Source organism: Drosophila subobscura, chromosome J (assembly GCF_008121235.1).
Source record: "Drosophila subobscura isolate 14011-0131.10 chromosome J, UCBerk_Dsub_1.0, whole genome shotgun sequence".
Classification (NCBI taxonomy): Eukaryota; Metazoa; Arthropoda; class Insecta; order Diptera; family Drosophilidae; genus Drosophila; species Drosophila subobscura.
Window position 1 is genome coordinate 19012806 of NC_048532.1, and position 265782 is coordinate 19278587.

The 265782-nt window shown below is 45.4% G+C and overlaps 19 protein-coding genes and 1 long non-coding RNA gene across 43 annotated transcripts in view; 10 read left to right on the forward strand and 10 right to left on the reverse strand.

Moving 5' to 3' along the window:
* LOC117894866 (diphosphoinositol polyphosphate phosphohydrolase 1) overlaps window positions 1-8941 on the forward strand; it is a 21058-nt gene extending 12117 nt beyond the window's left edge. The window contains exons 2-5 of the mRNA XM_034802126.1: window positions 6397-6499; window positions 7232-7330; window positions 7397-7552; window positions 7622-8941. Of these exons, the coding sequence (XP_034658017.1) occupies window positions 7232-7330; window positions 7397-7552; window positions 7622-7903 (537 nt within the window). The 5' untranslated portion in view covers window positions 6397-6499 and the 3' untranslated portion in view covers window positions 7904-8941. The remainder of the gene's footprint in view (window positions 1-6396; window positions 6500-7231; window positions 7331-7396; window positions 7553-7621) is intronic.
* Window positions 8942-9385: 444 nt separating this feature from the next.
* Window positions 9386-10028, reverse strand: LOC117894865 (pupal cuticle protein Edg-78E). Its single transcript, XM_034802125.1, has 2 exons — window positions 9891-10028; window positions 9386-9815 (listed from the first exon to the last, which is right to left on the reverse strand). Exons 1-2 carry the CDS (start codon window positions 9900-9902, stop codon window positions 9456-9458), a joined length of 372 nt encoding a protein of 123 aa, XP_034658016.1. The 5' UTR covers window positions 9903-10028; the 3' UTR covers window positions 9386-9455.
* A 2490-nt stretch (window positions 10029-12518) lies between these two features.
* LOC117894864 (protein ERGIC-53) lies at window positions 12519-15113 on the forward strand. Its single transcript, XM_034802124.1, has 5 exons — window positions 12519-12751; window positions 12940-13658; window positions 13792-14285; window positions 14353-14481; window positions 14549-15113. The coding sequence occupies exons 1-5, from the start codon at window positions 12568-12570 to the stop codon at window positions 14583-14585; spliced, it is 1563 nt and encodes a 520-aa protein (XP_034658015.1). The 5' UTR covers window positions 12519-12567; the 3' UTR covers window positions 14586-15113.
* Window positions 15114-24042: 8929 nt separating this feature from the next.
* On the forward strand, window positions 24043-59087 carry LOC117894863 (talin-2). 5 transcript variants are annotated; one of them, XM_034802120.1, is made up of 17 exons: window positions 24043-24092; window positions 37793-38041; window positions 44914-45175; window positions 45241-45639; window positions 45700-45891; window positions 45958-46036; window positions 46100-46603; window positions 46667-46755; window positions 47298-47386; window positions 47734-47850; window positions 47912-52499; window positions 52571-52761; window positions 55365-55481; window positions 55543-56058; window positions 56483-57154; window positions 57407-58035; window positions 58102-59087. In XM_034802120.1, exons 3-17 carry the CDS (start codon window positions 45040-45042, stop codon window positions 58367-58369), a joined length of 8586 nt encoding a protein of 2861 aa, XP_034658011.1. In that variant the 5' UTR covers window positions 24043-24092; window positions 37793-38041; window positions 44914-45039; the 3' UTR covers window positions 58370-59087. The 5 variants fall into 5 exon arrangements, 4 of the variants coding, with proteins under 4 accessions (XP_034658011.1, XP_034658014.1, XP_034658010.1 ...); XM_034802119.1 differs by lacking the exon at window positions 24043-24092 and adding an exon at window positions 25597-25810; XM_034802121.1 differs by lacking the exons at window positions 24043-24092; window positions 37793-38041 and adding an exon at window positions 43837-43855.
* A 737-nt stretch (window positions 59088-59824) lies between these two features.
* Window positions 59825-126250, reverse strand: LOC117893140 (regulating synaptic membrane exocytosis protein 2). Of its 4 annotated transcripts, none has more exons than XM_034799596.1 (18): window positions 126004-126250; window positions 119450-120622; window positions 105628-105825; window positions 96775-97424; window positions 92993-93128; window positions 90261-90589; window positions 88163-88411; window positions 87840-88090; window positions 87477-87758; window positions 87150-87391; window positions 81532-81656; window positions 81057-81276; window positions 80823-80887; window positions 73615-73796; window positions 72785-73521; window positions 62966-63810; window positions 62739-62900; window positions 59825-62394 (listed from the first exon to the last, which is right to left on the reverse strand). In XM_034799596.1, exons 4-18 carry the CDS (start codon window positions 96808-96810, stop codon window positions 62203-62205), a joined length of 4053 nt encoding a protein of 1350 aa, XP_034655487.1. In that variant the 5' UTR covers window positions 96811-97424; window positions 105628-105825; window positions 119450-120622; window positions 126004-126250; the 3' UTR covers window positions 59825-62202. The 4 variants fall into 4 exon arrangements, with proteins under 4 accessions (XP_034655487.1, XP_034655486.1, XP_034655488.1 ...); XM_034799595.1 differs by lacking the exon at window positions 126004-126250 and adding an exon at window positions 125185-125411; XM_034799597.1 differs by lacking the exons at window positions 105628-105825; window positions 126004-126250 and adding an exon at window positions 125185-125411.
* LOC117893143 (synaptic vesicle glycoprotein 2B) lies at window positions 64088-65837 on the forward strand. The gene is made up of 5 exons (XM_034799602.1): window positions 64088-64191; window positions 64245-64569; window positions 64621-65130; window positions 65189-65709; window positions 65773-65837. Exons 1-5 carry the CDS (start codon window positions 64161-64163, stop codon window positions 65805-65807), a joined length of 1422 nt encoding a protein of 473 aa, XP_034655493.1. The 5' UTR covers window positions 64088-64160; the 3' UTR covers window positions 65808-65837.
* On the forward strand, window positions 66396-66983 carry LOC117893144 (solute carrier family 22 member 7-like). Its single transcript, XM_034799604.1, has 2 exons — window positions 66396-66481; window positions 66540-66983. The coding sequence occupies exons 1-2, from the start codon at window positions 66466-66468 to the stop codon at window positions 66839-66841; spliced, it is 318 nt and encodes a 105-aa protein (XP_034655495.1). The 5' UTR covers window positions 66396-66465; the 3' UTR covers window positions 66842-66983.
* LOC117893142 (synaptic vesicle 2-related protein-like) lies at window positions 67444-69870 on the forward strand. Of its 3 annotated transcripts, XM_034799600.1 has the most exons (10): window positions 67444-67637; window positions 67697-67903; window positions 67971-68295; window positions 68363-68484; window positions 68545-68833; window positions 68909-69010; window positions 69067-69187; window positions 69251-69525; window positions 69586-69713; window positions 69787-69869. In XM_034799600.1, exons 2-10 carry the CDS (start codon window positions 67870-67872, stop codon window positions 69849-69851), a joined length of 1461 nt encoding a protein of 486 aa, XP_034655491.1. In that variant the 5' UTR covers window positions 67444-67637; window positions 67697-67869; the 3' UTR covers window positions 69852-69869. The 3 variants fall into 3 exon arrangements, with proteins under 3 accessions (XP_034655491.1, XP_034655490.1, XP_034655492.1); XM_034799599.1 differs by having other exon boundaries at window positions 69067-69525; XM_034799601.1 differs by lacking the exons at window positions 67444-67637; window positions 67697-67903 and having other exon boundaries at window positions 68195-68284; window positions 69067-69525; window positions 69787-69870.
* A 1067-nt stretch (window positions 126251-127317) lies between the features above and the next one.
* On the forward strand, window positions 127318-128902 carry LOC117893079. Its single transcript, XR_004648778.1, has 3 exons — window positions 127318-127426; window positions 127486-127691; window positions 128773-128902. It is a non-coding gene; the product is annotated as an uncharacterized LOC117893079 (long non-coding RNA).
* A 1662-nt stretch (window positions 128903-130564) lies between these two features.
* On the reverse strand, window positions 130565-173586 carry LOC117893068. Its single transcript, XM_034799478.1, has 5 exons — window positions 173282-173586; window positions 139923-140738; window positions 139712-139852; window positions 136000-136065; window positions 130565-135333 (listed from the first exon to the last, which is right to left on the reverse strand). The coding sequence occupies exons 1-5, from the start codon at window positions 173346-173348 to the stop codon at window positions 130937-130939; spliced, it is 5487 nt and encodes a 1828-aa protein (XP_034655369.1). The 5' UTR covers window positions 173349-173586; the 3' UTR covers window positions 130565-130936.
* Window positions 173587-180501: 6915 nt separating this feature from the next.
* LOC117893076 (upstream activation factor subunit spp27) lies at window positions 180502-182143 on the forward strand. 3 transcript variants are annotated; one of them, XM_034799494.1, is made up of 2 exons: window positions 180502-180619; window positions 180703-182143. In XM_034799494.1, the coding sequence occupies exon 2, from the start codon at window positions 180782-180784 to the stop codon at window positions 181514-181516; it is 735 nt and encodes a 244-aa protein (XP_034655385.1). In that variant the 5' UTR covers window positions 180502-180619; window positions 180703-180781; the 3' UTR covers window positions 181517-182143. The 3 variants fall into 3 exon arrangements, 1 of the variants encoding a protein (XP_034655385.1); XR_004648777.1 differs by having other exon boundaries at window positions 180504-181575; window positions 181665-182143; XR_004648776.1 differs by having other exon boundaries at window positions 180504-181575; window positions 181689-182143.
* A 931-nt stretch (window positions 182144-183074) lies between these two features.
* On the reverse strand, window positions 183075-186018 carry LOC117893071 (adenosylhomocysteinase-like 1). The gene is made up of 3 exons (XM_034799486.1): window positions 185463-186018; window positions 184305-184754; window positions 183075-184235 (listed from the first exon to the last, which is right to left on the reverse strand). The coding sequence occupies exons 1-3, from the start codon at window positions 185985-185987 to the stop codon at window positions 183642-183644; spliced, it is 1569 nt and encodes a 522-aa protein (XP_034655377.1). The 5' UTR covers window positions 185988-186018; the 3' UTR covers window positions 183075-183641.
* Window positions 186019-186303: 285 nt separating this feature from the next.
* LOC117893067 (autophagy-related protein 2 homolog A) lies at window positions 186304-195235 on the forward strand. Of its 3 annotated transcripts, none has more exons than XM_034799477.1 (2): window positions 186304-186339; window positions 191901-195235. In XM_034799477.1, the coding sequence occupies exons 1-2, from the start codon at window positions 186304-186306 to the stop codon at window positions 194934-194936; spliced, it is 3072 nt and encodes a 1023-aa protein (XP_034655368.1). In that variant the 3' UTR covers window positions 194937-195235. The 3 variants fall into 3 exon arrangements, with proteins under 3 accessions (XP_034655368.1, XP_034655365.1, XP_034655367.1); XM_034799474.1 differs by lacking the exon at window positions 186304-186339 and adding an exon at window positions 188705-188734 and having other exon boundaries at window positions 188796-195235; XM_034799476.1 differs by lacking the exon at window positions 186304-186339 and adding an exon at window positions 188713-188730 and having other exon boundaries at window positions 188796-195235.
* LOC117893074 lies at window positions 187023-188351 on the reverse strand. Its single transcript, XM_034799492.1, has 3 exons — window positions 187861-188351; window positions 187602-187801; window positions 187023-187543 (listed from the first exon to the last, which is right to left on the reverse strand). The coding sequence occupies exons 1-3, from the start codon at window positions 188263-188265 to the stop codon at window positions 187105-187107; spliced, it is 1044 nt and encodes a 347-aa protein (XP_034655383.1). The 5' UTR covers window positions 188266-188351; the 3' UTR covers window positions 187023-187104.
* A 484-nt stretch (window positions 195236-195719) lies between the features above and the next one.
* LOC117893077 (small VCP/p97-interacting protein) lies at window positions 195720-196486 on the reverse strand. Its single transcript, XM_034799495.1, has 4 exons — window positions 196442-196486; window positions 196289-196393; window positions 196058-196228; window positions 195720-195995 (listed from the first exon to the last, which is right to left on the reverse strand). The coding sequence occupies exons 2-4, from the start codon at window positions 196349-196351 to the stop codon at window positions 195981-195983; spliced, it is 249 nt and encodes an 82-aa protein (XP_034655386.1). The 5' UTR covers window positions 196352-196393; window positions 196442-196486; the 3' UTR covers window positions 195720-195980.
* Window positions 196487-196696: 210 nt separating this feature from the next.
* LOC117893072 (UTP--glucose-1-phosphate uridylyltransferase) lies at window positions 196697-204143 on the forward strand. 4 transcript variants are annotated; one of them, XM_034799489.1, is made up of 9 exons: window positions 196697-196831; window positions 201414-201600; window positions 201663-201754; window positions 202018-202023; window positions 202323-202669; window positions 202729-202954; window positions 203021-203159; window positions 203233-203642; window positions 203705-204143. In XM_034799489.1, exons 1-9 carry the CDS (start codon window positions 196805-196807, stop codon window positions 203810-203812), a joined length of 1542 nt encoding a protein of 513 aa, XP_034655380.1. In that variant the 5' UTR covers window positions 196697-196804; the 3' UTR covers window positions 203813-204143. The 4 variants fall into 4 exon arrangements, with proteins under 4 accessions (XP_034655380.1, XP_034655381.1, XP_034655378.1 ...); XM_034799487.1 differs by lacking the exon at window positions 196697-196831 and adding an exon at window positions 197984-198245; XM_034799490.1 differs by lacking the exon at window positions 202018-202023 and having other exon boundaries at window positions 196700-196831; window positions 203705-204138.
* LOC117893075 lies at window positions 200038-201395 on the reverse strand. Its single transcript, XM_034799493.1, has 2 exons — window positions 200753-201395; window positions 200038-200574 (listed from the first exon to the last, which is right to left on the reverse strand). The coding sequence occupies exons 1-2, from the start codon at window positions 201191-201193 to the stop codon at window positions 200068-200070; spliced, it is 948 nt and encodes a 315-aa protein (XP_034655384.1). The 5' UTR covers window positions 201194-201395; the 3' UTR covers window positions 200038-200067.
* LOC117893073 (peptidoglycan-recognition protein LF) lies at window positions 204140-205616 on the reverse strand. The gene is made up of 4 exons (XM_034799491.1): window positions 205391-205616; window positions 205174-205325; window positions 204724-205108; window positions 204140-204664 (listed from the first exon to the last, which is right to left on the reverse strand). The coding sequence occupies exons 1-4, from the start codon at window positions 205545-205547 to the stop codon at window positions 204225-204227; spliced, it is 1134 nt and encodes a 377-aa protein (XP_034655382.1). The 5' UTR covers window positions 205548-205616; the 3' UTR covers window positions 204140-204224.
* A 530-nt stretch (window positions 205617-206146) lies between these two features.
* LOC117893069 (peptidoglycan-recognition protein LC) lies at window positions 206147-211521 on the reverse strand. Of its 7 annotated transcripts, none has more exons than XM_034799480.1 (4): window positions 210525-211514; window positions 209188-209358; window positions 207692-207843; window positions 207217-207636 (listed from the first exon to the last, which is right to left on the reverse strand). In XM_034799480.1, the coding sequence occupies exons 1-4, from the start codon at window positions 211384-211386 to the stop codon at window positions 207235-207237; spliced, it is 1587 nt and encodes a 528-aa protein (XP_034655371.1). In that variant the 5' UTR covers window positions 211387-211514; the 3' UTR covers window positions 207217-207234. The 7 variants fall into 7 exon arrangements, with proteins under 7 accessions (XP_034655373.1, XP_034655370.1, XP_034655376.1 ...); XM_034799484.1 differs by lacking the exons at window positions 207217-207636; window positions 207692-207843; window positions 210525-211514 and adding exons at window positions 207860-208543; window positions 208617-208768; window positions 209450-209753; XM_034799481.1 differs by lacking the exons at window positions 207217-207636; window positions 207692-207843 and adding exons at window positions 208139-208543; window positions 208617-208768 and having other exon boundaries at window positions 210525-211521.
* Window positions 211522-215845: 4324 nt separating this feature from the next.
* On the reverse strand, window positions 215846-218476 carry LOC117894733 (peptidoglycan-recognition protein LA). Of its 2 annotated transcripts, none has more exons than XM_034801929.1 (5): window positions 218113-218476; window positions 216703-216906; window positions 216402-216637; window positions 216138-216344; window positions 215846-216072 (listed from the first exon to the last, which is right to left on the reverse strand). In XM_034801929.1, the coding sequence occupies exons 1-5, from the start codon at window positions 218459-218461 to the stop codon at window positions 215929-215931; spliced, it is 1140 nt and encodes a 379-aa protein (XP_034657820.1). In that variant the 5' UTR covers window positions 218462-218476; the 3' UTR covers window positions 215846-215928. The 2 variants fall into 2 exon arrangements, with proteins under 2 accessions (XP_034657820.1, XP_034657821.1); XM_034801930.1 differs by lacking the exon at window positions 218113-218476 and adding an exon at window positions 216976-217334.
* Window positions 218477-265782: the final 47306 nt, after the last annotated feature.

Consider the following 265782-nt stretch of genomic DNA (forward strand, 5'->3'; position numbering starts at 1 on the left):
CGCTCACTGCAGCGACCATAATAATAAATATTTCATGAAGCTGTCAGCAACAAATAATCTAAAAACTGTGCACCGCCGCCGCCGCCGCCACCGCCGCAACCACTGACCAAAAGCCAACAAAAGAAGCCGCCAAATGGTGCTGCAAGCCGGACGCTGGCTGGCTGGAGCCCAAAGCGAAACCCAACCCATCTTCAAGGCGGAAAGTGCCCATCGAAATAGTGCCACGAACGTGGGGCAGCACTATTTGTGGCAGCAACAATGAGCATTCGTTTGGCCTTTAGTGGGTGTTGGTCGCGTACCCATAATCTCCGCTGTAAATGGAGGAGGAGCGGGATGAGCAGTGGAGGAGCAAAAGTGAAGATCGAAAAGGGAAGATCTGAAATGGAGAAAGAGACAGAAAGATCAAAGCTTCAGAAATGGAAGGAGCAAGAAGGAGGATCATCAACATCAAGCGGAAAATAGCTACCGAACGAATGGAATGCGGAATGCACACACAGGAGACAGATAAAGATAAACAGATACACTCCTCAGAGGAATGTCTGTGTGTAGCTTGGAGTAGCATTTATTAAACATAAATTCATGGCTATATTGACATTGTTTGCTGCTCGGAAATCAATTCAAATGTAAGTGCTGCGCCTTCCAGTGTTGCCGCGGAAGCATAATAAATATTTCGAGCATGGAAAGAGATTTTTATGAGCAAGAAATGAGGGAGAAACCTTTAAAGAAAATTGAATTAGAGGTAAAGGTTTCCTCAAGCTAAAAAGCTAACTAAAGGTATAAGAAAGTACTCCAAATATTTCGAAACAAATAAGTGAAAGAACTACAAAAAATTGAGTCAAACTTCCAAGTCTTCTAAGCTTTGTCTTCAAAAAGGTTCCAGTAAAGCTACTAAAATCGGGGTATCAAAATCTGTGGAAATAAACCACAAGAACTGTGATTTCGCTTCACAAAAAGAGAAAGATTGTAGCGGCAAAAGCCACCTAAAAAGTGCACTTAAAGCATGAACTAAAAAGCATTTTAAAGCTAATAAAAATCAGATAAATGCACTCACAATGATTATATCTGCTACCTAAGACGCTCAAGTCTACAAAGATCTAACGAAAAGTGCAACAATAGCAGCAGCAAATAGTGCACAAAACATTGAAACCTTCTGCTCAGACACACGAGACACACGAGACAGTTGATGGATTCACTGACTGCACGGGCCCGGGCTATGATCTGCTGGGCCCCGCATGCCCAGAGAGAGCTCAGAGCTCGGAGCCCGTTTTCAGTGATCTGGAGCAGCCGTCGCTCCAGTCCATGCTGCATGCTCCATGCACCTGTCAATACATTTGACATAAACCGGTCGGTCGCCTCCTGAGCTTACGCACTGGCTGGGGAGAGGGAGAGAAGGAAGCTCCCATCCCTGGGGCAGGCAGGCAGCGTCGGCGCATTGGGAGTTGGCCCGGGGAATTCTTTGGCTTGGCAGAGACCTGTTGGATTGCCCCATCAGAGCCAGCACATCCACATCCTCATCGTTGTCGTCGTGGTCGTCATCATTTGATGCGTCAAACATGCGCTCAAACGCCTCGATAGCGACTGCGACTGAGAGGCTAGTGGCATGGATTGGTGGCATGGACTGCGTCTTGCTGCTACTGCTGCTGTAACTGGAGCTGCGACGCGTTGGCGACTGGCAGAAAATTTTTATTATTATTATGACCATTTTAGCTACCAAGCAATGCGTAAAGCAAATGGCCAAGTGGGCCGGAGACTTGTCGCCAGGAGCAGCGTCTGTGGAGCGTCTGCGCGCCGACGCAGCAGTTGGCCAATAAATTGTGACGCTAATGTAAAGTGTGGCAAGCCATTAGTAGAACGAACGGGAAGAAGCAGGCAGGCAGCAGCAGGATCGGTGATCTATGGGTGAATGAACCTCGCCGAGGCAACGACGCGGCTTGCATGGATCTATGTGGGTTGAGAGTCTGCCACGCCCTAAGCTGGCTGCCCACTAAGCTGTGGCAATGCCTGACAGCGGCTAGTGGCTGGCATTTTTATGGCATCCGCCGCCGCCTTGCAACAGATTTCACTTCCAGCGGAAAACGGAAGCGAACGACGCCCGACGACGACGACTCCCCAGCGGCGACAACTTCCTCAATGATGGAGGCGAGGCGCACTGCCTGGCTGCACTCTCGTTTGTGGCTGGCCATTTAATTGATTAATTAGAGGCCGCGCCACTGGCCGCCCAGTGATCAAGCAAAAGTGCTCTGCACTTCCGTCAAACCAAAATCAAAGCTTCAATCTTGCAGCAGCCTCAATCTGTGGCACCTTGCAGCTTGCCTGCCAGAAGTGTCACAGAAGTTTCTCCCAAGTTTAAAGTTTATATAAAGCGCAGAAAAGTCTTGTCTAGGTCTCCGCCTGCTGCTGCTGCTGCTGCTGCTGCTGCGGCTGCTGTCCAACATTTTTCTACTCTCTTTGGTTTTTTTTCTGTGTGCATGCCACGAACTCTGCAACCTCAGGGGAGGGTGTCGCAAACCACAAAAGCACTTGATGCCAAGCGATGGCGGCTGGTGGCGCTGGTGGCATGGATGCCGCATTGGACTTGGCTGCAACCCACAACGAGCAGCAGCAGAAGGAGTTGCATGCCATGCGAAGGAGGAGCACAGATGTGGAGTGCGAGAGAGAGTGCCAGGAACGTAGGACGACACAAACGTGGTTAGCAAATTTATTATGTAAACGGAAATACGGCATATCCTTTTGCCCAGGCGAATGTCGGCGCCGCAGCAATAGAAATAGTTTTCAGGCAGGCAAAAACCAGGAGACACCCAGCAGCAGCAGCAGCAGCAGAAGGAGGAGGAGACGGAGTCGTGGCTGCCTCGTAAATCGCATAAATTGTATAATTCTGGGCACTCCATTGTTGCAGCAGCAGAACCCATTTGTTGTTGTTGCTTTTGTTGTTGCTTTGTTTTGTGTCTGTTTCGTTGAGTTTTGTTGCCAAATTGCGTTTGTAGGTGACTCCTGGGCGCTGTGCAAAATGAAACAATATGTTGCCAGCGCAGCGCCTTTTCGCCTCCTCCATTTAGAAGTTTGCACACGCGCGCCCCCTGCGGTTGATGACAGGGGCGTGGTGGCAAGTGGCTGCTGGGATTAGTGAATTAACGATAGATTTCCACACCTGCGACCATGGGGCCGGCAGGAGTCAGCAAACTTTTCGCATTGGCTTTGGCGCTCGAAAGTTCGAATTGAATCCCACATCCCACCCATTTTGCCGGCTCAATTAACAGTAACTTAGGGGCATCCCGGAGTTCATTTAAATTCATGAAGTTGCCCCCGAGCATGTGGCAAAGCAAAGCAGAAACGACAATGACAGACAGGACGAACGTTGACCGCACACAACAGCCGCAAGGATAACCCCAGGAAACCCCCGCAGCAGAATGGGCGAAAGAGAGAGCAAAGCATAACGGACAAAAGGGAAACAATTTTATGGAAGCAAAGCATGAAAAAAAGGAGCGGAAAAAAGCAGAAGAGAGAAGAAAAAAAGGATTGGCCCAAGAATAAGTGGAATTTGATTTGGTCTATGGATTCGTGGGGTAAAGGAACTAGCAGCTGGATTAGCGATGGAACTAGTTCCGGGATCGGTACAAAAGTACAATAAGCGAAAGGACACGAGCGAGACGAGTGATGCGAAAGAACTTTTCTGAGGTTCTATGCATAAATTTACTCACAGATACGCGTACATTGTCGTTACTTTCCGTTACTTTCCCTTCTCTACAACGTCCCAGCCTTGTCGCATCTCCTCTCCCGTCGCTGCCCTCTGGTTGAGGTCAGCCGAACGCATCAAATAGGCAAAGTTTTTGCCAGCCAAGGCGACGCCTCTTGGCCAAATTTATGACATTGAATTTATGTGCAGCAAAGCGTGCCGCCCCAGGGGCAGAGTAGGAGCAGGCCCAACAGCCGATCGATTCGGCAAAAATTAACATCCAAAGATGTGCCACAAATTGTGACAGACAGACACAGAAGAGGGACGCATAGAGACAGGGAGAAAAAAGCGTTGCGTTAAACTGCTTAACACTTCTGCATGGTCACCCAAAAGAAAATGGAAATGGATATGGAAACTGTGGCCATAACTCATTGCCCGTGGCGCGGGACGGGGAGGCAGTGGAGCGGAATTGTCTAAGAAAAGCCAAAAAAGGAAATGGCAAATGCATTAAGAAATAAGCAATTTTCTTTTGCTTGCAACAGCAAAAACGTGGCACGAGAGATCAAGGCAGGGCCAAAGGGGAAGCCACTGTGTGTCGCCTCTTGGATTGGGGGAGGAGCCGCCGCCAGCACAAATGGTTAAGGCGATGCCAAGGACACGCCGCCGTGTGGCGGAATCTACCCAGAGCACCGCACCCCCCTCAGGCCTCGTCCTGCTAAGTAGTTGCATTAAAAGCTTACAACAAAACCTGCGACAGCAACAGCAACAGACAACACCGAACAAGAAACAAATTTTTGGTAACGCGCAGGGGCTCCTTGGCCATAAAGTCGGCATCCTCCCCCTCCTTGTCCGTTACTGCTGTGGGCTGCTGCGTTTCTTGGCAAGGACTCAAAAATGTGCAACTCCGTTTGTGCAGAGGGACGGGCAGGTCGTGTGGTTCGGGGGCAGTAAATCATGTGGATTCGTATGCTGAATGAACAGCTTTAAAGAGACTTTAAATGTATTTCCTATTAATTAATAAGTATTACCCATACTATTCAAATTTTCAAAATTAGCGCTCATTTGTTGTACAAACGCCATGTAGTCTACATTTTATCTACCTCTACAAGTGGCGCCATGCTGTGTCCTTTACGTGAACTTTGCTTAAATGACGCCAGGACATAGTTCTTCACACATTTCATAGATGGCTGAGCAACGATAAGTATATATCGATAGTTTTTTGTGTCGATAGTAAACAAAAAGTACAGGGTGACCATTAATGGTGTACTTCCAATGTATAAATCGGATTCTATCTCCAATTATGTTGTAAAGATAACATAAATGCCCCCAAACCACTCCGAGCTAATTATGATATTTACTTATGTTCCCGTTCCCTTTGCCTTGCTGCTTTCCCTTGTCAGTTAACATGGCTCATCCAAATGTGGCTCTGTTAATAGTTTACATACATATACATACTGAAGGCAAATACCAAAATAAAAAATAAAAATACTGAAAAATCCAGCCTAAAATGCAACACTGCAAGAGCTGCTCACACGCTTGTGTGAATTTATTTCAAAATAACAATCACACTTAAATCGAAGAGAATAGAATAAAATGCTTTTATAGCCAAATAACCTTAATGGCACACAAAGGCGCTAAGGTGTTCCTCTACCATTTTCATATGTCTTTAATTGGATTTATCTTTAATCTTAAATCGACATTGAATCCTTCAAATATTCTGTTAATTATTTGGCTATTCTGCTAAGTATGTTATTGGTATGTAGAAAATGGAAAATGATTAAAGAATGCGGTATATTTTGAAAATGAAACAGTCTATTTCGGTATATTTTTGAGGCCCTGACGGTATATTTTATCGATGATTTCGCGGTCACACTGTAGGCCGGTCACACTGCAAATAAGTGAAAATAAGTGTTTAATTGTTTAATTTAAACCGCTTCGTATCCAATTTCCCCATCCATCCGCAGCAGCGGCCGCAGAAAGTGGTGGAGCAATGGAAAGTTGCCGATAAGGCAACATTGTGCGTCGGCAACGACACCAAAAACAAAAAAAAGCAAAGCCCAAACGCAAAGAAGAAGCAAAAGTTGCAGCCAAGAAGCGGATAACCAGGACAAAGAGACGACGAAAGCGACTAACTGCAACACAGACACACACAATACATACACCCACACCACACCGACGCCAGCCAGCCCTCGTGTAATACCAATCCCCAAAAACACAAACACACCACACAAAAACCAACCAACAAAAACAACATGCAATCTTTGCACAGTAGTTAAATAATTCTGCCCTGTCTGCGCTTTATTTCCTTCTTCTTCATTTTGTTCTTTCTTCTCTTCTCTCGTTATTTTCAACAAGTTTCCGTTCTCCCACTTTTCCCCTTCTCTTCGCTTTCCACCGTTCTTTTTTTGCGTTATTACTTCACACACAAACAGACACCACGAAACACACATACACACGACACTCACCACCACAGCGACAGGTTTTGTGTGACGTCCGAGCGCAGAATTGTCGTCGTTTATATTTTGTTTGTGCATTTTTGCCCGTTTTCCCTACCGCGAGTTGTGTGCGCGAAACGACAGCGAAGCACCTGCCTGCAGAGAAGCGGCACGAGATCAGCAGCAGCAGCGACCGGCTCCCGAATACAACACCTGCGCGCCTCCAACAAACACACGCACACATACACACACTTGTTGCAGCAGCAGCAGAATACAGTCGTAGAGAGTGCGAGATAACGGAGAAGGAGAATTAAAAGTGCCTAAGAAGTCATCATCTGCTGCTATCAGCGTTCGTTCGTTTGCCCCCAGCGTACTTACACAACTTGGAAAAGTAAGCATCCCCCGAGAATCCGATCCCTCCCAGATGTTGGCGCACAACCAGAAAGCGGTGGCGTGAGAGTGCGCGACTAGTAAATACCCTACTTAAAGACAGCGCTTTTGGTGTTCCGTTATTCTGTTTCCGTCTCCTACTTGAGACACTTTCTCAATCCAAGACTGCTCTTCCAGCAAGTACCCTAGTTTAGTGAACGCTAAAAGAGGTATCGGTAATGGCGACACGTTTTTCTGACTATTTCACGATATTGCTAAATAATAACGTGTCCGCAGTATAAGTGCGCATTTTTGTTACCCCCTCCTCTACACCACACATCCCAACTATTATCCATTGGGAATGTGTGTACCTTTCCATGACAGGCAGAATTGAACAAAAGTGACCGAGAACCGCACCGGTTCTAGGACCGGGACGGGACTGATAAGCTCCATAACGCCTGGGTCTGGGGACTGGCGCTGCAATTTGCCGATTGGCCTAGCCGGGGACAATCTTCCCATCTGATAAGAACCGAATCACGATTTTCATGTGCGCGCACATTCAAATTAATGGCAACAGCCATAAAATGATATATTGAGAGCTTGTGGTGCGAGCGTTTATCAGCCATAATTATTTTTAAGCGCACATATGGACATGGGAGAATAGGAAGAAATATGAGGGGGGATTCAGGGTGGACCGTAAATCAATTCCCAATCACATGTGCCGCGGGACTTATGAACTCTTTGCTACTTTCAGATGGTCAAGGAGAAGCCCAACTCAACGCGTATCTACGACAAGGATGGCTTCAGGCGACGGGCTGCCTGCATTTGCGTACGGGCCGAAAACGAGGCAGAGGTGAGTGTAAAACTTTGAATATTTTTTTGGAATAATTATTCTAAATTTCATGAACTCTCTGCTTAGGTTCTTTTGGTCACCTCTTCGAGGCGTCCAGAGCTGTGGATTGTTCCAGGTGGTGGCGTGGAGCCCGAGGAAGAGCCCTCTGTGACCGCTGTACGCGAAGTGCTCGAGGAGGCCGGCGTTGTTGGCAGTTTGGGTCGTTGTCTGGGCGTTTTCGAGGTTTGAATTTCGATAGAAATGCAAGTAATATTCGAATAGAAATCATATATTTGTTCTTCCACCACACAGAATAACGATCATATGCATCGGACTGAAGTGTTTGTCATGAATGTGACGAAGGAGCTGGAGGAGTGGGAGGACTCGCGCAGCATTGGGCGCAAGCGGCAGTGGTTCACCATCGACGATGCCTTGTCCCGGCTGGCGTTGCACAAGCCAACGCAGCAGCACTACCTGATGCAGTTGCAGCACTCGAAGACGCGGGACAACACGAATCGTGTGGTGAATGCCACGCATCCGCCCAAATTGACCAATGTGGCCTCATCTCCAGCTGCATCGCCAACAACGGCATGAACACCACGTACTACACACATATACCCAAAAAAAACACACACACACACGCAACATCCAATCGCGTAAAATCTATTCTAAACTATTCTTCAAAACCCCGCGCACATTTTGACATTTTTGGAAGTTTACAAATAGACAGGCAGTTTATAGTTTATGTTGATTAAGCAATATGTTATCCACCACCCATGCACCTTTACACTTACACCCTCCCATACACAGCCTCCTATCCGCCCCTCCTTGAGCCTATGTTTAAGTCAAACGTTCATTTATGTCTTTAGTAATTTGTAATGGAACTAAATTTACTTGATTGTACTCTCCAAAAGGGAGAGAGAAAGAGTTAGGAGAGTGAGTTCGAGGATGAGTAAAAACATCTAAATAATTATATGTAATTCAAGCTCTATAACTAACAAAAAAAACACACAAAAAACAAGAAAATATAATAATTTTTGAGCGAATAGCACTTTTTGCAAAAACTAAAAAAAAACTAGAGAAAAACTAAAACAAGAAGAAAGCAAAACAAAAATATCTATTAGATTTTTCTACTCTTTTTTATAATTTACTCAAAAATTGATGGCATATTCAAAAATTGATTCAACTACCAATTGGAAATGCTACAACTTGATTAACTGATGATTAAACAATTATGCTAAGCGGTCGAAACCATACACAATAAAACAAAAAACAATGTTTAAGCAACGACTAACGAAATGTATTTCGTTCTGAATCTGCCACAAGTGGCAACAAAACACACACCATAAGAGATGTTTTTCTGTTAACAGAATGAATCATTAGAGAACCTTATTATATAATTAACAACCAGTTGCCTATGCAAGAATATATATATAAATATATATGAAGATAAACGTTAACTTATTGTAAACAAAAACGAAAACACAAAGCGTGAAATTAGTGAGAAGAGAGAGCCAGCAGCAGCTCCAGCAAAGCAACAACAAAACATATTAAGAACTAATTCAAACTACTAAGATATTGTGCACGTTGTACTTTTCAAAAGCATATAAAAAAGAAAACCCATACACAATATGGCTAACAAACAATAATAATAATAATTATGAATTATGATAATATTAACACCAACACAGATACACACAACCAGCGAGTGGAGTGGATATGCGTCATGATTTCAATGTGATTTAAGAGATACAAGAACACACACCACACACACACACTCATAACAAAAAACGCGTTAAATGAACAATTTTATGTAACATTTTTTCGATAATGATTTAAATAATTTTTTTGCACTTAAAAAGGGCGCCAAGGGCCAAACGAAACGGAATGGAAATTGTGTCGTATGATTTCCATGATCCAATCCATGAATATTATTCATAAATTAGTTGCAAACTAATCTGAGCAGGAAGTCTTTTATTCGGAACGCTAAATTATATCACAGAATTGTTGCAATTATTCAATGATTTACAACAAAATAAAGAGAAAAAACAAAACAAAACACACAAGCAGCAGTAAGGTTAATCTAATGTTTATTGTTTATGCAGATAAATTGTGCTAAATTAGAGCTAAGTTTTACATGGATCATCTAAGGCCTCAGCTGAATCCTGGTGAACGGATGAGCCTCAATGTATGCCAGCGCCCTCAGAATGTAATCGGGTGTCGGTGGCGGGGTTGGCAAATGTGCGCCCCTCGGCTGATAGCCATTCTCGTCGGCCGTGTACTCCAGCTGAATGTTCTCTCCATTGGGTGCCGTGTACGCCACCGATCCTGCTGCATAGGCACTGCCCACACCGCTCTCCTTGGCCTCAATGCCATTCGAGGTGCCGTACTCCCAGTTGTAGCTGCCATCGTTTTTGATCTCATTCTCGTACTTGGTGATGGTCGCCTGTGACTCATCTGCGGCCCAAGTGACGGCCACCAGGAAGAGCATTCCAATGATTAGCGTCTATAAATCCGTACGAAAATTCGCTGGTTAGTTCTATTATCACATTCGGATCATTTATCACTAAACGATACTTACGATCTTGAACATGACTGAAGTTTGTTGTGAAATTTGAAATCTAAAATCTGTGCGTTGTGGGGGAATCCAAGCGGAACGTTGCTTTAGTTGATACTGATGTCGAAAGCACAGCCGAGAGACCGTTTTATACCAGAGCTGGGCGACGATCACTGACCTACACCTACACCTAACGCCAGAAACAACAACAAAAAGATGTTCCACAGTTCACATTTGATCTTGGCGGGTTTTAGTGATCCGTATTATTAATAAATTCGCGCATTTCGAATATGAATTTGACCGAGTTTTACGAGCGTTACGTTTCATTCCCCTTGCTGTTCGCCTAATGGCCGTGTTGTTTGTTTTGTTTTTTCGAACACAGAGATCAGCGGGCCAGCGCCAGACAGCAGCAGCAGCAGACAGCAGGTGATCGTGATTGTGATTCTTCTTAACAAATCACAGATGGAGATTTAACGATGGAGATTCCACACACAATGAATGCTTCAATTCTTATCTAATCTTGACTTAAATTCATAATAAATTTATGAGTTGTTATCCATGATTAATGAACCATCTCCAAAGCGAAGTTTGGTTACCCTTACCCTCCACTGTGTCCACCGATTCAAGCGGTTTGCCTAACTTCTTTTCATATATGATAATCCCACTGTTTTGTTGGGGTATCAGTGGCGTTAAAATATCATTTGCTAGGCGCCAAGAGAAGTTCGCTTGGGCTGTCATTCGATTAGCGGCTTTTGTTATTAATGATATGCAGCAAATGCAAATGCGAATCCAAATGTTTGGTTTGTTTTGGAGTGGAGTGCTAGAGTTAGAGCCATAGCCCCAGTGCTGTGACTTGGACGTGAAACACATTCGAGTGTCATCGTAAATTCAAACCAACTGCTGCCGATATTCAGATCATCGCATTAATTAGTACTAAGTATATTCCATGGCATTTGATAACGAAAATTACCACAAGAGATCTGTGATGGATAAATACCTTTATGTTGGTTTCACATTTTAATCAGAAATTAAGAGCTACTTTACCGGTTTGATTTAAATGTATCTTTAATATATTTCCTGTGTTACAACCCAGTTACATTTGATTTAAATGTTTCTTTAATATATTTCCTGTGTTACAACCCTTCAGTTTCGGTTTCCTCTAGCCATAGATACAGTTTCCGGTGCTTGCCTCTAATTTGAAGCTCCCAATTGCGAAGTTATTCTATCAATCATTTTTAATATTTGTTCCAGCGTATTGGAAAGACGAGGATTTACTTCATTTTCTTTTAGGAACCTTATTATATTGACTGCTGCTCCTTCCAACTCCGCGCTAACTTGCTGACGGATTTCATCCCAGTCTTGACATCTGACACATCCAACTGCAGCAAGCATCAGTAAGGTGAACAGGATAATATATCGAGTATTCATTCTGTTTGACAACTCCTGCTAATAAGCAACTCCGACTACAGAAAGTCTCAACACGCAACTCAATGTTCTCCACCCAAAATTTCAGTCTTTTATAGCAGTGGAGAAGCGACTGCACAAAGCAGAGCAAACACTTTGCAGCTGGTAATTAAAAAAGATTCAGATAAGGGTTCGGTGCACTCATAATCAGAGAGAGTAAAAGAAATTATGGTTTTCAAGGCCAAGTAGTCGTAAACTCGCAAGTCTTCATTTATCTGAGTTTTGACATCCTCAGATCATCGCATGCTAATTGCTACAAGATGTGACGAATGGATATTTTTGTATGTTGGTTCAAAATTTTAATCAGAAACTAAGAACTATTTTACAGGTTTGTTTTGATTCTATATTTAATATTTTTCCAGTTTTACAACCCTGTGACTTGAAGTTCTTTGGGTTCGATAATTTCGTCTGGCCATTCCTCAAGTTAGCTGTGCTTGTTGTTGATTTTGAGCTTCCAATAGAAGAATTGCTCTATCAAGCAATTTTACTAATTGTTTCAGCGAATTTGAAACAACAGGCTTTACTATATTGCTTTGTATTAAAAATGTTACTTCGTCTTTTGCTGTTTCCAACCGCTCCTCAACTTGCTGACGGATTTCTTCCCATTCTTGACACCTGACACATCCAACTGCAGCAAGTATCAGTGAGGTGAACAGGATAATATATCGAACATTCATTCTGTTTACAATTTCAGCTAATAAGCAACTCCGGTTTCAGAATGTCTCAACACGCAACTCAATGTTCTCCACCCACAACTGGAGTCTTTTATAGCAACTCCACAAAGCAGAGCAAACACTTTGCAGCTGGTAATTAAGAAAGATTCAGATAAGGGTTCGGTGTACTCATAATTATGAGTGGATTATAATCACAGGAATTAAAAGAAATTATGGTTTTCAAGGCCAAATAGTCATAAACTCGCTTATCCTCATGTATCTAGAAGTGATGGGCGTTTCTCTTCTAGGACCAAAGCCTGATATTATGTTTTTAAATTTTAGAAGTCTGGCGCTTTGCAGCATTCAATTATTTTCAGTGTTATAAGTCTTTGCAAGCTAGTAATATTAAGCAGAACATCAAAATCGAAGAAAATGATTAAAGACTGCTTTATATTTACGGTATATTTTTAATAATAGAACGTATATTTCGGTATATTTTAGACGGTCAGTCGGTATATTTAATCGATAGCCTCCGGTCACACTGCTGCCGCTGTCAAACTGTTGTCAAAATAAAATTTTGTAAAATGCTGCCAACATTTTGCAAATTCCTGGCCCTTTTCTGCATATTTGCTAAACACACGCATGCGACGACCAACCTGAGTCCAGGGGCCGTTGGCGTGCACCGTCGATTCGAGTACAAGTACTCGTTCAAGCCGCCGTACCTGGCCCAAAAAGACGGCACCGTACCCTTCTGGGAGTACGGGGGAAGTAAGTAGAAGAGCTCCACGTCAGTTGTTTTGGCCCATTCGCCGCTGCCAGCGAGTGCGAGCGAGACGGCGATGGCCCGAACTGGCTGCTGGCTGCTGCCAAGCGGCAAAGTGGACACGCAGGCACTTTGTTTTAATTTAAATATAGCAACTGGGACCACGACTACAACTTGTTGCTTTGATTTTCAGATGCCATCGCCAGCTCCGAGAGTGTGCGTGTTGCCCCATCGCTGCGTTCGCAGAAGGGCGCCATCTGGACCAAGACGCAAACCAACTTCGACTGGTGGGATGTGGAGATTGTCTTCCGTGTGACGGGACGTGGCCGCATCGGAGCCGATGGTCTGGCCTTCTGGTACACCACCGAGAAGGGCGACTACAATGGGCCAGTGTTCGGTTCGTCGGACCGCTGGAATGGTCTGGGCATCATCTTTGATTCCTTCGATAACGACAACAAGCACAACAATCCCTACATCAGTGCGGTGGTCAATGACGGAACGAAGATGTACGACCATACCAACGACGGCACAACGCAGTTGCTGAGCGGTTGCCTCCGAGACTTCCGTAACAAGCCCTTCCCCACCCGTGCGCGCATCGAATACTACAACAACGTGCTCACCGTTCTCATCCACAATGGAATGACCAACAACAACGATGACTACGAGCTGTGCATGCGTTCGGATGGCGTGAATCTGCCCAAGAATGGTTACTTTGGTATCTCGGCTGCCACTGGCGGTTTGGCTGATGATCACGATGTGTTCCACTTCCTTACCACATCCCTGCACGCTGCTGGCCAGGTCCAGGAGCCCCAGAAGGTGGACAATCAGGAGAAGCTGACGGCGGAATACAACGAGTATCAGGATAAGCTGGAGAAGCAGAAGCTGGAGTACAAGAAGGAGCATCCGAACGAGGTGAGTGCTGCCACGACGACAGCTGATAATGCCAGGCGCCAAGCGACCAGCGGCTTATCTGTTCCATTGATACGATTCGCCATAATCTGTTTTGTGATTTAATCGCTTTCGTTTTCCGCTCTCTCTCTTGCAGCACAAAGACGGTGAGGAGGATTGGGAGGAGTTCTACGAGTCGGAGAACCAACGCGAGCTGCGTCAAATCTGGCAGGGACAGAGCCAAATTGCCGATCATCTGCGTGAGCTGTCCCGCAAAGTGGACGAGATCATTGGACGCCAGGAGAACACGTTAACGCTGGTCTCGCGCGGCCTGGCTGCCAACGCTGGACAGGCACTGCCACCAGCAGCCGCTGGCGGTGTGCCCCAGCAGCAGTTGGCTGGCAGCGGTGTGGTCAGCCGTTCCGATGTGGATCTACTGCTCACCAATCAGAATGTGCTGCTCAGCTCCATCCGTGAGATACGGCAACTGGTCGGCGATATCAATGTGCGCACTGATAACATTCAGACAAATCAGAAGCACGCGCCCACAGCACAGATCCAGTCCACCGGCTACGATGTGCAAACGCTCATAGCCGAGATGCGTGACGGCATGAATCAGGTCAAGCAGGGCATCTCTCATGTGGGACAAAAGTGAGTTCCGACATCAGTGAATGGTCTGTGATGATGCTCAACTTTCGTTTATGTTTTCCATTTCCAGACTGCAATCAGCGCCACAGGCTGGAGCGCAGACTGGCAACTGTCCCACTGGCAGCTGTGTGGGCGTCACATTGTTCCTAAGTGTAACCGTGGTGCAATTGCTGCTAGTATTTATCTACAATATATTCAAGTGAGTAAACAGAACTGGCGAATCTGTCGTCCACTTTTGCTAACAAACTTTTCGTTTACCTTTGCAGGAACCGCAGCGAGGCGCAGGCGAAAAAGTTCTACTAGGCCAGCAAAATGCTAAAACGAACACCACACGGAACCACACACACACAACAGCAACACACACACCTGACTAGGCGCAACTAAATTTAGTGAAAATGATTTACTTAAGACTACAGCGTAGAGTGCTCCAACAATTATTGTGTAATTGTTTCGTTTTTGTAATGTGTTTAACGAATATTGATTGATTGATTGATTGACTAGTAGTCAGGTGCCGGCCGAACGAAATTGAAGCCATTAATTACTTAAAACTGAAACTTCAACTGAAGAAATGAACAAGAAATCTGAAGAACAATGCAGTCGCCCTCATGACAATGCCCAAGCAATACAAAAAACCGATCGAAGAAGCCACAAGACAAACCTTTATATAAACCCAAACCCTTTACCACCTTCCCCTCCAAACCCTGCCCACTAGAACATAGTCTGATGAAGATGTTTTCTATTTGTTTTCCGGCAGGATGGCAAGTCGAAAGCCAAACTATTCTCAACGCTGCATATCAAAGGCGTGTGCAGGCATTTCTTATAAAAAACAAAACAAAAACACAAAAAAAAACATAAAAATTGAAAAAAATCTATATAAAATATATGTGTATGAAATGATTCCGTAAATGTAGCTAATGTTTCTATAGAATTTATGATTTAATGTGGCAAACAGAAATCTTTCCAGCCAGCCAGCTTTTTGTTGTTATTTAGCCTGCAAGTGAGAATTATGTAAGAGAATGATTATAATGATTTATGTACGAGAATGAATGAATGGATGGATGGAACCTCTCTCGTCTGCTCACTTGAGTTTTGTTTTTCCTGAAAGTTTTTATACTGACTAATATTAATTAATATAAAAGTAATGATAAATTATGTTTACAAATGGAAGTCATAGTTGGGTTTTTCGTTTACGCGTACGAGCAGGAGCAGAATCAGGAGTACGTATGCTGTCCATTCCACTCTCGATAGAAATGTTTAAACTGATAAATAAAAATCCATTTATAGAAAGAAAATCATCAGCTAAAGTTTATCCTCGAAAACTTTTATCTATTTTTTCTGCTTTATTTTTATATTCCTGCGAATGTCTGCGTTAGCATAAACTAGAATTGTGTTCGCTCCCCCTCCAACATCGATGAGAATGCGGCAAAAATGGCGCCACTTGGTCGCCAAATGCGTGGGGCCTGGCATGGGCTGGAGTGGGTTGAGAGTTCTGGTGAACTTTGGCCATAAAATGTAACTGCCATTGGTGGCATTGTGGGCACAAACCTATGTGGTTTGGGTGCCCTCCTTCTCTGGTTAAACAACATAAAAACCCAGTCAGGAATATACAGCCAAAGATAAATGGACAGAAGCCAACGGCAGTCATGGACCATGTTATAAATTCAGTTCAGGATTGGGGGTTTGGGAGACTGGGTTGAGAGTGTGGTTGGATGGCCAGAAGCTGGCCACAGGCACATGGCCCATCCGTTTATATAAACCAAAAGGATGCTTATGTACTCGCCAGTGTGTTTCGAGTGCGCAGGAGCAGTACCAGTACCAGTCCACAAGTCGCACATGGCTGGTGCAGGGTAGAAGGTGCTGCTGGTACTGCCGGGTGGGGAGTGGAAGGGCTTTTAACGTTTCGTAACAGCCAATCGGAGTGCGGTTCACAGGGATAGAAAATGGCTTCGTTCCGCTTTGGGGAATGGGTAGGGATACACTGAGGGAAAACTACTCCTTACAGATATAGATGTGTGCTGGATTGATAGCTAAGAGCAGTATTGTAGGAGACAGATCCCATTAGAAAATATAGCAAAAGAGTCTAGTAAAAGAGTCTAGTAAAAGTTCTTCTAAAAAAAGCTCAACTAAGACAACAAGAAGCCTTTAATCTTTATAGTACTAAAGGGCTAAATCTATATTAACAAATATTCCTATACTTTAAACTTTAAAGTTTAAAGGATAAGATAATCTCTGAAGCATATATAAATATTCCTTACGCAAACTAAGTTAAAGGATTAAAAAGTTGTTTATCTGGATAGATTTCATTGTGAGTTGATGTCCGATCTATTTTTGCAGTTTTATATTATATTTATTATTAGAAATCAGTTTCTCTTAAAATTTAATAAATGGTAATACTTGTTGTTGATGCTTAAAGTATGGCAAGATACCTGAGAGATACCTTTTATAGATGTTTCATACAATAAAATTTCGCTTGTTTATACAATATTGAAACCGTAAACCATGGTATGGCTGCCGATAGGCTCCATAGTTTCCCCTCGATTTAAACTCATAAAATAAATTCTCTGAAACTTTTTAGATTTTATATTTATTGTCAACTATCTCTAGAAATATAAATTGCATTTGTGGATACATTTATAAATTAATTTCCAATCCATTTAAGATCCAGAACAATTTCGGGTGTGCTCGCCCACCCCGAAGGAGATGTAAAATATTTTTAAAAATAATCCATATTGCATATTTACACATCTGTGGAGTTTCAGAGTTTGCCACAATCCAATCCAATCCATTAGTAAATGAAATTCATAAATCGCTACCGGAATCTGCTCTGCTCTCCTTCCCGCGAATCCATAAACCAACAAAACCGACGACAGTTTGCAACATTTGCCAAACATTTGCGAAAAAAACAGAAAGGGGAATGGAAATCAAAGTCAAAGTGGTTACGATGTAACGGGGGGTTGGCTGTGGATCGTACGTGTAGCTGTAGCTGTAGCTGTGTTGACATATCCCTCGCCCATGTCCTGCCACATCCCCCTTCGAAAGAGGAGGAGGAGGAAGATACACTACTGGCAGCGTGACAAATGTTGCGCAAACAAATGGATTACATTGGGCAGGGCAATGGGCACTCCGCATCCCATTCCCCATCCCATCTGTCTGCAGACAATGAATCATAAATTTCCATAACTGTCATCCGATCTGGGCAGATTTCTTCTGTATTTCTGTAACTCTGCTGCTCGATACGGAAACAAATTAGCCATCACAGGATTACTCAGCTAAGAATGGCAAAACGACAGAAACTTTGTTGCAAATCCCTAAATTGAATTTGTGCCTCGTAATTTGCTAATGATCCGCACAGAGCTTACGCAGTGAAGTTAGGGATGAAGTTTTCAAATCAGCAAAGATTAGGAAGTTGTTTTTTGTGTAAAGACTTAATTTCATTCAAATTATGTTGGCTTTTTGCGCTAAAGAGATGTAAGTAGTCATGGAACATGACTGCCGCAGGGTGTCTAAAACCGATCGAAACCAGTTCAGATCTTTTCTTGATTGCCTGAGCTTCAGTCTTGTGCTGCTCGAAGTCTCTTGCAATCCATGGCCTTCCCAGAATTTTCTACTTATTCTACTTCTATTCTAACTTCTACTTATTCTCTGTAAATTTCATGAGTTTTTCAATGATATTCCGATTTGTCTAAGAGCAATTTTAGTATATTAACACCCAGTATGGGTGAATGGTTAATAAGTGAGAATTAATTCCTAAAACTTTAAATAAAGTGAATTTTTCTTTATTCTCAGATTAAAAATATCTGCAAAATGTTTAGAAAAGTAATCTTTCCATTGGTTTCTTTTCCACTAACACAAGAGATTACTGCCTTAAAGACATAATTAAAACTAAATTTCCGAATGCTACCCCACCCTTTAAGAGTAAAGAAAGGCAACCAAAAATCATTACAGCTGCCGCATAGATTCCGGTGAAATTTCCATAGGAAAGTCTTTCTCTCCCCAGGACAGTGGCAATGTGGGAACAAAGGATGCGGATTCGGATTCGCATTCGAGTCTTCCATTCGAATATTTGTGTTTGTGCAACTGCTTTAGTTTCTGCGCTGCCATTAAGTCGCGGGCCAGAGGATGACAATGGATAGTCCATTAGACACAAGTCACAATTCCATTGAACCATGAGGACGAAGTTGCTGTGCATCCTGCATCCAAATCGTGCACCGCGCCGCACCCCTTTGTGGATGATGTTTTTGGCGAGAAACCAGAACAAACGCCGAGGCTGGGATAATATTTTGCGCTTTTTGGTATGACGAATCCACATGTCGTACACGAATCGAATGGACATACAACCCCTACCCCTGCTCCCCCCGCCATACATCCGTTTAGCGGGCAATCAAGCGTGTAGGGCAATTCAATAAGGAGCGGAGAATGGATGGGAATGGGAATGGGAATGGTATTGATAGGGGGGGAGCACTTGGAGAACTTTATCAACACCCATGTCGGCATTAGTTTTGTTGACAAACTTTGCCCGTTGCCTTTTTGACAGTTTCTGGGGTGGTCGTGGCACCCCCAGACAGCCCAGACTTCCCCTCCCTCTTGTGCGATCCCTTTAAGGGGTGGATTTTTATTTATGAGCACTTAAATCGAAGCGCAAACTAAAATTGCACATTGCATCTACATAAATATGCAATTGCGGGCATGTGAAAATGTTTCCCGCTGATAAATGATGACTAAAAATTATATATAAATACTGGGAAGCATTTTTCTCCTGGGCACTCCATTCCGTGTCATTCCATGCCGTCCCACAGCCCATCCCTCATTGTGGCGTCACCCCATCACGGCTGCTGAGATGACAGCTCCCGATAATGGTGACATCAATTTGAAACTCAATTGAGCTCAAGCTTGTTCCTCGTGCTCTCCTCTGGGGTATCTCTTGGTTGCTCCTTCCCCTGCCCTCCTGCTAAAGGCTGCCTCGCTATCAGCGCCGTTTATCGTCGAGCACTCTCTGACTGGGTGCGACAAGTCAGCGAATTGGAAAGAACACAGAGCAACTCCATCCTTCAGCTCAACCTCTGCGCTTTGCTATCCTCTGTGGTGTGGACCCATCTCCCCACAGGCCGCCTCATCTCTGGGGCGTTGCGAGCTGTTTACATGTTTAATGTTTGCTTAATTGCTGGCCCTGGCCCTGGCCCTGCCACTGGACCTCTGACAGATGACAGAGCTCGGATAAGAGGAAATCGTCTCCTAAATCTTGGCATGTGAGTGCTTCCAAAACAAAAAAATATTCATGCTACATTGTTTTAGAGGGGGAGTGATGGGGGGGAAAGTCTAGTACATGTTTTGTTGAGAAGTTATAGCGAAGTCAATTTGAGGTTGAGCAAAACCATTTGTTAGGCGAGTGGCATATCTCGGGGAGAGATTTCAGCAAGATCTCGAAACTTTAGCAGAACAAAAGATTTCAGCTTCTTTTGTGGCAAAATTAGTTTGGAAATTGTTTGCAATTTTATGATTTTATTTCCATTGATTTGTTATTATGGAAATGGTTAACCCATCGTACATTTTTTGAGATCGTAAGGTATTCTAAAAAAGGTTCTTAAGTCATCAAAAGGTTCTTTCTTTATGCTTAAGAAATATTAGATTTAATTATGATTATTATTGAAAGTCTTTGAAAAGATTTCCATGACTGATTGGTTGTGCTTTTTGGGGAAATTTATATAAATTTATCTATAAGCTGTGCCCTGTATGCAAAATATATCAAAGATCTAGTAGAATTAATATCCATCTAATAATTGTTCTACCTTTATGAATACCAGCTCTAAATATGCGGTTTCCTCAGCTGTTTTTCAAAGCCCTATTAGTATTCATGTTCATCTTATGAGTTTTATAACCATTTCCCAACTTTAACCATGAAGCCAAACCAACCCATGAAGCGCACAGCAATCAACTAGAAACTAAAACTTTAGCTGGCGAATAACCAGAGTGAAGTAAATTCCACGCCATAAATAAGTTAATGCCGCAATTCGAGTCTATAGCAATAAAATCTATCAATAAATGTGCAAAATAAATGCGAAGTTTTAGCTTGTTTATGGCCCACAACTGGCAGTTGGACACACAAACCCAACCCATTCCAACTCCGCCCTCTGTCAGCAACTTCTACACTCTAAACTGAATCAACCTCAACCTCAAACATGGCCATTAGGACACACGGCCATTGCCATGTCGTCGCCCTGTTCATGTCGTTGCATGCCCTGCCCTGCCGCGGGCCGTGCTAAATACTTCATTGGACGACTGTTGAGTCATTAAACAATTTACACAGCCATAAATTTACGCAATTTACTTAGTGAACAAACACAGGATACCCTGGGCAATAAAAAATACCCCTGGAAGAAGAGAATCGAGACGCGAGAGTGAAGCATTAACACATCTGTCCAGATACAAAGTGCCTGTGCCCGACCGCCTGAGCGATTAACTTTTTGCATCCTTCATGCTTGGCTAACTCCTTCCCACTGCCCAGTGCCTGGCTCATCCGCAACCCCAATCATGATTATCATCTTCATCTGGAGCAAGGACATAATTTCGCCCACACTGCAGGATGTAGATTTTCAGGATTGCCGCACCGCCGCCGCTCGCTCAAAAATTTTAATGAAATTGTCATCAATTAAAATTTGCTCTCTTCCATGACCATGCCCCCAGACAGAGCAATGACAATGACACACCCACACACTGGCAGTCCCACGGCAGTGTGTCCCCATACTCCGCCCTTTCCCCCCTTCTGCATTTCTGCTCCTTTTTTACGAGCGAAACGTCCATCCGGAGACTTCTTTGGGCTTAGCTCGTGGATCGGTTATGACTTTGTCGTGGCTCATGGCTCGTGCCTGGGATCGGACGCAGCTATAAAAATAATTTGTGGCCAAATATTCTCAAATCCCCCCCTCAACCACCAAGGGGTAAGAGCGTGTCAAGGGACTGAGACTGGGATGCTGACGGCTGCCGGCAATTTGTAGTCGTTTGCTTGTTTTTCCAGCCGCCTCTTAATGCGTTTTCATACATTTTTATTGTTCTCAATAAATAAGTTTTTTATTCGCGCTTTCCCTTTTTTGTTTGTGTGGCATGCAAATGTCTTTCGTGAAGTGCCTTCGAATTTGTCGGGGAATTTGCTTTGGGTGGAAAATATTCAAAGGAGAGTTTTTGTGTTCGCACTTGCGGTGGTGCGAGTATTTATGTTTGATGGAAGGACTATCTTTTCGCTGATTTGGAAATGAAGTTTGTCATATTTTACCCTTCTTTACATGACAGAAGAGCCAACTGAAATGGCATTTAGCACACAACTAAAAGCCTGTCTCTATTTTGTGTCAGAAACTGACGAAGAAACGGCTATAAAAGAATCACAAATCCAGTTTTATATCTTCCTTGCTGTCAAATATATTTTAATAAATTTTTGATTATGAAATGCTTCAACAAAAGCTTTTCTTGAGTGGTAAAGTTATCCATTGGGTGCTGGTTGCTTTATAACTCTGCAGCACCACGAACAAGATAGCTGGATAGATAGAATATCTCTCAATTTGGGCCTCAAATTTGAATAATCTTGGACAAGTTTTCGTATATTTTTGCTCATTAAAGCTGCCATTAAAAACGACACTTGAAAGCGATCTCCACACTGCTCATAAATATTCCCCTTTTGCCTTATCAAAATTCTTTGTACTTCGAGTAGTTTTACCCGTTTTTCAACAGCACATAAAATATTAAATTTATTAATTGTAATTCCACAGTTTTATGGCTTCGCTGCAGAATTATGCAGCCGCAATTAGAAACCATAAACTCAGAGTCTCGCTCTGGGAAATGGGAAAACTATCAACCCAAATGGGAGTGCCATAAATCTCTGGGCAAAAACCCGTCTAAATTTTGGTTGATAAAATGCCGAAATTATCACAGCCTCTGGTCGGAAGATATATGACCCGCACTCGGAGAGAGATTTAACCCATTAGCCAACCGGAAGATCGTTCAATTAGTGTCCCGAAATGGACAATGCGGCTGCTGCTGCTGGTCAGTCCCAAGTGGGTCACTCGAAAAGGATTCTCGCGGGTTCTCCATTGTGACGACATAAATCTTGTCTTGGCACCGGAACCAAAGCAATGACGCAGCAGGAGCACACACACATGTCGATGGGTTTTCTGGCCAACAGCCAGTCATAACAGCGGCGTGGCGTGTGTGTCCCATTCCAGTCCGAGATTTATCTAGCCAAGGGGTGGGACTCTACACATCTTTGTGCCTCTATTTGTTGCGGAGGCTGGGGCGGGGAATATCGAATGCCGGATGGGCAAAACGACAGGCGTTCGATTGAAATTAATTGAATTTGTGCAGAGCCCAAGACCAGCCCAGGACTCAATCGTCTTGACTCTGCATGAAGGGCAGGATGGGGCAGGAGTCTCTGCATAGAGGAGCGTGTAGCGTGGGACGCGCTTGTTTCCTGTTTATGCCCGAGCTGAGATGTTTTTCCAGCATAAATTACGCGCATCGCATACACATACATATCTCTCGCTGGATATCTATGATATGCCTGACAATAACCAAAAGAGGGAAGTGGCACAAAAACAGCAACATTAAATTTATTTTTATTTCGCCCAACAACAATCAACCCCACAGGGAAAGCCTCTCCACCCCTACCCTAGCATCCCAGCGCTATGTGCGGTCCTTTTTGACTTCTCTCAAGTCATGAATTTTTCTTGTATGTTTTTATGATTTCATGTCTTGGGCCAGCGAAAGTTGTTTTTGCACTCGTAGTTTTTGTTTTTGCCATCGTGGGGGTGGCTATAACTTATGCTCGTCCGGTTGGTTTCTTTTCAATCGCCCAAAATCATGCCGGAAATGATGATCGTACGGAAAGGCAGACAAATTTATCAAAATGTGCGCCCTTAAGCCGTACGACATCATTAATCACGCTTAGTCGTTTGACTTGCCCGCTTAAAAATACAAATCTGCTGCCGCTTTAAGTTGTTTTAAATTGCTGGCTGACTGGCTGTAGATTTTTGAATATGGCGCGCATCGCACTCTCCACCCACGACTTAGGGTTGCCGAAGAGCATGAGTGTGCACTTAACAGCGCCCTGTTGCGCATAACAGTGGGTTGTCTATCGATAACATGTCTGTGCGAGTGACCCAAAAAGTGAGCAGCACTGTTCCCCAACATTCGGAACGGAATAAGCAACATTTGGTACCCTTGGAGGGATGGATATCCTCGAATTGAGGAAAATTTGGAAATCTCTGTTACCAATCAATGCAAAAACAAATCATATGTACTTCATATAAAGGTTAAGAGCATGACAGACAAAGTAAATTGTAATATTTAAAAGCAGCTGTTAATATGTCATTTTTAATGTTAAGTATAACAAGGAGGGTACACAAGGGTCCATGCTATTGGTTGCCCAGCAACAAATTGTCTAATGACGTAACATTCCATTCCCACTCACGTAACTTTTAATGCTATTTTTTTGGTTGACCTTTTTAGTTTTAACCTAGTTTTGCAATCAATCCAATAAAGATAAGTCATGAAAATCACCCAGTCTTGTGGAGAATCTGATGATGATTCGAGTAAAATTATATGTTTAAGGCTGAAAGTGTTGACTACCTGGAAATATTAAACAGAAGATAAAAGTCGAGTGAATGATTTTAGATTTACGGTATATTTACAGTATATTTTGAAAGGGTATCAGTATATTTCCGAGGGGCTGTCGGTATGTTGTATCGATAATTCCGCGGACACACTGAGTGTTAGTTTTATTTACACAATTTTACACTATTTTAACTCGCTTTTTCCTGATATTCTGTAAGTTAACAACAATTAATTGTGCCTACTGTGATATGCAATAGTGGTGAGCCCAGTGGAAGTGCGGGGGGCAGTCAAATAAAGCGTGTGTAAATTCAGCTGCGACGCAGGCGGCTGCGGCGGCCCCCACAAGAATCGTATCTTTGTGGCGCTAGTTGTTGTTGCTGCTGTGGCTGGTTGGGTGAGTGGGGGTGCTCCTCTTGGGTGTAGCCACCACCCCCCAGAGGCTGCTCCCAAAATGCCGCCTGTTTATGATGGTCACGCGAACTTTTAGAGGCAAAAAAACATTTGGTCACCATTCCAATCACTGCGACTGGGACGCCTACACTCCCGCAGCTGGAACGTGTTCGTGTATGTGTGTGTGTGTGTGTGTATGTGCGTACGCGTTTATGCTAATTAAATGCAACTTCCAGTCCTGGAATAGCAGCAAAACGAAATATGTATAATTCAATTAAGGCAAAAAAAGTTCGCTCCCCGAAACGATTATTCTCTGCGGACGGCCTGGAGTGCCGCGCACTTATCAATCCAACTTCTTTATCGCCTTTGATTGAAAAGCCAGTCGGGCAGAGAGAGATAGCAAGAGAGGGAGAGCATTCCAGACGATAAGATTAGTGCTACGATGCGGCATGAAACTGCTTGACTCGAAGAATCCACTGATTGACACAGCTGCAGGCCCTACCCTTACCCCTACCCCTGCCATCCCAGACAGTGTTTGCAAAATGTTTTCAAGTTAATTATGAAATTTAACCCTCAATCTATTGTATACTGCAAGACTGTCTGTTCGTCCAACCCCCGGCTCGTGCGGGCCTCCTGCTGTTCAAAAAGATTTCACTTTTTAACACAATTGTTTCAACCGCCGGCTGGCTGGAGGTCTGACTGGGAGATCAATTGTGTCCCATAATTGGGCCTAATTGAGAGAGAGAGGGAGAAACAAATAATACCCCGTTCGTTCCGCTTCATTTGTTTACGCACTTTTCACTCGAGTCATTCATTCTGCTGCTGATTGTGATCATTGGCGCCAAATTGCTTAACTAATACTTTTTCTGGGAAACTTCCAATGAGTAAGCTTCCCACTTCCACTTCCCCGCTTCCGTTGGCACTTGGCCGGAGGTTGTGTAAAACAAAAGAGAAGAGGAAAGAAACAGCCATTGAAAGAAGATTAGTCATCGCAAGTGGTAGGGCGGACAGGCAGGCAACCCACTGGCACGGGTCCATCACCTTGTTCCTCTCTCTCTTTCTCTCTTCCCCCCACAATCACCTTCCTTTTCGTAGTTTGTTTTGTTTACATTTGTCTGCCGCACGTCTCTCTCTCTCCAGCTTTGTTCGAGCGACGATCACAAAAGAGCAACAGGCGAAGTGATTGCGAGAGAAAGAGAGAGAGCCAAATCATGTGCGCTCATGGCACGCTGCTTTGGCGCTCTCCAACTGTTGCTCCAACTGTTGCTGCTCTCTTGAGCCGCCTGCGTTCGGCGCACGGTGGGGCCTCAGTTGAGTTGAATTTTACCCGTCGTCGGTGCCGGATCGTTGTTGAACAAGTGCCGTGGCCGATATCGCTTACATATACATATATATATCCAATCCAATCAAACATATATATCGCATTGCCCTATCTACCATTTACGTGTTTGTTTTTATATACGGAAAAAGAGCCATAGAATCAACAAAAAGTTTAAGGCTTAATTGTGAAAAATAGCGGATAATAAAAGCAAATAAGAAAGGTATAAAGAGAATCGCCAAAATGTTCGATAAGTGTACATGAGTGCATGTGCATGTGTGTGTGTTTGTTAGTGCGGCGTGACATATGGTGTTATTTTTACGCCAGCAACAGGAATATAAATATATATTTATACATATATCTTGGTATATACATATGCCATTAATAAGCAAATAAATTGTGAAATTAGCCAACGACCTTTCCAAGCAATTTGGATGCTCTTGCCTTGCCCCTTACGCCTGCGCAGCGCCTGGAAGAACCCTTATTCTCATTGGAAGCATCATCTGTATATATGTATATCTCTGAATACTCACATGTGTGTATTGTGTGTGTGCTTTTAAAAGTTTTAAAAACAACCAGAAAATTACCTCATCGCTCTGCCCAACACGTCGACGTCTGACGCTGTCTGCCCCTGACTTTATGCTTATACTCGCTCGCACATAGCGTACAAACATATGTATATTTCATTCTATATTTCTTGTTTGCCTAGCAGAAGCAGCAACATCAGCAGCAGCTGGCTGCCACCTACTTCCCTCCCTCGCAGTGCCCCTCCTCCCCTATGAGCCCAGTATGCTTAAATAAAAACTATCTTCAAGATATGTATTTACATACTCTCAGATTTGTTTTGCATTTGTAAGTAGATTTATTGTTTTTATACCCTGGAAATGTAATTTACATAAGTGAACGTTCAGTTTATGTTGTGTTTGGCCACAGAGATGTAAGAGATGAAGCAACCAAGGGACATGTAGTTGTGAAATCGAATTAACAGGTATTCAGTGGTCGGTAAGGTAGTATTCTTACTTATTTCTCCCTCATTTCTGCTGGTTGTTCTCTCTTCTTCGTATGTTTGATTACCTTTTCAATTTCTCGCGTTTGCCTTCGCTTTTGTGGTTGCTGTTGTTGTCATAACTCATTGCCAGCGATCGTGCCAGGTTTCTCTTCTTAACTCCCTCATTGATTCCCCTGCCTTTGCTTTTGCCTTTGCCTTTGCCTTTGCTTTTGTGTGGCTTTTCTCACATTCTGTGTACCGTTTGTTTGGCAAATTTCGCCCGTCGCTCCATTTCGTGGGGGCGTATTCTTTGTTGTTTATCCATTATCTAAAAATGTCAATGCTCGTTTACAAAATTGTTATTGCTCTCCATCCGTATGCCTCTCCCGCACTCTCTATCTGTATCTCTATTTTTCTTTCATTCGCTCGATTCGTTTTGGGTCTCCGGCAAAGCTTTTGACCTTATTAGCGGTTTCGTTTTTGGAATGTCCGCCACATAAACACGCTTCGGAAACATAAAGAAATCGAAATCCAAGCTCATTTTCACTCCATGCTGTCTCTGTCTCTGCTGTCTGCTGTCTGTGTGGGCAGTGCATCAGTGCCACAACGAATATTGAATGTGGATGCGGATTGTGGACGTGTGGATGGTTTTGCATCCGCCATGCCCCAAAGTGGTGCCTGCTGCCCCTGATCTGGCACTGGTCTGATCTCTGCGTGTACATTCGGTGTTCGATATTGTATGTATAAGCAACAATCCCCCCATTGAGCAAGCGCCAATCTATCCGTAACTCGGTCACTTGGAAACGTTTGTGGGCAGTCCCGTCCCCAGTTCCCCCCCTGATCCATTGACCATTTGTGGGCAATCCCGCCGCCAGACAAGTGACTGCATTTTCCACTTGTACGAGTATTCTGTAGCCTCTGTTTTTGTTTCTTTTTGTGTTTTTTGCATATTTGTGGTTGCTTTTTTATTAATTGAGCCGTATTTATTAATTGGTTTTTGTACTCTCTGGTAGGAGGTAGTAGGGGGAGACGTCTCTCATTGAATGCTGGACAGACAACTTTCGAAAGAGCAAGACATTGAGATGTGCCAGGGATTTGTATTCATGGTTTTAAGATTATTCCATAATTTCCAACATTTAATTCGTGTTTTTTTTTGCAAGTGTGAAACTTTTGATTGATTTTGATGTGTTTATAATGAGAAGTATCAGTTAATTTGTTTTTATGCTGGCTTACAGTGGGTGTGTTTGTAAATCCAGGTCATCCCGTACTTTATGGCATTGCGAAGATCAAGATCTAACTTTCGCGTTAATCAAAACAATTACTTGTCCCTGCCATAAAGGGAAGTTATGATTTTCTCTGACTGCATACCATTAAATATAAATTTATCTGTGATTCTCCCATAATTTTCCAACCAATTGTTACAAATTCTATCCCCAAATGACAAGCTCAATTAAAGCAAATTAAACAACAATATGTATCAGAATTCAATGCAGAACAATAACACCAACAATAGCTACAACAAACATTTCTGTGTGTCGGCAACTAAAAAAGAACAATAATAAAAATAATAATGTAATGTCGAGCAGACGCGAACAGTGTAATAACAATTAAAAAAGTAAAAATAACAACTGGTGCCGCTCTATTTTCTCAACGCCTCAGCATTTTTTCAATGGTTTTGTATTGCATTTGAACTGGCGATCCATACATACAAAAAATGTACAGACTCGTGCATAAATGTGTACAGTAGTCACTCTTATTTCATAGAAATATAGCTCCGATTTGATATAAAGAAAACAATATTTTTTGGCAAGTCTCGGCCTCGATAAGAGCATTTATTCTTATGGAAAAAAATATTACTTCGTCTGTAGTTTGCATGCAGTTTGTTTTAGAAGAGAAAATCATATGATTATGTAGACAAGCAGTGTTCTAGTTCAAGGAAGCAGTTGACTTCAAATAAGTGAGTTTATTCCAGTTAAATGAATTAACCGCATTAACCCGAAATGGTTATCTGTGAGCAACATCCATTGTTAGCCTCTAACTATAGAAAGAAAATCAATTTCCTAACTTTTCTCTTACAACTTTAGTAAGTTCTAGTTAATGAGTGACCACTGTACATGTGTACAGTGTACACCCAAACGTATACATTCGTGTGTACGAGTTATGTAGGTTTTTAATGCTGCTTTCAAACTGCTGCCGCACACATGTTTCATCATCATCTCTCATCTCTTCTCTCTTTGGCACCGCAAGACGCGAGCAACAACAAAAATGCCAAATAAACAAAGCGAGACAACACATGAGAGCAAAGCGGTGGAAGAATAGTGGGTGGAGGAGTAGGAAGCAGAAGCAGATCAGCAGCAGAGCACTATTCCATATTGAGTTCGATGGGATTGGGTTTGGGGGTCCGCTCTATCGTATTATGGAATAGTTTATTGTTTTGGAATGTTTCTTAATTACGCGGAACTCAAGTGGTGCTGGTGGCTGAGGTAGTGCTTGCTGGAGGTGGAGGCTGGAAGTGGTAGCTGGCAGACTGGAAGTAAGATCTGAAGCAGAAGCAGAACCTGACACACAACACACACATCTGTGTGGTTGGGCGATCGGAATTTCGGAGTATTTCCTTTTCGATTCGCATTCCCATTACATTACCCGTTTTTGCTCGCACACTCATCGCGTTGACTCATCCGCACAACACCCATTAAGAGCGAGAGGAAGGAGTGTAGGGGTGTAGGGAGGAGCCAGCGAGGACCCTTCTTGTTTACTATTAATGCTGATAAAGAATATGCATGCCTGCCTGCCTGCTGCCATTCAGTTCTAAAAATAAACCCTGGAAAAACGAAGCGAGTATTGTCATTGTCATCGTCACCAGACGAGTATCTCTCCATACTCGTATTTGAATGCGAATGTGCACACAAGATTTATGCAAAAATTAATTTGCAGTATCGACTACCGAAAGCATTGAGTGACGAGAGAGAGAGAGAGAGAGAGGTGGGAAAAGTGAAACAGAGGATGATTGTTTGCTTAATACCCTGCAGAAAGGGGTATTTAGAACGTATGAAATGAAGATCACCAATATGTTATTTCAAAGTAAACTTTACTCTAAGTTGGGAATATATTTTTGTCAAATTTTGCACAGAAACTCCCTTTTTCTGTAGAGATAACACATAGAGGAACCACATGGATCGTTTGTAGAAAGATATTTTGCAAGGGTGTGCTAAGTTTCGACTGGTTTTCCTGTCAGTTTATTTAGTTTATCTCCAGTGGAAGTGGGTTGGGTTTTGGGGTTGGGTCCCCACCCGATCGGGTTGTCGCGTCTCTGTCTCACTCTGTGGCTATCGTAAATCCCTGCTTGATTACGTCAGTAATTCATTGGTTTTCATTTTGTATTCTTTTTGTATTGTTTTTTTTGGTGGGCTTGAGGGCAGCGCCAACACGCAGATAGGCACTTCATCAATCTGTCAGTCAGTCAGCAAGTCCGAGAGTCAGCCAGTCCGAGTGTCAGCCAGTCGATTCGATGCGGTCAGTCGACATTTGTTAAGCGATTTCCAACGCTTTGGACTTGCGGTTTGCATCCCTGCACTGTGGGTGGAAGTGCCCTGAAAAGGGGTTAATGGGTACAAATCACAGGAAATCTATCATCGAATGTAAGCCAGATGTAGTACCATACAAATTCTATGGGGAAATTCCGGGAAATCTGCCACAAATTCTTTATGGCAATGCAATACTCTGCTGGCCCCCCGTCACATTTTCAGCATTCCATTCTCATTGAAAATTTGATTATCTGTGTGTGGACTTTTCCCCTTTTTTTTCCATGATTCTCCCTTGGAGGAGGCGGGAGATTGGCGTGTCCATTGGCAGTTATCGCTGAGCGCTTGGCCTTGCCTTGCCTTGCAATTTATTTTCATCTATATCTGCCCCATAGGGAAGAGTGGAGGCATGGTGGGGCCTTCGCTCTTAATCAATGGAACTGCTTTGTATTTGTATCTGTGCTATGTATTCTTTTCTTACTTGGCTTATGGATGCATTGGCATTCAAGTGTGGCAGTAGCCTGTTCGCCCCTCTCTCAAAGTCAGTTCAGCTGCAAGTATATCGCCTCTCGGGGATGCCCCTGACTGTACGCTAGATCTCTATATATCTACATATATTTTATGTATTAAATGTACATATGTACACACGACTATATGTATATTCATGTATGTATTTGTTTTTTGTGGCACTGTCGCTGCTTTTGGCACTCACTTGTGCGAAAATCCATTGGAGCCCGACTGGCGGGAGCCTAATTTTTTGCCGTCTACGATTGACGCCGTCCAAGGAGCAGAGCAGCAGCAGAGTAGGGAGGCGGAGAACTGTGCGTGGAGGGGTTCCTTAAGTGGGCTGCAGGCACAGTGGCTGGGGGAATGGGGAACGAGAGTCTTGGCATCCAATCATAAAATTGCTTGGCAATGTCTTTCGTATGTAGATGGAACGAAACGACGAACAAAGAAAGGAAGGAAGTAAGCAAAGTCTATGGGGATGTGTTTGCAGGAAATGATGTGAAATTTCTAGAGGGCGCACCCGGCCATACACTGTTTGCAATAAATATGCTGACAGGCCTCATGTTTGAAGAATTATAACAAAGTGCAAAAGGGGGTAATAGGCCTACGTACATTTGATTTCTTTATTACTGCTTAAATCAAGCTTTATTTGAAATCTTTTTGAAGGCATCTGTAGATATCTGTCGACTCCATCAGCTGAGAAATCTGCGGCTACCGCAGAGACTGTAAAACATTTTCTTAGTGGCAGAAATTCTATCAAGAATATCCATAAATGTATCGCAGATACCCAAGGACTTTTTCTAATATTTTCCCAAATGAAAGACGAGACGAGGAGTGGAATCTACCTACTTATCGTCACCCATTAGTGTCGCTAGGCATGTTCCATTGTTCCATTTGATAAGCAGCGTTAGCTAATTAGCTCACGATTCAAGGACGCAAACACGCTCCTGGATAAAGGAGCTTTAATTGGAACATTGATACGTATCAGTCGGTTGACATAATTTGGCCACATTATGAGATATGCCACCACCTTGAGGCCCTTGAGGCTAATTGAAAATTACAGACCATCCATCCATTCATCCATCCATCCAGAGAACCCTTCTTGTCTCTCTCCAGGGGTTTCTCCCACGCGGGCACTTGATACGACTGCCGCCTGCCTGCCTTCCTCCCCCTTTTCCTTTTGACGTCACTTGTGTCGATGTTCATTCGATTTGATTTGTTTGTTTGCCTTTTTCCAAACCCATGGAACCCCTGAACACTCCCCGCCCCATCCTTCTTCCACTGCGTTTGTTCGTTTGTTTATTTATTGTGTATTTTGTTACTTTTAATGCATCTTTTATCTGGGATTTTGCCATCATCAACATCATTGGCTGTGCAGCATTTCCATTGTTGCTCTTGTGGATTCCATGATGATGATGATGATGATAGCGATACACAAATTTGTGCCCCATTGTTGGCGACCACACGGGACCACACGATGATAGACGGCAGTTGGGAGATGGTAGCTGGGAGAGGTTTCCCTGGCGACGGACGGGATGTCTTGTTTACTCAAATTACAGCCACAGACATCGGACGGGGTTATCTCTGAGGTGGGATATTCGTACAGAAAAAAGGAACTTCCCACAAGTCAAATTTGTTACCACTTGACCCCACCGAATGGCAGGGAGCCGCTCTAGAAAGTCCTTTGTTTTCCCATCAAAGAATTGTTTATGAAAATCGTTTATCGATGGATCGATTGATCGTTCCGAAGCGTCTCAGTTGAATGCCCTCCAAAGCGCGAGAGAAGGGCACGCAGGGAACGTGACTGTTGTCTACATGAGGTGCTAATGTACAAAAAACAAACATTAAAAAATCGCCAAATAAACATTATTTGTTTATTCGTTGTCCAACTTGTTCGTTTCGTAAAAAAAGAAAAGCTGAGCTGGTTGTATGAATACCTTTTGAAATACGAGTGCGCAACCTCTGGTATAAGCAGAAAAATTAAACAAAATCGCAGTTGAAAGAAGGGAAAATAAAGTAGAAATATATTCATAACTTTAGCAATTTTTAAAGTAATTGTTAGAGGTTTGCTGTTGGTTGTCACAGACATAAAATCTCATAATTGTTTTCCTGAAACTTGTTTTGTCAACAATTTCAAAACACATACCAAAGCTCTTTTAAGATGGCAATCATTAAACATATTCGCAAAAATTTAATATTTTTTTGAGAAAATGTTGCTGGATCGTGACAAATTTGCCCAAAAGGCAAGAGCAGCTTCTTTTGCTGCTATTCTTCTGCTCTTTCTGTTGACCATACAGATCGTCATATTCCGCTGACATCAAATGTAAAATGATTCGCTCAGGCGAGACGGACGACTAATCATCGCTGGGGTCTGGTCTCTGGTCTCTTTGGTCTGGCCTTCTGTTGGACCTCTAAATGCAGTACATAGAAAGACTCGAACAAATTGAAATTTCTATAAATTCAGCGATGACTCAGAGACACAACTGGGCAACACAACAAATAATCAAATGAATGAGAAGCGGCCACGAGAATCGTCATCATCAGCATCTTACGTACAGTGGAAGCTAGAAGGAGAATATAATAGAAAAAGTTAATGAATTTAAAAAGGCTTTACATAGTGGGTGTATGCCTATGGGGAGATTCTGTGCTACATACATATGTATAAGAAATGATTATTGAAGAATAGAATCATCCTGAAGATCGCCTCTAGCTACAGCTTCTCTGTGGGCATCTTGAATATCATAAAGCAGCGGTGTGCAGGCTTTTTGTTGATTTTATTCGAGGGCACTTTCTTCTGCACTTTTTGCCTGTGCGTCGAATAATAAATTTCGCAGCAGTCTGCGAGCAATTGAAAGCAAGGACGTGTCATCTAGTAATAAGTGCTGTGGTGTTCGTCTGGCGGAGATTCTGCTGTAAATTTTGCCGGCTTTCTCGAGGGACCACAACTGCTGCCTCTGCCAAGATCTATTTCCAGTTTAGCGTGGAAATCGTGTCAGGAGAAGGAGGGCGGCAAACACTCTCAATTTCTATTCATTGATTTGTTAGTTCAGGAGGGAAAAGGCAGATCCAAAAGATTTCAGATGCTCTTCAAATGCGAGTAATGCTAATGCTTTGTTTACCTTGAAAAAGTCATAGTTCTCGCTCTCTCTCACGCTGATGTTGCGTATTTATAGCGCCCTGTATATATAGAATGGACATATCCCATAGATATACAAATGTAGATGCGATATAGGATTGGGGCACAGATCCACACATGAGCATGAGACGCGTATGAGAGGTGCAAAGGGGGGAGTAGGTGTTTTTTGGAGGTCTAAAATGTTGTTTTGGTTAAATTAAAATGTGAGAAGAAATCTAAAAATCTGAAATCTGCTTTTGCATTTGCTTTTATCGTAGAGGGAACTAATTTTACGCTTTGTGCTGCTTTTTTTCACGCTATGTTGTGTATTTTTTTCAACAGTTTATTTAAATTTTATTCTCGCTTTCGCTCGTTTGTTTTTTTGCTTTTTTTTGGGCTGTGATGTGATTTATGGCAGTGGAAGCTGATTTAAGCACTTGCATGTGTAGTAGTCAACGTATCGTCATAGGAATATATGATGTATAATTCTAGATACATTGCTGTGTGGAATATACGACCTGTGAGGTGCTTTCTATAAATTTGATTTGGGATTTAGGGACAGTATTTGATTTGAGATCTGTTTGTTTTACTCATTTGGCAGTGATGAGGTAATTTTTCATGAAATTTCAAAAATAATTATTCAAAATTGTTTAAAGAACGATTTTTTAGTTTTAGCAATCATCTGTCGCTTGACCAATTTCTATACTACTGTGGGGTTGCATTTCTTCCTCGGATTCAAGAGTAAGAAATATTCCCTTTTAATTCAGGAAAATATGTACATTTATGCAGTTCTTGTTAAACGGAATATCAGATGAATAAACTATTTATTTGTATAGTGATGTGATATACTCACTCCACTTACAGTGGGGAGCAATGATGAGTACATGTTCACATTAACTGACTTTCGTCGCCCATAACTTCTAAACGCATAATGCAAACGTAACCAATCAATCAAGATATCAATCACTTAATCCTTAACAAATAGGCAATACCAGAAAATAATAAAGAAAATAAAAAACTAAAAAAACTCGCATGTACTCATTTATGCACTTTTCGTTGTTTTCCCTTATTTATTATTTAAAAATTTTCTAATCAACAATATGCTTGCAGATTTGATGTTTAATATTTTTTTGTTTATATTCTAGTAATAGTAACATCAAATTAAGACATTTCTCATAATAATCGAAGCAGATTTCACGAATTTATTAAATAGTGCCAATGTTGTACCTGAGGCTGAAGAAACAATATCTAGAAAACGTAAATATTATTGTGTAGCTCACTAAAAATGGCTATAAGACAGCTAATACTGCTGAAAAACATGGCATTAGTCAATCGGTGGTGATCAGAGTGGAAAAGACGCGAAATTTTGACCTGAAACAGCAGAGCCAAGGTCGCCCTAAGGCGCTAGCAGGCCCAAAAGCCACACTTATAATGTTGCAAATTGCGAACAAGAACTTTCTAAGTCCAAAGGATGCTCTTTTCACATAATACTATCAATTTTGGTCTAGATAGCCAAGTATGGCCATCGTACCACCACCTGAAACATCCTTACACCATTTTACATCTACCGGCATGTTTCATGGTTTGCTTGATATGATGTCCTTAAAGCCTTTTTTCGGACTTACGCTAACAATACTGCCACCCACATGATTATTTGGACTCATCAGACCTGATAACACGTTTTCAATCATCCGTGGTCAAATTGTTATGCTAATTTGAAAATTTCGGGTTTGCTTCACCATTATTTAACTACCACGTGAAAAGTGCCGGTAGATGTAAAATGGTGTAAGTATGTTTTAGGCGGTGGAACGATGGCCAAACTTAGCCATCTATAACAAAATTGATAGTATTATGCGAAAATAACCTCTTTGGGCCTTAGAAAGTCCTTGTTACTAATTTGCGACATTATTAGTGTGGCTTTTGGGTCTGCTAGCGACTTAGGGCGACCTTGGCTCTGCTGTTTCAGGTCAAAATTTCGCGTCTTTTCCACTCTGATCACCACCGATTGACTAATGCCATGTTTTTCAGCAGTATTAGCTGTCTTATAGCCATTTTTAGTGAGCTACACAATAATATTTACGTTTTCTAGATATTGTTTCTTCAGCCTCAGGTACAACATTGGCACTATTTAATAAATTCGTGAAATCTGCTTCGATTATTATGAGAAATGTCTTAATTTGATGTTAGTATTACTAGAATATAACCAAAAAAATATTTAACATCAAACCTGCAGGCATATTGTTGATTAGAAAATTTTGAAATATTAAATAAGTGAAAACAACGAAAAGTGCATAAATGAGTACATGCGACTTTTTTTAGTTTTTTATTTTTCGCTATTTAAAAGCTTCACATTTGTATTTTTCTGGTATTGCCTTTTTGTTAAGGATAAAGTGATTGATATCTACAAAAAAATTGGCTACGTTTGCATTATGCGTTTAGAAGTTATGGGCGACGAAAGTCAGTTAATGTGAACATGTACTCATCATTGCTCCCCACTGTAGGTATTATCTTTAACCCAGTGCCAGTGCGATTGTAGATTTTCTCAAATTCTTTAGATAAGATTTATATAAAAGATCTCAAGTAGAAAATCACATTAATCATGCATATTTCTTATGAGGATTATATCAGAGATTATTTTAACTTCTTTCCGCTATTTTCCGATTATAGATTCTAGATTTCTGAACAGCTCAACTATTCATATATGGCGATATAGAGCACGTGATAGTTGAACCTCCATCTTCAAATAACAGATCCCTCCGCATAGGACTTTCCACTCACATAATTCATCGAGAGATGATCTCTTTGTTTCTGTGTCTGTTTAGTTCAGTGAACTCCCCTCTTTGTGAAATGTGACCAAGTGTCCCTGCTTGTTGTTGTCGTCTGTCTTGGCCATAAACCACACCTCCGGGAACTGCGGGAACCCTTCTTCCCCAGCACTGGCTGGCTGCTCCCATTTATGGGCGACTGAAACGAGTGGAACGTGCCTCTGGTCGAGCGAGCGAGCGGGCACCTCTGAGCGAATGCGAGTGTCGTTTCGTGTCTCTGTGTGGCAGAGAGCCGACATCTGGCCGCATGTCAGAATCGTGCCAAGGTCTCCGATTGTGTTCTCTATAACTACGTGACGTTATCGTTTTGTAATTTTGATTGCTACGCTAAAGAACATGCAACATGGAACATGGGAGTACCAGTATTTGTACGCCGAGATATAAACCCAATCAGCCGTCGACCTACTAAGGCAGAAAACTTGTTCAATGACGCCCCCACACGCTCCCCACGTCCCCTTTGGAAGCGACGCCTACAACTATCGCAGTTTCGCTTTCATTGGGAGAACGAGAGAGGAAGAGAACCGAGGATCGACAGCCACCCACGCACGCTTTTCTCTACAGAGCCAAGCACCTGCAAAAAGAGAGAACGGAAGAGAGAGAGAGAGAACCGCATTCCATTCATTGCTGGAGCCACTCTTTCGCTCTCATTCTTTCTGATAATCTCGCTCTCGCTGCAATCTCTCCTCTCCTTCCCCCATTGAAGCAGTGCTGCACTGCTTTGGGGGCTATCCATGCAGCACTTTGGGTGTTGATTGATATTTTTGTTGTTGCTTTGAAACAAAAGTCTGCTAATGGAAAAGTCTGGTGGCAGGCAAGCAGCATTCCTTACGAACGGATATCGGGGGTTTGATGCTCCGCTCCGCGCCGGCTGTCCGTCTGTCTGTGTGCTGTTGCTGTGGCTGCAGCCTTGGTGGCATTAACCGCAATGCCAGCATGCAACATGCAGCATCCAAGAGCCATATATGTGCAATGCATGCCCCATGTTCAGCATTGCCGCCTTCCGCCTCTCTTGGCCGCTTGCCTCTTTGCCACCTCCTTTGAGGTCGAGTCGCGGCTAATATGGAAAATGAAAACAGGAAAAATGCTTAGTGCGTTTTCAGTTTTCTGTTTAGCAGTGTGGAGTGTAATCGTATCCTCCATCTATCTATTTATCTATCCATCTATCTATGTACATATCTCTGTATCTGCCTCTTTCCTTCTGTTGCATTGATGCTTTAACCGTTTTCTCTCTCTGATCTTTTATTTACAGATTTTTCTACACACAAACGACAACCGCAACAACTGCAACGAAGTAACAAACAAACAAACAACGACAACAGCAACACTTAACAAACGCACTTACTTACCACGTACCACTAATAAATATAGAAAACCGACCAACTTTCGTTAGATATTGTTTACTCCTTCAACCGAACAAGAGAATCAACTCAAAACTGAATCGAAGATCACATTAGCCAAGACTACGAGCAGCGACTAAGAACGAGATCTAAAACGAAAGGTGAGTGTTCAAAGGTGCTAAAAGTATTTGATATTTTTAAGTATTTGCATTCAACTATAATCGACTTTGTGCTGCGACATTCCAAATGGCTATTAGAAGTGAAAACCCATCAAAAATACGAATGTCACGGTGGGGAATATAGTCGTGAAAGGTTCTCATTGCCTTGAAAGCGTCGTTGAAGCAAATTTTAAATGATCATGTTCTTAGATGACAACAGAGCCGGAATGCTGGGTGTCTCTGTTGGCTATAACAAGGGAAAGTTATATCTGGATGATCGTCTAACAATATCCATTATCTATCAATAAATTGAATCGGTTTAAAGTGGTTCCACCTAAGGGAGTAGCAGAAAAAAAATTCTAGGATCTTATGGGGCCTCCGTTATTAGCCTTATGCCTTTGTTCTTTATTTATTCATTCTAAGAAACTTTACGACTCACATGACGTGGTTTGAAATCTGCCCTCGTAGGGATTTTCTTTAATGTACATTTTTCCACTGCAATGCAGTCATGAATTCCCTTGAGAACTTGCAATGGAAATGCTTGCGGCTTTTTCAAAGCGTTTTTGATTCATCATTGAATGGAATTGATTGATTGAATTGCAGCAAATTCAAAGTTCCCAGTAATATAGGATGCAAATGTAATTGAGATGAAAAATTGTACTTCGAGTGTTGTATGTTATGTTTAAAGTTAATTTACACCAGAAATGCTATGGAGAATGACGGAGTTTGTTCGAAAATGGGAAATTATCGTAGGAATAGGGATTCCTAGTAAAATAATCTTATTTCTGTCTGTATTTTCGAGCTACATTTTCTCAATGATGAGCCAGTTGATTTGATAAAGTGAATTGAATTCAAAGAAACAATAAACCGTATCTGAGCAAGGGCTCTTTGTAGTTGTTTAACTATGTACTACATAGAGGTACCTTAATACTGTTATCAAACAAACTGTTATCGTTATTATAACGGAAAAATAGCTTCTGCATTTGTAAATTATTTGCTCAACGGAATCGAATTTCTCTTAGTTTTGCCATAAAAAATATCTCTTATTTTTCTGTGTCTGTTTCAATGAATTGAATATAGATCGCAAATATCCAATTCATTTTCTGCTGCCCTCAAATGTTTATGGCTTTCCCTGACTGAGCCGCCACGAGAATGAATCCCTTGTATCTTGGGCAATTCCCACAATTTTTTTCCCCACTTAACAAATAGAAATAAAAACTGTGCAAATTACATAAAAAGGCTCCACATTGGCGGACACAACCCTGGCATTCTGTTATCCTCGCCAGAGAGAAAGGGGGTCGAACACGGGGCAGGCGGAAAAGCAATCAGGGGGCTGAAACATGGCCCTCGTCTCGCATCGAATGTGGTGGTGGTGAAGGCGAAGGAGTAAACGTGTCCCGAGACCCGAGACAAGTGAAAACTGTGCAGATTCCTTGGCTGCTGCTGCTGTGGCTGCCGCAACGGGACTCCTACGCAGGACCCCACACGCGCAACAAACACCGTTATATGGCCCCCAGACAAAATGGTGGCTTTGGCGCCAGAATGTCGCGCCAGTGGAGCTTACTTGTTGTTGTTTCCTCTCGTTTCTTCTTCACTTTATATGCCACAGTAGATGCGATTGCACAGATAAGTGAAGGGAAGGGTGGAGGACGAGCACAGTCTCTGCCATTTGTATGTGTTTACTTAGAGATTTGTTGCATACTTTCTAGAGTTTGTGGCACATCTGACAATTAATCACAGAGAGAAAATCAACTAATTAAAAGCAAAAAGCAAAAGAAAATACAGAAATAAAACGAGGGATCTCCCGCTGCTGCTGCCGTCAGATTTTTCCCAGTTCCATCAGATATATCCCCCCGCCGATGTGTCCCAAAACATTATTCATTTTGCATAGCGGGGAGGGGGGCTCAAAAAACACGTTAGTAAATGGAAAACAACAGCAAGACAATGTTTTAGGTTTTTTGGCAATGTACATAAGGCGAAGAAAGCGAAGTTCAGCCATTGGTGGTCCACCGGGCCACCCATTGGGCGAACGAAAGAGTGTAGGAGTAGGAGGAGAAGGGTGGCGGACAGAGCACTGCTCGGTTGGTGGTGGGTTGTTCCATAAAAACCCAAAAACTAAAGTGAAAATAAAAAGCCAAAATGCTGAGCCACCACCCCAAAACGAACTCCCCCCGCCTCACCCTGCTAGAAGTCATCCTGCTGCCTCCTGCCTCCCTTTTAAGCAATTTTTACGATCTCATCGATGTGCGCACTCCTCTCACACATGTGCAGAGACAAAGACATCCTTTTCCAGCGCCCAGGACACATGCCATTTCGCACACAGCATCAACCAAAGCGGCAGCAGAGACAGCAGCCAGCATCCAGCAGCAGCAGCAGTCGAGGCTTTTGGTCCTTTTGGACTCCTGGAGCATGCGCTTCTCCCATGTGACCGCTGGCGACGCTGCGTCGCCACTCTGGCGGTGGGTTCACACAACGCTTACGACTTGTGGAATGAATGATGTTTGCATCAGAAGCTCACGATGTGTCGCCGGCATAGCACATCATTCTAGGCCTAGCCGCTGATCGGGCAGCACATGCCACACTCTGCCAAACGACACTGCCACGGCACAGTCACAGTCAAAGCAGACAGCAGACTGCCGACTGCACACTTCACAGACTTCAAATCAAAGTTAAAGTTGCGCGTTTTTAAACCGTTTAGTGCCTGGATCTGATCTGATTTGTTAAATTCGTTAAGTTTTTGCTCACCAGCGGACAAGTGCCTTTTTGTACCGTTGCGGTTGCTTGTTTTTACTCGTCATAGTAGGATCGTGCCTTAAATAATATTATATTAAATAATAATTATACGTTGTCGTTGTTTGTCGTCGAGTGCCTTTGAACCGAGAGAGATACTTTACTTATTTATAGAATAGACCCTAAGTGAGCCATAGGCCCGAAAAAAAAAAACTCTGCCACTAATTTGCCTTAGAAAACAGATAAAATAACACACAAAAAACACAAAAAAAAGAAACCAATTTGTTATAAAATCTTACACGTTTTAAAGATGTATACAAAAAACACACAAACACACACACAAATCTATTATTATATACACGATATACACCACGAAAGTAAAGCCTTTTAGAAAAGTAAATTTTAAAAGTTATTTGTTAAAGAGAAATGCTGAAGAGATCCCCGCCCCAAAATTGTTAGCAGTTTTTGCCATTTATATACTTTGTGTTGAGTACTTTTAAAAATTATATTCAGTTTTCGGTTCCGTACAATTTCTTGTACAAAAAACGGGTGAGGACGCGCTCCTCCGTGCCGCCGCTCCGTTTCCAAATAACACCACAAACGTGCCTCAGCTCGTCGAGCAGCTCGTGCCCCGTAGGAGTCGCAGGACTCTGTCGTCGGCCGTCAGAACTGCCGTCGCAGTCAACGATTTTTAAAATCTCCCCGAACCCCTAAAAAAAACCTACAAAATTAACACCACACCGTTACGCCTTTCGGATCGCAGAAGATCTTTTAACACCAAACAAAAAAAACACACACAAAAAACATAAAACATAAAACATACAACACAAACAAAAATACACCTAACGCCCGTGCGTGCCTTTTACATAAGCCCGTAACCTTAAATATAACACTAAGATCTGTGCCTTAACGTTTTCCAAATACGAAACGAACGGAGGAGAACGATTTTGTCAACACAAAAACACTATTAACTAACCATAAACCACGATGAGTTTTACACGATGTGCCAAAAGTAAGTAAAGTTTTCTGAAGATGTAGAATATAGAAGAAAGATTAAGATTTGAGTTGATTGGAGATAGGAGCTACTTATGATTTGAATGTATTTAGTTTCTTGCCTATCATTTTTTTCATTTCTCCTTCGTTTTATCTAAAGAAAAATAATTTTCCTACTTCTTTGTCTGTGCAATTATTCGCATAGAATACAAATTTCCCATAAATAGTACCATCAAAATCAGAGGTGTGTCAGGTACGCTGTATTCACTTTGCTGTTGAATTCTCAGTGACTTCTACTAGGAGGTGTTGGCTAGTGTCACTGCTTCCGACGATCGAATATTTCCCTGTTGAACATTTGAACCAAAAGCTTTACTAGAAATCTGCAATTTCTATCGAATTCGCTAGACCAGGAGGCATGAACGATTTTACTTTGGATCCATGCACCCACATCCAATTAATTAGTGGGATATCGTAAGAAAAACGTAGCTGGCAGTAAATTACATCCATTAGCAGCACAGTGTGACTTCTGGGTGGAAAGTGGCTGCCAATTAGTGGCTCCGCATCGACTCCACCTCCGACTCCACCTCTGACTCTCCTGGCATGGTAGGGGGGCACCATTTGCATTTGGATGTGCTGTCGGTTGGGGGCCCAGCTGCGGCTAAGTAGCAGGGAGGAGTAGTAGTCGGAGGCGGACTGTGTGGCACACTGTGGCGCCCACTGTGAAAATTCGTGTGTGCCGCGGGGAAAATTCGCTGAGTTGTGCCAGAGCTTGCACTAAAATTAACGAATACTTTCTTGTTTGTTATTATGTTTTATTAGCCATCTATTATTTCGGTTTGCTGCTTGGGGTGGAATCAAGAAAAACTGCGGAGGCAAAGTGCTACTCTCTATATTTTTTAATAGATCTTTTGTGCCATTGAATGATGTATTTCTTTTTGTGTTTTCTGCTTGTTTGTCTTTGAGCTCTCAGTGAAATCCATCCAGGCAAAGTCCACACAATTGTCGTGCATCCATTTTCCTGACTGTCACAGTGACAGTTTTCCTCCTGCTTTTTCTCTGAAGGATGATGTTTTGTTAGTAGTTTACCATGGGTGCATGCCAGGACATGCCTTTAATTGAATTCATGGGCTCAAAGTATCGGATTACGCTATCCGCTGAGTAGAGAATTAAAACGAAATTGTGGATGTAATGTGAATTTGGGTTTTATTTCCTAACGATTTCCTGTTACTTGTTTTCTTTTGTCGGCATACGCAAACCCCTTGCAGAGCAAAGTGTAAAAAAAAAAAATATGTGTCTGAAAGTAAAGTCAATTAATGGAAAATTTGTTCCATTCGGTGCTTAGCAGAATACATTTTCCAGCATTAATAAATGTTCCTTGCCTTCAAATGCGGTCTGCGTCAAGTCCTGCACACAAACCTTCCCCTATAACCTGTCGTCGTGTCGCGCAGTGCAGCTCCGGAGCCGCCGGCGGATCAGATTACGCAGTGACAGCCTCGCCTCCCCCTTGTGCCCAACTCCTTCCCTACCCCGGATTCCGCTTCGACTGCGCAGATCGTTGTCCACTTTGCCGGGTGGCGCCGCTCAGGCGCATTAAAGTCTACACACAATCAGACCGTTGGAGAGAAAGGGTGGAGAGAACGTAAGAGATAACTCTCCACTTGGGGTGAAAGAGAGGGTGACTTTTGCAGCCTTTGAGCCAGATTTGCCTCTCTTACTCTTACTTACGCTCTGGAAAGCACTGCGCAGGCGTTGTGCTCTCTCCCGCTCTCTCTTTCTCTGCTTCTCTGCGACTGGAACCACCCTCCACCACACGAGACAGACAGTAAATACGGTTAACGCTTAACGGGATGCTGACGTCGCCGTTACACACAGCACAGCACAGCATCCCAACCCCATCCCCCTGGCGGGGCGACTGGTCCATCGCGTGGCAAAGGCTGGATGATGATTCAGTTACGTGCCACATTTTGTGGCAAGCAGTCCATCTCTCCGCAGCAGCAGCAGCTACAACCACAGCTACAGCTACTACGCCCCCGGAAAGCTAAGCAAGCAGCAGCCGCCATATGGAACAGGCGTCGTCCTGTCCCGTTGTAAAAAGTAAATGTCCCAGTGTTTGTGACTGTGTGTGTGTCCTCTTTATGTGTTCTTGTGTTTGTCGCCTGCCGGATATTTCAAGTGCTTCCGGAAAACGAGTTTCCTTCTCTGTGGGCAAAAACAAAGCGAAGAAAACAAGCAACAAAACATTTGTGTAAATTATTGATTATTTCGCATAAGAATAAGGAAAAGAGAAGCAGAGTGAAAAAAATCATCCCAAAGAGTGACACAGTTTGAGAGCAGCAGAAGCAGCAGCAGCGGCGGCAGCGGCAGCAGCAGCAGCAGGATCGAAAAGCGGTCGACAGAAAATCAATTACGGCAATTGGTGTACAAGAAGGGATGGAGGGAGCAAGGAAGGAGAATGGAGAAAGAGGCAAACTTGGCTCAAAAAAAGAAAAAAACACCAAAAGCGACAAACGTCGGCAGCGGCGTTGGCGTTTGGGCATAATGACAAGAAGGCAGCAAAAAAGAGAAGAGCGGAGAGCGGCTAGAGGACAGTGGCGTAGTCAGTGCCGCATTGGGGTGGGGTTACAATAGTCTAACCCTAGGGTCCCTCGCCCACCAGCTGCAGAACTACACTTCACAATAGGCCTGCGACCGGGGCTTTGATTTGGCAAACAGAAGTGTCCTGTGTGTGTTCCTCCCTTTTGCTGCCACTGCCACTGCCTCTATCTCTCTTTGTGAGAGCGACTGTGAGTGTGTTTGTGTGTGTGTGTGTTTGGCCAGAAGATTTTCATCAGCAATTTTATCGGTCGTCTGCGTTTTTGGGTGGTGGCTGCCAGTGCCCTCATCCGGCAAAACACACAGCATAGAGCACACAGCCCCTGCCTGCCAGTGTCGCCTCATCAGGAACGCGGCCACTGCCCCCCGCCTGCCAGCGTATCTCTTTGTTGCCTTTGGGGGTGGTTTCGGTTTCTGGTTTTGGTTTTGGGCTTTTCTTCTGATTCCTCTGGTTTCCGATTTCCACTTTCGTCTTTCACTGATTTTCTGCTTTATTTTTTGTGTGTCACTTAACATAATTCTAATGCTCTTTTCCTCCCTTCTCGCCTCTTTCTCTGCAGTGCCTTTTGCATTTTCCACATCCCAAAACAAACTAAGCCTAAGAAAGAGACGACGACGACGAGTAGTAGAAGGAGGAGAACAAACAGAAGGAGAAGAACGAAGGCGAGGGAGAAGTCGCCAGAAAAATGTCCACACTATCGCTGCGCATACAGCTGGAGGGAGGTCGTGTGACCAAGACGATCCAATTCCAACCAAATACCACAGTCTTCGATGCCTGCAAGATCATCCGTGATAAGTTCGCCGAGGCAGTGCAAGGACAACGTAAGTACCAGGCCATCCCCGAAAAATCTTCACCTACTAAATATGGAAATCCTTTGTTTTTACAGCCAGCGAATATGGCCTATTCATTTCGGACGAGCAGAACCAGCAGGGTGTGTGGCTGGAAGCGGGTCGCACCCTCGGCTACTACATCCTGCACAACCAGGACACTCTGGAGTACCGCCGCAAGCTGCGCACCCTGCGCGTTCGCATGCTCGATGGAGCCGTGAAGACCATCCTTGTGGACGACTCCCAGCCGGTGTCGCAGCTGATGGTCGTGATCTGCACGAAGATCGGCATCACCAATCACGAGGAGTACGGCCTGGTGCGCGAGGACAATGAGGCGCAGAACGAGAATCTGCCGGACAACAAGTTCGGAACGTTGACCCTCAAGCGCAAGATTATGGAGAAGGATCGCGATGCCAAAATGGAGAGTCTCCGCAAGAAGCTGAAAACGGATGATGAGAGTGAGTCTCCCCCTTGCAGCTACCGCAGTTGATATTTATATAATAGATTTTCCCTTACAGTGAACTGGGTGGATGTGAGCCGCACCTTGCGAGAGCAGGGCATTGATGAAGCCGAAACGGTTCTGCTGCGTCGTCGGTTCTTCTTCTCCGATCAGAATATTGATTCGCGGGATCCAGTGCAGCTGAATCTGCTGTATGTGCAGGCCAGAGATGCCATTCTAGATGGCACGCATCCAGTCACACAAGATAAGGGTAAGTCCTATAGTCCTTTATGGCATCCCAAAGAACCCTTTTTAATGTCAAAATTCCTTTGCTTAGCTTGCGAATTCGCTGGCATCCAAGTGCACATACAATTCGGACCACATAACGAGGCCAAGCACAAGCCCGGATTCTTAGAGTAAGTTCCGTGAATCACTTGTCCACCAAGAACCATCCATTAATTCCTTATTTAACCTCACAGCTTGAAGGACTTTCTGCCTCAGTCGTATGTGCGTGTCAAGGGCATCGAAAAGAAAGTGTTTATGGAGCATAAAAAGCATTCGGACATCTCCGAAATCGATGCCAAAGTCCTGTACACCAAGACCGCCCGAGAGCTGCCCACCTACGGCACGACCTTCTTTCTGGTCAAGGAGAAGATGAACGGCAAGAACAAGCTGGTGCCCCGCCTGCTGGGCGTCACCAAGGACTCGGTGCTGCGGCTGGATGAGCGCACCAAAGAGATTCTCATCTCGTGGCCTCTCACCACAGTCCGTCGCTGGGGCGCCTCGCCGAACACCTTCACCCTGGACTTTGGCGATTATGCCAATCAATATTACTCCGTGCAGACCACGGAGGCCGAGCAAATTGTCCAACTGATTGCCGGCTACATTGACATTATTCTGAAGAAGAAACAGACCAAGGACCACTTTGGCATCGAGGGTGACGAGGGCTCCACCATGGTGGAGGAGTCTGTGGCACCATCAAAGTAGGTTTTTTGATTGTATGTCTGAGAGTTCGTTGTATCTAAATGTGGTTCTAATTTTTCTAGGGCCACCTTCTTGCAACACGAAACGAATCGCGTGGAGCAGCTCAATGTTGAGAGCTTGGCCCATCCGGGCATTATGCGTCCCTATGACGGTAAGTGCTCTTGACCTCTACTTGACTTTGCACTCGCGCTTGAACTTTAGCTTTTTATGATTTCAATATTGTTGATGTCTGTATGCTCCGATCTGATATTAAGACTATTCAGAGTTCGATTGTATGCTTAATTTTTTTGAGTATTTGCCAAGATTGTTCCTACATTTGCTAAATTCAGAAAATATTAAAGTGAAAAGTAGTAAAAAATATTATTTTCAAGGGTTTTCTACTACAATATTCCAATAAATTCTCGGATCTTAAAGGTTAGGAAACTAATCAATACAGAACTTCTAAGACAGACTTTTTTTTGGTAATCAGTCAATATAATTCCGTTTAATTTGATTGCTAAATTGCAAAAACTTAATACAAATTCTCTAAAAACAGAAAAGTTTACATGTTTCGCATATGTTTATAAGCAATCAATGATAATTAAGATAGACTTGCTTGCTTTTATTTGCATTTCTTTTGTGTATGCTAAATTTTAATTTGTAATATTTTTTGTACCACCCTCCCGGAATCCCTCCAAACGATTCAATTTATAGGCGAGCGTTCGTTCACGCAAAACGAGGTGCAGACCGTACAGTATGGCGCCTTCGTTGGCCAGGTGAACCATGCCCACCAGCCTCCAACGGTAAGTAGGAGTGACCCTGTGCCCCGATCCCTGTCCACCCACTCAACCATTCACGCACTCGTCAGTTACTCAGCTTTTGATTTCATGCGATTTTCTCTTGAGTTGCCACTGCACATAATACGAAACAAACATAAACCAAATCTCCATGAACAAGACCAAATCCAAATCATCCCATAAATGAAACATAATAAAAACTAACATTAAACATTTCTCTGACATGCTGCAAATATCTCTGACTCTCAAAGAAAGTGGCGATCCAAAGTTTCACAAAGTATGGGCATCTCGTGGGAGTCTGCTTGCAGCTCAGTTACTAATCGATCCTCTTCGACTTTGATTTCCCTCTCTAGACTAAGGAAGTTCGTATTAGTTCTGTGAATCTGACGGAGCCACAGAGGGCGCTGCTGGGCTACATATCCGCTGGCCAGGATGTCTTGATACGCGCCGACGAAGAGCTGCGCACAAAGGTAAGAATTATAATCCAATGGATCAAGGAATTCCCTTTCTTATGCATTTCTCCCCTTTCAGGCACCCATTCAGGAGCTGGGTAACGATTTGCGCTCCATTGAGTGGCGCGAGAATACGTTGGACACCTCCAAGCAGGCAGTCAGCAGCCATGTGGCCACAATGAGTGCTGCCACCGCACAGATCATCACCGCATCGCAGCCGGATGAGGTGGACACTGAAGCCATCTCCGCTTCGGTTTCGCAGATAGCCCAAACCATACCGGAGGTGACGCGTGAGGTGCGTCTGATTGCCGCCCTCATGGAGAACGACACGAACGGCGATCAGCTGCTGGAGGCAGCACGCAATCTGTGCAACGCCTTCAGCGATCTGCTGAAGGCAGCCGAGCCCGAGAGCAAGGAGCCGCCACAGAATCTGATCAATGCGGCCAGCCGTGTGGGCGAGGCCACCACGCATGTTCTCAGCAGCATTGCCGAGGAGGAGGTGCCCGAGAATCGGGACCTGCACGACATGCTCCTGGCCCTGGCCAAGGCTGTGGCCAACACCACGGCTGCTCTCGTCCTGCGGGCCAAGAACATAGCCGCCAGCTGTGAGGATGAGCAGGCGCGTAACCGCGTCATCGGAGCGGCCAGCCAGTGCGCCCTCGCCACCAGCCAACTGGTAGCCTGCGCTAAGGTTGTGGCTCCCACTCTGCACAACGCCGCGTGTCGTGAACAACTCGAGGCGGCGGCCAGAAACGTTGCACGTGCCGTCAACTCCCTGTGCGAGGTGTGCAACGAGGCCAGCAACGATCCCAAGCTGAAGGCCGACCTGCTGGCAGCGGCCAGAGACGTCTCCAAGAGCCTCACCGACATGCTGGAGCACGTAAAGCTGAGCTCCCGGGAGAATGCCAGCCGCACCAGCACCGAGCTGAGTCCCGTCGAGAACGTGATCATCGGCACAGACATCCTGGTGTCCACTCACGATCCCCAGGAGATGGTGCGACATGCCCGCACCCTGGGCCAGACGACAGCTCAACTGATTCAGAGCATAAAGGGCGAGGCCGAGCAGCAGGAGGACATGGATATGCAGCGTCGCTTGCTGTCCGCTGCCAAGCAGCTGGCCGATGCCACCGCTAAGTTGGTGGAGGCGGCACGTCTGTGCTCCTCCAATCCCCACGATACGGACAACCAGAACGCACTGCGTCGTGCCGCCGAGGAGCTGCGTGAGATCACCACGACGGCGGCCAATACACCGGCCATGAAGCGGGGCCTCATCCAGCGGCTGGAGTACTGCTCCAAGCAGGCGGCCACAGCCGCCACCCAATGCATTTCGGCGGCACAGAATGCCGTGCAGCACAGCCAGGACCATCAGACCAAGGAGTCGCTGCTGCAGGACTGCAAGCGAGTGGCGGACACCATCCCCAGGCTGGTCACCTCCCTGAAGACAACGCGAGCACAGCCCGATGAGCCGCATGCCCAGCTGAATCTCATCGAGGCAGCGGAACAGTTCATCGAACCAGCACTCCAGGTGTCCAAGTCATCGCGCGCCCTGCAGCCCACTGTCACGGACATACCCTCGGCCACGCAGCTCTCGAAGAGTGCCCTCCATCTGGGTCAGAGTGTGTCCGAGCTGCATTCGGTGGCACAGCGGGCACGGGATGCGTGCGGCGGACAGGAGCTGGAGTCAGCGCTGGAGGCAGTCAGAAAGCTGCACGATGTCCTCGACGATACGCGTCAGGCGGCCCTCGCCGGCCAGCTGCGTCCCCTGCCCGGAGAGACGGTGGAGAACACAGCCGATGAGCTGCGCAAGTCGGCCAAGAATGTGGGCATCGCCCTGAGTCAACTGTTGTCCTCAGTGCTGCAGAATCAGCGCAGCTATGCAGGAGCAGCGGGCAGGGACACGGCCCTGGCACTGGGAGACTTCACCAAGAGCGTGCACGGAGTGGCGGCCACCACCCAGAACCCGGCAATAATTGATTGTGCGGACGATGTGGTCACCAGTTCAACGCGACTCATTGAGCAGGCGCAGCGCACGCTTCAAGGCATATCCGATCCGCAAGCTCTGACCCAAGCGGGACGAGATGTAACCGGAGCTCTTTCCGCCACTGTGGATTGCATTCCCGGACAGCGGGAGGTGGATGTGGCCCTGAGGAATGTCAGCGACCTCAGCGAGATCCTTTCGATGAGCGAATTCCCACCCTCGGGTCGGCCCTATGCCACCCTCCAGTCGGAACTGAAGCAAGTGGCGGAGCATCTGAGCAGCTCCGGCGGACAGATTGTGGTCTCGTATAACTCGCCAGCCCTGCTGGCCGAGACGAGCCAGAACTTTGCCGCCAACTATCGGGATCTGCTGTCCGTCAGCATGGAAATGGCCGGACAGACGCAGGAGGATTCGGTGCGTTCGCAGATCATTGAGTGCCTGCGGCATGTGTCCACCCAGTCCTGCTCGCTGCTGTCCACGGCCAAGTCGATTGCCGCCGATCCCGGTCAGCCGAATGCCAAGAATCTGCTGCATGCTGCTGCCCGTGGCGTCACCGAGAGCATCAATCAGCTGGTGGATGCCAGCATACAGTCAGCGCCCGGCCAAAAGGAGTGTGACAATGCAATGAGGAACATTGAGGCGCTGCGCAGGATGCTGGACTATCCCCACGAGCCCATCAACGAGCAGGGATACTTTGACTGCGTGGAGCAGGCGACAGGCAAGTCGAGGAATCTCGGCTACGCCATCTCCGAGATGATCAACAATGCCAAGCAGTCGCAGCACGTGGAGTTCAGTCAGTCGGTGAACAATGTCAACGACTCCATTCAGGGCCTCATCGAGAGCTCCTCCCAGGCGGCGTATTTGATTGGAGTGTCGCATCCCTCAAGCGTGGCCGGACGGCCGGGCATCATTGATCAGGCGCAGCTGACGTGGGCCTATCAGGGCATCCGCCAGCACTGCGACATCGTGAGCAGCCAGCAGTCGTCGAAGCCGCAGATGATCTCCGCTCTGACGGTGATTGCCAAGCACACCAGCTACCTGTGCTCCATCTGCAGGCAAGCGTCGATGAACACCTCCAATCCGGTGGCCAAGAACGAGTTCATCGTGCTGGCCAAGCAGGTGGCCACCGCCACCTCGGATCTGGTGCAGGCCATCAAGGCCATTGAGGAGCAGCCGCAGGGCGGCAGCCGCGAACGTTTGGTGGAGCCCCTGCTGGAGGCCGTCAAGGCTGTGCGTCAGTATGCCTCCAGTCCGGAGTTTATATCGATTCCAGCCAAGATCTCGGCGGAGGGCAGGAAGGCGCAGGAGCCCGTCATCCAGGCGGGACGCGGTGTCATCGATGGCGTTGTGGAGATGGTCAAGGCAGCCAAATCGCTGGCCCTCTCCCCGGATAATCCACCCGTTTGGCAGCAGCTCTCCATGCACTCGACACCCGTGTCCGAGTCGGTGAAGCGGCTGGTGGACAACATTAGGGACAAGGCGCCCGGCCAGGCCCAGTGCGAGCAGGTGCTCCACACTTTGGGCACCTGCACCCGCGAGCTGGACAGCTGTGCGTTGGCTGTCAATGCCCAAGGCTTGAGCCAGCGACGGGACAACAATCTGCATGGATTCAGCGGCCAGACACTGAACTCTGCCGCCGAACTGGTGGACAAACTGGAACCCATTCGAGTGGCCGGAAAGAACAATGCCGAGCAGCTGGGCCATGCCGTCGGTGAGATCTCGCGGTATGTGGTGCCCATGGTGAATGGCGCCATCGGTGCCTGCACTCACATCGTGCACAGCCAGCAGCAGATGTCGCTGATCAACCAGACACGCTCCGTCGTGGAGAGTGCCATTACACTCGTCCAATCGGCCAAGGACTCGGCGGGCAATCCCCGAGCCACGCATGCCCATCCACGGCTGGACGAGGCCATCGATGGCACGCGTGAGGCCATCCAGGAGCTGCAGCAGACCGTGGAAAAGATCAACGCGGAGACGGGCATTGTCACGGGTCTCATGGAGCAGATCAATCGATCGATCACGCGCCTCACCGACAAGCGGCAGTCGCTGCTGAATGCCTCCTACTCGGACACCTTTGTCGACTATCAGACGCGTATGGTGGCACGGGCCAAGGAGATCGCCAGCCTGGCCAACGAGATGAATGCCAAGAGTAGCTTGGAGCCGGCGGCTCTGCCCCAGCTGGCCATCGACATGACCCAGCACTACCAGCAGCTCACCCAAGACTCTGTGGGAGCGAGCACCACAACTAGCTCGCAGGACGTGGGCATGCGCATACGCACCACTGTCATCGATCTGGGACGCTCTGTCACCTCCATGATTCAGTCATCCGCCGGCGGAGCTCGCCCGAACGATGTGGGTGCCCAAAAGGACATTGCACGCAATGCCCGCGAGGTATCCGAGAAGGTTGCCCAGGTGCTGGCCGCTCTACAGGCTGGCTCCCGCGGCACTCAGGCCTGCATCAATGCGGCGCACACCGTTTCGGGCATCATTGGTGATCTGGACACGACGATTATGTTTGCCACAGCGGGCACCCTGCACTCGGAGGGCGATGGCAGCTTTGCCGATCACCGCGAGCACATCCTGCAGACGGCCAAGGCTCTGGTCGAGGACACCAAAGTGCTGGTCACAGGCGCAGCAGGCAGCCAAGATCAACTGGCCAGTGCCGCACAGAATGCTGTGTCCACCATAAGTGAGTGTCATCTACCAAGCCACCTATCAAAAACATTCCACTAACAAGAAGTTTTATCTGTCTATTTGCAGCACAACTGGCGGAGGCCGTGAAGCGTGGCGCCTGCTCTCTGGGCTCTTCCCAGCCCGATTCCCAGGTAATGGTCATCAATGCCGTCAAAGATGTGGCCTCTGCCCTCGGAGATTTGATCAACTGCACTAAACTGGCATCGGGCAAGTCTATCAGTGATCCCTCCATGCAGGATCTCAAGGAGAGCGCTAGGGTAAGTCCATCAAACTTTTTCTACACTTTCTTTTCCCCGTCTCTCTCTCTCTCTTTGACTCTCTCTTACTTTTATTACCGTAGTCTCTATTTTAATCTCTTGCTAAAAAGCTTTCGTTGTTGTGGCTTTAAGTATATTTATTTTAGTATGTATTATTTTTGGTACTCGTTTCTTACACCCCACACACACACCCACTCACCGACGAACAAGTGTAACTGACTCGAAATGAGGTTATGGTTTGTGTTTCTGTTACTTTTGGGTGAAGGGGTTACACTGTTAGTGAGGGACGGGACTCGTCCACTTTTACACTATTTTATGAGAGGAGAATTTACATCGCTACCATAAATATTTGAAAAGAGCGTTCAGAGTGTTTACCCATAATGTAATGATAAATATTACTATTAAACGTGATTATATATATTTTCCCATAAGGAAATTGTTAGGAATTGTTTTCAATTAATTTGATGAGTGTAAACACAGTTTTTGAAGGGTTTTCTACTTCATTTAGAGTATAATTATTTTTTTAAGGGTAACACTCCAAGAAAATCGTTTTGCTCCTGTAGCTAACAGAAAGGTTAACAGAATCTTAACAGCTAGCAGTCAAACAATGCCAGACACTAAATATGCGTACATCGTGTGAATCTTTAACTGTTATCCATATGAAAATTGGACTATCTTTAATTTAATTTAATTTAATTTACTTTAAACAAAAAACGCATACATAAATGTTGTTTTGTGGCATATTGAATATTTCAACATCAAAATGGCTTTGGCACTCATATCTCTCTGTATACCATACAAAAAATATCATACTTAATAGATTAAATCCCGCTCTGCTGCTCTTTGCTCCCGCAACACCAACCAACCCCTCGAATAATCCACCCACAGCATAAATAAGTGTGTACACATCGTATTTGTTATACTATTTCTAAAAACTGTTCCTCTTGTTGTTGCTGCTGCTGCTGCTGTCAGTGACCAGAAAAGAACGGCACACAAAAGGAGATCTGTGGGTGCTGCAGTTCCTCATGCCTCTTACTATGGCTGCTGCTGCTGCTCTCTGCCCTCCCACACTTAACCCTAGATGGTCAGCCTGGGTCGTTTCCGACTTCATCCCATAATTGTGAGGATAACCTTAGTTTCCAGGGCTACTTTGCTGCTCTTTGTCGTTGTTTTCTTGAATGTTATTAATGTTTTATTAATGTTTAACTTACACAAATGAACACACACAAGCGCATTGCCTTCCTGCCCTAACCACAGCATGAGGCAGATGCAGCAGTCACCGACACCCTCGTTGCTCACCCTTGGCTCTAACACTTGCAACCCTTCTCTGCTCTGCTCTGCCCTGTGCTCTTTACTACCGGCTCTTCGGCATGGATACGCGGCGCTCTCTCAACCACCAACCCAAACCAAACCCAATCCAACCACCCCCACAAAACCCATGCCACCCACCCTCTCCTGTACACCCACCAGCCACTCTCCTCCCACACTTGCCAACACTTTTTGTACAAAACCAAACATCCATAAATCGTTGTATTTTGTTTCATTTTGCTAATTCGTTGTGCCTTCGACGTCTCTGCTCTTCTTTTTTTCCCCACAACAAACAAAAACCAAAACCAAACAAAATCTCTCATGAACTGTACAAAAATGCAAATGTAAATGCAAATCGAATTCAAAAACGCTCCACACGCTCCTCCTTCTCTTCATGCGCTGCGCTCGCTGTGGAAACAATGCAAAATATATCTGCTATCAAATCGATATCGAAACAAACCAAAAATCGTCCATCCATATCCATATACTCGTTATATGCTATGCATCTGTACATGTCCAAATCACGCACAACGAGCAGACGCTTCAAGATGTTTGCCAGTCAGCCGCTGTCCCCACGGGTCATTCAGACACTAACCCATCCACATGCGACATGCGACCCCCCCAACATCAACGACAGCATCAGCCCCAGCAACAGCAGCAGCAACAGTCAGCCATGGAGTTCATTTAGAGAGCAGGGGGGGTTGCGGCATCTGAAATCGCCGGAAATTCTAACGAAATTCTATCTACATTAATCCTTAATCGAATGCACAAATTAAACATAAATTTCACACACGACAAAGTCATTTCAAATTGTAAGAGAACTTTTGGGTGTCAGGCAGGGAAAAAGAAGTACAGTCATTACCAGAAAGTGGTACATAAGGGTGTGGAATTGGCTGCCCCTGGCCCTAGCTAACGCCTAAAAGTTCCCATTTGCCTTAATCAAATGTTAAACAATTTTTACTTCTTATTCGAATTATAATAAAACAATTGGAACATCATTTAAACATATGTATTACTCGTATTACTCGTATATTTTAATTTGTATTTCTATTGATTTGTATTAGTGCCAAAGCCAAAGCCAAAGCCATTCTAGTAGATATTATTGTAGTACTTTACTAGATGATTGTTAGAGAGTAGCTCATAGTCCTGTCATATCTATAAGTAGAGCAACTATCTCTTTCTCTCTCTTTTCCCCCACTTCTTTATTAACCAAATACATTAATCATAAACATTTCTACTCTGCTCCTTCCCACTCAACTCGAAAACACTCGAACTTACACTCGAAACGCAATCAGGTGATGGTGCTGAATGTTTCATCGCTGCTGAAGACAGTCAAGGCTGTGGAGGATGAGCACACGCGCGGCACACGTGCCATGGAGGCAACCGTCGAAGCCATTTCCCAGGAGATACGCGTAAGTTTTTTCCCACACAGATTATACAAAACCGAAATTCATGCTTTTATTGTCCCTTCAGGCCATGCAGGCACCCCCGCCAGTGGGCAGCACCCAGGTGACACCCGAGGATTTGATTCGTGTGACGATGAACGTGACGGCCGCCACTGCCAAGGCTGTGGCTGCTGGTGCCTCCAATCTGCAGGCGGACATTGTGTCCGCAGCCAATCTGGGACGTCGTGCCATCTCCGACATGCTGATTGTGTGCCGCTCCGTCGCCTGGAACTGTGCCGAAACGGAGGAGCTGCGTGTCCGCACGCTCGAGGCGGGCACATCCGTGGGCGAGTCCTACAGGGATTTGCTGAATGGCATCCTCCACAACTGCAGTGCCGATGATCGCATGCACTTGTCACGTCGCGTGGCCAAGTGTGTGACAGATCTGGTGGCCATGGCCAGGCTGCTGAAGGGCTCCGACTGGATCGATCCCGAAGATCCCACAGTTATTGCCGAGAACGAGCTATTGGGTGCCGCTGCCTCTATCGATGCTGCGGCGAAGAAGTTGGCCTCGTTGAGACCCAGACGACAGGCAGATGTTAAGGTGGGTTCAAAGTTCTTTCTTAATGGAAACCTAGTTATACATATAATAATGTTAATGCTTTTTTTAATGCTAATGTACGGTGAATGTGAACAAAACTAACGATCGTAACTCATGATAGTGTTTAAGCGGTGCTTGAAATATCCCAAAATGTAACTCTTAACTCTCATCCGCCCACCAACCAACCAACCAAACGAACTAATTGGGGATTCCAGTGAGATATGTTTGATATTCTTGGTTGTTACATTCAAGAGTTCACCCAGGAATCAAACATATTATTACTGTGATACCCGGAACTCTACTAAACACCCAAACCAAGGCCTGAACTAAACCCCCCACAATTAAAATGCAATGGTGTTTGATTTTTATCCTTATCCTACTCTTTAAAAGAACTTTATACTCATTTTCCCTTCCTTTCCCCTCACAGATCGAACTGGATGAGAACATGAAGTTCGATGAGATGATCCTGGAGGCTGCCAAGGGCATTATGGCCGCGTCCGCCGCTTTGGTGCGTGCTGCAAATGCCGCACAGCGTGAGCTGATTGATCAGGGCAAGGTGGCACGCCGTCCCCTCACCAGCTCCGACGATGGCCAGTGGTCTGAGGGTCTCATCTCAGCCGCTCGTCTGGTGGCCGCTGCCACACATAGTTTGGTGGAGGCTGCCCAGAATCTGGTGCGCGGTGTGGGCACCGAGGAGATGCTCATATCCACGGCCAAGCAGGTGGCTGCCTCGACGGCCCAGCTGCTGATTGCCTGCAAGGTCAAGTCGAATCCCAATTCGGAGGCCGGACGCCGCCTGCAGGCAGCTGGCAATGCAGTCATCAAGTCCACTGACAATCTGGTGCATGCCGCCCAACAGGGCCTGGAAGCGGAGGAGGAGCACTCGTTGAAGATCAACACCTCGATGGTGGATGGCATGGCGCAGGAGATCAACGCCCGCTCTGCCGTGCTGCGCAAAGAAAAGGAGCTGGAGGAGGCGCGCCAGCGACTGAAGCACGTCCGACAGGCCCAGCGCTACGCCAAGAACCCCCAAGGCTTCACCACCGACGAGAGCGACACGGAGTACGCCTACGGAACGCTCAACAAGAGCCAGAACAATGTATGAGAAACGTTTCCTTTACCCCACAACCTTGTTAGAATTTGTTTTTAGTTGATTGATGACTGCTGCACCAGCGATTGAGATTGGCATTGATATTGATGACGAAATTAAGGCACAAATTGTTTAGTTGTTAGTTTTTGATTAGAAGTAGTTGGTGTGGGGCCCTAATTGGTCGATGATAATCTAACACATAACATGTCTAACCAACCGTATTTCTCTTTCTCTCCCTCCTTTAACCCCTAACCTTAACAGACTCTGGGTCGCAGCGGCTACTATGCGTCTGGGGAGCTGCCCAGTTCCCCGAGCTACTTCTCGGGCGGCGGCGGTAGCAGCAGCCAGCAGAAGCATCACTACAACTATGCCAGTCCACAGCCGCAGCACTTCCATCATCCGGGAGCCGTGTCTCCGCCGCCTGCCAACTATCCAGGCATGGACGATCACGATCCCATTGGAGACTTCCCACCACCACCGCCGCCGCTGTCGACGACCATTTCTAACATGCAAACCGCCACCTCGGGTCACAGTTTCCGCCCTAATCCCAAGCTAACAGCCAATGCAGTGCCCCGACCCTACCCGGGCAGTCCTGGCGGCAGCAATGGCCTAACATCCGCACCCATTGGCGGCGGTCTCACCACACCCACTAATGCCAACTACCAGCAAAGCTTTGAATCGTCCAGCACTAAAACGCAAAACTCATCCTCCTCCGCTGCTGCTCCATCCGCTCCTACTCCACCGGCTGTGCCACAGAAACCGCAAGTGAACCGCAATCTGGAGGCATGCGTGCAGGATCTGCATGACAAGACCTTTGGCCAGGGTGGCGTGGTGCAGCTAACGGGCGGAAATGGCTATCCCGGTCAAAGCTACGAAGGTTACACGTCAAGGTAGGCTCATAAACATGATCAGTTCTACAATTCCAGTACTAATCCTGGTTTATATTTTACTATTAGATACGAAACGCGCAACTTCGACAAGTCAGCGAATAGCAACAACACCAGCAGCAGTGAACAGCAACAGCAGGCGCTGGTGAAGCCCCTGGAATCGAGCTTCTCCCAGATGACACTGAACACAGATGGCGGCAAGCTTAGCATTGTCGATCAGGGCTCGGAGCGGCTCACCTCAATGACGCAGCGCGTTATGGAGCGAAAGTCCTTTACCACAACAACGGAATCCCGCTCTGAGACGAAGACGGAGAAGCACAGTTTTCGATTGGAATGAGCGCCCAGCAGTGCCTGGGGCCGTGCCGTGTTCTAGTAGTTGCTTAAGTAAATGTTTACTCGCCTGGCGCCATGTCGATGTTTGCCAATTGTGCTTTTAACATTTACACCCACATACACATACTAATAGGAATAATGTAATATTAATTGTATTTAGCCACTAGCGAAACTACATCTATACACTATCTACCCATACCATATAATCGGCCTAATATTAACACCTAACTATCGCTATTCGACTATTCAATTCTATAATTTCGAGCATCTGTTGTCTACGTGTTTATCTGCCAGTTAATTTCCAACATACATATACGATAATGCAAGCAAAATTTGTCCAAAACGAATTCACATCTAACCTTTAATTGTAATCTTTAAAATTTTGATTCTGTTCTTCACTTTGTTGTTATTTCAATGCAATTTATTACTGTGCACTAAACATGATTTTACTTTACTGTCTAACGTAAGAAAAACCTCCTGGGTTCTCCATCTCTCCGATGGAGCACTAGAGATACAATATGTTGCCCTGAAAGATGTATGTAAACCATGTAAACCACTTTCTGTGTTCTTGCAGTTGTGTGTTCTATTCTATTCGTTGTAATCATATTTGTTTGATTTCCCCCTTGTATATACGTACATGTGCGAGTCGTGTATGCAGTGGCATATTTAAATTGTGTATTTTTTGTAAATTAATAAAATAAAAAATCATTATTTTAACAAAATCAACCATGCTGTTCTATATTTTTGGTGGGTATTGGGCTTACATTGAGTACCAGAAAGTGTTTGTTTTGGCAACCCCAAAAGTATGCTATAGTCTATCTTTAAAAGTATGCAAAATTTATTTTTTGCAGCCCCAAAAGTATGCTATGGTTTAACATTAAAAGTATGCAGCATTTATTTTGTTAATTTGAAGAATCGTTCGATCCAGGCACAGTGGCGCCGCCCTTTTCGACCTACTTTGACGGCCACTGATGGAACTAAATTTGATTAGTTCGAAAAATTTCCGCTGACAATATGAGGGCGCCACCGTTGAATTTTTGAAATTAAACATAAGTGGCGCCCCAATCGGTCATTTTTGGTACTACATTTGGCGTTTTATGTCGCCGAGCTTTTGTCAGACATTGCTTATATTAATGTTGTATTTGGCGCGAAGTTTAAATGTGCGAATTGTGTGTCATGAATCAAGTCGCTATAACTTTGCCATTTCGTGTCCGATCTGGGCATGCGGTGTCTCGTCGTTATCGGCAGAATGTCCTCGCTTGTTTGCATGCAGATTGGCATAAAGGACACGAAGGATACAGCCCTTCTAATAATTTTCCATTAAATGGCTTCACGTAATCCTTTTCACTTCCGATTTCGTCAATCTTGGCTTCCTACGAGAATAACCATCTTCCCATTCCCAAATGCAAATGAAACAAGGGAGTCCAAATAAATATTTTATGTTTATTGAAACTCAATTGGATACACACATTGATGTGGGGGTTTCCTTTGGTTTTGCTACAGTTTACCAGATACCAGATATTAAATACATATAATAATAATCATATTCATTTATGTATGTAGGTATTTATGGAATTCACATCGGTTTATATATCGTTTTACATAGTGTAATGCAGGTAATTGCTAGGTAATAATTGTTAACAAATCGTTAAGGTTATCTTTATATATGTATTTATAGTTATTATATATGTATTATAGTATTCTTACAAGCCTTGCCCTACAGCCCCCCCAATCGGCACTTTTAAAGCGCAATCCTCCCATCTACAAACAATCATCGTTTTCCAACGCTACACGCTGATATGGTGTTATTTTTACAGTGTTCAAAGTACTTGTCGTTGTTTTTAAATACATAACTAACACTTTGGTAAAGTACAATAAGTGGGTTAAATGTAACAGTAACAGTAGGTTTTGTATGTTATAGTAGAAAAGATCAATAGACTTAAGTAGTAGATTTTAGCAGCAGTTTTCTCTTCGTCTTTGTTTTTGCCGAAAAAAATAGTTTCAACATTTAGAATATATGTTTTTTTGAGATAGCACAACCATTTTTAGTTTTCTTCGTCACCCAACCACGTTTCCCCTTTATTCCATTTAGTAACAACAACTCGGGTAAGTCGACAGCCAGATTGTGAAGAGTAATTAGCCCAAAACTAAACGGAAAAGACAGGAAGGGAATATACGACTTTTAGTTTCACTTTTACCCTGACTACCTTGACGACAACTCAACTACCAAGTGTACGCGCTATACATATGTAGATAGTATTAGGTTCTACTTACAAGTTCTACAACAATGACTATGCCCACAGACAATGGGCACTATTCTGCTCTTGTTTTCTCAAAGCAACAATCTAACAATAAGAACGGATTTACGAGTACAGATTAAGAGTTAAGGAGTTTAGTTTAAAGACATTTTAGCTACCATAACTAGCGTTTAAAAAGAGCCGCCTGCCCGGAAGGGCAGTAAACATTTCGGATGGGGGATAGTAAAAGTTTCACAATGCCCTGCGCCTCTGCGTATGCGGCTTAAGTGTATAGCTATAGCTTCATATATAAATAAGTGTGTATATATTTGTAATTTGTTTAGTTTGAAACTCCAAGTCATTAAGGTTGAACGTTGATTCGATTTAATACACAAGTTCCGAAATTGTAAATTTCACACGTTTTGTCGTCACAAGAGATTGTCCTGTTCGTAGCTGAGAAAGCATCGGGTGGAACGGGTTACAGAGAGTCAAGAGTTAGCGATACGAAGGAAGGAACAGAAGGATGCCTCACCACTGCTGATGCTGCTGCCGCCGCTGCTGTGTAGCAATCAATGCCCTACAAATGGTTGCCCTACCATAAAATGACTACAGTAAATTCGTCTTAATCACGCTTCAGTCGCACTCACATCTCACACACACACAACACACCAGACACCCATAAAGATTGTCACATTAAATAGAAAGATATCATTTGTGTTCCTTCGGCTTGAGTTGATAGTTAGGTTGGTTGATGGGTTGCTTGCTTGTTATTTTCAATGTGTGAAACAGTTGAAACCTTTCAGCTGTACACCAAACTGTAGAGATAGTTGGAGGCTATTGTAATTTGGTATTTGCGCAACATTTAATTAACACTTAGATATACCCATTAATCCTTGACGTGCTGCCATGCTTTGACCCACTCTCACTCTGTCTCTCTCTGTTTGTCTGTCTTCGTTGCCTAGATATTTCAATATTATTGTTTCAGTGCCCACCGTTGCAATTCTCGTTTCAAATGCAAACAACATTCATTAAACTTTCACAAACACAACAAGCAAAAATATATTATATATACGCATAAATATTGTATGTACTTCCTATATATATATTGTAGTTATTTCTCTCTGGTACTCTCGGTTCCCACTCTCTCATGTCGATCTCTTGTCAATTATTGTGCTGTCTGATATATGTATGCAGTAGTTGATGTACGATTACTCTCGTACAGTGCTTGCCCTTAGCCTTACCCTACCGTGTACCTTACTTACAAAGCTCTCGCACCGTGAATACACTTAACATAACCCAACCCAAAACAACCCAATAAACCCATTCCTACCGCCCACTGCCTACTGCCAACCGATGCTAAGCTCATTGACTACAACTACAAGGGGGGGACACATAATTATAATGCAGTTTGCTTCTAGGTTTTGCTAGGGATTTCTTTCTTTCTGCTTGGAGGGGAGTGTGTAATATTTTATATGGCTGATCCATGCTAAACGCTAACAAATTGAGCTTTCAGTTGATGTGTTACGAGTGTTTGTTCTCTTGGTGTCGTGCATTTCATTTGAATTATTGTTTTCGATGTCTCACGCGCTGGCGTGTTCGGTCAAGGAGAGTTGTCCGAGTCGGAGCCCCCGTAGCTGTGCATGGGGAACAGCGGATACCAGCCATTGATGTGCTGTCCGATGTTCACCTTGTCCAGATTCACCTCCGTGCCGCCCAGTCCCTGGTTGTGCTCGAATCCCACGCATCGCTGCCACACCATGATGACAATGTTCCGCCCAAAGACGTCCGAGCTCTGTGAACGAACGGCAGTTCAGTTCAGGTTATTTACATACAAATTTGGTCGTGTAATAAACTGAAAATAAATATGGCAGCACGTGCTTCCCCGCTGCCTGTATCCATCACCAATAAATTAACCGCTGGCCACAACTGGCTGTCGCTCCCTGCTGGCAACGCAAATTGGCCACATCTCATCCATGGTGCCACGTCCGCTGCGTGGTCAAGGGTACCATTAATCGCATTACAATGCAGGCGGCAGAAGGTAATAACATCCTGGCCATCAGCATCATCATCATCAGCATCCACATCATACGCAGCCACATCGTTGGCACCTGTAACAATGGCTACCATTTTGCTCACCTGATACTTGATGGTCTGCCTGTAGAATGGCTCCGCGGAGTGGCGCACCACGCGCGTCTTCTTCTTGTGCCGCAATCGTTCCCCATCCTTGATGTAACATTTGACATATGTGTCTGGCGGCGTCTCACAGTCCTCGTTGACAATATTACGAGCACACATTAGCTGCAACAAGGGGGAAAGATTATAAACGAGAAGACACAGAGACACAGACTGGGACATCCACTCACCTCCACTTCGACGTTGCCTTTGATTTTCACAAAACCCATCTTGAGCTCCCCATAACGTGCCGTGGACAGGCGATAGCCCTTGGGATGGATCTGCGAGGGGCCCAGCTTCAGGCCGTAGCTCGACTCGCTGCCGGTGATGGCCGAGACATTGACATAGCTGCCGCTGAGGGTCTTCACCACGCTCTGCTTCCGCTGCGGACTGTCGCCGCTGTCCGTGCTGGTCCGCTGATAGATGCTGCCCTTCCGCGTCGGTGTGCCCATGGTGGGTTTGTCGCTGCCGCTGCCCACATACATGCTGCCCTTGCGCTGCAGGGACTGTGCCTGTGGCTGCTGCGACAGCGATTGGGCCTCGCCCAGCTGAAACATGCTGCCCTTGCGCTGCTGCTGCTGCTGCTGCAACTGCCCAGCGGAGAGCATGTCCTGGCCTTGGCCCTGACCGCGCAGATTTATCATGCTGCTCTTCCGCAGGTTCGCCTGTTGCTGCTGCTGATGCTGCGGCGAACCATCGCCCAGATTGGAGCCCAGCAGCTGGTTGTGTCGCTCCTGGGCCACATTCGAGACGGAGGCGGCCTGCTTGAGTCTCGACAGCGCCTGCTTGGGGCTCTGTGGTGGCAGCTGGCTGCCAGAGCCCTTCCAGCGTGGTCGAAAGCGCTTGTCTTCCTCATCGGACGGCGGACTGGTGTCATGGTTGCCAATGCCAATTGGCAGATGTTGCTGCTGCATCTGTAGTTGCTGCTGTTGCTGCAGTTGCTGGAGTTGCTGGATCTGTTGCTGCTGCTGCGTGAGATCCAGAATGGAGCTCTTGCGACTGTTGGGTCCACTCGGCAGACCGACGCGACTGGTACCTGATGGCGGGGGGAGACAGGAGCAAACTTAGACCATTCCTGCAGTGGCTCCACGATGGCAGTGGCTCAAACTCTTTTTTTTTTCAACTCAACTCAAAGAACCAAACGATTACTTGGCGAAGAATGAAAAATGTTAAATGGTCTATGACTAAAACTAAGACTAAGACTAATTTTAAAGCTAAAACTAAAGCTAAGAAAAGAGTTAGAATAAGTAAAAGAGTAAAGAGAAGTCTACACAAAACGACAAAGCATGCGGAACTAAGTTGAAATGTGCATTTAGGGTGTTAGTTGTGTGAGAGTTGTCATTCCTTTGGTTGAAATAAACAGAAAAACACAAACGAGCACACAGCATGGAGCTAGACGAAGCTCTGAATTCGATAGGTAAGTCCTTGCAGGCTTTTCCTGTGCTCCCGTCTAACGCCGCTCCTCAACAGGCTTTGGCTGTGGCCAGGTGCTGGTGCTGGTCTTCTCCAGTTTCGCCAATTTGCTGGCCGTCAACGAGAGCTTTGGCATGTCGATCATCGTTGTGGCCTCATCTTGCGATCTGGGCACAACTTCCGCCCAAAAGTCACTGATGATGACCTCCTTGATGGTGGGCATGACGCTCTCTGGTTTCTACGTGGGCTACCTCATAGATGTCAAGGGCAGGGTTCGAATCTTACGCTGGATGCTGCTCGTTACCATTGTGTTGTCGGTGGCGTCGGCCCTCATGCCGGAGGTGTATGCTCTTTCGGCAACGCGATTCTTGGTTGGAGTATTGTATGTATGATCCGTTTATATGGCTTCCTCACTTATTCCCTCTCCCCTTAGCCTCTGTGGACCTGCTACATGTCTCCTCGGCTACATGACAGAATTTTCTGCACCGCATGCCCGCCCAAAGCTCGTTGTCGTCTTCAGCCTGGGCGTGGGTTTGTCGCTGATCTACTGCCCGCTGGTGGCCAAATTATTTCTGCCCAAACAATACTGCGCAGCGGTAGATGGCGCTTATGGGCAGCGTTCCTGGCGCTACCTCATGATGCTGTACACGCTGCCCGGCGTCATTGGGCTGCTGGGTCTGTGCTGCCTGCCGGAGAGTCCCTACTATCTGATGTCCGTGAAGCGCAAGGAGGATGCCTACGAGGTGCTCCGCTGGCTGTGTCGCCGCAATCGCAAGAACATTGACGAGCTGCACATCGAACTGGCGGACTTTCACAGGGAGACAATTGTGGCCAAGGCCAATTACTTTAAGCTGGTGTGGGATGACAGCATTCGCTTGGTGAAGCCGCCCTACTGCCGTGACTTTATGGTCTGCACGCTGCTCTCGTTTGGCATGTTCCTGATGTGAGTCTGGCTGCAGTCTGCTTCCATTTCAGCGATAACTTTCGATCCGTTTTGACAGCTCCCTTGGCCTGGGCATGTGGTATCCACTGCTGCGTAGTCAGGACAACAGCCAGCACCGACTGCTCTGCGATGTGCTGAGCAAACCCAAGAACTTTGACCAGGCAAAGAACGTTACAGCAGCCACCGAACTGCCAGACTTCACCGATCCGATCTACTATGGCATTGCCTACATTGGCTTCTACTTCTTGGCCCTACTGCTGCTGGTGTGCATGTCGCGGAAACATGTCTTCGTCTGCTACGTCAGCATTGCCGCCCTTTGCGGCCTGGCCCTGAACTTCATCAAGGAACCACTTGCCATTTTGATCTGCTTCACCATGATGATGATCCTGCCCGGTGTGATGATTACCTTGGTGTCCGCCGTGCTGGTTGACTGCATGCCCACACAGCTGCGTGCCAAGGCCCTCAGCCTGAACAGAGCGCTCTCCCGTTTGGGTGCCATTTTCGGCTGCCTGCTCGTGGGCCTCATGCTGAAGGTCTCCTGCGTGGCCACACTCAACATCTTTGTGGCCTATCTCATGTGTAAGTGTATGCCAGTTGGGCTTCAATCAGAGCTCTCATCTGTCTGTTCTCCTTTCCTTTCAGTTTGCATCTTTTTGTGCTTCCTGCTGCCAAAGTAGACCACGTGCTAGGCTTCAATTTTGTCTTGAATTTTTTGTGATTTGTGTAACTCTTTGAATAAATCTAATCTAGTTGTATGGCCGACATTGATGATGTTTTTGCCACGCTGGGTAAGCTGCCGCCACACAACTCCTCTCCCTCTTTACACTCTCTTCGGGTCTCGCAGGCTTTGGCCGCATGCAAATCTTCATTTTCTGCACCTGCGCCATCATTCAGGTGTACGTGACCAACGAGCAGCTCGGACTGGTGTTGGTTGTGGCGGGTGCCACCTGTGAGCTGGGCATTCACGATCATCGTCTATCGTGGCTCTACTCGGCGGTCATTTCTGGACAGATTGTTATCAGTCCCTATATGGGCTATAAGGCGGATGAAATTGGGCGACGCAAGATGCTGCTCATAACGCTGATTCTGAGCGTGTTGTGCTCCCTGCTGTCTGCACTCATGCCCGAGTTTTGGTCCTTTCTGGTGACCCGCTTTTTCGTGGGTTTCTTGTGAGTAACTACAAGTCTGCACTGTCTTCTCTTCAGACTCTAACTTTTACTCTTGTGCAGCGTGACGGGACCCTCATCTCTGATTGTGACCTACTTGAGTGAATTCACAAAGATCTCGTTGCGTGGCAGTGTAATCAACTATCAGAGCTACTTCATTGGCATCAGCATGGTCCTAATGACATGTAAGACACTTCACTGCAGTCTTCCCTAACCTATCTATACATTGACCTCCTCTGGCAGGTATCGCCTCGCTGCTGCTGCCCCTCAAGCTGCACCACAGAATCGCCAACGATTACGCGCTCACCAGCTGGCGTGTGCTGGTGCTGCTCAACCTGCTGCCTGGCCTCTTTGGCATTGTCTCGCTTTGGCTGCTGCCCGAGAGTCCCAAATATTACCTGGCCGTCGATGAGCAGCAAAAGGCCATGGAGGCGCTGGAACGTTGCTGCCGCCTCAACAAGGGCAGGGATGTGACCCTCTCCAGTCTGGGCGTGGAGTCTGTCACGCAGCCGCGACTGCCCGAAAAGAAGATCCATCGCAGGTGAGTGCTCCAGGCTGTATGTAGATTCTGTCTTCGTCTGTGAATATCTTTTTCCTGGCAGTGCCTTGGCAGGGCAGTGGTACGACGTGATTCCGCTTCTGCGTGGCGTTTATTTCCGGTATTTTGCTTTGTCCTCTGTTGCCATTTTTGTCCTCTTGGGCACGTAAGTTACTGCCATTGGGAATCCCTCTGTAGCTGTACTCATTCTCTTTCCCTTTCAGTGGTGCTGGTCTGGCCAGCTGGATGCTGCGTGTCCGTCATCTTACGCTCAAAAACAAAGAATCGCAGACCATCTGTGTGGTGCTCGAGGAATTTGATGAAACTATAATGACGCTGCCAAAGGTGAGAGACTCTATCAGTGATTGTGATTTCCCAGTGATCCTCCTTGTCTTTTCAGTGTGACTTGGGCATGGATGACCTGAAGGACTCTGCCTTCCATGGCCTCGCTGTTCTTGGCTTCTTTGTGTTCACGAGCGTTCTGCTCATTTGGTTCGGTCGCCGAGTCATCGTTTTAATCTATGTTCTGGCTGCAGCCTTTGCTGGATTTCTCTTGAACTTTGCCAAAGACGAGACGCTGATACTCATTTTATTTCTTATATTAATTGTTCCGCCGCTGTGCAGTTTGAGGCTGACTCTCTCGATACTCATTGATCTGATACCCACTAATTTGAGGGGCAAAGCCGTGTCCCTCAGCATGATGGTTGGCTGTCTGGGCGGACTGGTGGCCAGTCTCTTCGTGGGATACACCCTGAAGCTCAGCTGCTATGCCACCTTCAATACCTTTGTGTTGGCTCTTATATGTAAGATTTCTTGGCATCTATCAATCAATTTACTCATCACTAACTGCTCTCCCCAATAGTTTGTGCTGTTCTCATTGCCATGCTGCCATCTGATGCCAAAATGAGAGCCAGAAAGTACTCCTTGTAGTCATTCTTGTATTCGTGTAAAGTCCATTTAAATAAAAGCAGACTCTGCCTTAAGCTTCAGCTTTTCTTTTACTTTTCCAGACTTGGAAATATATCTGGGAAAAACATGGCAGACATTGACGACGTCTATCATATGCTGGGTAAGCCAATCCACCCACGAAAGACCAATCCAAACAGCAATCTTCATCAATCTTTGATCATCTGCAGGCTTTGGGCGCATGCAGCGAATCATCTTTGCGTGCTGCGTGCTGATTCAGATCTACATAACGAACGAACAGTTGGGCCTGTCCCTGATTGTAGCCTCCAGTGCCTGCGAGCTGCAGATCGACGATCACCGCATGTCCTGGCTGATGAGCGCTGTCTTTACCGCACAGATCCTGGCGAGTCACTACATGGGCGACAAGGCGGATGAGATTGGGAGACGAAAACTGATTCTAATCACGGGTTCCCTGATGCTCTTCACCTCTCTCCTGTCGGCCTTAATGCCAGATTTTTGGTCCTTTCTGGTGATGCGCTTTCTAGTAGGTGTCTTGTAAGTATCTAAAGGGAAATTGTTTCCATGCTGATTGCTCCTTTGTTCTCTTTTTATGGCCTTAAAGTGTGACGGGACCCACAGTGTCTATGCAGACGTACCTGAGCGAGTTCACAAAGTTCTCCCTGCGACCCAAAGTGCTCAACTATGTTAGCTATTCCATAGGTCTAAGCATGATCTATGTGCCATGTAAGGTTAACCATTAATCCTCAACTCAAACCTAATCTAATTCCCCATCTGCTGCCACAGGTATTGCTGCTTTGGTGAAGGTAAATCTGCCCATCTACAACGCTTACACTTTCTCCAGCTGGCGTCTGCTGATCCTGCTGAATCTGCTGCCCGGCATTACTGCTTTCATCATGCTCTATCGACTGCCCGAGAGCCCAAAGTATTATCTGTCGGTCAACGAGGATGCCAAGGCCATGGCGGTGCTGGAGCAATGCTGCCGCCTGAACAAGGGCAAGGATGTAACCCTGGCCAGCCTGGGCGTGGACTCGGTCACGCAGCCTCGTTTGCGTGGTGCTACCATCAAAAGGAAGTAAGCAAGGGCTCAACAATTTCAGGGGGGAATATCTATCCACAATTATATCTCTCTTCCCCATGCCTCTGACAGCTGTGTGGCTCGCCTGTGGTACGAGTCCCTGCCGCTGCTGGAGCGGCCCTACTTCCGCAACTTTTTCCTCACATCCGCAGGTGTTTTCGTGCAATTTGGCGTGTGAGTTGCTGCAGCCCAAAGGGAGATCCTTAGACTTATTGAAGTTTTCTTTGCAGGAGTTTTGGTCTGGGCGTGTGGATGCTGCGGGTACGCCATCTCATTCTACAAGTGGAGGAGACCGAGACGATCTGTGAGCTGATGAGGAAGCATGGACATCATAAAATAGAGCTGCCCACGGTGAGCTGGGAGATCTTGAATGTTATATTTCCTCTACTCATTTCCCCCCCTTCTGTCTTGCAGTGTGATTTAACTTTTAAAAACGTCAAGGACTCCATTTACCACGGTGTCTTTGTGCTTTTTGCCTTCATTTTGACGAGCTTTCTGCTGATGTGCATTAGGCGTAGAACCATTATCGTGATTTACCTTCTAACGGCTGCCCTGGCTGGTTTTTTGGTGAACTTTGTCACGAACGATACACTGATATTGATTGTATTCCTGCTGCTGATTGTGCCGCCGATTTGCAGCCTGCGACTGACCACATCCCTACTCATAGATCTGATACCCACACATCTCAGGTGAACGATAATCCTGTATGCTTTTCCCCATTCCTTATTGGTTCTGTTATCTGTCTGCAGGGGCAAAGCCGTTGCTCTTTGCTTGATCTTTGGACGCACTGGTGTACTCACTTCCAGTTTATTCATTGGCTACACCCTCAGGCAGCTTTGCTATGTGACCTTCAATGGCTTTGTGCTGGCCATCATTGGTAATTAGAATAATTTAAATTTACAATTTATTCTAGCTAATGAATAATTATAAATTCCCCTCCCTGCCTACAGCTTCCGCGATCCTCATTCTGCTGCTGCCCTCGGAGAGTAAAATGATGGACAACCTGTCCAAGTAGTACAACCTGTCGGCTGCTGGCAGGCTCCCTAATGAATTTGTCCAACCCAAAGCAGGTGAAAACACAGCTTCATAAGCAGAATATAACAGCATGGCGTATACGTGATATGCGTAATTATTTGACAGGCAGAAGCAGAGGCAGAGGCAGGCAGGCGGCAGGCTTCATTAAAACTTTTTGGCAGCAGCTCGGGGCAGGGAGTATGGGAGTACGGGTAAGGGCATGACAAGGGCAATGGGCTTTCTTATCTGTCTTGCCAATCAGTCAATCAATCATTCAATCAATTGGGCGCACAGCACGAAGTGCAAATTTTATATCCGCCTCCCGGCGACAACAAATACAAAAAAAAAAGAAAGGATTATGGCAAAAGTTCAAATCATTTTTTTGGTGCTCCACCGCCGCCAGCCAAAAAATAAAATAAACGTCAAATAAACTTGGCGACAGATGCGCTGCTGCTGTGAGGTTCTTTTTTGCTGTACGATAAATATACATTTATATAAAGAGGGGATACATATGTATAGCTGTATGTACATGTATATGTATAGCGGATATGAAAGTGCGTAAAAGGCAAAAAACGGGAAACGAAATGAAAACGAAAACGAAGAGTAAGGAAAGGAAAAGGAAACTGAAGGCAAGGCAGTCGCTAAGCGGCTTAATAATAACTGTCGCAGCAAGAAAATCGAATAGAGAGCGGGACAGGAGCTGAAGTGGAGCACGGGGAACGGACTGGAGTGGAGAGCGGCAAACGAGAAAAACATATTGAGTAGAACGACAAAGTTTTTTTTGCCGAACAAGCACAATACTCGTAATAGGGACATCTCTTTGGTACGTTGAGGGCTGTCGAATCCCGGAGCTACTGCTTCGAATCTCCTACCCTGCCAGCTACCTAGGAACGTGTGGCTGAGCTAGAGCCAACGTTTCAGCAGGCATAGACACAGACATCAGACACAGTCATCAGACATCACAGAAGAGGCTGCTACTTATTTTCATATTTAACGGCTTGTTTGTGGCTCAGGCAAATGCGTATTTCGGCTTTGTTCTCTCTTATCGCGTTTGTTTTTTTCCCCCAGCGAGTGAGCGAGAGTTTTCATATTTTGCATTCTCGTGCCGCCTGCCTGCCTGCCTGCCTGGCTTTTAAAAGTTAATTTCAAGGCTGAGCTATTCCAGCACGGAACGGAGCGCTCTGGGATGTCAGCGCGTTGAAGGGTTTATGCGGGGGCAACAGGTAATAAGGTCGTAGAGTGGGGCACAGCCAGCCTGCCACCCGTGTGGCTTTGCATTTTAAACAACAAATTTGTTGAGAGTTTTTTTTGCCTTTTGTTGTGAGTTTTCCTTTTTCTTCGTAACATTTTACTTTCGTTTTTTTCTTGTGCCGTTCCCTGCTTTTGGGGGCTGTGCAAATAGCATCAATAAGCTTAAATAAGCTCCAGCCACAGAGCCACAGAGTCACGCCAGCCACGAAGATGGCATCAGAAGTTTTCCCTGTGTGTCCTGGCACTGGGACACTGGATTATCAAGTGGTCGATTTTTGGTGCTGCTGTGTGTGTGTCTGTGGTGCTAATAAGATTTTGGCATACATTGCGAATGCGAGACGCGCTCTTTAAGATGCATGCGAGTGGAGAAGTGAGAAGTGAGAGAGCGTAATTGTGTGTGAAAGCGAGCGTTAATTAAGTGGCAACATGCAACGACTCCAGCTAGAGCTGGGAGCTTGGAATATTCTTTCCAGTAATTACGACAGAAAGGATGCTTCTTTTTATGGGGTTTTAGGTTGGGGTTTATGCGGATTAGTATTAGAAGTAGCAACTAAAATGCCAAACGCAAACGCAAACTCAATCTCAACTCAAGTTCATTTTGCATTCTTACCAGTGGTGGATGTAGTGGTTGGTGGTTCGTGGTTGGTGGTGATGTTTGTTGTTTCTGTTTTGCTAAGTGTATCTGTTGTTGTCTTGCTCGAATGCAGTTTACATTTTTAGTTGGAGTTGCCATTGCGTAAATATATTTTGTGGTTGCACTGGTTAAGCTCAATTTGCAGGGATTGTTTTATGTTTTTTTGGCTTGTATAATTTACAAAGGTATTTTCAGCATTCAGTGTTCAGAGTTAACATTTGTCTGTTGCCTGCTGCAACCATTTTGTGCTGTTGCCTGTGGTTGCTGCGGGATTTGTGTTACGGTGTGGAAAGAGTGTGGAGTGCAACGTTGCAGTGTGGCAAGTGTGGGTGGTGTTGCTCGAAAGTGGGCAATTTTCATCAAGTTAAATCAAGTCAAGTTTTGTATGCAAAAGCAAGTTACAAAGTGCCAAAAGGTGGGGCATTGAAATAAATGTGGATTTATGTAGATTTAGTGCTTTGTGTTTGCTTTGATTTTTGTTATAAATTAAGTTTTGTTTTTAATTGAATTTGTGTGTGAAGTGAATTTCTCGTTTAATGTTTTTTCCATTGTGTGTGGTGGGGTGTGTCAAAGCTTTGATAATGCGACACCGATATTGTGGCTAATAGTGGGAAAGATATGGAAGAAGACATTAGATAGATAGATGGATAGATCGAGAGAGAGAGATAGCAAGTGGTAAATATATATAGAGAGAGACAGTGTACAATGCAGTGACAGCGCAGACGTTTTATATCTATTGTGTGGCATAAATCATTATTATTATCATGAGAGACACACAACTAGCAGCAAGGCACAGTTGAGGATTAGTTTGGGAATTGCAGAGAAGTAGTGTAGAGAGAGAGAGAGGTGTAGAGAAAACACAGAGAGGCACAGAAGAGACAGACACAGAAAAGTCTCCCAGGGCAGGGGGGTGCTGAGAGATCTCCTTATATAGGCAAAAATCATAAAAGGTTAGAAGCAGCTTTCAGGAGTATTCCATACTCCTCCCTAATATTATATATTCCCACAGCTAGAATCCCTTTAAGGTAATATCAAACTGGTCTACTCACGTCGCGATCCAATGCGCTTGTGCTGCTCGGTGCCCAGACTCATGGTGCGTCCTAGTTCGCCGCGGACAGCCTTCAAGGATTTCAAGATCTCATCCGGATCGCGTCGAGCCACGGAGGAGCGGCGCCTGCCCACAAGATACGATGTGGGTGGCGTAGCCATGGCGTCCTCCTCGAGCCGCTGCTTTTCGGCATCCTGGAAACTCGATCGACGCGAGCCCGGCAATGAGCGCGAGAAGTCCTTGCCCAGCTGGTAGACCTCCACCTCCATGGTCTCCGACTGCGACGACCCACGCCGCGAGCCCGCCATCCACGCGGTGTCCGGATGCAGCAGCGTCGCTCCATCTCCAATGGAGTCTACCTCATCGGAGATGGATCGCTGCATGTTGTAGTCGCGTCGCAGCAGTCGGCTGACGTCGCCACACGGTGCCCCGGCGCCTGCGGCAATGGAGCCACGCGGCGACACGCTCGGCGACTTGCTCATGCTGATGCCACGCAGTCCCTTCATATCGTCCAGCCGGCACCAGATGGCCTGATCGTCGAGGAAGGCCTGCTGCAGCTCGATGCTGCATTCACCGAGGAAAATGGACTCTGTGTGCGGCACCAGATCCCACAGCTGTATGTCTATGTAGCGATCCATCAGGCTGTCGGCCTTGACATGGCCAAATGTCAGCGTTGCATTCCAAATGGGATTCTGTGTGGGTCGACTGACCTCCGTCTGTTGCACACTGCCATCACCGCTGCACAAGGGATTACGAGAGAGTGCGAGGATGAAAACGGAAGATGAATTATGGCAGATTGAAATGGAATTATGAGGCATTAAAATCACTTACCACTTGGGCAGAATGCGGACCTTGGCATATGCTTCGGGCAGATTGCCGTGCCCGTATGCCTCATCCCTCAGCGCCAGATCATCGGCGGCCATCAGCGAGACGACCAGCTCCTGCCGCTCCGCGTGATACCAGACCTGAATCTGGACACGTCCCGAGACCATTTTCTCGCGTGCAATTTGCTCCTGCAGCGGATGGGAAAGGCTCATTAGTAAGCAGAAAGAGAAAGACAGGCAGAGATAGGGTGTGCCTGCTGCTATGGAAGTTGTTCTACTATTTATGTGGTGTGTCTGTAGGGTATTAGTATTCGTATGGGAGTTCATCAATCGCCTAAAGCCTAAAGCCTAAGCAAAAGAAGCAGCAAACTGCACGACTTTTCTGTCGTCATTTCTTGCCTATTTACAGCTGTTTTTCGTTGTCTCAATTATGCAAGTGTTTCGCCTTCTCGTTGTGTATGTGTGTGTGTGGTGTGTGTGTGTTTTTGGGTGTGCTTTTTGGTTGTGTACATAAACTGAACAACGAAATGAAAGCAATCAAAACGCAAATAAAAACTAAATTAAACGAAGCAAAATCAACATAGAAAGAGCGAGAGAGATAGAGCTAGAGAGAGCGAGCGAGACAGCTACATAGATAGTTGAAGCATGCCATATAAATTGCAGTGCACTTGCTCCCCCCGCCTCAGGGGGCATGCCACGAACAATGCGCAGAGATACACATAAATAGAATGCAAATTATGATGCTGCCACACACACACACACACACACACACACACACGCACAGGCAGACACTAACACTCAGGCAAAGGTAAACAAAGCGGCAGCATGATGTTGCACATGTGTTTGCATAAACAAAAGCCCACCATCTACAGATAAACAAAGAGCGGAGCACCACAAATGCAATCTGCTATCGGTGGGAGTAGAGGCATGGGCCAAAACGGAAGTCATTGCGGCGCAGTGGCGCATAACGGGCATTCGCTGGTACCCTCTAGACTGCAGACTGGCTGTATGTGTGCTAGTTGGTAATGGCGTGGCATCCACATATAACATATTCATAGCGTGTACATGCGCACCCACACCACACCCACCCTCACACACACACACACTAAAACAGAACAAATACTAGCAGCCAGCCATGAATTGACTTTCTCTGCAGCGGCAACAGCAGCGGAAGCCGCCATATTGCAATAACGTGTACCGAAACGGAAATGGAGCTCGTACACGCGTACCACCACTACCCTGGTACACCACACCACATGCTGCTGCTACTGCTACTGCTGCTGCTGCATCATTGCCAACTGCGAACTGTTGCTCGGTTGGGTTGTTCGGTAACTTTTTATGCCCAAAAAAGAGAGGAAAATTATTACGTTATGCCGCCAACCGCCCGTCCGCCCACTCCTGTCGCTCATCTGTGGAAATCGAATTCGTGTCGGGACTGTTTATAAGCCACAAGAGTGGAGACGAACACGAAGAGGGAAACAGAGATGGATGCGGGGGCGATGGCGAATTTATTTTTATCTACAGGTAAGCAGGCACATGTACTTGCTGGATTATTGGAGTTTATCAGGCATCAGGCAGAGCCGGAGCCACAGCCAGTGTTGGAGCGATAAAAGCCTAAGCACTTGAAAACTTTCCAATGTCAGAACACAGACCCGAAATATGTACATCCCATCCCTGTGCCTGTCGATAATCATAATGATGAAGGCTTCCTCCCACCAGGCTGTCAGTGGGCGGACGGACGGACGGACGGACGGTTGGGCGTTTCACCAATTGTTGTTAAAAGTTTTCTAATTTTCGACATTTCGAGCATTTTATGTCTCCCAGCTGTCAATTAAAGGGCGACAGGACAGGGCATCCCAAACCCCCAGCCAACTGTTGCTCCTGCCCCTGACGGGTGGCTCTGCCAATGAAAAATTCGCACGCCAACTTGACACCTGCCCAACAGCAAGAACAACAAGAAACAGTTTCGGGTCTTCGTTGGGCTGCAAACTTCGCGCCAGTCTAGAGGAATATTGCGGTTTCCATTTTATGCCACTTCTATTCGAATTTGCCAAGCGCGCTGCAAAAAGGTAACTCAAAGTGACGGAAAAGTTTTTGCGGCATGAATATTAAAACATGGCAGCAAAGGATAGACACACACAGCAAAATACGACACATAAACACATATATACTGTAAAATTATATACAACATACATAAATATTCCATTTGCTAAACAAAACACACAAACATTTTATTTACAGAAAGTACAAATGGAATTAAATACCAATATGAGACTACGACTACGAACTACAGCTACCGAGTGAGTGGTTAAAAGTCATATGCAAATGGTACAAATAAAATCATTACATTCAATAAAAATCTATCAATCAATCACATGGCGTTGAGGCTTGTGGTGCGGGGCTGTGGGTTAAGCTGGAAGCAGCATAGCTCATAATTAAGTCTCAATCACACGCTGCAATCGATTTGTTTGACAGTCATAAAACACTCTCGGTTGTTGTTTAATTTCTTTGGTTTTGTTTTTGTACATATATTATTTCATTTGGGTTTTTTCTCGGGTTTCGTTTCTGTTTTCTGTTTCAGTTTTCAGATGTTTAACCCTGTCAAATTTTAGGGCAGGTTTCGGTTTCAGTTTTCGGTTTCTGTTTCAGTTTTTTCTGGTTTTCTGTTAAAGTTATTTTTTGGTTTATTTTAAATCTGTTTATAGCCATAACTCGTGCCAGCTGGGGTTACATTTGGTTTTGTACACAGGAAATGAAAATTGAGTTCAATGTTCATAATACAATTATAGCATATAGTAAGTTAAGTTAAGTAGTAGGTAAGTGTGTGGGTTTGTTTGTGGTTTGAGTTTGAGTTTGTTTATTTATATAGTATTTTAATCGCAAGTCGTTTAGGAGAAATGCTAATATCGGTTCAAGACACGCTGCAAGAGCCACTAAATGCTATTCAAAAACAAATTCGTAGGCTTAGGCGTAAGTTTTATGCAAATTAATTGAAAATGCAAACCAAAACTAGTCAACACAAACGTGAAGAAATCTAAGAGGAAAATCAACACAACAATTATGAAGAAATCTAAGAGGAAATCAACTTAACAAAACTCAAATTGAATCGCAAATCAGGCAAAAATCCAAAAACTAAACTCAATATTTTGTCGTGTTTTGTGTTTTGTTCTTGTTTTGCGACCCTGGAATACCCCGTCAGTGCTGCCAATGGACCAGCAGCTATCAATCAGCTTGATTGGCCTGCTGTTTCATCATTTATGTACATTAAAATCATGGCTACATTACCGCACAATGGGCTTTTGTTTCGGCAAATTAGCAAATGCAAAAAAACAACAAAAAGGCATCTAGGCATTGGTTTTTCGTTGCAGAAAAAAGACGACAGAGTGTGTGTTCGTGTGTGTGTGTGTATGGTACAGGGTTCTTCACTTCGAAGGATGGCGAGTGTAGAGCAAATACAACACTTTAGTTCCTTTTGTATATACATCTATATTTGTATATGTATGTATAGAAGGTAGAGAGTGGCATAATTAAAGAGTCAAAGTCGGGTGTATTATGCAAAGCCAAAACCAAAGAGAGAACCGAAACGTAACAAATCGAAGGGAAAGGAAACCAAAGGAAAAGAAACGCACAAGAAGAGTAAAGTAAAGGTAAACATTTGCTAAGCGAAAGCCAAACAAAAGCTCATAAATTGACAGGAGAAGCAAACGTGAAAGTGAAAGTGGAAATTGTATACAGGAGGGACAGAGACGGAGACACGGATACAGTACAGCGGCAGCGGCAGAAAAAAAGAGCGTAACAAACGAAACGAAAGCAAAGGCAAGAACCAGAACAAGAGAAATGAAATGAAAGCCTTACATAAAGTAAAAGTAAAAGTAAAAATGAAAGAAAGCAGCGCACTTTACAATACAATCTCGATTGGGGGCTAGTGGTTAGAGGTTTGGGGAAGGGGCATTACAGTATAACTTATACGAGTAGTAGGAGCCTAGCTATATTACACTGGTATTACTATATATGTAGGTAACATTATTATTACGTTCTGTTTTTTGTGTTGTCTTGTTTTTTTTTCATTAGTTTTCTAGCGGGGTACTTTGGGTGTGCTAAAACTGTACAGTTTATGGGCATATATAGAGTATATCGGGTATATAGCGTATAGAGAGGGGGATGCTGAATGTACAGAGGAGTACTTGTGTTACGAGTTGCTTTTTGTTTCATTTACCATTAGAGATTGATGGCTTCGGTCAGGTGTGGGGGCTGGGGCGACGGGTCAACGATTCTGCCGATGCTGCGACTGCTGCTGGGACTGCTGCTGTGCGAAAGGATTAAGTCCAGAGGCAGGGATTTCGAATGCGAATTCTGTTTTTGTTTTGCAGTTAAATAGAGAGACTTTATTTTTCACGTTTCTTTTGCTTGTCTTTTCGCTTGTTAGAATTTGTTGTAGATTTAGTTTTAGGTTGCTAGCACATTGTTGGTATACATACGCATTAGAGACTAATATACATATACATATATGTAACTGGATGTATGTATATGGTAGATATATGTATGTATGTTGTATGCATGTGATGTATATATAGAGTGGGTGTATCGTATAGCGCATAGCATTTGTTTGCTTACATGTTAATGTACACATTTACACCGTAGATAAAGTTTGTTAATTCTGCTTTCTGCACTTTTCAAAATTAGTTGCAAACCTTACAGCCACAGCCACGGCTGTCCCTGGCATTACGTTAATTAGTAATCTAAAAAAAATGGGTGGGGTGGGTGCACTCAGTACCATCAGTTCGGGGGGGACTTTTGCTTGCCTTTTTGCACCTTCACCTGCGTCACGTCACATACAAAGCTTTAGGAGCTTGGATTTGTTTGTAAAGGTTTATAAATTTAGCACATAATACACAGTTACAGTTACCAGTTACAGTTATAAGTTACAGTTTAAAGTTAATGTTAAAGTTACATTTAAATGTATGTATAGTTAGGGTTAAAGTTACAATTACAGATACAGTTCGAGTTTCGCTTTCGCTTTCATTTCGTGGTGTGGTGTGGCGTGGGGCTATACAAAAAGTGTTCTCGTGGTGTGTATGTGATCGTAATCGAAATCAATGTTAAATGTTATCACCCATCTGACAGGAGTTACACAGCTACAAAAGCCATTCATTCATTCAGTTAATGTTTAACGAGTCAATTCAGTTTGCCTTCTGCCTCATTCGCTACGCTTCTCTACTCTCTTTTCTACTCCTCTTTACTTATTCTGCTCTTTCTATTTAGTTTCTTAAACATGTTTAGGTAGGTGGGCTCTCTCCACGGAGTTCGATTTCGCCTTCGTTTCAACAGTTACAAACACATCAAAACACATCACTAACAATGACCATATGTATGCAGGTGTACCACAACAAAACACACTCAAAAAACACACACAGATGGCATATAATACGAGTATGTAGGCATGTATGTAACTGGGGGGTCGTACATCCAACATAAACGTATACAAACGGGTATACATCTACATATGTATACATATATGTACATATGTATGTATGTAAATAGTAGGATTTCTTGGGTGTTCTTTTTTTGTGTGGCTTAAAAACACATTTAAACATTTCAACAACAAACTACTGGTATTTTTTCATGTTTTGTTTTTGTGGTTTCTTTCTTCTCAATTTGTATTATTATTTTTTTTTGGTTTTTTTGTTCGTTTTTTGTTTGTCTTACTAATTATTATAAATTCAATAACATTTAAAACACACACACAAATATTGTTAAACTCTGTTTCGCTACAAATTTGCACTAAATAACATTTATAAAGATTTATGTTTTATCTATTTCAAGTATATAGCGACCCCAGCTGAGACCGCACTCAAACACGATTCATCAATTGGCGGGGTAATTATTAAGTAGTAGTAGTAGTTGTTGTTTTTGTTGTAGTACATTTCATAATAATTCTCTCTGCATTCTCCTGTGTTCCTTAGTTATTATTGTATCAATTCGTAGAGCCTAAGAGTACTTGCTGGTCTACACAAGCGGCGTTACTATATTAGGTTTATATGTATAGATATCGTATATTCGGCATAGGCGCAAGAGGGTTGTGTTATCAACACGAATATTTGTATGTAGTAGACACGAATGCTAGTTTTCAGTTATCCGACTATCAGTTAAAATGCTACACATGTAGATATTTTCATCATCGCTTAAAACTCTATTGTTTTTTGGTGCTTGTTCTTACGGTGTTTGCAGCTGCCGGGCAATTCGATTGCCCCACAGGCAAGAAGAATGTTCAACAAAACGGTTTCAAAAACTGATTTTATGGAAACAAGGAACGAGTATAATCTATCGAGTACGAGTACGAGTATATCTTTGAGCATATCTGAACTCTCGCTTTGTCTGACTAAGTTTAGTAGTGTTTTTTCTGCTTATTTTTAACCATGTATCTACATACGATTAGTTGGGCATACACGTAATATATGTATTTGTTTTTATTCTCTTTCGAAATCACTAAGTTTACTACCAAAACACCGATAAAAGAAAATATATACGAGTATGTTAAGTACATCTTGTGGGTTATAAATGACAGAAAAATAGCAATGAACACATTTAATTTATCCATTTTTGTTATGGTTAATAATCCAACTGAAAATAAATTCCAACTCAAAACAGAAATCACACATCGAAATCAAGTAAATTTTTGGTTTTTTCTTTTCTTTAGCTACTGGTTTAAAATCTGGTTTACATGTACGAGTAATGTGTGGCCAAAAAACGAAAGGAAAAAGGGAGTACCGAAGGAGCTGTTATCGTTGATAGCTGACTATCAGTGAGTGGAAAAATTGGGTGATTTTTCATATATTTAAATAGCCTTGAAGCTGCAATCAGTTGCGAGAGAGAGAGAGAGAATTCAATGCATTTTCGTGAGCGCATTTTGTGAAAAGCTGAAAACGCGTATGTGTGTGTCAGTGTGAGTGTGAGTGTGTGTATGGTGGGGCGGGGTTAAAAACTGCTGCAAAATGCTTAAGCTGCATTTAATAGCCATGTACTTTTAGGTATGTAGTAGTAGTAAGTATATGGTATGCGTATATATAGTAGTATTTATCATTTGTTCTTTTTTCCTTTTATATTTTCTATATATTTTAAATATATATTTTCGGGCTGCAAACTCTCACACTGGAGTGCTGCTACCCCCGAGGCCTTCTCTTAAGCAAAAATGAATAAAACAAAATAGTTTTATACCGGAGTTTTTGGTAATTTCCGTCTTGTGGGCGATGCTGGTGATTTGTCTGTGGTGGTTTCGGGTTCTGTTTTCATATTTTCATACATTTTTTGCGGGTTTTTAACAAGAAACGAGAGAGCAACAAATGAAAAAATTATGTAAATGTCAGAGAGATGTTTACATACACATTATATACACAACAATGTAAAAGACAGAGAGCTTAGATAAAGATATAGAGAAAAGCGTCAGCTTACCCGCAATGAGCCCAAGGCCAACGGGTCCATCGCCCGAACGTCGTGGTCCGCTCTGTCCACCGGCATTGCCCGGCGGCAGATTCTCATCGAAGAGATCGCACATACGAAAATCGGTGGCATGCTCCACCAGCAGCTCCACAATGTCCCCGGTGCGATCCATAATGGAGCAGACCTCCTCGAAGCTCCGATCGATAAGGGACATGCCATTCCATTCGAGTATCTGCAAGGGGGTGGGTGGTGTGGGTGAATGTTGTTTTGGTATTCAAAATGAGAGCACAAATACACAAATCATCAATCATCAATCATTGGGATATTAATTTTGGGCTTTAGCTGTTGACAGGCATCAGCTGCTGGCAGGCAGCGTTGCTCTCTGCGGTGTGCCACTCCACCCAATCGACTGTGGCAGCGCTGCTACTAATCACTCAGCCTAAAACCCAGCTCACACCCTTCATATACCCTTTGTGAGCCCACTCACCTTGTCTCCTTGCTGCAGGCCATTCTTCTCGGCCGCTCCGCCCGGCACCGTCCACACAATGTACGCAAAGAGTCGGCCATCGGCACCGGTCTTGCCACCGACGACGCGCATCCCAAAGCCACGTGCTGCAGGGAATAGACAATGTCAAATATAATAAGATTCAACACTCAGCACTCGAGTGATTATGGCTAAAAAAAGCAGAACAAAAAGGAAAGCTAAGAGCAGAATAATCAATAGAGTGCCGCTTGAAGGAGCAAATCTGTGGCTTGCCGCCGACACGTATTGGGGCAGGCTACAAATTTCGGGCATGTAGCAACAATTTGCGTTGATTTCATTTGCACTTTGTAGTGGCCGGCTCACAGACTTGCGTCTACGCCCTCTTGTCTAGGAGTCTTTGGTCTTGTTTGCGCTTTGCCTCAGTCCCCGTCCCCAAGTGTCTGGCAAGTTTTTCTGCTTAGTCAACGTGTCCGGAGTCTGCCCAATCCCTCCCGCGACGGATGCGCTGCTGTATATATTTGTTGAGAATTTTTCCCCAAAATGTTTGGCACAAATTTATTTGTTCTTGTGCGGTCTTGACCGCTTTGCCTTTGCCCCTTTTGGCCCGATGCCTGACCCTCTCGTCGTCTCTGAGGTTTATCGACATTTATTGCACTTTAAGTGTGCCAAATGGCGGGGAGACCTGTGTACTGAATCAATTTCCCTGCCGAAATCCAAACAATTTAATTAATTAAATTGCAATTCAGGGGTGGCAGAGTGCGGGGGACGGGTGGGTGCACACGCCTGTGCAGTATTCAGTTCAGTTTCCAGGTACTTATCATTCGGGGCACAGAAAACTAATTTCAACAATTTGTGCACCGAAAGCTTGGGGAAAAACGGATTTCCGGCGCTCGCTGGCGACTGTGGCCTCGAGGCCCTGGGACGACAGTCACGACATTCAAGCGCTTGCTGCAGACAATGGCTAAGAAAGTTAGCCAGGAACGAGGAGGAGCGGCAGGGCAGGCAGCAGGCAGCAGCAGCAGCATCCGCGATGACAATGAAATTGTGTCGCCAAGGTGAGCAGGAAGGACGTGGAGGACTTGCCTGTCAGCCATACAGCCACCCAGCCTTGCCTTGCCGCATGGCAGGTCCAAGTTTGAGCGCCGGAAATGGCGGCAAACTTGTGCCAGAAGTATGCAATAAAATGTTGCGCATCCGCACATTGCTGTTGATTCAGGCGCATTGATACCCAATTAGGGGATAAGGCAACATCTCCATCCCTGCCCCCCTGCCACCTTGTTTGTTGAGTGTGTTTTAATCAAAAGTTTTTTCTTTTTGCTGCCTCCCACAGCGGCCCTAAGACGACAATAAAAATTTTATAAATAAAAACGCAAATCCTTTTGCTGTCAGCGCAGGAAAGCGAAGAAAAAAGTTAAGAAAATTCCGCTGCGGACAGCGGATGTGCCACAAAACCTCAGCCCCAAACTCTGCCACAGATTATTCATTCGATGACGCAACAGTTTTTGGTTTGCGCGACTGTGTGCCACTTTTTTCTTTCTTTTCCTGCTGCTGTAACCATTTTCCTTTACTGAGCCGGCACTTAACATGCACGAAATGTGCGGCGTTGAGTGAAATTTTCGATTCGTTTTGGTCATAAAACTCATGAGCAGAGCAGAGCAGAGCTGAGGTGCGGCTCTGCGCTGCGCTGGCTGTTTGGCTATTTTCTGTGTAAAGTCTTTTGTCTCATTGTGGCGACTGACCAGCCACATCCACGAGTCTGTCTCGTGCTGTCCATTTCCCTGCCCTGCCTGGCCAGCTTTTACGATACAATTTGTTTGCCGGATGCTCAGTTATTTTTTTATGTGGCCATCATTGGGATTTAATAAGCCAAACGAGTGGGAGTCAGCCACACCGGCACACACCACAGAGAGAAAAGGTGTACGAGCATTGTTTATGGTCCTTCAAGGGTCCAAGGGGTCGCTAGGTTATTCCTTTGGTTATTTGTAGCAACCATTTCCTTTTGTTATACGAGGGGTGCAGCAATGCCAACATATTGGCATTGAATTGAATCAACATTTTTCCAAAATTATTACACAACGGGGAAGGAGAGAGGCAGGGAGAATAACCACTGGCAGGACATGGTAGGGAGAACTCTTCATGGCACTGGGAGCTTGAACCAGTTGAAAAAGTTTAAAGTTTCGCTCGGGTTTCTTTGACAAGTTTGTAATTTGCACCAGGGCCAGGGCACACACACACAGAGACGCAGAGCTCCACATCCTCAGTAATGACATTAACAGAGCAAACTTTTAGCTGACATACACACATTGAAGGATTTAATCGATGGACACCTCTGCACGTTGCACCTGCACCTCGCTCTCGCTTCTCCCCTGGCTCTGTGTGTGTGTGTGTGTGTGTGTGCATCCTTCCTGCGGATGCGTCATGAGCGTTAGTGGCTTCTATCGGCTGTCATAAAAATTGACTCTTAATTAAACTAGAGGAAAGTGTGGAGGTGAAAGGCAGAGCTCGCTCTGGCAAGATTAAACCAACTCCTGAAGGATACATGGCTGGCTGGCATGCATGAAGAAATTGCTCGTTTAAAGTGTGCCCGCTGCTCGCCTCATATGGCAGGAAGGACTATGAAAAGGCGGCACTCAAGTGGAAATCTAAGCACTGTGGTGAGTACTGCTCGGGGTCTGGGCGGTGGGTCACCTGTTGACAGTCGTGGACACACACGCAATGCCAGAGAGTCGCAGTCAGTGCTCGACTTTCGTGATTTGCAGTAATAAATGTGAATGCGAGAGTGGACGAGTGTGTGTGTGTGTTTGTGTATAAGTGAGGCTGCATAAAATTTCATTAGGCGTGTTAAGGCGCCATTTCGTGCTACACTTTCACATCCTGTGAGGGCGTCCCTTTCCCTAGCCCCTAGCCGATTAACAGTTGCCATGGCAAACACTTAAACTGTTGCATAATTGAAGGCACAGTCGAATGGCTGACGGGAAACAGGAAACAATTCAATTACATGCCCCATTCGCCAGTAGCAGAAACAGCAACAGCATCAGCCACTACTTGCCACTGGCTGTTGCACTGCATGGATGGATGGATGAGTGGCCATCGCGGGACCCTAATTAAACTCTTCCATTAGTCGAGTGCAGCTGCTAATTACGGGCACCGCTCCCACCCCCTGCTGCTGCTGCCACGAATGAATGCTAACGCACAGAGAACTGCAAGAACAAGAAAAAAATGTGCACCATGTTCGGCATTTCAAATTACAAGGCACACATCTGGCTGTACTGTGTGTGCTCTGTACTTCCTTCGGCATCCTGCCACAACCTTGCACCAGTCAATATATCAAGGCAAATTGCAGCACAGCTGCCACAACCACAGCCTCCTGCATGTGCATGTGCATGTTACATGGGTGCGTCGTGTGCAGCAGGTTGCCAGTCCTTGTGGGTAAGCCACATGGCAACGGGTAGAGAGAAGACGCGACCAGCGTCTCAGGTGGTATACGGATAAGGACGTGGGCTGGGGATCGAGCAAATACCACCACCACCAGCAGCAGCAGCGGCAGCGGCAGCGGCAGCCAAGGAAATGGTTTAGCACATTAAAATTCCACTTGCTTCGTTGCATATCAAATATGCCGGGTAAGCAGCAGCCACTGCCACTGCCACAGCCACACAGCCACGGATAGACAACAGAATCTGTACGGCAAGTCGGGTGGGGGTTGTAGAGGCTTAACTCATGATACGCCGAGCAAGCAGCGAGCAGCAAGGTGGAGCCTGTCGTGTGCTGCAGCTGCGTGCCACAGCTTCGGCCTGAGACTCTCCACCTTGATGCTCTGATGCTTATACGCATTTGTTGGGTATTGACATTTTTTTTTTATGATATGCAAATTGAAATTTTATATAAGCAAGCGCACGTTGCACAGGTGACTAACTGACGGTAAAAAAAAGGGGAAAACAAGTATCGGTGTGTGCTGTGTGTGCTCTGGGAGCCAGTCATCCAGCCAGCCAGCCAGCGGCTAGTTATTTTGATTGGAATTATAGGCGCTCGTTAGGAGCAGGGGTAAGAGGTTGCTGCTGCTGCTCTTGCCTTGCTGCTTCTCCTGTTGTTGGTTCAGGCGTATGTCTGATGCTCCTCGTGCTCTAAGCGAATTAAGACGAGCCGAGAGGTCTCCTTGCAGATAGTTTGCTGTGAATATTCTACTAGGGATTCCTGGCATATACATAAACCGAAGCCTGATCGAATGAAATGCGTTGGTAGCTAACTTGGGGAAAATCAATTTCCTACTCTCACTGCTACACCTTTTCACCTTTCCCTTCGCCACTTTTTCACCTTTCCTTTGCGCCACTTTTGCTGGCAGTTTTCCTCCTAGTATTTTGTATATTTTCAGCTGCATTTTTCACTCTTAAGTTGGCAAAAGGTTGGACCTGAGCCTGCGATGCTTGTCCAGTTTTTTACGGCTTTCGAGTGCAGAGCAAAAGTGTTCGATTCGTGTGGGGCCATGCATGCGTTTTGGCCAACACATCCACAAAGACACCGTGTACGTGTGCGCCTTATTATTTATGGCCAGCAAGGCATAAACTTTCCTTTCCACTGGCATTGGAATTGCCATTGCCATTGGCATTTGGTAGCTGCTGCTGCTGCTGGCCAACAATTTCTGCTTCGATATTTTTGCCGTTCACTTTTTATGCGCTCTATTTGAATATTCTTTGGAATTCTAATAGCGCCGCTGCCCTCACACCGCTCTCTGCTCTGCTCTCGCTGGCCATGGATATTTCCCGTATTGATTTTTTTATGGCCCGATAATTAAAAATTCATTTGGGCTGCTGACTGGCTGGCTGGCTCGTTGGCTGGACTCTTGAGGAATGCAACAAAAAAATGCATATAATTAAAACCCGATCCACCAGGACCAGAAGAACGACACACAGAGAGCACACAGACACGGACATCCAGGCGGGGTTGGGTAAAGAGGGTCCAATAATGCCGAGCTGCTAAATGTCCTACATATATGTATGGGGCTGTGTCCTTCCCAGGACTAGTGCACTGGCAGAGCAGTGCCGCTCCCAGCAGAGCTGCTCCCTCCCTCCGTTGAGCCTTCGGTCGGTCGGTGTGCCTTTATGTCGATAAAATCCGCTCAGTTGCTTAATCTGCTACCAGTTTTGCTTCCGCTTTGGGTTTCATTAAGGCCCACGGGGGCCTCAACCACATTATCCCCTGTGCACACCCCCACCTACGCTTTGTCCTGCTCCCGCCGTGCACTTTGTTTGGGGGGAATTAAAGGAGCGACCCATAGAGAGCCACAGAGCCCACACACAGAGTCACCGGAGAGGTCTAGGGAGATGACAGGAAACGGTCGTCGGTTTTGGCCATTCTGTCGGTCGTTTTGGCTGTCGTCGTCCTGTTGAATTAGCATAACCAAACGTTGTAATGAGTCCAGTTTACTTGGCCATTTCCGGTGCGGTGTGGCAAGGAAGTGGCAGCACATCAACTGAAGCCAGAGCCCAAGCCAAAGGCCAAGCCGGATGGCGCAGCTCTCCTTAAATGGCCAAAACCCCTGCCCCTAACGCTCACCAACTCCCCCACAATTACTCGGACAGACATTGAGGTAAAATCCCCCAACCCGGATGTAAGCTCTCACTCACTGCGGTGCGCCTTGTCCGTGGGATCCCGTCGCAGTATGATGCGCCGCTTGGATGCACAAATCGGTCCCGAATCCACGTCGTGTATTACAATGCGTATGGCCTCGCCATCCATTGAGGTCTGACGGCGTGGCGCCTCCAAATCCTCCAGATTGGGGCCCGTGAACGCAGCCATCGGTGGCGGAATCGAGGCGGGCGGTACCGCTGGCAATGCGCCGCGATTCTGCAGCATTGCAATGTCGGGCCTGGTGCAGGCAGGAAGCAAAAGAGAGAAAGAAAACTCGTTTGAGTCTCTGTGTGGCAGCGGAAAATCTTTTCCCGTTTACTTACAGCTGTGAGCCGCGTCGTCGCATTCGTCTGTCGTCGTCTACCGTCAGCACGGGGCTTCCATGGTCCGGCGAACCGGGCGAATCATCGTTCTGTATATCCTCCGAGGGGTGCGGCACCCGGAACGAGGGTCTACGCGAGCCGGGCAACTGTATGGGTGGCATAATGCCGCCACCATCGCACGGCGAACGCTGCATCTGCTGCTGCTGCTGGCCTCCTCCTCCGCCGCCCGGTGACACTCCGCCCTGGACCAGTCCCGGTGCAAACACATCGTAGGCGGACTTTCTGTGGGTCGGAGTCAATCGAGTGTGAGGATGGCTGTGCCCCTGACTATTTACGAGGCTTCTCTCTCCCTCTCTCTCTTACCTGCGCGGCATTGCTGGTATGCCCAGGCCGGAGCCATCCGCTGCCATGCCCAACGCGGGACCACCGCCGCCCATGCTGCCACCCACGGGGCCCGTCTTCATGTCATCGTCGTAGCTGTGCTGTCGGGCCACCCGCGAGCCACGCCTGGACTGCATGCGCGATAGTGGCGCTCCGAACGGCGGCTCCTGGCCATCGCCGCGCGGTGGACTGTTGGAGCGGCTGGGCGCCATGCTGCGGCCACCTTTTAGTTGCTGCAACAGGGCACACGCAGGAAATGGTTAAAGTTGGTGAAAAGTTCTTAATGTTCGGCTGGCAAAACTTACCCGTTCCAACTCCTTCAGGGAGGCGGGCGAAACGTCCGAGTGTCGCCGCAGTTCGGGACTGCGTGGCGGTGCCAGAGCTGCCCCGTTGCTTGGGGCTAGGGTCTGGGTGCTGCTGCCCAGCTTGGCGTCCGAGTGGCGACGCTGCAGCGCCTCCATAACGGGCACATCCAGCATGGAGTCCGTCGAGTCCTGCGGTATGCAGACGCGTGAGGCCATCTTGCGGCGGCAAACGCTGCAGCGCCACATGGTCTAAGAGAGAGAGAGAGAGAGAGGAAAGGAAACATCAAGTATACGCAACGTTAATTAAAACTGTCGGCTAAGCGACGCAACAAACACTGTAAAAATCTATTTGCGGCCTGCGCCTCCTCCTATTTGTTGGTAAAAGTTGAAGTAAAACCCCATTATGTTATGGCCAGTTACCGTTACCTGAGCTCGCTGTGCTGCCTGTGGCAACGCGAAAATAAATATTAATTACTTTCTGAACAAAAAGTTGTGGCCCATCGTTGCACGGGCAAATTCTATTTCCAGCAGAGCAAAGGAGGAAAGAAGAGCAGCGAGGAAGGTCACTGCGGCTGCCTCTCAACCTTCATGCTGCCATGCATTGCACTTGCCACTTTCCACTTCCGCGGACACACACACACAGACACACACACACACACGCGCCAACGCCCGCACACAATGCTCGTTACAGTTTCCAGCTGACTGCGCTGCCCCCACAGCACGGCTTCAATCGTCGTCATGTGTCGCCCTACTATTGGCAGCGCATAGCGGCAACTGTCGCCGTTTTAATTAAGTTGCAGGTGCTATGCGCTTGGCCCGCACTGTAGCCGTAGCGTAGGCGAACGCAGCTGCCAGCTAGCCAGCAGGCGACGCTGGCTCTGGCTTTGGTTTATTGCTTTTGTTTTCCCCCAGGTTGCAGGCGGCAATGTAATTACATAGTGTGTGTGGCAACGAGTGTGGCAGCGTGTGTGCCAGTAGTTCATGATCCCATCGAGAAATCGACTGAAAAGTTATTTCAAAGTTGCTCACAGGACTTGGGATAGCAACGCTGGCAACGAGGCAACGAAGGATGTGCAAAATTTAAGATTTAATTTATAAATCTCATAATCGATTCACAGCAGAGAGACAGACAGAGAGACTGGCAAAACTAAGCCACAAAGAGACGGACAGAAATATTTATGGTTTCTCTCCTTTACGATTATGGCAATCGCATTCCTATTTACACCCCAAATGAATCTCTGACAAAGCGAGAGAGAACGAGAAAGAGCTCCATCTGTATATGCAATGACCATTATCCATTATCCATTATCATCGGCTATGACTGCGGAGTTCATATGCCGGCTTAAATGATTATTTCATACATAGCCACCGAGCCCCAGGCCACCCAAGGCAGCTGCTAAATGTCCAGGGCGTAGCCAGAGCACCGCAACCAGGCCCATAATTACGGCTCTGTTTCCTCTCTCTGTGTGTGTGGGTGTGTATCTGTGTGTGTCTGTGTGTGGCTGTGTTCATGACGCCCATGAACATCAATTTCAATTAGCCAAAGTGGCCAGGTTGACAGACAAACGTTAAATTTTATGTTCAGGGCGTTGGCGGTTGGCTGTTGGCATTGGCGGTTGGTCGCTCGGTCGCCCGCTCGACCTCCTTGACAAATTGCCACAAGTGAAGACAATGTTGCCGACTGGCTGGCGGCTTGTGTTCTGCCTATCAATGATCATTATGCGGCAAGTATTGACAGATGCTCTCCCACACAAGGCGAAGGTGCAGCACCACAAGAACATCCTTCCATGGGTGGCCCAGAGGCTGTGCGCGCGGCAGGCGGCTGGGGCCATTTAATCTCGTTAATGCGGCTTTTATCCTGTTAATGCCCCATGGTGAATGGCTATTGTTGCACGCTGGATAATCTAATTTGTGGCACCCCTTTTCGCAATCGTTGAATGGAGACACTCCACTCCAGCATACATATTTTCATATTAATTGAGTGCCGCCGCTGCTGCTGCTGCTGCTGCATTCTATGTTTATTTTTGCCACTGGGCAGGACATTGCCTAGTGGCCTGGAAGTCTCTGGGTTGTCCCTGGCTTGTCCCTGGGCACTTACCGCATCCTCGTGCTCGTCCAGTTTGCTGTAGCTGGCACAGTCCTCGCACACCCGCTGCTGGCACTCGAAGCACGTCTTGTGGTAGTCGTCCGGCTTGAAGGACTTGAGGCACACCCTGCAGGCGCCAGCTCTGCGTCCGGGCTCTTGTTTGGCCGCTGCCCCGCCTCCACCGCTGCCGCTTGTTGTCGTGCTGTGGTTGTTGTTGTTCTGGTTGCCGGACTCCTGCTGCTGCTGTTGCTGCTGCTGCTGCTGATAGCTGGGCGAGCCGTAGCTGCCGCTTGTGTCCGCATCCGTTGGCACCAGCGAGGGGCGTGGCGACATTTTATTAACTTTGAAAAGAAAACAGAAAGCAAAGAGAGAGAATGAGAGATAGAAAAGGGAGTAAGTCATGTAATCAATTTACGAGCCAACTAAAGGGCGCCCATAAATGAAAACTTGTTGATTTTCACCACCACCCAGCGCTGACCCCAATGGCAGCCCTCCCCTGCCCGTAGCGTGAGGGGCAAACGAGGCGTGGCACTAAAGTCTAGTTCAATTAGCCAACAGTTCAGATAATTGATATGCTGCTCTGCCACAGCCAGCGGACACGAGCGAACAGCTGGCCACGAAATGCGATAAATTCAATTATTATTATCAGCGGAAATGCAGCGACAGCCATCGAAATGAACAGGAAAAATGGAAAGTTTCCTAAATTGAATTATTTGTCGGGGACTCGGGGATCCGTGATAAATGCTATAAATGTAGGAATATATTTTTCAGCTTCGAAGTAAGTTTTAAACTCAACTTTGAAGCTTTTTAGTGGCTGCAGCAGCAGCGGCAAAGCTGTCAAAAGTGAAGCCTTTTAATACCCTAAAAGAGCAGGGCAACAAGTGGGGTATATCGGTACAGAGAGCACTTGAAGTGAAGAGAAATTTCAAGCTGCATAATCTCTTTGATCTGCAGGGAGTTTCCTGGAGTTGGACCTGCCCTAGGGTATCTGCATCTTCGGTTAGCACCCAAAAACGGCTCTCTCCTTTGCTGCTGCCTGCACTTATCCTCACATTTATTTGCTTTGGTGTGCGTGAGACTGCACCTGGGTGTGTGTGTGTGTGTGTGTGTATATATTTCACCCTTGAGAAAATGGTGCAACTGTTTTATGTGTGGCACGGGGAACAAAGTCGCGGTGCATTAGTCACAGTCACAGAAGGTAGGGAGGACAGCCAGCCAGCCAGCCAGCCAACCAGCCAGCGCAGCAAGGACAAAGGCTCTGCTCTGCACACACCGCTCTGCTGGCTGGCTGGCTGTTGGCTGACTGCTGGCTGTGCATTGCTCATACGCACAGTTGCACCTTGTGCTTTCACCTTTGACATTTGCAGCCCGTAAAAGTGGCAAAAGCAAATACGAACGAACGAGCCTGAAACAATAAAGAGTCGCCAAGTGCTGCATGCGACAAGCTGCAAGCGAAGAAAAACTACGTAGAGGGGAGGGGAAAAAAGAAACGAAAACGATTGCAACTCAAGGGAGCACTCAAGAGGCAGGCAGGCGGAGGGCTGGGGTGCAGCATAATGGAAACGAGCTGCCACATAAAGTTATTAAGGCATTTGCCCAACTTTTAGTTGTGTGTGAATTATGTTGGTATGTGTGTGCCCTGAGGCACCCTCAAAAAAGTGAGGCAGCCACAAAAATCTGCAAAAGAAAACTCGTTGCCTGCGGCAAGGTAACAACAGGATGTGGTTGTGCTCTGAAGGTCCTGTGGTTGCAGCAGCTGCTGCTGCATCTCCTGGGAGCGACTGCTGCGATTATCCTCAATTATGTGTCCAAGCAGCAGCAGCAGCAGCAGCAGCAACACAAGTGCCAAAATATTTGCTCAAATTATGGCAACAAACAAAAAGCAAACTGACTGCGACTGCGGGGCAGCGTGTGCTTCAGTCTGTGGTTTCGTCTGTGGTTCCGACTCCTCCCGTTTTACGACACAACTAAATAAACATCATGAAATAAGATTTCATTTCTTTCTAATAAATCTGATGGCACTGCCATAAAATCAACAAGCCACAGAGGAAAGAGGAAGTAGCAAGGAGCAAAGCATGAAGCAGTCAGCAAGGAGCAGTGTCGCATCGTTTTGGTGGCAGCCAACTAAAATGCGATAAAAATAACACAAAAGTCAACACAACATTTTTCGTGTTGTGATTTGCAGTGTCGCTGTCGTGTTCCCTTGCCCCTTTCCATCACTCCATCCTGCTCTGTTCTTGCCACAAAGCTGAAACTGAAATTGAAGCTGCGACTGAAGCTGGTGAATCTGTTGCTGCTGTTTGGTTTCCCCACTGGTTTTTATTGACTCTGGATTTGCTGTGGACATGAGGGGGGACGTCGTCGTGTCACATTTATGGTCACCATAACAATGGCAATGGGAGAAGCTGCTCCTGCTCCTGCTGCTGCTGCTGCTGCTGCAGAATGGTAAATGGGGAAATGTCGATGACTTGGTAATGGTAATGCTGATGGCTGATGCATTGCTTGACCCTTTTGCACAATTCCAATCTGTGATGCAAACGAGCGTAAGCGGCAAAATATGGCATATACGCGCCGTTGCCCAGGGATATGCTCATTGTTATGAGTCCGCCCTCGCTCCGTCCCCCTCTTGGATTGCTGTGTGGGGAAAACTTTGAAGCTTGCCATAAATACCCATGCAATTGGTGGGTGTGGCAGGGATAAGGGATAAAGGATAAACCCTGCTGTCAGCTATGAGCACCACTTACCTTTGTCTGTGACGGTGAGCAGCGAGGAGGACAGCGTGGCCTTCATTTTGTTCAAGGCGCCCGTATTGGAGGCACCGCCACCCGAGTCCGTGGCATGCTGCTGCCGCTCGTTGCTCGTCTCATCGGTGGCCACCATCTGCAAAAGAAGAAGAAATGCAAAATCCATGAATATTTGTGGCAACATATTGAACTTGTTTGCATAACCGGCGATCGGCTATAGCTTTGCCATCATTCTAAAAGTTTTATGCAACTTTTTCGTTTACTAATTTCTGTGGAAAAGCTTTAATTCGTTGCAGGAGAATTTCCCTTTCCGTTCAGTGGGTCTGGGATTGAGTTATTTTGTGCAAAATCATTTGCAGATTATTGCAGAAGGAAAGCAAATCCTGGCTGATGTAATTCCCTTTTAAGATTTGGTCTCTAACCCTGGAGACACCTTTTAGAGTCCTCTCCAAGATTTTCTCTACGCTTTTCCGGCCAGTCATGCTCAGACCAGGTGAACCCGAAATGCCTTGGGTTTTATTTGATTTTTCCGGGAAAAAACCTGCTGTCGCTGCTGCTGCTGCTGAGGCGCAACAAATTGCCAAGAAATCGTAAAGTGTGCCAAGTAATTTTTGATTAAACAAAGCTGAAGGCAAAGCCGAAACTGAGACCGGCTGATGCTGGCCCAGCGGCGGCTTTCCAAAAAATTGCCGTCATTCTTTTTAATGCACAAAAGGGAGAGTGAGAGAGAGAGAAAGCCTCTGTGTGTGTGTCAGAGAGGAATAACAATTGAAAAGGGCCGAAAACATAAGTGCTCTCTCTTGTCCCTCCGCTCCACTGTGCTTTGCTCTGTCAGCGTTTTATGAAGTGGAAATTTTCTATTTGCCAAAGCGCCAACGAGTAAAGCGGAACAAACAGACCAGCAAGCCAGCCAGGCAGCACATGAAGGCCATCCACACACACACACACACACACACACATAGATAGTAATACACACACACACAGGGAGAGATATATGTATGTATAGTAAACTGCTGGCGCAAATTACGCTAAGTGCTTTCGGCTGCAGCATTTTCGGTTGCCTACCTTTAGGGCCTCCTAAACCAAAAAAAGAAACCAACAGTGGGAGTGAGGTGGAGGTTGAGGATGGGAGAGCGCGGACTAAGCGCCATCTAGTGTCAGATTATGGTCGCTTTGTGCTACATTTTTGATGATGTCATTTGATGTCGGTGGCTCGGTCTGCGGATTTATGTTTCTAGCCAGCGCAACCTTTGGCAAGGCCTTCCTTCCTCCGCTCCTCCATCCAGCTTCCATGAAATCTTAGTGTACTCATCGTAATGTATAGTTGCTTGTTTTGGGTGGCACCATATTTCACTGCCCCTTCTTCAGGTGAAAGGAGAAGCGTTCGCCGGCGTAAACCTTTTTCCACGTGGCTCCAGCTCCGGCAACCAACTTAATTTATATGCTCAGGTGGCTGTGGCCATTTTTCTTCAGCCAAGGGGATGTACCTCAACCTTAGCTCTTATTCTGCTGCTCCGTTTTCCCTACCATTTCCCTTACTCACTCGCTGTCGCTGTCTCTGACTCTGCTCTTCCTGCATACACAATTATTACCGTGTTAATTTTGTCATTTATTATGATGATTTTTTGTTGTTGTTGTTGTTGCTGTTGTTGTTGGTGCTTTTTTGGGGCTTCCCAGGGTCTTATGACCCGAAGCCGCAAATAGTTTCATGTTTAGTGCCGAAAATTATGTGTTGACGTTTAAGTGCTGCCACAGTTGTTGCCACTGTCAGTGTCGCAGACACAGAGGCAGAGGCATGGTATCGGTGGCAACAATAATATGGCGGCTCTGGCAATATGTGCTCCCTTTATGGCCGCAAAGTATGCCACATAAAAGATGCCAGTCAATGCGAAAATGTGGCACACGGCTGGCAGACTCGCTGGCAGCTGAAAGAATCTTTTCTTATGAATGAAAATTGTTTGCATAGCAAGCAGGGAGGCGCAGTAGGAGCAGGAGGCATGACAGGGCATTCCCTGCAGTTGGAAATCAATACGAAATGAGAAAATACACCACTTAAAAGTTGCTGGCAAAAGTTCAGGTCATGTTTCTGTGGCAGGCACGCGCGTACTTCTCATTACATGCAGCCTGACCTTGTGCTGCCTGTTGCAGCCAGCCACACGTTTTGTTGCCTTGTTCCTTCCACAATAAACTGCAGACTGTAGGAGATGTTGCGGCAGAGTGCGGCGGCATGTTGTGCTGTGCTGTGTGTGCTGTTGCTTGGTCAGTGTCTGGCCACAGGCTAGTCCACAGGCGAGACATCAAGCAACCGCAAGAAGGGGCAGGATGCATGTCCTGGCATGGCATGACCGGACGGAAGGATGGATGGTTGTGCAGAGAGAACTTTACATCAGGGAACACTATTAAGAAAATTGCTGCAAATAAACTGCAGCAGCCATACCCCTGCCTGCCCTTGTATCCATGTCATTCATGGCCCACTTACTTGTCCTTTGATGTTCTCTGTGGCTCTTTCGGGCATTTTGAATGTGCCAAAGGGAGAGGCAACAAAAACTTTGTGCGAAAATCCTTTTCCTAACGGACTTCTTTGGCTAACAGACTGTCAACGGGCTCTCAGGCTCATCACCATCATTGTCTTGCGAGTTGCTTGAGTTGGGTACACGAGTCTGAGAGTCGTGGAATCTGGCAATCTTTCGGCCACGAACGCTTTGATTTCGTGCTTCATTTGGTCTAATCAAAACTTTTGCCTAACTCTCTACTCCTCTCTCTCCCCTCTTGGCGAAAATCTGCAGCATTTAGTTGCTTGGGCATTTGCTTGTCAGCTGGCATTTTTGCCGCTTTTCTTTTAATTCTCATCTTGGTTTTTATTAACTTTGCTAAAGAATTTTATGCCCAATGGGAATTTCCTTGGAATTTACACTTTTTCCCTCCAGCTTGTGCATTTTTTTCTGCTTGAGGTTGTCCCTTTATTTTCTTCCCTTTTCTGTGTTATTTTTGGCTTCACACTGCCGCCCACAGCGACGACTACAACGACTCTGTGTATAATTTCCGCATTTCCCGAAAAAAAGGACAACGCGACTGGCAGGCAGGTGTTTTCGCAGGACAATTGAACCGCTTCGATTGCTGCGTATCCTGCGTTTGGTTTCTTTTCTCTTTTTTGTGTATATTTTTATATATTTTTCGGGCTTCATAAACAGCAGCAAAGAGGGTGTGGCATGGGCCAAGCAAAAGCATTTAAAGGGATTTTTAATTAAAAAGTTTTGTTTGTCCAACCTGCCACCCAAACCTCCCTCCCACACCCTTCTAGCTAAGAACCTACACTCTACAGTTTGTTGTTTCTTCCCTGAATCCTGTTTGGAAAACAAAGCTTAAACGATCGGTTCAGGTCGGCAGAATGCAGAGTTCCCCCAACGTTATTTTACCTTCGTTATTTATGCATTTCATTTCACCTCCTCAATTTCGATTTCAATTTGAATTTGAATTTCATTCGCTTTTGTTGCATTTCATTATGGCGCGGCTGCTCATTAAATTTTCAGTGCATTGCCACTGCCGCCGCTCGGCAAGTAATTATAAAATCACAATCACAAATGGCACAAATGAAATGAAATTAAGCATAAATTACGAGGGCATCTGTCTGTGACAAGAGGCAAGAGGAGGAGGCGCTTCAGTACCAGAGTCTCTCGGGCACTGCCTCTGCCTCTGATTTATATATTTTCGTTAATTAAAAATCGAAGTGTCGCTCCTCTGCTCGAGGGACTGACTGCCTGTCGTTCGTTCTTGCCACTTACCTTCTTCATGAATGTCATCACATTGGTTGGCAACATTTTGACAGCGTTTCCTTCTGGTGTTTTCCTCCCTCTGTGTGTGTTTAAAGTGCAATTAATCACGCATACGCCGTGTGTACGCTGTGTGCTCCTGTATGCTGCGCTTTGTTTCGGTTTTTTTGGTTGCTTTTTTGTTCGTTTTTGTGTTGTTGTTCAATGTACACAGAGACACACACTCGTAAGCCGCTTTAAGTCATTCCAATTTGAATGGGTTCTTCTGTTTGGTTTGTTCCTCCTCCTGCTGCTGCTGCTGCTGCATTTATCCTTGTTGCTGTTGTTGTTCTTGCTGCTGGCTTTGCTCGTTATGCCCTTCAATTTGATGGCCATTTTTCATTGGCCATGTAAATAGTAGGCATTGACATTGGGCATGCATTCAGCCTCTACTCTACATATTCTGGCTCGTTCGCTCCTTTGTTTCTCTCCTTTTTTCCGGCTGGCTGGCTGGCTGGCTTACTCTCGTTCCGATTGATTTATGGGCTCTCGCTTATGCCTCTCGCTTTAAGCCCCACTTATGTGCCGTACTTTTGGGCTTTTAATTAACTTTTTCCCATAATTCACAACTGTTGTTATTATTATTTGCGTTGCGTTGCGTTGCTGTTGCGTTCCTCCTGCAGCTGTGTTGTGTGTGTGGCCAGCGAAAACATGAAAATATACACAGAATAAGCAGAAAATTATAATTAGTCATTTGGCCAAAGGCAGAAGGAGGGAGGGTGAGGTAGAGCGGGCGAAAGTTTCGCTTAAAGTATAACCATAATGGGCCTCCCCGGCTTACACCGTACTTAACTTCGTTCCATAAATTTGCCTACGATAAGCATCGGCATTACACAGTGCCAGTCCCCAGACCCTGCCCGATCCCCAGCCCTTTCACACGCTCATGAATGCCGCGCCGTGGAAAACTGTGCTGAAAAGTCAAGCGTAGAAAGTTTATAAGGCGGAAATAATGTTCGTGTGTGTGTTTGTGCGTCGCCTGTGGCATGCAAGAAAGTCCTTTCGCGATAAACACTGACCTGCCGCCTGCCAAGTGGGTTAACGAAAGGAGCAGCAGCCACACCCCCAGGAAACTGATTTTCAATCAAAATTTGTATGCCCAGATTTGTTGTAGATGTTCCTCAACACTCTGAGTCCTGCTGCTGCTTAAATTTCACACCGAAACTATAGCTTATACCCCATAGATCATCAGATATTATCGATTTGCAGGGTGATATCTGTATAGCTACTGCAGCTCCTCCTCGCCCAATCGGCGCTTCCTGCCTTTGTTTCCCCCTCGCAACTGAAAGCCCGAACAAAGCTGCTGAGCTGCCGAGCTGCTGATGTGTGGGTCGTTGGTTGCTTTGTTGAGTCCTTAAGCTCCTGCTCATTCCGTACCCTCTCGAATCACAAAGCTTTGCAGAGAGCTTATCGGCCATTCACTGCAGTTCATTGGGGTAGCATTATAGGTCGGGGAGTGGAATAGCAGGGGCAAGGCAACTGCAGCTCATTGCGGTGGAGCATGGAGAATGGGGTGAACCCCAAAGGACTCTGCACGCTAGAGTGGAGGAGTCATGTGGCTTTGCATTTTCCGCCTGCAAATGGAATTATTAAATCAAATGACCCACAAGCGCAATTCAATTGTCGAGCATTTCGTTCTCGCTCGATTGCAGCTGCAATTTTCCATCTTCCACATGCAATGGGGTTAACATTTGCCTTGGCCCATTGCCCATTGCCCATTCCAATTCCCATTGCCATTGCTGTTGGCAGTTTGTTTAGTCATAGAGAAATTAAGGACTTTGCAGAGGGATTCATGGGGCTGGGCCACTCATTCAAGTTTCAAGTTGCAAAACTTTGGTCAAGAGGACCCCTTATCCCATGTCCTATCTCTCATTGAAACATTGAAAAAAGTTCATAAAAACCCATTGAAGCGCACTTCCGAGACGAGAAGAGTTTTGCACCCCAAGTATTGGACGGAAAGGATACTCTCGCGTGCATCCTCGCATCGATGGCATGACATGGGGAAACTGTGTTTACGCCAAATGAAATTCCTGACTTGCTAAATGAGCGCCGCTCAGCACACAGCGTGGAGGAGCAGCGCAAAACTTTTAAATTGTATTTTCAGTGGATAGGTTGGGGGCGGGTAAAATGCGAAAATTAGTTGCCGCTTGAAACTGTCAAAATGCCAGGCAGCAGCAACAGCAACGTTGCATTCCATGCAGCCAAATCACGGGGCAGCGCCATGATTTTTGGTGGAAAATGTACGAGCCAGAGTGGGAGGTGCAGAGAGTGTTACAAGTGCTTGTCCGCGGGACCACGACGACAAGCTTACACAAGGATGTGCTCATAAATTGTAACATTTCCATAGCTGGTGCTGCTGCTGCCGCTGCTGTTATTGGTGTTGCCAACGAGCATGAAATCACATGAACACACACAAGCACAGAGCGTGAGAGGCATGAGGAGAGCAGGAGGTTGTTCAGGGCAGGAGGCTGTTCACAGTAGAAGGCTGCTGAGAGTCGGAGGCTGTTCACAGTAGAAGGCTGTTCAGCGTAGAAGCCTGCTCAGAGCAAGGGACTGACTGTTCACAGTAAAAGCCTGCTCCAACCAGGAGGCTGCTTTTGGCTTGGCAAAGTTCCAGGCTGCCAGGCTGCCAGGCTGCCGAAAAACTTGGAGGGCTGCTTGCTTCCTGCCTGTGGTTGGCACACAGTTAATTAGCGCGAAATTGGGAAATTGCTGAAGGCATGAGCCGAAAGCCCAAAGCCAAAATGTAGCCAAAGCCAAAGACCAGAGAGAGCGACCCAGCCCAGGGCGAATGTATCGCCAACGAAATGCCTTCGCCCTCTTGCATGCTAATGAAACTGAAAACTGATCGCATTACCATTAGCGTTAAAGGTCAGCATATATGTGGGTGTGTGTGTGTGTTGGTAACACATGCATTAAGTTCCAAGTAAAGTCCGGCCAAGATTTATCACACGCACAATGGGCAAAGGACATGGAAATTGTCACGCACCAACAGTCAACAGGCAGGCACTAGGCAAAACCCACGCCGTAAATCAAATGAAATCGAAATGGAAATGTTTGAAACTAAAATAGAAGATGTAGGAGGAGCACCCACACCACACACCACATGTGTACCCACCACACACACATCTGCCTTTTGTTTCCTTTCTTTGCTCCCCCACATCTTCCCTTTGTTTTCTTTCTTTGCCCAGTCAATTTATTGCCGACTCATGTCACGCGGCGCAGTGTCAAAGTGAATTGTTGTGCCGGAAAGTACACACACACATGTACATATATGTGTGTGTGTGTGGGACACAAATTAAGTGCACGACAGTGCGAAAATAAATGGCAGCAAATATACAAAAAGACCTGCAAAGCAATTCTTCACACAAATGAAGCGCAACAGCAGCACGCGCTTGGCCAAGAGGGAAGGGAGGGACAAAAGCCAGAAACAGGAGCAGCCGCAGCAGCAGCTCCAATTGCAGTTGAGAAATCGCAGCGCAGTTCATAAATAAAACCGGACAGCAGGGTGCCCGTGTTCGTGTCCATGGCCGTGTCCATGCAGCAGGAGCAATACTGATGCTGATGTTGATGCGGATGCTGTTGCTGCTACCGAGACCCCATGAATGGGGCATGAATGAAGCGTTGTCAACAAAGCCAAACGATGGGGGGGGAGCGATAGACAAACTGGTGGGAGTGCCGTGCCACAAACCCTTTAACCCTCTCAGCCAACTCTCCTGTTGGCTGGCTGGCTGGCTGACTGCCTGCCTGCCTGCCTTGCCTTGTTGCTGTTGATTGTTGCCTTGTTAACACCCCTCAATGCTGCAGCAGTGCTTCCTCCTGCTGCTGCTGCTGCTGTTGCTTCTGTCTCTGTGTTTGTGTGACTTTATCTGTAGAACAAGCCACAAATGAATGCCACTTACTCCACTTGCAGTGCCAGCTAAGATGACATGCAACAAAAGGTGGTATGCCACTTGAAAAATAGCAGTAGATTATCGATCAGGCAAGAGGAAATGCATTTTGCCAGAGCGCAAGGGTAAATGAAGCACTGGCTAAAACCCTCCAAAGGACACTTTCACTCTCGCTGCCACTAGTTATTGTTGGGAAGGACTTTTAATGAACCTGCTGCTGTGGACCGCGGAGAGGGCTTTCTGTTTGCTTTCTAGCCCTGGGATTCGAGTGGACATCCGTTGTCAACGCCCGTTTCTAACTAATTGACAGAGATGGAGAGGGCCCTACATGATCTCTCACTCTCTCTCCCAGTCCCTTACCGCCTCTGGGTCTACATTCCTCCTGCTGCCTGGCTGCCTGGCTCCATGGCAAGGTTTAATTGCTGAGAATAAACAAAAGTGGGTGGAAATGTCATGGCTTGTCGCTTGTTGTGGGCTGACCGAACAGATTGCTGTCTGATTCTGATTCTGATTCTCATTTTCATTCTTATTCCGACTCGAAGCACACAGATGCTGCCGACACTCCCACTACGACTCGAACAGTCCCGTTTGCCATTTCCATTGACAATTTCCCTTTTCGGTAAAACAATTCCCATTCCCATGCAGGGCACGTACGCAACAACCAAATTAAATAAAACTACGCCCACCATTGCCAGCACCGCTCAGCTCCACACCGGAAAACCTCTAGCCTGAGTGCCAAACTCTTCCCCTCTGGTCCAACTGCAAGAACTGTAATGCAAACAAAGGCAGCGTTTGGTTTTGGCAATCGTTTAAAACTGCTGCCAAACTCAATTATTCAAATGGGCGTTGCTGGGGCGTGGCAAACGCCGCGGCACACACAACACACATGTGCTCAAGCCCCAAGTGCCACTCGCCTTGCGGTTTGCAATTTGACATTTAATCAAAGCGAAAACCCAACCGAAAATGCCACTCAGTGTTGCATGCCTCGATATCCATTCGAGTGCCGCTTTTTGCGGTCTGCTCTCTCCGTCTCCTGTTTGACGCGTTATCCTCGAAACTCGTGCCGCCTCCTGTTGTCGCCTGTTGCCTGACTTTCATCTTAATTGAAATCAAATCAAAGTGTTTTCACTTCACAAATGAAATTGTTTGCTGCTGCTGTTGCCTGGCTCTTGGCCATTGTTGATTTTTTTGGGCTGCCACAGTTGCTGCAGCAACTAATGACTGTCCATTGTTGTCGGGTCTCTCGATTTTACACTCAATTTGCTGGTATTGTGGCTTATTGTTTCATAAATTATTTATTAGAAAATTTTATTTGTTTTCTGCCTCTCTGTCTCGTGTGTGTCCCTCCTCCCTCCTCCTTCCGTCTGTCCTTCTGTCTGTCTGTCCCCCAAGGGAATTTAATTGCTTTGCTTTGCCCTGCGTTTATTTGATTATCAACAGGAATTGAGGATTGCTATTGGCATTGGGGATTGTGGATGGCGACTGTTTGGCAGTGGATACTGTCAACATTTGCCAGATGCCATGCCATGCCCCGCCAGTGCGTGTTTCGGGACTGGCAAAGTGATTTGGGGCCCATGATTATGAAACCAATATTAGTAGGAGGAATAGCCACGAATCCAAATGGAAAGGCCTATCTTTGTTTATGCAAAGCAACTGAAGCAAAACCAACGCTCAAAATGCAATTCCAGGATGTACATCAAACGGCAGCTTAACCAATATTAGGCATACGCCAAGTCTGCGATAGGGATACGAGTAGAATGTATTAAACACTCGGAGAAAATTGAAAGAGTAAAAGAAAACCATGGAAACATGAGTAAATGAATATCAATGTAAATATGAGAAATATTCCCTCCAAAAAATACATTTGAAGATCAATTTATTTCAATTATTTTCGAATTTGCAACAATTACTTCCATATTCAAGTCAAAAAGTAAGCGAAACCACTTTCTTGTTACACTTTCCACACTCAAAGCCAAATCTTTTGATTTCAACTTTTGTTTCAGGTATTTCTTTTCTCTGGGTGCACACATATCCGTTACTCTCCCTCCCCTGCCACCACTCCCCCCATGCAAATACAAAGCAATCCGAGTGCTCATTAACGCTTTGTAAAATGTGCAGCCTGGCGACCATTTTCTTGCATGACAGCACGCAATGGAGTCTCGCAATGCCACCACAGAGCGGGGAAAGTCTCGCAGTGCCAACACAGTGGCAGGGGACGGGGAAGCAGACGAGCAGGCGTGGGGTTGGGTGTCACATTTATGATGTCGCGTCGCGACGTGGCAACTCCTCATTAGTAATGCGTGAAATTCAACGCAGCAGCAACAGCAACAACAGCAACAGCCACGCCTCGTCTGTGGGGCTAAAGAGCCCGTCAGAGAGGGGGGCATAAAGGGTGAGTGGAGTTCGGAGCGGGAGTGCGGGGCAGTAATTGCCATCAATTTGGTTAGCAGCAACGCAGCTTTGTCATCAAATCGGCAAAAACCCAAGCCCGCAGCTTAATTTTCATCTAAATTTCGCCATTTTTGTATGCATCCGCTGAGTTATGCTCTTCAATTAGGAGCCACTGATACGCGCGCCACGGCTGTGGCTGTGGGGCATCGCCAAATTAAATCAAATGGCACAAAGAACAAAGAAACCAAAAACCGAAGGCCATAACAGGCCAAAAAAATAAAATAAAATAAAAACAAGAAAAGGCTTAATGGCCGTTAAGCGATGGCACGACCGCAAGGATGTTCCAAAAGGAGAGTGGAGGGTGAGAGAGTGACCGCAATTAATTAAACCACAAGGCGGTGGCAGCGGCGGTGGCACAACCGATGCCGCTGGCAATAAAAAATAATTATAATTATTTTTCCAGCAAAGCGCTTTAGCCAGCCAGAAAGTTGGAAAAACTTGACTGGGGTTAGAGCAGCATTTTATAGAATACAAAATGCAAATAAAATATCTAATATTAAGTGTGACGGCACATTTATTGTGCAATTAAATGCCACATGCCAGCTGCCATGAGCAGGGCCAAAGGTTAAGGCCTGTCAGACCGACCTTAGCTGCCGAAACATACATATTGGCCAAGTTAATTATTCACTTGCTTTGCGGGATTACACATATACATATAAGGTTGGGCCTATTGCACATTCATGAATGATACAGTACAGTCCGCATGTACAGTCCGTGCCAATGTCAATGTCAGGCGTCAGGCATCAGGCATGGGGCATCAAATGCCCCGAAAACTGTCGACCATGGCCATGGCCCCATGTCCTTGATGAACTTTAGCAGCGAAGCATCTAATGCGAATTCAATGTCGCCTCCCACTCTCGTGTCTTCAGCTCGTCCTTGGCAAGGACATGGCCTCGTGGCTCGTCAGCTCTTGCTGTTGCAGCAAAAGTCAATTAAAAATCTGAGCACAAACTAAATACAATTTGTCATAAATATGCAAAAGAGCGAAAATAGACTCAAATTTCATGCCCGACCTGTTTGTAGTTTCTTTTTGGGGCTTGTTCTGCTGATGATGTGATTTATTATGTGGGTTGTGGCTCGTACTCGTGGCATTATTCATGGTTCCCATCTATATGTAACCGTCCATGTGCTCGTAAACTGCATGTCTATGACATTCTTTGGCGCTATGTGTCGCCCCACGCTTGCTTGACAGCAGTCTCCTGCTGTCTCTGCTGTCATTACGTTTATTGTTATGCTAGTTGCTCGCTTGGATCCTTTTGTGCCCTGGCTGGTTGCTTACTTATCCCCGCAGAACATGTGTCTGTCTGACAGTCTGTCTTTCTGCCAGTCTCCCTTCTGTCTCTCTGCCTGCCTGTCCTCCCTTGCGGCGCCTTCAGCTGTCTGCAGCGGGAAACATTCTTTGCAGCCCAACACAAATGTTGAATTGCATGTGAAATATTTCTTTATAATACGTATCCCCATTTTATATGCAATATTTAAGCCCCTGGGGCGGAAAGGGGCTTCCCCCATGCCGTAAGGTCAAATGTCAGACAAATGTTTAATTCCCACAATCATTCCGGCTGCAAAATAATAAAATATTCAACATTTTATATGCATTTAATTTGATTGCATGCAGTAGAGTTTTCCACTGATATTTAAATGAAATTCAAGCTAATTCCATTCGGGTGGATCAGCGCCAATCATTGGACACGACTTTCCATAATTGATTCATAAAAATGCAACATGAATGATGCTTGATTTCTGACAAATTGAGGGACACATGCAAACAGCATTCCTTCCAGCAGCCTTTGATGTCGTCGCCCTATTAATTACAAACCCACACACACACACACAGAAGACCCTGAACCCAATCATAACACATATATTTAACATGCATATTAATCAAAGAGCGCCCGAAGGAAACTGGATATTGGATGTTGCCTGGCATTCTCTGGTTATTGAATCCCGCAATTTAAATTGATCCTCCACAGGCAATGCGCACAGCAATACATAATTGCTGCGGTTTGTCTGTTGAGGTGGAGTCGAAGGACTCCCTTATTCAACCACATCTTGCTGCCTCTTGGCCGGCATTGGATTCCTTGTGGTGGTGCCGATGCCGATGCCGGGGTGCCGGCTTCCACTTTGTACGCCTGTCCTCTCCAGGCGAACGGCACCAAAAACCTAATCATTTGCGCACAATAATCCCATCATTTGTAATGCACACACACATATACAGAGAGGGAAGCCAAACAAAGGAGTGCAGAGAGAGAAAAGAGTTCCAACATTCAAAAGATTTACAGCGCTATTGGAAATTGTGGAAAAGCAAGTGGTTTTTAGTCAGAGTCTTCAGCAACCTCCCAATTTTCCCATTTAAAAACCTCATATTTAATTTATACACAAGTTTTTCTCCCAGTGTAGTGTACAAATGTAAACACACTACGGTGTAAGCAGTCGTCAGAGCAAGGAGTAAAAGTAGGCCTCTCATCTGGCCATTGTGGCAACAAATTACCTGTGCGATTTGATTTCATTTCCGTTGTACTGTTGCTGCCACAGCTACTGCCACTGGCATGGCCTTCGTCTTCATCATCATCATCATGAGCATCATCATAATGGGATGCCTGCTGCTCGATTTGTGGCCTTTATGTCGATGTGCATTCGGTTTTTTGGCTTTCGATTTGAAATTCCGTGCTCCGTGATTAAAGTCAATCTGCAAGGATATATGTAAGGATGTAAGGAGTCTGGCATTAGACAGGCGGTCGGAATCCGAAATGCGGCGCATAAATCAAAATGTTATACGGTATATTCCTTCGGGCGGAACGAACTGCAATCAAGCAAGTTGGAAAGGTTTTCCCTTAAGCCGAGCAGCAAAAGGAATTCCATCAATTTTCCATTCCATTCTAATTCAATTGAATAGTTATTTTAATTTGATGCTTTGGCATTATAATTGCTGATTCTTGGCTATACATTTTCATTATTGTTTATTTCTCGGAATTCTACAATACTTTTAATTGTAGTTTGGATGATGTTTGCAACGAGTGTGGTCGGGAGGCTACCCGTAGGAGTGCCCGCCTCTTTATTAATACTTTATCACAACGCGGCGGCTGAGCATGGGCCTCCATTTGCAGCGGGTACTAAGTACCTACTAAGCCTTCGCCTAAGTGCTAGCGAGAGAGTGAGAGCCTCGTCCAAGTGGAGAAGGAAAAGTACGAAGTAAATTTCTCTCGTAAATTCGTGGAAAACTTTTCGACTGCTGTGGCATTTGTTTGGGGGGGAGGGACTGGCTGCCATTGCTGTGTCGTTTCTCTCGTAATTATGAAAGTTGTTCAAACTGCCTGCTGGGCTGCGGTCTACCCTTGGGGCATGGGCATACAGCTTCTTGACAATGGCAGACGCCTTCAAGTGTGCAACACAAAATTGTGTGGCACGGAAATTGGAGGCTTGGCATTCTCCGTTCGACGGGCAGGCAGGCAGGCAGGCAACTAATGATAGTGTCGGTATAATTTTTGGCACAGGACATCCTCATTATGTTTTCGCTTTGGAGTGGCAATGCAAAAAGTTTTGCTTTTGCTTTGGCTTTTGCCGCTGCCTCTGCCTGTTGTTGAAAGTTTATTTAAATTAGTAAATGGGCAGCGGTGGCAGTCCTTCTGCTGCTGGATAGTTGTTTTCCCGGAAGTCGTCAATGTCAGTGGCAGAATGGTAGAGTGGCACAGAGTGGCCGTGGCAGGCAGCCCACGGCCTTGGCCAATTCGTCGACAGCTCTGACAAAGGCAAGAGCATAAATTAGCACAGACGCAGAGAGGGAGAGGGGGAAACTTAAGCCCATGAAGCATACGCACTGACACGGACACCGACCGACGCTATGAGGATGGCTCTGAATTTTCTACGAAACTTTTATCAAGCTTCAAGTCCAAGTCAAAGTCCATTTTCGACAGCTTCAAAGTCACTCAAGCACACGAGTCAGGGCCTAAAACTTGGCCAAAAGTCTGATCGTAGGCGAAATTATGTATGGAAAATTCATTCAAATTTGTCGGGACAAGTCAGTGAGACAGACATCCTGTAGGCGGAGTAGGACTCCTCATACTCGCACTCGCATTGGACGTGCTTGGGGGAGACGTACCCTGGGGAAGGAAACTCAACTCTCGGCCACGTAGCCACTTCACTTCTCTCTGTTAACTTGTTTTTGTTCAATCAACAATAAAGCTATATCTATCCACAGCCATCGTTGGTGCTGTAGTCCTCGCACCGCCCTGGCTGTGTTTGTCTAAGCTCAGTGGAGTGTGGCACAGATATTTGCGCCCGATATGCGTTCAAGCAACAGCAGCAAGCAGCACATTTCGGGTTAAGGCTCAGCACAGTCCCCGACCTCCCTATTCCTAAATGACTGTATCCACTCCATATCCATGGAATATGACACAGAGAGTACTTGCTGTCGTTCTGGATAGAGCAATAACCAGGCAGGCAGGCAGGCAGCCAGACAGGCAACATCTTTTCCCATCTAATGAGCCTTCCGAGTCGTCGCCGGATTCCCCGTCCCTGTTCGTGAGGGAGCAACTTCCTCTCTATGCCAGCCGGATGTGCACCGGACACACGTGTGCGCCTTTGATTTCGAATATTCTTTGACAAAAGAAATTAGTTTCACATTAGGATTAGGGGTTCCCCCCCAAACATTAAATATTAAAGCAATTGCCAGGCAAAGTTATGGCAGCAAGCGCTCGCTGCGTGTGGCATGTGGCCATGGAAAAGTGCATAAAAAATTGCAGGAAGTGGAAAGTTTTTAATCTAATCAGCAAATTCCATATCCCACATGCCACACTGGTGGTGGGTCACATGGTGACTGCAGCTACAGCTTCAGCTCAAAAGTGGTTTCCAGGGAAAATGCATTCCTCCCGCCTGTGGTCCACACGTTTTTCACCAGCCCCAGCCAGCCACATTTTTCCTCAAAACCCAGCAAAAAACTTGTTTCATGAACCGAGAACTCTGTTTTTTTTTTCTGCTGCTTCCATATTCTGTGGTCAGCGCTCAACGAGGCGTATGGATCCCTTTCGTTGGGGTGCTGGCTTTTGCTTTGGAGGGTGTGGGTGTGGGTGTGAGTGCGGGTGCGCGTTGACGGCACAGTTTCACAAATGATTTCACATTTTTGCATAAATAAATGTCAAGTGTGCGTCGGGTCGTGTGCTGACAGTTTTCTAATAAACCCCAAAGAGATGGAGATAGAGAAACAGGATAATCAGCGCCCCGCACACAGCACACAGGACACAGGACAGCGGCAGGGGGTTGGCTAAAGGAGTCCAAGGGAGTCCAAGCAACAAGTAGAACGACATCTGTGGGGTCTGTATCTGTGTCTCTGGGTCTCTGTGTCCCCTGTCCACTTTCCGCTTAGCAATAATAATAACCTTGGCTGCCTGCCATGAGAGATGCCATCCATTTTTCAATGTGTGTGTGTGTGCCAGAGGGAGAGGGAGCGCCCCAGTGCTCTCTCATGTGTGTGCGGGAGAATGTGTGTGGCTGAATGGTAGGGAATTCCTTCTACCCATATGAAAATGACAATTTCCATTGCCACTACTACAGAGAGCCTCCACCACGACACTCGACACTGCCTGCTCCTCCCTCCTTATGTTGCTGTTGCTTCTGTTGCTGCTGTGCCTTGGGTGCCTTTGGTTATTTTAGGATTGCTCTGGCAACGGCAACGGGCCGACAACGTTGGCAATTTTAATAATGTTTACTCAAGGCGTAGCCTTAGATCATCTGCCCTACCCCCTCGGGCTGTGGTCTTCCACCATGCTCAATGTCTATGCGAAAATAAATAAATAACAAGAGCGGAAGAGAGAGAGAAAGAGAGAGCGCATAAAAGCAGCGAAAAGAAAGGGAAATGGGTAAGAAATTGTAGCATACTTATGCGGGCATAGCACAATGGAACCCTTACACAAACAGCAGCAATGCAGCAGCGAGTAGCTGGGTGAAGCCTCCTCTCCTCCTCCTCGAGTGTGTGCAACGAATGACAGCCGCTGCTTCTGCTTCTCCTTCTACTTGTAAATGGGGAGAAAATGCCAAGAGCCTAATAAGCTGGCCCCATAAGATGCAGCGCCATGGCTATTGCAACAGAATAACTGACAATTCCGGACAGCCAACAAATGCTACGTGTCCGGGTTCTGGGCACCCCCATTAAGGCCATAAATTATACTACCTTCCCCACGATCCCTTCCTCAGTGGAAAATAGTCTGTCCAAAAGTCACATTATCCCTTTGGCAGCAGCAGCAGCAGCAACGACATAACATTTATATAAATAACATTTTAAGCTGCCACTTGCTGCAGCTGCTGCCTAATGAGCGGATTAAAGTGCCCACGATGGTGGGAGCTCTCGAGTCCAGACTTCCAAGTTCTAAATGCTTCAATGTCTAGCAACAACAGTTTCTGTCTTTCGCACGGACAACTAAATTTCTGCTGTTGCTCTGCTCGTTCTGCGAAAAACCTTACAATGCAAATGAAAAATCCATCAGAGCTGGCAGCAGCAAAGACACAACGACAAAATAATAAAAAGGATGCAGCCACAATGGAAATGCGTTTTCTGGGCATCTGCAGGATTTCCCTTAAACAGAATAGAATTCTGGCATTGACCAACATTTCTTGGTAATCAGAAATTAATATTCCAAAGGAATATTCCTTACATTTTTACGCAATAAAAGGGAGGAATGCATATCCCTCACAATTTTCTGTTGCAATCAGAGTTGAATCTTTTCATCAATTTTGTGAATATTTCTGAGTATGGAATTGCAGTGGTTCTTTTGTTATCATTTCTGGAAGCAGCATAGATTTCGTTTTCAAACACACATTGCTTATACGTAACTTTTGTTTAAGCCACATATAGAGCTGGGTAGACACAGTAAATAGAAATAGAAAGGCAGAGAGAAGAGCCAAGCTGAGAATTGTGAATCAAGAAACAAAGAAGGTTCCATTTTGTTTGATAAAAGGATTTGAAGGCTCCCCTCACACAAGAGCCACACACGAGGCGTGTGTGGAAACACAGAAAAATATTGCCGTTGATGCGTTTATATTGGAAATTATTGATTTACCTGCTATCAAAAGACAGCTGCTGCCACACTCGTACTTGTGCCTTGGTCGTGGGCTTAGTCCTGGGTTTAGTCCTGTGCCTGCTTCTGTTTCTGCTTCTGTCTTGCTTCCCGTATTTGTATTGTTATTTGTTCTGGTGCCACAGACTCACTTTCGCTACCAGCAGGAGTGCCAGCCTGCCTGCCTGCCTGTATTTGATGTTGCCCCATAAACGCAATAATCAATACAAGGCTTTACAGCGCTCCTGCCCAAAGACAGGGGCGGAGCCTCAACAAGTGCTGCCACATCATTAACATTTGCCCCGCTACATACGCGTATTTATCAAGTCACGTTTTCGTTGTTAAATTTTGATCATATTTTTCCCGACTTTTGCTTCAGGCTTTAAGTTCCTGCTGGGTTTGAGGTTTTTTTCCCTGGTTTATTTTAAGCTGTGCTAATAATTCACGTCGCAAGTGTGAGCTTTCGCTCACATTTTTCGACTTAATAAGCTGACAGGAGAGCAGTCAATCAGTGTCCTCCTTGCACACGCACCCACGCACGCTGCCTGCCTGGGTGCCTGCCACACGGAGCGTGTGCCATTCATTCATCAGTGGGAGAATGCCTCGTTTTCCTCACATTTTTAGTGCCCCCCAAAACTGTAGCTTTAATTAGCTCTAAAGTCAGGAGTTCATGGAGTGTGGGTGGAGGAAACCAGATTTCATGGCCTCGCACATGTTGCAAATGCAAATGAAAATGCTCTTTGACTGGCTGGGAGTGAGTGTGTGTGAGTGAGTGTGATAACACAGCTCATAAAATCTACCAACTAATGTGGCACCTACCTACCTACCACCCACAAGTGCTGCCTGTTGCTTAAAGGGGAAACCGGAGGGAAGTGGGTGTGTCCTTCCCCTCCATCTGCTCCTTCTGTTTGTGCAAAATGTTACTTTGCGCAAAATTATGCAAATTTGATGTGCGTTTTGTTAGCAAGAGAAATGAGTGCGGGTGTTGGCCCCCCGCTGCTGTCACCCGCTGTGTGTGTGTGTGGCAGCGTGTGTGGTGGTGGCTGCACCACATGCCGTCGTAGAGCACTGAGCAAACAAATGTTCATCGTGCAGGTTCTCTTGGACAGCAGCAGCAGCAGCAGGCCAAAGTGCATGGCAAACAGAGCAACTTAAAATAAAGCAAACACAAAACTTGAAGCTGGCACAAATCCCCCCCTTTTAGCCCCCCTTACCAAGGCACAAACATTTGTCGACCAATTTGATGTTGAGCAATCTTGTTAATTTCCACAGAAAACTTTAAGGCAGGATTCCTCCTACTCCTCTTTCTCTCTCGCCCTCTGTGGAATCAATGTTTTCCATGAAATTCCACAGCCGGGGGAAAAGTGCCTAAGAAAATGTCTAGGCGCTAATCTGATCAAAGCGAGGCAGCTGGAAAAACAACGAAACAATTTTTGCACTAAATGGAAGAAAAACAGTCGCAAGGCGCTGGGGAAGTGGAAAACTTTCGGCTCGGAAAAACGCTTATCCGCATGCAAGGCAGGCAACTTGTAAGTGGAAACCGCTCTATAATACACACACATACACACACACTGGCACAAACGTACACTCACATGCAGGCAAATAAACTGCTCATTATTATGTAAAGTTTTCACTCTCCCTCACTCTCTCTCTTCTCCCTTCTCTCTCTTTTCGGTGGAGCAAGTGTAAGTTGAGCACAACTCAAGGTCCGCCAGAAGAAGCAACAGCCTCGAAGAAATTTCCTCCAGCCCTCCCCCCAGACAACCGAACTTTTGGTTATAATTGGCCTTTTGTAAGAGGAGAACCCAATGGCCGTTTTGTGTGTGTGTGTGGCGTGTGGCACATATGGAGAATGGAATAAGAGACTGCCGATGACTGGTCAATGCTTTATATTTCGCATCCGGGATTTTGACTCTCAACCCTCGAGTCTTCTTTTGGCACACAGAAATGACTGCACATAAAATGTACACACGGAGAAAAAAGCAGTGAGATTTATAATAATTTGCAATTGGATTTCGAAATTTATAGAACCAATTAACTTGCTTTGTGAGTTGCTTGCAAAAAGACAGTGTACAAAATAAAGAAAATATTTGATTTAATTCAATTGCATATCTAAAAAAATAAATAAATATAAATAATACGTTTATGTTTATCTAAAAATTAATTCCTTTTCATTTGCCTTCGCTTGGTATTTCTTTTTTGGTCTGGCATTTTTCCCTGTGAGCTTCGTACTCGCATGAAATTCTCTCTCTTTTCTGGCGAAATACGAAATTCAATTGGAATGAAATTTGCCCAAAAATGGCGCTTAATGCGGCAGAAAATTTCGCCGAGCCATGAAAACTGAAGCAGAGTGCTGTCTAAAAATGTACACGAAAATGCATGGCACATACGAATATGATTTATGGTACATACTCGTACCGTCCCTGAAGAAAAGTTGCGACTGAGTTTCGAGCTCTGGTGTTTGGCTTGTCAATTTTCAAGCAACGACTGTGGCGATAAGACAAACGACAACGAGGAGGACGGCTGCGACGAACGACGACCGAAGACGAGACGAAGGGCTGGCCGCCCCGGCAATCATCAGCATATGCACGGCCACGCCAAACAAACACAAACAAAGAACGCACAGACACAGCCATGCACAGCGACATGCACAGACATGTTCGCTTACGCGAATATGCAAATGAAAGCGCCGTTAAACATGCCAGCAAAACACGCCTCAAAAACCAACTGGCAACAGGGCCCTAGCCCCCAAGGCAGCTGAGCGGGGGGGATGAGGATTTCATGGCAGGAGGATGAGGAAGAGGATGAGGGGAGGAGGCAACACAAAACCAAAACGTAATTGCCTCGTTTCATTTTTAATAACTGTCAATCCTTTTGGCTCTTTGGGTGCGGCAATTGCCGAAAACTGGCACAAACCGCCTTCTAATTTGCGCTCTGCTCTGCATACACATGTGTGACTGTGTTTTTGTGTGCGTAGCAGAACCGCAACAGCCACAGTCATGAAAAGAGAAACAACAAATGGAGAACAAAAAATGTGGATAACACAGTCAACAGTGGGTAGAAAAACGAACAGAGGCATGTACAAGGAGTATTGTTAGATATGTAGAATAGACAACATTACGACTATAAAATACCCGCTAATGGGGCAAAAGCTATTTTAACAGCCAGTCGTAAAAACAGAAGAGCGGAAAACATAAGGTTAGCCACATGCATAGCAGATTGTGTTCATTCTGGCTTCAATATTGCGTTAGCATATGAAAATCATCTGTAATTCATGTATAATTATTAAGTGAACAACATAATACGAGCCACAATTTTCCATAGTTTTTCTCTATCTTTCTATCCCCTTGAATGAATAATGGTGAGCTTTGCAGGCTTTGAACTGCCATAAATAAGATTTCGTAGTTATACTTTCAAGACTTTAAAAGTTATAAATACAGCTTTTTGTTGCACTGCGAAGCAAAGTTCAAGGATAAATTCTACGAGAACAAGGTGTTCATACAGACAGACATACAGACACGCCTGCCTCACACTCTGCTCTAGTTACACATCAATAATCCAATTCTAAGAAACTCTTTCTTCAGTTTATCACAAACATTTGCACAAATACAACATGCCTCCCCCTTTCTACCCAATAACCAGAAAAAAGGGGGAAACAGAAAACTGAATTGCCAACAAAAAAAGTTTATTTTACTTGGAAGCAGGATGTGTGGCTGCATTGGATAATACTACCCTTTGCCACGTTATGGGAAAAGTACTGCCAATCAAACTGAAATTTCGTTTCATTTCAGAGTAAATATCCAAAGATAAGAAATGGCTGCCCCATTCGATTGGTACTCAAATTGAAGCGGATATTAAGGCACTGATACGAATAGAACGAACTTCAAGGGAGTACTAAAGCCACAAAAACGGAGGTTTACTCTGTCCAAAAAGGGTATTTTATTGTCAACGAACCGCAAATAGTTTTTATCCCATTTCCCTCGAGTTTTTACAGCGCTTTTGGGAGGAAAAAGGCAAAACTTTTCCACAGCACAGCTCGTTTGATAAATGTTTGTGCCAACTTTTCGACCAAACTGTTGCTCTGGCCCTGGCTTTTGGGTTTGGGTTTGGGTTTGGGTTTTCCACTGCCATTGCATTGTACACTCCGTACGGAGTGGCGATATCAGTGGATGTCAGGCCAGGCAGTCAGCCCTGCACTGCTATGCGGTCAAAGAAGAGCAAAAAAATAATGGTGAAATTTACTTAAAACTTTAAGCAAACAGCTCTCGATCCGAGGAGCAGCAATATTTCCTGCCTGCCTGCCTGCCTGCCTGCCAGACTGCCAGCCAGGATATTCGTGCCTTCGCTATGCCTGGCCTTGGCTCTAAGCCTGGGCCCTTGGACTGTCAGAAGTTTGGCCTCTTATGCTAACCTTTCGGCTTAAAGGTTACACCTTACCTTTCTCCTTCCTTTCTTTTAGTTTGTGCATTTCTTTACATTTTTTTTTTTTGTGGGCTGTTTTTTAAGTTTCGGTTTAGCCTGTTGCCTCGTGTACCCTGTACCCTGCCGGGCAAGCAGCACATGCATTAATCATTTGCGAGTACACAGGAAACGGAAGGGCAGCGGCACAGGGGAAAGGGATTTGAGATTCCGGTTCAAAAGTGCCAAACTTCGACCCTGGGGGCGCCAATTACATTAATCAAATGTAAAAACGTTAAACGTAAGCTGCACTCATAACACAAAATTCTGGTCTGCGCTGGGCCCCGGCTCAAATATTTCATTAGGCCAACAATCCATCCACGCCCCCATCTGCCAGCTAGGCAGCCAGCCCCCATCATTCTATTTCATTTCCATGCGCAGCAAAAATCTACTAGCCGGGACCTTTGAAAGGGCATAAAATGTCAATTTTCCGCAGAGCCCAGAGCCGGGAGAGCGGAGCCAAACAATGCGGCAAATTTTTGTTTGCCCGGCAAAGGGTGGGAGGGCTGCTGGGGGGACCGTTGAGCCATTATCAGCTGCTTTGAGAGATTACACAATTGGGTAGAAAACGAGAAGAGAGGTAGAGGTAGCAGATAGAGGTGGTGCTTTGAGTTGGACGCGGGTCAGGGTCGCGTTTAACAAAATGCAAACATGAGACAGGGCCAGGGCTAGGACTACGACCAGGGCCAGAGCCCAGCAACGCCATGAAATATCTACCTTCTGCTGGTGTCTCCTTCTCTCTGTGTCTCTCTTTCTGTGTGTGTGTGTGTGTGTGTGTGTCCCGGATATTAAGGTTAGTCCGCGTAACGGTAATGGCAATGCTAACAGCCGTCGGCCATCACACAGTTTCACCAGAATGAGAAAAGAGACTCCCAAATGGCACAAGGAAATTGTAAAATTTGTTACATTTTGTCTATGTCAAGCGGCTGTGCTGCCAGCGAATAGAAATCTGAAGAGAGAAATCAGTGGTACACTTTGGCACCGTTTCACAGCGTTGGATGGATTAATTTCTTTCGTGGTGCGGCATGGATTAATTTTATTTCATTTTTCCAAAGCTCATAGAAAAGTTTGGCTTATATTTCCGCTCTTTTTTGCTGGTCTTTCCCTTAAATAAATCCTGAATTTTAAAGAATATTTTTAAAGCTACTCTGACACAGCTGCGGGTCTGTGCCACCTCCTCTCCACTTTAATTTCTCTTTCCAACACAAAAATCTTCAAGTTCGAAACATAATTCCTTCATAATTATTCCGTTTATAGTCACATGTTGTGTAGGAAAATAAATTTCCATTAGCTCACATTTTGCACTACTATTTGTTTGGCTTGTGAAATGTGTAGACTCGTTTTTTGCAGCACACTCATTCCCATTACCATTCCTTATTCACATATGCAAATTAGTACCTGAGCGCACAGTGAGTAAACATTTTAATTGAGAATTGAGTCGAGCGGCAGCCACAGGAGTAAATAGAGGAGTGGCCCCCAAAGCGACGATGACGATGACTGCAAACGACATATTTGAGGGTTCTGATGCATGACCGAGGAGGCATGTGGCATGTGGCAGGAGGCATGAGGCTGCTGCACACTACCTCCTTTAAAAGCCATTTGATTTTGATTTTTTTTGTGTGCATAAAATCCTGCACTTTGCATGCAAAAAACTTTCGAGAAAAATGCCAGGGCCAGTAAAATTCAATTAATTACATTCCACTCATACTCTTTCTGGTTTACTTTCTCTCTCTCGGACTATGTGTGTGTGGCAAACAATTTGTGTATAGTCTGTCGTCGGCAGAGAAAAAAATATAAATACATACAACAAATGTATGCTCAGCGACTTATTTAAAAATGTTAAATAAATATTTGCGTCTGTGGCCAGGCATCATTCGCTTTACTCGTATTTGCGTCGCTGGTTATTTGCTTTTATACATTTTTTATCTGCAGATACCCACGCCCCCACACCGTATAGTCCAGCTTGAAATGATTCCATGGAAAAACATGGTACGGCCCCTGCGTTCACTTTGCTGCTTTATTAAAAATTGTTGTGCAAATGAAGCGGCAATTTTTGGTATTTTGCATTTCCACAGAAGGCAGGCTGGCAGGACAGGGCAGGGAAGGCGGCAGGGATCACTGCCACGGGGAGTTATTCATTCATTATTCAGAGCACACCGAAAAAAGCCAAAGCTAAATCAGAGGTGCCTCCAGGAAGAGCTGGGGCAGCAGCCGGAGCGTCTGAGGAATAAAGTTAATTAATTTTTGCTTTTGATTAAAAGCCAACCAGAATGCGCTGCGGTAGGGCAAAACAAAAGGCTTAGACATCAGCACCCATGCGTGTCCTTTATGGGGGCTGAGAGATGACATCCTGTGTGTGTGTGTGTGTGTGGCAGCACTGGCATGTCCTGTCAGGGGGAAAGTGTTTGCATGGCTTCGAATATGATAAAGGCCTGGTACGGTACGTGCCCCGAGAGCGTGTACAACATTCCTAAACACTTTCACTCTGGAGACATTAATGAATATGTTTCGACAGGCAGGACCGACAGACAGAGAGACAGGACAGCAAAAGAGATGGACATACACATATCGCCCCCCCTCAGTGGCCATGGTGATAGCAACAGAGAGGGACAGAGACAAGAGACACCGAGTTATTTAAAATGCCATTAAGCTTCAAGTGAGACAGGCCGAGAGAGATGGGCAGCTGGCTGGCTGGCTGTCAGAAGATCGCCTGCTGTCCCATCCACTGGTTGCTCCTGCCACTCCGATGTTGCTGCCACAACGCGGGCGGCTGTGGAGCTGTCAGCACGGATAACTGTTGCTGTCAGGATTACGGGCTCTTGTCATATTATATATTATAGAGTATTTTATTTGCTTTCAATTAAAATACGTGTGTCACTCGGCTGCGCATATAAATTGCCAACAAAATAAGACGCCAAATTATGCAAACGAGGTGAACAAGAATGGGGGAGATTTCCTCCACATGCCACCCCCCTGGGTCGTCCCCCTAGCTCGTCACTGCTTTGCTTTTGTGTTGTTTTTGAATCTGAAATTAGTTTTTTCTTACTCAATTTGCATATCGTGGCCCGCCGTATCGTGGGCAAAAACAGGAAAAACTAAACAACTTTGTTTACTCCTTTTAAATGCCAAATGGAAAACCAATGGAAATTGCCCAAAACATGCCACCAATAATAATATTTGAATTATTGTAAATAGATGTACGAAAAATATGTCAGAGAGATATCAAAATAAATATCAAAATTTGTTTAGTTTAATATGTAAATAAATATGCAAATAATTTATGAAAACAACAAAAACTTCTGTCAAATTATGTGTTTCCACAATTTTTAGAAAAGTTTTGTTGTTGTTTTGAGAAGTTTTAAATGGCATGAGCTTTCCTTTATAAAAATTCAATTCAATTTAAAACAACAAAAATACTCCCATGAAAACTTTCCTAAAACTTCTTTAAATATACATTCATGTATTTTCATTTCCCTACAAGTTTTTTTCTTTCTATTCCTATCATTTTTGTTACATATTTAAAATTTCAATAAGCTGCACTTTTGGGTAATAAAAAATCAAGCAAATATTATCGCTAATGTCCCTCGGAGTGGCTTTAATGGCAGCAGCTAATGTCCTTTTGTTTTGTTGCTTGTGCTTTCTGTTTGAGTGGACAAAATGCTTATTACTGATTGATAAGAATCTAAATTAAAATGGCATAATAAAAGCACTTTGGTGCAGACTTTAGCCAGACAGAGCAGGGCTCCGGATCCGGGATCCAGGTGCCCCACCGTGGAGTTCGTGGTTCGTAAACTTTGCCACTTGGATTAGGGCCCAAGAGTAATGACAGTCGGCCAGCCAAGCCCCCACCCAGGTCCCTGGACAGCTCTGGCGCGTCCACTCTTTGGCAGGCATTTGGTAATCCTCACACCCAGAAACGAGAAACTGCTGCCCCATCACTCCCATTCTGGTTGATTGCCATCGATACGGGAGGCCAGTCACGTTCATAAAGTCTCAATCGCAACTGAAACTCCATGCAGCAGGTGGAGGAGACAGCTTAAAGCCCAGGAAAAGTCCAAGTCCACGTTAACTTAAAGTAACAAGGATGTCTCTCATCCGTCCAAGAAGCGGCAGCTGCCGTTGCTGCTTCCTCTCCCAAATGATTAACTTAATTATAAATTAATTAGGTCTGGTGGGGGCCTGGAGTGGCAGCGACATCAAAGTATCAATAATTAATCGCCTTGATAATGTTTTCAATTTCTTGCTTCATTAAGTTGTTTTATTTCGCTGGCATCCGGTCCGAGAGGCGTTGGGCCTTTTGGCTTTTGTGCCTAATCCCCCAACGGTGGCCAAGACAAACCCACCCCCCATGGGTCCATGCTAAGCCTAGTTAATACATTTTGAATTAGTTTTTCCAGCACAACAAAAAACATCTTGGCCAAGTCAGAGGAGGAGGAGCAAAAGAATGGTTGGAGTGAGGCTGGAAGCTGCCGACCTTCAAACTCTAAAAAAATCAATAACCAATGAAAACTCCCCCCATTATCACGGAGCTCCCAACTTTCATAAAAAACTTTCTGCTCGGCAGAAATTAATTTAAAATAAAAAAAGCAAACCCCATTAAATTGAATCATATTTTGTATTCACATGTCAATGAACAGCGAACAACCGAAGTCGAGACGGAAATAAAAACTGAAACCGGATGTGTGCCTGATGGCCAGACCGGAAATTAAACTATTTGTTTGACAGGCAGCAGGCAGCAGTTGCTGCGGCCTTCGTCTCATAACAACAAAATATTTGACAGGCACTTGAATATTTTTTGAAACTCACCTGTGATTCGATTCGTGAATTTTGTTTAGAGTGGGGTGGGGTGCCCTTGGATTCCTTCGCTTAAAGGTCTCTTCTTCCAGCGCTTCTTTTAAAGTTATTTATTACATTTATTTTCTGTTGAATTATATTCTTGTACTTCTGTTGCGGACAGGTACGCGGTAGCGTAGGAGTGTTTGTGTTGCTAACGCGTTAATTTAAATTTTAGTTAACGTTTGTTTTTGCGACACTTTCTTTGGATCGGGAGGAGTTTGCTTCGGGGTATTCTTCCCTTCATTCATTCATTCTACTGGCTACTGGAGCTTTGGATGCGGCACAAAACACACACGAATGGTAGATGGAGATGAGGCCAAGGGGCACGGCACTCGCGCACTCACACACACACACCTTTTGCCCAGAGTTTTGTTGGGAGTACACATTGCAGGACGCGGCGTTCTGAGGTTCGTTCTGGATTTCTGCTGATGCTGCTTGCTACTGCTACTGCTACTGCTGGTGGCGCTTCAGGGCCTCCTCCGCACTCTACTCTGTGGCAGGTTCCGCGCTTTATGTCCTGCTCACGAGACGGCTCAACTCGAACTGTGACGAGGTTGGCACTGGCAGTCTGTTGCTACACACATAACCATCGTGCGACTCTCACGCTCTCTCTCTGGCCGTCTCTTTCTCTCTCTGTCCCACGCAGAGGAGGCTCGGACTGGAAAGCTCTCGTCGCGAGCCACACAGCTGGCAACGGCATTAAAAAGTAATATCAATTTCCACCTTGCCAACATCGTGACGACCCGACCCGAAGCCGTGCCTCCGTGTCTCGTCTCGTATCCCGCGTCTCGCGTCTCGAGTGGAGGAGTGGAAAGCAACAGCTAAACGATTTCCCTGGATGCGGATGCAGGCGGCAGCTGCCTTCTGACTGCTGCGTGTCCGTGTAAGTCCTTCTGGCCATGCGGGGCCCCGCCTCCCACGCCCACACATTTGCTTTAGGTGCGCCGCGGCGCTCTCTCTACACGAATCGGAATACACCGATGTGGAGAGTTTTCCATAATTGTTGCATGCCACACAGCCCAGACGCTGATTCGATGGTTGGGGGTGACTACTGCTGCTGGAGACTCCTGCCGATGTTGATTTGTTGGTGTAGGTGTAGGTGTAGGTGTCCTGTGCCCAGACTCACGACTCACGCTGTGGCCCCTGAAAGTTGGAGAATGCAAAATAGATTAATTAATGGAATAACAATAATAAATTATTTATTGTTAAATATGCAAGAGGAAATTATTTAGTTGATCAATTATTAATTATTTTAGTTTATGGAAAAGTTGAAAATTTGTTTTAATATTTATGAAGAAGAATAAATCTTACAAAAGCTTTTGTTTTCTATGCATTATATTTTCTGGTTTATAATTTTCGACAAAAATAATCGTTAATTAAAAAATTTGTATTATAATTATAAGTTTATGAGGAATAATCGAAATAACCGTTCAAAAAGTGATGAAAATGACATCCTTTCATTAACTTCAAATTTGGCTTTTATCTGCACACAAAAACGCAGTACCACCCACACATAAATCCAGCCACCCACACACTTACTGTCCCACACATACACTCGCCCAACAGACACACAGATACAGGGAAAAAGCGCAACAGGACCAAAATAATTGCGCGTTAAACATGTGCCAAGAGCAACAGCCGAAAGCCAACGCAAGAGGGAGATAGAGACTAAGCAAGATAGAGAGAGAGCGACAGAGCGCAACAAACCAAAAGAGAGAGAGAAAGAACGAGAGCGAGAGAGAGAAAGTCTACCAAGGCCGACATTGAAAGCCGAAGAACAAGGGCCGAGGACCGAATCCCAGAGAGAGCGCCACTGGAAATGTTCAACTGGTTGCGTTTCGCAAGCAACAGGATATGCTGGAAGGCCCAGCACTCTCTGTCACTGTGTGCAAAACATCGCCGAGGCGAGAAAAACATCGCACGAGGCAACAGCTAGGCACCTTCACACAGGAGGAGCGCCAACAACAAACACCACAATGGAGAGCCGAGACCCAGCAGCACTTCAGGAACAACAGAATCAAGAGAAATGGGAGCTGGAGTAGCAGCAGGAGCCACAGGACCACACGCAGCAAGTAAGGAAGGAAAGAGTATGGCCATACGAGGCAGTCGCGTGCTTTAAGCTTGAATACCAAAACAATTTGAGCGCACAATAAAATTCAATGGACGCAGGAGAAGGAAGCAACTAAAAGAAAAGGGGCAGAAAAAAATTGAGAACAAAACAACCAGAGAAGAAATATGTATAGGCTCGTGAACATCGAGACGTAAATGCCCTTCCACAAGCAATTTTCTGATTTTTAAGAAAATTTAAATTTTTTTCACTGAATTTTGGGAAAGTATTTCAAGCTGCTTTAATCCAATCTTCAGCATTACAGGAAGTATGCTGAGAAAGAATAGCTTTAGGGAAAACCTTCAAGGATGGTAATACTTTAAACAGAAACGGAAAGAGCGGCATCCAAATGCCCTTATCCGCTTAAAGTGTATAAAAAGCTGAGGTGGCAGCAAAAGGAAAATGTGCCAATGCCAGGCAGGGGGCCAGCCAAAGCCGGCCAGGGATTGCGTGTGAAAGGAGCAGCACCTTCCGAAGGACGAACGGCATTAGAATGCTGCAAAAAAGAGAGAGTGAGAGAGAGCACACACGAAAGAGAAGAGGAAGGGGCTATCCACTGTGTTTACCTGGTAGCCAGCCAGTCATCGTGGTAGGTTGTGTTTGTGCTTCAACCTTAGTCCGGAATCCTTAGGCCCTGGCATCATCCTTTCAACGGTGAGACAGCCTGGGAGGTTGACTGGCGATTCCGTGGAACTCCAAAAAGGTATGCAGCAGCGTCGTCTGTCGATTAAGATGCCAGGCCCTGGCATCCTGTTGTTGTTGTTCTTTCTGGATTGTGGCGGGGGGGAGGGGGTGTCCTTACTGCAGGGCCCTTTATGACAGACAGCCAGGACCAGGCAGGCAGGCTGGCAGGCAGGCAGCTTATCAATTTGTATGCCTGCAGATATTTATTTATGAATATCCTTTGGACCGTCGGCCATCCCGACACACAGACAGACAGTCCCTTTCACGCCTTTATGCCCCCAACCCAGTCTCAGCACCCGCCCACCCGCTCGAAATGCCGCGTAATCCTGACACACACCTTTCGCCTTTCGGCTAAGGGTCTTGCGTGTCCTCGGTTCTCCTCTTTAGGCAGCTTCCTGCGCCATTACTCCAGCACCCGCCCCTCCGCCACACTCGGCGCTTTCCCGCTTTTCTTTTAGTGCCTTCCGTCGCATCGTCTCCGGGATTTTCACGAGCCGTTGCTTAATTTTATTTTTATTGCAGATTGATTTTTTCAGATTAAGTTTTCCATTTTACTGGCTGCGTCCGCCGAGAAACCATCGCTGTCTGCGCACTTTCGGCAGGGCCCCCTCCACATAAGAGGCGGCAAAAATGTTGCCCGAAATCCAGGGCCAGGGCCAGGGCCAGCAGTCCACACATTCTGCTTCAATTAGCGGCAGTGCAGGGAGGACGAGAGGCACAAAGCAAACAGAGAGTTTTCCGCTCTTGCAGCAAACAGACGAACAAAATAAAAACAAAACTCAAAGTAAAAGTAAAACATTTTCATGCAAATGCTTTTGTTTAACCATGGAATATCCCCAGCATTTGCAAACGCCTCCCGCTACAGCAGGGAGGGACGCGTGGAGAGTCTTGTGGCAAAAGTTTTTCCCGACCCGCACACAACACTCGCTCGCTAGCTCGCTGCTGCTGCTGCAAAGGCAAACAAAATCAAACCGAGCGCAGCAAACAGCAAACAAATATTGACCAGGGGTCGGTAAGGTGGAAGGTTCCAAAGAGTGGCTGGGGGGCAGGAGCAGGAGCAAGGCCGATCAATAAAGAAAAAGAGAAAAAAACGTGGAGGAAAACCTACACTTCATATGATATGCATGCCCCATGCCCCCTGCTAATGGTTGGCCATTAAATTGGATTTAGAATTCGATTGAGTTGTCCGTCTGTCAAGTGCAAGTGCAACTGTCACTTAATCTCTGATCTGTCCAGGCAGATCTTCCGCAGAGAGAAGCAAATCCCCCAGTCAATTCCCAGCTAATGGTCCTGCCATTAAACTAGATTAAAAATCTATTTAACCATCGTGACACGGGCCAAGTGCAAATGCAATGGCAGAAGAGAACTGTCATCTGACAGTTTATCTATCTGTCGTGATGGTTATGTCCTGCCGGAGGCGTAAGCTCATTTTGCATTCGCCATGACACTCAATTAATGCGGACAGACAGAGGACTCTGGACTGGACAGAACTGGGACCCGGGCCCGCATAATCCTTTGCCCACTTTCAATGGCTACAACTTAATTATGTGGAAGCCCCAAGAAAGACAGCCGAGAGCGAGCATTTGACGCTAATGCCCGGAGCCACTTGAGTCTCAAATCCTTGCCCACGCACCAGCAACAGCAACAGCCAGCACTGACAAACCCAGTAAGACGGCAAAATTAAGAGGAACATCACAAGATGAGATTAACTGAGGAGCCATAGTACAGGCCTAATACCCTATTTATGGGCAAGCCAACCTACATTTCGCGGGAAAACTAATGTACAAGAAACATGCCTCAACATCTCATGGACATTTTCGCATATTTTTAACGACAAAACAAACTTCAAACAAAAGCCGAAAGACTCTATTGAAGAGAGTCTCTTTGCAAAAAAGGTCTGTCTCAGAGAACACAACTTAAGTGCTTCATTACGATTTTAATTTGGCATTTTACCTGCCCCAAACTCGCAACTTGGCCCTGTCTTGGTCTTGGTCTTGGCCAACTTTGTCGCCGAGTTGGTCTTCTTAATTAGAACAATTTGCCAGGACGACAAGTGGTCTTAGCATAAACTTGACTAAAGGACGCAAAAATCGCGACGAGCCTCCGCCGTTTGGCCTTGTTTAATGTTGCTTCAATGGAAATAGTTGGGCCCACAGATTCCGCTGTGGGGTTTCAGCCACCTCCTGCACGCGTATTTTTCTGTCTATTTACAACAAAGTTAATTGAATTTTCACGCCCAAAACCAAAACCGTGGAAGACAATGGCGGGGGTGCCGCGTTCCGATTTCGCCTAGAGCTAGCTATGTGGCGGTGGCATGGCGTCGCAAAACGCTTTATTTGACAAAGTAATTAACTCTGAATAATGCGCATGGAAATTGCCGTCAAGTGGGTCATAACTTGTCGGGCTCAGGAAATTCCTCTTGTTAATCAAATGGAAAGTTGAGAAAAATACTAATAGTACGCACGGGTGGTGTGCGTTGACCAATTAATTGATATCGATCAGACGGAATAACAATTGGAACAAGTTCACGCCAACAAAATGAAATGTTGGAGAAGCAAAAGGAGAACAGTTAATTTATACACGCTGTTATTCTTTTCCCCTTCTTCCACACTTATTTGTCACGTACGCACTCAAAACATATGTACATATGAACGCTGGTTATGAGGAAGATCCGTTACATAACGATACATAGTTGTCCCTCTCGCTCTCATACACTTTTACATTTTCGTGTCGTCTGCTTTCGATTTAATTCTTGTGGGATTTTGGTGCTGAAATTGCGGTTAATGCTCTGCCAATGTGTGTGAGTGTGTAACCGGCTTAGGTAGTTTTTGCACTTTGACGAACTTGGCAGCTATTACTAACTAATAAGCATTTCTGAAAAGAACAGCTTATTTTTCCTAATAGCCTCACTCACCTTCCGTTAGCCGTCAGCCACAAAGTGCAGCACTGCAGAGAACAGAAAATGCGCATTTAGAGCCTCCAGTGAGCTAGCATCAATTTTACACCTCTTCCACCTTGTTTTCCATTGTAAAAGTGTCCGCACTCTATCGGGCACAATTTAAAACCCATTCTCTTTTATATTTATTGAATATTTCACTTGTATTTTAATATTTTTGTTCTAGCAAATGCACACGACGCAAAACGAAAAGTGAAAAGAAACTGACTCTTCTTCTTCTGCGCAACTTCTTTTCTCTCTTTGCTCGCGCAGAACGAGGGCTGCACACGCAACTGATCGATTTCAGGGCTGCGCAATTAAAGTGTTGGCATATGCTAAACTTGTGACGTCATAAAACGTGGCCAGGGCCATGAAGAAATTATAGCAATTATATGTTTCATGGCCAGGGCAAAGTAATAAAAAGAGTTGCATAGCTTTAAATGGTATTTAATCAGTAGATGGGATATAATAACAAATCACGCCGTCTTTGGAATAACCTTAACTTAGGCACCACCTCCTCCCTTCATACCTTGCCAAATGGCATCACATTTCGCACCACCTTCTCACCCGTCATAGTTGTCCCTCTCGCTCTCATACACTTTTACATTTTCGTGTCGTCTGCTTTCGATTTTGTTCTTGTGGCATTTTGGTGCTGAAATTGCGGTTAATGCTCTGCCAATGTGTGTGAGTGTGTAACCGGCTTAGGTGGTTTTTGCACTTAGACGAGCTTGGCAGCTATGTATTACTAATAAGCATTTCTGAAAAGATCAGCTCCTTTTTCCTATTAGCCTCACTCACCTTCCGTTAGCCGTCAGCCACAAAGTGCTGCACTGCAGAGAACAGAAAATGCGCATTTAGAGCCTCCAGTGAGCTAGCATCCATTTTACACCTCTTCCACCTTGTTTTTCATTGTAAAAGTGTCCGCACTCTTTTGGGCACAATTTAAAACCCATTCTCTTTTATATTTATTGAATATTTCACTTGTATTTTAATATTTTTGATCTAGCAAATTCACGCGACGCAAAACGAAAATGAAAAGAAACTGACTCTTCCTCTGCGCATCTTCTTTTCTCTCTTTGCTGGCGCAGAACGAGGGCTGCACACGCAACTGATCGATTTCAGGGCTGCGCAATTAAAGTGTTGGCATATGTTAAACTTGTGACGTCATAAAACGTGGCCAGGGCCATCAAGCAATTATAGCAATTGTTTGTTTCATGGCCAGGGCAAAGTAATAAAAAGAGTTGCATAGCTTTAAATGGTATTTAATCAGTAGATGGGATATAATAACAAATCACGCCGTCTTTAGGCAACACCTTCTCCCTGCACGCCTTGCCAAATGGCATCACATTTCGCACCACCTTCTCACCCGTCATTCAGGAATGCTTCTCAATATTTGCGCTCTCTTGCTGTCACTCTCAATAACGTCGATGCTCCATCTTCTTCACCCACATCTGTATGTATGTACGTATGTATGTACATATGTTCATTGGATCCCGTTACATGCGTTCTCTCGCGTTCTTTTTCTTGAACTGCGTATGTTTTAGTTTGTGTTGTTTCTTTGCTTTAGTTTGTTCAATTTAAATTTGCTAATCCGACTGCCTGGTTCTGAGTGACTATTAACTGTACCCACACCACTTCAAAGGCAACAGCTCTACAACTGCAGTGGAGCTGCTCTAAATGGGAAGAAAGAGATTTTAAACCAATTACCAGCTCTGAAGGGGACTTTAAGTTATAAAATAATCCAAGAAAACAAGGCCCCCAAGCTCTGGCCTTGGCCAACTTGTTGCTTGACGATGTCAAAAGACAAAAGCTATGGGAAAATACGCACATTGCGTGGGTCATTTAAAGTGTCGGCCAAAGTGAAACAGGAAGCCTCTACTGAAGTTACAATACGATTTCCACTACAGTTTATCAAGATATGTATGTAGTTGAGCAATCGAATGATTTCTCATACAAAATAGAATCGCATCGCACTCGCCAAACAGCAAATTTACGAAAATAAATCTCAATTTGCTCGCCTTGACTCTCTGTTGCCGGTCACTCCGCATTGAATGGTGGGTCTCGTTGTCTCTCTCCATCTTTTGTAGCGCAGCTCGAACACAATTAGAGGAGCCATGGCCGCACAGGGCTCCAATGACAAGGACCTGGGCGTGGGCGTTGGCGTTGGTGTCGTTCGTCTGTACGAGCCGGAGCGTGGGGCAGGGTGCAACTTTTCGCTTTGGTAAGCAACTGACGCCATTTTAATAACGCAAATTACAGTCAGCGTTTGTATAAATTTAGTTCGCTGTGGGCGGGGTGTTGGGATGAGTGGATGAATGGAGCGACACTGGCCGGGCTATGAGTGGGGGGAAACTGTTGCTGTCACATATTGCAGCTGTTGTGAAAGGTTGTTTACGCTGTGGAGCGGTGCCATCAACAATGTCGAAAAACAACTCTGACTGGATGCATAATTTTCTATGGATATGAACGAGTTATTCAAGCTAATGGTAAGCATATACCACAACAGTTATGACTGCTTTGAATAGAGTTTAATCCTTGCATGACCATTGATTGTTCTTGTCCAAAAGCATCGCATAAATGGGACAAATTAAATTGCCAACAAAAGCTGATTACCCCAAACAGGACACACGCACACAATGGGTGCAGTGGCTCAGAGGCAGCTCACGAGAAGTCCATTATCAAAGGATATACACACAGATAGAACTGATGAGTTGCCGATTGTCTCTGTTCGGGCGGCATGCTTCGGACAGCAAAACCCAGCAGGAGGCAGCCGCATGCCTGTCTTTCTCCTGTCGCTCTCGCTGTCTCTGTCTGTCTGTGTGGGCCTCGAGCCGTGTGGCATAGCCATAACGCTTGGCAGCAGTCCAACTACGAAATATCCGACAATTGTTGCCATAGCTACTGCTACTCCTGCTGCTGCTGCCACTGCAATTTTGCCCCATATTGTTTGCTGATTTCGTTTCGGCTCTAAAAATAAACAACTCGGATTGAAGAGGTTGCTGCCACGACACACCCAACCTCCCGCAGACAGTGGACCGCCCACCAATCAAGCAATGGCTGCCTTTCCTAATGATAAGCCTTGTTTGGCTGCTCCTGTTGTGGGCGTGGAGTGGCTGCCACAAAATTATTATGATTACGCATTATACAAATACTCCGTACCCCCATTGATTTTAATTTTAATGTGGAATTTATCCTTTCGACTGTTGTTCTGTGTTTTGTGTTTGGAGCCTAATGCGCTTAAATGCGTAATTATTATGCTCCAGGGAGCATTAAGCCACAGAGGGCGCCAATCGGTTAAATAATTAAAGAAGGAAGCAGAACATTAGCTTTTGGGATTGAGTATTTGTATCATAAAAACTGCTGAGGATGCATCTAATTTTTATATCAGGGATATATCTTTCATCAAACCAAACACTTTTATTTTTTTGGAAAAATGAATAAGGTTTTTATTTACGCATTAAATTCTTGCACATCTTCAATATATATTGTATTGTATATATAAGTATATCGGTATATCACTTGCTATGTAATTATAGATCCTTTTTAATCCTTTCATCTCTTTTTTAGATTTCTTTTCTGATGCTTCTGTTGCTGTTGTTGTTTCTCAAAAAAATTACACATACGAGTAGTTTGTTTATGACGTGATTGAGTTTATTTTGTATTGTATTTAAATGAATTTCTCTTTTAAACGCAACGCACAAAAAATAGTTCAAGCCAACATTAAATTAGATATATTGTAGTATGTATGTATTTATTTAATTAAGATTTAGAATTAATCAAACAATAAGTTTAGTTTTTAATGGTATTTAAGATTGCTGCTAACAATAAACGTATTTATTTAAATTAATTCATGAATTCATATTGTTATCAAATGGAAACGTTTTCTCTCTAAGCTTTTCTCTTTCGAAGCGAGCGTCAATGATTGAATAATTAATAATAATTATATATTGTACGATTAAGAGTACTTTAGCATAGTATGAGTTAAGTATTCAAATATGAATAGAGTAATTAGAGTGGATTATTGCAGATGTAAACGAGTGTCAAGTGTTTCGGAGAATGAGAAGTGTAGTTGTGTGTGTGTGTGTGTGGATGCCCGGCTAGAGACTAGAGCTAAACGTAGATGTACGATATACATATGTAATTCGCTTATATAAAAATATATATATATACTTATACAAATATATGGGGTTTGTGGTTGTAATTTTTTGCAATTTTTAATTGTGTTTGTGTGTGTTTTGCCACTCGTTTTCCTACTTGAAATGTTTCCATTGCCTTAAATCATGTTATTTATTGTAATTTATTTTATTGAGCACAACACTCAAATATATGTCCGAATGCTTGGCATGCCCTCCATTTACATTTACATTTACTACAAAATACACTTAGCCAAAAGGGTGGTGCGTGGGTTTTTGTTTGGATTTACAATTACAATTCCGAACTGCCTTAAAAAAACTGCCTAGAAATGTGCGTTAAGTACACGCCGCTTTCAGGATCGAAACCCCAAGAAATATTATCGCCTTAAGTTTACGTTTCATAAAATTTGCATTAGAATTAATTTAAGTAACGGAATTCGCTGAATGCAAACAAAAAGAATATATATATATAAATATTTAATTATATATATATTTTCGCTAATTGGCTTAAAAGGCTTTCCCAAAAATTGTTTTTTAAATTTAAATTTAGATTGGTTTTTCTTCGACTAAATTTTGTTTTAAAGGCTTTTTCTTTCCTTGCAGGAAATACTTATCAAATTTTTAATTTCATAATTTCGCTTTGTAACTAAAATTAAGCCTGGCTTGTCCTTAAAGCCTTAAATAATTGAATTCATTTCATTTTAAATAGAACTTAAAACAAAATTACTGAATGTGTTTTCACTTGGGTGTGGGGCGATCTCTTATGTAAACGATCTGCTTTTTTTTGTGTGTTTTTTTTTGTAGTTTGGGTTTATGGGTTTTTCTTTGCTTTTGCCATTTCCTGGTTCCTCGCTCTCATTCATGCTTTGTCTTCCGCTCTGCCATTCGCATTTGCATTCTCTCTCTCGCTCTCTGCGTGTCTATAGCTTTCTTGTGTTTGTTTTTTAGTTGGTTAGATTTTCACTCGCATTATTTTCAGATTGGAATGACCTTCATTAGAAACATGTACTTTTTCTTTCTTTTTCTTTATCAATCTTTACAATATCATTATTATTATTGTGATTTTTTTTGTATTTTTTATATGGTTTTGGCTTACGCTTTATGATAAGATTTTATGCTTTTCTAAATGGTTTGTTTTGGCTGCTGTTTCTTTCTTTTCTTGTATTTGTTGCTTATTTAGGAAAGGGTGCGAAAAGGTATATGGTGTATTTTTTTATGTGTTTTGTTTTTGTTTTTTTTTTGTTGTGGTGGAGTGTCACTCCCCGGCAATTTTGCTTGGCATTGTGTTTTGGTTTTTGTTTTTGTTTTTGTCGTTTCTTGGAAATAGTAAAGTTTCGAAATTTCAACTGACGTTCAAATGTTTTAAATGCATTTAGAAAATAAATAGGATTTGTTGTGTACGTGTGTGTGTGTGTGTATTGGTGTGTATGCTTGCTTCGAAAACAGCTTCGAATTCTTCAGGAATTATATATTTTTTGAGAAAAAAAATGTGAGCACCACGCTGGATTGTGTTTTGTGTTTTGTTTTTGACACGGAACGAAGAAACTGTTGTGGGAGGGAAGTGGGTAATGAAAGTTCTGCTCCTGTTAAATGTAGCATCAGACAGTGAAATCGCCGGCCCAGTTCATTTTGTAGTCATCTATGTTGAACAGATCAAAGATATCGCCACTGGCATTGAACGCATCCACTGCGCCGCCGCTGGAGTCACCCAAGACACTGCCACCGCTCATGCCATTGGCCATGCTCGTCGTCGTCGTTGAGGAATAATCTCCTCCGTGCGATCCCGCCTGTGGCTGTGTGACGGCCTGCATGAAGGAATTGAGAGTGCTCTCAAAGTCATCGCAGTCCATGGGCGTGCCATTGAAGTGGCTGTTCGAGGAGTTGCTGGAGTCCACATGGGGACTGTTTCCATTGCCGCCCGTCACGTGCTGACTGAGCTGCGCCACAAAGCTGTCCGCATCAAAGTCCACATCCGCACCGGGATTGTTGTTCAGCAGCACGCTGTCTGGGCTGCTGGCATCGAGCAGCTCGTTGATGCACGGCTGCAGGCTGGGATTGAGATCACGTCGCAGGCTGTTGTTGTTGCCGCCACCCTTGGGTGTGCAGTAGGTGTTCGAGTCGTCGCCCATGTCCATTTCCAGCTGCTGCGACATCAGCTCCAGCAGCTCGTACTCATCGAAATGATTCAGCTTGGCATCCGGACTGTTGGGCTTCTCGCTGCCGCTGTGGCTGCTCTTTGGCGGCGTGCTGGGCGGTGGCGTGGCATGATGCTGCTCCAGGAAGATGTCCAACGTCTTGGCCACGCTCTCGGCATCGATGGCACTCGTGTCCGGCTGCAGCGGTGATCCCATGTCAATGTTCTCGATGAAACCATGCGGCGTGTGCTGCTGGCCGAAGCTCACGTGCGAGTCATTTGTGTCCATGGCCATGTCCAGCGTGGCCACAGCCGCTTGGGGTGTGGGCGGTGCCTCCAGCTTGGGCACCAGTGGCACAATGCTGGCTCCACCCGCTGCTGTGGTCGGTGTGACGGTTCCATTGAACATGGACAGCTCGGGCAGTGGCGTCAGCGGTGTGATTGGCTCGAGGGCCGCACTCTCGGGCAGCTCGCCCTGCTTGATGAGTATGTCCAGAACATCGCTGACCTGTTCGGACTTGATGCCTGCCGACTTGCGCTTCACCTGATTGCTCAGCGGTGCTGGTGCGGGCACTGGCAGCGCCAATGGCGGTGCTGGCGACTGCACTGGCTCCTCCTTGATCTTGACCAGCGGCACCAGTCCGTTGAGTGCCGCTGCCTTGCTGGCAGCCAGCTGCTTGGTGGCCTCCTCATACTGTGGCGGTGGTGCTGTCGTGGGTTTGATGTCCAATTGGATGAGTTGCTGCTGCTGCTGCTGCGGACGCTGCTGCTGTTGCTGTTGCTGTTGCTGGAAGTGCGACTGCTGTAGTTGCTGCAATTGCTGTTGGGTTATTATGGACTTGGCTTCGATGGGAAACACAATGCTGGGCAGGGAGTTTGTGCGTTGATGACCATTCAGCAGCTTCTTCACGGGCGCAGGTACAGCTCCTGCAGGTCCTCCTCCTGCTGTTGCTGCTGTGGTGGTGGCGGTGAGGCTGATATTTCCCAGCGTATGCGCCGTCATATGCTGATCGTTGAGTCCCACCAGGAAGATGGTTTGATTACCCTCGTTCCACAGCAGACCCACATTGTTGTGGTGCGGTGTGGTGGCTCCCGCTCCTCCTCCTGCTCCCACTGTCAGCGGTTTGCTTGTCTGCAGTATTGTTGCAGTTGTTGTGACTGCTGTGGGCACTGTGGCAGCAGCAACATGCGATTTCTTGGCCTGATTCTTGGCTGGAGCATTGCTTATATGATTGTTGTTGGTCTGGTTGTTGTTGGTGTTGAATGGAATGAGTACAGTTTGTGTCTTTTGCGTGAGCAGGCGCACCTGTTGCTGTTGCTGCTGTTGCACCTGTTGTTGTTGCTGCTGCTGTTGCTGTTGGAGCGCCTGCTGTTGCTGCTGTTGTGCGGCTGCTGCTGCTGCCGCTGCCTTTTGCTTTTGTATTTTTGCCTCCAGCTGCTGCTTCACCACCATCTTCTGGCTAATTGGCGCTGGCGGCTGATTGGGATTCGTGGCAATGTTGCTGCTGTTGCTGCTGCTGCTAGCGTGCGCTGCCTTCTTGGCTCCGCCATGTGTCTGCTGCTGCTGCACTCCATTGAGCTTTGATGCTGCTGCCGCTTTGACTGTCACCTTGGCCGGTATGCTGCTGCTGCTGCTCTTCTCCACGTGCTGCTGCTGCTGTGGCAACACCGTCAGCTTCTGCTGTGGCCCCCCATTCGTTGTTGTTGTGGTGATCAGCGTGATTTGCTGCGGCGGCATGGCATTTACCACTGTGTGATGCTGTTGCTGCTGATGCTGCCGCTGGCGTATCTGCTGCAGTTCCAGCTGCGAGCGCTGCAATTGACGCTGCAGCTCGTCAATCTTTCGCTGCTGCTCGCGTAGCAGCTCCTCGTTGGTCAGAATGATCGTCGCCGTCTGTGGCTGCTGTGGCACAATCGCCATGGCGTGTGAGGTGTCCATCTGCTGCTGCTGCTGCTGCACATCCATTTGCTCATGCTCCATGCTGGCATCGGAAACCAACATGGTCGCAGGTGGCGGGTTGCTGGTGTCCATTGCATCGCTGATTGTGATCACCTCCGTTGTGGCACTGGCGGCAGGAGTGGGCGGTTCCAGAGGCTCTAGGGGAAGATACGGCTTTAGCCGCTCAATCAGATGCGGCTTGGGTCCAGACACTGGCAGATTGCAGCGTTTCAGATGCTGCTTTAGATCGGACACCTTCATCTTCTCCAGTCGCGTTATGTCCGTGATGCAGGCGCTGCTGTGGGTCGTGGCATTCGACTCTGCATAGCTGGTGGCCGGACTGGGCGGTATGGAGGAGCTCACAGACAGCGCTGGCGAGGGCAGTGGCGGTGGATGCTGCACAATCACTGGCGGCAGCACCACAGCAGCTACTGGTGGGTGTTGTTGCTGCTGCTGCTGCTGGAGCTGCTGCTGATGGTGGTGCTGGTGCGGCGTGGCTATCAGCGACAGCATGGGCGGCGTGGGTGTTGCCGCTGGCGTGGGCGTGGTCAGCATTGCAGCATCGCCAAAGTTCAACGGAGCGCCGCCCGCACTGCTCGTGATGGAGATGGTGTTGGGCAAGCTAATGGGCGCTGGAATCGGTGCTGCTTGAGCGGAGGCCAAAGCCGGCACTGTCTTGGTCGTCACCGTGATGCTGTTGCTGGGCGTTGAGGGCGTGGCTGGGGCGGCCACAGATGCTGCAGCTGCTGCTGCCGCCGCTGCCGCTGCTGCTGCTGCTGCATTTGACGACGGCAATATGGACTGATTCTTGTTGAGGTTCTCCAGAAATTTGAGCAAGCAATTCTGCTGCTCCAACATCAGCTGGTAGGAGGTCTCCTCCGGCTGCGTTTGATCCACCTTCTGGCCGGCAGCACTCGGCGGACCCTTGTACTCGTGGAATTTAATGGTGCGCGCCTTGGACACCGGCTTGGACTTGGACTTTTTGCGATTCTTGTCCTTGCCGGGTGCATCCGACTTGATGGAAACGGGCTGCAGATGCAGACGGGTGATCGCTGGCGGCGGCGGTGAGGCAATGGAAGACAACGGACTCAGCGTGGAGGTGCTGCTGGAGGCCAGGGAGCAGGGTGACGCCAGCATGGGCATGGGCAGGAACTGATTGGCCGTCGGTCCGGCCACGCTCTGGCAGAGCTCCTCGAACAGATTGGCCGTCTCCGCCTTGACCTTCACGATGCTGGCCATCGGCAGCGGCGGCGGTGGAGGCGGTGGCGGTGGCACAGGTGCTGCCAGCACCATTGTCTTCAGTTGTGGCGGCTGCTGCTGCTGCTGTATGATCTGCGGCGAGCTGACCATCAACTGGCCACCACCACTGACCGTGGGCATTGTCAGTGCCATTGTCACAATCCCTGCGGAGGCAGCGGCCACCTGCAGCACATCCGTGGGCGGAGAGGGTGCCGCTGTCAGCAGTGTGGGTGTCACGACCATCGCCTCATCGAGACGCGGCGGCGTCTGTCGTGTGTCGCTCTCGGAGCTAAGGGAATCCTCATCGAAGGTCACATAGCTGTGCGGATGCTGGGGCCGCGTGAGCAGCCCCTCGCTGGTGGCCTTAAACGAGACGAGGCCCTCCTTCACGATCTTCTCGATGGGCTTCTCCGTGTGCAGAATGTTCTTCTTGATCAGCTCAAGGGGCCCCGGACGGTGCTGAATCTGTGAATTCAACTGATCGGCGAGTCGGGCCTTCTTCAGCATGCGCTGCTTCTCCGCCAGGCTCGGATCGATGTGGCACTCATCCTCCTCGAGTATGTGACGCCGCTCCAGATCCTCGCGATTCGGGCGCTGCTGGATCTTGGCCTTCAGCAGATCGCTGGTCTTGGCGCGTTCCAGTTGCTTGCATTGTTCGTGGATGGCGGGCGAGGTTTTCAGAGCTAAAGAAGGAAAAGAGGAAGAGAGGGAAATTTTTTATTAAATTTGCTAGAAAAGATATGTGGAAAGGCGTGAAGCAAATCTGATCTTTGATTGCCTCTAACTATTATTCATCTAAGGTTACATTTGCAGAGACTATTGGCTAAACTTGTACCCCACGTAAATTCACTTTTCTTTGTTTAAAGACCCTTCTCTGTGTATCTTTAATGCATTTTTGAATAACTAAACAAAGTAAACCCTCAATTTCCTTGGACTCTCTCTGCCTTAAGTATGCTTTCCCCCCATCTTTGGCTATGGATATTCCTTCTTTTCTGTGGAAAATCTATCATTTAAATTCAAATTTACTTTCACTTTCGCTTGGCGTTCGAGAGCTTTGAATTAGTTTGAAAATTTGCGTATTTTTGCTGGGACCAGGACTTTCGCTTGCTCTCTTTTTCCCTTCGTTTCTTTTCGCTGTCATTTTTTTGATTTAGCTTCTTCCGTTATTCGTTTCATTTTGGGGGCGGACCGTGCATAAATTTGAAAGCCATTCAAATGAATTGTATTTGCATATCCTTTTTGGGCCGTAAAGCAGATGCTTTGAGCCAAATAAGTGGGGTTAATGGGGAATTTATCGATCTGCGGATCTAGTGGTGAACACTCCCTCTCTCCCTATCGGCAATACTTACATGGTATGATGCCCTGTTCGACCAGCTGCGAGTGGGGTCGTCGCACCATTAGCTTCACTTTGAGCGCTGCAAAAAAACGACACAGAGAGCACAAATTATAGTAGAAACATTCAACAAGTTGCCGACACACAAATCAAACATAATTTATCGCAGAACAATGCCAGAGATCAAACATGGAAAGCCCATAAAACCGCTGGGGGGGGCAAAATCTACTCGTAGTTAATTTTTGTTGCGTTGGAAAAAACTTTTCTCGCCTTTTTTCTAGCATTTTGACAATGGAGGGAGACGCACGCAATAAATGTCGAGCCTACAAAAAAACACACACAAAAGGCAGCTGCAAATGGGCCAAAAAACAGACAGTCAAAAAAAAGAAAGGAAAAGAAAAACTTTTTAATATCTTTATGTGCGGGCGATTATGGTGTGAAGAGTGCATATACATATATTTATGTGCCCTGGAACTTTCCAGAAAGAGAGAGAGTAGAAAGTTTGTGCGTTTTTTTTAAATTAAATATTTAAGCCAGTGCGAAAGACAGGACCCCACAAAAAACAAGGGGAAGCGAATAAGAAAGGAGCACAAGAAGTAGGTCTCTGGGCCACCCGGACGGACTGTGTGTGCGTAATAATCTGATTAGATTCCCACTTCCTACTGTTTTTTTCGGCTTGACTAAATGACAGATTGATGTCAATTAACTTTGGCGACTGGCTGTTACTCAAAGCAGACACAAACACCCACAAAAAAGAGAGGCAGAGCGGGAGACTGTAGCCGCACACAAAAAAGAGGCAGAGGCAGAGACTATACGGAAAATCGTATTGATTACGGTGACTGGATTTCACTTAAGATCCAATTTCAATTATAAACGAAAACTGTACCCAAAATTAATCAATTGATGGGGCATTAGTCGTCTCGCCCCTTCCCCTTTCTTGGTTCATTAGCTACACAAAATGGATGCCTTAAATGCTGGCTGCTGCTGCTGCCTGCTGGCTGCATTTCGGTTAATGTAATTTTGGTTCATGCTTTGGCATATTAAGCATACGACCTGTTGTCACAAATAACATTATCTTCAATTAGCATTCAGGACGGAGCACTATGGGGAGAGGGCAGTGCGCAAATGTTTCACAAAATGACCAACCAGCCATATAATTAAAACGAAATAATGCGAATTAAGGACAAAGCAGGAAGGGCCTTAGAGGATGAGCAAGGGAGCGACAGGCTTGAAGGAGCACCCGGAAATTAAATGTAAACACACACAAAAAATCAACAAAAATATGGGGCACTGCACTGTGGTTCTTCTGCTGTGGTTTTGCATTTGCAGACCCTTTTCGGCCCTGGGTTTTCCTTGCTGCGGTTTGCCCGTGTACTCTCTGCCGCAGCCAAGTAAGTGGGTTAGCCTGTGTCAAGCAGCAGACACCTAAAAGCGAGCAGAACGAACGAAGGAACACTTGACGCCACAACAAAGTCGACATCAAAGTGACGATGACGTTATTAAAGTAATTTAGGCTCTTTGTCGGAAATCATCATAAAAAAACAAAGAGTCAAGCGAGCTGCCAAGGCGCGTAATTGTCTCAGACGGAAAAAGACGAAATGGCGGCAGGGGCCGAGGCAGTGGCAGAACCGGCAGCTGTTGACTGAACAGGCGCCCGATTTTACGATTGAAGTGTGCCACACAAAAATGTACGCAAAAAAAAGAGAAAAACCAACCAAGGTTGCCGAATCTTTTGATACTCTTTGCCGCCGAGCATCTGTAAAGCATCTGCTGGCCATCGTAATGCTCTCAGCTGTGAAAAGGGTATTGAAAATTCCAAGAATCACCCAGGTCTTGTTTTTGTTTACAAATATTTCGCCAGTGCGAAAATATTTTGGCCATGTAACAAACACACACAAATGGGAGGGGTGTTGGTTCCATGGAAAATCATATCTCGATGACGACACTGTCGCTCGCTCTCCCCTTGAGAAATTAATTATGCGCGAAATTTTTTTGTGTTTTGTTGGTGTTCTGCTTTGGCTGCTAAATCTTCCGATACTTCTGTTTGCGTTTCACGTGGGCCGAACCGACCGATTGATAAAAACAATAGCATAAATTCCAAATTAAACACATAAAAGTTTTTATGCGTAAGGCAATAAAAATTGTGCAGACATTTTGCTTCCCACCTACAACAAAATTTTCTTTTCTTTTTCTTGGCATTGTTTGCGGTGACCCTTCGCAGAGTCCCTCCCCATGAGTGCTGCCCGAAACACGAAGGTCAGGTAAACAATTGTCTAAAGAGAACGAGAAAAGCAGCTAAAGAGCGATAGATTTAAGCGAAAGAGAGTGGGTAGAGAGCCCAAGCAGATACGTGTATTTATATATTGTATTATAAAATCGATTACGTGATCAAACGATGGCGTATTTGGCCCATCATCAGTGCTAGGAAAATGAATGAATTGGCAGCCAGAGGAGAGCCCACAGTGGGCTAAATGGGAAAGAAAATACGCATACAAAAATGGGAAAAATTCTAAGTTTTATACAGTTTTTCTTTGCAACTCATATTCACGCAGAAAGAAACTCCTTGGCTACAGCCTTCTGAATGCTTTCTTTCATTCACAAACAGGCCCTGCTACAACTTTCGCTCCTAAATCAGCCGCAGCCTCTCTTCTGCTCTTCTGCTCCTCACTCCCTGCCCCCTCTCTGCTGTCCCCTCTGGGGGTCGCGTGCATCGTGTTTATTTGTCAAAACATTTTGCAGCATCGACACCGACACTGCCACTGCCATCGACACCCCATCATTGACTGTGTGTGCGCTGGGCCAGCCATGTGTTTATAATAAATTTGTTGGCAAAATGTTTACTTACACCCAAAAACTGTGCACTGAGGACGGTGGACTGTGGCAGTGGCAGCTTTTCTAGCTGGTGGTTGCTGCTAAATATGCAGTTTATTGTTAGATAACTTTTTGGGCGCCTGCCGGAAACATTTCGCCTGCACCAGCCGCAACCCCAGCCTCAATTCTCTCAATTTTGTTTATTTCTGGCAAGTTTTGGGGTTGCAAAAAGAAAAACCCAGCAAAATTCGTAAATATTTGAAACCTTTTGTCAGGGTCAGACGACGTGTGAACTTCTTTCGTATTTGTTGGCATTTCCGGTTAGCCCAAACATGAACAAAAATGCCATGCAAGTGATGCAGGCGACACGAGCTGTCAAAACTATTAGCGAGTGTGCATCCCCATGCCACAGAAAGACAGACAGACACACACATGAAATCCAATGGCCCGACACGGCTGTCATCTTTTTTGGCCATTCAAAATTAATAAGAATATTTCTCTTCACTCGAGGAAACTGCCAACGAAAATATGTAGGCCAGCAGCGAGGGAAAAACTGTTGACAATATAGAGAACATTTTTCAGTCTATGAATGGGTACCCGCTGCGTTGTTGCCGTATGCCCCAAGTGCCTGCCTGTTGCGCCAGTGACAGCTTCATTAAAACTTGTAAATGCGGGGAAAACGCTCTCTAGACGGTGATGCTGCTGCTGCTGCTGCTACTGATGATGAGGCAGCAGCATTTATGACTAACCAAAAACCAATGGCATAGGCATAGGCACAGGCACACACAGAAAACCAAATGACAAATGCCAAACAGCCGCCACAAGATGGCACTTTTGGGCGTGGGTGTGGACTATGATCTAGGGCCCTACTCTGCTCTTTCATTCAACATTCAGCATTCAGCTGAGGGCAAACTCACATTCTTTGTTCTTGTCCATGGCTGGTTGCAGGGGACTGGAATCCACGATGGCCTTTGGCGGTGATTGTCTGGCATCGTAGCAGTCCGAATTGTTGCCATCATCGCTGCTGCCCAGAAATGTAGCATGCAGTCGCTGCTCGCCTACACACACAAAAAGAGAGAGAAATGCTAATTAAAAGGATGCCCCAGAAAGAAGAATTCGGTGACTTACCCTCTGACATATCGTCGTAGGCCTCGTGCAGCAATATGATATCCTGAAAGGAGTGCTGCAAGGCCTTGCCACTGAGCCTGGTGGCCAGCAGACCGTTGCAGGTGGCACTCGAGATGAGCTCTACGGTGGTCAGTGGCGATGTGGATATGGTGGCCAGCAGCGAGGAGCTGCCGCTGCCACTGCCACTGCTGCCGCTACCGCTACCGTTGCTACAACCGCTGCTGCCACTGCTCAGGCTATGCAACGAGGCGGACTTCACCAGCTGACCCACCTTTTGGCAGCTGTTGCTGATGCTGCTGCCGTTGTGCGTCGTCTTTTGGGTGGCCTTGAGCGTCCGTGCCAGCCCCTTGCTGGGCGACGTGGAAGTGGATTTGTTGAGGAAGCGGCTCGCCGTCGCTGCACCACCCCCACTGGAGTGGGAGCTGCAACTGCTGCTGCTGCTGCAGCTGCTCAGGCTGCTGCTATTGGATTTCTTAGAGCAATTGGAGCTAATGGAGGAAGCGGGCGATGCGGAGCTCGAGCTGTGGCTCAATATCGCTGTCTGGTGATGCTGCTGCTGTTGGAGTGTATGATTGTTATTGTTGTTGCCGCCGGCGATTTTCGTGTCTATGGTAATGGGTATGACACTGTGGCTGGCCACCAATTGGTGCTGATGGTGCTTTTGGTGCAGCTGCAACTGCTGTTTGCTGGCTGCTGCTGCAGCACCCGTGCTGCTCTGAAACCAACTGGGAAAGCTACCCTTGAGCGTGTCAAATAGATCCTGATCGAGCGTTAAACGCCACGATGCAGGTCCTCCGTCCACGCTGTGCGTAGACTCTGCAAAGAGATCAACAGAAAATAATGTTTTCGATTAGTATTTGAAAATAGTATTTGATCTTTATGGCTATAATTAATATATAAATAATTTAACTTGTTTTAACTTTAAAGCTACTTTAAAATCACATACAAGAATGAATATTTTGCAGATTTGTAGATTAAAGGGTGTTTTCGTAGTCGGTAAGTCCAAAGAAATGACAAAGAAACTAAACAGCAAATGTTGTTGGTTATTCCTCTTTATGCTTGTTTGCTGAGACCTTTTGCAGCTGAGAGTGCAATATAGTGACGAACACGCAGGTACGCAGCATAGCAAAGTCCCGTTGGTTAGTGGAAGTTTTGCTCAAGCAAGTGTCGTGCATTTGCTGAGAGCGAGGCTTGAGAGAGAGCGAGGCCTGTGAGAGAGTGTTGTCGTCTCAGCCGTGGGTGGTGCATTGTTGTTGCTGAGGGAGCAAAGTTTGCAGCGCAGCTTGAAGTGGAAACAGAACATGATCGGACATGTGCGAATGGGAACAGCTTGAAATCGGAAGCCGAGAGCAGAAACTGTTGTTGCTGATGAGAGAGTGCAATTGAATAAAGAACTTGCGAGAGAGTGTAAATTGCGTGAGAGAACCAAAGGCAGGTAGTCAAAATTAAAGAGATAAGAAAAATGCGAGGAGAAGGGCTTCTCCAGTCAAAAAGCAAAAACAAAAGCTGCAGCCCAGGGGCGTGCATCTCAGAGAAATATTTATAATAAATAAATGGAATGCAATAACAATTTATTTGCATACATTTTAAACCTATTGCATTAGGTTTTTGTTTGCAAGTTTGTGTTAATTAAATGTACCCTCTCCTCCACTCACTTGCTGTACATACATATTCTATCTGTATTCTCTTTGTTTTTCCATCTCTTTTAACACATTTATTTATTCAAATGCTTCACCACCCTTTGGTGGCGCAGAGCGGGCAGCTCTTCCTCTTGTGTGCTAGTTATTTATGCTAAACACTAAACGCTGCCAAGTAACCTAGTTTGTAGCAGCAGCAACCAACCCAGCAGCCCTCCTAGCCCCCTGCCTCATCAACCATTCATCGCATAGAAAACATAGCAAAGCGCGTAATTTGTATTTATTTTACAAATTCTTTTCAACATCTCTTCTGTAGCTCTCCCATTTGTATCTTTCTTTTGTATCTCTTTGTACAATAACTCTGTCTTTTTACTCTACAGATATTCCCCTCTCTGTTTATGCGTTTGCCGAGTCGAGTGTTTCTCCGATTTTTTATGGCATGTTTTGTCTTGAGAATTGCTCTAAGAAAAACATCGTTGAATGGGAGATGCATATCGAAAATTGCATACAAATAAAATGATTCGCAAAATGATTTAACTGGTGGCGACAGTAATGCGAATTGCGACGAAAATATCTTGGCACTTGGCACCTCCGCATTGGGCATTGCATCATGTGGCTATCATTTGCCCCAAAGCGGACATTCCCAGACACGCCTCAGCTTATGCAATAATCTTTATTTTCAGCCACCATTTCGGAGGGGGGTATAAATAGGTCGGTCGGGCAAGACAAAAACGGTTTAGAACCTTTATAGCGTACCCACCCAGACATGAGACTCTGATGGACGGACAGACGGACAGTCGGACGGAATGACATGCACTTGTCAAATGTTTTTCCTTTTTTTCGTTATTTGTTTTCGTTTTTTGGTTATTTTTGGCAAATGGTCTTTTTGGCTTTCTACTTCCACTTTGATTGTTATTTCTGTTGTGCGGAGCTTAAAAAGGTTCTGCATACATTGTTATGGCGGCTATTAATACACTTTAGAGGACGGCAAAAGCAGCAGCAGCAGCTGTTTCTCCTCCCCTCCGCACACTCACTATCTTCCTCTCTCTCTCTGCTGTGACGTGGGCGACTGCTGTGTGACACTTTCATGCTTTTAGTTTGTCGGTTTTTCTACTCAGTCGTTTGTTTATTTAAACTAAATTTGAAATCGCTATGCAAATAAATAGATAAATATGCCGTTCTGTGTGCCACTGCCGCTGCTTCTGCTGCATTTATTGGTCATTAAAGCAGAGCGCCAAGAAACCAAACAAACATGCACCACGCGACGCCACCCACCCACGCCTTTTCTTCTAGCTTGTTGCAGCATAGCTTTCATTGCTTATTGCCGCACTGCGCTCTATGTGCATGGTGGCGCGACATGTTGTCCACACGCAGGCACATGGCATGAGATTGTGCCACCAAAGCCATTGCCAATTCTATTTCTGTGGCAGCCAGCAGCAGCAGCGAATGCAAGTGGTTTCTCTTGGCCACAACACACACACACTCGCAAACACGCGTCTTCAACATTCAGGGGCTGCACACCCGGGGCAAGCGGCAGGCAGCGGCAGGAGGCAACGCCTTGGCCATTACAATTTGTCAAGGGACAATAGAAAACAATAGAAATAACACACAAAGGAAATGAGAGTGAAAACTTAATGGTGCGCGAAAACGGAACACACCAAAACACACATAGAGGAAATATTAATATTCAACGAATGATATTTTATAATATAATCAAAGCAAGAGCAAACAACACACACTTGATGGTGAATCAATAGAGAAAACCTTTACACATTCCAAAAGATACAGAAAGAGAAAGAGTCAGAAGAGCGAAAGTGTGGTGGAGAGAGACACTGGTACAAACAGGTGTGTACTTTCAGTTAAAAGAAAAAGCTTGCAGGCGTTGACAAAACTATAACCTTGAAGGAGGCATGAAAGCATTTGCAGATACACACACAAGGTAAGGGTTCGTTCAGTCAATTGGAACAAGTATAAAACCAAGACAGAAAGGGTAACCATGGAAGTAGAAGCTGTGGGGATACCCTGGAGGATAACGTATAGAAAACAGGGTTCCAATATGTTATAAGTGGGCTGCAAAATCAGCATCTTTGGATTGTTTTCTCAAGATTCTAATTACCTCCTTTTCTGCCACAAAAGCATAATGACCCTTTAAACAGGGAATATCATAAAGGCCTTGTAGAGCACTTCAGCACTTAGTTTGATTTCATGGACCAGCAGGAGGCATAGAAACTGTGGCACTCCATGACCAAAACTAATCATTCAGTGGCCGTAACGGAAGCTCAGGCGGAAGTTGTAGCACATTCCATTCCATTCCTCACCTACAAAAGTGTGTGAGTGTGTGTGTGGCATCGTTACTTCCAGAGCAAACATCAATTATGTATACGGCTGGCTGGTGGGCTGATGGCATGGTAGATGGGTGTAGAAGATGCCAGGAGCCATACACGAATCAACGCGCCGCAAAGTATGCTACAACATTGAGGTCGCTTTGTGCCACACCACACGCTGCCAAATGTTGCCCCGTCTCTACCTGTGCGGCAAGATACAACTTCCTTTTGGGGAGAGGCGTAGAGGAAACAGGATGCTGTTAACGTTACAATTCAACATAATCGATGCTTGTCGTACGAGTTGCTCGCATTTAACCTGGCAATTTGTCGGCGGCTGCATAAACAGTCAGTTTCATTTGCAGTTTATCTTCTGGGCCCTCTCTTCCTTACATAAATCAACAAAAAGTAAAAACCACCTTGCCCCATTTGTCTAGTCACGTGGCAAATTTATTGCTCATCAAATAGAAGCAACGATTGTGGCATTTAATTATTAAAAAGAAAACACACACAAAAAACGTGCCATACACTGACTTCTATGACCCTCCCCCCTCCACGCTCTACACACTGCTGCAAATCGTGACCAATGCAAAAAACTGCAATTGAAGAGATGCGACATTTACATATTCATTTGAATGCCAATAACAGCTGCAGCAACAAGCATTAGAAGCGGCAGCAACATCGCTGCTGACAGCTTCGACAAGCGCAAAGGAAAGGAGGATTATGCAAGCGCCATGAATACCAGAAAAAAAATACAGATAGAAAGAACAAAAAAAAAGTAGAAAAACAACATAGTAGAAAGAAAAAATTTCAAATGTATCCGCGAGAGTAGGAACAACAAATACTCGGATAGCCTCAGTGCCATGTGTCGCTGTCGCTGGGTTTGGGTGGGTGTACGATACTCGTGGATAATCCGCTGGTGTACAATGTATATAGGGCTGCAAATTGAAACGTATATTTGTAAACAATACGCAGAGACGTCATAGACGAAAACCGAAAACCCATTTAAATGCGCGCGGGGGCACACAGACACACCGACGTACTCGCACATACAGTACATCCAGTGAAATAGAACAGAATAGAGAAATACCCCATAAAAATAACAAGAAAGAGAGGGTTGGGGTGTTGGGTAACCGAAGAAATAGATACACTTGCTAATAGGGAGAAAACCAAGATCGATTTATGGATAAATAGATAGAATCAAGCAACAACGAGACGAAGCTTCTGGCACGTGAATTTTAGTAAATAAATCCTCAAAAATAGATAACTTCAGTTTTAGAGGAGCAACTCTTCCTCATTATGGGGCACACATACGCAGCTAAAAGGGAAAAATAATAGAGATCGAAAGTTAAAGTTCAGTGCACATGTTTAGACACTTTTCTTAGAACTTAGTCCTGTCCTTCCTTTACATTTCTTTTCAAGCCCTTTCAAGCCTAACAAACTTAAACATAATAACCTCCTTCAAAGTGTATTTATATTCAAATGAAAATTACATTTCACCAGAGCCAAGAAATCGTTTGGCGATTGCCAAGCGAATGACTGAATGGAGCGTCGCTCTATCGTAGTACTGTGGTGCTGCGCTACCCGCGTTTCATTTCATTTCATTTTGGTCATAATGCTGGAAACGTGTTTTTCCACTCGTACCACAGAGCGACACCAGCAGCAGTCATCGAAAATATACAATATATTTGTGTATCGGCTGTACATATGTATAATAAAATAATCTATGGCGAGGCGCTTTATTTTATTTTATAGTTTTTAATATGCATAAACTTGTATTGCCTTTTTGGTATCGATATTGGCTTGTTGTTTGCCAGAAATTTCGCATGTTATCGCCGTTTGACAAGTGTCAGGTAGCTCTGGCAATAACAGCGCAACAAAACAGATACAACAATCCAACCAGCAATGAAAACAACAAAAGAAACAGCACAACAAAACACAATTTGCAGGAGCGTGTTGTATTTTTGACGCGGGGTTTGGACAGGCAGGCAGGCAGGCAGGCGGCGCTCCGATTGGCATTGAAAATGGAAAATATTGTTTTGGTCTGATCTGCCAAGTGCTATTTTTTTGTTTCGGCCTCTGTCTGGCCTTATCAATGGGCATGTGAGTCATGGTATTGGGGGAGGTTGTGGCGATTTGTATTTGTAGCATTACACGACGACTACAATATGATTTATTCAATTGATTATTTCATGTAAATGCTAAGGGAATAACAACAGAAATTCATATTCCATGAATTATGTGGACTATTCAGCATATGTGTAGCATTTTGTTGTTTTATTTAACGACTTTGTACACCGTTTGCGAATAAAATTTGATTATATTTGTCAGTCTTTTGCTTGTGCAATAAATTGGAGTATTTATTTGTAATATTTCCCATAAATAAACTCTACTGCAACTATTTTTAACCATTTAACATTTATACCCTTTCAATATTCCAAAACATTTCTGCCATAAAAAAAAAAAAACCTTTAGCTTTTAATTGAACTTTATCCAACGCTTAAAATGATTTTTCTGCTCCAAAATTAAATCCGTTTTGAGTATTTTTCTTGAATATTTTTCCTATAAATCACATTATCGTTTGTAGCTGCATTTTAATGATTTTTATTTCCTTTTTCTTTCATTTATAAATCTTCTTTTTACTGCTTTTGCTCTACTTTCGCACTTTTTCGCCACTTGAAATAATATTTATTTTCACACTTTTTTTTCAATTGATTTCAACACGCTCAAGTGGGTTTACTTCTTATCATTTTTGTGTATTTTTTTTCGGTTTTATTTTCGTTTACTCTTTTGGGGGGATTTAATGGGAGACGGGCACTTTTTAATGCGCTTATCAGCGTTTAGGCCTTAAACTAATCGCACGCCTGAATCATTATCAGTCTCTAAGAGAGCGCGGGTGGGAGTATAGAAAGAGCGGGAGAGACAGGGAGAGTGAGAGAACAGATATCGACCGTCTGTCATGTATAGCGGACGCCGGTAAACTGAATGAAAACTGGTCGGAGCGGCGGTGGCTGCCGTTCGCGCTGTTGTGATTGTCGCAAAGTAGTTCCACCGTAGTGACGTCGCTGTACACCTGACCGATTGATTGACTGACTGAATGACTCACTGACTGAGTGACAGATTGACTGACTGACTGCCCAACTGGCCGACAGATTGACTGCCTGACTGACCAACTAAGTTGCTTGCGTGGGTAGCGGCGTGAGGTGGGCGACTTAACTGGCATTATGTGGACGCTTCTCTTGACAAACACAAAAAATGTTCTCTCTACTGTTGACATATTTACGCTTCATTGCGTTGATTGTTTGGAAATACAGCACAGAACCCACCCTCCTGCTGCTGCCTCTTCTTTTGCTTTATAGAAACAATGGCTGCTAATAAGCTGCAGTCGGGCGCCTACTTTTGGCTACTCGAGCCGGCAGTCTGCACTGAAATTGAATTAAAAACTGTTTTTGTTCAACTGTTGCATGCAAATGAGTTGCGGCAAACGTCAACAGGCAACAGGCAACATCCAACAGCCAGTGCCTCCACCTGCCTGCCCTGCCCTGCCCTGACTGCGGTTTGCTACACTCTTACCTGTGCCACACGCACACAATTGCTGCACAGCAAAAGTCAATTGGAGAGGCACACACGCAGTAGCAGCAGCAGCAGCAGGAGGAAGAAGAGCAAAAGGAGAGGACTTCTGGCCTCCAGGCACTGGCTGGCTATCGGACATGTTTTGCATACAAAGCCCCTCCCACCCACGCACCCTCTGACGTTGGTTGGCCTTTTGTGGAGCCGCTGCTGCCTGGACTTGCACTTGTAACACTTGAGAGCACACACAATGCCGCACATGCTGCAAGGATGGGCCAGTTTTAGGCCCAGAGAATGCCATGATTGAATTGGAAGTTAATTAGAATGCAAGACGGACATACGGACTGACAGACAGGCACTCTCTTTTGTGGCTTTTGAGGTGTGAAAAGTGCTCTCCTTTGTGCGGTTCCTGCGAACAGCTCAGGGCGGCTCCTTGCTCTTATCTACCAGCGTGCCACAAGTTCCTGTTTTGACCCAATAAAAACCTTTAAATTTAGAACCCAAATGACCGTGTTCCTATGTACCTCCAAGAGTCTCTCTGTCTGTGTCCTCAATTAAAATTAATTATGCCCAAGCGATACGCTCAATAAAAATTTAATTTGCGAAAATATAAGCCAAGAAAATTACCCAAAAAGCGGGGGGAAAAAAAACGAGTAAAATGTGACATTTAAGTGCCACAAGGAGAAGCGGTAACAGAAGCATCCCCATCATCCTCTTGTGCATAGCTCATAAGCAACAAGTCTACAATAATTGAAATTGAATTTTCAATGATAGCAAAGAGGAGGGCCGAGACACTGCTGCAGCCACCCGCACCACAACACTGTGCAATGGATATTTGCCAAACTATTTATAATGCCAGAATCAAGAAGGTTTTTTTATTGGCAACAAACTGCAGTTGCCAGCCAAATGGAAGTTCTCTACAGGGTACTATTTGTGCCGTAGAGAGACACTCCCAAACAATAGTTTCTCCAGCTATTTCCCACTAATAAACACTCGAGACCGGGCAAATCTGTTGTGCATTTGGATTCAACCGCAAATTGTGTTACAAATAAATAAAATTAAAAATGTAAAATGCACACACACACACGATGAAAATTATAGCAACAGACACACTTAAACACTCGCATAGAAAAGTCTACGAAAACGGCCGGCCATGCTGCGCTGCGTGCCAAGTGGAAAATATTTCGCAAGTTTTTCTACACACCCGAAATTTGGTTGCTGTTGTTGTTGTTGTTTCTAGCGGCTCGGCTCTACTACACGTTTATTGTGTGAAAAATACTATAGAAAAGATACGAACAGAGAGTGAGAAAAGAGAGGGAGCGAAAGAGCCTTCTCTGGCAGAGGGAGGGCAGCGCGGAGCACGCAGCGCTGTTATGTTTAGTTTTTGTACATTTAATTTGCTGTTGTTGTTAGTGTAGTGGGAGAGGCACCTCTCCCTCTTGAATCTAGAATCCATTGTTGCCGGCAAAACAAAAGTTGGAAATTGCGGCGCACCCGTAACAACACTAAGATACCCTGTAAGCAGTAAAACTATTTTAAACTACAAAGAAATGCAAACTATAACTATTGCAAATTAGCATTAAAAGTACTCCAAGAGACAGCTGTTCAAAAAGCCCAACAACAACTTATTATCCACATGCTCCCCAAATTAAATAATTCCTTTTTGCCCCATGTAAACGCATCGAATATACCCGATTCTACCGGTTATAAAATAAAACCAAAAGAAATGAAAAAGAAAAAAATAAAACAAGGCATAATCAGCAACAACAAAACAATGCATAAAAGCAAAATGAAAATGAACATTTTTTGGCAAACAATTCAGGGCTAAATATTTTGTTTATGTGCTTTTATCACACGCAGAAAATGCCGTAGAATATCGCACAGATACTCAGGCGACGACGTGAAAAATCTAGATAAAATCATCCGAAAATCTGTGAAAAATCTAGCATTACTTGTTGTATCATGCGGAATCGCCTGATGATATTTTGAGGCAAATTGAGTTGAAAAGAAACCACAAATAATTGGATTGTTTAGCCATTTCCTGTTTCAAGAGGAGGATAAAAGATACTTTAAGTTATGGCAAAGAGAATATGTCTAGGATAAGTGTATTTTAAGAATGGAACTGTAGGGAACCACAATAAATAATGATGGAAAGCTGCTAAAAAGGAGAATAAGAGGAGAAGCTTTGACCACTTCTGAGATGCTTTGATTAATTATTTCATCTTAAGAAGAATCGATTACCTTTTGGGTGTGTTCTTTTATGGCAGTTTTTTGGTACCAAAAGAAATTCAATCTTTCTTCTACACTAGTCCAGCATTGAGCTGCTCTAAGGACTCGGATATTGTATATATGTATCCCTGCTTAAAAGATACCCACAAAATACTAAGTCCTGGGCTTAATCCTCCTTCCCTTTTTGCTTGAATCGGAGGCCTACCAAGTTATTACTGAAATATTACTTAAATATTCTACATGCTGTCAGTCTTAAGCTCAAGCAAAGTTTCCTTAGTTCAAAGGGTTTCTGGCTCGGGGTGGGTTCGACTTGAATGTCTAAGAGTTGGAGTCAAGGTGAAGGTGAAGGCACAAAATGAGACAACACACGCTTACACATTTAATTGCGAAAATGCTTAATTATGCATGAAACATTGCGAATAACCAAAGAGAAGTATACGCAAAACAGGAAGGAGAGACAGAGAAAGGAGGAGAGGAAGGAGAGCCAGACACAGGGAGTAGAAGAGAGCGAGAGCGAGAACGAAAACGAGAGGCGGCTGAATAATTAATGCCAAGAACAGGCAGGCCCCACGCATAATGGAGAATGTTGTGGATCAACTGTGGTACGCTCATCCTCTCCTAGTCTCCCGCTCTCCGTATTCTCACTCTCTTCTCTGCCTTCTCTTCTCCGCCTGCTCAATCGCTGCTGCTGCAGCGCGCGTTTATAAAACAAACAAACAACGGCGCCACACACACACGCATAAGCGCTCACAGGAAAACAACACACACACACAAAGCCAAACAGCATAAACCCGCAATATTTTGTGAGCTAATGACGTCCTCTCCTCATTCCAGAGCCACCAAAAGAGAGCATTGGAGAGAGAAGAGTTGGGAAAAAACTTTTTGCGCCTGGCCAACATTCGTTTGCAATTCTCACGTCAACATTTTTTTTCACCGAACAACGGCAACAACAAGAGCAGCCAACAACAATTTGGCAACGTCTGCGGTCAAGTTTGTTGTGTTATTGAAAACAAGTTGGGGTCCAGGTACGCCGCGAAAATGAGGGGAGAATCGATGGGAGGCAGAATTGGTGTAGAAATTCCAGAGCAGAGCCAATACAGTTTGTATGTGCTTCGCCCACTCACTGCTCTTCCTGTTTGGAATAGAATTCGATTTTGCTACTAGAATTAGTTGGAGATTTATCGATGAGTTTCCATTGATTGCAACTTAAACAAGCTTTTAGTTGTAATAGAATGCTTTTATCAACTATTGGAAACCAATAGAAAACCAAAAGGGTAACGTAGAGAACTATGAGATTGCATTCTGACTATAATCCACTCTGCTGCTGTTCCACCAAATACAGTACATACTCTCTGACATGGCGAAACGCTTCCTCCTCCTTCCAACATACCCTTCTTCCTCCTTGCCATCAAGCAGAACTTACCTACAAAAAAAAGAGAAGAAAACGATCAGAAATTAGTCAATTGAAAAACTTTTGCATCTCTTATGCCGCACACTGTCATGTGTGTGTGTGTGTGTGGCTGTGTATCTGCATTTTTGGATCTTTACACATGTCAACTAATTGCGTATGCGCCGCCACTGGTCAACGCACTCTCCAAGGCTGCCCCACAGCCAAAAGTACGAGTATCTATAGAGCCAACATCTGCAGCAGCAGCAGCAGCAGCCGCATGTCGTTCTAATCATAATTTTGTGATCTACAAATTAATTAGCATGCGCTCGAGTGTGATTGCAATTTATTGGACACCAAATTGAGATGAAAATTCATGCGAAATTTTCATTCATAAACATTGCAAAATAGTGGCAAGGGGCAGGCAAGGGCCTGGGCACAAAAACTCACTCAATTTATTAATTGCTAGCAAATGTTGATTGCGCCCCTAGTCTGTGTGTGTTGCAATTATGTGTCGTCATGTGCGCCGCATCATGCTGCTGTTTCTTCTCCCCTCTGAGTCGAAAAGTTCAAAGTTGCACAAATCTTTTGAGCACATAAAAGTTTTTCGCACGTTTTGGGCATTGAGACATTTTTGGGAGACTGAAAATGGGTTGCGGGGGACTAGCATTATTCATACCCAAACCCCAACGGTGACCGCTCTGGGGGCTAGCAAATAAATAATTGCAAATATTATTGGCCACTCAGCGCATGCTGCCTGCCACACCACATGGCATGCCACACACACACAAACACACGCGCTCGAACATGCAACAACAATAAGGCACAAAAATATTGCACTTTCGCATAGTTTCGCAATAATTCGGCGATGACTCAAGAGACGACGAAAAATTAGAACCATAAAAACAAAAAGAGAAAAAATGTAAAGAAAATAAGAAAAATGATCTGCCATGCAAGTTGGTGGGGGGGGACAGGCATGATGAGGCACTTGGCATAGATCTCGCTCTGGCCCAGTTTTGGGAGGGGGAACAGCATGATAAACTGCCATTTGACAGCTCGACTTTGCTTGAGTTTCTTGTTAGCCATGGCAGCGTCTAGCTCCCATGTGTCGTTTCCGGTGCGCTGAACAATTGGCAGGACATCGCGTCTTGCGTTAATTAGCCGCGCGACTGTCAAGGCCCCAAATGCTGCTGTAATTCAATATTTGCGCTGAATACTCAATGCAGGTGGCACTTTAAATGTTTGGCTGGGATGCTATAATTATTTAAACATTTTTGATCAATTAATGTTGCGCGGGGGAGGTGGCAGCTTGAGGGCGCCTTGACCCTGAACAGGAATAGATGGAGATGCAGCAAAAGAGAGTTATATTCTTTACCAGAAATTGGCAGGTAATGCTTCTATTTCTAGATTGAAACCCACATAAAATATTCTCCCATAACCCAATCAAAAATACTCCCACAATAGAACTTCCAGAAGGCATCCTCTAAAATCGCTGCACACCAGCCACAAAAATAAGATATTCCTTCAGCATTCGTTGCTGTTATATTTATTTTCCCACAGGCGGAGGGAATTGTTGCCCACAATTGTTGCATTGCAAATTGCAATCTATGCTATTGATCCTGTGGTTGCATTACTTAACGAAAGGTTCTCCAGCAGCAGCAACACCTCTGGCAAATTGTCGACAATTTGTTGGGGTGGGTGGGGATTCTATGCCTGCATTCTGTCCACCCAACCTCTAGACTCTGTATACAATACAAGCTGTTGCTATGCCGTTGGCGGCTATGCCTGACCGCCATCTGCCAGTGCCAGTGCCACTGCCCCCGTGTGCCCCGTGGCAGCCACAACCGCACGTCACCCGCATACACACAGCCAGTCGTGACCAATGCAATAGGAACAACAACAGCAACAATAACAACTGCAGTCTCCCTGTGGGGGCAGGCAGGCAGGCATTTCTTGGCAGCCGTTGTCGTGTGCTTTGGGTCATTTCAGCTGAATTATGTTCGGCATTCGCCGCCATTCGCATTCGCAAGGGGGATTTTTACACCAATTTATATAGCGCCAGAACATCCGAAACGTGGAATATCCACATGAGAATGAGAATCGAGAGCCATTGAAATTTCGTGCATTCATATTTGGGAATTCAGACACTGGGCTCCCATTCTATATTTTAAATTTATATTTCTATATAAAACCATGTGAGGGAATTAATTAAAAACTTATTTGATTTATGATTTGAGTCAAATAGTTAGAGGAAGAACAGCAGACATTTATTTCTGCATTTGATGTATGAAAAAGAATCATAATTTTCACACTTGAAGGAGCGACACACGAAGAAGAGGTCGGTCGAGGTTTTATGCATTATTTCTTAATTAAATTTATTAATTGCACACAACACGAGCCGACGGGGCGTATGCGCCACAAAAACCAGCGCCCCCGCTAGCAAAAATCTCACAGAAACAGCACAGCAAAATAGAGAGAGAGAGAGAGAGAGAGAGAGAGAGAGAGAGAGAGAGAGCAGAAAGACAAAGAGCGAGTGGATGAAAAGCCATTTGCATGATTCATTTACGTGCCGAAAACTTAATTGTGCCAGCAGGTAAAATGCTCTGCAATGACGCCAGCGTGACGAGGAGGCAATGGACAAGCTCATCTTCTAATGAATCATTTGTGGGAACATCGCTAAACAGGACTTAAGTGATCAGGAGAATGGTTCAAATGTTCATCTAAATATTTGTTCTGCAAATATGCAAATGAAAGGAACTCTTTTCATCATACTGTCTATAATAAAGAACCAATCGATAAGTGTTTCTCCTATCTTACAGATATTAATATTCATTATAGTTCCACGTTTACGAATTTTCTTCAAAATTGCAGCAGCAGGAGCCGCCGTCAAGCCATCCGAATTTTTGAATATCTGTCAAGGGGCAATGCGAATCTCTGGTCATTTGTCAGTCACTTGCTCGCTCACCTTTGGTCCCTGCTGCTTCTCTTCCCAATTTTTCACACACAAAAGATGTGTCATATTCTCACAAAATAAATAAAGAATTATTTTTGGGCATTTCTATGGTTATTTTTGTTTCCAGTGGGGCACAGAGCGCTCGCTCTCTCTCTCTCTCTCTCTCTGTCTGTTTCTCTCGAGAAAGTAATTAGGTAAAATAAAAGTGGCTTTTGGGAGAAGGATATGTGGGGGAAGAGACGTTGGAAGACAGCCTTGGCCGCATGCTTTTTCCATGACGGTTGTCGGATTTAATTCAATTAATTAGTTGAGATTTTTGTAGGCACCAAAAGAGGATCCGCCATAAAAGAATTTGGTCTGTAAAATAGCAAGCTAAAAAATATGTTTTGCATTCTAGAGGAAAACTCTGCAGTCTATGGACATGCAAATACCCTGTAACTAATCAAAATTAAATCAAATTTGGCTTTCTTGTCGTACATATTTTGTTTTCAGCTTTTAGGGACAGAATTTGCACACTTTCCCCGCACCTTCTATTATTTAGGCAAGTAAATATTTGTTTAATTTCAGTTTTAGATGCAGAAAGTGGGGCACTTCATCTGCCTAGAATGACAAACAAAGTGTCATTTCCTCAGGCTCTCATGCGCGAACACTCAGCGATTCATTGGCTCAACAGCTGCAGTGGATTTAGCGGCAAACACTCACACCTGCTGCCACATCCGCAGCAATAAAGTAGATGCAACACATCATCAGGCAGACACCCTCTAAAGAATTTGCAACTATGTTGCCTGCAACAATGTGAATGTGAAAGCTTTTGAGCAAGGGTAAACCGGGCAGCCTTGCGGATGGGACGTACGGCTACAGGTGTTTTTTCGATATGGATTTACCTCTAGATACAGCAAGAGAGAGAGCGAGAAGAGAGGGTAGAGAGAGAGAGAGAGAGATGTGCCTGGTTAGCTGGCACTAAAATATTTTGCCAAAATTATTTTCCTACTTTCGAATATATTTTTATGGCCATTTTTCCGCCACATTTTTCAATGCGCTTTTTTCTCCCTTCCTTCTTTCTCTTTGTAGGATTTTTTCTTCTTTCTTTTTTTTTAGTTATTCTGCAATAATCTGTGTGATTATTTAACTTGCGCTAAATACAAATATTTAGAAAATATTTTTGCTGCGGCAATTTTTGATGTGTATTTTTCTTGGCATCGCGCAGTCAGCATTTCTTTTTGGATATTTGCTTCCCCTCTGCCACTGACAAAAGAACGAGGGTCATTAAGATACACAGATCTCTCTTATTGTTAAATATTATATATATAATTCTTTAGCATCTGCAGAAAGTGTCTGTGTATCTATATATCTATTATTCTGTGTTATTTATTTGACTTGGACTTAGGATTCGGCATGAATAATCATTGGGCGGGGATAATCCTCAACTAGAGGTCAAAGAAATCACTCAAAGGCATCATTAAGAAATGGTTTCATTTGTAGGCACATAACCTTGAGGGGAAAACACCCACTTCGGGAATGAAGACAGAGTTTCCAGTGCTTCCCATTAAATATTAATAAAGAAAAACCAACCATAAAATGTTTGATAATTGTGCAAAAATACCGGCCGGCAACGCAGCCAAAGTCTAAAAATACTAAAGAAAAACAACTGCGGTGAAGAACTCAGCCACAAATACTACACGAACAAATATATGCAACAACAAAAACTAAATACTTAACACCGTCTGAGGCGTTGAGGGGCGAACATTTGTGCAAACAGCGATTAATTAATTGTGTGGGTTTGCTTTATTTTTTTTGTTCATCATAAAGCCAAAACTACATCTAAAACACACACAAAGAAGAGAAGAAAAACTGTGGTGGAACAGCTGTTAGGCGGGGGCTATAAATGGAATGTTCTGGAGTGCAAAATGAGGCAGAAAACTGGCTGCATAAAACTTGGGAAATATTACTACATAAAATAAACATTTATTTATATTTACTGATAATAATCAGATGAGTTTTGGTACTCCAATATCGGTTAAATAATGGATTCTAAATTAATGAATTTTAGGTAAAAAGACGACTGCATTCCCCAAAGAAACGTTCCCCAAAAATTCAATTCTGTTTCTCTTTTTTCTTTCTATAAAAATCTGTTACCCACTGGCCATTAAATCAGCTCATTTTCCATTAAGCTGCAAAATAGAAACTCATTTAAAGAGCCATCAAAATGCATAAATTATAAACACGGCATGGAATAAATATCTCAATTAAGCGGCAAAACGAATGCGAAACATGCCTAAAAATGCAATAAATAAACAAAAGTAAAGCGACGAAAAATAATAAAAATGTCGCCAGTGCTAGAAATGTTGCAGGGGGTAGAATGGAGATCACAGAAGACAGCAGTCGTAGACCAAACTGCAGTCTCATGCGACACATGCGAGGCACAAATTAAGCGCGTGAAATATCTGGATGAAAAGTCAACCGAAAGACAGAGAGACAGACGGAGCAGACAGTCCGTCATTTGATAAATTTCATATGGAATGATTTTAATTAAAAACCTGTAAATCTGCAACAAATATACGTGGCTAGAATTTCCATTTCGGACCGAGTCATAAAGTTGTCAGAGTCAGCCCCCGGAATATGTCCCGTATATTGTGCATAATTATGATGGATGTGCCGTGCGACATTAGCCAATTGATGGGTTCTCCCGCTCCCTCTCTCTCTTCCTCTCTGTCTGGATGGATTGTTACTTTCGCCTTTGTTCTGCCCGCCCCTTGCGGGAGCATTAATCATTTTTTGTTTGCGCCAAAAATGCTGTGCTGCAGCGTCACCCTTAGAATATTGTCTATTTCATTTTGCAAATTTATTAGCATTTAATTTATTTACGATGTGCATTGAATTTGTCATGAGACAGCGACAGGAATTTATTTTGCATTTTAAAAAGGGAATATCCATCATTCACAAAACATTTCAAACACTTTGACACAGGAATCGGAAAGAGATTTCTGAAAGATTTCTTCGAGTTTCATTCCAAAATCGTATCGAAAGAGCAGGCCCCTCCCGCTCCTCAACACCCACTAAAAATGGTCTATAAAATCGAGTAGAATTTTCTATTCTATATGTAGCTGCCACCTCAAAGGTAAAAACTTTGCCAGAGCGACAGATCGAGCGAAAGCAAAGGAAAAGCTAAAGCTAAAGAAAAAACTAAAATGGGGACGCCATAGAAAATCTTTGTCCAAAAATAGATGAATGCTTGAACGCATTTAAGTTGACTTTTGCGTCCCCCCGTGGAAAAACGAAAAACTTGGTTACAAAAGTTTATTGAGGCATTCGCTCCGTAAGCTGATTTGTTGTCCAGCTGCCACTTTCTGGCCCTCTCCACGCCATACCAGCCCATCCCATCCCATCCATCCATCCGGATTGTCTGGCTTTTCCGTCCGTCCCTCCGTCTGTCAGTCAGTCACATTGCACAAGGGCAAGCGGCAAGCGGCAAGCGGCAAGCGGCAACAGTTGTCAGCTGCTTCTCTGCCTCCAAATATTTACATGGAATGTGTGGCAAAAGTTTCTCCACCTCCCACACCCACTTCCACGCTCTCTTCGTGCGTTTGTGCGTTTTGGAAAATTTTCCACACCGGACGGCGTAAATCAAAAGATGGACTGCATTTCGCTTTGAAGCGTCGTCGACAACAATCGCCGTCAAAAGGTATTTGACAAGAGACGAAGGACGCGACTCGACTCGACTCTCTTTTGTCACAAGAATTCTCAGCAATCCAGGAGCTTGGGCCTTGGCTTTGCCTTTGGGATGCTTCTACCCTGCCTCAATCTCTTTCTTATCTTTAAATTTGACTCAAATTGAAGTACTTTATGCCCCGTAGGCGCTCTTTCGCTTTTCTTTATTTTTATTTCGCAATTGTTTTTCTTTCTTTTTCTTGTTTGAAGTTATTTACATGTGCCGGTGAGCGCCGACCGACAAATGACAATACCCTCCCTCTCTCCCAGAGCAGCTTATCCTCTGCATCTCTGCCTGTACTTATCTCACCATCTCTGTCTGCCTCTTGTCCTCCCTCTCCCCCTCGCTTTGCCTTTTGTTTTTCAGCATAAAAATGCCTGCGGTTATTTGGCGCAGTCAGCATTCTGTGCGCGTTCTTTTCTTTTTTTATCAAACGCTGAAAAAATTTGTTGACAACATGTTGCCCGACTGATTGTTAAAGTCTTTCCTCTCCCACTCTCATCACTCTCCCTCTCTGTTTCTGCCCACAAAGAGCTCTGCCGCGCTGCTCTCTTGTCACAGTTACAGTCGAACAAATCGATTGATTGATTTCTCAGGTGTGTTCTCGATTGCGCTGACGATGACAACGACAATTCCGCGTAAAGATTTGATGGCCACCCCACCACCACCAGCAGAGAGAATGAGAGAGATGCGAGTTTAGCAGAAGTCAAGCTAAAGAAGCTAAAACATTTATGGAATATTATGGGATATATATTCCATTCAGGAGAACTTAATTTGCTGGGGAGGAAAGCAAAGCCAACAAGTTTCAGTACTGGAAATGAATTACATACAACGAAAGGTAAGGTTTAGTGTCATAAAAAAGTTCGACCAAAAAGGTGTACTTTTAAGTTGAGAATTAGTGGGAGCCATGAAAATGTAATTCGTATTAAATGAACCCCCAAGTTTTGGGTTTAATCTCTCTAAGTTCGTATCCCTCTTGTACTCTGGAAGTTGTACCACATCATGGGAATAGTTACAGTAATGAAACGAATCGCACAACTATTCCCTAGTATATTTCTACACAAAATCACTTCCCACCAATTCCCTAGCCAAATCCTCTTCCGCTCCATTTGGCGGTTTTCTTTGCCGCCTGCCACACTCCACAAAATTGTCAGCACTGAGAGCTTTGGGGGGTGGCGCTCAACGTTTAGTTTTGTGTAACGCCATTTTATTTTTATGACCTCTGCATGTGATACAGATACTTTCGCTGTGCATGTAGCTGTGTAGCTGTGGGTCTGTGAGGGCGGTCATGTAGGGGCAGTCGTGTGTACATGGGAGGAGGGAGGCTACCCATGGCATTGGAAGGTAGGGAGTGGTTGTTTGTCTTTTGGAGACGCCCGCTTAACTGCGGTTTGATTGAAGCGCTGATTGTTGGAGCGTGGCAAATATTTGTGCCATAAAATGCATCCGCTGGCCAGAGATTACACAGAAAATCTACCGACTGACTCATGGAACGATAGAAACGTCCAAGAATGAACAATCAAAAACTTATTTTCGAGGCTTTTCTGAACCATTCCGATCTGTTCTGATCGGAACAAATGCGTTTTAGGTCTGCGGTCATCCACAAATAGGCAATGCCAAATACAGAAAGGACTTTTTGCGGCCTGCCCTGTAAATTAATTACAGTCGAAAGCCAACACACACACACAAAAGCAAAACAATTTTCCAACCACACAAAACAGGGTGGCAGGGGAGAATGTAAATGAAAATGTGGGGATTGGGGAAAACCACAGAAGGAAAATAAGTCACAGGGTGAATAATAAAAACAGCAAATAAAATTCTCGTCTGACGTTTGGGTTTTTGTGCATTTTTTTAATGCAGACAAAAAGCAAAGAAAATAAAGTACGAAATTATCCACACACGCACAAGTCCTAAATAAACAAGACCAAATACAAAACGCAACAAAAAACTGCAAGGGACATGGAACCCCAGTACAGAGTACTTCTCTCCCTCTCCACCCCTCTCGGTAAGTTAAGTTTCGAAATTATTCGGGCTGGCCCAGACGCAGGGAAAATGCATTAGAATCTGCTTTTCATGCAACGACAACGACAGCGAAAACGACTGCAACGACGACGGCGTCGACAAGATGCGTGCCAAGTTATTTGCATTGCTCTGTATCTGTATCTTTGAATCTTTTTATTTTTTTTCTATTTTTTTTGGTTGTGCGTCCGTGTGTCCATGTCCGTGCTATTTGCGCTTTATTTGGTCTAAAAAAGCGAAAGCATATTGCATTCTGGCTCTTTGGGGTAGCTCAACATGGGGCTGCAACAATGCTTAGGAGGATCGGTGGTGGTGCCACACGGATTTCGACTGCTGCCACTGCGACTGACAGTTGGCTCGTGTCGATAAAATGTTGCTGCTGCTGCCGCCGACTGGCCTGGCCCCGGCATCGGTGGCTTAAGTGGCAGAGCGCGTTGGGCCAAATCTATTTTTATGTTGCCGCCGGACGTTGCAAATGCCTTGCGTCTCTCTCTTGCTCCTCCTTTCTGCCTATCTTTCTCAAAAAATGTGTGCAGCATAAATTCAAACAACAAATAAATAGAAAGAAATAGTCTTTCAACTAAAAAAAACCAACAAATAAACATTAAACAATAGAAAATATGCTCGCCAGCAACGAAGATTGCATACTCTGGCTACATAATTAATGTGGGATTAATGAGGTAGTTTATTTTAGACAAATAAATATATTTTAAAGGAGCTCAACATTTCGTATTTGTTGATGGCATTAACTTTTGAATACTAGAGGCATAAGAAATTCCAAAAGCTTAATTGGAATATTATGTATGAAAATACATAAAAATGTATGTAAAGAGGGTATTTATGGTCGAGCGTCGTTGTTGTTGTTGCTTCTTCGCTGCTGTCGAAACGCAGGTACGCGCAAAGTAAAGTCCCGTTGGTTAGTCGAATTTGTTCTCAAGCTGAATGCAAAAGTCTTGCATTTGCTGAGAGCGAGGCCTGAAAGAGAGCGAGGACTGAGAGAGAGAGCTTCGGCGTCTCAGGCGAGGGTGGTTATTACAGAGAGTGCCAGTTCTGCAGCGCAGCTCGAAATGAGCATGATCGGACATGCCCAACAACTGTAAATGCAAGAATCGGTGCAGCTTGAAAGCGAAAGTCGAGAATAGCAACTGTTGTTGCTGCTGTGAGAGTGCAATGGAATAACGCAATTGCGAGAGAGTGTGTCATTGCGGGAGGGGCGTACAGTCAGGTAGACGGGCAGTGCTTCTCATTCTACACCAACAAAGCACATCACAGACCAATTTGCTGCGTGTGAATTGTTTACGCAATTGATTTATTTGCTTTGGCATACGTTTCTAATTGTAGGCTCGCTCTAAGCAATATCCATGTTATTCTTTACCGCCCACAATGAATGGCCTATCCCTGCAATTACTTGAGAAACTTTTCCACTTTTCAGCAATCTCTTCTTACAGATAGAAAAGTTGGGGGTAGAGAGGTACGACTGCCCATAACAGGCAGTTTAAAATGAAATTACTCACATAATTTATATGCACAACCGCAAAGCCAGAACAAAGTTGAAATAAAACAAGACCCACAAAAGAGGGGAGAGATTTCTCTTGTGAGTACACTCCCACACACACCTAGAGGCGTCCTACAGGCCTATAGAAATATTCAATCCGAATGCAAAAACTTTTTCCATAGCACATCAGCCACCCTGCTCCACCCTACGTATTATGTTTTATGCTCTTCTCTCTCACGCTGCCATGTTTGTTTGTTTGTTTGTTGTTGTTGCTGTCCGCCCGCTCGCCCGTACAATATTTGTCCTTCATTTGAAAGTCAAATGCGTGTGGAGACGCAGCAGCAGCAGAGAAATCTGTTGCTGGCGACTGAACCGACAGAACAGAACAGAACGCCCTGGGGGCCAGGGATTTCTTAGTCGCCACTGAGAGACGTAGACGGGAGACCACAGAAGTGAAGACAACAAAATTATTTGATAGAAAAGCCAGAGAGAATGAAAAAACTGAGAAAAACAACAAACCAAAAGAATGTATGAAAAAACATAACATAAATTCTAAACAGGCTGACAAGCATACTATAAAAAAAAGTAAAAACACAACACCAACAACCCACGAAACATTGATATAAAAACTATGGGATGAACGGGAAAATTTGGTTAAAAATAAATAAATGGCCCATTGAAATTTATGACCATGATGTGTCCTCCATCCGCTGGGCTGGATTTCCTAGACATTTCGGAGGCAATTAGCCAGATTTTAGGTCTACTAAGTATTTGGAACACCTTAACGTAGGTTAACTGTAGGTTTAAAAGGGTTTTAGAGTTTCCCGAAAGTTATTGTTGTATTTTTATTCGATTTATCAAAAATTTCAAATAATTTCGGCAGATTTTAAAATGAAAATTCATCTCCAGGGTCGTGAATCAAATGTATCAAACATTTTCGAATAAATATCATTCAAAATATCTTTCATAATTATCCCAATAGTCTACACAACAGGTTTGCAAACACCAACAAAAAAAACCATTTTAATCGGTGACTAATGGACGACAGACAGGCTGCAATGCCTAACAAATATTTAAGTTAACAATAGTACGAAAAAAAAATTCCCAAAGCATAAACATAAACAAAATGGGGAAAATCGAATGGGAAATGCGCAACTGAGAAACCAATAAAAAAGTCAGCTATCCAACAAAAACAACAACAACAAACAGAACCACCAAACAGAAGCCAAAAGCTAAACAAGAGCAGAGAAAAAGAAGAAAAACCAAACCAACAAATTTATGCAAATCAACAAATTTTCACTAATTGTAAAGGAAAAACTAAAGAGGAGCGAGCCCGTGAATTGTGGGCCGAAGGTTATTGGCCATGCTCCATGCCAGCCATCAATTAGGTTTCGTTTCGGTGTGGCAGAAATCATCATCAGCACTGGAACATGGGGCAGGGGCAGTGCCAGTCGAGAGAAAGAAATCTTTATCGATAATGGGGCATTAGCATGTGATTCAGATGAAAAGTGTTAATTGCCATTTGATTGTTTCATATTTGTTCCAGAACCGAGAACCAAATGGAATGGGCTATGAAATTTATGCAAAATCTTTGTAAAATATTGGGCCATGTCTGGGCTTACATTTTCATTATGGTCTCTCAGGCGGTCCATTCTCTGGCACAATCTGTGTGCTGTGTGTGTGTGCTGCAAATTAGGACACAGCTAATGGCAAAATATTGCCCCAAAATGTCAATGAACTGAAGTGTCTGTCTGCATGTGTTCTTTCGATGTACGAGGAAGGAGCAAGAGCAAGTCGAGGAATGGCATAAAATCGAAGAACCTCAATCATTCTCCCTTTCTATTTATTGGGCGCAAAGTTCAATGTTCGAGAGGGAAACAGATTTTCCAATTAGCCTTTACCCGTCGCCAGAGCTGGCAAATACTTTGGGGAAAACGATAAGAAAAGTGCCACGAAATGGTGGAATCTCTCTCTCCCTCCCTCCCTCTCTGCCTAATGGTCACTCCTTGGGGACACATCCTTCAGCAAAAGGTACTGCTGCTTGGATTTTAAAGATTTTCCTCTGCATTTTCATTTACAATCGACTCCCTTGAGTGTGGAGAGCAGCTTAAACTTCTGTTAACACTTTCCCCAGAAACTTCACGGTGGCTGGAGCCGTACATCCGATTACGTATACACCAAGTTGGCAGGGAACGGGCTTTTGGCCAACAGCCAACAGCCAAAGCCGCCTCTTGATGCGTTTTTAAGTTGAATCTGGCCCTGACGCTGAGCTTGTGAGTGCCACAAAAACTTTTCCATTACATACTCGTGTACGAGGCACACAGAATCCTCTGGCCGTCAGGAGGAGATGGGCTTTTGGGTCAAGTCGACATTAAAATAGTTTAGGGATTTGTATTTATGTTGATTGCATTGTCGCTAGAGACCCAACCATCTGACATGTCTGTGTGTGTGTGTGTGTGTGTGTGTGTGTGTGTGTGTGTGTGTGTGTGTGTGTGTGTGTGTGTGTGTGTTTTTTTTTTTATATTCTTTCATTTATTCTCTAAATTTTTCTTACTTTACTACTACGTTCTTACACTAGCGGGTATATAATATGATGCGGGAAGTATTGGGAGTGGGCGCCCCACGCGCGCGGTACTGCCGCAAAGCATTGCTTCGCACGCTCGAAGGCTCCTACTCCGTCTCCTGCTTCCGCCTTCTCTCCAAAACTCTCAGAGTTCGCATAACGCTAGAAGCGAACTCTGCGGCCGCTTCCCAAGCCCTTGGCTCGGACAGCATGATCGGCACCAAGGTCTCTGTGGAGATCCTGGCGCCTACTTCCGCCTCCAGGCGGCGACGCTCGTGGTCGAATCTGTGGCATTCGAAGAGGACGTGCTGTGCGTCCTCCACTATGCCGGTGCCGCACGCTGGGCACCCGTCCTCCGTCTCGTGGCCGAAGCGCTTTGAGGTAGCTGCGGAAGCAGCCGTGTCCGCTCAGCGCCTGGGTGAGATAAAAATCCACGTGGCCGTGCTTCCTCTCGAGCCAGTCCTGCAGCTTCGGTATGAGGGAATACGTCCAGCGCCCCTTGGATGAACCGTCCCACTGGGCCTGCCATCTATTGATGCTGCTCCTCCTTGCGGCTACCTTCAGCTCGGCTCTTGACACCTCGCTTTCGCCCTGCTCTGCGGTATGGATCTCCTGTCTCTCCCTTATCAGCTCCCTGAGTGGGACTTGCCCGGCGATGACCAGCGCGGCTTCGTCCGACACAGTCCGGAACGAGCACGCGATCCTAAGGGCACACAGCCTGTACGTCGCCTCCACGCCTCGCATGTAGGTTTTCACCTGAGCGGCTTTCGCCCACGCGGGCGCGGCGTATAGGATCTGCGACGTCACAACACTCGTCAGGAGCTTCCGCGTTGCCTGCTTCGGGCCTCTGGTGTTGAGAAGCATTCGCGAGAGTGCTCCTATGGTTCCGCTGGCCTTCCTCTGCACGTACTCCAAGTGCTCCTTGAAGGAGAGGCGAGTGTCGATGACCACCCCGAGGTATTTGATTGCCCTCTGCGAGCGGATCGTGGTACCCCCGACCTGCACACATGCTGTTTCTACAGCTTTCCGGCTCGATATCAGCACCGCCTCAGTCTTCTGCGCAGCCAAGTCCAGTCCGGCGACCGTAAGCCACGACTCCACGGCACGGACGGCCGCGTTGGCGAGCTCCTCCACTGCGGCGAGGTGCTTGGCCACCACCACTAGAGCGACGTCGTCCGCAAACCCCACCATGCTCGTGTGTGTGTGTGTGTGTGTGTGTGTGTGTGTGTGTGTGTGTGTGTGTGTGTGTGTCTGTGGGTGGAAATTGAAAAACGCTACCAGAGATTTGCCTGTGTAAAATGCAATTTCATTCACTGACAGATGTAAAAAGTCAACTAAAATCGAAAAGAAAAACTCAGCCAAACTCTATCTCCCTTGAGAGCGAGCTGTGGCATGCACCTGTTTCAACTTCAACTTTTTGCAAAAAGAAAAGGCAGCTATTTTTATGGCCAGACGCCATACAGCCCTGCCTTTGGTCATATCTTTCCTTTTTTTTTGTGACCCACATTGACAATTTTCATGTTTATTAATATGCAACACAGCACGAAGGAGCCAGCAGGGAAAACTCCACACAACAGCTGTTGTTGTTTGTTCAGCGCAAATGAAGTTATATGCCACATAAGGCAGAAACTATTTTAATTGCGTGGAAACTTAAGGAAATTATCTCCAATTTGTGTTTATTTTTATATAAATAATTGAGCTTAAAATTCATCAAAAGCTTCACTCGCCAGAAGTCCAACTTTATTTATATGTTTTGTGCATAATTTTTCCAAGCAAAAATACAACCAAAAAGATTCCTCCAATGCCTTCGATTCCTCCCTGATTTTGCAAACATTTCACGTAGCACAGCGACAGATTTTTACCCTGACTAATTAGCCACTCACATCATATCCACATCCACGTCCACATTCTGTTTTCGATATTTTTGCAATCCTTTCTGGAAGAGTGTCATCATCTGTCTGCAGTGGGGGGTTCGAGGTACGCCTCCGCCTGCTGGCCATTTGTATCTATAGCTTTTTTTTTGGTATCTGTGATATATCGGGAGACGCATTATAAATACAATGACCAATGGACCACAGAGACGCGTCTCTACTGACATGCCATGGTCACATTTTTGTGCATTTGTCAAAGTGAAAATAAATCACAAAAACGACAAACAAACGCAAGAAAGACACAAACAAAACCAAAAACGCACTGCAAATGACAAACAAATCTTTAGCTCAAGTATAGCACTGGCTTTTTTTTTGTTTTTTGGCAATTGCTACCCACTCGGAGGGGTAAGGCGGAAGGGGAGGTAGGCCTTTGTTTAGAAAGGCCAACAGAGCGCAGCAAGCAAAATGTTTTATGCACTCGAAAGCCATCGGGGAATCTGACACAGTTTTCTTCTCAAGCAGATCCACCCAGAGTAAAGAGAGAGAGATGGAAGCATGCCACGCCCACAGTCCAACAGAAGACTAGACCACTTCAGCCCGAAATTCTGTGGACAGCAGCGGCGGCATCTAAAAACCATATGAAATGCAAATTTCATGCCACATTTAAAATGGCCAAAACGCAATGTTTTGTAATTTATCAAAGCCCGCCCCCGCGGCACACTAAAGCTGAGTGGGGCAGGCGCACACAGGCGTGTGTCTAGCAGCTACAGCTGTGTGGCAGGCACCGGCAGCCACGCAATGCCGCAACGATGTTGCAATGGCAACGGCAAATGCAAAATGCAGACATTTCTTGACACTTCTCTAAATAGTTTTCCGTGCGACGCGCACTGCCACACTGCCCCCATGCAACAGGGAGGCAGAGAGAGAGAGAGAGAGATGGGTACGCACACGGTCACTCGAGTGCCAAAATGTCCCCGCACGCCATTAAAAATGTTGCGAAAATTACACAGCAAACTGAAAGGTGTTCTAATGAGGCGTACGCCCCGGACCGGACTCTAGCAGCGGCTCGCCGGCACTCAAGTGCGTGTGGGTGGATGGTGGATATGGTGGATAGTGGGTGCTGCCAGAAGTGGGTGGAGTGCTTGCTGCTAGAGGTGGGTGGAGTGGCTGCATGTGGGTGTAAAGTGAGGCTGCAGGCAAAGTAGGTGAATAAGTGAGCTCTCTATGCTCGCAACAGATGAAGTAATCCGAAAGTTTTAGGCACATTTTATGGTGTGGAAACATAAGGGATGCTTGAAACATGCTTATAGATATCGAAGGAATTTGTTGATTTTCCTGGCATTTGGTAAGTAGTTCGCATGCAGATTTTTCTGTCTACATTAATTAAAGTTATTACTTGGCTTTCCTTATGTTTTTATTACAAAATGTTAGCTCCTAACGTTGGAATAAGTATTAACATAATCGAATTTGTTTAGTTTAAGTGAGTAAAGTTTATTTTCAAATAAATAAACCAGCATCTACCGCTCTTTAAATCCCTTCAGCTATTTTAATCTTCCCTTAAATTTCCCTGGCCCAAGCCTTATTTAAATTCAGTAATCATTTGAATCCTTGGAGTTTTTCCTTATTTCAATTGAAATTCTCGCACAAAAGTAGTCTCCAATAATTGCAGTAGCAATTTTCTCCTGAACATTTTCTTGCCGTAGTCCCCCAATTGTCTGGAATAAATCTCTTTTCTTTCATCCTCCAATGAAATTACGGTCTTTCTCTAATTTTACCTGAATGGCTCTCAGCCATCTCTCTTTCTCCCTTTCCCCTCCCTTGCTTTGCTTCGCGTATTTTTCCAGCCATTGGCCTCGATTTTTAATGCTGCAATTTTCATTGAAATGAGTTCAAAATCAAGGTCGCCGACGCCATCCACTCCCCACCCTACGTAATGGTCAGGCTACATCATCCACGGACTTGAACTCGGACCCAAGCGATGCCATGAATACAAATTGTTGCATTTACAATAAAAAATTCATGGGATTCCATTTCAATAAGCGAAGAACGGGGCAAATAAATGCAGTACCAAGTACAAGGGAGGCAGCAGAGGGCGCAAAATAAGAAGTGGGAAAGGTGGAGAAGCAGAAGTGGGGAGAAGAGTGACTGCCTGAGCAGGCGATTTCTGTTTATTAAATAAAAAGCAATGTTCAACATGAAGAATGACCTTAAAGAATGAGTGACAGAGAGATGAAGACGAAGATGGAGAGGTAAAAGCAGAGAGTAAGAGTGAAAGAGCGGATGAGAGAGAGAGAGAGAGAGCCTGTCAAATTAACAAGGAAAATATTTTGCAATAAACCAAAGGAATAAAATGAAAATAAAATCCCCAGCAAAGTGGGAAAAAGGGGAAAAAAGCGGAGCAAAAGCGGATGATAAGTGGTGCAGAAATGGGAGAGAAAAAAACCAGATAAGGGGGAAAAGAAAAGCCGCCGAGGGGCATGTCAAGCAATTTGTTTATATGGCATAAAGTTGAAACACCTGCAGTTTTAGCGCAGAGGCCAACATCGCTCTGCCTTTCCCTCTCCCCAACACTCTCCACCTCTGGCTATCTCTTTCTGGCTCTGGCTGCATCTCCTAATGCTCTTTGTCTTGGTCTCTATCTAATTTGCTTCCACATTTCTATGGCAATGGAATGCAGTAGTTTCCAGTGGCAACAATTCATTAAGATTATGGCAAGCAAGAAGAGGGGAAAGTAGATAGAGAGAGAGAACAGCAGGGCAGACTCAAAGGTGCAAAAGGAAGAGCTAAATGGGGGGCGAAGGAGGAGAAGCAGAGATGAGCAAAGCAGAGCGCAGTGATTCAAATGAAATTGAAGTCTCTACTAAGTGATGCCCTGTTAATTCAGATTTTAACGCAAAATTTAAATAAGATCCCTGAATCTGCCTTAAAATGGTTAGGCACGGTCTGAACATAACTTTGTTCTATATGTTTCTCCTTAAAGCTGATTAATTTTAGAAGATTTAGATACATTTTTCAACAAATTACACTTCCTAATCGTTGGGCAAATGTAAACAGAAAAAGTTTAATCCCAAGAAAAGCTCCTCCTTCTACCCCCTCTAAGATTTCTAACCCTTTGTCTCTCTCTAGTACATATTGCACATCCTACAGATACTCCCACAATTCTCCCCCGTCTAAAGTCCAATGCTCATTATATAGAGATATTTCTTAGGTGGCAAGCAGGCAGGCAGGCAGCAGCAGTACCTCAGAAACCGCCACATACCAGAACAGACAACCAAGCAAACCCAATCCAACTAGCCACCCACACCCACACCCACACCACAAGCCACCCCCACCTGGTGCCCCGACGCTCCCACTCAATGTTTATTTGCACAAATGCGTGCGCTTTCGTTGTGTTCGAAATTTCCAATGAATTTTGTTGGCCAGCAGCACAAGTTGCAAAGCAAAACGAGCTAAATGCTGGACACAATTGTGGGCAGGGAACGACCATAGAGAGAGAGAGAGAGAGAGAGATTCTACAAGCTGTATACATGGAGGAAAAACTGCCTGTTGCTGTTGCCTGTTTCACGGAAAAAAACATATGTCTGCAACATGCAAAAGTAATGCACAACACAAAACACACAAAATCGCAAGAGGGGGAGGAGATTTGCTCTCCTTCGATCACCCCTCTGATCTAACTCCTTCAATGTTCTACATGAATTTTGACTTTGACTGGACTGAACGCCACACACATACATACATATGTACATCAATATGTACATGTAGAATGTGTGTAAACATTGCGCAAGACCAAAAAAACGCTACAACCCGCGTCCAGGAGTAATAAAATTTCTATATTCAAAAGACGTCAGAACGTAGAGTGGGGCAGTGGGCCCAGCGGCTGGTTCAGGGGGCTGGGGGGCAGGAACAACCGCCGCTGAATCAGCCATCAGAACAACAGAAATTTGACTACAAAAATGGGCAAAATGCAAACACAGAGGGCATCGGACAGCAGGGCGAGCAGAAGGAATTTTCCATTTTCCATGTGTCCATGGGATGTGTGCGTGCGGCTTTTTCGGCAATTTTGCGGCATGTTTTTCACACATTCACGCGGGGGGCAGCTAGAGAGCGAGAGAGGAGAGAGAGAAAGAGAGCACACAAAAACAATTGAACACGACGCTCTGGCTGCCATGGATATTCATTCCATCTGATAGCTGTTCTTTTGATACTCAGTAATATCAGCAGAGGTGCAGGGTATGATGAGTAAAATGAGAGGCAAGAAAAGGAGAGGAACCTGGCGGAACATCGTTGTGGAATCCATATTGGAAGAGATTAAGAACTCGGCTTTCGCATTCAATTCTTCTTTCTCCTCGTTTCTCATTGCAGAGACTACTACAAAACTTCCCACAAAGAATTCCTCAAGTATTCCTTCATAGTTCCAGGATATCTCACAGCCTATAATATACACAGCATATGCCATGGGAGCGCTGGGCGATAATGATGAGGATGATGCAAGTGCAAATTTATTTGCCACTTTTGATTGCGGCTCCCCCCCTTCCCGCCCTTCCGCACAACGCTCGAGTGTTTTGTTTCTAGGCGAAAAATGTAAGTGAAATTTGAAATTTTCTGGAGTCCGAGCCCGAGCCTCGAAAAGCCTCGAAAATTGATGGATTTTCCAATTGGAACTTGAGTGCTTTGCTGGTTAGTACTCGTACTCGTACTCGTTGTAGTTTTATTTGTTCTTTTGTTGCCGAATGGACTCTGTGACTGGTTCAATGAGCTTTGCCCGTTCGTCTGCTGGGGCATTCAGTACATTTCTAAGCAGATCTAAAAACTACAGAAATTCACATATGTATGTATGTACATATTTCGTATATTCCGACAAATCCCCCTTCAAATTCACAGTTCAACACAACACGTTGGATGAATGCCACCCCCTCTGTCTGTCTCTCTCTCTCCCTTGTCTAAACTGGAGTATGCCATACGCTGCCCTGGGAGGTTGTATGGTGAATGGTGAGCACCTAGAAATAGCCCCAGCGACACTCATTTGAAAGTGTTTAAGAGGAGACACCACCCATACAGACGACACGGTGAGCGACACGAACACAACACCTTGTGCCCCACTCAACACTAAAAATTACATTGAAAATGGCCATAAAATAAATGGAGATACAAAAAAAGCAAATGAAAAATGTAGAAAAACAAAACTGAAGTGTTGGATACCCTTACGGGTAAAGCATTGATATTATTTCTATGAAAGATGAAATATGTGTGATTTCTCATTAGAAACTATTTTCTACACACGATTAATAAGCAAACAGTGTGATTTATGCTTTCACATTATAGTTAACAGATTTTACGGATTGTTGCAGTAGAAAGTTGTATTTAAATAACTTCAAATCGAAGGATGCAAAGTTAATTCGGGTATTAACTTTATTAGAAAAAATCGTATTTTTGCTGCTTTACAAACATTAAATCAAACTCATAATACTCTCCATCTAGAAAGTGTATCTATTCAAAACAGAAAACCAGACAAAGCGTTGGCCCTTTTCCTGGCTTCCACATCTTTCTCTTGCTGTTGGCTTTTCATTAAATTAGATTTTATTGTTGCTGTTTTTTTGTGTTCCTCTAACTGTTGCTCTTGTTGTTGCTGTCGCACGGCAGCTAATTTTGTTGAGCAGACAATCTACCCCCACTACACAGTCAAATGTTCCACTTCCCTTCGTTTCTTTTGGTGTCTCTCACTCCCTCGCTCATGTAAATAAAAAAGCCATAAACGAGAAATTCAAAATGAGAATTTTTTTCTTACATTCAACTGCAGTCCCCGGCCTAATCGGAGCAATCAAAAATTGACTATATATCAAAAGGAATAAAAGATATATGTATATGGTGGAATATATCTATGGTATATATCTCGTATATCGAAAGAGTGTCAAGGCTTGGAAAATTTTGTACATACTCGTACATTCCGTTTAGCCGCACGAATTGAGGATTTGCCTCATGTGTGTGTGTGTGTATTTGTAAACAAGATCTGTTGATTGTTGCATTTGTTGTAAACATGCTCGTTTAATGGCCAATATCGAGGCACAATTTGGCTTAGAGATTTTGTTTTTTAGTTACGATTATAATTTATTTATTTTTAAATGCATGGAAAATGTTTATTTGTCAATGTCTTTCATACGAAAAGTGTTTTATCTTGAACTCTCTGAAGAATGGATTTTGTCGGCAGATTAAAGAAGATACGAACTCTTGAAGCAATAGTTTGGTTCTTAGAAATTTGGTTCTTTCGCTTCATAAAAGAGTGAAATCTTCAGTACAATATTTTCTTTTCTTTTGCAATATTTTTCCTGCAGCGTTCTCTAAGAATTCCCAGAGCAAACGCCAACACCCACGCCTCTCTTGGCATATTATTTATTCATCCAAAGGCTGTGCAGCATTTTTTTTGACAATATTTTACACTATTTTTAACAGCTCGTTAGACTGCACGAAAGGGCTGCCTGGCTGCCTGCAGCGTCGCCCCCAGGGTCTGCTGATATTGTGGCTGGCAGCGGGGTAACCCCCTATCGCTGACATTGAGCGTGTGCCAAAGCAAACTAGGTCCTCACCTCATTAGCGATCAACACTTATGACCAATTAAACGACATACTAGAAGCATTTTCAAGTTCCCAGCTACTGCTAGATGTTATATCTAAAATAATTGAAAGTGTGATACTCTATGAAGCATATTTTCGGTAGCGTTTCCCTGAGAAAACGCACAAATCGCGGATCTACACAATACATTTTTGGGAAGAAAACTAAGCCAAGCCACACTGGGCGAAAAATATCAAAAGAGTGGAGAGGCAAAAAGATTTATTAAAATAATTTTTCTTATAAAATCCTCAAACCATTATATTTCTCCACATAATCTTTGAACCGCTCTAAATATATTAAAAATAATTCGAAAATGTACCATCATAATTACCTGCCCCTCCAAAAAAACAAACATATTTTGACATTTCCGTAACAAATTTTTATGCTGTCAAAAATGCTCGCAAAAAAATAAAGGAAAAACCTAAATTTGTGTTAGCTAATTTAGAGGCCTACAGCCGTTGGCTGTCATGGATTTCAGACCAAAAGAAAATTTTAAGTAGACGCGTCAGCGGGTTTTCATGTTCTAGTAGGAAAAACTAAGTGCCCGGCAATTGCCCTGGGGAGCAGCAGTGGCAGTGGCAGTGGCAACAATCAAAATTTAAAACAAACAAATGCTATGCTTGGGGCCTCGGGGGCGGCCAGAGACCAAAGTTAATGCCAGTTCAAGTCACTCAAGAGAGGACAGCAGACTGGCGAGAAGGAGACGCCACTATAGTGTGTAAAGGAGACGGCAAGAGTGAGTAAGGGAGAGGGAATGAAATTACGCATAAATCTTTCAATTGTGTTTGGATTTTGGGTCGAAGTTAATTGCCGGTGGATCGGCGGATATATGCCCCCCCTGGGAAACGGTTAGTGAACTTTCCTTCGCGTTGCACTTTTCTCTTTTCGATTTTTGTTTTGTTTTTGTTTACGAGAGAAAGAGAGAGAGAGAGAGAGGGAGATATGTATATTGTACGTATTGTATACTAAAGGTGGATGGATTGTAAGATCTAGGCATACCCTCACAATGTTTGCAACATTTTGCTGGTGGCTCATCGCTGGCATCGGCATCGGCAATGACCGGCATCGTCCCCAGCCCTTTTGCGCCGCAACACTTGCACTTGCAACACCAACTGGAGCGTATAGAGTCCGGCGAGTCCTCTGTCGTCCAGCGCCTCCTTTTTGTTGTATGACTGGGGAGGGGCACGGACGTCACACCACGACTGTCGTCGTCTGTTGGCGGGATGGATGGCAGCACATCACTTAATATCTCACTCGAACTCGAACTCGCATCAATAGAAATTTTTATGCTATCCACTTCCACGACACTTTCTTTATAGACACGCGCACACACACACGCGCGGGATTCACACTCACGAGTGTTGTTTTTGGGGCAGGATATTCGTTCTGTGACTGGAACCACCTGTGGGTCAGGTCAAGTTCCGTTTCGATGCCGAAAAATCTGTATCCGTATTTTCTACAGGTTTTCCTCCGTTTCGTTTGTTTTGCTGTTTGCTGCTGTTGCGGCTGCTATATGGAATGTTGGCGTATTCATCGATCGGTCGGTATTGGGTTAACACTTTTTGCTTTTGCTTTTTACGGTTATCTGGGGCGATCCTCACGCGGTACGCTTTCGTCTGCTACTGATGTTGGGATGTTGTTGATGTGTTATGTTGAATGCTGAATGCTGAATGCTCTTCTCTGCTTGCTCTGAATGCTGTCTGTCTTGTCGTCTGTGTGTGGGACGTCACGCCAGGCTATTTCTAGTCTTTTTTATTTTTTTTTTGGCTTTCACATTGCGCTTTTTTGTCCGTGGAAATTGTTGTGTGTTCGTTTTTGTTTCGGGAGGAGACGTTCAAACGTGAAACCTCCGCAGAGACCACTGAGCAGACACACGGCCAGGCGCACGCCACACTGCTCCCATTTCGAATGCCCGAGCAGCAGCAGCCGCAGCAGCAGAAGCAGACGGACGGACAGACACCGACACGGACACACACGGATACGGCGGCGCTTTCATTTCGAAAACGTAACGAACAACATTTTCGAAAATTCTCTCGAGCAAAATGTTAGATAATTTTGCCGTGGGCATCGGCTGGCTTGCGGGCACATCCAAAAATCTTTTTCAACAATTTGTTCCTCAATGAAACAATGAACTTTCACATTTTCTACACAAACAACACAAACGGATCTTTCGCTCTCTCCCTCAATCTCTCTCCACATCTCTCACACTCCTCCTTTGTGTTTCTCCCTGCCGAATCTCTCTCTCAATTTCGAAAACGTATTTTCGAAAATAGAACCCGTACGGCATACTCTCTCGCTCTCTGAAAGATCGGCGCACGGCTCTTAATTTCGAAAAAGTTTTTTAGAAAAAACAAAAAGTTCTACTTCGGTCTGCTGCTGGCCGTTTCGTGCACCCTACACGCCGGAGAGCGAGTTCTCCGCTTGGTCGGGCATTCAGGATCATCCGTTAGGCTCCGCGGGTTCGGGGGGATCGTCGGTTAAGTGGGTTTCTGGGTCAAGGCACGTGTGTCCGAGCACTTAGTATCTAATCGTTTTTTGAGGGGGTGAGGAGCTTTCGGGAAGAAAGGCCTTTGGTCTCTGGTTTGCTGGGTTAAGGTATTGAACGATAATTGCAAATGACAATCGCACAATTTGGCTAAAACCTTGGCTGCCATAAGGCCAGGCGTTAAATGGTTTTTAAATGATTGCAAAATATTATTTGGTTGAAGGTTCAAGTAGGTTTATATAATAGAAACGTTTTTAGGATAAGTATTTCGCAGAATTACTCTGGATTTCCGATATGTTTGCTTTAAATCGGAGTAGTTTTTTACCAATAGTTAAACTCTAAAGAGAGAACTCAAGTGTTACAAATAAGAGGATCTAAGACTCACAGTTTAACGACCCGCACAAACAATTATTTCCAAATATAACCTTATAGATAATTGAAAACAATTTTAATCAATTTTAGCATATTTTTTTAATATATGGTTTCCTAACCTTTGGGATATGTCTCGAAACATAATTTATACGAATTTACTCAACCATTTTCAGACACATTAATACATGTTTTTGTGCCACCAAAGGAACAACAAATGGAAATCATATAAGTATATTATTTTGGCACGCATCCAAGAAAGATCCCTCCCCTTTCCACAAGAACAGATCTTAACTGCAGATGAAATCCTTTCCCATTTCAAATATGACCTTGAGATGAGAAAAACTTTCGCTCAATCTGCAGCATAATTCGCAGGCCAATAAACAAATTCACAAATTGGGAAGCCAAAATTCCAGACATAAAGATATAATTTATTGCCGTTTAAGTATTTCTAAACATGAAATCAAATTGAAAATTGCTATCGAAATAGAGAGAATGATCTACAGAGAGCAGAGAACCACCTGCATGACTAATCTCTGACCCGTAGACCCCATTTTCTCTTTCGATTTTCCCTCCCCAACAATTGATTTGCGGCCGGACACGGAATGCACGGAGGCAATCGGGGAAAAAATCAAAGTAAATTGCAAATACTTTCAGTTTTAAATTTAGATTCAGGCGACAACTAATTTTGTTTAAATTTAGCACAAAAACATATATTTTTTTTTATTTGCAAATAGAAAAATATTCATTTAATAGAGTAAGAGCCAACCCCCACTTTACCCCACAGCAGGCCCCAACCCCCTAAAAATACCATCAAAAATCGAGCAACTAAAAATACGAAAATTGACTCAGCCTCTGACTTTTGGCGACACAGCCGGGTGTACTGGCGTAGAGAACTAGGAAAGCGCACAGAGAATTTTCTACTATATTTTGTTCAAATTTATGGCCAAATTGGGAACGTCAATAGATGGCTCTGCCTCCCAGGGGGGCTATTAGGGAGAGGAAGGATTACCCGGCAGCCACCGCGCATCTCTCACGATTGTGTCATGGCTGTGGGGGCGTGTTTTATGACGGCTTTACTCGTACGTGGGCATATTCAAAGAATCCAAAGAACTATGCCCGACTACACCACCTATCAGAATTGTAGGCATTAGATGACAAGGGGACAATGATAGCAACTCTGTTTATAACTATTTCAGTTCACATTTTGTACACATTCTTAGACTTTGAAGGCTTCCGAGGTGGTAGATTTTCATTACAAATGGAAATTTTGAATGCTTATGCTGTTGATAATTATTTTCATAACTTTCCTTCTAAGGGTTTATAATCGATAACGAATGAAGGCTACTAAAATGATCCTCCAAATGGGAAATTCTGCCTTACCAATGGGATTTCTCACCCATAAATGATGTCAACTCCCACCAAAACTTATTTAATACACTTGAAAGCCTCCCATCTTATGCTTTTACACTCACGATACGCACTGTCTAACACAAATCATGTTTGCCTTCGATTCTCCGCCCATTTCCCGGCTTCTTGGCTTGGAGAGAAAACGGCCTTCAAAACAGAAATTGTCATAAACAAAAGTGAGGCAATATTTCTTTGGAAATGTTTGCCATTTGCATTTTCCATATCCACAATTTCCATGCTGCATGCAAGTGCAATGTCAGGGACAAACGAATTGCCCAAACAAATTTGCAAAAAAAAAAAAAAGGGAATTTATTTGCAAAATTCGCGAAATTTCGCGAGCGTCTAGTGGAGGTGGATGCGGATGCTGAAAATTTATGGATGCACATGCTAGAAACATAATAAAAAGATATGCACATACTGTGCACTGACCACACTGCCTCTACGAGAATGTTTAATTGTTGCCTGACACTGCCACACTGTGTGGCATCCACTGTCAAGCACCTTGCCCAGGGTCACACTTTGCCAAATAGTTTAGCATCGCCTGAGTTATGAGTGGGATGACTTTTATGGCCCACTGTGCCAGCATTCGCATTCACTTTCCGGCCAAAAAGAAAAAAACAAAAAGCAAAACCTCCGCCAATCCATTCTCGAACGTCTTAATAATGCAGGCAACATTTTGCTTATTTATTTTTTTATTTTCTTTGTGCATAAATTATAAAGCTGGTAGCATAAAACAAATATATAAGAAACAAACACCCAGGCACACACACAAACACACACACAAATCGAGCGCGTCAGATTTTTGGTGTGGGCGAGAAAAGTTTTTTCCTTTCTTTCTTTTTGAAAATTTGAAAAACATTTTTCACCGTGCGAAAGTTTTTGTTGTTTCTGCTGCTGCTGCTGCCTTGCCGTTTACTTTGACGTCGTTTCATAATGACGAAACGGCGAGCATTTAGTTTTTAAAGCAGCTATAAACAAAAGATCGAATTGTCTGCAAGACAGCAGGGGGAAATATCAAGAGATATTTAGAGATCGAAACGCTGCAGTTAGTCTAGGTATAGAAGGGAGGGCGGAAGAGGTATTTGCAGCGGGTGGTGGCATTGGAAGGAAGGTGAAAACAATTGATTTGAACTGCACAGGTGAAGGATTTTCTTAGTTTTCCACATCGAAAGGCAATCGACTTTCACATTTAAAATTATCGGTTCGATTAATTTTCACCTTCAACACCATTTAAAATGCAAGCCTTCAACGACTCTTAACCTCTTCGTCTCCTTTCCTTCTCTAGAATGTTCCTCTCCCCAAAAACACTAACACTCCGCCCCCTGCTGATTTCATAATCTACGATAATTTATGTGATTACTTAAATGAGCAATGTTAGATCGCTTGGAAATACGAAAGAAAGAAAAAACTATGCCAAGAACATCTAATTGGTACACAACAAGAAAGAAAGAAATGGGGGAAAAAAATGGAAAAAACAATTCTGAAATATTAAATCTGTCCGTCTGGTGGTGTGACACTGTTGGCCAAAAGTATGCCCACAAACTAGTGGGTGGTGGCCGAGCAACAGGTAGGGGGGTGAAGAAAACTACTCCACAGGCACTGTATAGCGACGACAGCCAGCCGCAAGAGCCACAACAACAAAAAACACTAAGAAAATCGCCTGACAAGCAACGGGAGGCACAGGCGCTGCAATAAATAAATATTCAGATCGGCTAATAATGTTACAGAGTGTCGTACATATACATTTGTATACTAAGATAACCGAATGTATGACAAGAGAACAAGTCAAGTAGTTCTAGAATGAAACTAAAAGGCGACTATTGATTACACTACCTTTTTGGATCTCACAAGCTGAAGCTGAATCCCCGCTCTGAGAATCCAAATGTCAAGGCGCGTACTCTCTTTCCCTTTTTTCGATCATTCTCCAGCCCTGCTCTTTCCCGGAACCCTGGTTAAACATCCACAAAGCGTAAAGCAGATACAAAGGGGCAACGGCAAAAAGGAGATAACAATGCAAGCATGCCCCCAGAACACAATGACGTCACTGTTACCCGCCTTTGAATCACACACAACTACAAAAACTCAATAAATAATTATCTGAGCGGCAATGCTTATCGCAAAATGGATTAAATTGCATTTATCTGATATGCAGAACTACCGTTTGACAGGGGAGATGGTGCATTCAACATACCACATTCCGTGTTATATCCGCGGTTTTACAGCGGAAAACACACACACACACACAAACCCATAAAATGAAAATGGCCAAGAGACTGACTGACACCGAAACCGCCGACGCCTCCACAACAGCTGCCAAAGGGGGGGACGGTGGAGTCCATTTTATTGGATATTTTTCTATATATTGCAGCAGGTGCCACCACCCCCCGCTGAACATTCAGGTGTGATTTATTCGCCTTGTTCACAGATTCAATTTCGTGATATTGAGAAGAGAGGCTGCTATGATTTGTATACCTACTGAAATGTATAGAAAATAATGTTTTATACAACTTTTCTCGTTCCAATAAGAATGTGTTGAAGTGATATTGTATTTGGTATTTTCTTTAGTATGCGTTCCAATTGGGTTTTACTCCTACTGTGCGAATCAGACAAGAAAAAGGGCTGGGCGTCACAAAAGCAACACCAACAAAGGCAAGGCATCCAAAACGCCGGCAAAACAAAGACGCGAATCAGAGCCACAAAACGGAATACAAGTACAAGAAGAAGAGCCACATGACACGCACCAGACATACATATACACATACATAACTGTAAATAAGTTTGGAAAGATACACAAATTGCATTAAATATGCAACAAAATAAGAGAACAGCATAAAAAATCACTGCAGAAGCTCCAGGTTGCACCCAAATATCAAACTTAGGAAAGAGAGCACACGCACTGTGGCACGGCACTGGCGGCACGCACACTCTTACACACGCACCGCATTATGCTATGGCTGGTGCTATCTATATTTAAATAAACAAAAAATGGCAAAATTACCTCAGCGCTAGATTTATGTTGTTCTTGCTGTTGTAGTTGTAGTTGTAGCTGTAGTTGTTGCTGCTATTTTTCTTTTTATTGGTCGCCAGCCCAGCGATTGTTATTGTTGCTGCAGCTGGTGGAGTTCGGGGAGATTACGCGGCACGTAGCGTGGCACTGTCAACGGGGGGCACTGGTTAAACATCTATGACCCGAACTAGAGCGTTGGCTTGAGCGTTAAGAGTTATTAAATGTTTATTTTATTAAAACTTTTGTGTGAAACAACAAATACGCGTGAACTTAGTTCGCGTCAGTTCGGTTCAGTTGTTGGTTCCAATAAATGAACCGAACTCGCAATCGCGCAATATGACCGTACGTGGCCGTAACAAAGCTGAAATTAATTTGCCATCAGTTATTTTTTCAAATATTTATAAAAATTATAGTTTTATTTACAAAAAACGATATTCCTTAATTTAATAATGGATTTAATCTCGTTTTCAATTGGCACCATCTGTGGTGCCATGAAAACTAGGCAATCTTGTAGAAAATTGATTAATGAATTGGATAAAATAATAGCTACTAGTTACCCAGTACTCAGACACGCAAAATATTCTTGCGACAGAAAGTGCTATTATATATCGCTCTGTGTATGCTCTCTGGGTCCACTGCTTTGTGTTTGTTCACAAAATGAAACCCGTTAAAAATTAAATTCTTGCGACAACATTTTTTGTTGATCAAGAGGCAGGGTTGATTTCTTATCGTTTGTATTGGAATATCATCCCTGATTCTGTCGCAAGAATATTTTGCGTTTCTGAGTACTGGGCTTTAGCGCTGAGAGTTCTAATTTGCTGGTAACATTGAATATAATAGTAAAATCGAGGAAACGACGGTATATTTACGGTATATTCTTAAAATGACATGGTATTTTTCGGAATATTTTTGAGGGAAGTGCGATATATTTTATCGATAAGTCCGCGGTCACACTGGTCACACTGGTATACAGACGCCGGATAAAGAAAAAAAACGCAAGAACCGCTTAACTGAAAGAAAAAATCGTCAAAGAGAGGTGAAAATTGAGCCAAAAGCAGCCACACGGGTGAGCAGCAGTTCGCACCCAAGCCTAACACCGACCTAGCCCCAACTAATTCCACCTGCACGTGCCACCCGATCCACAAGCAGTGTCGCAGAAACGTGTCTGAAGAAGGAAGGGGGGCCCTGTGCGCGTCTACAGCAAAACAACAAGAAGAACAAGAACAAGATGTCTGACATTTCCAGCGAGGACCTGCGCCGCGAAGTGCAGGCGGTGCTAAAGGATGCCGATCTGGCCACCATTTCGGCCAAGCGGGTGCGCGAGCAGGTGGAGGGGAAACTCAATTGCTCGCTGCTCGGCCGCAAGAAAGAGTTCGATAAGATTGTCATGGAGGTGATAAACGAGCAGCAGGACGAGGAGGAGGATGATGACGATGACAAGGATCCCGATGCCGATCCGGATGATGAGAGTGAGCCCAGCGAGGAGGAGTCTGCCAGCAGCAGCGAGGAGGAGAAGGCCAAGAAGAAGCCGGTTCAGAAGAAGCGGCCACAGCCCACCAAGCACAAGGCGCCCAAGAAGAAGCGCAAGACACTGAATGCCGACGATTCGGGCACCGAAAGCGATGCCGGCTCCGATTCTGACTACGAGGTGGTCAAGAAGCCGCCCGCAAAGAAGAAGGCCAAGTCCGCCGGTACTTCCGCCACGGGTGCACCACGCAAGAGCACCGGCTTCACCCGCGCCTACAATCTCTCGCCCGAGCTGTCCGCCCTCATGGGCGCACCCTCGCTGCCGCGTCACGAGGTGGTCAAGAAGGTGTGGGCCATCATCAAGGAGCGTGATCTGTACGATCCGAAGAACAAGCAGTTTGCCATCTGTGACGAGGAGCTGATGAAGGTCATGAAGATCCGACGATTCCGCACCTTTGGAATGTTGAAGCACCTCAAGCCGCATTTCCTTGACTAAGGCGGGAGGAGGAGGATAGGAAGAGCACACTCCACCCAGAACCCATCCAGATGCAAACGGTCAGCATGCACCACCAACCAGACACACAAATACACAGCACACACACACAGACATCTCTTCTGCATCGCATCGCTAAATATTAGTTTAGTTTTTTCCCTTTTTTTCTCTTCAGTCACGTCACGCAAAAAACACTTTCGGCTCTGTTCCAATCTTTTAAGACTTATTTTTACGCGATGTAGACAGCGACGACCCAGGACTAGGACGAGGACCAGGACACGCACTCACGCACGGTGGACTTCAATGACTATAATGACGACCCATCCACTCTGCTGGTGTGGGGTTGACCACAGCAGCAATGTGTTTAGCATTAAAACCTTAATTAAGACGCATCTACAGAACCATTTTTATGTAGTCTACGGCATTTTAATTATACATACAAATTATAACAAAAACGAATTGTAACAACAAATGCAACGCAATGCATAAAGATGAAGAATGAATGAATGAAAAAAGTGTATAATTTTTTTGTGTAACGTACTCGTGTAATTTACATTTTATAAACAAAATCAAAGAAACACAAAAACAATTTTAAGGCATATAATATCAAGAATAAACTTTGAAATAGTAGACGAGCCATCATGCATCTGAATATAATATAAACATTGATGAAAAGATATTTTCCACTCTGTGTGTTTGTCTATGCGGGGGAAATGTTTGGCTGTGGGGGAAGCGATTCTCAGGAATATGAGTATTTCTTATAAACATTATCATGGGAAGAGGGTAGCTCCACTGCGATGCAGCTGAGGCGACTCTTGTTTCAATTTCCCATAAGTGAATGGCTACTTTTTTCTGGCTTAGCGCTTCGAAACTGCAAGCGTTGAAATTCCAGAAAGATCATCACTGGAACCAGTACTAGCCGCTTTGGGAGCTGTGGCACAAGATTGAACCATTACTTTACACTGCTCCAAATTAGCTATTCCACAGATAGAATGACACTAGGAAATTCTCTGCTAAGATTTATAATATATCCCTTCCCACACCTTCCAAAAAACCCCCGTCTCTTATCATTGCTCAATAAAGAATGCCTTTTTTTATTATTATTGTTTTTCCATTTCTCACAAAACTTCTTACAAACACTTTTTCAGTTTTTAATTCGCTTTTAGACTTTTTGTATTCTTTATACATAAAGTTCTCATTAATATGCATATGGGTGTGTATATGCGCGTGTATATATATTCTGGATCTGATATATATATATATGTGTATAAATATGTATATGCCAGCGCGTGTATATAATTGAATAAATGGAATTACTTTTTGCACTGCTTTTTCAATTAACTTTTTTTTCGGACGCTCAACGAAAACGATACCAAACTACGAATAGGTGCCCGGGGGGGTGGCGAACATAAAACATTTAACAAATTAAGTACGTAAAGAATACGACAAGAAAGTCTATATATAGATATACATACACATACATACATATAGTAGTAGTTACATAAATTCAAAGAACGGCAATAAAACGTTTCAAATTGTTAAATTCTTTGGGGGGATTCACATTTTGGATGAAGCAGCGAAAGAGAGAGATAGTTAGATAGAGAGAGAGAGCAGTGTTGGTCAGGGGTCAGCAGTGTTGTGCATGTTGGGTGTTGGTTAACGAAAGATACGCACAAAAATGCAATCTAAATACTAAACGGAAAGAACGTTAAATGCTAGGTTAAAAAGCAAACTAAGTAATTGAATTTCTGCTCCAGTGTCCCAGTAAGCCGTGCTCGCAGCCAATTTTGAGCCTGAATTATTGGATACTCTACTCGCTAAACTAAGCAATACATTTTGTAATAGTAACTTTGTGTGTCCTCATGTGTTCTCTTCCTTTTTGCGTGTGTGTGTTGTTTGGTTTTCTGTGTGTGCTTGTCAACAATTTCGAGAGGGCTGTTCCTCCGCACGTTCAATCATCCATCATCCATCATCATCATCAATTTCCCGTCCAGACTTCTCTCTTAAATAGTTTTACTTTTGCAAAGACAATACTTTCGTTGGCGTTGTTTCTTCTAATTGTTGCTGGTTGCTGCCCGCTGTTGCTGCTGCTGTTATTGTTATTGTCCTCCTCCTGGCGCAACGCCTTTTAGTAGCGATAATAATTGGGCTTGAAAGGACCGGCCTTGTTGAGGCCCATGTACTTGGCCTGCTCGTCGCTCAGCTCCGTCAGATGTGCATCGAATGTGGGCAGATGGAGGCTGGCCACATACTCATCCATCTTCTTGGGCAGCAAATAAACATCGGACTTGTAGCGGCCGGGCGGTGCATTGAACAGCTCGATGAGTGCCAGCGCCTGCGTCGCCGATGTGATGGACACCGCAAAGGAGGGAATGCTCGAACAGCTCAGATTCACCAGTCGCCCCTCGGCCAGCAGTATAATGTACTTGCCCTCCGGCCAAATAATGTGATCCACCTGCGAGCGCACCTTCTCCCAGTTGAGGTCCGGCGTGCGCAGCCCATTCACATCGATTTCCGTATTGGAGTGTCCCATATTGCTCACAATGCAGCCGCTCTTCATCTTGTCCATGTGCTCGCGCACCACCACATTCTTGTTGCCGGTGGCAGTGACCACAATGTCCACATTGCGAATCACCTCGTTCAGCTTCACCACGCGGAAACCATCCATGCTGGCCTGCAGTGCGCATATCGGATCGATTTCTGTGATGTACACAATGCAGCCCTACAAAGAAACATCGTAAAAAGGTTGAAGAGGACTTCTGGGGTAGTCTTTGCTGTGTTTGCTGCTCACCTGTCCCTTGAGTGCCTGGGCACAGCCCTTGCCCACATCCCCATAGCCACAGACAACGACTTGCTTGCCGCCAAACATGACGTCCGTGGAGCGCTTCAAACTGTCCAATATGGACTCCTTGCAGCTGTAGAGGTTATCGAATTTGGTTTTGGTCACCGAATCGTTGACATTCATGGCGGGTACCGTCAGCTTGCCCGCCTTGGACAGCTGATAGAGACGATGCACGCCCGTGACGCTCTCCTCCACAATGCCCTTGACGAGCTTGAACATTGTGGGATACTTCTTGAGCATCAGATGGGTGGCATCGCCGCCATCGTCCAGTATCATGTTGGGCTGCCAGTTCTCGGCATTCACACACCGATCGATGCACCACCAGAAATCCTCCTCCGTCTCGCCGCGCCAGGCAAAAATGGGTATGTTGGACTCTGCCAAAGCGGCGGCCACTTCGTTCTGCAGAGGGGAGAGAGAGCGGAGTGATTAATCAGTTGGGGTCGTATATTTGGCTTTGTTTTGGGTTGGCTTGTGGGGCAGGGGAAATCAGTACGATTAGGAACTTATTTCCAGTCCATTGCTGCACCCTCTTTAAGCACGGGCACTTGTCTGATAAGCCCCGTGCCACGGACATGGAACAGGGGCTGACATGACAGGGGGGGTCTGTGGGGGTTCTCTGATTCAGCGTGACAACGTGTCATGGCAGTTCTCGATAAAACAAAAAATAAAATAAAGCCTCGTAAAGCCAATGGAAAACCTTGGCATGTCGGCTGGCGTTTCATTAGACGAACCATAAACTGGTTAGAGGCGGGGAGACTTGTGCTAATTGCATTGGCCACGGCACCAGGAGAGGCACCATCCTCATGATGATGTTGTTGGGCCACCAGCCTTGATTTTTGGAGATGTCTCTCTGTGATCATGGTACCCCCGCCTGGCGTTGTGTGACCCAATTCAGGGCACATCAATTATCAGCAACGTCGCGTCATCGATTGCCAAACACTTGAGCCGCTGCGGCGGGGACCCACAGCCCGCACTTAATTGATTAACATGGCTTGATTGATCATTTGTTTGTGCTGCGCTTCGTTTTGCGTGACAACAATTGTCGCCACGCAGTAGGGAAGAGACAGAACTATGGGAGATGATGATCAAGTGAAGACTTCTACTCACTTGCGTGGAGTAAATGTTGCACGCAGCCCAGCGAACGCTGGCACCCAGCTCCACCAGTGTTTCAATGAGCACCGCTGTCTGGGCATTGATGTGTGTGCAGCCGACAATTTTGGCATCCTTCAGTGGCTTATCCTCGGCGGCACGCTTGCGCAGCGCCATTATACCGGGCATCTCCTGCTCGGCAATCTCGATCTCGCGGCGACCAAACGCATGCTGGGCCGCAATGTTACGCACACAAAAATCGGAGCTGCCTTTGGTGTTCTTTTGGACCTTCTCGCGGGGCGGCACATCGTCGCCGTCCTCACTGCTGCCCGTGTACGAGGCAGAGCTGAAGGAGTCCGTGGAGGAGGCGCTCAGTGAGCGACTGCGATAGCGGCTGGTCTTCTTGAGCGCCGACGATTGCTTGGTGGGCGGTGGTGGCACCACAACGCTGGCATCCTGAGGTGGTACAACGGCCAGCTGCTGCTTATCGCCGCCACCGAAACCGGGATCCACCACCACCGTATCCGCCAGGTTGTTCATCATTTATAAATCCTCTGCTGCCGCTGCTGCTGCTGTTGTTATGTAAAAAACACAACTGGCCGCAGGATGTGTGTGGGGGATGGATGTGCTATGCGAATCGCAGATAATTATCACGTGATACTCCAGCGGCTCTCTCTCTTTATGTGTGTGTCAGCGTTACGTCCGCAGTCGAGGCCGTCGCTTGTGTCAATTCACAATTTTAATTGTATTTCGTGTGCGTCTCCTTTGTTTCACCTCTCCGCTGACGCTGCTGCTGCTTCTGCTGCTGCCGCTATTGTTTCTTCTTCTTCGCTCTCTCTACGCACGCCAGAGCATTTGGATGAATGTGAATGATGGGCTGGTCGGAATGGGACTGGTCTAAGTGGTGTTGCGGTGTCAGTGTGTGTTCGAAATAAATAGGGATCGGTGATCGTTTAATTAGTTGATTTTTATCAAGAGAAAAGAGAACAAAACCGAAACGAAACAGTATGACCGCGGATTTGTCGATGAAATATACCGACTGACGCTCAGAAATATACCGAAATAAAGGTTCTCAATTGCATAAATACCGTGAATATGCAGAGGAAACAAGCGAACTAAGCCCACTAAGAACTAAGCTTGAATTAAACATCGTAAAATAATACCTACCCACCTAACATCTTCCTACCCATTTACTTTATTTACAAAAGAACACACGCTCTCTTGCACTTCATTTCTTCAAAGTTCTTAGTATTCGGGATTGTAAATAAATACCCACTGATTGACAACGGGTTAATCATTCACTGTACTTGATCTGAAACCATATTTCTCGATTTTGATATTCTGCTTAATATTACAAGCTAGTTAGGACTCTTAGCATTGAATATATAATTTTATTAGATTAATGAATACATTTTCTACAAGATTAGCTAATTTAAACACTCCTTTTATTGGATTGTGTACCAAATAAGGCTTAAGCAGAAAAGGTCAACAGTGAAAAAAACATATAACGTAAGTGGGAATGAAATTGTACGTTATGAGACCACTTGTTGCTTTTCAACTGCTGGTATGGACATTAGCATTCCCTATTTCCTTTAAAATTATTCACATTTTATTCAACAAAATAGGTAACACGTAGCAAAGTAAATCCCCCTCCACTCCACTACATTTGCTCCTCCAGGTAACCGCACAGCTCGTAGTCATCACCAGTCGTGACCAGACGCGCCTCCGTCTGCAGCCCTGCCTTGTACGACTGCCGCTTGTCCACCAGTCGCGCTAGATTCTCCACGGCCAGGGGTCCCTGCTTGGCGTGCTTCTTGATGAAATCCGCCACGAGATGCTTGTCCACGACGGACATCTCTAGGATGTGGCTCCAGGCGAGCAGTGCCAGCGGGCGTTCCGGCGACAGCGACTGCGAGGGCGATATGAGATGGCGATAGAGACAACCGCCGACAATCTGCTGCAACTGATCCACCTGGCCCGGGAAGGCACAGGGATGATAAAGCATCACAATGGCACCCTCGGCGAGATTCCTCATGTATCGCTGTGGCGGCAGGTACGAGTAGGTGCCGTATTCCGCGGGCAACGGACGGAAGGGGCCACTGGGGAATGACATGAGATTAATATGAGAAAAAAAAAAAACTCTTGGACGATTCCTACTTGGTGGGTGGCAGATGAGTGTACTCGATGGATACGTTCAGGCACTTGGATGGCGGCACATAGGCACTGGGCAGGAAGTGCTCCGTGAGCAGCGCTTCCCTGGACATGTTCGGATCGTAGATGCTGCGATTGCTGCTGATGCACAGGACATTGAAGCTCTGGCGCACATCATTCGGATCATAATCCACGGACAGGTTGCTCTAAAATAAACAAAGATGAGTCATGACTCAAAGGGGGAAATCCCATCTCACCCACTTACCATTCCGTCATCACAGTGAATTTCTTTTGAGGGTTTCACTGCCTCCTGCTGATGTTTGTGTGGATCCTGGGGGAACCATTTGCCGTTCCAGCCGTCTGTAGATGGCTCCTCCGGTGCCACCGATGGGCTCGCCGTTTGACTTTTGATGACATGCGGCTCTCCCGGTGCATACGGGAACCACTTGCCCGTCCAATCATCTGTGATGGTGGCTGTAGTGGTCGTCTCCGGTACACGTTGCACTTTCGGAATGTGAGGCTCTCCGGGAGCGTAGGGAAACCATTTGCCCTGCCAGTTGTCCAAATCAAATGTCGGCTCCAGCAGATTGGCCTGCGCCTTCTTGATAGACTTTGCCTGGCATGTGGCAAGGATAAGGCACAAAACGGTCAAGGAATGCAAAAGAAACATAACAATTGCAACGGAAACAAACGAAAGAGCAGCAAAACAAAAGATAATAATATAATTAAGAACTTTTCTGGGGGCAACAGCTGTGTGGGGAGAAGGGCATTTTGCAGCACTGCTCAGGTCACGACTTTGTACAGGGTATCAACAGGTGGATTGGGATTTGAATGAATTTTTTTTAAGCCATCAAATGGAAATCTTTTAAATAACTTAAACATAATATTACAACAAAAAGCAACCACCGTTTTATTCATATAAAAAACGGAAATGGAAAATAGGTGATGTGCAAATATGCACTTACAAATCACGACTTAAAGCAGGGTGTCAACAGGTTAATATAATACTGAAAAAGATAGTCAAAAATACTAGAGCAGTGGAATTTCCAACACTACTCTGACCGTGATTTATATCGAATGCCAAATTATCGATGGCCGCCCATCACTGACAACAAAACAAGAAGCTGCCTCGGGTGTTGGTGATTTTTAAAACACATTTTTTGTACATTTGCGTGCTGCTAAGGCTCTCTTTTATTGCAGCCACCCTGACCCAGATGAACAATAATCCCAAATCAACATTAAGATGCAAGTGATCTGCGCAGCAAAGCCAGTTATCGCTACACAACTTCCGCTGTGATTTCCCATTTCCGTCTTTGGCGACGACGAACAATAACAAAGGTCTCACTCTGACTGCGTGTGCGTGTGTGGTTGTTGTTGGACTGGACTGGAAAAAAAATACAACGCAGAAGGGCAAACCACAAACAACTACGAGTCAGCGATCATCAGTCAGCCACCATGTCGTGGTTCAATCCGTGGGATGGGCTGAAAACAAAGATGTGCCGATACCTGCTGCAGCGATATTTGGGTCAATTCTTTGAGAATAACCTGAATTTGGAGCAGCTGAAGGTGGACCTGTACAATGGCAGGGCGGTGGTGGAGAATATATCGCTCAAGGTGAACGCCTTCAATGATCTGTTCGAGGATCAGGGCTGGGCCTTTGAGGTGGTATCCGGACACATTGGCTGCCTGACGGTGGCCGTGCCCTGGAATGCTCTCATGACCAACGACAGCTCGCTGGAGATCTCCAATCTGACGATAACGCTGCGTCCGGTGACACGCTTTCAGAGCGGCACCACCATGCTGGAGTCCATGTGGTCATCGGTGAGCAGTTCCATGCAAATGGCCGAGGAGTGCATGAAGCAGGTGGACGATGATGTGCCATTTCTTAACCACAACAACGCGCTCATTGGCCTGGAGAAGTTTGCAGAGACGATCGACAATGTGCTGAATCGCATCAAGGCCAAACTGACGAACACAACGCTGAACATTGAGTACCTGCTGCCGCACTCGGACAGGAAGCTGGTGATGTCCTTCCAGGCCAGCCATGTGGATTACATGAACAAAACGGGCTACGAGATGCCCCATCAGAATGGCGGGGACATGAGTGGCAGCCAGACGGCTGCCGAGGACGACGAGGAGAGCATCATCTCCAACTTTAATACGCTGCCAATGATCGCCAAGCACAATCTGGTGATTGAGGGATTGACCATACACACCTCCGAGGTGCTGGACATTGACAGGCACATCCATTCGGTGAGCGGACCCATGCAGTACGAGCAACTCTGCAAGATTGTGGAGCTGAAAGGCTCGCAAAACATTCAAATCAACATCAAGCAAACGGAGAACATTGTGGGTCCGAAAGTGAATCTGGAGATCATACTGGATGACATCTACTTTATACTCAGTCCGCGGCAGATCCACCTGCTCGTGGAGATCTCCAAGGGCTTCAGCAACAACGAACGGCCCAAGGATACGCTGCGCAAGACACGCGGCAAGAGCATCAAGTCCACGACGCCGCCGAGCGAGTATCAGCAGCACTGCGAGCCCACCAAAATGACGGGCATACTCGGCCAGAATGCCGACTGGTCCACCGAGCCCACAGAGTACTCCAGCTATGGCAGCCATGAGCCTACAGGCGCCAGCAGGAGCGTGTACTCGCGGAATGCGCAACGCAAAATGTGCGATTCAGCCTCCAGCATGGTGACCTCCTGCAGCAATGTCCCACAGGAGCTGGGCTACACGGAAAAGTCCGGCGAGATACTCAAGTTTAAGATACAAATCTCGCAGGTCTTTGGCATCGCGCTGCACAATGATATTTTGATCCAGAACACGGCCAGCATTGACAGCTACACGCGCGTGTTCGACAGCGCCAGCTACCAGAGTTACTCGCAGACCGCGCAGCAGTTCTTCCAGCAGAACACGCAAACGTCGAACCATCTGCCCATGGAGAACCTCAACTACTTGCTGGTGAAAGCAGCGCCGATAATTGTGAGCGGTAGCCAGCAGCGCTACTTCCAGGAGCTCACCTCAAAGACCACACTCTCGGCCACGGCTGTGGACATTTGCGAGGTGCTGGACAATGCCATCGAACACCTCATACAGTTTGATCGGCAGCGCAACTGCCCGGATGGCTACCACATACGCCCGGAGATTGTGCTGAATCAGAGCTCGTCGTTTCTGTTCAAGCAGAATCACAATCGTTGCACGAACAAGATCGAGTGCATCTTCGATGAGTGCACCGCAGAGTTGGACATTTCGATCTACGATCGTTTGGGCGCACTCTTCGGGCAGTCGCCGTTTGCACAGCGCACTGTGGGGGAGCCAGAGAACTACCCAGAAGATGGCAGTCTGACGGAGGTGCAAGTGAAATGCGAGAACTTGCGGCTGCACCTGCGTTTCCCAGTGGTCGATGGACGTGCGGCCAACGATCCGCACAAGCTGCCCTGGTGGAAGAAGAACGTGCGGCAGGATTTCCTGTCCCTGGAGTTTCGCAGCCTGCTGATTGCCTCGCGCACACACATCAGCATCATGGCGGAGGAGCTGGACGCCTTCTACTGCGATGCGGAGAAGCAGAGCGCCATTGCGCTGCTCAAGTGTCAGCAGAAGAACAACAAGAAGATCCAAATCGATGTGCTGCAGCCGCGGGAGAACAACAACGACAACCGCACGACGGACAACAACAAGAAGCCCAAGCGACGCTCCCCGTTCAGCTCCAAGTGCACCTTTGGCTACACCACCAATGTGGAGGGACTCGATGGTTGTGTGGACAAAACGGACTCGCTGCTGCCGGGCGAAACGGAGGAGATCAATGACTTTTGCCAGAGCTGCTCGCAGTCCTCGAAGCTCAAGGTGGCGGTTTATGTGCCGCTCATCAAGGTCGTGCTGGAGTCCAAGCAGATGTACGAATTGATTTACAATCGCCTCAATGGGGATCTGTTTATGTGGGAGCCGCGTTCGCCGCACTACGACTACCAGGGGGAGGAGCAGCGGGAGCACAACGAAAGGGAGTCGGAGGAGGAGGAACAGGCGGAGCTGGAGGAATATGAGAAGCACAAATACGACCGGAGTGTCCTGCTCAGCACCAGTGCCATGGAGAGCAGCATTTACTTTTCCATGGCCGAGAATACGCTGCCCAAATCGCATGCCAAACCCAATCCCAGTGCCCAGGCCCAGCCGCCCAACGATGAGGCCTTCTCCTTTGAGCTCTTTGTGGCTGAGGGCTCGCTGATATTATTCTCACACTTTGTCGAGCCCGAGACGCAGCTGCGCGCACAGCAATGCGGCAAGTTTCAGGTGAACATCAAGGAGTTCAAGCTCTTCACAGTCAATGGACTGAACAACGATCAGAATCGCAGCTACTTTTGCATACAATTGAGCCACGTGGAGGCGCTGCATTGTGGCAACACGCAGCAGGACTTGCAGCTCGCTTGGAGCGACCATCCCGATGGCAGTCTGCAGCCTACAATTTTCAACTTTGGACAGCAGCAGCAGCCACAGCCACAGCAGAGCAACCAGAAGCGCCAGGAGGTGCTATCGTTGGTGGCGGAGATCAAGAAGCAGCCGGACAAACGCATCAAACGCATGAAGATGTCGTTTGGCATCAATGGCGCCACGCTGCAGCATCATCCCACCTGCTCGGAGCACAATTGGCTGAATCAGCTGCTGGACTTTATGGACGTCGCCGACTTCCCCATCGAGGCGTATGTGCCGTTCGCCCTCGTGTCCGAGATCCAGCTGCATGTGTGGAATGCGGCCATTGACTATCGGCCCAAGTACTTTCCCCATCGCGCGCTCATCGACATTGGCTACTGCACGCTGAGCAGCAACATCATTTCCTCGATGAGCGGCTGCACGTTGCGCGTGATTGGCGAGGACTGCGTGCTCAGCTTGGGCTCCAGCGACACGCTCACACCCGTGCTCAATGTGGGTCTGCTGAACATCTCCTTCCGCCTGAACGAGGATGACAAACAGCAGCCGCGAGTGGATCTGCGCTCCTCCATACACGACATGCACCTGAAGACCTGCTACGACTCGGCGGCAGCGCTGGCCCAACTCATTGGCTACGTGGCCAGCGACAAGGATCTCATTTCGCCCGAGGAGAGCGCCCACGAAGACGAGCACGATCAGAGCAAAATTGTGGAGCCCAAGGCCAGCGAGGAGGATCAGCTATGCGACGATCAGACGCAGGATCATGTGAATAAACTGATGGCCGATGCTGTCATGGATGTGGAATGCACGCCCGGACCCAGGCACAACAAACTGGCAGGCAAGGAGGAGGGCATTGAAATCTTCTACTTTCCCGACGAGCCCAAAGACAAGGCGGAGCAGCAGCGGCAAAAGAAGAAGGAAGCCAGCTCCACGCCCGCGAAGAAGCAAAAGGAACCCGGCGACATGCAGAGCATATCCCTAATCGTGGAGAGCTCCCCCTCAGAGATCTGCAACATTGTGGACTTTGAATCGAACGTCATGCTGCAGTCGTACTACAATCAGACGCTCGAGCAGCCGCTGCAGCAGGTGCAGCAGGAACTGGGCGATGTGCTGCCGCCGCTGATGGAGGAGCGCGACTTTGACATCATCCACGACGATGAGATCTCGCGCATGGATAAGTTTGGCGTGAAGCAGATCTACGTGTCCGAGGATCCCCTGCAGATTGTGGACAATCATTTTTGTTTGCCGCACGAGAAGGTCGATCTGTTGCGGCCGCCGGCGAACTTTCCCATTGCCGAGAGCAGCTACACGCTGTGCGAGATGACCTTCACGTGGCATCTGTACGGCGGCAGGGATTTCCCTGAACACACGACAAGCGACAGCAGCAAAAAGAAGTCCACTCCGACGGCAGGCTACGGCCACATGTCGGACACGTACAAGTACGGCGTCTCCCAGCCGCAGGGCGAGCAAAAGGCCACGAAGAAGGGCGCAGCTGGGCTGCCCAAGGAGCCCAAGGGTTCGCGCAGGAATCTGGATGTGCTGGTGGAGATTCAGCTGTCGAAGATTCGCTTCTCCTACGAGGCATATCCGCTCAGCTCCATCTACTCGTCGCGGCAGGTGCTGCTCGTGTCGGAGATCGAGATACGCGACCGTCTGCGCTCCTCGGACATCAACAAGTTCCTGTATCATCCGAACATCAGCAACATATCCCGCCGACCCGACGAGAACATGGTCATTGTGAAGGCGCTGAATGTGCGCCCCAATCCACAGAAGAGCACCGCCGAGGAGTGCTCGCTGCGCGTGTCCATTCTGCCCATTAAACTGAACATTGACCAGGATACGCTGCTCTTTCTGGAGGACTTCTTTTCGGCGCTGTTCAAGAACTCCTCCGGCAGTGGCAGTGCCCCAGCAAATGCCAAAACGGAGGCCAATGCCGCCTGCGATATGCCCGTAATGTCAGTGAGCAAAATGTCCGATGCGCTGCAGGATCTGGAGGCGAGGGAGATTGTGGAGCGGAATCTCGATGTGCTCATCGATGAGGGCAAGGACACCACAGCCGAGCTGGAGGATGATCCCCTGGGTGGCGAGTCGGCGCCTGTCTACTTCCGTGAGGTGATCTTCAGTCCCGCTTTGCCCATTTGCTTCGACTACCATGGCCGTAGGATTGAGCTGTCGCGCGGCCCCATCACCGGCCTCATTATGGGCCTGGCCCAGCTCCAGGGTTCGGGCATTTGTCTGCGGGAGATTGTCAACCGTCGCGGCATTCTCGGCTGGAACAAGCTCTGCGAGTTCCTCTGCAAGGAGTGGCTGAAGGACATCAAGCGCAATCAGCTCCCGAATATTCTGAGCGGCATTGGACCCACGAATGCCGTGCTGCAGCTGTTCCAGGGCGTCTACGACCTCTTCAGGCTGCCCATCGAGCAGTACAACAAGGACGGCCGCATCATACGCGGCTTCCAGCTGGGAGCACAGAGTTTCACGGCCCGCACAGCGCTCGCAGCGCTGGAGATCACGTCGCGTATCATCCACCTGCTGCAGTTCACGGCGGAGACCACCTTCGATATGCTGTCGGCAGGGCCATCACTCAAGAAGCGCCACACGAAGCGCGGCAAGAAGAAGCGTCAGGGCAGGCCCAAGGATCTGCGCGAGGGTGTGGCCAATGCCTACACCATTGTCAAGGAGGGCATCAACGATTCGGCCAACACGCTGATCGAGGCGGCCATGACGGAGCACGACCAGAAGGGCTACAGCGGTGCCGTGGGCGCCGTAGTGCGGCAAATCCCCCAACTGGTCGTCTGCCCAGCCGTGCTCGCCACGCAGGCCACAACGAACATCCTGGGCGGGGCGAAGAGCTCCCTGGTGCCGGAGGCGAAGCTCGAGGCACGTGACAAGTGGAAGCACGAAATCCACTAAAAGGATTTCAATGGTTCAAACAAAATGTTAAACTTAAGATGAAGATTCTACTTTTTAATTTCGGGACACATACACACACATATATCGCATAAATCAGAGTTATATATTTTATATTTTTTATTATTTTACTACTAAAAACAAATATATACAAAACGTGTAAATAAAATGGAACATGCAACATATTTTGGAGGAGATCTCTCGACGGGGACAATGCTTTAAACGGACACGAGATCTCTTCATAAGGGACAAGAAATCTTTATAGAAGTTAGAAGGGATTTTTACTTCTTTTTTTAATGCATCATTACAATAATATTGTTAAGGTTTTAATCTTTATCTCTTGATTTCCATGTGGTTTGATAATTTACTTAATAAATGTATAGCAAAATGGAAAATGTGAAATGCTTAATGGGTTTTCGAAGGGGAAAATGGAGAGGAATAAGGGAGTTAATTACAAGAGACACGAGTTATGTGATAAAATTGTTTTTAAAGACTTTTTTTCTTATAATTGCAACGATTTTGGAGTTCTTTTTGGTTTTTCTCTAATAATTACAATAGTATTCTTCATTGAAAAGCTTTAGATATCGTTTCCATTTAAAATTTCTTCTTAGTTTTAGTTTTTAATTCTTTTTCGAAGTAACAAGGAAAGAATTTTCTACTTTTAATCTAAATGCCAAAGACTTTTCTTTACATATCATGTTGCCTTTTTTTGGTGTTCTCCCAATCTGAATACTATACACTTTTCTTTGTACATAGATATATCTCTTTGTTCCACAAAATTTCCTAATAATTTTTCGATTTGTCTTTTATTTTTGGTGGCAAAATTTGGTTCACAGTTAAACGCTTTTTTTAAAAACAACTTGGAGTGTGCTTTACAGGTAGAAGTAGACATACATACAAAATATAGATATACAAAAAAGAAAATGTACCCTGGTACCACGGATAAATTCCACAACAACAACAAACAGATGAACGGCGGACGTTGTCCCGCGCTTTAAAAGCAGATGGACAGGCAGCTGCGGTGGGTGGCTGTCATTCACTGTAACATTAAGTCGTTTGCCACTAAAAGAAGCAACAAATTACGATTAATAAAGGATAGAATTTGGATTGTAAGAATGAATCACCTTCAGCGTGGGCTGTGCCTGGCCTTGGCGTTCCGCCTCGGCTTCGCGTCGTTCCTGCTCCAGCGCCCTTTGTTGCTGCCTGCGCACATTCTCAGGATTTTTGATGCCACGCGATTCGCTCTCCTGGCGACGCTTTTCCGCCGCGTCCAACTGCTGCTGACGGCGCTCCTCCTGCAAAGAATCTTTTCAATATGGTCTGCACAGCGTTTCCAGCTCATTCTGTTGTCCCACCGGCGATGGCATCAGGTTGGTTTCCTCGGCACTGTTGCCGCAGCAGGATAGGCACCCACCCATGTCTGTTTTGAAATCGTTCTTTGAATGGCCAAAAAAATAGGGCTTCTCTTCCTTCCTTGTGTTGTTTTTGCGTTGTTCTTTTTTTTTTGCCTTCTTCTACGCTTTGTTTTGGTGTGTCATTTCGAGCAGCTGACTGCTGGTATATTTTTGAGGGCCTTGCGGTATATTTATCGATAAATCCGTGGTTACACTGGTATCTTGCCCCAAAAGAACTTAAACTTTGCGGAAACCAACAGTTTATGCTAAAAAACATTTTGTTGATTAACTGGATTAATTAGTTTATCCGAGATCTCCGTTGCTCTCTCATTTGCTTTTGTGTGCGTGGTTTAGTGGAAGTGCGCGCACTTTGCTCCGTTTCCGTGTGTGTGTGCTTGAGTGCAAAATTAAGATAAAACTTATCATCGACGCTTAATTACTAAATCGTTTGGTGACCCTTGCAAATAATAATTAAAAATGTTGGATGTGCCCCATGAAGGAAAGGTGAGTTGTTTGGGTCAACATTATGCCCTCTAACGCGCTCTCCTCTCGCTCTCTTCTCCACTCTACTGCGCTTGTATGGGAGAGTGCATTTCTGCATTCCAGTGAATGCAACAAATTTTTGCCGGTTCCAGGGGGCTCTATTTATAGGCACCTCTCTTCTCCGGGTATCAGGTAACGCTGCCCTTTTGACTCGGCGGGCGACTTTCTGACTGGTTTTGTCTCCCCTTTTATGAGACTCTTGCATTTGCTTAGCGTTAACCTTCAAGTGACCTCCCTTTAGCCGCGACGCCAAGTGCTGGCATGTGTCGCACAGCTGTGTCTCCGACACGGGGTGTGTACATACATATGTGCGCGAGTGTGTCTGTGTGGTTTTTTGGGGGGCCAAACCGTTATGACTCGACCATAATTGTAGAAAAATATTATTATACATTCATAATACGATTTGCTATGTCTTATCAATTGGCCCCCAAAAGACAATATAATCGGTGGTATTTATAGGAGGTGCTGATAACTCCTTCTGATACGATAGACTAGCGAACTAGACTGTTTAACAGTTCCGTTAGCGTTCTTTCCATTCGTGTTTGATGATAAGTGCCCGCAGATATTGGCGCACACTCCCACTCCTAATGCCGCTGATTAAATTTCATGCTCTCATGGTGCTTCTTCATATTTATTTTCCTTCCTCTTAAGCTTCATCTTCTTCGTGCTATTCTCCTTCCACTTGACCACTACGTGCCCTCTCTTATCTCGGCTGCTTTGCTCATTAAGTGCTGGCCGGCTCGAAGGTATAAGAGTTGAAAGGTTTGGCGCTTGGACTCTCTGAGTACACTAATTGGTTTGCCGTTGCTTATGCCCAGCGGCTTATGATAATTGCTTGGGCGTAGCCATACCTCACCTCACAATATATCTTGGCCGGCGCTTTGTTGCTTTTGTTGGCTTGGTTTTTTTGTTTTGCTCAGCACTTGACACACACGCACGCACACACACACAGTCAAACAGAAAAAGCAGCTTGCTATCACTTGTTGCTTTTGTCGCGTCCATCGCTGTCGTTGTTTCTGCTGCTGCTGCTGCTGCTGCTGTTTCTGCCGCCCGTACGTACGCGTTTTGAAAAATTCCGTATTGAAATTGAAATTCAAATGGAACCCTAGCTTTATTTTCAATTGCACACTCGACCAGCGCGCTTCGTTCTGTCGTGCTGTTCCTCTGCTGTTTTTTGTTCTCCCCGCTGTTTTCCCGCTCAACTTTCCAGCGACTATAAACGCGCGCGCGTTTCTCAAGTGCAAAAATTAAAACAATTAACAAAGAAATTTAATAAAACCAACCCTTGTTCTTATTCGCGCAAGTGTTTCTTTTGGAATTGTTTACAATGACATCTGGCATCAGGCCCATTGATGTTTTGCTTCAGCGTGCCGGTGTAAGTTCTCAAAGTCGAGCCCGTAACACTCTTCGTAAGACGATATTTGGGCCAAGTTCGAGACGTCAATGAGCCACATAATCGTTTAAGTGTAAACTGTTTTTAAGTGCTTATCGAACGAATTTGTTTTAGAAGAACCAGAAACAGATTTTCGAAAGAAAAGCGGAGTTTCCGGCCAAGAGCACTGTTTTTAGAGGAAGTTTTAGGGAACACGAATCATTTCCGGTCAAGGGTCGGGTCGACAGGCCTAGATTCTGGGAAATTTATCAAAAGAAGACGACTCTCTTTGATGATTGTTCACTGCTTTTGTTCTTTGAAACCATTCAAATAATGTTTGTCGTTTGAATTTCCGTTGTACGAATTAAGTGTTGCTGTAAGCAGCGAGATACAGTAATGACTTGCCCTGCCTCGAGAGCAGTTCGTATCTTATCTCCAAGGCAGACAAAGAGAACACAAAAAAATGGCATAATTTACTTTAATTACCCGATCCCCAGACGTGTGTGTGTCGTGTGTTTTAGAGGGGCTGGTTGGTTGGTTGGTAACCTGCCGAAACAGCTGTGTTTTCCAACTCGGAAATGATTTTTGGGGATCAACAACCACACGGTTGTCGATGATGGAATGCACAAGAGGCGCCACAAAGGCAGTGACAGAGAGACAGTGACAGAGGGTAGCAGTAGCATCATTCGTTGGCCAATTATCTTGAGCATGTTTTGACCTTGTCGAAGTTCAAACACCTGCCCTCTGACACCGTCTTATCGCACAGATTGCTCATCATCAGCATCATCAACATCATCACTGTTGGATGTTTATAAAAATAAACCCCATGCAATCGTCTGCCATCTTGGGCGCCATAGGCGTGGCACTTGTTTTTCACCACACTCCATTAATTTGCGTAATCATTTCATTAAACAAAAACGAAAAACGATTGCAGCAATCTTTTGTTTTATGTTTGCACAATTCGATTGCATTTTTTGCCCAGTCTGATTGACTGATTGACTGATTGACAGACGACACGGGGACAGGCCTCAATCGGAATATTTGCCAAAAATAAGTGCGAGCTATTTTCAGACAAAATTGTTTGGTTATCTTGGGAGTTGTGTGTATTTGTCTGCGGTATTTGTACCTCAAAGATGTAGATATTGGGGCAACCTTGTGGGCGAAGTTCAAGGTCGCACCAACCATAACTGCTGTAAATATGCTTTTTTTATGGATTGCATGTCTTACGAATTAACTATCATTAACGGCGGGAGGTCATAAATGTGTGAGCTAATGCGTTGGTTGGGTAAGGTTATGGCTAGAACTTGGCACAACTACTTGGGTTCTTCTCTTTGTTCTAACATGAAATGAAACGCAACACGAAATGAAATTCATGAAATACATATGTTTGATCTTATCGATGATATTTTGATTGCCAGACTCACGCAAACGCAGATAGGGCAGGGCGTATACGTGACGTAAAAATATCACCCTGATTATGGGGCTTATAGGAGCTCACCTCATAACCAGCGAAATTATTCGAGCCATGATGATGTTTGGTAGAATTATTGCACAGTGTGAGGGAGTGATTGAGATTAGCTATCGCATCCCCCAAAGCTGAATGTTACACAAGGAAATTGCACCAGACTAGAGGTCGTTTCATGGTACATTACGCCAGACTCTCTGCTCTGGAAAACTAATTACGCCTGAGGCTCCGGACGGGCTTATCTCTGGGATCATCCCGCAAACAAATGTTCGAATGTCAAACTCATTATATAAATAGCTAAATAGTCGGGGGATTTATTGATTAGAGCCAAATGGTTGCCCTTGTTTTGATTTTCTAAAATTAATACTCATTCGTCGTTGCATTCCTGGGGCATGCGTCATTGAAGCGCGTCTCGCAGCCGGCACTGTGCTCCTTAAAGTCCTTCAGGCTGGGCAGATACTTGAAGAATATGCCCTTGTTGAAGTAGCTTTGATTCTCCTGCTCCTCTGGCAGCTCGGGCTCCCCAGCTAGACGCTTCTGCAACGAATTCTGCATGCCCCAAATGATGGGCTTGCTCTTGCACATGAGCATCTTCAGGCAGCCGGCCTCGTGGCCCAACTCTCGGTCCTCCTTGGACTCGATCATGTCCAGTATGTGTTCGGGCAGATCCTTATCCATGATGCGACCGAGCAAACGTTTGCTGTGCGCCCCCGGTCGCTGTAGGAACCAATCTATGGGCGAACCCAGGGACAAGCCACGCGGCTGATGATCGTTTGGTTCGTACAGCGCCTCAGGTCCCTCGAAGGCCGCACCGACATTGCCGACATTTCCACCACCCCTTGTTGCCTGCATCAGCGTGCTGCCAATCTGCAATCAAACAAGAACAAAACCAATTGAAAAGTTATCATAAAAGTGTACAAACATTCGCAGGAAACAACGAAAAGAAATTGATTGTGTTCAAACATTAAGTTCCGGTACATTTTGAAGGAAATTAATTGTTCCCAAACATTCTGGGAATGCTTAACCTTATCAAGCATATACCTACCGCCTGGGCAATCATGATGAGTGCATTAAGCGCCAGAGCGCCCAGTTTGCGGGCATCAAAGCCCACCATTCGCAGCATATTTGTCAGCAATTGGCCGCTATCAAAGTTGGCCATAAACGGTGGAGGCCTGCGAGTATTGTCCTCTTGCTGCGGCGGCTCCTCCTGGGCATTCTCGGGGTCCGACTGCTGCTCCGATTGATCCTCCTGCTGATAGTCTGGCGGCTGAAAGCCGTGCTGTAGGATGTTCATCAAGCCAGAAGGCTTTCCCCGGGAGAAGGCTTGGGCCACCAGATTGGCTACATCGGCGGCCGTGTTAATGCCAAACATTTGTCCGGCCATCTTCAAGCCATCGCCCAAGTTATCCATGACGGTGCTGGCAGAGAAGGCCTCCTGGGCGCCCACATAGAGCAGCAGGCAAAAAAATAGCCAGCGACTTGTCATCGCGAAGTTTCAGGGCAGACTGCTGTGAGGTCTTTAGCAGCGCCATCGTCTGGATGAGGGAGCACAAGCTCTAATTGGAGTCTTACAAAAGCCACTGAATTTTCCTCTATGTTTTTGTCACTTGACTGCCTGCCGATGCGCTTTGCTGCCTGCCTTAAGCGAGTTGTCACGAAAGTTTCGCCAAGTGTAAACAACTTTACTTTGATATATTTCTTTGCAGGTGCGTGGCCACCAGCGTGTGCCCTCCGATTCGAAGGAGTTCCATGAGGTGACCAAGCGGGATGCACTGCGGCTTCTGGAGAACGATGTCGACCGTCTGCTGCAGACAGCGGAGGAGGTGCGTCGTCCGGCCCTGAAGGCGGAGATGGGACGCTTTGCGGATCTCTTTGGACGTTTTCTGCAGGAGGGTAAGTTGCGGAAAGAGCACACCCATTTGGTTGATCTTGCTAATGCTTTTTGTGCCTTTCAGAGGGTCCCGCTTTGGACTGGAACAAGATTCAGAAGCTGCCCGAGAATGCTGTGATGAATTATTCGAACCTGAAGGCGCCCAAGAATGAGCAGGTATGCAGCTGGCAGCCAAGGATTGGGTCCACTCTTTCCCCACTCCATGAATCTCCCGCACAGAAAACATAGAAAACAAAACGGAATAAGAAAATGTGTTAATTTTTTGTTTAATTTGCATATTTTTCATGTTCTTTGATTTCGAAAACTGATTATGAATACCCATTGTTGCCCTCATAAACTGCGGCGCAATTCTCTGGCTAATAACTGGCCACAAAACACAATCACACATACATATATATTGTTTATATATGTTTCAATAGAATGAGGTAAAAGCGTTAAACTTTATCCTTAAACAAAACCTCCTCTCTACGCTTCGCTCTATCTCTCTGTACTTGGAGCACTGCTCGAACGAAAACTAACTCTTATTGGGCTTTTGGACGCTTACTTAGTTGTTGATTATATTCCTTTAGTTTAGTAATTTGTAACTAGAACACGCTGTAGTACTAAACCCTAATGAAATTCGGCGCTCACTGCAGCTTAACCCAATTCCTTTTTGCTCTCTAACACAAGACAAACAACTACATTTATGTTTCTGTTTCTAATGTGCCCTTTGTGACTCCCTTAGATACGCAATATGCTGGACAAATTGGTGGTCATTAAGCTGAATGGTGGTCTGGGCACCTCCATGGGCTGCCATGGACCCAAGAGTGTCATACCCGTGCGCTCCGATTTGACCTTCTTGGACCTGACGGTGCAGCAGATCGAACATCTGAACAAGACGTACGATGCCAATGTGCCGCTGGTGCTGATGAATTCCTTCAACACGGATGAGGACACGGAGAAGATTGTGCGCAAATATAAGGGCTTCCGCGTGCAGATACACACCTTCAATCAGAGCTGCTTTCCGCGCATCAGTCGCGAGCATTTCCTGCCCGTGGCCAAGGACTTTGATGTGGATAAGGATATGGAGGCGTAAGCATGAACTTTCGACTCTAATAATTCGTACTAAGGTAGCTTCTTCTCTCCTTTAGTTGGTACCCACCTGGTCACGGTGACTTTTATGATACTTTCCGCAACTCTGGTCTGCTGAAGAAGTTCATTGAGGAGGGCCGCGAGTACTGTTTCCTCTCGAACATTGACAATCTGGGCGCCACCGTGGATCTGAATATACTCAATAAGCTGGTGGGCGAGGAGCGGGCCACCACCCCAGTGGAGTTTGTCATGGAAGTTACCGACAAGACGCGCGCTGATGTTAAGGTGGGAAAAGCACAACGAACCTTGTGTATAAATGACTAATCTGTTGTCTCTGTTTTCCCCCTCCAGGGTGGCACTCTCATTCAGTTTGAGAACAAGCTGCGGCTGCTGGAAATCGCTCAAGTGCCGCCAGAGCATGTGGATGACTTCAAGTCGGTGAAGACCTTCAAGTTCTTCAACACCAACAACATTTGGGCCAATCTAGCATGTAGGGAATACCGTTTATTGACTCCTCTTAAATCACTGCCTAAAATGCTGCTTCATTTCTTCCCCGTGTGCAGCCATCGAGCGTGTCTTGCGTGAGCGCACCTTGAGCATGGAAATTATTGTCAACAACAAAACGCTGGAGACGGGTCTGCGTGTCATTCAGCTGGAAACGGCTGTGGGTTCGGCCATGAAGTGCTTTGATGGCGCCATTGGCATCAATGTACCACGCTCACGCTTCTTGCCCGTGAAGAAATCCTCCGATCTGCTGCTGGTTATGTCCAATTTATATACGCTGAAGAATGGCAGCCTGGTGATGTCGCCGCAGCGCATGTTCCCCACCACACCGCTGGTGAAGCTCGGCGAGAATCACTTCTCCAAGGTGAAGGAGTTTCTGGGTCGCTTTGCCAACATACCCGACATCATTGAGTTGGATCACTTGACGGTCAGTGGAGATGTTACCTTTGGCCGTGGCGTTTCTTTGAGAGTAAGTTTTGGGAGAGAGTTTGCTTTGGTTTATCCTTATTTATGTATATTCCTTTCCTTTAGGGCACTGTGATTATCATTGCCAATCATGGTGATCGTATTGATATACCCGCCGGCGCCATACTCGAGAACAAAATTGTCTCTGGCAACATGCGCATTCTGGACCATTAATCGAACCTCTAACCTGGCAATTGGTTGTGCAATTGGATGCTGTTCTGTCTCATTATATATGTAGTGTAATTTACTAAGTTTTATGTAGTAGTAGGCCGCCCGTTCCCCGTTTCAAATCACGAATTTCACTTGTTAGCCAAATTGTTGTGCAAGCACAAAGTGTGTGTCTGCCCTGACATGTCCTGTCCTGCCAGTCGAACGTTCTGTATATATCGTTAAGCTAAAGCTAAAGTTTTACAAAAATCTGCTTGCAAAAATGTTAGCAAATGTAGTCAAAAAGTTCAAGCGAGAAGCTGTTAAACACTCATTAAAGGCATGTTTATTTCTATAATAAGTACGAGAGATTCTTAGGTCTAGTATCACTTGATAAATGGCACTGGTAATCCCTGCCTGTTTGCCTGCTTCCCTTCCCCTATTCCGCATTGTCTGTCAGCGTATAGTTCTTGCTTATGTGACCCCATTTGATGCCTTGTTGTATGAGTTCCAGTGCCAGCTGCTTGTTGCTTGCTGTGGCACCCACAAAGCCCACCACCAGCTCATTCGTGGTAGCATTGTGATCCTGTTCTGACTCGCAGCTTTGATCCCAGCCGCGGCCCTCGTAGATGTTCGTGTCGCCGGCAATCACAAAATTGTAGTTGATGTCCGTGTAGCCGCTGCTCTCGATGTGAAATGTTTGAAGCAGTCGCACACGAAAGACGCACTCTGCTTGGGTGCTGCAAGCGGGCGATTCAGTGGACATAAAGCGTACGCTCTCCACGGGCAGCTGGAGAGGAGGCAAAGCCCTACCCGGTGGCTGTGCTAGCCAGTAGGCGCGTGTCACAAACTTCAGTGTGGCATTTCCCAGCAGGCGCACTGCAAACAAAAGAAAGATAAATTAGTAATTGAAATAATACATCCCCAGAATCGCTTACATTCCGTCACATCCTGTGTCCAGCGTGGCCAGTGCTTGATCAACTCGAAGAGCTTCTGGCCGGGACTCTCCGTGGGACTGAGCTGACGATGTGCAAAGATGTGATAGTCCGGATGCAGCTTGTGCAGGCGCACACCCTCGGTCATCAGCCGCTTGGCCGCCTCCACCTGCCGCACTGGCGGCTCCACATTCACAAAGGTGCCAATGAAGGCAATGCTGATGGACACTGCGTTATAGCCACGCACATGCTGTCCCTGATGATGCCAGCCACGTCCCACATAGATCTGTCCATCGCCGCCCACCAGAAAGTTGTAGCCAATGTCCAGCCAGCCAAGGGATTTCATGTGAAAGCCCTGAATCGTCTGCATGCGATAGATGCAAATTTCCTACGAAAAGGTTGGGGAATTTCATTAATGAAACAACGCAGAGGGGTTTACCTTTTGGCACTCACTTCTGTTTCGCATCCCTCGGTGGCCGTGTGGCTGATGATTACATTGGAAATGGGCAGCTTGAGGTGTTCAGGCTTGGCGCTCGGTGGTTCCCCCTGCCACTCGCTGCGATCGAGTATGTGCAGATTTTTATTCGAGTTCATTGGGGCATGGGCTAAACCCGGAAAAGTAATTATTAATATATGTTTCCCTTAGACTCTAGTTTGATTTCCCACTCACCCATCATCCAATAGGAGTAACCAGCAGCCAGTGCCACTATCATCAAGAGAAACACGCATAGAAAGATCAGCTCCCGGGGAAATCGCTTTATATTTGTCTCCCCCTCAGCTTCGGGATTGTTTTGCGTTTCGAGATTATTTTGCGCGGGCTTCTGCATTTTATGGGTGTCTACTCAAGACAACTGCGCGACGGGAACTAAACGAAACCGAGTCCGGCAACCACTTGTTGTTGATCTCCCCAACAAGTTCTGCTCGTTTTGGGGTTTTATTTTTGCTTTTACTGGTACTGGGAGATGGGAAAAATCCCCGGCTCTGAACTGCGCCGTGGCAGCAAGATCACATAAAGAGCTTTTTGATAAGTGTCTTTACATATAAAGTCACACATACCACTTGGATGCTTATATATTGGCATGTCTCTTGCCATTAAAAGCTCTCTAACAATATAGGGTGCTCATTTTTGGCACTACGCGATGAGCGAACTCCAAACGCCGCCCACTTTGAAGACGTGTACCACACGCGGTTCGATCTGTCCCTCTCTTAGAGCTGCTGAAGATTTGGGAATCCCCTTGGCATTGATGGGGCGTCTACAACCTGCTTTCAAATGCTGCGTAGATGATTTAGCAGATGGGCATCGAGGCTACAAATGAAATGGCAATTAAGTCACGTTTTCCGCTGCGAAATCATAAATTTCTTGGATTCCCATTATCAGGCAGGGTCCCAAGTGGGTCATCCCCCCGTTTCATTGAAACAAGTATAATTAATCGCTTTTTGCTTTTTGCATTTGCTTTTGCTTTTCATATAATATCACATTTTCATCAGATTTCGAGTAAGTCTAGAGCTAATTCACATATGCCACATAAATTGAAGAGGGAGAGTTGAGAAGGGAGAGAAACTATATTACAATATCAAATGTTGAGTGCTACTAAATGGCTTAACCTAGTCACGACCAGTGGCTCCAATTGCCAAAGCTCTGGTACAGTTGCTCGGCCTTGTATTCCGTGATGCTGGGCTCCAGTTTGCTGGCCCCCGTCAGCCGATAATTGGGTGAAATCTTGCCCAGACTGACGCCACGCTCCAGCAGCAGTTTGGTGACGCTGAGCTGCTTGGCCGACGGCTTCTGGTTCTGGAACGAGCCAATGTACGCGAAGCTCAGGCTTCTCGTATTGTAGCCGCTCATGTGGGCGCCCACCTGGTCCCAGCCGCGACCCACGTAGACATTGCCATCGCCGCCAAGCACAAAGTTGAAGGCAATGTCGTCCTCCTGCAGCGACTCAATGTCGAAGGTCTGGCGCAGGCGCACGCGCAGCACACACTGCGCCTGGGTGGTGCAGTTGTCTGAATTGGTGGGCAGAACAATGACCAGTGAGACGGGCAGCGTGAGATCGGGCAGGGTCTTCTGCGGCGGCTGGGCCAGCCAGGCTTGGCGGTGAACAAAGCGTAGAATGAGGCCGCCGCCAATGTTGTCTTGATCTGGGAGAGAGTGTGGGCTCCGATTAGAGAATGAATTTGGGGTATTTGAATGGTGTTTAGTGTTGAAAAATGCGGGCTTGTGCGGTGGATATTCCTCATGCGCCAGTGTGGGTTAAGGAATGAAGGTGTTGGTTAGGGTTTAACTTTAGAAACCAGTGTCAGGGTTTAAATTTAGACACTAGTGTTGGTTAGGGTTTACGGTAAGGAGCTTGTGTCAGTTAGGGCTAACGGTTAGTAACTTTAGGAACTAGTGTTGGTTATGATTTATCTTTAGGAACTAGTGTTGGGTAGGGTTAACCATGTTTTAAAACAGTTTTCTATTATTTTGGAAAGTTTATTGATTTTTCTTGGATTAAATACAGAAATAACATTTATTTATAACACATTTTGCTTTGTCCTCTCAACATCTTCCCAGTGCGGCCACGTCTTTATAATCTTGTAGACCTCATCCCCAGGACTCTTGGTGGCCACCAGCTGTCGGTGTGCGTAGAGCTTATAGTCCGGCTTGAGCTTCTTCAGACGCACGCCCTCTTCGATGAGCAGCTGACAAGCACGAAGTTGGGCCGCTGTCGGCTTGATTTTGTCAAAACTGCCCATGAAAGTGATGCCAATGCTGTCCCTGTTGTGCCGCAGCGCATGGGCTCCCTGTATATCCCAGCCACGTCCCTCGTAAACGCGTCCATCGCCACCAACCATGAAATTGTAGCCCACCTGATCCCAATTGAAGCTATCCATGTGATAGCTTTGGGTGACTCTCGCACGATACGAGCAGACTTCCTGCAAAGCGTGGAGATGTGAAGAAAAGTTCTTGACAGTCGGTTGTGCCACTCACCAGCGATTCACAGCCCTCGGAGGCAGTGTGAGAGATGATCACACGGGAAACTGGCAGCTTGAGCAGATCGGGCTTACCTCTCGTTGGCATGCCACCCCAGTCTTTGATCTTGATCAGCTCCAGAGCTCCATCCGCAACAATATCAGCTTCAGCTAGAATCGAGAGAGCTTCGTGAGTCGCTGGTGAATCGTGGAACATTGTTAGGCAGAGTACATACATGTCAGACATATTCCATTCAACTCAACTCTAGGCAACACTTTTAGGACACTTTTTGACAGAAATGCAGGCACATTGGACCCGACCGGAACGGGTTAACGAATGACCGGACACTAACGAATGAATGAGTTTGGAAATGAAAATGCAATGGGAGATTTTTCCTTGTGTGTGTGTAGATAGACTCTTATTCAACATAGATAATACATTAGCCATTCCAGTTAACAATTAAAACTTAACATAAACTTAGTAGAAAACTTAAATCTCGTGCGACCAATGTGGCCACTTCTGTATGATTTTGTACAGCTCCTCGCCGGGACTCTCCGTGGCGCTCAGCTGTCGATGTCCGTACAACCGAAAGTCGGCAGCTAACATCTTGAGTCGCACTCCCTCGGCAATTAGCAGCTGGCAGGCCTTGAGCTGTCGCTCCGCTGGCCTCACAGTCGTAAAGGTGCCTATGAAGGAGATGCCTATGCTGCCTCTGTTGTAGCCCTTGGTGTGGGCACCCACACGATCCCAGCCGCGTCCCTCGTAGACGCGTCCATCGCCACCCACCAGGAAGTTATAGCCAATGTGATCCCAGCCCCAGCTGTCCATGTGAAAGGATTGCACCACCTGCGTGCGATTCGAGCAGATTTCCTTGGGAGGGCAGGACAAGGCACACGTGACAAAAAACATTGATGGTATGAATGGATCCCGTAATTGGACTTACCCTCGATTCGCAGCCTTCGGCGGCGGTGTGTGAGATTATTACACGATGCACGGGCAACTCCAAGGCATCGAGAATGGTCTTGGGTGGCCTACCGCCCCATTCGGCCACTTTGAGCATGACAAAGGTACCATTGTCGATGACATCAAAGTCGGCTGCACATGGAAATGTTCGTGGATTAGCAAATGATCGCCGCTTGATTCACTCTCTCTCTTTATATTCCATTCAATTTAACACGAGGTAACACTATCAGTTCATTTAATGCTTCTTCATATTTCACTTCACAACACTGTTCGTACAGCGTACAGTTGCGCGCGTTTTAGGTAGCAATGTTAGCATTTGATTTTTCCCCACCAATTGTGTGTGTTTAGTTATGTATTTTACATTCAATGTGCATTAGTTTCAGAATTGTTAGACATGCAAGAAGGGTATGTGGGGGGTTGAGTGTTGGTCATGGGGATTAGAAAGCACACGCAAACACATAAGACGTAATTTGAGGACAAAAAAACTGTACCTATTGTTGAATTGATTGGAATATTTAGTCGGGAATCGTCGAGTACATCACCGAGCTTACTTTTATTCAATGTCTTGCCAAAGATGTTCGTTGTGGTGGCCAATATGATGCCCAATAGTGTTGTTAACAGCACGAATGCCACCGTTATGCTGATGGCCTTGCGACTTATGGTATTTGGCAGATACGGACAAAGCATGGGCGCCTGCTGCCCCTCATCATCTAGCTTGGAACCTACAAAAGAATGGAAGGAAGTAAGGAAGGAAGGGTCAACGTTGGGGAATGTTTATTCTCAAAGTTTGTGGCTTTTTTTGAAGTCTCTTACGCTGCTCTAACATCTCCAATCTCTTTTCGTGCTGCCTGAGACTCTGCTCCAGCCATTTGCTCAGCTGCAATGAACTCTGTTGCTGATTCTGATTACTGCCCAAACACCCATCACAACGCCAGCTCAAATTTGGTATTGTCTCCAGCAGTTTATGCTGTTCCGAGCTTAGACCCGTGCAGTGTCTATGGAACAGACGTCCACATAGAGCATTATCACACTCGATGCGGCTGTGGCTGGGTGCTATCAAACCGCAGCACTTGCTGCAACTTCCGTGCGTGCCGTTCAACATTCTCCGATCGTTTCAAATTAGCAACTGAATTGAGCTCTGATTTTGGCATTCAGGCAGAGTACTTTTTGTTGTGGTGCCAAGTGCGTGCCACATTGCTCCCGCTCTTGTTATTTATTTAGACAAAAAACCCCCCTGTGCACACGCTCCATTTATTACCCCAGAAATGGGGAAGTACCTTACTAGGGTTCTGTTTAATTAAAGCTGCTAACTAAACGGGCACTAAGTCTCTTCCCCGTCTCGACTGTTGCTTATACAGCGAGCGGGAATTTGATTTTCTGGCTGGCTCATTTCATTATGGTAATTGTGAAAACGAATCAAGTAAACAATTGGGGAACAAAACTGCGTGGCAGACCTTGAATTTTCTGCAGTTAAATTCTAATTTTCTGTGGCGGATTTTTAATGGCTTACTGAACCCCCAAAAAGATTTCCAATTTTTCTTTGTGAATGAAGCCGGAAATTCTTGCTTTTTTTAAAGTTTTCTTCGCTGCAATGTCGCTGCGCTGTTTTTTGCTCTGCTGCTTGTACAAAATAATATTTGTTGTGTATTTGTTCGTTGTATATCTCATAAATTGTGTGTTTGGGGCCATCTGCTAATCTACGTTTCGCAGCACAATCGTTAAAGACTTGAGTAAACAAATTGCACGCGTTCAATATATTCCCCCAATAAAGCAAACAGAACACAGAACAGAGCCAATCGAAGGTGAAGACAAAGCAGAGGAATGTGTTACTCAGGCAACAGGAAGTTATAGATAGATGTAGCAACCCACTCTAGATCTAGCCACTTACCCGCTGCAGCGCCATTCGTTTGTGGGCGACCATTGAAGGCGGGATTATCCTGGCCATCTGCTCCGCCACCCTCGCCCGGTTTCCACTTGTCCCGATTGTCGATGAGAAACTGTTGTATCGTGACGGGTCCCTCGTAGAAGTGCTTGTCCCCGAAGGTCACATCTGTGGAGTTGGTCAGCGCTATGCTGCCGATGCCCTGCGCCGAGTTGGCTGTTGTTTGGCTGGGCGTGGCCAGCGCCAGGCTGCCGTTGAGCAGCTGCTTGGCCATGACGCCCGCCTCGCAGGCTGTGGGCGGCGGCACTTGCGCCTGACCCGGCGCCACCTGACGACTGATCACGGTGAGACCCTGGTTGAGGTCTCGCAGCTGGTCGCTGGAATTGGGCGGGTAGCTGATCTGTTGGCCCAGCTTCTGGACCGTGTAGTCATTGTGGTGGCCCTCGGCATCCGAGTCGCTGTCAATGCAGCTGGAATCGGGCGCATTCTCATCGATGGACACTATCGAAATGGTTGTACTTCGCACTGAGAGTGTGGGTGAGCTCTTGCCACCTTTACTCTGACTGATGTTCACGGTGTGCTCGATGCTGATACGATTGGCATCCTTTGACTTGGATTTCGCTTCCGCCTTGGGTCTCGCTTGGGGCTCCTCATCGCAGCTGCTGTTGCCGTTGCTGCTGCCGCTGCTGATACTCGTATCTTTGGTCATTGGCTCCTCTGCCTTGAAGCTGGCGGCATTATCATTGAGTATGACACCAGAATCTGTGGATGATGTGCTGCAGTTTTTGCCCGTCGACAGATTAATGATGCGATCGTTCATGTCGGACTGTCCCCTCCCGCTCATATTCCCTTCATAATTCACATGCATTTCACGTAATCAGAACTCTAGGTTCGCCCTGACTCTCTTTTGTGTGTTTTCTGTTCCGTTTTGTTGTCGGTTTTGCTATTTAGCAACCCTGCCTCTGCCCTGCCTCAGAATTGGGCGCACATCTTTGCGCTTTTTAGAACTTTTTCCTTCTTTTTGTGATTTCTGTTTGTGGGTCTCAAGGCTTTTGGCAAATATCATCACATCGTGAGAGCTATCTGTAAATATTCAGATTTTTGTTGTTGTATTTTTTGTATTCTCAGTAATTCTGTTGTTGATTTTGGATTTTTCTTTGTTCAAGTTTTATTTGCACTTTTTTTGCACTTCACTTTGCTGGCTTTTGATTGTAATTTATTCTAGTTTTTGCACAGCTTTCAAAACGTTTTATTGTTATCACAGAAGTCTAATTATGACAAGTTTCCCTTGTGATTTATTCATTTAAATATTATTTATGCTTTATTTGATGTTTATGGCAGTTCAATGAGGCCAATGATGGCTGAATTAGGGGCCTGGCTTTAGCGTTATCTTTTTTTTTTTTATATTTTAAAACCTGTCGCTCAGCACTCGTCTAAAAATTATGCGGTTTATTCTATTGTCCGAGTGTGTATATCCCCCGTCTCAATTTGGATTCATAAACTTGCTCAATAAGCCATAAATTGAGGCAGAGCCACAGACCGAGAGAGAGAGAGAGAGAGAGGGAGAGGCTTATGCAAATTATCTATCTATAATCGTTGACGTAGTAAAGCTTTCCGCTGCCAACTATGACGTTCGCTGCACAGCAGTTGTAGGACAGACAATCCCCAAGACAAGCGAACACCTTTCATTGCACAAACTGGCGGAGAGAATTCGCAGAACTTTGATAAAAACTCTACAGGGGGGTACTTGGGTTTGGGGGGGTGGGCCACAGAGTTGGCACAGAGCGGGCTTTTGAGATAACACAAAGCGAGCAACGGCAAGCGACAACCCGCCACAAATGAGGAACACTAAATTTGAGTTGAGCGCACCAATACACACACACATTTGAGCGGCCATTGTCACCCATACATGTGCACACGCAGCTCTGCCGCTCAAGTGTATGTGTGTGTGTGTGTGTGTGTGTGTGTCTCTTTGTTGGGTTGGAGGTTCTGTTCTGTTCAGGGGGAAGCTGTCTCTCGTCTGTCTGTCTCCCTGCCTGTCCCGCTGTGTTTTTTTTTTCTTTCAGCAAAATTATCATTAAATATTGCCTACTACTTGTAGGTGCAAATGAATTGATTTCTGCCCGGAACGTGTTTTCATTTGTGTTTGTTTTTTTCCACGAACAAACGAACGAATTTTGCCATTTCCTTTTTATGCAATTTTTTTGTCAATTTCCTAACGTTTATCATTGATATTGCAATTTTGGATGGTAAGAACTCCGATTTACACCTAAAACACGCACATAATTCATGTAATTGTCGCAATTTAAGCTTTAGTTTGTTTTTTGTTGACTTTTTGGCAGCACCAAGAGTCTGTAAAACTCAAAAAAATTATCACATACTCGTCTTGAGTTGGGAAATCCAAGTTCACGCACTTCCAAATGCCGACGCGCATCCAATGCAGCACATAAATATCTTGGTTATAGACACGACTATATAAATGTTGTTACCGACTCGATTCGATTCGATTTTTATTGTAATTTGATGGCGCGCCAAAGTGGAAGTTTTTGTCGAGCAGCGGCGCGTTCGAGTGACTCTGATCGACTGAGCGGAGCGGGCGAGCCGATCACACGGCGAATCTCGTCGGGCTGGAGCGGCTGAGCAGGAAAGCGGCAGAGAGGGAGAGACACAAAGTGTGCGGAGAGCGAGCTATACAAAGAGTGATGGTGGGGGGAGAGAGATCGAAAAGTTTTGTGGGAGAGTGGGAGAGCGCGCCGCAGGTCTTTGCTTGGGAATCGCTGTTTATTATTTAACAAAAAGTTGTTTGATTTGGACTGCAACTGCGTGAAACGCGCTTCAAAAAGCTTTCAACCAAAATTGTATTTGGAATATTTTAAGAATTTTTAAACGACTTTTGAGTATGGCAAACCTTGTCCTAATTATGCTACGCCAAAATCTAGTATTTACTTTATGCCGTGCCACACGTCTTACCAGTTTCATTACAACAGGTTGTTGGGTGTCCACTTTTCCCTCTCTTGCGGTTATGGATGGTAATGGCATCCAAGAATTCCGCGATCAGGTGCATGTGGTAGGGTTGCATTCGGGAAGATCGTTATGGATCGCTGGATGGTTGCTTGATTTCGATTTCCCCGTGCGTCACTGCGTAACCTGTTCTTGATTTCGGGTTTTTGTATATGCATGTCTCTCTGGCTGTCTGATTCCAGATATTAGTCAAATTTATAATGATATTTCTCTAGCTACTCCCCAATGCTGGGAGCTGGGCGCTGGAAGCTGTGAGCTGAAGCGCTCTCGACAGGCAGCTCTCCTGTGCCCACCTGACAATGAGTGTTTGTTTTTGTTTAGACGTGCACACAGACACCCTGTACATGTGTATGTATTTACTTAACTTTTTTTTTTCTTTTTCTTTTATTTGTTCATCCAATAAACAACACAAATCTCTTGCTCTTGCTATTGCTCTCTCTCCCCACCCGGCGGCTGGCGTTCAATTTTTGTTGTTGTTTTTTCGTTACCGGTACTCGTGTGGGCAACATTTTTGAACAATTTCAAATTGCGCTACCATTTCCGAGAATTGTTTTTCTTTTGTGCACTACCGCAATCGGTTTTTGGGCTATTTCACTCTACCAAAAACTTTGGTTTGGCCGCATTGTACTTGGCGCAAAAATATTTAATATAATTATTGTTTGGCAGCTTTTTTTGTTGTTGCGCATTCGCAACGATGATCGTCTGCTGATAGTCTGATGAAGTGAGTGTCGGTGAAAATTGTCGGCTACAACAACAAGGTAGCAATAAATTGGCGAAACGAATTGCAGATTTGCTTGCCGTGATGATGCGAGACTGGACTCGATGTTGGGGAGAGGTTTGAGATCTTCGAAAATTTGTAAGAAAAATTATAGTAATACTAAAAAATAGTTCTTGAAAAATCGGGAAGAGCTGTGCTCTGTATTCCCTAAGAAAATCCACACAATATTGAATAGAAAAGCGCCCGAAAATGTCACTCTGGCACCCATGCCAGTGCTGACATCGACCTATCTTTCACAAGTCACTCGACTATAGCTTAATCTCTCTGCTCACTCACCTTCTATTTACAGAGACTTAACCCACACCTAACCCATAGTTAGCCCACTTCTTTGTTTGTCCATGAGAAATGTGCGAAAAAAAGGGCAAATAATGTGTAAAAATCATTTCCGATGAAGTTTCAAGTGAGCATTAACTATAAATAAACCAAATACCAATCACGGCTTAAATCTGTTTAAGCCTCGCTTACATTTAACCATTGCTTCTTCTTCTCTCTTTAATTATTATTAATTATAATATTATTTATTTTGTTGGGGATTCCCTTTTTTTGGTTGTTTTTTTTGTTGCGTATTTCTGCTACACGTGCCGCACTTTCGTCATTGTTTCTCGGCAGCACCTGAGGCCAAAAATTTGTTGCGCGGGGGCTCGGAGTGGACGGAGTGTAATTTATTTCTTGGAGGGCGTTGCTATTTGATGAATGAACACGATGAGTGGCTGCAGTGAAGGTCGTTGATAAGACACACCCACCCACTAGGCAGGAAAAGAATTGTGCGAAAAGAGGGGAATCATTTTTAGAAATTATTTTAGATGAAGTTTAAGTGTGCTTGAACCATAAATATTATCAGAGAGTGGTGTTGAATGATGTACATATGTATATCTAGTGGGAGTAAAAGTAGGAGCATAAATGGATATTGTTCTATCATAAGACGATCTCCAACAAGTTATCCTGGTAAAGTCCCTGCAATCAGCTCTCATTTGCACTCCCATCTGTAGTGTATTTTAAGTGTATTTGTTGTTGTTGTTTAGTATTTTAATTAACTTGAAAACCAGATAAATAACAGCAACAGCGGCGGCATAGGCAGCGGCAGGCGACAACGACAGTCGAAACACTATCCCCCACACATACTCAAGTGAATGGAACATGAAGCTACCGATAATGATGCTTGTACTTGCATACACAATGAGACATACATATAAGTATATAGCGCATATATAGACACGATCATACAGTATACTCCACTACTCATGTGAGTATTAAAAGCTGGTCTACATCTATACACAAGCTGATAGGTTCGGTTCGGTTTGGTTCGTGTTTTGCGGCTTGGGAATTTCCAGCTTTTGAGCGACAGTTAAATAAACAACTTAAGAGAGAGTGTAAAAAGCAAACAGAGAGAGTGTAAGCACCAGAGAGAGATAGAGAGAGAGAGAGCAGCTGCTCTATAAATAAACGTAGCGCTCTTAACCGGTTTCTGTTTCTGTTGTTTTGCTTTTTTGACCCAAGTCAGGCATAACCGAAAGGAAAGCTCGTGCCGTTTGCTTGATTTAGTATATTAATTAAATATAATTTGTATTTGGATACGCTCTTAGGTGGTAAAGAAGTCTATGGGTGGATCATCTACTGCTTGGCATCCCAGGAGTCACGCGTCATGCCCAGTTCGCTGCCACAGGCGGGCGTCTCATCCATGCCACAGCCATAGAAGTGCGGCCATTTGCGTATCTCCCGGTAAACATTGATGCCAGGACTTTTGCTGGACTTGGTCTGGAAGGGGAATGGATAGAACAGATCAGCTGGGAGTTCCCTGTGCTGCTTTGACTTCTCCTTACTTGATTTTGTGCCACCAGCTTGTAGTCCACTTCCAGCTGTTGATTGGCCACGGCATGTGCCAGCAGAAATTGGACACCTTCCAGCTGCTTGGCTGTCGGCGCATACCGTCCGTAGTCACCCATAAAGGTAATGGCCAGCGTGTGATTGGCATACGTGTTGGCCCAGTCCCAGCCACGTCCCACATAGATGTTGCCCTCGTCAGAGACCTGTGCAAGCGAAAAGGCCAATGAACGTGCGCGGCACATTAATTTTCCTTCACTTACATAAAAATTAGACTGTATGTCGGGCAGGATCTTCTCTGCCACGGCAGCGTCTTGTATGGTGCGCATTTTGATGGAACATTTGTAGACATTGGAGCAGGGTATCGACTGCACGCCAATGTGTGTGATGAGTACATAGGGTATGGGTCGTCGCAGTGGCACTGTCAATGGCCGCACATTGGTCGATGCACCCCACTGTATGCGATCGATGACTAGATGACCATTTCCTAGATTCGGAACTGCACAATTGGTGAATTTCGTTACGGAGGAGACCCTCTACCCCAACCGGCAGTTGCCCACTTACACGTGTCGTGGTCGTAGGTGTTGCCAAAGTAAATCGCTTTGTTGGCCGCCTCCGAGCGTGGCCGATTCAGCTCCACATAGAGCACAATCAGTGCTGTGGCCAGAACGAGCAGGATGAGTGTGATCAGCAGGATGGTGTTCCTCGTGAGGCGCTTCGATGGGGAACTGTCACGACGCAGGTTGCTGCTGCTGCTGCTGTTGATTCCTGTTGGCAAACAATCCACAAAAGTGGTTAACTTAACGCTGTAGAAGATCTCCAGCTGTGTTCCCATACTTGAATTATCTCTAGAGTGTGCCACTGTGGGCTCTGGTGTGCGTCTTCTGCGCGCCGTGCGCTCTGAGTGCACCTTGAGCAACAGTTTCATTGCGTCTGCGCAAACAGTAGCCGCAGCGCGTAATGCCTTATCAAAATTCTTTTGTGACCAAATGACAGGTCATTATAAGAGTTAATTCTTATGAGTAATTGCCCAGCGTTGAATCATCCACACACACACACACACAGAGGGAGAGAGCGAGAGCGAGAGAGACATGCGGTGGCACGTAAGCGCGTTGCCGATAAACAACAACAAGCGAGAAGGCCGGAACTCTAAACGGCAAACGCCACCTCACCTGAACCCGTCACAGAAACAACTGAAATGCCGCGCAGTTGTCGATGGTCGAGCAGCCATCGTTCCATTGTGCCATTCACCCTCTGCCACCTCCGGTTGACATGTTTTTTGTGCGATGTCGAGGCAGGGCAACGGCAGGGGCAGGCAGCTGACTTGAGCTCATTATGATGCCGGCAGAGCTGCCAAGGGGTATATTTGATGCGCGGCAGGGGCAAGCATTTCCTGCTGGATATCTAGGAATGGATAAACGAGAGAGGCACACTGTGATCTTCATAGACTCTGGGAGATCGTAAAGTTCTTACAGATAGTATAAAGAATAGTTTCGGTTTAGTTTCCATCGTTTAGCGGGTATCTTTTAGTCGTAATCTTGGCTGTTCCGCTTTACTTTCTTGTTTTTTGTTTGGCTTTGCCATATCACATTTTACACACTCTACGTTTTGCACTCTTGTTCGCCTCTCGCTCTCTCGCTGTCACTCTCTCTCTCTGTCTTTCCCCCATTGCGCGTTCGCTTGCAACCGCGACAACGTGACGTATGCGCAATGTGCTGTGCCTTGCATTCGTAATGCCCTCAGATTGATGTACAAATAATAAAAACGGGGCGGTACTTGGGCTAGGGTAGGGGTAGTGCTGGGTATCGTGTCTCTTAAGTGCGCTCTCTTTGCACAGCAATTCCAGAAATACCCTGGCTTGGCTCTGGGTTTTTACTGCGCGAACTTAAATTAGCATTTCAATGTATCCGACAGTAAGCTGCTCTGATCTTTGCTTGAACTTCGATCTGCTGCGACTTGTTGGGTGAAACTTACCTGCTGCCGTTTGCATGGCATGCGCCTCCATGCTGGCATCCATGTAGTATATGGAGACCGGTCCCTGATACTGGGTCATCGGTCCAATGACCACATCGGTGGAGTGCGACAGATTTACCACACTGGATGGCTGTATCGAGGGATTGGTGAAGATATTCTGCGGCATGGGCAAGGCTGTCGAGGATGACGATGAGGATGTTGTGGCTGAGGCAGAGGTGAGATTGTGCAACCTTTGGGCGGCACTCGGCCGAGAGCGTTCACCCCGTTCTCTGCTCACCGACCACAGCGCAGACTCAGCCGCTGCCGTCGCAGTGCTGCTGCTGCTGCTGCTGCTGTTCTGCTCGTACATTTTCGTTCAGTAATTGCTCAGTTTTGGGCTTCACTATAACGGGAGTCACATGCGTGAGCTGCGCTTTTGTTGCCGTTTGCTGTGCCAGTCCAACAACGACTGCTAGAAATTGCAGTGCCCCGCTGTTGGGGATTTGTAACTGAAAATCAAAACAAATATTTAAGTGTCCTCTCCGGCTCTCCCAGCAATGTTCTCTCGCTCGCTCGCTCTCCATCGATCCCGCGTAAATTCTAAAGTTTGTTTTAATGCGCGGAAATCGGCTGAATGTTGGGAAAGTTTCAACAAGCCCAACGATTATTCATCCAACTGGAGATAATTTAATCGCCCGCCTCTTTAATGACTCGAGTTCTGATTTGAATTTAGTCTGAGTGCCGGTCATGTGCTGGTAACCGCAAGTTAAGTCCAGCAATTTGCATATTAATTGTTTAATTTGCTGTTCATAAATAGTTATCGTTGTGTTTTAATTTGTAAATTTAAATTATTCCAACTAGCCGCCTCTCAGTTAGTGGCGCACTCTGGCGGCTAGCCATTCCTCTGTTGCGCCATCTGTCGTTAGCTTGCCAAAGTTTCACTCAAGCCACGAACAGCCGCTGGAGCGGCGCCACTTGCAGCACTGGAAGTTCCAAAAATTGCCGCCAAAGTTCAAGAAACTGCCGCTAAAGTTCCCACAACAGGCAACAAATCTGGCGGCGCCACCCCATGCCAAATATACATTATACGCCCAGTGGTCCATATGTACGTTTAGGCAAGTCTTTCTATTACAAAATATAATTTTGAAGGAATATCCTTGGATCCTTGAGGTATTTGATAAATAGTAGAGGTGGCCTTACCGTTTCACGTCAAGATCGTAGAAGAAATGGTGTAGTTATAGAAATTATATCCTTGATGGCAAGCAAATTTGAATTATTTGTTGAGCTTTAATCCACTTTTCGTTTCGTTAATCAACCCCTCAACCCAACCCAAAGCCCACTAAGTGCATCAACACCCACCGCTGGCTGGCTGCTCCTTGCTTGCTTGCCACACAAAATGTCAGCCAGTTGCCGCCTGCTGTGCAGCAAGGCTTCACTTTCGCCACACACAAACACACACACTGGCGAGACGACGGCAACACTGTGCAGCACTTGACTTTGCCCTGGCGTCCACGTGGACCGACGGCACACCTCTGTCAACTCAGCGGCAGTGGCAAGCAGCAGCAGTAGCAGCAGGGAGGATACATGTGGCACGGGTGGCCGGCTATTAACACGCTGCTGCCGCCTGGCACGCAGCAAAAACAAAGCGCATACTTTGACGTCTGCCCTCCTAATGACGACCACGAGAATAACGATGGGTAGGACGTTGGCGACGAGAACGACGACATGGTACTGGCTCTGGTAGTGGCACTGGCAGTGGCAGCGGTGGCGCAGCTTTCCCCAAAGGGCCACGACTTTATTCATGTTCAGTTGGCATTAGTCGGGACGACCCGCTTTTTGTTTTATTTTACTTTCTTTTATTTGTCCCTATCCCGCTGCCTCCCTCTCTCTCTCTGTCTCTCTGTCTGCCGCCACCGTGGGTCTGGGGGGATTGAGGCATGAGGCATACCCCGGGAAGACGACGCAGGTGAAAACCCCAAAGTGCCCTAGGACAGTGCGAAGTGCTGAGTCAAGTGTCAACTGCAAATGACATTTGCATTTCGCTGGCAGCTGCAAACCGTGGGTTAGGAGGCAAAAAGGGGAATGGCCACGGTTAGTTCTCATCCTGCCTGGTGTCCTGCTGCCTCCCCCCACTGCCGTTCTGCCGCTCGACTGCTGCCTGGTGGCAACGCGTCAACTACGACTGACATTTGTTTTAGTTTTTCTTCCGCTTTGCGCTAGCCATTTGGCAGTTCGTTGTGTTTCCTGGCCACCACGCGAAGCAGCAGCAGCAGCAGCAGGAGCAGCAGCCGCAGAAAAAGTGCTGGAAAAAACTGCTCTGTGGAACTTTAAACTGTCATGGGGGTCTGGGTCTGCTAATACGTTGGTGGTTGCGCAGCCCAAGCCACAGCACGATTACAGGCTGCAGCCACGCCACACTGTGCAGCATGCAACACGAAAGAATCAAAACATTTCATATCGAAAAGCAGCTCGGAAATAAGCAGGTTGAGGGTTTACATTTCTTATCATGCACATATCCATCACTCCAACCCTAGCCCCCCCTGCGCATGTGCTTACCTTCTTTTTTTGTGGTTTTTTCGCTAGCACAGACATAATTAGATTTTCCTGTGCACACACTAATTAGGGAAACGTGAGTGCAGACATGTTTTGGTCAGCGACTCCTATTTTTTCTTTGGGATGCCCTTGTCTGGGGTGCATGCCGCTCACAACGGAGCTCCAATTGATTTGGTTGCTGCTGTTGGTATGAGTCTATAATGCAATTGGATCAGACAATATGCAAATTAGTTATGGCCATGCACAGCGTACCCCGTTGCAAATTGCAGTTGCAGAAGTGGAGTGTTCTCCCCATGCAAATATCACCTCCCCATGGACCATTTCTATGAGACTTATGGCTAGTCTGGGGCGGCATGCATAAGTAGCAGAAGCTACGCTTTAAATGGCCAACGATTTGTCTCTGCTTCGGGACTGGCATGCACTTCGCTTTCAGCCAAAACAAATGAAGTAAACAATTGGCTTTTGCATGGCAGTGCAGGTGATTAGCCAAGTTAAGCGTTCGATGGGGAGAAATATAAGCCAAGTTAAGCGTTCGAAAGCGAGAAATATCCCCTTAAAAACTGACTGTAATGCCAAAATGAAGTCATGCCAATTAGCTGGCATTTTCCGAAAATGGAGTGTTACGAAACTATTTTTGGACTTTTTGGCCGGCAGCAGTAATCGTAACCGGTTGCTTTTTGCATTTATCAGGGGGGTGGTGGGGGGTTGCTGGAAATCGTGTAGCATAACGTTTCGATCTCCTATGGCTGTCAGAACGGAAAACAAACAGAATCAGACATCTCAACCGAGGGGCACACCACTCACACACGGACACGCCTATACCATACGGGTATGACTGCGGGTATTCTCGTACAATCCTCCCATACAATAAAATCGAAACTTTTGCATTGTACATGTAAATTGCCATTGCCTTTTCCAATGATGTTGCTGCTGCTGCTCGAATGCTGCTGCTGCTGCTGCTGCTGTCAGTACTCTTTGACCAAGGGTATTGTGATATTTTACTGTACTTTACTGCACTGCGATCAGCAGCAGTCAGAGTAGATAAGCTTTTCTGCTTCTACTTCTTGTCTGTACACCCAGCGAAAAATTACAGTTGCACATTGTGATATACGAAACTTAGAACAAATAATTACAAACATAGTGCATCTAAATTAATGTCTGTTTTTCACAGTGTTTATTTTTGTAGAAACTTTTCAATTTTGATAACAAGTGTAAATATTACAAGTTACAGTGCTTTTTCGTTGGGTGTAGTTCAGTTCAGAGCGCTTGTTGAGTCGACGCTCAGAGATCGCTCTCTCCCGAAACTCATGCTTGCGTGCCTGCAAAGAGTATCCAAAAGCTCGACTTTAATCCCAGCCGTTCCTTGCTTGTGCTGTTGCTGTTGCTACTGCTGCTGTTGTTGCTCCTGTTGGGGCGTTATGCAAAAAGAAAACTTTTTCGCACAGCGCATACAATTTTATTTGTTGCTACTTTTGGGCCTTGCGCTTGATTTGGCAGCACTCCCCCTCCTCCCAAACACACACAAACACGCTCCCACTCTCACACTTTCGTACACATGTATAATGTATGGGGCTTTCTCCATTCACCCATTCCATTCCTCGACCGCTTTCCTCTCACTGATATTTGGCATATTTTGGCGCACATCAATATCTCGCGTGCTAGTTGGCATCCATTCCAATGCCCAATACCCCAATGCCCAAAGTTTCCATAGGGTCGGGTCGGAATGGGACGGGAGCCGCGGGCGTATTGGCAGCGCGTTTTGTGGTGCACCCTAGCGCATGGAGTGTGGGGTGTGGGCTGATGGTGGTGGCACGGTGATGCTGTTGGTGCCTGGGATAACAAACGTTAGACATAACGTGTACTCCGCATAGAACGCGCGCCGCAGCTGCAGCTGCATGGTGCATGCTGCATTCGTGTGTGTCTGTGTGCTTATTTCATTCCTCAACTATCCAGAGTTTTGGTTTGCGGCATTTAAGCAAATATTTCCCCAAATGCAGTCCATGTCGGAGCTTAGTACATTTCCCCTTCTCCCTTTCGCCCTAAAGCCTTTAGTCTTTCTCGCAATTATCGCCGGCGCAAAGCGGTGGGTCGGGAACGGGGAGGGCACATGTGCGGGCATGTTCGTGACTTTTGGTTAAGTTTTTCTAATGATTTCCTACGTACAATTCTTGAGGTGGTTTTAGAGCTAAAGAAACTTTGAAAATATATGAGAAATACTCGTACGAGGCAGCGAAACTTTTTTGATTTTTACATTACTGTTAAAAGCGTGCAAACCGCACACCCCTGCTGTGTGGGCTGGGAACAGTTTTGCGCAAGCAATGAGGAACGCATATTTTATGGCATTTTTGTAGCAGGAGAAGTGTGGATTTTTATGGCATTTTTGCTGTTATGTTAAGTTCATTGTGTAGGGATAATGGGGGTTGAAATTATGGCAGCCTCTGTTATCTTTTTTTAAGGGGTAGAATGTAAAGGTTCTAGAGAGTGGAATGGGGAGGATTATGGCACTCTGTTATTATTTTAGGTGTAGAATGGCAGAACCATTTCTGTTTAGAGGTTCTACAGCTCTGCTCTGCCTGCTAAGGGGAAGAATGGATAGAGTAAAAGTTGCTGGCAGCGCTGTTATGCGTTTCATTGCTGTTAGCTACCTTAACAGCTTTGATATGCCTGATTACAGAGTTGGAACTCAATGCCATTAAGTTGGCTTTGCATTGTTAATGTAATGTTGTGGAACCAACGCAAAATGTTGAATGTAAAATATTCTTTCAGCCTGCCTGTCACCGGTTGGACAATTAATTCAATTTGATTTTCATTCTGTAGTTATCCTTCATAAATTTTATGATATGCCTAATTGAATTCAATGGAAATTGTAGACAATTTTGTGCACTCGAAAGGCGAACACAGCTTTGTTCTACGGCGTGACAGGCACAGGGCGACGAACCAACAGACAGATCGAAGGATAGACCGACGCACAGACCCTACAACCTAGATAAATGGCGCCTCGTCTGGCTGCTGGTCCTACTGGTCCTTGTGGTTCTTCCTGCTTCATTGGCTGCTGGTTTCCCTTTTCTACGTGCAATTTAATGTCCTGCTTCTGGTCAATTTCACAGAAATGTAGTTCAAGTCGAGGCGGGCATCGGAATCAGGGCATCAGTGCAAGGCAAGAGTGGACATCCAGACCCCCATCCGGTTGCCATTTCGATAATTAAATGTATGCACATGTGTGTGCATCTCTGTGTGTGTGTGTGTGTGTGTGTGTGTGTGTGTGTGTGTGTGTGTGTGTACGTGCTATTAGTGGTAAAATGTTGTACATTTTTACACAGTGTGAGTGCGGCAGTGGAATTATGCAAATTGAACCGCAGAAACGCTTTTAAAATGTTTTAAGTGCATTTCCATGAATATTTTCGGCGTCAGAAAGAGATGCACAAATACGCTGCCAGAGCGAGAAAGAGAGAGAGAGTGGTGCATTGCAATGTGTGTCAACCAATTTTTGGGACTGCAATTTGAACAAAATTTGCAAGTGAAGCGGGTTGGATGACCTTCTCTCAGTGACTCAGCGAATGGATTTCGCTTCAGTGCCGACATTCTCTATTTTTTAGCATGTACACAGAGGATACCAAGGGTTGTATTTAAAAGGTGTGGATGGGTGTTACATTTTGAGAAAAAATTGGAATTATTAAGGATGATTATAGCTAAGAGATTCCGGAATCGGTTCAAGGATCGGCTCTAAATAAATCAAATAAAAATAAAAGAAATAACTAATTTGATTTAAAAAATGTGTTTTTTTTTCCTTTGGAATTTATATCTGTGTTTTAACAGTACCTGCTCCAGGGTACTTTTCTCTTTGTGACATTATCCGCACTGTAATTTCCACTGTTTTTTTTTGTTCTTCCTCATTTGGTTGATGAACATCCGGAATTTGTGGTGGTCTCTGGCTTCCTCTTTTTTGTGCATATTGAAAATGAAAACCACAACGGCAAAAAAACAAAACAAAAATAGAAATGGAAATGGAAAAAAAACCCTCGAATGGGACAAGTAATCATAGAAATACAAGTAAATACGGAGTGTGGATGTATGCAGAGAGCGGACAGGAGTATCATCATTCAGCTCTCGGACTTTCCCTCTTTCGGATTTCGTATTCTTGCAACTAATTGAAGTGCACTGAAGCAGAACCGTTTGCCAATCTCTGTGATAAGCCATGCAGAATCGTGCTGCGAGGCGTAAATTAAAAATATAAGAAGCGGTGGGGATAGCCCCAAAAAAAACGTAGAAAAAAAATGTAGAAATCGAGACTTTGAGGGCCGAAAGAGCCGAAAGCATGCCAAATGCGCTCGAGTTGATTAAATTCAGTATCAATCACAAGTTTATGGGCTCAAAAGTCGGCGGAAGATTTGATGGATTTTTCGGTGGCAGAGTTTTAGCCCTCAAGGCTCAAGGAGCGCAGCAGGAGCTGGGGTGGGCCGTAGGGTGGACTGCAAATCCAAAGGAAATCGTCGCCATCGCTGCTTGATTGCTTTGCCACGTTTATATCTTTATATCGAGGAGGATGCTGCAGCAGCAGCAGCAGCAGCCAGCTCCTTCGTTTCGATTCGGCCTCTTCGTCCAGCTCAGTGCAGGACGGAAACGGAAGTCCAGTGTACAGCAGCAGCAGCAGGAATAGAATCAGCAGCAGCAGCAGCAGCCGGAGAACATCGATGGGCGATGGCAAATGCCAGTCGCCGCTCAATTTGGTAATGAAGTCCGTTGTCGTTGTCGGTTGTCGTTATTCTGTGCTCGCTCTCCTTCTCTCTCTGTCTCTCTACCAACTCCTCTTTTCCGTCTGGGCTTCATTATGTTTTCTTTTGCTCTGGCAGCATAACAGGAAAATCATTAGGCCATGGCGATTTGGCCCCGCTGATTGCATGAAAGCTGATGACGCCTTGCCCATGGAATGCCAAGAGCTGGCTGGCCACCCAATACCGATCCCTGGAGCTGTGCCCCTTAGACTGCAATTAATTAAATTTCTGTGCTCCGTTGTTGCCGCATTCGGTTCAGGCGTTGTGTTGCAGTGCAGTGCGTGCGGCTTTAATAAATTTACAAAATATATTAAATCCTTTGTGCAGCGTGTGGGTTGGTCGTTGGTTGTTGGTTTCTCTCTCTCTCTCTCTCTCTTGTGCCCTCCTTTTATGCCCTGCAACTGGGCGGGTACCCGGAGCACTCGTAGGCGTGCCAGGCATAGCATATTAAATGCTCCAGCAAGCTGCAAGCAGCACAATAAAGCCATCTATCCGTTGCCCTTAATATCCAAAAGGAGTTTAAGGAATTTAATCTCTGCGCAAAAAACCAAGCTGTAAAATAAAATAAAGATAAATATATCTACCATATTTAGTAGGTTCCAGGGCTGGAAGTTAATTAAAGATTTCGAGTAAACCAGTAAAAAAAACTTGTTAAGATTTATGGGCCATAAATTTAATATGGGAAATGGAATCCATTTTGTGGTCATAATTTGTGAGCAAATGGAAACAAAAAGTGGACAACCTTTTCAGTAATTGATGGATTTTTTCCATCACCATCGATTGATCAATCTCTGCGACTCACCGCAAAGCTCTCTCTTCCCCTCCCATTAGTCGCTAGCTGTCAACTTTGAGCTGAGATTCTACTCAGAAACTCCTTCCTTGCCTTCTATATATTTTCCTTCCGAACTAATTGCACCATTAAATAACTTCAAATATAATTTTATATGCCATACGTCTTTGTATTGCTTTGACATTTTCATTTGTCCCATGATTCAATTAGAAGACAACAAGATAGAGTGAAGAAGAGAGGGAGAGAGAGGGCGCAGACTGTGCTGTGCCGCAAAAATGCAAACATCAATAAGCTTTCGGCTACGCCGCTGCTCTCTGCCGCTGTTCTCTGCCGCTGCCGCTGCCTCTGCTCTGTCTTTGCGCTCTCCCTCTGCTCGTCTTTCGTTTTGGTGCTGTTCGTTTTTTGTGTCTGGCAAATAAATCACATGCACTTATTTATTTAATTAGACTAACTTCTTACAATAGAGACGCACACACACACTTAAGACACACACACATGTGTGTATATGCATACGTATAAGCACCCACACATGAACACAAATTGACTGTTGGCTGACATGCCACGAGATTGATTAGCTTCAGCCGCAAGCTTTGCTTTGCTTTGCCTTTCACTGCTCATTCGCTTTCGCTCCCTCTCGCTCTCTCTCTCTCTCTATGCGTGTGAGTGATTGTAACTGTATGTAGCTGTTGCTTGTAGATTGGTGTAAATTGTGCATGGAAATGTAACTTCTGCTCCACTCCGATCCGCTTCACTCGACGCCGTTCAACTCCACAGCCACAGTCAGTGCTCTGCCTTCGATTTCCTTCCTTCCCCCACACACCACACACTCGTCGTCGTACTATATGATTCCCGTTTTCCTCTCTTTGGTCTGCTGACATTATAAATTACCAAAGCAGCAAGAACCAAGCCCGGCCCAGAGAGAGAGCCTCAAGGCAAAAACAACTTGAACTCATTAATGTAAGTGATTTTTCTTGCGGGCGCTACTCGTTTACATGATGCTCCCACCATTTGGGTGGTCTCCTCCTGATTTTGAGAAAGAGTCCTTGACTGCGTTGTGCGGGGGCAGGGGCAGGGGCAAATCATCTTTCAATTTCAATTGATTTTGCTACTCGTTTGCCAGCAGCCCAGTTGCACGTTGATTGATTGCAGGCGATTTTCTTAGGGAAATTCTAGGCGCACATCTAACCATTTTTACATTGGAATCTTCTTCGGTAAGTAATTGCCATTTGCAGGAGCTTTTCTTTAGCTCTCTCCCGTTGCCCCCATAGCTCTCTATCTCTCTCTGCGTCTCTGCTTTTTTGGGCCAATTATTTGCCAGTTTAATTTACATAAATTAAATTTTGGTCTCTTTTTTTTGTTGCTGTACTTTCTGGAGGCTTTCGTTTGTTGGTTTGTTTTTGTCGAATGTCTTTTGGGCTTTTATGACCACACAATGGACATAATATTTATGACCCTGGCCCAGGGGCATGGTGTACTCTATACCTCCTGGTTATCCCCTCCCGGCACAACTCTGGCAAAGGCTTCCTTTTGCTCTGGGTCTTCTCCTTTTATTGCGAGAACTTTACGAGTGGCAACTTTGGCACTTGTCAAATGACCAGTCCGGCTCAGCACCCCCCAAAAAGGGCTCTCTCTGCACTCTGCCACCACTAGAGATATGGGACACACGAATTGTTTTACGAGCTAGACGCGTGGCGTGACGGTGGTAGTGCCACATGTGCATAGAGCTAGGGGTACGGGTCTGGGCGGGTCCACCTTTTAATAGCCCTGATAGCCAGTGTTCTCTTTGGGCTGCTGTTGAATGTTTAATAACTTTATAATGCCTGAAATTATGAAATAAAATCCATGAAATAATAATCGTTTCATTTGCAAACTGTTTGGCAGTGTGTCTGCCCCAACTGCTAAAGGTGTCTGTGCACCATTAAGGCAGCATGCCACATGCTGCTCAACACCGTCTTGTGTTCTGCTAATTGAATCAGTGACTCGCGCGCGCGCAAATGTCAATGGCAGGCCAAGTCTCAAAAATGGTGACAAAACATAAGTGTCTGCGCCAGTGTCTGTGTCAGCTCTAGGAGTGTGTGTCTGTGTGTGTGTGTGTGTGTGTGCATGGCATATAATTGAATATTGAACGAGGCTTTTAGTGCTGACTTTATTAGCGTATCTGCCACGTTGTGCCACGCGTTGCCGAGAAAACTCAATTAGGCAACGAAAATGGTCATAAAAATGTGACGGCTTCCAACTATTAGAAAAGTGCGCATAGGAAAATGTCAAAAAGAAAATTTGGTAAATTTTCGGTAAATTATGTAATGTGCATGCAAAGTGCTGCCTGAGGGCTGGGAGTGGGAGGAAAGTGGCTGAAAATAAACCATTAAGTTAATTAGAACATTGGCTGCCGCAATCAATGCAACGCAACGATTGCAACGTTGACTGCATCAGTCAACAGACTTTTGCCACACACAAAGGGAGGCAGCAGCAGCAGCAGCAGCATTTTAATTGCATTTACATGTCCTGGGGCCAAAGGTCCTTTCAGTACACTCTCCAGATACCCTGCTGGTTGTGGCACCTCCTGTGGCAGCCTCTGAGCTTGGCTGCTCCTCCCCACATTGTTGCTGCTGGCTTTTGGCTAAAAGTTTATTAGACAAAATGCAGTCGCTGTGGTCCCTGTTCTGTGTGTGAGCGCCATGCGCCTCGGGGCCTAACCACTAAATGTTCCACAGTCCAATATAATTATGCGCCATTTAAAATGTTGTGCTGCCTCTTAATGTTGCACAAAATTTAGCTGACACGCTCCCCCGCGCCCACCTCTTGGGCAGTCAGCTATGGCCCCAAAATGTAATTGACATGTGTCCCCAAAAGGTCTGCTCTGAGTGTGCGGAGAGAGTGGAGGATGGGAGCTGTGTGTCTCTTGTCATTATTTCGCTTGGCGTCCCATCGAAGGTCGCATAAAATCGATGAGTGCAGGGGGCTGGGGGTAACTTGGGCTCTACAAAACATTAGACATTAGAATTAATGGTGCAGAGAACGTTTTTTCAGTTTCCCTTTTGCGCTGTTCTTTTTTTGCTGTGATTTGCGAGCTAAATGTGTCTTTAATTTGAAAGTGAAAAGCGGCAGGCAAGAGGCAAAGGAAAGGAACACAAATCGAAAGAAAGCTGGGGGAAAGGAAGGGAAGTTGAAGGCAAGCTGGGGGAAAGGAAGGGAAGTTGAAGGCAAGCTGTGGGAAAAGAAGTTGGAGGCTGAATGAAAGTTGTGTACGGTGGGCTGCTGCTGCGTTTAATTAAAAAGTCCTAGAAAGTAAGGTGCTCGAAAGGTAAGTGTAGGTTTTTGCATTTGGCAGCCAGTCAATTAACATGTCCAAGTCCCAGAGTGTGCCTAGAGCTTTGATTGAGCCTGTCTGTGTGTTTGCACACTGCCATAGCTGGCACGTACATGCACATATGTACTTTACATACATAGAATCCCTTACATGTTGTAGTGATATCGTCATTAATATGCTCGAATAATGAGTTCGAACTGCTGCTGCAACTGCTCCGACTGCTGCTGCTCTGCCTCCGTCTGTGCATTCAGCTAAGGCACTACATGGACTGTAATTATGTATTTGGGCATTCGGCTGTGGCTAATGCCAGGGCTCTAAGCTCACATTTGACTGCATTCATGCCACGCCAGCCGAGCTCCTTCAGGGCCAAATGTCTTCCACTCTCCCCCTACCGCTCTCTGGGGCTCATAATTCTGCCCCGAAATTAGCTTGAAATTATACTCAAGCCAAAGAAATTGCTGCAAGCCGGAATTTTATTAAATATTTGATGCGAGAAAGCAGAGCGCACATCCACACATCCTGCACGCTGCTGGCAGTCCTCCTTCATTCCTCCATTGCACAATTAATCATTACATTTATTTTTTTGTTGCTTGGCATAAACCCAAAGCTCATGCATTAAAAATTGCAGCATTTAAGCAGCGGAATGAGCGCATCTATCAGCAGCACATCAACGCAGCCACAGATGCGGATACAAAGATACACACAGACACACAGATACATCGAAGACACACACACATGCAGAGAGAGAGAGAGAGTCTAATGAGAGGCGCACGTGCTGCTGATGCTGCTGCTGCTGTCTCTGGAGGGTTTGGGGATTTTCAATTGCATTCAATGAAGCATGCCAACCTTTATCCGCAGGATACCCCTCGCACATCCAGCTAGAAGCACGGCTATGCCCCTGCTAGCTGGTACGTAAACATGTGTCAATAAATAAAACCATTTACTTGACGCTTCCTGCTTCTGCGACCCTGCCGACCCTTCTTCCTGTGTCTGTGAGTTCAAGTCTAGAGTCTCGGGCTGTTTATAACTGTTTATATCAACAAATGAGGCGAAAAACTGGTAAAAAGCCTTTTAAAATGCACTTAAAAATCAACAATGACAATCACATCACATATCGCATTTATTTACTTCGCCTGGAACCAAAACCGAACCCTACTTCTTGTCTCTGTTTGGGGCTGTTTTTATACCCTTTAGTTGTACCGAACAAAGGGGTATATAAAGGCAGAGTGGGTTTGATAGATCTGGAATTTATTTTCTGTGAAACTTGTTGTTCCCGAGGTATCCTCTAGTCCATAGATCACCCCTTTCTTCTTGTTTTATGAATCAATTTGGGTTGTTCTTGGGCTGTGGATTTTGTTTTAGTGCCTTCAAATCGGTTAAATGACTTAAAAGTTTGCGATAAATTATAGCAAAATTCCAGCCAGCATTCCAGTTTAGTTTTTTTTCCACCACTTTTCATGAGATTTTTGCGCTTAATTTTTACGCTCACTTAGTTCCCGTCTCGAGGCCGGTCACGTGCGCGCCTCAATAGGCCATCAATGGCAGGTCATAATAAAAGGTTGCAGCAGGGGGGTTTGGCCCACACCTATGTATCTTTGTGTATAGTTTTCTTGTCGTGTTTATGTGGGCGTGGCAGCTATTTATTATGCCTTTCAGCTGAAGGCCGTGTTTAGTGCCTGTTTATTGAAGGTGTGGATATGTCATTGATATTGGCGGAGATCCTACTTCCGGTTATTGTGGAGGGGTGTGGGTTCGGTGCTGTCCCAACTTTATGGACACACAACAATCAAGCCTTAACGACTTAATAGCCAAATTCAATATTATTACAATTTTCCAGTTGCTCGCTTCGGTCTTCCTGGCCGACATTGCGTGTTGTCGAGTGGGGAATTGGGTTCAGGGGTTCAGGATATCTGGCATTTCAGAGCACTGACAGCAGTGACCGAAAAATAAAAACTTCGGCAATTCAATAAAAATGCAAATTTTTTTTCTGCTGCATTCGCTGCAGTTGCTTGCAATTTTTGGCAGTTTTCATTTTCGTTTTTAGTAGTTTTACTTTATTTTTTATTTTACTCTCTCTCCACAGCGGAGAGTGGGCAGGGGGCAGGGGAGCAGCACAGTTATTGCTATTGTTGTTTTGCTCTGCTTCTGCGACAGTTTTGTGTGAAAGTTATGACAAAATGCGGAGCGTTTTGCTGGCGTCGCGGACTTTGTAGCTCTTCTGCATTTTTGATGGCTAAAAAGTTGCAGTTCCCTTTCGGAGTGGGGAACTGGTGGGGAAGGCTGGCAGGCGGACAGGCAGTGGGTGTTGGCTGTGGGTTGACTGTTATTGCAGCAGCTGGCAGTCCCACATAATTATTTAATAATCTTCTATTTTGATGTTTATTTAGAACACAATAAGAGATGCAATTTGGTTTAGTTTTACTAGATGTTGGTTATGGGACTAATGATATCTGTTGATGTTTATTCTAGTTTCTAGCTTTTAAAATTAATTTTCCCTTCCTCTATCCAAACTCCGACAGATCGCAAATGTACCCTCCGCATATTTTTGCATACTGGGAAAAAAACAAAAACAAACCAAGCACACTCGATCGCTTATCTCTGACCCTTTTTGTCTTCCATTTTGCGCTGTGATTCGTGTTTTCAGGTAGAAATCGATTGAATACGTTTGTCTCACAATAACAACTTTTATTGCATGGCGTGAGAGAGCGGCATAAAGAGCGGGAGCGATCTCTTCGCTTTGCTTGCAAGTCGCTCGAGCTTAAGCACGCGCTTATGAGTAGCTTCTCTCTGATCTGCGGCTCTGATCTATGAGAAGAAGGGAGACGGAAATATCAAAGAACTTTCCATACCCAGGCAGGTTTGTGCTTAATCGAATCTTTGCTTTTGCCGTTTCGAGTTATCTGCCTCAAATCGAATTGTATTCCCTACATCCGCAAAGAGTATTCCCTTGGGCGACTGTTTGCTCAAAGTTTTTCTATGCCACTTTCTATGCTATTCAACTTTCTTGTTGTGTAATTTAATTTAGTGCAGTTATGCAAAAGTCAACTAAAATAAATAAAAATTCAAATGCACTCGCACACACACAGACACATGCACATACACAGCTGTTGACAAACAAAATGGCGTCTGGTCGTCTAACTCTGATGCTGCTGCGGGTCTGCTTGTGCTGCTGGCCATGGGATCCACTTTCGCGCATTGAAATGTAAATCAAATTTGGCTTTAAAATGGCCGCAACGCAGATTTTGCAGTAAAAAATTCCTTTTTGCCACGGGGCCACGGGGCCACGCCCCTAACGCCACCAACGCCCAGTCTAATGCGGAAAGTGTCAGTGGCGGTGCGCGTAAAAGTCATGAATTTTCATGTAGTCGCTCGCCCGCTCACTCGAATCTCCTCGCCGAGGTTGACAAAGTCGCTGGATGTGCAATTTTTTACGTGTTCCCATCAGCAAAATGTCAGCCATGCTCGCGTTTGTCCTTCCCATGGCACTGCCTGAGAACAATTTATAATGCAAATGTCAAGCAAGAGGGCAGTTGTCTCATACCCTAACTAACCCCGCACAAAAATACATGCATACAGAGTGGGCGTGACCGAAAATTGAATTAAATTTTGCTTGAAAGTTCACCTTTTGCATGGGGTTTAATTAATTTTCTTTTGTTGTCTTGCCCCCTAATTAAATGATTGAATTTGCGTACAGTTTGCGCGCTCCCCCCCGTTCGCTTTGGGCCGGGCCACGCGATCATCATAAATCATTAGCAGTCCTTTTACGAGGGGAAGGCTTGGGCGTGGCCCCAGGTGATTGATGAGGCTGCTGCAGAAACGCAGGGGTTGGGGGGTGTGCAGGAATGGGAGTGGGTCAGTGAGTGTCATGTAAATCGCAGTGTTTGATTGTTGTGCCAACCGATGATTCAATCATATTTGTTGCCATCGCGCAGCATTGTTGTGCGCCTAATTGACAATTAAGCCATAATATAATTTTCTATAATTTAAATAACTATTTTGCACACACACGCACACCCGAAGGTGCACACACACGAGTGACATTTAACTCGATTTAATTAACTCTCGCTACCAACTATGAAACAAATGCAACAAAAACGATGATGATGCCTTTTTGTGTTGTTGTGCCGAACAGAACAGAACAGAACAGAACAGCCTCAAAGTCATGTCAAACATTTGTGTTTATCAAAATTTCATTTAACCATCGCCGGCGGGCGCCCGACATCGCCCACACCAGAAATAACAATCAACAAGAACAACATCAAATTCAACATTGGACCCATAAATAACCGCAAAGGCGCATGGGATACGCGCGCTCATATGCATATGTTTACAGTTACAGATACAGATATCTGTATGTACTTCGTACATTCTACATCCATGGATATTCACACGCTGCAGGGGCTGTGAAAGCACACACACACAGGCAGGGTGTGTGGTGTTTCACGATTGTTTTTGTAACCACGAAACGTGAAAATGCCGCGGGCCATCCGTGGCATGGCCATCTGTAGACACCGAACGATGAAATATTAGTTAGCCTAAAGTCGGCGCTCATTTCGAATTAATTAATATTATAAAAAGCCAATGGGCAGGCCAGACCAGGCATTTGCGGTGCCTTTGTCTGTGCGACTCTTGCGGCTGACAATTTCATTTTGTACAAACAAAAAATTAACCCTCATCACAGTCTGTTTGTCCGTCTGGCTGTTTGGCTTGAATGCAATTTCATTTGTTGAATTCATTTTGCGGACAATCGAGACAATATTTATGAGCTTTATGCCAGAAAAATGTGTAAGAATGCCAAGTGTTTGTTTATTATTTATTTCGCCATAAATGCGATTGAGGCAAAGGATTTCCGCAGCTTTGAGCTGCAAGGAAATGTCTGAGAGGCTGCAGGGGAATGTCTTTTATAATGAAGTTTCCTCATTGCTGAAGGCCCTGGCACGACTCGACTTAAGCGGCATTTATTTGTTGTATATCCCAGAATTTGTCTTAACTTATAGTTAATTATTTCGTGTTCATGTTCCTTTTTTTTTCTCCCAATGGCAGCCAGAGGTTTTGCCATAAATTTCCAAGGAACAAACAAAAAAATTGTAACATTTGCTGCCGACATTTTGGGCCAGAAGTTTTTCGGGTGCAGAGTGATTTATGCGAGGCAGAGAGTCACAGAAAGAGAATGAGAGAGAGAGAGAGAGAGAGCGAGACTTTATAATAAGGTGGTTAAAAAGTTGCGATAGGTTAAGGCAGCGGCCGACAACTGTTGATGCACTGCCAAGGAGTCGGAGTGGGAGTACACCTCCGCCTGAGTAATGGCATTTGCAATGCAAATAGAACATGAATTTAATGAAGCAAATGAAGCATACTTTTCGGGGCATTCGCCTTGCGGGCAGTACACACACAAACACACAAACACACACACACACACATACTTATGCCATTTGAATTTAATTTTGCGGTTAGCAAAATGCAATTAATCAACGATTTGTTTTGTGCGTTTCTTTTTCCATATATTTGTTTTTTTGTGTGTGTGTTTGTTCGTGTAATAATTGGCAATTTAATTGAATTTAAGTCACATCTCAAATGCACGCAGCAAACGTCCAGAGAGAGAGTGAGCCCCCGACCCTTTTGGGGAATGGCAAAAGCGCCAAGGGCGCCAGGGGAAGTCAAAACCCAAACCAAAATTCTAATTAACACGCAATGCGTAAATAGGTTCGAGGCTGGAACTGTGCCTTCGACAAAGCAACTGGCAGAGAGAGCGAGAGTCCTGCCACTGTCGTTTTGGGCTGTTACATAAGCACACAATTCTCTTGCCACACCACACACACACACACACACACACACACCACATGGAGTGGGTAGAGCTGTAGCTGTAGCTGGAGTCGTCACACACCTGTGCACCCTGCAGCCGTGCCTGTGCCTGTGCCTCGCTGCCTGTGCGTGATGTTTCAACTTAACGCAATTAACATGTCCAACTTAATTGATGCAATAAATGTTTGCGCTTCCGACTGCTGGAACCAGCAGCCAGTCAGCAAACGGGAACCAGGAACCAGGAACCAGGAACCAGGCGGCCCAGCATCATGCGTGTGGCAGGGCGTGTGTGTGTGTGTACGTGCCGCTGCCAACTGCGGCAGCCTTTTGCGTGTTGCCAAACTCAAATAGCCGGCTTACACCGCCGCCCGACTGACTGTTTGACTCTGCCTACATACGTACCAGGGGGTGCAGCACAGATACAGACACAGATACAGGGGCCGTCGCGTTTGCCCAACAAATTTGAATCAATTTGTTGAAATTGACTTTAGGCGTTCGCTTGATTAATTACCATTGTATTTAAATTCCACATGCGGCAGGGGTAGGGGCACGGGAAATGCCTGCTGTGTGCGTATTATCAAGAGTTAATTAAAGCTAATTAAGTGGATCCACTTGATGGCAAACAAAACCGCTTTAGCAGCAAACAAAATATCATGAGCTGACAAATTATTGGCGCTACATTTATGGAAATGGGCTGTCAGTGGTGGAATGGCAATTGTGGATGGTGTAGCCTTAGAGGCGACCAACTGTGACACATGGAAATCAGCAGCAAATCCACGATGCACCATGAGCCACGATTGCAGGCTACATCAAACAGCTGCTGAATGGGGAGCAAACCAAAAGCAAGCCGCTAGCAAAACCCCAACCAAACCTGAACCCAGTCCCCCCGCTTTATGGCTACTCCCTGCTCAGGTGGTGTGCTGCCAAAAACCCAAATCCCAGTTAAGTAACATAATTTTCATCCACAAACCCAAGCGCAGCGCTCAATTTGACCATAATAGTAAAAATGGCTAAGGCCACTTGGCACACGCCCCAGATGACCGCTTCCCGGTGGCTACACACACACACACAAACACACACAGGGAAACACACACAAAGGTATTGTTGTAGTTGTCATATTTTGTGGCTATCATGTGCCACACAATATCTACTACATATGTATATGGATAAATCCATATTTGTTGCAACAGCAGGACGTGACTGTAGGACGTGGCTAAAAATGCAGGACAGGACAGGGCAGGCAGCCAGTGCCAAGTGCCTCGCTTGGACATAGAAAATAGTTTTTATGGTGGCTGGTCCGTCCCTCCCCCCCTGCTGCGTCCTGTGTGTCGGGTTGTCAACTCATGTTGGCAATTTTCACCTGTTCGTTTAGTCAGCCGCAGCTTACATATAACAAATGTGGCAGGAGTGAGAGGGAGAGAGGGGGAGAGAGAGAGAGAGCAGTGGCTACTATGCTGTGTGGCATGTGAAATGCGTTTATGATTTGCGGCATGTCCTTTGCCAAATAAATCAAATGCAATCAACAGTCCTTCGATAGCCCCGAGAGTGTCTTCCATTATGCAGCGTACGGGGGAGAGCATTCCAAGCCCGATCCCTGCCGGATCCCCAACTTGGCCAGAAAACTTCAATGGAAATTCAATTTCTGCTGCAATAAAACTCAGCAGGAGTGGTGGGGTGGGGGCATTGCATTGGGGCACTGCCTGTAAAAGACAAACGATGCAGGCGACAAACAATTTCTTTCGCATTCTCTATTAAATATCCTTGGCCGTTGCACTCCGGGGGAAGCAGCACAACTATGCGAAGCAGGATATTCCCTGCCTCAATTCTGTGGCGCAAAATAGTTTCACATTTGATTGAATTTTCGCCTGCCCTGGGGGGGGGGGCTAGAAATGATTGATTTGTGGGTAAGAAAGGCCCAGACTAAAGAGCATTCCAGTGGCGACTTTTGTGGCATTTTCTGTGTGTTTTCCAATTCTGGAATTCTGTCTCTGGGCAGTAGGTGTTGCCGGAGCAGCAGATTGAATGCCATATGAGAGCGACACTCGAGTTGCACACACTCTGAGGAGGAGGAGGAGCAGAAGGAGGAGCGTTGCAGTCTGCCCCACTTGGAGAACAAACAGAACAGAACTCTGGGGTTAGCCCCCGTGCTCCTCCTCCTCCTGTGTGCCCCCTGTGTCTTGGCTTTGATTGTGCCCAGCCAGCGCGTCTCACAGTCTTCTCGAGTGGTTCAGTGGTATATCATTACCGAAAAGCGCAGTGTCCAACAGCACAGGACTACAGGACATACCCGAGTTGGGTCTGCAGATTGGATTCGCTTTGGTTTTGCCTTTGCTTTTTCCCCATTTTTGCCTTCGTTTTTTCCTCTCTGCTGCTGCTGCTGCTCCGTCTCCTTTTTCTTCTATTGATTTGGGTATTTTTTGTGTGTGTTTTTTTGCTATAGTTTTTATAATTTCTTAAAAATACAAAGCAAACATTACACAAGGAATAGGAAACGGTGGGGCTTGTGGGAAAATGGTTGGAAGATTGTGTCCCAAAAGCGCAGCGGGTGGGTGGTTGCTTTTTTCTTCTTTTCCATCGCCCGCGTTCGCTTATCCATTCTGCTTTTCGTTTAGCTCCCCTCCCTCTCTCTCTTTTTTGTCACTTCCGTTGGCAGCAGCATTCGACAGTTTGGACAAAAAACTCTGCCATAAGAGAAAAGGAGAAACCGATATGAGGCTGCAGCGGCGACGGCGACGGCACTTTCCAAATTGCAAGCTAAAATATATACAAATATTTATATGTGTGTGTGTCTGTGTGTGTGTTGTGTGTGTGCAAGTCTCTTGTATTTTATTGAAATTGATATTCTTGGCATCGGAAATGCATTTTTGTGCCGAGGAGCATATTACTTTTATTATATGTTGTAGCTCTCTCCCCGCTCTCTGCTCTGCTCTGCCTGACTGCCTGCCTGCCTGACTGTCTCCCTGCTGCTGTTCTCTTTCTTTGGCCGGAACTCTTAGCAGAACAAAGGGTTATATCGTATTCATGCGTCTTTTGTGTGTCGCCTGCAAAGGTTATCGCATCCATTGGCTTTGGGGACTCTTGCGGTTAAGGGAAATATTTATACAAAAATCAGTGCGGGCTAAAGGAATGCAGATTGCAGATTTGTGGAGCAAATAGCTCTAGGTTTATATCTAATAATTGTAAGTACAACTAATGTGTTTATTTTATTCTATTTTCTGCCATCTTCCAGCACCTGTTGCTGTCTTTTAACACCTTCATTCATCTTTTATTTATTTAATTAGCTTGTTTATCTTTTCTGTATCACTCTTTCTGTTGCTGAGCATCCCCTAGTCGTTCTATAACTTTTCTCATAAGTACCTTCCATATCATTTCCATTTATTCTTTGCTGCTGCCACATTTTGTTGCTGCTGCTTGCTGCTTTCTGCTGCTGCTGCTGCTGCTCTTGTTGCAATGTGGGAATATAAATATTGAAAATGGCAAATGGGAATTGCAACACACAATGGCTGCTGCTTGATCTCTCGCGGTTCTCTCCCCGCTCTCTCCCCTCTGCCACCCCTTTGGCAATATCCATTTCAATAGATTGTCACGCTGTTAGTTTTGGCTCTCGCTCGCTCTTTCTCTCTGGGAAGTATCTCCCCTCTCTCTCTCTCTCTCTCTCTCTCTATTGCAAATGAATGATATTTTAATATATTACGTGTGTGTCCCAAAGGAGCAATGTTTGCTTCTTGCCTCCTGCCTCTTATGCCACTGCCAAGACATTCCCATTAAGCTTGATTTTCCAAGTGGCAGCTGGCATGTGGCAGCCTCTTCTTTTTTCTTCGCTCCATACAATATTTAATTAAACTTTTTACGCGAACAATTATTTGGAATTGGCCGCGGCAACATTTTTGAAAATTAGTTCAAGCCCGCGACCAGCCGTGCACGTGAATTTCTAGAGTCCTGGAGCCTAGACACACACACAATTTGGTTAAAATGCTGCTGCTGGGGTCCGTGGGGGCGAAACATAAGCAAAACAGTTCATTATGCAAATGCAACATGAGACTCGGCCCCCGTTCTGTGATACGAGGCAGCAGGCAGTCAGTCAGGGCGGGGACAGGGCATTCGGCTTTTACCTGTTTATTGTGGCAGTGGCAGCAGCGCCAGACAAGAGCACAAAGAGGCATAGGACACAGGCAGCACTGAGTGGAGCTGCCGCCAAAGTGGAGGGCCAGAGATTCAGGTGAGCCGTTGCAGCGGCAGAAAAATAATTAGAGCCTGCCAGGCGGCAGAGCCACGCATAACAGAGAGCGCGGAGCGGGAGAGGGAGAGAGGGTGGAGGGGTGTGAGCAGTAGCAGATTCTAGGGTATTGTTTACCAGAAAGGACTGCCAGTCTATGGGTTGCTCCTGCTGCTGCTGCTGCTCCTCATCCTGCTCCTGTGCCGTGACAGTTTCAATGTGCAAATCTGCATAAATGCGCATTTTAATTTTGTTGCACATTTTGCCGGCTGCCTGCACGAGCCACGGCGGCGGCAGCGGCAGCGGCAGCATCCTCCTCGTCTAATTGAAATGCATGCAAACTCAAAATGATACAGAAAGAGAGTGAGAGCGAGAGGGAGACAAAGAGAGAGCGAGGGAGGGAGCTGAGAGCGAGAACAATGAGATCAACCATGCGGCCGGCCTGCCTGACTCCTGTCTGCCGCTTTAAGGCTGCTACGACTACCGACTACCGACGACGGCAATGACTCTTTAAATATCAGCCATCAACGCGCTATTTTATAGGCCATGTTCGCATGTTCCCCCCCGCTCCAGCCACTGCCCCTGCCCTGCCATTAGGCCAAACCCTTTCTCGCCATTCATTTACCTTTATTTTTTATTTATGTATTTTGCGTTTTATTATTGAACGGCAACACGATGTGAATTTCAATGAGTGTCACACAGAAGCAGAAGCAGACAGGCCGCGCCAGTCCCCCTGGTTGCCTTCCCATTCCCATTCCGATTCCCAGCCCCACATTCCGCTTTGGGAAAATGCTTTTCCGGCCGTATCATTGTCATAAAATTGAGCGTGTCATCGCAAATGGCAACAAAATTTTGGCAAATTGCCAGAAATAAAATTTAAATTAGCAGCAGACATCCGCAGCCAACCCCCCCGCTGTAAAACATTACCCCTCGCAAATCATTATCTTCCCCTTACCTTTGGCAAATCAACTTCCACAGGTTCTTCGGGGTTTCTCTCTCTCTCTATCTCTCTGTGCCATAAATAAGCGAGTTAGGACTGTCTCTCTCTCACTCCCTCTGTGCCATTTCATGGCTGCTTAGGCACTCAAGCCAGAGAGGACTCTCACCTCCCACTTCTTCTCTTTTTTTTTTGGCCAACAATTCATCAGGAATAAACCTCAAGGCAGGGGCGCACTCTCTGCTCAAAAAGTGTCAGACAATGATTTAATTTTTATGCCACACACACACATACACACATATGAATTTATGTATGTGTGCATAGCACTCTATGTACATATGTGTGTGTATCTGCAGGGGGCAGTGCCTCATTATGCAAATTGCATGAAAATTCACATAAGCAGCTCTCTCTCCTCTCCTCTCCTCTCCTCTCCACTGCTGCTGCTGCTGCTCACCCAAAAACTAATTTGTCACTGTCTTTTGCTTGTTAGTCAAACAAGAGTGAAAGAGAGAGAGAGAGAGAGAGCGACAAATCTAGAGTGCAAGAGCGGGGGGTGAGAGTTACAGTAAGAGATATTAAAACGGAGAGAGCAAATGCAGGGCAAAGCAAGGCTGGCGAAACGAATTTGAAATGCTCTTTGCTGTGGCCTGAAGACTAACTGGGAGAGAGCTGACTGCAAAGAGAGGGAAAGTAGGAAACAAAGAGGAAGAGAGATATTTTTATTTTATCTTTATTTATTTTTCTATATTTTCTAGCGCTCGCAGATGCCCTACCTTCGCCGCCCTTCACCATACCCCTCTCAAAGGGCATCCAAAAACCCAGAGAAAGAGCTTCTGGGATGACCATATGTGAGTGTGTTTGTTTGTCTGTGTGTGTGTGTGTGTGTGTGTGTGTCCAGGGTCACGCTTTTGTGGCTTACATTTTTATCACTCTTTTTGTGGGCTAAAGCAGTCCTGTGGGGTGTCCGTGTGTGGATGTCCTGGTGGCTGATAAACGACAGGACAGTCCAGGACAGCACAGGACAAACATGCAAACAATTTTGATAAAGTTGGCCAGCAACCCAACCCCCAAGCCCAACCCCAACCCATACACCCACATACTTGGGGCAAACTTTAATCGTGCACTAATAAATGCTCTAACTAATATTAATGGCTGAGCTTACATTTCCTTTACACACAGAGAGGTGTGCCTGGACACCCCCAGAAAAAGGGGAAAGACATGCAAAAATGTTATAAAATTTTTATGGCACGCACACAACCAGGGGAAAGGGCACAGAGCAGGTTAGCTGGCAGTCACGCAATTTGCATAAACAAGTTGCCAAAAATCTCACACAAACTTAACCCCAATTCTGCAGCAAATTCTACACCCCATGCCCGCCCACACAGCAGCCAAATTTACTCGGAACAAACGTGAGTCTGATGGCGATCATTATGCGTGGTGATATGTAGATAAAAAAGGGTAGCTTGGGCTGGAGGAAGAAGTAGTGGAAAGCAAAATTAGAAGGCAAATGCAAACATTATCAATCATTAATATTTTTCGACATTTTTCCTCATCTTTTTCATCATTTATCGTTGAAAATTGCGCTCCTAAAGGCTCCTACATCTCTTTAGTTGTGTATTTGCTCACCTTAAAAGGTATCTCCCAGTCGCAATATCATCCATTTCCCTACTCGTTTTGATTGTATTGCGACATTTGTGTGCCCCATTTGGTTTTGGGCTCAAACGCCAACTCTTGGTGTTGCATTTTCAAATTATAATTAAACTTTTGCACACACTTTCTGGCTGACTGCTTGCCGCTGCGCTTCCAATTTAATTATCACAGCCATTGAACAAAAAGCGGAATTTCGGTTACTAATTAGTCCAAATTTCGTTGCAATTTTAGCTGCATTCAGGATTTGGTGCATCGATGCATTGTCCTCACAATTAGTTGAATTATTCCAATTTGCCTAACGATTTCATCTAACGAATGCTAATGGAGATCTTATAGACCCTTCAGCCAACCCGCAAGTACTTCTCCTTTACCCAAACAAATAACTTTTCCAACATGTCCATTTCTTTTGCAAAAGTTGTTTGCAATAATTTTGCGCCCTTTTTCTACGTTTTTTTGCCTGCCCTTTTCTCTGGCCCTCTCCATTTTTTTGTGGATTTCCTTTCGTGATTTGCTGTCGATAAGTCCCCCGCAAGAGCCCGGGGGGTGCCTGGGGTCTCGGCTCGTGTATAAACTTGTCAAATTCAACTGTCAAACGCACCTGTCAAGCGTAACAATTAGCACGGCACGGGCACGAGGCGTGGGCATGCTGCAACATCGACAGGGACAGCGACAGGGACAGCGACAGACGACGACTGGCATTTGGCAGTGTGGCAACAAAAGGCTGCCACTTCCAATCCGTGGGGAATGGCCAGGCCACTGACTGCCACTGCGACTGCCTAACTGACTGGCTTTTCATGCCCAGGGCCCAGGGCCCAGGGCCAAAAGGTGCCCCATGATTTACGAGCATTTGTCGAATTTGTCAAAATTTTCTGTTGTTGCTTGCCTCCAGAGTTACAGCATTCGACAGCGAGGTTGAATGCCATCTTGAGGGGCTCTCTCTCTCTCTTTTTCTCTCTTTTTGGAATAGTTTTTCTTGTGCCTTTTCTTTTTTTCGCCATTACTTAGCTGGTCAATTAGGTGGCAGCAGGAGCAGCAGCAGCAGCCTCATTTTGGGTAGCATTCTGTGGAATTCAATTGTCCAAAAACTAACACAAACAATTTGGCTTGCTGAATGGTTTGGCTCTCTCTGTGTGTGTGTGTGTGTGTGCCACCCTCTCGCTGTAAATGGCTGGAAATGTGCCACGTTCATGGCGTTTTTATGCGGAAATGACATTGTTAGTGCGAAAATTTGCATAATAATAAAGCAAAAGCGAAACGCAAATGCAGAGGCCTCTGCTCTGATGGCACTTAAGCGGTCAACAGGGGGCAGTGCAGGTCCCCAATTTGCATTATGCGGCTGCCATTTTTCATTTTCCAGCTAACAAGCTTGCCACCATAGACCTGGCCAATTACCTGTCGCACCGTGTACTGTGTATTCTTTGCAAATGAAATCAATCAACGAAAATTGTTTCAACAGACTTTTGGCAAATTGTTTGTTCTGGCATTTTGCTTGTTTTCCTTGCAAGAAAATGAGAAAAGCAGCAGCAGGGCACAAAATAAACATTATCGTGGGCGAAAAAGTTTCATAAATTTCCAAAATTGAACGGAAATTTAATAAGAAATTTGCAGCAACTAAAGTATTTTTTGTAAGTTCCCGATTAGCCTCGGCATTCACCTTCAATTTTTCAGTTAAACTTTGTTGCCGCCTTTTGCTTTGGGGCATTTTCCAAGTATTGCTACTGCTGCCTGTGTATTGGTGAGTATTTTTGATATCAAAAAGTTATTTCGTCCAGACATTGCCAAGGCTTTAAGGCGCACAGAAATGTCGGTGTAAAATGTTTTCTGCTTTTCATGTTTGACCCACAAAAAAAAAAATAAATAAAAGGCAAAAACGAACGAGTGAACGAATGGCGGAGGTTGGAGGCGCCGCATAAAAATGCGTCACGCATTTCATAAAACTGCACAAAAAGTACGAGTACAGGTGTGGAGACCACCCTCCCCCTCTCTCTTGCCCTTGTGCGCGTTATGGCAACAACACAAAAAAAATACAACAAACATAAAAAAAGCGCAGAGATTTATGTTCGAGGAGTTTTCACAATTTGATCGTCTGCTGGTGACATTCCGCTGTTGTTGGTCCTCACGCTAGTTGCAGGCTGAAATCCTTCTCGTACATGGAATTCCATTTCCGCATAAACTTTAAGTTCAAGTCACACACACGGGCCACCGGTGTCAAATACGCAGTCTGCACAATTAGTTTTTGTTTTGTTTTGCTGTTGTACACGCAGAGAAAATAGCTTTGAAAGTTAAATTATTTAAACTGAAACTTCAAAGCGCATAGCAATCAATGTTTATCTTTTTCTCTGCCATGTTTTTGTCGAGTGTATCGGTGCATTGGTGTCTGTGTATTGTGGGTCTTCTGCCCTGCACAATTTATCAATTTTCATCAATCAATGTCGATTGGCAAATCTCTGACGAGCCATTCTTTTGTTTTACTTTTCTCCTTTTCCTTTCCTTTTTTTTTGTGTGTAAAAAATAAAAAATTATTTTTCGCAAAATAAATGGCCGCCATTCGGGCGACATGTGCAACTGTCTGTCTCTTTTCTCTCGCGCTCTCTTTCTCTCTCTGTGTGTAAATGTTGATTCATTAAAATTCAATTTTCCACTCTTTTCTGTCTGTAACAGATTGCTGTACATCCGCATGTGGATGGCATCTGCCCACCCCCTTTCCGCATACTCTTTTTGGAGCGACCTTGAAAGCCCAAACTAAATGGCAAAAACTAAAGCATCGATTATTCCGATTGCATTTGCAAATACTTAAACATTTTAAGGAATAATAATAATATTGTGCTGGCGGGTTTTTTTGTTAATAAACTTTTTACAGGGCCACTCATAAAAGTTGTGCCAACCGAGGAAGTTTCTTGGCGCAAAGTTTGCCGCAAAAGAAATTGATGTAAAAAGCGACCACCAATTGAGATGCAGCCAATTTCAGGATGCGCAACTTTTCAAAAGATTAATTCAAGTAAAAAGTAAAAGGGGGAAATGGAAATTATATTTACCCTCGAAGCACAGCCGGAGAGTGGGTGTACAATTAGAAGCACTAATATTTTGCACTGAGGGTTGGGTCAGAAATCAAATGTCGTTTCCGATTGCCATTATTCTAATCCCACAAACATCCAACATGTTTGTGGCGGCCATCATCAATCACTTGACTTGTTGAAAATGATTTCAATCAAATGTTGCTTAAGTTTTGCGGGCAGGTAACATGAGAAATTAAGTTGCAAGCAGGCACGTGGCAGGGGGATTTACTTGGGGTGTATTGATTGATGTGCGTGTGGCAGTGGCACAGCCTGCCCTCCTAAAAATACGAATGTCCTTCCCTTCTAGAAGGAGAGCTGAAAGTGGGTTGAGAAGAATGTAAGATTTTAGGGCGTCAGGAATTGCGTACGAAACGGCAGTCGAGTGGAAACTTTCAACGAGAGAGAGAGCTCGACAACGACAACGGCAACGGCAACGGCTACGACAACGATGACTACTGTTTGGCTTTGGCCAACGGATTTGAGTATTTTTATTTGTCTGTTTGTTGGTTTTTCCGTCTTCTTTTTGTTTTGGCTGGAGCTCAGGGCTCTCGGATCTCGTATCTACGAGAATGTAGGAGGATGTAGTAGGTGCCATGGAGTAACACAACCAACTGTACACGTAGTACGAGCCAAACGTCAAGCATCATTGGCCAGGAGCAGGATGTGCAGTAATAGGATGCGGAGAGTGGAGGAGCAGCCGCAAGCACCCCCGGACCGGTCTGAGTGTACCTCACCACGTTCCTTCCTCTGTCCACTCCCACGTACTGAGTTCTATTTCTGTTTCTGTCTGCGTCTCCTGCATTATTTGCTAATCTTCACAACGACGACAAAAACGATTCTCAAATTCTATGGTCTGTGTGCGTATTTATATTTTATTCCCATCCTTGAAGCTGTCCCCCCAAACTCCACTCCGTTCCGCTTCCCTAGCCTTTGGGATTTACATTTTGATTTGTTTAGCTTTTCAATAGTTTTTGTCGAGATTTTTTCACTGCATTTGACAGGCACGCTCGCTCGCCCTTCTCCTCGTTATAATTTCTATGAGTTTGCTACGCTTTAATACAACAGAAACAACAGCATTCATTGATTATTGTAGCTCCGTCACAAAAGCGCAGTTTCGATTTACTGTAAACATTCTTGTTATTTATCCCAATAAAACATGAGAGAGGGAGGGCTTTTGAAAGAGAGCGGTTGTTCCGTTTGCTGAGAGCGAGGTCTTGCGGGAGTTTGTAGGCAGGTAGAGAGTGAAACGCCTTGTTGTTGTTTTTGCTGAGAGCGAAGCTCTCTCCGCTTCCAGCGGAAGCTTTCGCTGTGTGCGAGCAGGTAGAAACTTGCAATCGCGGACACGATCGAACTTGTGCATTGTTGTTGCTGAGAATTCTTGCGGTAGTTTTTATTGCGTGCGAATAGGTGGGAAGGTAGAAAGATTTGCAGTCACGGACACGATTGAACACGCACAAATCAGCAGTGTTGTTGCTGAGAGCGCAAGAGAACGAAATTCTGCGAGGGAGGGGAATGGAGTAAAGAAATTGCGCATTGCATGAGATGAGCTGTGGTTCGCAAATCAAATAAAGATTGAAAGAAACAAGACAATTTGTTGTGACTGCACTGCGCCTTTAGTCTGCGCTGTCTCTTTCAGGCAACCGCTCCTACTTGTAAATCTTGAGCTTCTCATTTCACATCGAAACACACACATCAAACCAATACTCAGCAATGATTGTTGCCTTGTTTTACCTTGCCTCTTGCCGTTCGAGAATGTTTGATATGACTTTAAATGAAGTTCCCACGTGGCACAAAGTTTTCCTATTCGGAAAAAAGGGAAACAACACACAATGCATTAACCATTTTGAGTAGCACCTGGCATATCCGCACTCATTCACCCCTTCACACCCCCCTTTGGACAAACATCGCATTACTCATGTTTGTGGTGGCACAGAACACACAGATGCCAGAAAACAGCAGCAACATCCTAGAAAAAAAGAACTTCAAAGACATTGCCACTGCCACCGCCGCCGCCGCCTTCGCCATGCTTTGCCCCGCGCAAAGTGTTGAAGTGAAAAATATGTGGAAATTTAATTTTCCTAAGTGATTTTTCATGTAATTCGGCACCTGCTATTATTTCTTTTCAATTTTTTTGTTTCCTTCTGCTGCTGCTGCTGCTGCTGCTGCTGTCTTTTCTCTTGCTCGGATAACACTTTTCCCCACTCTCCTTCTTATATTTTTTGTTGGCTGTTCCTCTGGCATCATCGTCTTGATCAATTGTTAATGCTATGTGGATGTATCTTTACCGTTCTACGCCCCCCTCCCCTACCAAAGTAGACATTTCAGCGCCTTCTGAACTTGGAGTGGGAGGCCAGGGCCAGCCATGCATCACATGGAGGAAACTTTCTTTCCTTTTCGTTACTGTCGTTGGCTCTTGCCAGAAGAACTTTTTGGCAAGAAATATGAAAATTACATTTTCTATATGTTACAGAGAGACACAAAGAGAGGGGGAGGGAGAGTGGGAGAGAGAGTAGGAGAGAGAGTGCTTAGCGGTTAGGTGGTGGAGGGGGGTGGGTTTTAGGGTGGGGCTTTATGGCTTGCGGTTGCTGTTGCTGTACCCATAGACCAAATGAGCCCTACAAATGATGGTTGCATGCAAAGCGCGTGTGCGCTGATTGTGCACAATGATTGCGCAAACGGGGCAAGCATGACGGAGCGTTTTGCCCATGACATTTCTACTGGGAATTGGGTTAGCAGTAAGTAACTGCAGTGCCAGCCACCACACTCCTACCCGCAGTGGGAGATGCAGCAGCAGCAGCAGCGGGAGAGCAACTGCAGCAGCAGCAGCGGCATCAGGCGACACATTTAGCATGCCAACGCCCCCTAGTGCCACACACTCGTTTATCGCACACACACACATGCTCTCACTCACACACATAGTTTCTCAAGCTGACACCCAGCCCAGACCCCACCACGTAGAACCCGGCGGAAAGTGTGCCACAGAAAGTTTAAAGCGCAACGAAGTTCATAAAAAAACAACGGAAAAAAACAGATAAATTATGGCACAGTGCAATGAGAGAGATTCCAGATAGAAGGATAAACAAAATCTCATCATTAATTACTTTTTTAAGCGAAATCTCAGCATGGGAATCATAGCAAGATGATTGCGCATCAATAGATGAACGTATGAGCTGATCCGAGTGTTTATTTATTTATTTAGACAGCTAGCAGCTAATTATTCTCTGGGATAATAATTATAATAATAATATTTAGCGATAAATGCAGCAGAAAAGAATTCCAGCAGATAGAAAGAGCATTAGCCAGTCCCTGTTCTTTTTTCTTCTTCCGATTTTACTGCTTGAGAACCTCTAGGGGGTTACCACAGACAGAGTGAGGGAGAGAGCGAGAGAGTGTGAGAGAGTGTGAGAAGGGTGAAGTAGCAGACCCCATAAATTTGCGGCGCTAATGCCCATAATGCCGTTTTATGAAGATGAAAGTCGTGCGTTTATTTCATTAAACAAATAATAACAGCCAAAAATAAACCGCAACCCCAAGCCGCGTTGTTGCTGCCTTCCCCCCCACACTTTTTCGCAGCTTAATGAGTTGTTGTTGATGTTGTTGCTGTTGGTGGCACATGCCTCATTGAAGGTCGAAAGGCTTACACTTCCCAGATACTTTGCCGCAATTGAATTTATGGCAGACACATGGCCAAAGCGGGTGGGGAGTAGACGGGTATCGCGGGTTGGAAACTGTGCAAATATTTCTCATGGTATTAACGCAAATTTGTTAACAAATTTGTTTGTGCCTACAAATGAATTAGCCCCGGGAGAGGCACAAGCCAAACTCAGCCTCAGCCTCAGCCTGCTAACCAGATTCTGGCACATCAATTAAGAGTCGAGTCGCTGTTGCAGTCTCAATCTTTCACTCATGCTCTGCTGGGTTCTCTCTTCACTCTCCACTCTCTTCGCTCTTTGCATTTGTGCATAAATCAGCCTCAAATAAAATGTGCAAAAAATATAAGTTGCAGCTTTTTGGCAAAGCTCTTCTGCTTGGCTCTGAATCTCTCATATTTCAAGCAGCGATTGTTAAGTGCATGTTTTATGATTATTATCGCAATAAAATTTCTACCAGCCTGCCAGCAGGCAGACGCTGCCTAGGCTCTGCCTTTGCCTTTGCCTTTGCCACAAACAAGCAAATGATACGCCAAGAGGCAGGCAGCCCGACTCTATCCCAAAACCTAGAGCCTTGTGGCATTCCAAAGTCCTCCCTGGGGGCGGTGCAGGGCGCACAGGTGGGCCTGCGGGCATCCTCTCTGTGGCAGTGGGGCATTATAAAGGCAATAAGATTTTCAAAATACGACAATTTATGCAATAAACTTTGAACTTTATGCCACAGACGCAGCGGCAGCAGCAGACATTTCTCCTTCTGGCATTTTCTTGTGACTCTTTTTTTTCTCTCCCCCTCTCTCTCTTTCTTTATGGCCGTGCCTTATATATCCACTGCCTGACGTCTTAAAGTCAATCCTTGCGCTAATCCCCAGCAAGTGCGTTCTTGACTCTTGCTCCTTCGTTCCCTGCCGCGGAGTTCATATGGCAGCCGGCAGTCAGCAGCCGAAAGAGTCGATTGTCGCTAATGTAAATTTATTTGCTTTTGAAAGTTCTCTCCGGCTCTCTCTTTCCTTTACGCTTTGGGGATTTGCATGAAATCTAAGGCTAAGCAAGTGGCATTTTCTTTTTGTTTTCCGGGTGCCGCAGCTCCGACTTGTGGCTTAGGAAATACAAGTTTTCCGCTTAGCCATTAGGCAGGAAAAGCAGTGCGAAAATATGGTAAAAAACAAAATTGAAAATACTTAACAATCGTTTGTGCAAGCACAACAAATAAACACGCGAAAAAGTGTTTTTATTTTGTTTTTGGGAATTTGGTAATTAAATATTTGTTGGCTTATTTTTATGATGCAAATTTGAAGCCGCAACTCGGTCCCTTTCCACACTCATTTACTGTCTGCTACTCCCTTTTCGCCAACTCTCTTTTAGCATCTTTATTAACTCTGCCTTAGGTGTTTATATAGCCATAGAGCGAGACATAAACCCTGTACCGGTTCAACAAAAATATAAAATATATAAAAAATATATTGCCTACTTTTATGCTGCCCCAGGGCCAGCCAGTTAAATCTCTGGGGCTCTGGCCCAAGCCATTCATCAGTTTTGAGTGTGTTTTTCCTGCTTGAAAGTCGCCTTTTCTTCTGCCTGTGTGTGTGTGTGTGTGTGTGTTGTTGCTTGGGATTAGGTAAGACATAGGATCGGTAGCCCCTAATCTTTGGCAAATCAACACCCAGTCGGAGGGAGAAATGGGGCACGAAAAAAGCTCTCTTTTTGCACCTTTCGCTTGGGCCATTCCGACTAAGCATTTCATGGCTTTCAATGGCTGTTCCTTCTCTGTACTTTGCTTTCCGTTCTTTCAGCCTCCAGTCGCACCTTTTGCTGATTTTTATTTCGATTTTATTTCGGGCATTCGGCATTTTATTGAGAAACCTTTTTGGCCACGCCCGTTCAGATGGGGCAACCTTTTCCTTGTGATTATTACTATGACTTTGACGCCAACGACCCCCGAGGACATTGAACTTCAACAGCGTTTCTCTCGCTCGCTCTTTATGGGTTGTCCTGTGCCTCATAAACGGCCAAGCAGTTATGGCATTTATTTTTTTCTGCTGACTATTTGTGAGCCACGCCCACACTTACATAACGCATGTAATTTCCCATAGCATGACCATCAAATATGCCAATACAAATTTTATGCCCAACGAAAGAATCTCAATTATTTGGCCATCAATATTAGAGGGGCCAAATCGAGGCACTAGAATCACCAGCCAGCCGGCCTAAGCGACAGTTGGCCTCAGCCTCATAAATAGGCCATAAATTATACAGTAAATGTCCCATTGGCCGTGTCCTTGAAACGCGTGGATTATTCAACATAATTTAAATTTATGTTTGACGGTAATCTATGCCCAAGGATGACCGCGCAGCCAGTCTCCGCCTTTCGAGCGTCTGGCGGCGCTCTCTCTGTCTGTTTTTGGAGTTGTCTCCAGGGACTCGTTAATCAGCATTTTTTACGCTCTTTGCCCAGGCGCTAATGATCTCTCGTCTGTCTGTCTGTCTGTCTGTCGGTGGGAGCGGAGCGGAGCATCCCTGTGTGGATTAGTGTGTTTCTTCGGTGCGTCTCGCTGTCTGCCAGGTCTGTAAGCCAGGTGTTTGTTGGCGGTTTTTCAGCGGTCTGTGGCTAAATGAAGTTAAGTTCTCCTGCGGGAGTCTTTTGGCAATTGATTTGCTCTAAAGTAAGGTCATTTTTCTTGCGGAAAAGAGCGAAAATAGAGACTCACAGGAAGGAAAACTATTATCTAAAAATAAACACAAAAATTCATTCAAATCTGCAGAATAGTTCCTGTAAATTGGAACATTTTCCAAAGTCTTTAAGGCAGCAGATCGCTGGTACTCCCTTCCCGCTCTGCCTCTCTTTCTTCCTCCCGCCTGCCGCGACAAATGTCTCCATCTCCGAGAGCAACATACTGGCACAATCTCTTCCCCCCCAGTCTGTCTGTCATTGTGACACACTTTCAGCAATTACAACAATGTTTGTTTGCACACTCTTGTGGCTATGGCCACTGCCGTGTGCCGTGTGCCGCCAGCCACCTGCCACCTGCCGCACCTCTGCTGATTTCTGGCTGTACTACCGATTGCCGCACTGCTCCTGCTCCTGCTCCTCCTGCTCCTCGTCGAGTCTCTCGGTGATGACGGTGACATACTTGCAAACACCTACATAACACGCCAAAGCAACATTTATAGCAGTCAGTCCCCCAGCATGCCCCGCTCCCCCCTCACCCTACCCAAATGTTATGGTGTGAGCGTTAGAAATGGAGGGTCGGTGGGGTGTGGGCAGGGGCAGCCCATCTCGTTCGTGTAACTCGATTGCTGTTGCATATTTGATTTCAATTGAATTGCCGTTGAGTGCTGCGCACACACAGACGCATCTACAGAGGGGTTGGCGGTTGGTGTGTGCGTGTGTGTGTGTGTGTGGGGCACAGGCGGCAATGCAACGCTTATTTGACAGTTGATTTGACTACATTTTCAAAGTGATTGACATTTGGCACATACTATAGGCCATGCCGAGCCATGCCCAGACCCAGGCCACGCCAGTGGGAATGGATATGGAAATGGAAAATGGCAGGAGCAGAGAGGGCAGGGGGAGCAGCGGAGGGTTGTACATACATGAGCCATCGATAGCCCCATCAGTTGGTCACAGCTCTGGGCATTGGGGTGGGGACTGACTGCCTCTTTAAAGCTGCAGCCCCAAATGTTTATGGTAAAAATCATTTCTCGAAATTGATCGTTTCGCATTGTTTTTGCGTGCTGTTGCATACTTTTAAGCGCATTAGCCAGGACCCCACAAAAGCCTCTTAAAGGACATGCACAGACATTGAGTAAAGGAAAGCAAATTAGTTGTTGCTTCCTCACATCACACATACAAAAATACTTGTGGCAAGTGGCAAGAACTAGCAAAAGAAGAGGTTCAACCATCAGCATGCCACAGGACACTTAAGCAGGGGGCAAAAGCAGGCAGCAGGCGGCAGGCAGGGACTTTGCGGTACGTCCATAAACTCATTTGGTTATCGAGGGATGAAAGCGCGTCAAAAGCCTCCAAAAACTTGTTTTTGAAATAGAAAACAGAAAATGGAAAAGAGCCAGAGACTCGACTCGGAAATGGCAGCTGAAGCAGCAGCAGGACCTCGCTCGCTCTCTCTCTCTCTCTCTCTGTCTGCCCAGTTAGCAGAGAGAACAAATGATGCAATAGAATTTTATGAGCCACACTAAATGTGGCTAATAGATTCTCAACAACGTGGCAATAGAAAAGATACTACGGACCGAAAGTCTAAGCCAAGCGCTTTTGCTCCGCAGATCTCTGCAGCTACTAAAACGCAGATAGACACACAGACACACACACACACACACACACACACACAGACACACATGCATACTGGTTACTGGTACACCCCTTACATATACGTTTGCGCTTTATTACAACAATTTATTTTTATATTTGTTTGGCAACTTGCGTAGAAATGGCCCCAAAATGTGAGCTGAAAATCGCTCAAAAAGCAACCAAGAGAGAGAGAGAGAGAGAGAGAGAGCGAAAAGCGAGCGCAAGACTTACACTAATGTTCCATACTTCCGGGTTTTAGTTGTGCTTCTCCAGCAAAAGCATTTAACCATGCTCCAAAAACTTTGCTGCGGCATTTAAATTTATGTTCGCTGGCTTCAATCAAAATTGTTGGTCTCTGAAGAGCGGGAGGAGAGTCACTCCTCTGCCAACACCCTCGCTCTCCCTCTACCATTTCGCTCTCTCTCTCGCAAAACTCATAAATGCGACACTCATTCCGTGCGCGGGCTTGATGCCACCTTGGGGCGTGATTAGGAATCGTGAGCAGAGATTTGCTTGACTTCTTTTTTCCGCACAATGCAAACGCTCGGCTCAGCCATCAACGAAAACCATCAAAAAATTCACACACAAAGTCAAGACGGATGCAAAGCAAATGAAGCCATTAGAAAGTTTGCCAAAGAAATTTAATAAGCTTCGGAACAACAACAAAAAAAGAGAAAGCACAGAAACCTGCCAATGAAGTGGCAGGCAGGCAGGCAGGCAGCTGTACAAACAGCGCAGCCACCCGATGTCCGGCTCCTACGCTGAGATTTTTTGACTTCCTAACCGTTGAGTAGTCGGAGAAGTTAACCTTTTCGCGTGGACAGCAAGTGGCGGCGGCAGTAACCGAAGCGCGGCCAATTTGTTACACCAGGAAACCCATTCCCATTCCCAGTCCCCTCTCTCGGAAAAAATCAATTTGCTGGCCAGCGAAACATGCTGTGGGGGAAGGCCCCGCGAAAATTGAGAGAACCCATGTCAATTACGAGCTGAAAGCAAATATATTACAATATCATAAAAATGAAAACTCAAACAAGGCGAAAGTCGACAACGAAAGAAGTCCCGCTACTCCTCTTCCTCTCCCTCTCCCTCTTGCTTTGCGATTCGATTCTTGAGAATCCCGAAATGCCGACCAAAAGCGCAGCACAAACAGAAATAAAGCAAAAGCTCAGAGAGAGGAGAGATGGAGAGACAATGGGAGAAGAGGAAAGGGGATATACAGTGAGAGAATACTTTGTAGCAAAGTATCAAGTTACCCCGCAATGGCTCTTTATTGTACTCTTAGGGAAAGGATGGAGTATGTTGGCTAATAGAGCGGGTTTATTTGTTAATAATAAATTAAATTTTGCTGCTATTTTTTCCATGAAGAAAGCATGTAAAGTGTCAGGCAATACTTATGACTGAAGTGGGTGTTAACATCCTCTTGCACTTTAACAGCGCCACTCTGTGCGCTTCGCATAACCAAGAGCTGGGGTTAACATTTAACTAACATAACAGATAACATTCTTAGCACTAACATGATGCTTAACAGTTCATCAAGATGTTAACCACAATGATAACAGCGCCTTTGTAAGCGCTTCAATGTTGACTTAGAAGTTGTAGTTTTCTGCATTAATTAGCTCTCTCTCTTTTCTCTTTCCTCAATCTCTCTGCCAGTCTCTGCTGCTATCTTTGCTCCCAAAGCCCATGCCAGAGCATGCAGCATTCGCATCGTTTACAAACTTCTTCCACTCTGTGTTTATTTTTAGCAAATTGCGCGGCATTGACTAACTTTCGTTGAGCACGGAATCGAACGGAATCGAAGGGCGACGCCAGGACAGCACAGACGAGAACAGAAGACAGGACAGGGGCCGAGCAGCAGCAATCAAATGTTGCCCCCGATTTTTACTTTGTGTTGAGTGCAACTTAAATAAATGATCGGAAAAGCGGAAGCAGCACCACCAGAGAGTGAACAAAATGAATCGCTTTTCCTTTTCTTTAGGAGCTTTAAATTTTCCAACAATTTGCGCAGCGGTAGGGCTGGAGGGGTATATAATTTGTACCTCTTTTGCGGGGGCAGGAAGGAAGGATGAAGCAAATGCGGCCAACTGGCTTTTGGCCATATAATGAGCAAAATCCCAGAGCAGATAACCCATTGCCATGGCGAGGGGGAGTCAAACGGATAAGCAATCCAGGGACTGCAACGCATTTCCTTTTGTGTGTCCACAATGTTTGGTAGCTGCCACAGTCCCTGCCACAGCCACTATTCCCCCGCTCCTCTCGCTGCTGTTTGAGGTTTTGGCCCCATGTGCAACAGCAACGGTCCATGGGCGATAATTGAAACTATCATTAAGCCCAAGTTCCAAATCCTTTGCCAAATAGGTTGCCCAACCGCCCATTGCATGCCCCATCGCCCTCGCCCCGCTGCTGCTGCAGTTCTAAGAAGCTTTTGTTTGCTGCTGAGGCCCCGTTAAGCCCCTGCAAAAGCTGGCTCCATCAATGGCCCAGCAGAGAGGAACCTAAAACCTTTAAAAACTGCAAAGTCCTCCCACATTTCTCTCTCTGTGTGTGGCAAGAGTGTCCTGTTATCCTGTTAACTTTTGCCATTGGATACCCTCAGGTGGAGGCTCTGCTTGATGTGCTCTGCCACATGAAATATGCAAAAGGAACACTCATTGGCAGCACATTTATGCGATTAGAGATGCAACAGGAAGTGGCAGCAACAGCCCAGCTCCAGGACAGCACAGTCGGAACAGTCCCAAAGAAAATGCTGCGTTGACAGTACGCATAAAAGGGCCGCACCCTCTTCAGGAGAAAAAAAGAAGGAAATCTGAGCAAAGGAAAGCAAGGAAAATAATAAAAGGCAACAAGCCACTGCTGACAGTTGTTTTTCCTACGACACACACATACAAAAAGGTGACAATGGGACGCTGACAAACCAAGAAAAAAACGAAAATACAGCCAGAAAAAAGGAGGGACCAGAAAATGAACATTTCCTGGTTGCCCAGATGGAACGTTTCTCCGGGATTTAAATGCGGCATATGCGACAGTTGCTTACGTCGGCTAGAGCCGTACCCCCACCCAAATGGATGGGAAAGCCATTAGAAAATATTATTAACAGACCAAATAATCCAAATGGAGCAAATGGAGAGAGTTATTTAGGCAGGGAAACAGCAGGGGAGTAAGTAACAGAAATTGCAGTATTTACACTTGGATTAAAAAGGGACTAAAAATAGATTTTGTGAGAGATAAAAATTGTGAAAAATAAATTAATTTTTACCCACATTTTGGCATTATAAAAGTACAAAAAATTCAAATTATTTAGATTAAATATACATTTTTCCTCACATTTATGCTTTAATCAAAGTCAAAATCAGCATCTTTTTATATATCAGCATTTTTTAACATAGTTTTCCATATGCCACATTATTTTCTGTGAGTGTTTAAGCCGTGGCATGTTGCAAGCTCTTAATGATTGCTCATTGGACCGCAGCAGATTGGCAGCGTCCGTTGTGTGTGGGCAGCAGGTAAGTGGCATTCGAATTTCCGAATTGTATTGTTCAGATAATGCGCTCTCTTCTCTCGCAGCGCTCTGCTCGAATTGGGTTTGAAATTTATCCCGCGCATTAAAAACATTTATGCAGGCAGCAGGCAGTGGGAGAGGCTTCGGCAGCTTCAGATAAACCAAAATCCGTGCATAATCATTAACTTTGCAGCTTTTATCTATGGCACACACACACACACACACACACTGAGGATACATGTATCTGAAACTCATTGCAAAAGATGATGGGCTCGGCTCGGCCTGGCCGCTGTGGGATGTTTGTTTCGCTTTTTGGTTTTCAGTTACAGCAATTCACCTCTCTCTCTGTCCCGCTCTCTCTCTCTGTGTTGCACGTTTCGATTGCAGTAAGCTGCACTCGTACTGTGTGCCGCATTGTGCAAATTACAGCTGATTGAGTTTAAGCTGCAAATGCACTCGTCCTGAAGGAGCAGCAGCAGCATCAGCATCAGCATCAACCCGAGCTCGAGTGGCTTGTTTGCAAATGGTCGTAGAAGGGCAACGCATAATTTTCCCATCTGCAGCTCCACTTTTTCGGGTGGGTTTTCCCGTTGCTGCCTGTTACACGTCTCTGCCCCCTCGTCTTCTGCCTGCCACTGACAGCAACAATAAAACTTGAAAAATGTTGCCTCGCATCCACAAATGAAATGGGCAGCCGAAACGAGTCAATCGATCAATCGAGGAAACGGCTCCACTGCGCTCGCTCGCTCTCTCTCCCTTTCCTTTCCTCCTTCCTTCTCTTCTACTTGATTTTGACATATTTTCGTCACAGTTCTTCCTGCTCCGTTGCTGCCCCGTCTTTGTTGCCATTTGCCTGGGCAAAGTGTCCTTTAAAAAGTGCCTGGCACTTGGCGAAAAGTTTAATTAAATTTAAGCACGAAAATTGTTGGAACAAAAGTAGCAAAAAGTTGGATGGGGGCTAACAAAAACTACTAGCAGAAGTTCTCTTAAGGCAGCTTTTGCTAATTTGTTTGACAAACAGAGCGGTTACCGTTGTTGCCCCCGCCCCCGCCTACGCCACCCCCCTTCGACTTTTGCTCTCTTATTCCCTCTCTCCCTCTCTGTGGGTGGCTTGGGCTTAAGCTCGGGCCAACCGCAGTGCCACAATTAAAATTAGAAAAAGCACTGGCCCTGCCCACATAAGCCGCTCTCCCACACACACAGAACTTTTGACTCTGATCCTGCCGAGGAGAGAGCCACGGAAACTCTTCCAGCCTGACATTTGCTTCGGGGAGCTGCCATTTTTATGCTCCATCGATTTCTTTATCTGTGATTTAGCAATGCCATTTTACGTTCCATTTTAATTAAAATATGTTAACTGCTGTGTAATTGCATTTCAACAGTCCGTCAAGTGTGCCGCTCTCGCTCTATGCCATAAAAAACTGCTGCCCAGCGGCAGCCGCACAACAATTTCCCTTTCCCTTTTAAGCCTGCCAAAAGAAAAAAGAAACCTCCCACCTGACTGCCGTTTGGTAGCAAATCGGTTGTTGGTTTTGGGTTTTTTCTTTGTTTTATGTTTTCATTTATTAATGCTCGCTGATTGCCATTTGTGCCGCACACACCGGCAGTCACATTTGGGGGTGGGGGGCCGGGCGAAAGGTGCCACCAAAAAGACACACAAAAAACTGTGCCATGCGTGCGCGCCAGACAAATTGTTAAAGTGGTAAACGTGCATTTATTTATATATATATTTATTCATGGCAATGGTTTACGTGGCTCAACAACTAAGTTACCCCGCACTGGGCACGACTTGTGCTGAATTTGGATGCCCAAAATATATGCCTGGCTGCAGCAATTAAGTTTATTCCTACAGCCAGGTGTTGAAGCAGCCAAAAAACATATGCCTCTGTTTATTCGGTGTACAATAATACTACTCTGACAATTCGATTTTTTCCCAAAGCATTAAATCCGATCTTTAGTTGTGCATTTGCCAAAAAACACATCGAATGCAGCGCATACCCTGCAATCAACGCTAAAAGTGAAATTCCACACCCTGTCCAAAATGCTGCTTTAATTTATTTTACTTTATAAAAAAACTGTTCTAGTCTGGCAACGCCCAACAGCGGAAACGACAACCCCAATTGGCAGCTCGAAAAAACAGGTTATAGAGTTACCTGAAACAGAGCACAGGGCAAGGATTGCAGTGGAATAAAAACTGGGCGGCTGCCTGTTGGCTTGATTATGCTGCTTAACGGCGCGCGCTGATTGACATATCATCCAGGATTTTGTGTCTGCCACTGAGTGGGAGAGAGGAAGGGAGCGACTGCTGCTGTTTGTTTGCACCGTGTACCCTGTAGTAATATTGATTTTAAGCACAGCCTCCCAATATTTGCATTGATTTTTCCCTCCCAAAGTAAAACTCTTGTGCTAAAAATTGGAGAGGTTTTTCCGCCCGAAACTTTCCATTTATCATGAATAATTTATTAATTTGAAAGTTGCCACAGTTGCAGCAGCAGCAGCAGCAGCAGCAGCGGCAACAACAATTGCAACAAGTGCCTCTGGGCTGCTGCTGCTGCTTTTTGTTTAAATTTTCAAATGACAAAACTTTGCTACATGCCACTCCCCGCACCCGATCCGACCCGCCTTCGACTCTCCACCACTCGATGCTTGACTAGTTTTTTTTTTTTTGACAAAGTTTTTAATTAGTCTTTGATAGGAAACCCCAAGCTGGGAAAGCAGCGGAGAAAGTAGGGGAGAAAGTAGGGGAAAAGGCAGGGGAGAGCAGAGGGCGGGCTGAAACTTCAAACGCTTTCGATCTGCGTCTCCCTTTTGCTTTTATTACAAGTCAAGGACTACTTATGACAGCAGGGCGGAAGATTCACCTGAGGGAATTGCCAAAATTACGCATACGCCATGTTGCACGCCAAAAGGCAAAGCCAAAGAGGCTGCAAGTGCCAGCAGCAGCAGCAGCAGCAGCAGAGAGGGGGAAGATTGTCAGTGTAAATTGCAAAATTTCATATCAAATTACAAGTCTAGGCTGCCGTTGCCCCATGCCGTTGCATGGGCTGTCAGTTTGTCACAGTTATCGCTGCTGCAACAGCGGCGTGGCAGACATGCCTCATGTGTGTGTGTGCTGCAGCTTCCTTCTGCTGTGTCTGTGGCATTTGTTTAATGTTTTTATGTTGCATTTTTGCTTGAAATATGCACACGCCACTCTTTTATTGCCACTCTCTGCCACTGCCACTGCCACTGTCTCTTTATCTATCCCTCTCTCTCCCTTTGCTCTTGTTGTTTCTCTGGGATTTTTGTGCTCGCTTGCATTTTACACATGGCAGAGCTATCCCCTGCCCCTCTCCGCACCCCCCTTGACTCTCATTGTTTAGCTCTAATTGCTTTTTCGCTTAGTTTTCATGTCGTAGGGCTGCCTGCCGCTGGCTTTTGCTTCTTGATTTCCCTGCCGCATCGCATTTCCGGCTGCTGCCACAAAGAGAGACAGAGAGAGACGGAGACAGAGATAGACAGAGTGCGATAGAGACTCAGAGCTGCAGGGAGACACCCAAGTGAAAGTAAATACTTAATTATACTCCCCAAAAAAAGAGAGGGAAGAAAAAAGGGATGCATTTCTTGCTCTCAGCTTACAAGCGGCTTACATCCTGGTGCATCCTGTTTGATAAGGCAAGGGGATGTGGCAAAGCACTCCAAAATGCAGTAATCAAGAGAGAGGAAAAGTGCAGCAAAATGGGGGAGAAATGGGTTGAAATGGACTTAAATATCGCATAAATACAATGGAAGCCATACATCAAATTTATTTTTACTTCAGCACTCAATTATCTGTCCGTCTGGTTGGGTCTGATCTGTCCGAGTTCTGTCTGGCCCTCTCGATTGCAATTTTCACTCGTCGTAGGAAGTGGAAATCCCTCCCCCTTCTTATTACCTTTCATTGGCTTCCCACTTCGATTAGATGATGCTGCTGCTGCTGCAGCCAAAGCCATAAAACTAAGCAATTTGCATCCAACCATTGCCCCTGCACCAGTCACTTGCCTTCCCTTCCCGTCCTCTCTCTCTCTCTATAAGTTTGAGTCCTGATCCCAAGCCAATTTATTTTTATGCAGCAAATTGCACTGCGCTTTCCACCCACCCATCCCAATCCTAACTGTCGCATATATCCCTCGATGCCTTGAGGATTTGCTGTCACTTGAGGAGGCTCCTTGGTACTTACTCCTGCCGCTGCTCCTGCTGCTCCTGCTGATGGGTTACTTCTGGCTACTCCCTGGTCAAAGGCAAAAGTTTCCTTCGGTAAAAGTTTCTTTGCTAATATTTTTCAGCACCTTCAACACCAAACGATAAGATCTTTCTCTCGCACGGCCACTCTTCTGTCTTCCATCTGCTGGCTCGGGCATTGGGTTCCCCTTCCTTCACTTCACCTCTTAATTAGTGGAATTTCTATGCATTTTCCGGCAGCAGCAGCAGCAGCAGCATCGGCACGCCTTTGGGAATTGGCCAAAAGGTAAAGCTGCAAAAAAATGCCAAGAAAAGTTTCGCTCTCTCTTTTAGAGTCATAACTTTAGCTAATCTTTTGTTACGCCCAAAGTTTCAATGTAGATGAAATTGTGGCAAATAAAAATTGTTCGGGCATGTGCTAGAGTACTCTGCCCCCAAGGATCTTGCACAGAAATGAGGACATTCCCAGCAGCGCAAAAATTTCCTTTGCATAATTGACTGAAAATTCAAATTGTGGCAGCTTAGAGAGCGGAGCGAGAGTTGGTAACGGACTTGTATCTGTTGGCGAATCGTGTTAACAAAACTCACATAACACATCACTTTTTGTTGGTTTTCGGTTTTCGCACTTTTTACGATTTTTTGCGATTTTTTTCTGTTTTTTTTTTTGCCTGCCATGCAAGTGACAAGTTTTCAATCTCAGAGCGTCAGAAATAATTGCAAAATGCATCAATCAAATGTCGTCAGAGGATGTGGACTCGTCTATCCTCCAGAATGTGGCAGACACACAGCAACAGCAGCAGCAGCAACAGCAATAGAAAAAAAACTTGTTGGCGTTTTGGCGTCTGTCCGTTGCAGTCTGCAGTCTGTCGCTGTATTAATGCCACGACAGTTCATATTTTGACAGTCAACAGAGTCTCAGGAAGCGCGTCTGTCAACGTATTTCAATTTGTCCGTGTTCGTAGACGGAGACGACACTTGAGCGGAGACTTGTAACTGGCTCATTAGCCGAGGGGATTACGTCTAGACCGCATTTCCCGATAATTACTCTTGTATTGGCAGGCAGATGGCAAAAGTTTTCTCTACTCTTTTTTGTTGTTTGCAGTCGCCCAAACTAAATCGAGCACAAAGAGGGGGGGAAGACCCAACAGCCGCAGAGGACAGAACTATCTTGGACTTCGAATGCGAATGGGGTTGGGGGATTACAAGCATAGGCCAAAGTACAAAGCGCAATCAGAAAGTTGACTGCGGTTGCTGAGCTTCTCTCTATCCTCTCTGGTGAAGCTTTCAGCCTGAAATCTCTCTCTCTCTGCCTAGTTGGGCCTGAGCTAATGCGGTTGATGTCGCTGTCCACTGATTGATTTTTACATGGTCCCTGACCTCTGCCGCTGCCACTGCCCATTCCTCTGTGCTCTGCTGCTGGTCTCGTAATACTTTTAATTGACAATTGCGGAAATGCATGGAAACATGGAGTACAACAAATCCAGGCAGCAGCATCGGCAGCATCGGCAGACCGCACAAAAGTTTTCAATATTTCAGCAGCAGTCGATGGACAGTTTCCAATTTTCCACAGACAAGCAAATTGGTTAAAAGCAAAACCGCAAAACCTTTTAATAAATCGACAAGATGAACCACCAAAAGAAAATAAAGAAAAACCCAAAAAGAGAGACCCCTGGGTAGGCCCACAGACAGACTCGAGAGTGTCGGAGAGTGAAATATATTTGTGTAATGTCTTCGTGAAGTTTTCTTTTGAAGAATTTATGGTCTAATTGAACCATAAACTATCTTTCCCCCATGGGGGAATATGGCAGCATTTAATATTCATGCTGCAACATGAAACGCCACGCACAATATTCCCAAAATATCAATTATAGGACATGAAAAATATGAGTCGTACTGCGACGTTGCCTTCTGCGTGAGGCATGTGGGTCTGGGTGTGTGTTGGGAGGAGTCGCATCTAATATAACTGGTAATTAAGGGGCATACACACAGAGCACAGACAGCACAGCGAAGGCAGCCCCGCGTTAGCCTCCAAGGACGAGCCTCCCAGATGTTTTCTCCAGTTACCAGTTCCTCTAGGGTTTCCACTGTTCCACTGCGCATTTGAAATGCTGGCAACGTACTTTTGCGAAAATTACGTGAACTGAACCCTCTGGCCAGCACTAGAAGTAACACAAAACTTATACATATATCTACATATGTATTTATGTATGTAGTTATGTATGTTTTTATGTATTTATGTGCATGCGGGTGTGGAATTTCAATATAATATGCAAGGTAAGTGATATGGCAGACAGAGGACCCACAACTGCCATGTTCTCCTCTGCAGCAGCATCCAAACCCCCACTGGCCTCGGACAATGGTTAAAATAAATTAAAAATTGTGAATGCATATTTTGCACATTAATTGAAGATGACCGCTCATTAAGCCCCGTCTGTGGAACACTGGAATAAACGGAGCCCTGCACTCGAACCGAAACGAAACGAAACGAATCGCATGCGACGTCCTAATTGGAATACACTGGACAACATGCAAAAAGACATTTATAAGCGGGACTAATATTCGGAATAAACTATGCAATTTTTGTTAATTTGTTTGATTATATTTAATGGAAATCAATACCTCTTTTTGGGTACCCCCAAAATCAGTCACTTATAAATAGATTTGTTTTAATTGTTGAACAAGACTGCAGCGAACATAAAAACAGAGAACCATAAAGCTATTCCGCAGTAATCCCCTTCGTGGTTCATTTTATTTGCGGAGAGCGAGGGCCTGTGCTTGTTGTTGCCGAGAAATAGTGAAAGAAGAAACTTGCGGTACTTTGTATTGCGTGCCGTGGGCGCAGGTACATAGAAAGAATTGCAGTCGCAGACACGATCGAACATGCGCAGAAACAAAGCTGCAGAGGCTCGAAAACGGAATTAGCAGATCAACATCAAAACAGAGAAGCAACAAGCTCTGCACAGCAAGGTCCCCTTCGTTGTTCATTTTATTTGCTGAGAGCGAGGGCCTGTGCTTGTTGTTGCCGAGAGAGAGAGAGTGAAAGAAGAAACTTGCGGTAGTTTTTATTGCTTGCCGTGGGCGCAGGTAGAAAGAATTGCAGTCGCAGACAAGATCGAACATGCACAAAAACAAAGCTGCAGAAGCTCGAAAACGGAATTAGCAGAGGCGCATTGTCGTTGTTGTTGCTGAGAGAGCAAGCAAATAAATTGCGGAGAGAGCGAGGGAGCAATGGAGTGAAGCAATTGCGGGATCAAATGAAGAGATAAGAAAATTGCGACGGCGCTCAGTGAATAAAATTAAAGAAAATAAAAACCCGAAGCTGCAACTGTGTACAAATCTTCAGAAAATAGATTATTGAAGTTCCCCCTGAAGGTTTCTTTTCATAAGCAAATATCCCCTGTTGTGCAGTGTAATCCACTAGGGTATTTGTAGTACTCCATGGCCATGTAAATTGAGGCGCTTAAGCCTCACGGCCGCGCCCCCATGCATTTCCATTCCACTGAAGCCGATAATTAAGATGTAAGGCAAGTGGGCGCCCAATCATTTCGATAAATATTTAAAGCGACAAACGCGGTCAGCATAAATCAATGAAAATTGTGTGTGGCACAGCCAATGTCGAGCGCAGGCAAAGTGTGGCAAGTGTGGGAGTGTGGGGTGCGAGCGGCAATCGTTACGGCAACCAAATAAATAAACACATTCGGGCAGATTTATTAGCACGTATTCCAGCATACGGACCATCTAGGCCCTCATTATGGTAAGTGATTCGCTGCCCTCGCTGCTGCTGCTGCTGCCTCTGCTCTGGTTCCAGCAGCAGGGCGTGGCAAAGAGTCAGAGGCAGCGGGCAATTGATTTGGCGTTTCCCTTTGATCGATTAGAGTCATCGAAGCTGCGCCCTTCGGCCCGGCTGCCTATTTACTTTTGCTATGAGAAATGGTCGTCGAGCCACGCCGAAATGTTTGCCATTTCATCACGGAACGCTCGAGTGGACTGACTGCCTGCGGACTGTAGGACTGGCGGACGTACAGTCGCTGTTGAGTAAGGGGAAATGCCAGTGCACATTTGGGTGCTCATTTGTTTTTGTGGCACAATCAATTGGAATGGGCAGGCAGGTTGGGTCTGGACTACTCGAAACTCAAAAGTCTCAAAGATTTTCTCTGGATGCAAGAGTGTTACGTACACAAATACAGCTAAATTATGAGATAAACAAACTAAATTTGAGAAATGATTTAATTTATGATAAATAGTAATACATCAGCTAATAAATCAAACGATAAATGGACTTATAACATTTTAGAAATGATAAATACATAAATTTTGCCACTGCAAGTAGAACAATAGGTGCTAAAGTGGGATACAAAATGCCACAAAGTCTAGTTAAATGCATAAATGTGTAACACAAACTACAATGTCAAATGTAAAATAGTTACACATTGTCTCGAGCACGCCCTTACGTTTCTCTCAGTGCACCCAAATGTTCATTGATACTCACGCGCTCATCCTTAGGCGAAGTTTGCTTGGGTTTTGCTTTTTATGACTCCACTTTCTGCTGTCCTTTTCCATATTTGCTTAGTGCGTGCGTGTGTGTGGGGGAGAAAGGGTGCCTAGGGAAAGGGATACTTGAGGCTCGACCCAACCATTCCCATTTCCCATTTGCCATTTCCCATCGCATCCCCTTTTGTGGGCTGGGAAAACAGTTAAAAACGGCGCTAATTTTATGACGGCACAACTTTGGCACTTGTCAAATGGAAAATTTCTTACCCCAAGGGCTACTTGGAGGGGACGGTTGGCAGCCCAGTGGTTTTTATGCTAATGTGACTGTGTGTGGGGTGGTGGTGAATCTTCTGAGGTCTTCAGCGGCGGCCTCTAAGCAAACACGGGCCATCCTTGAGCCAGTCGACTGCGACAGCGACTGCGTCTGGCCGGGTCGGGTCGGGTCTGGTCTGGTCTGGTCTG

Bases quoted from the DNA above. Each gene is read 5' to 3' on its own strand.
- LOC117894864 (XM_034802124.1), top strand. From the start codon at position 12,568: ATGCTGCCAACATTTTGCAAATTCCTGGCCCTTTTCTGCATATTTGCT. The intron at 12,752-12,939 runs GTAAGTAGAAGA...TTTGATTTTCAG, and splicing joins CTTCTGGGAGTACGGGGGAA to ATGCCATCGCCAGCTCCGAG. The intron at 13,659-13,791 runs GTGAGTGCTGCC...TCTCTCTTGCAG, and splicing joins AGAAGGAGCATCCGAACGAG to CACAAAGACGGTGAGGAGGA.
- LOC117894863 (XM_034802120.1), top strand. From the start codon at position 45,040: ATGTCCACACTATCGCTGCGCATACAGCTGGAGGGAGGTCGTGTGACC. The intron at 45,892-45,957 runs GTAAGTCCTATA...TCCTTTGCTTAG, and splicing joins TCCAGTCACACAAGATAAGG to CTTGCGAATTCGCTGGCATC. The intron at 57,155-57,406 runs GTATGAGAAACG...TAACCTTAACAG, and splicing joins TCAACAAGAGCCAGAACAAT to ACTCTGGGTCGCAGCGGCTA.
- LOC117893143 (XM_034799602.1), top strand. From the start codon at position 64,161: ATGGAGCTAGACGAAGCTCTGAATTCGATAG. The intron at 65,131-65,188 runs GTGAGTCTGGCT...CCGTTTTGACAG, and splicing joins TCGTTTGGCATGTTCCTGAT to CTCCCTTGGCCTGGGCATGT. The intron at 65,710-65,772 runs GTAAGTGTATGC...CTTTCCTTTCAG, and splicing joins CTTTGTGGCCTATCTCATGT to TTTGCATCTTTTTGTGCTTC.
- LOC117893142 (XM_034799599.1), top strand. From the start codon at position 67,870: ATGGCAGACATTGACGACGTCTATCATATGCTGG. The intron at 68,485-68,544 runs GTAAGGTTAACC...CTGCTGCCACAG, and splicing joins AAGCATGATCTATGTGCCAT to GTATTGCTGCTTTGGTGAAG. The intron at 69,714-69,786 runs GTAATTAGAATA...CCCTGCCTACAG, and splicing joins CTTTGTGCTGGCCATCATTG to CTTCCGCGATCCTCATTCTG.
- LOC117893140 (XM_034799596.1), bottom strand. From the start codon at position 96,810: ATGTTGCCAACCAATGTGATGACATTCATGAAGAAG. The intron at 90,590-92,992 runs GTAAGTGGTGCT...TTCTTTTCAAAG, and splicing joins GCTCACCGTCACAGACAAAG to TTAATAAAATGTCGCCACGC. The intron at 81,657-87,149 runs GTGAGTGAGAGC...TATTCCCTGCAG, and splicing joins CACGGACAAGGCGCACCGCA to CACGTGGCTTTGGGATGCGC.
- LOC117893068 (XM_034799478.1), bottom strand. From the start codon at position 173,348: ATGCCGGTCATTGCCGATGCCGATGCCAGCGATGAGCCACCAGCAAAA. The intron at 140,739-173,281 runs GTATGCCTAGAT...ATCTCTTTGCAG, and splicing joins ATGTTGCAAACATTGTGAGG to AGTCTACGCACAGCGTGGAC. The intron at 136,066-139,711 runs GTGAGTTTGCCC...GTTTTTTTGCAG, and splicing joins CATGGACAAGAACAAAGAAT to CGCTCAAAGTGAAGCTAATG.
- LOC117893076 (XM_034799494.1), top strand. From the start codon at position 180,782: ATGTCTGACATTTCCAGCGAGGACCTGCGCCGCGAAGTGCAGGCGGTG.
- LOC117893071 (XM_034799486.1), bottom strand. From the start codon at position 185,987: ATGATGAACAACCTGGCGGATACGGTGGTGGTGGATCCCGGTTTCGGT. The intron at 184,755-185,462 runs GTGAGTAGAAGT...TCCCCTCTGCAG, and splicing joins GCAACATTTACTCCACGCAA to AACGAAGTGGCCGCCGCTTT. The intron at 184,236-184,304 runs GTGAGCAGCAAA...GTTTCTTTGTAG, and splicing joins CCCAGGCACTCAAGGGACAG to GGCTGCATTGTGTACATCAC.
- LOC117893074 (XM_034799492.1), bottom strand. From the start codon at position 188,265: ATGTTTCTTTTGCATTCCTTGACCGTTTTGTGCCTTATCCTTGCCACA. The intron at 187,802-187,860 runs GTAAGTGGGTGA...TGTTTATTTTAG, and splicing joins TTCACTGTGATGACGGAATG to AGCAACCTGTCCGTGGATTA. The intron at 187,544-187,601 runs GTAGGAATCGTC...GTCATTCCCCAG, and splicing joins ACTCATCTGCCACCCACCAA to TGGCCCCTTCCGTCCGTTGC.
- LOC117893067 (XM_034799474.1), top strand. From the start codon at position 189,051: ATGTCGTGGTTCAATCCGTGGGATGGGCTGAAAACAAAGATGTGCCGA.
- LOC117893077 (XM_034799495.1), bottom strand. From the start codon at position 196,351: ATGGGTGGGTGCCTATCCTGCTGCGGCAACAGTGCCGAGGAAACCAAC. The intron at 196,229-196,288 runs GTGGGACAACAG...GATTCTTTGCAG, and splicing joins CCAACCTGATGCCATCGCCG to GAGGAGCGCCGTCAGCAGCA.
- LOC117893072 (XM_034799487.1), top strand. From the start codon at position 198,198: ATGACATCTGGCATCAGGCCCATTGATGTTTTGCTTCAGCGTGCCGGT. The intron at 202,670-202,728 runs GTAAGCATGAAC...TCTCTCCTTTAG, and splicing joins GTGGATAAGGATATGGAGGC to TTGGTACCCACCTGGTCACG. The intron at 203,643-203,704 runs GTAAGTTTTGGG...CCTTTCCTTTAG, and splicing joins GCCGTGGCGTTTCTTTGAGA to GGCACTGTGATTATCATTGC.
- LOC117893075 (XM_034799493.1), bottom strand. From the start codon at position 201,193: ATGACAAGTCGCTGGCTATTTTTTTGCCTGCTGCTCTATGTGGGCGCC. The intron at 200,575-200,752 runs GTAGGTATATGC...GTTTGATTGCAG, and splicing joins TCATCATGATTGCCCAGGCG to ATTGGCAGCACGCTGATGCA.
- LOC117893073 (XM_034799491.1), bottom strand. From the start codon at position 205,547: ATGCAGAAGCCCGCGCAAAATAATCTCGAAACGCAAAACAATCCCGAA. The intron at 205,326-205,390 runs GTGAGTGGGAAA...TTCCGGGTTTAG, and splicing joins TTACTCCTATTGGATGATGG to CCCATGCCCCAATGAACTCG. The intron at 204,665-204,723 runs GTAAGCGATTCT...TTTTGTTTGCAG, and splicing joins GACACAGGATGTGACGGAAT to TGCGCCTGCTGGGAAATGCC.
- LOC117893069 (XM_034799479.1), bottom strand. From the start codon at position 211,386: ATGCATGTGAATTATGAAGGGAATATGAGCGGGAGGGGACAGTCCGAC. The intron at 209,359-210,524 runs GTAAGTGGCTAG...ATTCTTTTGTAG, and splicing joins AACGAATGGCGCTGCAGCGG to GTTCCAAGCTAGATGATGAG. The intron at 206,860-209,127 runs GTACAGTTTTTT...ACTCTCTCCCAG, and splicing joins TCCAATCAATTCAACAATAG to ATCAAGACAACATTGGCGGC.
- LOC117894733 (XM_034801929.1), bottom strand. From the start codon at position 218,461: ATGTACGAGCAGAACAGCAGCAGCAGCAGCAGCAGCACTGCGACGGCA. The intron at 216,907-218,112 runs GTAAGTTTCACC...GTTTGCCAACAG, and splicing joins TGCCATGCAAACGGCAGCAG to GAATCAACAGCAGCAGCAGC. The intron at 216,345-216,401 runs GTAAGTGAAGGA...TCGCTTGCACAG, and splicing joins ACATACAGTCTAATTTTTAT to GTCTCTGACGAGGGCAACAT.